Source organism: Natator depressus, chromosome 1, assembly GCF_965152275.1.
Source record: "Natator depressus isolate rNatDep1 chromosome 1, rNatDep2.hap1, whole genome shotgun sequence".
NCBI classification, from domain to species: Eukaryota; Metazoa; Chordata; order Testudines; family Cheloniidae; genus Natator; species Natator depressus.
Genome location: NC_134234.1, coordinates 258280997 through 258565539, shown reverse-complemented (window position 1 = coordinate 258565539; position 284543 = coordinate 258280997). Strand labels below are relative to the sequence as shown.

General features: G+C 47.2%; 10 protein-coding genes and 1 pseudogene across 19 annotated transcripts; 4 read left to right on the top strand and 7 right to left on the bottom strand.

The window, feature by feature from the left end:
* Window positions 1-14868: 14868 nt before the first annotated feature.
* On the bottom strand, window positions 14869-49996 carry LOC141980473 (cytochrome P450 2D15-like). Its single transcript, XM_074941724.1, has 9 exons — window positions 49659-49996; window positions 48164-48335; window positions 47331-47483; window positions 46870-47030; window positions 45131-45304; window positions 25802-25943; window positions 22204-22391; window positions 21320-21461; window positions 14869-16824 (listed from the first exon to the last, which is right to left on the bottom strand). The coding sequence occupies exons 1-9, from the start codon at window positions 49869-49871 to the stop codon at window positions 16646-16648; spliced, it is 1524 nt and encodes a 507-aa protein (XP_074797825.1). The 5' UTR covers window positions 49872-49996; the 3' UTR covers window positions 14869-16645.
* A 16908-nt stretch (window positions 49997-66904) lies between these two features.
* On the top strand, window positions 66905-73905 carry NDUFA6 (NADH:ubiquinone oxidoreductase subunit A6). Its single transcript, XM_074941723.1, has 3 exons — window positions 66905-67096; window positions 69906-70021; window positions 73321-73905. Exons 1-3 carry the CDS (start codon window positions 66958-66960, stop codon window positions 73450-73452), a joined length of 387 nt encoding a protein of 128 aa, XP_074797824.1. The 5' UTR covers window positions 66905-66957; the 3' UTR covers window positions 73453-73905.
* A 2882-nt stretch (window positions 73906-76787) lies between these two features.
* Window positions 76788-80698, bottom strand: SMDT1 (single-pass membrane protein with aspartate rich tail 1). The gene is made up of 3 exons (XM_074950348.1): window positions 80507-80698; window positions 78404-78543; window positions 76788-77089 (listed from the first exon to the last, which is right to left on the bottom strand). The coding sequence occupies exons 1-2, from the start codon at window positions 80660-80662 to the stop codon at window positions 78406-78408; spliced, it is 294 nt and encodes a 97-aa protein (XP_074806449.1). The 5' UTR covers window positions 80663-80698; the 3' UTR covers window positions 76788-77089; window positions 78404-78405.
* A 1838-nt stretch (window positions 80699-82536) lies between these two features.
* On the bottom strand, window positions 82537-84409 carry LOC141980470 (uncharacterized; annotated as a pseudogene).
* A 2612-nt stretch (window positions 84410-87021) lies between these two features.
* On the bottom strand, window positions 87022-111237 carry PHETA2 (PH domain containing endocytic trafficking adaptor 2). 4 transcript variants are annotated; one of them, XM_074941722.1, is made up of 4 exons: window positions 110682-111237; window positions 100818-100962; window positions 98756-98886; window positions 87022-92250 (listed from the first exon to the last, which is right to left on the bottom strand). In XM_074941722.1, exon 4 carries the CDS (start codon window positions 92244-92246, stop codon window positions 91461-91463), a length of 786 nt encoding a protein of 261 aa, XP_074797823.1. In that variant the 5' UTR covers window positions 92247-92250; window positions 98756-98886; window positions 100818-100962; window positions 110682-111237; the 3' UTR covers window positions 87022-91460. The 4 variants fall into 4 exon arrangements, with proteins under 4 accessions (XP_074797823.1, XP_074797819.1, XP_074797822.1 ...); XM_074941718.1 differs by lacking the exon at window positions 98756-98886; XM_074941721.1 differs by lacking the exon at window positions 98756-98886 and having other exon boundaries at window positions 100818-100933.
* Window positions 111238-116978: 5741 nt separating this feature from the next.
* NAGA (alpha-N-acetylgalactosaminidase) lies at window positions 116979-138263 on the top strand. Its single transcript, XM_074941717.1, has 9 exons — window positions 116979-117098; window positions 126916-127093; window positions 132351-132525; window positions 132785-132962; window positions 133919-134013; window positions 134972-135133; window positions 135565-135762; window positions 136373-136516; window positions 137359-138263. Exons 2-9 carry the CDS (start codon window positions 126939-126941, stop codon window positions 137539-137541), a joined length of 1290 nt encoding a protein of 429 aa, XP_074797818.1. The 5' UTR covers window positions 116979-117098; window positions 126916-126938; the 3' UTR covers window positions 137542-138263.
* A 2485-nt stretch (window positions 138264-140748) lies between these two features.
* Window positions 140749-158287, bottom strand: WBP2NL (WBP2 N-terminal like). The gene is made up of 8 exons (XM_074941716.1): window positions 158207-158287; window positions 153534-153642; window positions 151691-151826; window positions 149589-149681; window positions 148493-148684; window positions 147776-147913; window positions 146866-146942; window positions 140749-145792 (listed from the first exon to the last, which is right to left on the bottom strand). Exons 1-8 carry the CDS (start codon window positions 158263-158265, stop codon window positions 145745-145747), a joined length of 852 nt encoding a protein of 283 aa, XP_074797817.1. The 5' UTR covers window positions 158266-158287; the 3' UTR covers window positions 140749-145744.
* Window positions 158288-162057: 3770 nt separating this feature from the next.
* Window positions 162058-195157, bottom strand: SEPTIN3 (septin 3). 2 transcript variants are annotated; one of them, XM_074941715.1, is made up of 10 exons: window positions 194867-195157; window positions 180837-181028; window positions 180381-180509; window positions 179883-179964; window positions 178336-178473; window positions 177692-177809; window positions 175487-175582; window positions 172246-172342; window positions 171754-171805; window positions 162058-170303 (listed from the first exon to the last, which is right to left on the bottom strand). In XM_074941715.1, exons 1-10 carry the CDS (start codon window positions 194874-194876, stop codon window positions 170168-170170), a joined length of 1050 nt encoding a protein of 349 aa, XP_074797816.1. In that variant the 5' UTR covers window positions 194877-195157; the 3' UTR covers window positions 162058-170167. The 2 variants fall into 2 exon arrangements, with proteins under 2 accessions (XP_074797816.1, XP_074797815.1); XM_074941714.1 differs by having other exon boundaries at window positions 172246-172345; window positions 194867-195155.
* A 10190-nt stretch (window positions 195158-205347) lies between these two features.
* SMIM45 (small integral membrane protein 45) lies at window positions 205348-216696 on the bottom strand. 3 transcript variants are annotated; one of them, XM_074950330.1, is made up of 4 exons: window positions 216410-216696; window positions 210411-210486; window positions 208430-209883; window positions 205348-206509 (listed from the first exon to the last, which is right to left on the bottom strand). In XM_074950330.1, the coding sequence occupies exon 3, from the start codon at window positions 209879-209881 to the stop codon at window positions 209675-209677; it is 207 nt and encodes a 68-aa protein (XP_074806431.1). In that variant the 5' UTR covers window positions 209882-209883; window positions 210411-210486; window positions 216410-216696; the 3' UTR covers window positions 205348-206509; window positions 208430-209674. The 3 variants fall into 3 exon arrangements, 2 of the variants coding, with proteins under 2 accessions (XP_074806431.1, XP_074806420.1); XM_074950319.1 differs by having other exon boundaries at window positions 205349-206509; window positions 208430-209886; XR_012639213.1 differs by lacking the exon at window positions 208430-209883 and having other exon boundaries at window positions 205359-206509.
* A 9185-nt stretch (window positions 216697-225881) lies between these two features.
* CENPM (centromere protein M) lies at window positions 225882-237184 on the top strand. 4 transcript variants are annotated; one of them, XM_074950272.1, is made up of 6 exons: window positions 225882-226303; window positions 227072-227154; window positions 230682-230780; window positions 231930-232009; window positions 232505-232596; window positions 236698-237184. In XM_074950272.1, exons 1-6 carry the CDS (start codon window positions 226247-226249, stop codon window positions 236905-236907), a joined length of 621 nt encoding a protein of 206 aa, XP_074806373.1. In that variant the 5' UTR covers window positions 225882-226246; the 3' UTR covers window positions 236908-237184. The 4 variants fall into 4 exon arrangements, with proteins under 4 accessions (XP_074806373.1, XP_074806384.1, XP_074806406.1 ...); XM_074950283.1 differs by having other exon boundaries at window positions 227075-227154; window positions 236698-237080; XM_074950305.1 differs by lacking the exon at window positions 236698-237184 and adding an exon at window positions 233937-235318 and having other exon boundaries at window positions 227075-227154.
* Window positions 237185-245093: 7909 nt separating this feature from the next.
* TNFRSF13C (TNF receptor superfamily member 13C) lies at window positions 245094-266031 on the top strand. The gene is made up of 6 exons (XM_074950263.1): window positions 245094-245220; window positions 248111-248192; window positions 250628-250813; window positions 252354-252642; window positions 253232-253414; window positions 264751-266031. Exons 4-6 carry the CDS (start codon window positions 252519-252521, stop codon window positions 265074-265076), a joined length of 633 nt encoding a protein of 210 aa, XP_074806364.1. The 5' UTR covers window positions 245094-245220; window positions 248111-248192; window positions 250628-250813; window positions 252354-252518; the 3' UTR covers window positions 265077-266031.
* The last annotated feature ends 18512 nt before the right edge of the window (window positions 266032-284543 follow it).

Genomic DNA, 284543 nt, shown 5'->3' with positions numbered 1-284543 from the left:
CTCAGGTCATTCTCTTCTTTAAGTTTTGTCTAATGGAGATTCAGTCCTGCCTGGAATATTGGCAGAGGGATAGCTCAGTAGTTTGAGCATTGGCTTGCTTAAACCCAGGGTTGTGAGTTTAATCCTTGAGGGGGCCATTCTGCCTCAGGCTGCTCTCCCAGCCAGCAGCACTGTCTGCTGCCAGCCTACCCCTTGCTCCTCCCTCCATGAAAGCAACGATCGTTTCGTGCCTTTTTCCGTTCGGGCGCCATATTGCTGTCAGCATCGTCATCCACCCGTCGCTTCCACTGCCACTCTGCTCTCCTGCTCACACCATACAATGGCAAACATGGAGCCCACTCAGATCACCGTGGCAGTTGTGACCGCTTTAAACACCACGCGCATTATCCAGCAGTATATGTAGAACCAGAACCAGAACCAGAACCTGCAAAAGCAGGCAAGTAGGCGATGGCAGCGCGGTGATGAGAGTGATGAGGACATGGACACAGACTTCTCTCGAAGTATGGGCCCCGGCAATTTGGCCATCCTGGTGGCAATGAGGCAGGCTCATGCCTTGGAACGCTGATTCTGGGCCCGGGAAACAGGCAGACTGGTGGGACTGCATAGTGTTGCAGGTCTGGGACAATTCCCAATGGCTGCGAAACTTTCGTATGCATAGGGCCACTTTCATGGAACTTTATGACTTGCTTTTCCCAGCCCTGAAGCACCAGAATACCAATATGAGAGCAGCCCTCACAGTTCACAAGTGAGTGGCAATAGCCCTGTGGAAGCTTGCAATGCCAGACAAATTGATTCCGGTCAGTTGGGAATCAATTTGGAGTGGGCAAATCTACTGTGGGGGCTGCTGTGATGCAAGTAGCCCACGCAATCAAAGATCTGCTGATATCAAGGGTAGTGACCCTGTGAAATATGCAGGTCATAGTGAATGGCTTTGCTGCAATGGGATTCCCTAACTGTGGTGGGGCAATAGACAGAAAGCATATCCCTATCTTGGGACCGGACCACCAAGGCAGCCAGTACATAAACTGAAAGGGGTACTTTTCAATGGTGCTGCAAGCACTCGTGGATCACAAGGGACGTTTCACCAACGTCAACATGGGATGGCCGGGAAAGGTACATGAGGCTCGTATCTTTAGGAACTCTGGTCTGTGGGAACGGCTGCAGCAAGGGACTTACTTTCCAGACCAGAAAATAACTGTTGGGGATGTTGAAATGCCTATAGTTATCCTTGGGGACCCAGCCTACCCCTTAATGCCACGGCTCATGAAGCCGTACACAGGCAGCCTGGACAGTAGTCAGGAGCTGTTCAACTACAGGCTGAGCAAGTGCAGTATGGTGGTAGAATGTGCATTTGGACGTTTAAAAGCGCGCTGGCGCAGTTTACTGACTCGATTAGACCTCAGCGAAACCAATATTCCCATCATTATTACTGCTTGCTGTGCGCTTCACAATATCTGTGAGAGTAGGGGGAGATGTTTATGGCGGGGTGGGAGGTTGAGGCAAATTGCCTGGCTGCTGATTACACACAGCCAGACACCAGGGCGGTTAGAAGAGCACAGGAGGGTGTGGTGCGCATCAGAGAAGCTTTGAAAACCAGTTTCATGACTGGCCAGGCTACTGTGTGAAGTTCTGTTTGTTTCTTAATGAAAACCCGCCCCCCTTGGTTCACTCTGCTTCCCTGTAAGCCACCCGCCCTCCCCTCCCCACTTTGATCACCACTTGCAGAGGCAATAAAGTCACTGTTGTTTCAAATTCATGCATTCTTTATTAATTCTTCACACAAATGGGGGGAGAACTGCCAAGATAGCCCGTGAGGGGTGGGGGAGGAGGGAAGCACCAGGTGGTGGGGTGGAGGGGGGGGAGGAGGGAAGGACAAGGCCACACTGCATTCTAAAACTTATTGAATGCCAGCCTTCTGTTGCTTGGGTAGTCTTCTGGGTTGGAGTGGCTGGGTGGCCGGAGGCCCCCACACCGCATTCTTGGGCGTCTGGGTGAGGAGGCTATGGAACTTGGGGAGGAGGGCAGTTGGTTACACAGGGTCTGCAGCAGTGGTCTGTGCTCCTGCTGCCTTTCCTGCAGCTCCACCATACGCAGGAGCATATCACTTCGATCCTCTAGTAGCCTCAGCATTGCATCCTGCCTCCTCTCATCACGCTGACGCCACCTCTCCTCTCGCTTGTCCCTCCTGTCCTTGCGTTCATTTTGTGCTTTCCTGGACTCTGACATTGTCTCCCTCCACGCATTGTGCTGGGGTCTTTCAGCGTATGAGGACTGCATGAGTTTAGAGAACATTTCATCCTGAGTGCGGTTTTTTCGGCTTCTAATCTTTGATAGCCTCTGGGATGGAGATGATACGTGGAGCGATGAAACATTTGCAGCTGCAGAAGGGAAAAGAGGGAGATTAGTCTTTAAAAAGAGACATTTTAGAGAACAATGGGTAGACTCTTTCACAGTGAACCAAGCTGTTAACATTACATAGCACGTGTGCTTTCTTTACAATCTCGCATTTTGCCTCTTATGTCAAGGGCCTGCCAGTAGGGTGTGAGAGATCACACACGCAGGGCCGGCGGGCAACAGAATTTGGCTTGCAGGCAGCCATGGTAAGCCACAGTCTTTTGGCTTCTTTAACCTTCCTAACATGGGGGAATTGTTTCAAACAGCAGCGCCGTCATTTCACATACCAAGCACCCGTTGGGTTGGCCCTTTAAAACGGGTTGGCCATTTAAAAGGAGGGGCTGTGGTTTTCGGGTTAACATGCAGCACAAATCCAACTAACCACCCACCCCTCCCCCACACACACCCAATTCTCTGGGATGATGACTTCACCCTCCCCCCACCGCGTGGCTAACAGCGGAGATGATTTCTGTTCCGCCACAGGCAAACAGCCCAGCAGGAATGGCCACCTCTGAATGTCCCCTTAATAAAACTCCCCTATTTCAACCAGGTGACCATGAATGATATCACTCTCCTGAGGGTAACACAGAGAGATAAAGAATGGATGTTGCTTGAACGCCAGCAAACACCGGGACCATGCGCTGCCATGCTTTGTTATGCAATGATTCCAGACTACGTGCTGCTGGCCTGCCGTAGTAAAGTGCCTACCATGGAGGACGGAATAAGGCTGCCCTCCCCAGAAACCTTTTGCAAAGGCTTTGGGAGTACATCCAGGAGAGCTTCATTGAGATGTCCCTGGAGGATTTCCGCTCCATCCCCATATAAGTTAACAGACTTTTCCAGTAGCTGTACTGGCTGCGGATGCATCCCAAGTCTTCAGGGCAAATTAATCATTAAACATGCTTGCTTTTAAACCATGTATTAAATTTACAAAGGTACATTCACCAGAGGTCCCTTCTCCGCCTTCTAGGTCTGGGAGCCCGCCTTCAGTGGGTTGGGAGGGTACTATATCCAGGGTGAAAAACAGTTCCTGGCTGTCAGGGAAAACGGTTTCTCCACTTGCTTGCTGTGCATCAACCTCCTCCTCATCTTAATCTTCCTCTTCCCCAAAATCTGCATCCCTGTTGCATGAGACTCCCTTGCAGGAGTCCATGTACAGGTGTGGGGTAGTTGTAAGGGCACCCCCTAGAATGGCATGCAGGTCATCATAGAAGTGGCATGTCTAGGGCTCTGACCCGGAGAGGCCGTTTGCCTCTCTGGTTTTTTGGTAAGCTTGCCTGAGCTCCTTAAGTTTCACGTGGCACTGCTGCGGGTCTCTGTTATAGAATCATAGAATATCAGGATTGGAAGGGACCTCAGGATGTCATCTAGTCCAACCCCCTGCTCAAAGCAGGACCAATCCCCAATTTTTGCCCCAAATCCCTAAATGGCCCCCTCAAGGATTGAACTCACAACCCTGGGTTTAGCAGGCCAATGCTCAAAGCACTGAGCTATCCCTGCCCCCATAGAACATCAGGGTTGGAAGGGTCCTCAGGAGGTTATCTGCAACATATCAGCAACTAGGGTTTTTGATTTCAAAAGGGCTGACTTTCAAAAATAAAGGAAATTAGTTAGGGAATTGGATTGGACTGAAGAATTTATGGATCTAAAGGTAGAGGAGGCCTGGGATTATTTTAAATCAAAGCTGCAGAAGCTATCAGAAGCCTGCATCCCAAGAAAGGGGAAAAAATTCATAGGCAGGAGTTGTAGACCAAGGTGGATGAGCAAGCATCTCAGAGAGGTGATTAAGAAAAAGCAGAAAGCATACAGAGAGTGGAAGAAGGGAGGGATCAGCAAGGAAAGCTATCTTATTGAGGTCAGAACATGTAGGGATAAAGTGAGACAGGCTAAAAGTCAAGTAGAGTTGGACCTTGCAAAGGGAATTAAAACCAATAGTAAAAGGTTCTATAGCCATATAAATAAGAAGAAAACAAAGAAAGAAGAAGTGGGACCGCTAAACACTGAGGATGGAGTGGAGGTCAAGAATAATCTAGGCATGGCCCAGTATCTAAACAAATACTTTGCCTCAGTCTTTAATAAGACTAAAGAGGATCTTAGGGATAATGGTAGCATGACAAATAGGAATGAGGATATGGAGGTAGACATTACCATATTTGAGGTAGAAGCGAAACTCAACCAGCTTAATGGGACTAAATCGGGGAGCCCAGATAATCTTAATCCAAGAATATTAAAGGAATTGGCACATGAAATTGCAAGCCCATTAGCAAGAATTTTTAATGAATCTGTAAACTCAGGGGTTGTACCGTATGATTGGAGAATTGCTAACATAGTTCCTATTTTTAAGAAAGGGGAAAAAAGTGATCCGGGTAACTACAGGCCTGTTAGTTTGACATCTGTAGTATGCAAGGTCTTGGAAAAAATTTTGAAGGAGAAGGTAGTTAAGGACATTGAAGTCAATGGTAAATGGGACAAAATACATCATGGTTTTACAAAAGGTAGATCGTGCCAAACCAACCTGATCTCCTTCTTTGAGAAAGTAACAGATTTTTTAGACAAAGGAAACGCAGTGGATCTAGAGTAACAGCCGTGTTAGTCTGTATTCGTAAAAAGAAAAAAGAAAAGGAGTACTTGTGGCACCTTAGAGACTAACCAGTTTATTTGAGCATGAGCTTTCGTGAGCTACAGCTCACTTCATCGGATGCATATGCTATGCATCCGATGAAGTGAGCTGTAGCTCACGAAAGCTCATGCTCAAATAAACTGGTTAGTCTCTAAGGTGCCACAAGTACTCCTTTTCTTTTTTCTTTTTGCAGTGGATCTAATTTACCTAGATTTCAGTAAGGCATTTGATACCGTGCCACATGGGGAATTATTAGTTAAATTGGATAAGATGGGGATCAATAGGAAAATTGAAAGGTGGATAACGAATTGGTTAAAGGGGAGACTACAACGGGTCCTACTGAAAGGTGAACTGTCAGGCTGGAGGGAGGTTACCAGTGGAGTTCCTCAAGGATTGGTTTGGGGACCAATCTTATTTAATCTTTTTATTACTGACCTTGGCACAAAAAGTGGGAGTGCGCTAATAAAGTTTGCGGATGATACAAAGCTGGGAGATATTGCCAATTTAGAGAAGGACAGGGATATCCTACAGGAGGATCTGGATGACCTTGTAAACTGTAGTAATAGTAATAGGATGAAATTTAATCATGAGAAGTGTAAGGTCATGCATTTAGGGATTAATAACAAAAATTTTAGTTATAAGCTAGGGACGCATCAATTAGAAGTAACGGAGGAGGAAAAGGACCTTGGAGTATTGGTTGATCATAGGATGACTATGAGCCGCCAATGTGATATGGCCGTGAAAAAAGCTAATGCGGTCTTGTGATGCATCAGGAGAGGTATTTCCAGTAGGGATAAGGAGGTGTTAGTACCATTATACAAGGCACTGGTGAGACCTCACCTGGAATACTGTGTGCAGTTCTGGTCTCCCATGTTTAAGAAGGATGAATTCAAACTGGAACAGGTACAGAGAAGGGCTACTAGGATGATCCGAGGAATGCAAAACTTGTCTTATGAAAGGAGACTCAAGGAGCTTGGCTTGTTTAGCCTAACTAAAAGAAGGTTGAGGGGAGATATGATTGCTCTCTATAAATATATCAGAGGGACAAATACCGGAGAGGGAGAGGAATTATTTAAGCTCAGTACCAATGTGGACACAAGAACAAATGGATATAAACTGGCCACCAGGAAATTTAGACTAGAAATTAGACGGGTTCAATATATATTGAACTTAACTTTCCCAACTCTGGACAAACTATCCATGTGCTGTGTCAGGCAGTCTTCTGGTCCACGTCCTGTTCCAGATCCACTTTCCCAATGGCTAATGGGGGAAACTGGGCCCACCTTCTACTCCAGGTTCCAGCCCAGGGACCCTGTCTTCAGCAGCCAAGGTTTACACAGTCTCAGCCCTTGCTGCTCTTTCCCTGGGCTTCTTCCTGCTCTGCCTTCCACAGGCTTTCTTCCCCACAACTCTTCTGGGTAAACCCTTTCTGTTAGGGACAGGATCCCAGGGCTTTTAGTTCCCCCTGGGTTTCCTCCTACCTGCCTCTCTGTGCCCAGAGAGCAACTGCAAACTCTTTCTCTCTGAAACCCCCTTTCTTTCTTTTCCTTCTTCTTCTCTTTTTTATGGTGAAGCAGACTTGACTGAATAGTTTATAGCAGCCACCAACTATAATCCTTCATTTCTTAGAGGTTTCTAACCTCCCACTCTGCCCTGTATCTTTTAGTTAATGTAACAGCCCCTTTTTAATAATACTCCACTTTCCCAATGTTTTTACTAAATCAAATAATGTATTTTTTTACCGTAAAATGTTTGAATTGCTCAAAAATCTTTTCCCTTTCTTTACTAAAGCCCTTACATACCCATAAACTGTGATCAATTGTTTCTTCTACCTTAGAGAGTATGCATAGGCCATCTTTGTGTCTATTTATTTGGAAAAGATTTTTGTTTAAGCCACTATGGCCGGTTAATACTCTAAACAAAAGCACTTCATTAGTCCTATCCAGGCCCTGAAGTATGTCGTAGTCCTCAATTCTAGGGCACAATTCCAAAATTCTTCTTCCTCTCTTTTCATTCATCCACATTTTTGCCATTCATCTTTTATTTTTTTCTGTGCTGGGCTTTTGAATTTCTGCTACTCAAGGGAATTTCTATGTCAAGCCTTCCATTTCTTACAGCAGTTTTAGCTGCTTTGTCCGCCATGTCATTCCCTGTCATCCTGATATGCTCGGGGATCCAAGCTAATGCTACATGTATGCCCATCCACACTAGCTCTGTTATTAGAAAAATCATTTCATTGATTAAATCACTTCTGCGTACCAAGACACTCCTTTTTATTGCCAGAAGGCCTGAGATTGAATCTGAAAAAATTACCGCAGCTGCTGGGAGTACATCCCAGATCCAATTCCATGCTCGCATTATTGCTACTAGTTTGGCTGTCATGACATCTACATAGTCAGATATTCTTTTAGATGTAACTAATTCCCAATTGTGATATACAATATGCTGTTCCTACTTTTCCTATTTTTTCTTTTTTGGACCCATCTGTATATATTTGACAAAACTGACCACTTTTCTTCTATATATTGGTACCCTTCATTTTTAATGCCTATTGTCTTTTTTACCCTTAAGTCTTTAAAATAAATCTAAATCCACACTGGACATGCAACTTTCCATCCCTAACTAATTTTCCCACGACTACAAGTTTTGACTTCGTTCAGCTTTTCCTTGTCCCTCAACTCCTGCATCCACACTTTAACTTGAATGGCATGTGGAGTTCTAACATCATGTGCTATAGTTTGCTTATCAATTTGGCAACAATCCTCATACATTTATTTGGTACTTTCATCATTGCAGTTTCCATTAACGTTGTCCCAGAAAGTTAGGTCCAGTAGTTTCATTCATAGTGTAACTGGCATTTCACTAGAAGCAATCTGTAGAATGCATATAGATGTTGTAATAAATGCACCACACTCAATTTGTAGTAATTTTAACTTAAGTTCTGATTCTGACGCTGACCCAAAAGCTTGGCAGCATAGTCAATAACTGGTCTGATTAAGGCTCTGTTTACCATCAGCAGTGTTTTCTAATCCACCACCCAATTAGTCCCAGCAAGACTTTTAAGCAGTTTAATCCTTCCTGCACATGTATTGTTACCATAATGTATATGATCTTTCCAAAGTAATTTACTATCTAATATTACCCCTAAGAATTTGAACCTTTTAACTGTCTCTTTGTTCTCCATAACGATACAGTTATCATTCCTTTGTAACTTTCCTTTTTGTAAAGATCAGTCCTTTGGTTTTAGCAATGGAAAACTTGAAACCCCAGGCATTTCCCCAGTCAGATATCACATATAAGGCTTTGTTGATTCTCTTTTCTGCCATCTCAATATTCCTGCTCCTTACCCACAAAGCACAATCACCTACAAGTAGAGTGACACCAACCCCAGAACTTATTTCTTTTGGGAGACCATTTATCATACTGTTAAGCAAGGTTGGGCTGATAACACTTCCCTATGATGTACCATTTTTTATATAATATATATTGAACTTAACTTTCCCAACTCTGACCTGAATGTCCTTTTAATCAAAAATTTTCTATTCCACCCATATATTTCCCCCTTATCCGCAGTGCACCTGCTTTGTACAATAACCCTTCCCTCTACAGCATGTCTTATGCCTTTGCAATATCTAGAAAGACAGAGCTAATAAAATCATTGTGCCTCATACTTTTTGGTATTTCAGTTTCTGAGGCTATGTCTATACTACGCACCTTTCTGTGACACAGCCGTGCTGCTACAGCCGTGCCGCTAAAAGGCACGCAGTGTAGTCGCTCTTTGTCGGCAGGAGAGAGGCCTCCCCCTGAAAAAAAAACTTCCACCCCCAGGGAGTGGCACTAGCTTTGTCAGTAGGCAAACTCTCCCACCAACAAAGTGCTGTTCACACTGGCGCCTTTCATCTGTAAAACTTTTGTCGATCGGGGTGTGTGTATTTTTTCACAACCCTGAATGACAAAAGTTTTACGGAGGAAAGTCCAGTGTAAACAAAGCATCTTCCTCTCCTAAAACCACTCTGCACCTATAATGCCATTGTTTTCCAAATAGACAACCAGTCTTTAATTCACCTTCTCTCCATAATTTTACCCAGAGAGGATGTAAGGGTAATTGGTCTAAATGCATCCACTTTTGTGGCATAGTTTGCCTGGTTTCCATATTGGAATTACTACTGCATGTTTCCACCCTACTGGTCATGGGGGACACACAATCAAAAGTGGAAGACACGTGACTGCCCCACATGTCGCCTCCCCTACCCTGCTCCCAGCCCAGGGCCACCGCGCTCTCCCCACCCCATGTTACCTATGGGATGGGGGGCTCTCTGTCCTTCTCCTGCTGCGCCTTCCCCCTTGGGCACACGCACTCATCCTGCCCCCATCGTTCATGTAAACATGCCTTTCCTCACAGCCATTGTGTTCCTGATCAGATCTTTCCCTGCTGTATAACTATAAATGAAACAACGGCAGGAGGGGTTTTTCAAAACCAAAACACTACTATTAGTTCATCTGTTTGTGCTCTTGCCAGCATCCTAGCCACTGCCGCAAGCAATTCAGTGTTCTGGGCGGCTGCCTAGGAATGGGTGCCAGAGAAAACAGGGAGGAGGCATGTTGCAACCCACACTGGAAAAGTCATTGTTTGTTCTCTCAAATATTGATTAACTCTAGCTCTCATCTTTGCCAGATGTGGTGAGATGGGTTATGGAGCAATTCGTCTAAGTGGCACGGCAGTCGAGGGCATGAACTGGGACAGACATACATCCCCTGCCTTCAGCTAGAACTTGCTGTGGCATCACAGAGAGGGTGTGGGAGCCATTCTGCTGGGAAAGTGCCAGAGCACCTTCTCAGATGACTCCTCGCATACGGAGTGCAGGCATTGCGGTGTGACATTCAGAAGAACTGGGTTACAATATGCCTTAGGGAGGCAGCCCGTGGGGATGTGTAAGGAGCTTGCCGGAGCTCTGCTTTATTCCGTGTTCAGTTCCAACCAGCTGTGCATAACAATAAGACCTTCTCAGCGCCCTGCCCAGACTCTCCAGAGCCCTCAGGCTTTGTGCATTTCTCAGACTAGAGTCCCCTTCATAAGCTCTTAAATAGGTGAGAGTCAGTTTTTGCCAGGAGCACCCACACTGAGTAGCCCAGGACTCAGCCAGCAGTACCATTAATTGCAATGAGAATATGCACAGAGTAAAGTGTTACTCAGTGAGAATCATGGTGGAAAACTCTGTCCCCAAACGAACATTACTTCCTGTATGCGGCATCAGTGCTGTTCCTGGCACACCACAGAGCAGTCCCTTGGATGTGCAAATAGCAAAGCATGATTGTGATAGGCACTAGGGATTTTTGCTGGAAATGTATCTTTTTTGGGACCATCATGGACAAATTATTTCATAGAATCATAGAAGATTAGGGTTCGAAGGGGCCTCAGCAGGTCATCTAGTCCAACCCCCTGCTCAAAGCAGGACCAACCCTAACTAAATCATCCCAGCCAGGGCCTTGTCAAGCTGGGCCTTAAAAACCTCTAAGATGGAGATTCCACCACCTCCCTAGGTAACCCATTCCAGTGTTTCACCACCCTCCTGGTGAAACAGTTTTTCCTAATACCCAACCTAGACCTCCCCCACTGCAACTTGAAACCATTGCTCCTTGTTCTGTCATCTGCCACCCCTCAGAACAGCCAAGCATTTTGGGAACCCTCCCTCCAGGTATCAAATCCCCCCTCGCTCTTCTCTTCTGCAGACTAAATAAGCCCAGTTCCCTCAGCCTCTCCCCGTATGTCATGTGCCCTAGCCCCCTAATCATTTTCTTTGCCTTCCGCTGGACTCTCTCCAATTTGTCCACAACCTTTCTGTAGCGGGGGCCCCAAAACTGGACGCAGTACTCCAGATGTGGCCTCACCAGTGCCAAAAAGAGGGAAATAATCACTTCCCCCGATCTGCTGGCAATGCTCCTACTAATGCAGCCCAATATACTGCTAGCCTTCTTGGCAACAAGGGCACACTGTTGGCTCATATCCAGCTTCTCGTTCACTATAAACCCCAGGTCCTTTCCTGCAGAACTGCTGCTTAGCCAGTTGGTCCCCAGCCTGTAGCAGTGTCTGGGATTCTTCCGTCCTAAAGGCAGGACTCTGCACTTGTCCTTGTCGAACCTCATCAGATTTCTTTTAGCCCAATCCTCAAATTTGTCTAGGTCACACTGGATGCTCTCCCTACCCTCCAGCGTATCTACCTCTCCCCCCAGCTTAGTGTCATCCACAAACTTGCTGATGGTGCAATCCATCCCATCATCCAGATCATTAATGAAGATGTAGAAAAAAGCAGCCCCAGGACCAACCCCTGGGGCACTCCACTTGATACCGGCTGCCAACTAGACATCACGCCATTGATCACTACCTATTGAGCCCGACAATCTAGCTAGCTTTCTATCCACATATAGTCCATTCATCCAATCCATACTTTTTAAAATTTTCTGGCAAGAACTTGCCCTTGGTGAATCCATGTTGACTGTTCCTGATCATCTTCATATCCGCCATGTGCTTCAAAATGGATTCCTTGAGGACCTATTCTATGATTTTTCCAGGGACTGAGGTGAGGCTGACCAGTCTGTAGCTCCCTGGATTCTCCTTCTTCCCTTTTTTAAAGACGGGCACTATATTTGCCTTTTTCCAATCATCCAGGACCTCCCCCGATCGCCATGAGTTTTCAAAGATAATGGCCAATGGCTCTGCAATCACATCAGCCAACTCCCTCAGCACCCTCAGATGCATTAGATCCAGATCCACGGATTTGTGCATGTCCAGCTTTTCTAAATAGTCCTTAACCTGTTCTTTCACCAATGAGGGCTGCTCACCTCCCCCGCATAGTGTACTGCCCAGTGCAGCAGTCTGGGAGCTGACCTTCTCTGCGAAGACTGATGCAAAAAAAAAAAAAAAAGCATTGAGTACTTCAGCTTTTTCCACAACATCTGTCACTACGTTGCCTCCCCCATTCAGTAAGGGTCCCACACTTCCCCTGACTTTTTCTTGTTGCTAACATACCTGTAGAAGCTCTTCTTGTTACAGTTCACATCTCTCGCTAGCTGCAACTCCAACTGTGCTTTGGCCTTCCTGAATACACCCCTGGATGCTCGAGCAATATTTTTTTACTCTTCCCTAGTCATCTGTCCAAGTTTCCACTTCTTGTAAGCTTCCTTTTTATGTTTAAGCTCACCGAAGATTTCTCTGTTAAGCCAAGCTGGTCCTCTGACATATTTGTTATTCTTTCTGCACATCGGGAAGGTTTGTTCCTGCGCCCTCAATAAGGCTTCTTTAAAATACAGCCAGCTCTCCTGGACTCCTTTCCCCCTCATATTAGCCTCCCAGGGGATCCTGCCCAGCAGTTCCCTGAGGGAGTCAAAGTCTGCTTTTCTGAAGTCCAGGGTCCATATTCTGCTTCTCTCCTTTCTTCCTTTTGTCAGGATCCTGAACTCAACCATCTCATGGTCACTGCTGCCCAGGTTGCCACCCACTTCTACTTCCCCTACCAATTCTTCCCTGTTTGTGAGCAGCAGGTCAAGAGGAGCACGGCCCCTAGTTGGTTCCTCCAGCACTTACACCAGGAAGTTGGCCCCAACACTCTCCAAAAACTTCGTGGATTGTCTGTGCACTGCTGTATTGCTCTCCCAGCAGATGTCAGGGTGATTGAAGTCCCCCATGAGAACCAGGGCCTGTGATCTGGAAACTTCTGTTAGTTGTTCAAAGAAAGCCTCGGCTACCTCCTCCTCCTGGTCTGGTGGTCTATAGCAGATGCCCACCACGACATCACCCTTGTTCTCTCGCCTCTAAACTTAACCCAAAGACTCTCAACAGGCTTTTCTCCAGTTGCATACTGGAGCTCTGAGCAATCATACTGCTCTCTTACATACAGTGCAACTCCTCCACGTTTTCTCCCCGACACGTCCTTCCTGAACAGTTTATACCTATCCATGACAGTGCTCCAGACATGTGAGTTACCCCACCAAGTCTCTGTTATTCCAATCACATCATAGTTCCTTGACTGTGCCAGGACTTCCTATTCTTCCTGGCTTGTTTCCCAGGCTTCTTGTGTTGGTGTACAGGCACCTAAGGTAACTAGCCGATTGCCCTTTCTCAGTATGAATTAGGAGGCCTCCCCGTTGCACCCTCCTCCTTGTGTTTCCTCCTGGTATCCCACTTCCCCACTTACCTCTAGGCTTAGGTCACTGTATCACAGTGGTTCTAAAAGGCGGTCCGCCGCTTGTTCAGGGAAAGCCCCTGGCGGACCGGACTGGTTTGTTTACCTGCCACGTCTGCAGGTTCGGCCGATCGTGGCTCCCACTGGCCGTGGTTCGCCTCTCCAGGCCAATGGGGGCTGCGGGAAGGGCGGCCAGCACATCCTTTGGCCCGCGCTGCTTCCCGCAGCCCCCATTGGCCTGAAGCAGCGAACTGCGGCCAGTGGGAGCCGCAATTGGCCTAACCTGTGGACGCAGCAGGTAAACAAACCAGTCCGACCCGCCAGGGACTATCCCTGAACAAGCGGCGGACCAGCTTTGAGAACCACTGCTGTAGCAGATCGACACTCACCAGTGTGGCACCTCCTACTGGCTGTCTGGGAATTAGCTCAACTCCAGCTCCGGAGTGCCCTCTGCTGGCCAGTGTCTCCCCTGCCTCAGGCCTTGTGTTCCTCCCAGACCCCGGTACCCTCTTATGTTGGGGTGCTGCCCCACAGCAGTACCCCCACACTATGGATCTCCCCTCCCAGGGGAACCCCCAATACTCTAAGCCCACCTTGCCTCAGTGGCTACTGCCAGTCATCATCTAGTCCCCTTTCACTCGGGCAAAGGGCAGTCTGTAATGGCTGCTCATCATTGGCAAGGGGATAGGACCTGCTGCCTCTGCCTATCTCCGGGCTGCCCCTCGGCAGCCCCAGTACCTCTGTAGGCCTTCACCAAGGCACGCAGCCTGGAGGTTTACCAGGCTGGAGCTCCCCAGCTCCTCTTGCCCTTCCCTAGCATTGCTCTACTTCAGGTACCTTGCTCCCAGGCAGCTAGCCCTTCCTACTCCAGGGCTAGAGTGAGACTCCTCTCAGCTCCTGGCTCACACCAGCTGTGGCCTGATGGGGCTGGCCACACCTGCGGTCAGCTACTCCCTCAGATGCTTTCACTCCTTTTCCCAGCCACAGCCCTCTCCAGGGCTGCTTTTAAGCCCTGTTCTGTGGGAGTGGGGCAGCCACACCACTACAGTCACCCATCCCCTGGCGAACCTAGTTTAAAGCCTGCCTCACTAGGTTACCAAGCAGGGAAGTTCCATGGCCCATGTTATACAGGAGATCAGATTAGATGATCACAATAGTCCCATCTAGCTTTGGAATCGATGAACCTCTGAAAAACTGCTCTTACCTGACAGATATTCCATATTTGCACCATTACAGCAGATGCTGTCAAAACCAGCTCCAACATCACTGTTAAACAGTAGCCACATGGAGATTTTTACCAGTATAACTATACTGGTTTCACTATAGCAGTAGAGATGCGTTAAATTTTTTGGATGAAGTTTTTTTTTGACAAAAAAATCAATAACTGGGTCAATCGCAACACCTTGAAAATTTGTGTTAAATGTGTCAAATTGTTTCAGCTGAAAAAGAATAAGAAAAATTCAGAAAAAGTCAAAATATTTTTATTTTTTTAATTCAAAATGACATTTCGATTAGAATTTTACTTCCATTTTATTAATTAAAAAAAGTAAAAACAAAAACCACACAAATGAAACAAAACGTATTGTTTCAGGTCAAATAAAGCATTCTGTTTGACCAGAAATGATTTTTTTTCTGTTTCCGCTTAGGTCAACCTGAAGCAAATATTTTATTTTAGTTTTTGTTAGTTTTTGGTTTGGCCACAGAACTGAAAAAATCAGTTATTTGCACAACTCCACATACCAGTATCATTATACCAGTGTATATGTAGACAACGCCGTAGGCTGCTATTAATGTATCCAATGTTAGCTACTCTTCCTGAGGGGACAGAAGAGCCCCCCTCAAGACTACAGTGAAGAATTTAGAAGGAGGAAGGGGGATATTGGTTCCAGTTTCTCTGTGTTTCATGAATGATGCAGATCCAACAGGGAGTGCTGTCTAGTTTTTTAATATATAGTTTATATTTTTGAGTCACAGAAAAAAAGAAAGAGTGCAAGGGAAGTGTTGGCTTTAAGCAAACTACAATAAAACCATCACACAAGTAGAAAGAATAATACAATAAACAGGGATTAAATGACTAAGATTTACACAGGAGATACATATGGTACAAAGGATAATAAGTTAGATGATTCACCTGTCTGCATATCAGATTCAGCAATCCAAATAGCAAAGTATTGGCCACGGTTTCTATGTTTCATATTAGTAAGTTTATGTGGGGTCAGGCTACCACACCTTTTATTCAACAATATGTGGGATTAGTGGTGTTTTGTTCCTGGGCTGCAATAGTGAACGTCGCATTGATGGTTTTTGTTGCTGGATGTTCATTGTTTAATACAAGTAAAGGAACAGACACAGAGAACCAAACTCAGGCACGGCATATGCAGGTGTAATGCCATTTAAACCAGTGGCGTTGTACCTGCTTACCTCAAGGCTGAATTTGACCCACTGATTTCTTCAGGACAGCCTAAAACCAAATTGTTTTATTCTTGCTAAAGGTTCCTAAAAAATCAAGGTCCAAATTCAACTGTGGTTTAACTTCTGAGAAGTCAGTAACCTTACAAACCGGGATTACATTTGCCCCTGGACTCTACAGCAATCCCAGCAGGTATGTTATAAATAACAGCTGTTGAGTTACATTGGCAGCATGGCTCTGTTTAGCGTTTCCCATTTTATAGACTTTGGGATTTTAACTGGGAGTGCTGTAAGATTTGCTGTTGCATCTTAAAATGATCAGCGCATAGTGACACGATAGAGGTTTATCTCCACACCTTGCCCTGGAATATGATTTGATTATTAGCATCAGTTCTAAAACTATTATAATTTGCTCTTATTTATGTGCCACCAATGTGGGCTAGGAGCTTTGCAAACATGTGAGAAGAGAGCTCTCTGCCCTGGAGCATTCATAACCTAAGTAGACACAAAAAGGGATGAGAAAAGGGGGGGAAGCTATACAGCATAAAAGCAAAGGGGCGGAACTGAGGCTTCCAACATATTGTTGGTTCCATGATTTTTCCAATATGTTTTCCAGTGTGTTCCATTTTCCCAGTTATCACTATATCTTTGGCTGTGCTGGGCTTGTTTCTTAAGTAATATAGCAAATATTTTAATAATCGATTGTTCTGGTTGGCATCTTGAATCCAAAGTTCACGTCATTGAGTCTCTGCCATAATTTCTTTACAAACTTCAAAACACTTAGATAAAGTTATTAGAGCATAAGCTTTCGTGAGCTACAGCTCACTTCATCGGATGCAAAGCTTATACTCAAATAAATTGGTTAGTCTCTAAGGTGCCACAAGTCCTCCTGTTCTTTTTGCGGATACAGACTAACACGGCTGCTACTCTGAAACCTTAGATAAAGTTATTTCAATCTAAAAAAAAGTGCTTCCTAAATTGCTCTTCTGGGGAAGCTTTAGCTCAGCTCAATGCAGATCTGGCAGCTCATGCCTGGGACACTTTATCTGGGGATGGCACACAGCTCGTAGGAATTGGGGGAATGTATGAGGATGTAGCACCCGTCTTCCTGTGGCCTGGGCTGATCCTCAGGGATATGGAAAGTGAAATGCTGCAGGAGGGTTGTGAAGAAGAGAAAGAGCTCCTTCCTGGCCAGCTGCTCCCCCAGACACATGCGGCGACCTGTAAAAGAGAGAGTGAGGCAGGAGGAAGAGGGAGACCCCCAAAACAAAATGATACCAGGAAAGATCCTAGCGCAAATAATTAAACAATAAATTTGTAAGCACCTGGAGGATAACAGTGTTATAAGGAATAGTCAGCATGGATTTGTCAAGAATAAATCATGGCAAACCAACCTAATTTCCTTCTTTGATAGGATTACTGGCCTTGTGGATAGGGAGGAAGCAGTAGATGTGATATATCTTGATTTTAGTAAGGCTTTTGACACAGTTCCATGTGACATTCTTATAAGTAAACTAGAGAAATGTGGTTTAGATGAATTTACTAAAAAGTGGGTGCACAACTGGTTGAAAGGCCGAACTCAAACAGTAGTTCGCAAACCATATGACTACTACTGTCATACTGGGAGGGCATCTCGAGGGGGTCCTGCAGGGGTCAGTCCTGGGTCCGGTCTATTTAATATTTTCCCTAATGACTTGGATAATGCAGTAGAGAGTATGCTTGTAAAATCTGCAGATGACACTGACGTTCGGTACCTCATGGGAACACCCTACATGTTCATCCTCATAAAATGATTGTGTGGTATCCAATGCAACGTTTGTCATGTCGGGTGTCTTCAGAAGGCTCATGATGCACTGAGCATTGTTGTTCTAGTAATTTTTGTTGCAGTAATGTTATAGTGATGTTACAGGTTATCATTCTGTATATAGTTATGAGGCTGAAAATGTATCCTCATGGCTTAAAATAAGCCCAGGCAAAAACGCTCTAAGAGCAGAGGGGCAGTTCACGCCTCATCAGGGCATGCATGGGACAAACCCAGCCCAGCCTCACAGGAACAAAGGACACTGGCCTAGGCAGCAACAAAAGGATCTGTTGGACTCTCGAGTGAGTCACCCCCCTTCCTTTGGTCAGTTTGGGACTGTGATGAGGTAATGCTCACCTGACTCTGAAGGGGGGAGGGGGGGCAAAGCCAAGGAAGAAAGAACATGATAAAAGGGAGAGACGTTTGCCATGCTCTTCCTCTCTCTTCCACCTACACCTACAGACCAGTGGCAGATTTAGAGTTAGTGGGGCCCTGTGTGCAGCTTCATTTTGGCCCCCCCCACATGGTGGGAGCATTCTCTCTTATCTTCCTCCAGCCCTGTTTTTCATTTTTTTCCCCCTGCATTCTCCTCCTGGGGCTCAGGGCTGGAGGTCCAGGCTCTGGGAGGGAGTTAGGGTGTGGGAGTAGGCTGAGGGTGGAGGGTCTGGGTGGGGGTTATGGTGATGGAGGGGCTCAAGGTTGGGGTGCAAGGGAGGGAGTTAGGGTGTGGGAGCAGGCTGGGGCTGGGGGTGCAAGGTCTGGGTGGGAGTTAGGGTGCAGGAACAGGCTAGGGATGGGGGGGTCTGGCCAGAAATTAGGATGTGGGACGGGGCTCAGGACTGGGCAGGGGGTTGGGGTGCGGAGAACTTACCTGGGACAGCTCCCATTTGGTGAGGGGGGTGCAGGTGCGGGGAGTCCAGGTGGCTCCGTGTGGCCCTGTGCTTGCCCACAGGCACCACCCCCTGCAGCTCCCACTGGCTGTGATTCTTGGAGCCACCTCCCCCCCCACCAGGGAGAGCCAGAACACAAGGGCTTTAGGGGCTGCAGCCCAGGCTAAGTGGGCACCGGAGCCCTGGGCTGCAGCCCCTACAGACCCGCCCTGTTTCTGAATCTGGTCATGTGAGCACGGGCTGGAGGACTCAGGAGAAGCAGGGGCAGCCACACAGCCAGAGAGAAGCGGTGGTTTCCCCTTCAAAGTGCCGCTTCTCTCCGGCCGGCTGCGCAGCTGCCCTGTGCTCCTCCTGAGTCCTCAGGCCCACATTCGCAGGGCTCCCGCCACCTGCACCTCCTGCCTGCTCCCCTGCGGCTGCAGGTGAGCCTCCCTCCCTGTTCTCCTTCTGCCTACAGCTTCTACCCTTGCAGCCCCCATCCTGTGGAGCATCCCCACTGCGGGGGGTGCGCTGCCTGAGTGCCCGACCCTGGGGCCCCCTGTTGTTGGGGGGCCCCGTTCCAGGGCACTGTGTGTTTCATGGTAAATCCGCCCCGCTACAGACATTGCCATCAAGCGACTGAAGCACTGATCAAAGGGGAGAGCCTGGCTGAAGAGCAACCAACCAGCCTGAGGTGAGAAGCATCTAAGTTTGTAAGGGCACTGAAAGTGTTAAGATCAGCTTAGAATGCTTTTTGCTTTTATTTCATTTGACCAAATCTGACTTATGTTTTGACTTATAATCACTTAAAATCTATCTTTATAGTTAATAAATCTGTCTGTTTATTCTACCTGAAGCAATGCATTTGGTTTGAAGCATGTCAGAGACTCCCCTTGGATTAACAAGCCTGGTACATATCAATTTCTTTGTTAAATTGACAAACTCATACAAGCTTACAGCGTCCAGTGGGCATAACTGGACACTGCAAGATGGAGGTTCCAAGGGTTGTGTCTGGGACTGGATATATTGGCTAGTGTCATTCGGTTGCACAATCCAAGGAGCAGCTTACATGCCAGAGGCTGTGCGTGAACATCCCGGGAGTGGGGGTTCTCACAGCAGAGCAGGGTAAGGCTGGCTCCCAGAGACAAGGATTGGAGTGACCTAGCAGATCACCGGTCCGGATAACACCAGAGGGGAACGTCACAGACACCAAGCTGGGAGGGGTTGCAAGCACTTTGAAGGGCAAGTTTAAAATTCAAAATGATCTTGACAATTTGGAGAATTGATCTGAATTCAGCAAGATGAAATTCAATAAAGACAAGTGCAAAGTACTTCACTAAGGAAGGAAAAGTCAAATGCAAAACTACAAAATGGGGAATAACTATCTAGGTGGTAGTACTGCTGAAATGGATCTATGGCTAAGGTGGCCATACTGTGGCTCCTGAGACACATGTGGCTCTTCTAGTGTTAAAGTGCAGCTTGCAGAGCCTCCCACACCTCCCTCCCCATTATCCACCTACCAGGCTGCAGTGGGGAGCTCGGGACCTCTTCCTTGCAGTGGGGTGCTGAGATAGGGGCTTATGCCCAGTGAGGAGGGGGGTCTTGGTGCTTCTCACCAAAGGGTGTGTCTGCTGGGGCTTGGGACTTCAGCAGGAGTAGGACTGAAACTTCTGAAGATTGTTGTATGTGGCTCGGAGGGTCAGTAAGTTTGGACACCCCTGGTCTATGGGTTACAGTGGATCACAAATTGAGTAAGAGTTGTAAATATGATGTAGCTGTAAAAAAGGCTATTATGATTCTGGGGTGTATTAACAGGCATGTTGTATGTAAGACACAGGAGGTAATTGTCCCGCTCTACTTGACACTGGTGAGGCCTCAGCTGAAGAACTGTGTCCAGTTCTGGGCACCACAATTTAGAAGAGATGTGGACAAATTGGAAAGAGTCCAAGGAGAGCAACAAAAATTATCAAAGGTTTAGAAAACCTGACCTATGACGAAAAGTTGAAAAATCTGGGCTTGTATAGTCTTGAGAAAAGAAGACCGAGTGCCAACTTGATAACAGTCTTCAAATCTGTTAAGGGCTGTTATAAAAAGGATGGTGATCAAGTGTTCTCCAAGTCCACAGAAGGTAGGACAAGAAGTAATGAGCTTAATGTGCAGTAAGGGAGATTTAGGTTAGATATTAGGAAAACCTTTCTAGCTCTAGGGTATTTAAGCTCTGCAATAGGATTCCAAGGGAGGTCAAGGACTCCCTATCAGGAGCGGCAAAAGCGCCTTAAAAGTGTGGGGGCCACCAGCACCCGAACTGTGGCCCTGCCCCTGCACAGTCCCTTTCTCCTGAGACCCCAGCCCCCCACACTGCCCCTTCCCCATGGAGCCCCACCCTTGCGCTGCCCCTTCTCCCCAAGCTCCTGCCCTCGCACCACCCATTCCTCCGAGGCCCAGCTCCACTCTCGCTCCTCTCCGCCTTCTCCCCCGTTGCTTGCCCTTACGTCTGGTAAAAAGTGGGAGGGCAACAGGGCCATTGCCCCCACCCCCACCCCCGCACCCCAGGTCTCCATCACTGGAAGCGTTTAAAAACAGGAAAAACATGTGTCAGGGTACTTGGTCCTGCCTCAGCGCAGGGGGCTGGACTTGAGGGTTTCTCGAGGTCCATTCCAGCCCTGCATTTTTTATGATTCTAAGTCACTGGGAGCAGCACTCCCACCCCATGAACAATGAACTGAATCAAAGGATCTGACCCACTTTGCCACTCTGCCATATATCACTAACGACTGCGAACACCTAATTCCAGAAAGACAGGAATGCACGTACTGCCTCACTGGAACACACCATTTCTCCATCTAGTCCAGCATCCTCTCCCTGACCGTGACCAGTACCAGAGAATTCTGAGGAAGGTTCAAGAAGCCCCGTAAGGAGCAGTTAATATTTGGCTTCTGCCCTGCAGCATGAGAACTGATGCCCTTTATTCATTTTAAAGATAAAGACATCTGTGACTCCTTTCCACAGTGATGGCCTCACCCAACTGCTCTGCCCTTGGATTTACCTGCAGAGAAAGGCAGGAAGGCCTCTTGCTTCACAAACTGCCCATCTGCATCCAGGAAGTGCTCCGGGTAGAACTGGTGGGGCTTCTCCCAAATCATTTCATCCTTCAGCACTGAGGACAAAACCGCGATGATGGTGGTGCCCTAAACATTCCCATTAACGTCCCCAAAACAAAAACAAACAGGTTATTTCAGGAGAATATAAACCATTGTCAGCTTTACCTTATGCTTCCTTTTACTACCACCTACAGTGAAAGAAAAGCCAGGCAGTTCTCTGTTGCCCTATTAATCAGATAATGGCACCACTTTCCATTGGAAAAGGCCTATCAATATAACATTTGTGTATGTAAATGAGATTTCCACTTCCTTCAATGATATTAGCAGGACAAAATTTCCTCCCGCTCCAGACCTCCCTAAATTTTAAAGCAAATGAATTCTGTATAATGAGATTCAGTTGAATCTATACAGTTGGATCTACTGGTAGAAATACAAAAACAACAAAGAGTCCGGTGGCACCTTAAAGACTAACAGATTTATTTGGGCATAAGTTAACTCTCTTCTCTTCATGTGTCATTGTCACACTTCCTGCATCTGTAATCTTTACTCCATGAATTTGAAGAAGTGTTTTTTTACCCACAAAAGCTTTTGCCCAAATAAATGTGTTAGTCTTTAAGGTGCCACTGGACTCCTCGTTGTTTCTGTGGATACAGACTTACACGGCTACCCCTGATACTTGCTAGAAATACAGTTCTCTGTGAGGTTCAAGTCCTTTAGAATAGCATGCTACATAACCAGCCTGTGACTTAGTAACTAAGTATCCTAGCAATATCCCTTAACAATCTGCACCTGGGCTGCATTAATTTTCCAGGGGTCACAATTGCTGTACCTTAGGGATGAAAAAGCCTTGAACTTCAGTGTCCCGGTACGTCATGCGAGGCACTCCAGCGAAAACAACATCACAATAACGCTGAGTTTCATAGATCACAGCATTGGTGTAAGGCAAGTTCACTTGGTCCTCTATCTCGGGTGACCTGTCCCTGCCAATCACCTTATCAATTTCCTCATGGACTCTTCCTGGAAATATAGGAACACTTTATATAGCAGGGAGTATAACAGAGTAGATGTAATAGACTATTAAGGGTCTAATCCAGTTACCACTGAAAACAGTTGAAACATTCCCATTAACTTCTCTTCTAAAGAGACCCTCTATCAACCCTTTATATTTGGCACGAATAGGTATTCCCTTCCAAGAAACAGGTAACGTGTATTCAGTGTAAATGAGTTTCCGTGCGTTATGTCTACGCTTAGACGCTTACACTGGCTACTACTTTGTTGACACGTGAAGAATTCTAGCAGACTGCAGAGGCACAATTTCCATAACAGACACAGGGACAACCACTGTGGGGAGTGCGGGGGGATACCCTCCCTCCAGGATGTTGTCCTCCCCACCACTCTGGTCATGGAGTTAAAAATGCAAACGCTTTTCATCTTTCCCTTAAGATGTGCCCTCCTGCTGCTGCCCACCTCCTCTTAACGCCCCCCTGCACATCACCATTTTCACCTCTCCCCCAGCTCTGCACTGTGCTCGGGGCTGTACCAGTGTAAATATGACAAACTGCTGTGCTGCAGCCAGCCAAGCCTACAGGGGAAGGCAGAAGTGCAGAGGCTGCAGCACCACTTAGGCCTGTACACTGGGAAATCAAGTCGGCCTAACTACGTCGCTCACAGGTGTGAAAAATCCGCACTGGGAAACCTCGGAATTTCAGAAGCCCCAGGAGGAGGTGGGGGGTGGGGCGGGGAGGCGAGGGGGGGCGTGATTGGGGAAGGAAGCAGGGGAAAGAGCCAGGGTGGCGGGGGTCGGGGGAAGGAGACGCACACGAGCAGAGAGTAGGGAATGGGAGGGTGTGAGTTAGCTTGCGGAGGGAGGCTGACCTTTCTGTGGGGGGCAGTGAAGCAGGGAGAGGAACATGAGAGGAGAGCGGAGGCTGCACAAAGGGGGTCAGAAAGAGCTCTCCCCAGCAGAGGGGTGGCTGAGGACTGTGTGTGGAGGGATGGCGTCTTGTTTTGGCAGAAGGCTCTGGAACACCAAGGCCAGGTTTAGACTACAGACCTATATCCATATAACAACATCGCTGAGCAACTAGTTACACCGACCTCACCCGCCATGCAGACAGGACTCCCTGGGTCGCAGGCAGGTGTCTGCGGAGTGAGGTAGGGCAGCCTGCATGGAGGTATGTGTGTGAATGGAGTCGTTAGGGCAAGGGCCTGCCTGCGTGAGTGGGCTCTGAGGACGTGTGTGGGGTTCGGTTTGGTCTGATTGACTGGGGGTGCGGGGGGGTTGGAGGAGGACGGCAGCTGAGCCAGAGAGTGATTTTTGTGTGGGAGGCCAGAGGGTGCGTGTGAGAGAGGTCTGGGGGACCGGAGGGAGCGTAAAGTGTCTGTGGGTGAGGAAGGACGAGGTGAAGGGTTTGGTCGGGGCTGCAGGAGAACGTGAGACTGACAACCTCTCACGGGAAGGGGGGGAAAGAGGGGGGAAGGAGGGAGGGAGCACAATGTAGGAAAGAAGAGGAAGGTAGATGGGATGGAGAAGAGAAGGAAAGAGAGTGAACAATTAGGACATAATGTCGAAAAATACTACTAAGGAGATAATAGACCGAAAATACAGAGCAAAACGTCTGCAGTGAGGAGATGACGGTGTGAAGGAAATGGAAAAGGGGAAAGAACAAATGCGAAGGAGACCAAGGATACTGTGTAAAGGTTTTGTTGTTAAGAAATGTGATAAAATGTGCTGTGCAGGAGGGGACAAAAAATTTGTCTTGGGCCAGCCCTAGCTCCCAACTAGCCCGTCTCCCATCATTGTGACTTCTTTATGTTCGACAAAATTCTCCCACCTGGTCCCCATCCATTTTGTTTTCCTGTTGTTGCACCTACGAGAAGTTGTACAGATGTGTCAGTTAATCGAGGCTTTTCGTGAGTCCCTCTATTTATTGTTTCAACCAATTTGTCTGTACTGAAGGAAGGTTCACTGGTCTGCATTTCCCCAGCCCAGTCCGAGAGGCTTTTTAAACCTTCGTGACAATATTTGCTCCTCCAGTATGGTATTTGATCATTTCAGAGACAGCATGATTTTGTTAGCAGCTCAGCCACTTCATTCTTAAAGTCCTTGGAATCTCTTGGAGATAAGCCAGCTGGTCTTGGTGGCACTTAAATGTATCCATTTATTCCAGAACCTTTTCTTTTGTTAATTCTATCTCTGACTATGCCTTGTGATCACTACCTGAAAATATATAGCAGAGGTAGATATCTCCCCAAAGGTTCGCTGTTGTAGTGAGGACTGATACAAAGAAACCATTTAGCTTCTTGTTAATGTCCTTATCCTCCTTGATCATTCCCTTTCTTCCCTGGTAGTTCTGGGGACCAACCAATTCTCCCAGACATCCTGCTTCTGATATACTGAAATAATGTGTTTGTTTTCATGTCTTTGGATATAAGTTCTTTACATTTCCTTTCGCCTCTCCTAATTTCCATGTTATAGTTTACCTCTTTACCGTCCTTTCTACTGACATCGCTTGGGCTGGATTCCATTGTATTTTTTACAGATACCTCTTTGGCCTGGACAACCAGGATGCTACTTAAGCAACCCTACCCTATCCTCACTTCTGACTCTAGCGCCTCTTTGACTGCCTTGTTCATTTTTAAAATCCCCCTTGGAAAGTGCAAGTTTTTGGTTTGATTCTTTCCCTTCAGCAGTTGAACTTATTTATATCGTGGTGACACTTAGTGTCTGAACTTCTTGAATTAAGTCCTATGTGATATTAGGACTAAGCTGAGTGCAGACTCTCTTTTTATGTGTTGGAGAAATAATTGTTTCAAGAAGAAATTGTGTAAAAGAGTTGAGAAAAGGCTTCTTCTTATATATCCCTGAAGTTGATCGGGGGTGGAAGTGAAAGGGGCCAAGATTTTCCAAAGCGACTAGTGCTTGTGGGCGACACAATGTGTAGGTGTCTGTTTTGACAAGAGGCCTGATTTTCAGAAAGTGCTGAGTAGCCACCCTCTGAAAATCACGATCTTTTAAGGTATCTCAAGTTGAACACCCAAAAGCTGAGCTGCCCAAAATTGCTAGTCATTTACCGAAATCTTGGCTTGAGCATTTGTGGCTAGAGAGAGAAAACTTAGCAAGGAGACACAAGGTGCACTTAACAGTAGCAGTGGGTTTTTATGCACATACTGAGATCTTTAACAAGGGCTTTCCCTCTCCTCATGAGTTTTGCTTTCCCCCTCAGCACATAATGCTCCATGATGATTGTGTGGAATTATCCCTCCTCATTACTGTAGTTCTGTCCAATAGTAAATGCTACTGACTGTACTCCAGGAGGTCACATCCGAAAGACAAAAGCATCTATAAGTAGAAAAATACTGGAAACTTGTCAATGGGAGGTACAGGGTGTGAGGAAGCTCTGGCCCTCCCAAACTGCATCACTTACTTTGGACATCCGGATAGCGAAGCATGAACAGCAGTGCCCAGCACAGGGTTACAGTGGTTGTTTCAGTGGCAGCACCAAACAGGTCAAAAACGGTAAAGATCAGGTTGTCCTCACTGAAAGTGCTCTCTGGGTCCATTTTAACCTGAAGGAAATAACAACAGGCTTGTCATACAACTTGGGTTTGTTGTTTTTTATTTAATTCACCCTACTAGCTAGGAGCACACATTTGGGTGTATAACGCATTTTCCAGACGTAGGAGTCTGAGGCCCTGTTGCCCCACACCTGGTGTGATCATTGACACCCGTGCAGAGTGGAGGAGGATGCCTGATCAGAGTGACAGCATTTTACACTCCCTTTGAACTGGTGCACATGTTTATACAAGGTATAGTGCAATCAGGAGACAGGCCCACAATCCTGAAAATCTTCTTAGTAGGGATTAGAATTCAAAATATGAATGAGTTTCAAGATTCTTCCTTGACTGAGAAGAGCTAAATAAACCAGCAATTCATGCATTGATCAAAGGTAGAGTCATTAAGGTTTCATGAAGTATGGGAATGAAATTTGAAATATTTTTGCATTACTTTCAAGGCTCATAATACTAGATTTCATAGACGCACCAAAAAGCAATGGGAAGTCCAAAGGCAAATATAATAAGGATATTTTAATAGCTTAAAATCATTGACTTACTTCTTGTGGGCAAGAAGAAAATAGTGGATCTTTAGAAGGGATTTGGATGAAGAGAAGGCAATGGCTTAGTAGACCAGAATTTGGAGGGTGTTTCAGTGGTATGAAGTAGCATGAAAGAAGACACAGAGAAAACTGTGGGAGAATTAAATGAGTAAGGCATTGAAAGACCACAGGTTATGGGGGTGATGCATTAAGAGACTATGTCCAAGATATAATGTGGGTTGTGTAAGACTTTCAAGACAAGGACAAGAGATTTAAATCAGATGTGATAAACAAGAAGGAACCAGTGGAGCAGAGAAAGAAGCAGCAAGATTTGAAATTGGATGTGTGCAGGGGAGGAGAGGAAGGATTCATAGAGAAACCTAATTTTATGATCCTGGATGAGCAGGAAGATGGGAGAGGGGTTTTGGAAAAAAGTAAGAATCTCATTTTTAGCTATGTTAAACTTACACTGTGGACAAATCACCTCGGAAGAAATGTCAGAGGGACTGAAGTACAGGACTCCTTAGCGAGAGATGGGTCAGGAGAGCTGAGCTTGGTTTGCTAGTTATGAGCCTCGAGATGAAAGTTGCAACTTTGTAAGCAGATACGGTTCCTCAGAGTTACAGTGTAGAGGGAGCGGGCAAGGGCAGAGGCTTTAGGACTTCCACAGACAGTGGACGAGCAGAGGAGGATCCACCACAGAGAATGCTGAAGGAACAGTTGGGGAGAAACTATTGGGGAGACGGTTCGCCAGATACAACAAGAAACTGCCAGGCATAAGCTCCAAATCAAAAAAGCAATGGAAGAACAGCAGAAACTGTATCATCCTGAAAAGCCAGCTCCTCTCAACAGCAAAGATGGGGATAGAATCTATCCAGTTTGTAAAAATGTTGGTATGTTGTTTGACTCTAAGCAGTTGTCTGCGTGAAACCAAATATACCCCAGCACTGACACCTTTTATGTAAATGCTTTTACTGTGAGCTCAGGTGAAGGTAACCCCATAACTTGTGCAGAGAATGTAAAAAATCAATGGTAAAAGCTGTTTAGGGCAAATTACAACTTTTAACATCACTCTAGTTAAAGGTTTCAGAGTAGCAGCCGTGTTAGTCTGTATTTGCAAACAAAAAAGGAGGACTTGTGGCACCTTAGAGACTAACAAATTTATTTGAGCATAAGCTTTCGTCTTTGTCAAAGAGGAAGATTATTTACCAGATAAATGTGTGAATATTGTAATCCTCTATGAGTTTACTGTAAGTTTGCCTTTAGCCAGAATCCACTGTGAATAGAATGGTAATAAACATGAAGTTATAGCTGGTGTAAGGAAGTTATTGCCTAAGGATCTTTTGATTGGGGTTTATATTAAAGCTTTGTTCAGTCAAGTTAACCAGTCACAGGAAAGAAATAATCCTGACTTTGTGTCTATTAGAGACAATGATTTGCCTATGGAGGGTTTCTCCAAATGTTTGTCTGGGGAAGATAGCTGTTTGTCTGTGCAGAAAAGCAGGGTATATGTGGAAGAAATTTTTGAGTATTTGTCTAGTATCTCAGAAGTGAATCTAAAATTAGCTAAAGCACAGAGAGAACTCATTGGTCAGGAAAAAGTTTCTCTGGAGCAGATTAAACTTGGTGGTCAGGTTAAAGTCCTAATTGAGGAAGAAAAAGGTAGATTTTTTAGGGGTGATGGATTGTTGGCAAGTAAAGCTTGTGAAAGTAAGCCTGAAAAAGGGAGAAGTGATTTGCTTAAAGTATCTCAGTATAATGTGGAGAACAGCAGTTTATCTGTTGGGAGTGGCAACCTGCCTGTTAAGGAAGGTGTCCCACTTTCCAGGTGTGTATCTGAAATCAGCCATGGGTGCTGGGACAAAGGAAAGGGTATTTCCAATGGTTTGTCAGTTTTAAATAGCAGCAGCATGCCTGCTGAGGGAAAGTTTCTTTCCCGTTCTTTGTCTGTGGAGCAGACAGAAAATGCTTCTCAGTTTATGCTACTTGAGAATTTGTCAGTTGTCCCAGACTTGGTTCTGGATACAACTAAAGCCCAGGACGGAAATGTTGCTAAGTTTGTGTCTGCTGGGGAGAATGGCATTGTAAGTAGTTTGCATCAGGTGATTCTGGTGCTTCTATTTTGCCTGTTGCTAGTGTGTTCCTGGGTAAAGGTGTGACAACTCGGTTTAACCAGGTTGATATCATAGCCAGGGCACAAGGAAAGCATGAAGGTGATTTGATTGTGTTACCCACTAGCAGTGTGGAAACTTGTAACAAGAAGGAAATGATTCCTAAGCTTGTGTGTGGCAAAAGGAAGGGGAATGCCTCTAACCTTTTATCTAGTAAGTCTATCAAATTGCCTAAAAGGGGGTTATGTGAAAATCCTCCTAATGTGCCAGAGATGATTCTGGGTGTAAGTGAAACTCGGAAGGAGTTTGTTGTGGCTCCACAGAGCAATGCTTTTGTAGAGCAAGAAAAAAATGGATTGTTGCTTAGAAAGATTCCTGAAGAGAAAAATCTTCCTGGTAGTCTTTGCAAGCGGTTTGCTGCAAATGAGGGGTGTGGTGAAAGTGATTGGGCAACAAAATCGCAAATGACATTTAATGTGGATAAATGTAAAGTAATGCACGTTGGAAAAAATAACCCCAACTATATATACAATATGATGGGGGCTAATTTAGCTACAACTAATCAGGAGAAAGATCTTAGAGTCATCATGGATAGTTCTCTGAAGACGTCCAGGCAGTGTGCAGCGGCAGTCAAAAAAGCAAACGGGATGTTAGGAATCATTAAAAAAGGGATAGAGACTAAGACGTAGAATATCTTATTGCCTTGTATAAATCCATGGTACTCCCACATCTTGAATACTGCGTACAGATGTGGTCCCCTCATCTCAAAAAAGATATACTGGCATTAGAAAAAGTTCAGAAAAGGGCAACTAAAATGATTAGGGGTTTGGAACGGGTCCCATATGAGGAGAGATTAAAGAGGCTAGGGCTTTTTAGCCTGGAAAAGAGAAGACTAAGGGGGGATATGACAGAGGGATATAAAATCATGAGTGGTGTGGAGAAAGTGAATAAGGAAAAGTTATTTACTTGTTCCCATAATATAAGAACTAGGGGCCACCAAATGAAATTAATGGGTAGCAGGTTTAAAACAAATAAAAGGAAGTTCTTCTTCACTCAGCACACAGTCAACCTGTGGAACTCCTTGCCTGAGGAGGTTGTGAAGGCTAGGACTATAACAGGGTTTAAAAGAGAACTGGATAAATTCATGGAGGTTAAGTCCATTAATGGCTATTAGCCAGGATGGGCAAGGAATGGTGTCCCTAGCCTCTGTTTGTCAGAGAGTGGAGATGGATGGCACTTGATCATTACCTATTAGGTTCACTCTCTCTGAGGCACCTGGCACTGGCCACTGTCGGTAGACAGGATACTGGGCTGGATGGACCTTTGGTCTGACCCAGTATGGCCTTTCTTATGTTCTTATTTAATTGAGGTAGTTTCAGTTCCTAACTGCCAGAGTCTTTCAGATGTGTATGGATCCACTGCCCCAGCTTCAGAAAGACCCAGTGTGGATAGCTTTGAGAAGGTTTTAGATAAAATAAAAATTGTTTGGAAGTTTGAACAGCCCTATAAGCTTAACCAGCTTGTTGGGGAGCCAATGTTGGGACAGGGAGGGCTCCATGTTGATTCTTTAAGTAAGTATTTCAGGTTCAGAGAAAAAACTGGGTAGCTGATTCTGTAGAGCAGGACAGCTGTGCAGCTGATCTCTCAAGAATACAGGGGATGGCAGGCAAACTTTGATCTCTAGACACTTTGAATATGTCTTGTTGTCTGTTAGTGGATTTGACCTCTGATTCCATGTTGAAGCAGAGGTTGGTAATGAAAAGACAAAAGGACCTTGAGTCTAACATGCTAGTGAAAATGGATGGTATTTCTTTAAGACAGAGTCCAGCCTTGGAATTGGTAATGGTTAGTCATAAATATAAAGGGAAGGGTAACCACCTTTCTGTATACAGTGCTATAAAATCCCTCTTGGCCAGAGGCAACATCCTGTTACCTGTAAAGGGTTAAGAAGCTCAGCTAACCTGGCTGGCACCTGACCCAAAGGACCAATAAGGGAACAAGATACTTTCAAATCTTGCGGGGGACGGCTTTTGTTTGTGCTCTTTATTTACGTGTTTGTTCTCTCTTGGGACTGAGAGAGGCCAGACAGAAATCCATCTTCTCCAACCCATCCTAATCCAAGTCTCCAATATTGCAACCAGTATAGGTAAGCCAGGCAAGGCGGATTAGTTTATCTTTTGTTTTATGTGAATTTTCCCTGTGTTAAGAGGGAGGTTTATTCCTGTTTTCTGTAACTTTAAGGTTTTGCCCAGAGGGGGATCCTCTGTGTTTTGAATCTGAATACCCTGTAAAGTATTTTCCATCCTGATGTTACAGAGGTGATTCTTTTACCTTTTCTTTAATTAAAATTCTTCTTTTAAGAACCTGATTGATTTTTCATTGTTCTTAAGATCCAAGGGTTTGGGTCTGTGTTCACCTGTACAAATTGGTGAGGATTATTATCAAGCCTTTCCCAGGAAACGGGGTGTAGGGCTTGGGGAGATATTTTGAGGGAAGACGTCTCCAAGTGGTCTCTTTCCTTGTTCTTTGTTTAAAACGCTTGGTGGTGGCAGCATACTGTTCAAGGACAAGGCAAAGTTTGTACCTTGGGGAAGTTTTTAACCTAAGCTGGTAAGAATAAGCTTAGGGGGTCTTTCCATGCGGGTCCCCACATCTGTACCCTAGAGTTCAGAGTGGGGAAGGAACCCTGACAGTTTAAGAATCTAAAAACTAGTAAACAAGCTAGTGTCTGTGTTGATGCAAATTACTTAACTGAATGGAGGGAGAAAGACTTGCCCATAGCTGTCAGCAGGGAAGACACACCTAGCCAGCCAATGAATTCTGTTAAGCAAGAGAGCTCAGGATTTAACCCTACCGGAGAGGGATGAAGGGGAAAAGTTTGTCATGCTAATGGAAGCCACAGGTTAACCCTAAAATGCCACAACCCCAATGATATTGAGCCAAGGTCGTGGCATAACAAAAATGATTGTAAATGTACACTTGTAATGAATTTAATGTTAATATTAATGCTAATGTTAACTGTTGTGACTAATGTGTTGCCAATACCAACAACTGTAAAAATGTACAATGTGCCTAATCTTTTGGAAAAACCCTTGAACATGTTAAGAGAGAGACATAAGAACACACTTTATGTGAAAAGGCCTTGTGATACTGATATTTCAAAGCTAGTGCCTGTAACCAGTCTTGGAACTTTTCTCAGGAGAAAAGACATTACAGATCTAATGTGCTGTATAAAAAGAGAAACTGCGGGACACTACCATATTGCTTTCGTGGCTAAATGCCAAGATTCCTACACTTTGGAGAACATTAATATCTACATTGACTTGATGTTATTTGGATTCCAAACATTTTCCAGAGCTTGTATGAATAAATTAGCTATTTTCTTTAGCTTATGGCAAAATCACATGAAACATACAAAAATTATGGTGCAAAAGCAGATCCAATCCACTATTGGTCTAACCAAGTTTTACCTTGATTGGGTTTGTAAAGGGATTCAACAATATTGTGAAACATGATTTTGATAAACCATTTCTGTTATACACTGATACTTCTAATATTGGGTTAGAAGCTGTAGTAATACAGAACCAAAAATGGGAAATCCCTGTGATACATCCAGTAATGTCTGGGACATCACTTCCTGCATCAGTTTTGCATTGGGATTGTGACATTATCTGATTAAAATATGACCATATAGAACAACCACTGTTATATATTTGCAACAAATCTTATACAAAGGTTGTCAAGTGAGGTGTCTATGAAAAGGTTATGATTTGCTGGTTATGATTATGCTATCTGTATGCATATATCATTTTTGTATTTGAAGTTATAAGTGTTGGCTCTATACCTGGATTTGAAATATTTGCTCTTGGGGTATCCCCCACAAGTTAGCTAGCCAGCACATCTTGGAGGGACTATTCAAATGGAGTGGCCCATCGAAAGAACATTTAACTGACAATGGACCATGAGAGACGTCCATCTACACTTAATGGAATTTCCTGCTGTGACTAGACGAAATGCATGGACATGTGTCTTGCCCACGTGACTCCAAACGCCATCTTGCTGCTGTAATTCTCCACAGTAAGAACTATGGAATTCCCTCCACATGGCAGAAGAGATAAAAGGGCTTGGAAACTTCTCCATTTTGCCTCTATCCTGCTCCAGCCTCTTTCCTAGCCAAACCTCTGGAATATGGACTATACTAATGGGAGAATTCTAACCAATGAACTGAGGACCTTCCAATAATTTGGAAGCAGCCAAAGACTTGACTTAAGACAGCAGTTTATTCCATCACTGCTACAAGCCCGAAGAAGAACTTTGCAATTATTGTATGTATTTGATTCCTTTAACCAATTTTAACTCTCACCTTTCTTTCTTTCTTTTTATAAATAAACCTTTAGATTTTACATACTAAAGGATTTGCATCAGCATGATTTCTGGGTGAAATCTGAGATATATATTAACCTGGGTGTGTGACTGGTCATTTGGGCTCAGAAGAAACTTTTATTTAATAAGACTGGTTGTAAAGAACCACTCACCTTTAAATCCAGTGGGTTTTGTGGTGACATAAGGACTGGAATGCCCAAGGAAACTGCTTTTATGACTTCTTGTTAGCTAGGGTGGTGAAACAGGAGTTTACTTTTGTTGCTGGTTTCGTATATCTCATGGAAGAACAACCACCAGTTTTGGGTTGTGTTTGCCCTATTTCTCAGCAGTTTGTCCTGAGTTTGGCATTCTCAATTGTGGCCCACTGAGGCACAGTTACAGACAGAAATGTGCATTCAGTGGTACTGAAAGCAGCGGAGAAGTCAAAGAAAATAAGAATTAGTTTATAAGCCATGAGACCTGGCCAAGAGAAGGCTACTGGCAACTCTTCTATATCAGTACATGTCCTATAATTAGTGATGTGGGATTTTTGTCTCTTTCCATAGTGTCATTGATGTTTACTTGGCAACAGAGCCACCTTTGGACTTGGTCATATCACTGGGCATCACAACTTCACTCTCACCTTCCCGCCACATCTCTCTCTGCAGTTGGGTAAGGAATGCATGCTGACAGGAAAAACCCCCAAGGATGGATGAGATTTTAAAATTTCACTAGTATTGGTAGGGTTGCTTTGCCACACCTGTGTAAGTGGGGGAATAGTACATTGGCTGACTGAAGTCCATTAGGTAGGTTTACCCCAGATGTAGGCTCTACAAGAGCTCGATATCTATTGGTATTTTCTGATACACAGCAGTGTTCGTCAAGGATCTTCCTTCTCTGAGAAGGAATAACAATCTTCTGTTTTCTGCCCACTTTAACATTTCCAATCTGCCCCGCAGGGCCCAATGTATGATTTTGTTTCTGTGCTCGAGCCAGTACTCTACTCAACACAGCATTCTTCTTAGAGTGTCCATGATGGTTCATCCTCCTAGTTCCTTCTACTGGCAATGGTAGCTCCTTCAGCTCACTAATGATGTTCATCCCTAGAATCCCTGGGACTCCTTCTCCCACATGGCTCCCTTCAGAGTCTTTGTCTTTCAGGATGAAGATGCATTTCCCTGGCAGTGTCTGGCCCATGTAGTCTATGTCTGCTTCCAGGCATCCCACCACTGGGATTTCCAGTCCATTAACTGCTGTTAGACATACAAACTGTGTGATGTGCATGGTCAGCTCCTTGTCTTTCAAATATTTTTGAAAATGCGACTCAGTAATGGTGGTGACTTCTGAGCCAGTATCTAACAAACATCTGGTCTTCACCCCTGCTATACATACTTCAGCAGCTAGACAGTCTCCAAATGCTCACTTACAGAAGTCACTAGATATGCTGGCATTGCCCACATTCCTTTCAACACTGTATGCAGAGTGATTTTCCACCAAGGAGAGGCCTAGGAATCCTTCTGCCACTGCTTGGCCTTCTACTGTAGATGGACCACTCGCTCCTGGTGCCCCATTGGTTTTCAGTGCCTGGGACTCTGTTCTCTTTCTTAGTGGACATTCCCAGCTAGTATGCCCTGGCCTTTCACTAGTGTAACAGATGTACCTTCCCAGCTCATCCTTTAGTGGGGCTCTTCAGGATCCCGGTGCCCTTGGATACTTTGACATACTAATGGGATTTTTTTCTTTCATTAACTCAGTCATCACTTTTATCATCTCCTCCTGTTGGACCGACAGTTTTTGGACAGCCTCACTTAAACTTTCCAGTGTTAACTGTGTTTGGGGCAGGGCCTTTTCCCCAGCAGCTGCATTCACTAGGCCCCCACTTTGTGTACGGGGATTAGGCTTGGCTGTCTCTGTCACAGGAACTTCCTCTTCTTCTGACTACATAATGGCAGCCTGCATGAGTTCATGGAACTTCTCACTGGGCTCTTCCTTAAACCTCCTTTTCATTTTGCAGCAGAGGGAATCATCCTGGAGCCCCAGCACTAACTGCTCTTTCAGAACCATATCTGGGTCTGGAACAGACATGATAGGGTTCTTGACCAGGCCTGGACAGTGCTACCAGAACTCAATCAGTAAACCAGTGGGGTGGACCCTGTGGATAGAATCCTGTTCATGACGCCAATTTTGTAAGTGGGGGAATAGTCCCGCTATTGTGGGGAACTTTCCTGGCTTCTGCACTACCCCGGTGAAGTGGGCTCGCGAAAGGATCTGAGTCCTCACTCCCACTTCCTTTACCCAGTGGCCTCCCTGCCCTTGAGGACCCACCTTCCACTCTCCTGTCTGGCAGAGTCCTCATAACCCCAGCAAGGCTTGGCCCAGGATTCCCAGGGGGCTCAACCCCCATCGCTGCTGTGGTCACCTAGGACAGGAGCTAGGGTGTCCCCACTCCGGGGTACTCTCTCTGCACTGGCCACTTCTCTGACCCACTGACCATTACATACAATTGGAAGCAAATGCAAGTTATTTAATCAACAATTAATTTTAAAAAGAATAAGGGAAAATGGGAAAGGTTAAAGGAAACACATCACCCCGCTCTGTGGCAGGGAACATCACAAACAGTGTCTCTGGAATATCCGGGCAGTTCACAGTCTGTCCTTGTAAGTCCCAGGCCTCCTTCTCAGGCCCTGGCTGTGCTGCAGGGATGCTGTGGGTTGGACACTCGCTCTGGTGGTGGCCACATGCTCTCAGGCTCTAGGTGGCAAGGCCCTTCTTCCCAGCGTTGCCCCCGCCCTGTCAGGGTTACCAATCCCCGTCCAAGTCTGGCCTGCAGAGCCTCCTGGCTGAGGCGTCTCCCTGTGCTGGGCCCACTGCCCAGGGTCCCCCCTCGCTCTCCCTAGCTGCTCATGACACCCGGTTCCGGACTGCTCCAGCCCCAGCTCCAGCTCCAGCTCCACTCTGTCTTAGCTCCAGCTCCACTCTTCCTCCAGCTCCCTGGGCTTCTTCTCTGGCCCCTCTGGCTCTGGTTACTACAGCTCTCCTCCCAGGACAGGTCTGCTCTTCAGGCTGCTTCTGTGACTGGGCTCCCAGCACTGACCTGCTTCGTGGGCTGCTTTTCTGGCCCCCCTGGCTCTGGTTGCTGCAGCTCTCCTCCCAGGGCAAGTCTGCTCTCTCTGGGCTGTGCCTCGGGCTTTGGGGCTGCAGCTCTGCTCCCAGGACAGGGTCTGCTCTCTCTGGATCTGGCCCAGCTCCGCTCCACAGCTCAGCTTGGGCCCCTGCTTTCTCCTTAGCTCGGCCCCACTCTGTCTGACCAAGGCAATTCCAGTCACACGGAGGACAGGGCCCCTGATTAGCCTGCCCGCCCTGTCATTCAGGCTGACCTGGAGCATTGGCCTCTCCCCATTGCTCCTAGGGACTGGCAGTCTCAGGGTCCTGATTCCTCATCAACCCTTCCCCCTTTTAGTACTGGGAGCTAGCAACTAAAACGCCCCCACTGAATGTTAGTAAGGGGGCAACAGTCCCCTTACACATGGGCCAGTAAATAATGTGAAAGGGATCGCACAGAATAGAGCAAATTATACTCTTAACGTCTGAGGGGCCAGGACTGTGTCTATTAGTGTATCCGTACAGCACTCAGCACAGTGGGGCCTTGATCCTGCCTTGGAGCTTAGGGGGCTACCTCACTGTGAATAATGACCTCGAACTGCATTTTGATTGGCATTTTCTCACACATGCCATATACCACTCCACTGGGAGTGAAGTGCTATTGGAACCGAGATAAATCAGAGGCAGGGAAGATAAGGTGAATTGTTAAATAACTAAGCACCGCATTTGTGAGCTGAGGTTACACTTAAACCAAGGCCTCCTTAGACATCCTGAACTTTTCTTTTCCATGTGCCCTTGAGTGTGAGGGGGTAGGTGTACGAGGATCTCGAGATCTAATTCCACTCACCTAGTGCTTTTGCATGTGTGTGCCTACATGTTGCCTCTACTTGCACTAGAGAGCAACAGCTTTGTGCTCTTTGCTGCATGCACTCGTGTTGGGGACACTGGGGCATGGCCACTAGGTAACTCGAGGGAATGGAAGACCACGAGTGTTGAGGAAGCCCTCTCGCACTAGGCCCAAGTGTCGTTGGCCCCCCCCGCCTGGAGGCACTCGCAGCAGTTATGCGTACTAGGCCCAAGTGTCCTTGGCCCCCCAGCCTGAAGGCACTCGCAGCAGTTATGCTAAAAATCTGCAACAATATGTTGCAAAGTCAAACTGCCTGAAACTAAACAAGGCCAAACAAAGCAAATATAAAGAAACAAAGCTGAATAAAGCAGCTTTATATATGGTTTAACAAATGGTACAAAAAACAAAAAAACTAGCTGGTAACTGAATTGGCTGGCTATATAAATACTTAGGGCAGCTTGCTATTAAATAAATATGCTAAAAAAAAAATGTATAAAAGCCTGCGTAACTTCCTGCTCTGGGTGCAGGATTTGAGATTCTATTCTCCCTGTACCTTCTTTGCAGCTGCAAATAAACTTTTCTGCTTCTCCACCCCGTTGTGATTATTGGGTGACGCACACCGGGCAACGAACCTTGCTGTTGTTCGCCTCTGGCACTGGGTGCCGGCAACAGCTTTTGGCGTCCCTGGGTGGGCGACGAGGCTGCTATTTAGCCTTGCCTGGACCCCTCCTGGAGGTCAAGGATTGCGGAAAGAACCAACGCCCAGCGCACACCGGTGAGTTCATCGGGGGCCTCAGAGGAGATGTGATTTGATCGACCCCGGAGGGCACAAAGGTGCAACGCACTCATATAGTGGAGAAGCAGCTGCAGGTGACGGTGAGGAACCAGTCCCTTGGATAAGGTAGGAACCTTTTGAAATCCAGATTGTATGCTCTGTTGGAACCTGGGGATGCCCAGAGTTACCCTGTAGGTATGGGACAGGGACAGAGCTCGGGGGTTAGGGCATGGTGTATGCCCCTAGAATGCATTCTAGCAAACTGGAAGGTATTTGGTGCGGATCCGATGACTAAGAGTCAATTAAAACAATTCTGTACAGTTAACTGCCTCAATATCAACTAGAGGACCAGGAGTGGTGGCCACCAGGTGGGTCAATTAATTACAACACGATCCTCCAGTTACTCCTGTTCTGTCAAAAAACAAGGAAATAAAATGAACATATGTATGCACATTTGTTTTTGGCTTTATGTACTCAACCAGATATCTTACAGCACTGTAATCTGACTCCGACAGGTTCAGTAACAGCTAATGTTAGTCCCCAGACCCCCACCCCCACTGTAATGGCAGAGCCGGTGTTCCCTTCGGCCCCTACACTCACACCTTGTAAGTCCCCAATGGTTGGCTTATACCCCTTAATCACCGAAACTAAAGTCGCCCGGTCTGGATCGGACAGGCATCCGGCCACGACTATGCAAGTTTATGCTCACGTGCCCTTTAATGGATTTGGCTGCTTTCAAAGCACAGGAAGGAGAGTTTTCCACCAACCCAAGCAGGTTTATTTCAGTTTTTGAGGGATGTCTTAGCAGCCACAAGCCGGACTGGGATGATTGTAACATCCTCCTGCGACCCCTATTGTCTGAGATTGAAAGACAACAGGTTGTGCCCAAGGCAAGGGAGGAGGCGCAGAAACGGTATGACCGGGATCTTATTAATGTCCCTGACCCGGATGCACAAGTCCCCTGAGCAGACCCCAGGTAGGATCCAAATAATCCTGGAGATATGACCCGCCTTACCTCCTATAAGAAATTGCTTTTGCATGGACTCCGTCACTCGGCTGTCCGACTTAATAATTGGGCAAAGCCATATAAAGTAATGCAGGATTTAAAAGAAAGCCCAGGGGCCTTTCTACAGCGTATTCGGGACACAATTCAACAGAACACTAATGCAGACCCTGATGATCAGGTAACTGAATCAATTATTAAGGGAATTTTTACAAGCAAAGCAGCCCCTAATATTAAAAAAAAGTTACAAAAGAAAAAAAGAATTTAATGGGCATGACCATGGCACAAATCTTAGAAACTGCAAACCGAGCTTATAGTCTGAGAGAGACAGAGAAGGAGAGAAAGCAAGTGAGACTGATGGTAACAGTGGTACAGGCCAGCACTCAGGGAAGTGGCCGGGGAGGAAGGGGCCGTGGACGCGAACGTCCGGGCTCGCAGGAGAGACAACTGGGTTGCAACCAGTGTGCCTTGTGTCGACAAGAGGGACACTGGAAAAATGAGTGCCCAAAGAGGAAAGAAAAGGGGGGTGCCTCTATGATGGCAATGGCGGAGCAGGAATAGGGGTGTCAGGGGAGACGGACCACCCTACCCCCGGAACCCCGAGAAAAGATGAGGATGGGAAGCTCAGAAATAGATTTTTTAGTGGACTCTAGAGCGGCACGAACTGCCGTAAATCGACCCCTTCAGTTGCCAGTAGCAGATTCCCTTACCGTGGTGGGAGCCACAGGCAGAGACACCAAGTGCCCAGTGTATGCCCCAGTGGAATGCGCTTTGGGAAACAGGACTATATCCCACAAGTTGGTATACCTCCCTAAGTGACCAACACCTCTGCTGGGACAGGATCTGCTTTGTTGCCTCAGTGCCACCCTGCATTTTACTGAGAATAAAATAACCCTTACCTTACCCCCTGATAATGCATGGATCATGACCCTTGCAGTTGAGCCCTCAGCTATGCAAGCCCCAGAATAGAGCCCGTGGGAAGACCAGGTGTACCCCCTCGTGTGGGCATCAGGGATCCCAGAAAAGGCCACCCACATGACCCCCATTACTATTCAGCTCATACCAGGGAAAGGCCAAAAAACTATAAATCAGTTCCTAATGTATGGTATTCTCCGGGAATGTCAGTCAGCCTGGAACACTCCCATTCTACCCGTACGGAAGCCTGATGGCACGTATCGGCTGGTACAGGACCTAAGCACAGTCAATGAACGGGTTAAGACTCTGCACCCTCTTGTCCCTAACCCGTATACCTTATTGGCTTCTATAGGGGGACAGTATACCCATTTTTCAGTCCTCGATCTGAAAGATGCTTTCTTTACCATCCCAGTTGCCACCCCGTCACAGGAGATCTTCTCCTTCGAGTGGGAGGACCAAAATAGGGTTAAAAAGCAACTTTGCTGGACAGCGTTAGTGCAGGAATTTAAAAACTCCCCCACCCTCTTTGGTCATGCTCTGGCCAGGGACCTAGAGGAGTGGGATAATGAGGAGGCCCTCCTTCTGCAGTATGTAAATGATTTGTTAAAGCCAATGTGGGCCAAACCCCCTGCCTTAAAGCCACCGTGAGCCTCCTGAATTTTATTGGACTCCGGGGATATCGGGTAGCACGAAGTAAGGCTCAAATCGCCCTCCCAGAGGTACGGTACCTCGGGTTCCACATACGGCAAGGGGAGCGTCAGCTTTCAAACGAAAGGAAGGAAGCTATCTGTCAAGTTCCTACCCCAAGTAATCGTAAGCGGCTCAGGGCTTTTCTGGGTATGGCAGCCTTTTGCAGAATATGGATCCCAGAGTTTGGACTATGGGCTAAACCCCTGTACGACTGTGTAAAAGGAGCAGATCATGACCCCTTCTATTGGACCCCAGAGGCTGACAGGGCATTTAAAATCTTAAAAAAAAAGTTAATGGAAGCCCCGGCTCTGGGCCTGCCGGATCTCTCTAAGCCGTTTCAGTTGTATGTACATAAACAAAAGGGGGTGGCCCTAGAAGTGCTCACACAGCTGTTAGGAGCATGGAGACGTCCTGTGGCTTATTTTTCTAAGCAACTGGATCAGGTTGCAAAGGGTTGGCCGGCATGTTTACGGGCGGTCGCAGCTACTGCCCTAGTGCTTGAGGAAGCCGAAAAGCTAACATTGGGAGGGGTTATGCAAATCTATACTCCCCATATGGTCCGAGCCTTATTGAATGCAAAGGGTGGGCTCTGGCTCACCCAGGCTCGGATTGCTCGGTATCAGGCTAAGCTGTTAGAGAACTCTGAAGTCACCTTACAGCCTTGCCCCTCCCTTAACCCAGCCACCCTCTTGCCAGAAACAGAGGAACAAAAACATGACTGTTTAGAGATCATAGATGTCCACTACTCCAGCCGTCTGGATTTAAAGGATGTACGCCTCCCAAATGCAGATTATGAGTGGTACACTGATAGTAGCAGTACTGTAATAGATGGGCAAAGGAGGGCGGGTTATGCTGTTGTGACCCTCCATGACACTGTGGAAGCTGAAGGTTTGCCTGATGGGACCTCTGCCCAGCTGGCCGAACTCATAGCCCTGACCCGTGCACTTAAACTGTCAAAAAGAAAGCGGGTCAACATTTTTACTAATTCAAAGTATGCTTTTGGGGTGCTACATGCTCATGCTGGCCTATGGAAGCAAAGGGGAATGCTGACAGCCCAAGGCTCCCCAGTCAAGTACGGGCCCCAAATCCTCCGGCTCCTAGAAGCCATACAACTTCCCTCGGAAGTGGCGGTGATACACTGTAAAGCCCATCAAAGGGAAGATCAAGATGTGGCCAGAGGTAACGCGCGGGCAGATAGAGAGGCTAAGCACGCTGCAACCCTGCCATCCCCTCAGACTGAGAATGCCCATATGCATGCCCTTATCCCATCAGTAGGGGAGCTTCCAACCCCTCAGTACTCTGGGGAGGAGAGACAGCTAACTGACAAACTCAGTCTCAGGGAAAAGGAGGAATGGCTCCATTCCCCGGAAGGGAAGGTCCTCCTACCAAAGGGCCTGATTCGGCCGGTGCTGCAAAAACTACATCAAACCACTCATGCTGGCAGGAAAGCACTTATCCAACTAACGGGAAAATACTTTATCACTTCCGGACTCCGACCCCTGGCTGCCCAGGTACAAGCAGACTGCTTAGTCTGCCAAAAGAATAGCCCCCAACCAGGACATCCTGTGCCACCAGCTGCCCTGGAACCCACTCTGGGCCCCCGACAAATGTGGCAAATAGACTTTACTGAGTTTCCCCGGACCCAAGGGTTCAAATATCTCCTTGTCATAGTGGATCGGTTCAGCGGATGGCCAGAAGCCTTCCCATGCCGTAACTGCACTGCCAGAACAGTGGCCCTCAAGTTTGTTAAGGAAATCATTCCTCGCTTTGGACTCCCCTGGTGGACGGAATCTGACAACGGGACACACTTCACATCAAAAATCATCCAAAGCATCTCAAATGCCTTACAGATCCCCTGGAAACTCCGTACGCCCTGGAGACTGCAAGCCAGTGGTGTAATGGAGCGTACCAATCAGACCCTTAAACGACATCTCTCAAAAGTGTGCCAAAAAGCCTCACTGTGATGGCCTGATGCTTTGCCCCTCGTCCTACTCCATATCCGCGTTCTCCCAAAGGGTAGATTAGGGCTTAGTCCCTTTGAAATTATGTTTGGAAGGGCATGGCCTATAAATGGCACCCCGGTTCTGTCAGGGGAATGGGAGTTGGGTGATGGTTTTTTGTCTCAGTATATGTGTTCCCTGTCTGCTGTTCTCTTGTCTCTTCACAGGTATACCAAAAATTCCCAGCCTCTCCCCTTGGACTCTCCCGTCCACTCCTTACAGCCCGGTGACTCCGTGCTTGTTCGTACCTGGAAAGACGAGCCTCTCCAGAAAAAGTGGAAAGGACCCTATACCGTCCTGCTGATCTCCCATACAGCGGCAAAGGTCGAGGGACACAAGAACTGGATCCATCACTCTCGTCTAAAGGCAGTACCCGCCCTCTCGTCAGCAGAACAGTGGACCGTCCAACCTGCTGACTCCTCATCTAGTGACGATCTCGGGCTAAAGCTACTGTTTAAAAGACACAAATAGCGGGCACCTTAACGCTAAAATGGGCCCACCCAGGTACTGAAGACCCTGGGTTAAAAAAACTCTGGTAATAATTAATTGGGTAATATTGTTATTCTTTGTATTGTTATTTCCAAACTGTGCATATTGGGAGCATAACTCCATTGTTTCGCTTGCGCACCATGTTGCTACTTTAACAAATCAGACTGATTGCTGGGTATGTGCTCCAACTCCACTGTCCCCCAAAACGGGAATGCCCCTTGACATGCTGCCCTTGACCCTAGCAGAATTAGCCGCCACCAAAGAGCAGGAAAGAACGGACTCGCCGTTCTGAAACAAGACCTCTTTACAGCAAGCCACCTATCAGGACCAGGAGTATTCAGTTGCAGTACTCACTGAGGACGTATTATGTTTTACCCGAAACCAATTTAATCACTATGGGCGTCCTGTGGGAAAGAGCTCCTGTGTTATTACACAATGGGCTAATAAGTATTAAATAAAGACCAAAAAAAAAAGGTCAGCAGTGTGGGTGTAATGGTTCCTCCCCTTTTAAAAAAAACTCTTACAAATAATCTTACCACAAAAAAGGGGTTTAGAAATATAACTTGCCGTCCAGTTAATATCTCCAATGTAGCAAGCCAATGGTGGGTTTGTAGTAGTCCCTATGGCAAGTGTAATTTAAACGGCACAATTAGAAACACCCCCACTTGTACCCAATCAAAAAAATGGGATGCCCTCTTAAGGGCATATAAACTGTTTAAAAAAGCAGCCAAAGCAGCCTTAAATATCCCAGGAATCCCCTTAAAAACAGTCCTTACTGGGCCCTATAGGGTCACTGTTTTGTATGTGGCCAAAAGGCTTACAAGGTGCTGCCAGCCAACGGAACAGATAGCAGTTATATAGCTCATGAAGTTCCTCATCTGTCAATAACTGCCACACTGCCCAAAGGCAAGATTAGAAATGCCCAAAATACCTCTGTTAAGTCACAAAAAAAGACCCTGCGGCGACTGACTACAGCATTAAAGGGCAATATAAAAAATCCCCTCACAACCCAGAAGCTTGTAGGGTGCTCTGTACTGGGAATAGCGCCACTGTTTACCGGGCCAGCCATGGCATGCATAGGCCGCTATACTGTAAGGCTGCAAATGGTACTTAAAAAAATTGCCTTAAAGTTAAAAAACTTGGTTAGTAATTTAGAGTCAGCAATAAAAACATTAAATAAAAAGGTACAGCAGCTCAGGACCTTTTCCCTCCAAAACAGGCTGGCTTTGGACTATCTCTTGGCATCTCAGGAAGGGGTTTGTGCCCTCGTCAGGCCCCAGTGTTATGTATATATAAATAATAGCAATTATAAAATCTATAAAAAGGTGGTACAGCCTAAGGCCCATGCCCGAGCCAGAGCTCAGGTTGCCTATACTGCCCCGAGAGCAATTGGTTGCAAACCTTGTTTTCAGGCTGGGGTTTGTCGTCTTGGCTTGGTGGTTTATTTAGCCTGTTATTAAAATTTCTTTTTCCTGTATTGCTTGTATGAGTGGTATTATGCTGTTCAGCCTCATGTGTCAGGGCCCTTTTGCAAAAGTTAATAAGTCATTCTCTTCAGGGCTATCACAAAGTGCTTATGCAAAATCCTATTGTAAAAAAATAAGTAGCCCAAGTGAAAAAACTCAGAGCCAAGGCTGTTGAGTGTTCTCAAAGGAGGGAGCTGTTGGGGATACTGGGGCATGGCCACTAGGTAACTCGAGGGAATGGAAGACCACGAGTGTCGATGAAGCCGCCTCGCACTAGGCCCAAGTGTCCTTTCCCCCCCCCACCCCCCGGAGGCACTCGCAGCAGTTATGTGTACTAGGCCCAAGTGTCCTTGGCCCCCCCCGCCTGAAGGCACTCGCAGCAGTTATGCTAAAAATTTGCAACAATATGTTGCAAAGTCAAACTGCCTGAAACTAAACAAGGCCAAACAAAGCAAATATAAAAAAAACAATGCTGAATAAAGCAGCTTTATATATGGTTTAACAAATAATACAAAAAACAAAAAAACTAGCTGGTAACTAAATTGGCTGGCTCTATAAATACTTAGGGCAGCTTGCTATTAAATAAATATGCTAAAAATATATATATATATAAAAGCTTGTGTAACTTCCTGCTCTGGGTGCAGGATTTGAGATTCTATTCTCCCGGTACCTTCTTTGCAGCTGCAAATAAACTTTTCTGCTTCTCCACCCCGTTATGATTATTGGGTGACGCACACCGGGCAATGAACCTTGCTATTGTTCGCCTCTGGCACTGGGTGCCGGCAACACTCGGGTGAAAGGACCTGCAGGGTCCAGGTCTCAGCATAACTGACGGGTTGTTCCATCACAACCACACATATCCAAACAGCAAAATATGGATCCATGTCTGTCTCCTCCTACCTTTTCTATCTCCTCCAGAAAAGCATCAATGAAGTCTCTGGTAAAGCCTGGATCCCGGGTCTCCTTGTGCTTCTTCACAATCTCTCTTAGGATGTCAAAGCTATCAGCATAGGGTTGGAAGATTTTATGATGAGGCCCAGGAATATACAACAACCAAGGCATCATGTTCAGAATCTAGGACGGAAGAGACAGGAGAGGAAAAGCATTAGATAAGAAAGGCAGTTCTCAGATACTCGGTGGGGGAAGAGATGGAACTGGGATGGAATGTTCCCAACAGGCCAGCTCCCCGACTTCACACTGGGTAAATGTTTTTGAGTTCCCTACCTTGCTCCCTCCACCATGCAATACAATGTGTTGTGACCAACATTGTCTGCATGTAAGCTAACCATCTGACTAACTGCCCCTGGGACTAAACACCCTCCTCAGTTCAGACTCATTCTGTTACGGGCTATTCCTAGCCTCCCATCCACATGACAGTGGCAACAGGAGAACAGTGAAAGAATGGAGGGGCAGGGGAAAGATTACTGTTGAGACTTTTCTTATTGTTTCAAGGCTCTAGGGAGATTTTAAATGTTACAAATACTGGCCCTGATGCTGCAGTCCTCACTCAGGATAAATGTCACTGACCCTTATGGGCTGGGCTCATATACCCTTTTTTTCCCCTGATCTATCTATTGAGTGTGATGGCCAAGGGCCTGTAAGGTGGAGTTCCCTTGAAGGGCTGGTTTTCTGGAGGAGAGGAAAGTCTCTCACTTGCCATTCCCTGATCTTGGTTGTACTAATGGGATAGTTAATTCTTTTGTAAGAATGTGTGTGTGATATAGAAGATAGTAGTAAGATCCAGTCTGAAAGTCAGCTTCTTGCAAAAATCACATAGAGCAAAGTCACTTGTGTTCCCAGTTGGGAGAAGGTGGGAGGTTCTGGATGCCTTCCTTCCCTAAAGATATTCACAGAGTTCTCTTACTGTATTGAAAAGCATTGAAGTCGGGGGTTGGTTTTGTTGTTGTTGTTTTAAGTTTTAGATGTTCTGTTCAGAAAAACCCTTACAAATTAGGAAACTTCTCTAAACTATCCCAGGCCATCAGTTCATCCAAACTGGGCTGGAAATCTCCCGATAACAAGCCCTCCTTAGAATTTCCTGTACACGTTTCTTGTTGACCAAGACATACTAAGGCTATGTCTACACTACGCAGCTTTGAGCGTCGCGCTAGAGGCGTGCAGTGTAGCTGCTGTTTGTCAGCGGGAGAGAGCTCTCCTGCCGACAGAAAACTTCCACCCCCAAAGAGCGGCAGTAGTGTTGTTGGCAGGAGAGCACTCCTGCTGACAAAGCGCTGTTCACACCAGCGCTTGTCGTCGACAAAACTTTTGTCTTTTGGGGGATGTTTTGTTAACACCTCTGAATGACAAAAGTTTTGTCTTTCCCGTGCCACTGTAGACAAAGCCGAAGAGACCAACCTATCTCCAGGCATTTCAGCAGTCCCACTTCCTGCCCCGGCTGCCTCTAGAAAATGCAGAGGAACACAAGGGAAATAGCCATGTGCAAACCCTAGCCAGAAAGCATTTGACGGGTTTCAGGAGATTTCTGTTTTATCCAAACTCGTTCATAATCCCTGAATCAAAAGCACCACGGCACCTTTGTCTAAAACACCGTATGGAGTGTGAGCTCTTCATCCCCCTCGGACCCACCCAGGCAACCAAGAGGTTTCATCTTTACTGACAATCAGATTTTTGTGGGCTACCTGGGACATGATTCCAGCTCCTATATTGAAAGCCTCCTCTATCAGATGTAGCATCCTCAGGAATTTCTCGTTGTTGTACTCAAAGCGGTTGCCAAAAGTGAGGGAGCACATCACGTTGCCGACGGCACTGTTTATGAGGAAGCGTGGATTGAAAGAATGGCCTGAAAAAGATACAGGAACCAACCCAGGAGATTAGGAGGCACACCAGGATCGCAGCCTGCTGCTACATGGGGATGTTCTCAATGAGACCCTCCAACACCACAGGAAGTGGGAAATGCACTGCACCTTGCTATTTAGCTGAATCCCCTCCACAGTGGCTGGATCATCTCCACATGGAAACCTCTCCTCCTCCTCCTCTAGAATTGCTCTTACCTCCAGCTCCATGTACCCTACTCTTGAGAGCACCCCCCTTCCCTGCTTTATGCCTAGAGATATGAGAGTTTCCACTCTCCCAAACATACCATCTTTAGAACTGAACGCAGAGCATAGATATCCAGCTTCCTCAGTCACGCGCTGATCCAGGGATTTCTTCCCCAGCCCAAAATTCCTCAAGGTGGAGAGTGTGAATCTCCTCAGCTCCTTCCAGCCACGGCCATACCTTGCCATCATTATCCCTGCAGGGTTTCAAAGAAATACTAGTCACATAGCCACCTGTTCCCCCCGCCCCTCCCCACTGCTTTAATAAATGGAAAAGGGTTGGTTTTGTTGTATTGATTTACTCTTTTTAGTTAATTTATTTCCCCCTGTTAACTGTGCCACTGTACACATGGCTCACGAAGGTGATACTTGTGGGGAGAAATGGGCTTGGGTCCCTTGGGAAGCTGTGTGAGCTAGAGCAATAGTTCCCAACACCGCTCCATGGGCCAGACCTCCTGGTACTTCCGGTTTTTGTGACTCTAGGGGCTGTCTGTGAAACAGGTTTTCAAATAAAGTTTATAATGCCAGATGGCTTTTGCGGCTCTTGCTGGTGGCATCCATTTTGCTGAAAAGCAATGTTGTGACACCAGCAGCCTGGGGCAACTGGAGAGAAGCGTCAGGCTGTAAACCAGTTTCTACTCACCTGTTACAACCAGATTAGCAATCAGCCCATCCTGCAGAGGGCAGTGGTGTCTGTGTGTGCACACTGTGTGTGCGTATGCATATACACCCACAGTCCATCAAAATGTACAGGACCCATAATGTACCCTGAAGGCAGAGCCATGTTGTTTGTGCTCCCCAAGAACTGATGTGCATGGAGGAGATGGGAAATTTGCCCTGGACTATGAGAAGCTTTAACTGCTCGAGGGACACTTACCTTCACAGTTTTTTCTATAGCCCAAATGGTCAAATAAAGAAAAGGGTGGTCGATCAGCAAAGTCCTCTGATCTCTGGACTAATGCTTCCTTTACAGCTTCTAACCCATTCAGCACGACCACATTTTTCCATCCAACCTGAAGAGAGAAGATCTTTCCAAACTTCTCACTGGGCTGTCAAGTAAGAGGGAAAAGAGAAAAAAAGAAAAACAGGATTAAAAATTAAAAACAGCTACAAAGGCTGTAGCTTAAAATGAGAGACACTGTAGCATAGTCTGTGGCAGGCAGAGGGCACAGGGGCTTTGACTGCAGAGTGCTTAATCCCTGCAAGGCTGCAGACCCAAGAGGGAATATGCCCAATTCTGGTAGGAGGAATCTAGCTCAGCACCACGTTCTCATACCATGCCGTGCGGATTTGGGTGGAAAGGCAAACAGTGTCCCTCTCCCCGGCCACCTTAATTTCCCAGCTGCTATTTGTCCATAAAGAACATTGTTGGGTTTCAAACTACTGTCTCACTGCACCAACACTCAGCTTTCCATTAGCCTGGTCAAAACTCAATTTCCAGATAGCCGGAAATTTTGACATTTTGAAATTTGTTTCCAGTTAGAATCAGAATGAAAACAAATTTCCCAGACATTGAAATTTCCAAAAAAGTTCTGTTTTGGAATGTTTTTGTTTCAAAATGTCATTTTGAAATCTGGAAGTTTAGATTCTAATGCTGTTTTGTTACATGGGGCTTTTTTATTTGTATAGGATTACATTTTATCCATAACATGTCAGTGGTAATAGCGCTCTGAATAGTACTGCTACTGATGTGTTATGAAATAATATAAAAATAATTAGAAATGAAGAACTCCAAAACAAACACTTTCCAAAGTGAACACATTTTCCCTTCAAAAGGCCACCCCCGGGGAATAGTCATCAAAACCAGCATTTCTGGTCTAAAAACCGGTTCAATTAAGACATTCCCACCAGCTCTACTATACAGCTGTGTATGGGACCCATTGCTAAAGTGATGTAATTCTCCAATTTACACACACCCCTTTGGAGGGTGCGTCCAAGTCCTAGTTTAAGGGCCCAAATGATGAATAAGGCACTTACATTGCTGCTTTCTCAACCATTAGAGTAGCGTGAACTAGTGTCAATGCTTTCTTTATGTTAACATTTACTTTAACAAGTATAGTGAACGATGCAAACTGGTTTACAGTTTTGATGTATATATGGTTCCATAATGTATTACTGATCAACAATTAACCAACCACCTACAGTGAGAGGGGGATGTCACAAGTTCACATGATGAAAATTAGTGATTTTTTTTGCCTTGCTTTTATTCTGTTTAGCTTTTCTCCTTTTATAGATTGAAATCTTCCTGCAATGCAGTAAATAATAAGTGCAGTTCAGCTGCCACACAAGAACCAGAAACTGATCTGGCATGGCTGCTATTCACCAACCCTCTCTGCCAGTCAGTGAAAGGCATCTGTCCCTCTGGCACTTACCTCTGTTAAGGCAAGGCGAGGACATTGGAAATTGATCTGCAGCAAGTTCCCAATGAAAGGGAAGGAGACAGGACCTGGGGGGTAGTTGTTCCATCTCTTTCTGCGCTTCATGTGATCGAAAAGCAGGATAAAGACAGCACAAGAGAGGCCAAGTGTTGTGAAGCTGTTCCAGAGGGATGGGAGCTGGGACCCGAGCCAGGAGAGCAGTTCCATTGTGTCTCTCCTACCTCACTCTGTCCCCCAATACGCTTTTCCCTTTCCCCTCCAACACTTTCCCTATTCCTGTTTCACCTTCTCCCAGTCTGTCTTTCTGTTTCTTTCTCCTACTTTCCCTCTCTCACTCTCCCCATCCCTCTCTTCCTTTCCCTCCGTTTTTATCTATTTCGCTAGCTATTCTATTCTAATCACGCCCTCTCTTCTAAGAATGAAGTGCCATAAGCCCACACAGGACTTTACAAATAGCAAAGTGCTGGGCTGTGTAGTTATTGTTTCTCTTCAGCTCCTCCCCAGACCTCGTAGGAGTGGTGATGAAGGTGTGCCTGTCCCCACTTTATGCAAGCCATAATTTTACACAAAATCTGTAGGAGGAGTCACAGCTGGAGGCCGATCTTATGATAGTTGGAGTCAAAAAATGTACTGGTGAGGACTCTTGATTCCCTCCCACTCTCTCCACTTCAGCAGTAGAATTATAGCAGGCAAATTAGCTAAAAAGGAAGAGGTTTGACTGGCTTTGTTACCTCTGACATCAATATCTAGGATTTTTTTAAACAATATATATATCTGCTCATGCCTGTGGTATCTAACCATCACAGTAGCACTACTTAAGAAGGATCTGAGTTTTCCATGACTGGAATTATAACAATTAGACATCAATCATTAAGAATTTAATTACAACCCAATTTCTTCAAAATCATAAGAATATAAGAACGGCCATATTGGGTCAGACCAAAGGTCCATCAAGCCCAGTATCCTGCCCTCTGACAGTGCCCAATGGCAGGTGCCCCAAAGGCAAGTGATCCATGCCCTGTCACCCAATCCCAGCTTCTGGCAAACAGAGGCTAGGGACACCATTCCTGCCCATCCTAGCTAATAGCCATTGATGGACCTATCTTCCATGAATCTATCTAGCTCCCTTTTGAACCCCATTATAGTATTGGCCTTCACAACACTCTCTGGTCAGGAGTTCCAGAGGTTGACAGTGCACTGTGTGAAAAAATACTTTCTTATGTTTGTTTTAAACCTGCTACCTATTAGTTTCATTTGGTGACCCCTGTTCTTGTGTTATGAGAAGAAGTTAACAACACTTCCTTATTTACTTTCTCCACACCAGTCATGATTTTATAGACCTCAAACATATCACCCCTTAGTCGCCTCTTTTCCAAGCTGAAAAGTCCCAGTCTTATTAATCTCTCCTCAGATGGAAGCCGTTCCATAACCCTAATAATTTTTGTTGCCCTTTTCTGAACCTTCTCCAATTCCAATATATCTTTTTTGAGATGGGGTGACCACATCTGCACGCAGTATTCAAGGTGTGGCCATACCATGGATTTATATAGAGGTAATATGATATTTTCTGCCTTATTATTTATCCCTTTCTTGATGATTCCCAATATTCTGTTCACTTTTTTGACTGTCACTGCACATTGAGTGGATGATTTCAGAGAACTATCCACAATGGCTCCAAGAACCCCTTCTTGAGCGGTAACAGCTAATTTAGACCCCATCACTGTATATGTATAGTTAGGATTATGTTTTCCAATGTGCATTACTTTGCATTTATCAACATTAAATTTCATCTGCCATTTTGTTGCCCAGTCACCCAGTTGTGTGAGATCCTTTTGTAGCTCTTCGCAGTCTGCCTGAGACTTAACTATCTTGAGTAGTTTTGTATCATCTGCTAATTTTGCCACCTCACTGTTTACCCCTTTTTCCAAATCGTTTATGAATATGTTAAATAGGACCAGTCCCAGAACAGACCCCTTGGGGACACCATTATTTACCTCTCTCCATTCTGAAAACTTACCATTTGTACCTACCCATTGTTTCCTATCTTTTAACCAGTTACCAATCCATGAGAGAACCTTCCCTCTTATCCCATGACTGCTTATTCTGCTTAAGAGCCTTTGGTGAGGGACCTTGTCAAAGGCTTTCTGAAAATCTAAGTACACTATATCCACTGGACCCCCTTGGTCCACATGCTTGTTGACCCCCTCAAAGAATTCTCGTAGATTGGTGAGGCATGATTTCCCTTTAGAAAAACCATGTTGACTTTTCCCAACAAATTATGTTAATCTATGTGTCTGACAATTTTGTTCTTTACAATAGTTTCAACCAATTTGCCTGGTACTGAAGTGAGGCTTACTGGCCTGTAGTTGCCAGGGTCACCTCTGGAGCCCTTTTTAAAAATTGCTGTCACATTAGCTATCCTCCAGTCATTTGGTACCGAAGCTGATTTAAATGATAGGTTACAGATGACAGTTAGTAGTCCTGCAATTTCACACTTGAGTTTCTTCAGAACTCTTGGGTGAATACCATCAGGTCCTGGAGACTTATTATGTTTAGTTTATCAATTTGTTCCAAAACCTCCTCTAATGACACCTCACTTTGGACAGTTTCTTAGATCTGTCACCCAAAAAGAATGTCTCTAGTTTGGGAATCTCCCTCACATCCTCAACAGTGAAGACTGATGTAAAGAATTCATTTAGCTTCTCCGCAATGGCCTTATTGTCTTTGAGTGCTCCTTTAGCATCTTAATCGTCCAGTGGCCCCACTGGTTGTTTAGCAGGCTTTCTGCTTCTGATGTATTTAAAAAAAGTTTTGCTATTACTTTTGGAGTCTTTGGCTAGCTGTTCTTCACATTCTTTTTTGGTCTTTCTAATTATATTTTTACACTTCATTTGCCAGAGTTTATGCTCTTCTCTATTTTCCTCATTAGAATTTATCTTCCACTTTTTAAAGGATGCCTTTTTGCCTCTCACTGCTTCGTTTTATTTGTTGTTTAACCACGTGGTTCTTTTTTGGTTCTCTTACTATGTTTTTTAAATTTGGGTATACATTTAAGTTGAGCCTCTAATATGGTGTCTTTAAAAAGTTTCCACGCAGCTTGCAGGGATATTACTTTTGGTACTGTACCTTTTAATTTAAAATCATTTTTGCATGTGTTTTCTAGGAGGTTTAACTACATAGAAATGTCTGTCTTACTCTATTATCAGGATCGTTCCATCAAAGAAAAGGTGAGCCAAGTGCTGCATTTCTTAAAAGCTCACTTGTAATTGATTGCAATGCTAACTAATTTTTTTGGTTCTCTTACTATGTTTTTTAAATTTGGGTATACATTTAAGTTGAGCCTCTAATATGGTGTCTTTAAAAAGTTTCCACGCAGCTTGCAGGGATATTACTTTTGGTACTGTACCTTTTAATTTAAAATCATTTTTGCATGTGTTTTCTAGGAGGTTTAACTACATAGAAATGTCTGTCTTACTCTATTATCAGGATCGTTCCATCAAAGAAAAGGTGAGCCAAGTGCTGCATTTCTTAAAAGCTCACTTGTAATTGATTGCAATGCTAACTAATTAACAATTTGACTTGTAAATCCTCAGAGAAGTCAGTCAGTACGGTCAACCCTGTGGCCTGAAGCCTAGGAAAGAAGGAAGGAAACAGAGTCAGCGCTCTGCTGTTATCTGCTGGAGAGCAAGAGGCATGGACTGAGTAAGGCAGCACCACATTTACATATTAACTTTAGATATTTTGGGGACATAGGGGTATAATTTGGCTGAGTTTTGAACTTGCAGCCCATATTACCCTGGTGGGAACCATCTGGGCAAAGCCTGAACAATGACTGAGTACAGGGTTGCCCTGAAGAAGACTGATGTTTGCCAAGGTCGGGTAACAGTCCTTGGACAGAAGGAGCCCAAGTTCCAGAAAAAAGAGAGATTGTCCATTCTTGGTTAATTGCTGGGACTGCTTTCGCAGTGGTTAAGAACTCTTCTGGGGCTGTCAGATCACTTATTCCCCTGGTACCGTAACAACACCTGAGCTGAAAGCTACAGTTGCCTGATATGGGCAGAGCTGAGCAGTGGTTCTTGGAATGCTAATGGGGCCTTTAAACAACAAAAAATAAAATAAACAAACAAACCTTTCCACCTTGAAGTGCCTTGTGTACCTAAAGTCTGACTGCAATGCTTTTGCTGTGTGTCCAGCTCATTACATTCTCTTCAGCCTCTATTCAGTGATATTCCAAGAGAATTCGAGCAAGCAAAGTCCCAAAAGGCAAACTCTTCTCCATAACCTTGAGTAGTTTTGGCTTCTGTGCTAGTTTGGTTATGTTGTCATGCTTCCCGCAGCCTCCATTGGCCCGGAACGGCAAACTGGAGCCACTGAGAGCTGCAGGGGGCCGTGCCTGCAGATGGTCAATGTCAGCAAAATATCTCACAGCCTGCAATCAGCTTACCCTCATGGACCACATGCAGCCCACGGGCCGCAGGTTGCCCACCACTGCTTTAGAGCCTACAAGTCAAAGCATGAAGGGACATATGAATGTTTAGCATATCTGCCATTTTTGCCAGAAGCTGGGAATGGGCAACAGGGGATGGATCACTTGATGAATACCTGTTCTGTTCATTCCCTCTGGGGCACTTGGCATTGGCCACTGTCGGATGGCTGGATACTGGGCTAGATGGACCTTTGGTCTGAGCCAGTATGGTTATTCTTAGGTTCTTATGTAAATACCTTGCAACACCTGCTAAAACAGTGCTATGCAAATACCTGTTCCCACTTTCAGGTGACATTGTAAATAAGAAGCGGGCAGCATTATCTCCCATAAATGTAAATAAACTTGATTGTCTGAGCGATTGGCTGAACAAGAAGTAGGATTGAGTGGACTTGTATGAGGTGAATTGAAAAATACTACTTCTTTTGTTTATCTTTTTTACAGTGCAAATATTTGTAATAAAAATAAAGTGAGCACTGTACACTTTGTATTCTGTGTTGTAATTGAAATCAATATATTTGAAAATGTAGAAAAGCATCCAAAATATCTATAATAAATTTAAATTGGTGTTCTATTGCTATTTAACAGTCAATTAAAACAGAGATTAATTGCAACTATTTTTTTTAATCTAGTCAATTTGTTTTGCGATAAACTCATGCATTAACTGTGATTAATTGACAGCCCTAGAGTGGCAGGGTGGACTAGGTCTGGAGGTCCCCTGCTGGAGGCCTTGCAGCCTGCATCACCCTGCCCCAGAATACAGCAGTGAGAAGTCCTCCAGGCAGCCTAGAGTGGCTGCAGAGGAACAACTAATCAGAGGGATGATGAAGCAGCTAATCTGGGGCCAGAACGGCCCTATATAAGACAAGCACTAGAGCAGAGAAGTCAGTTGCTGGCTGGAGCTTGAGGAGTGAAGCCTGGGTGACTGGCTGGCTGGAAGAGCAGCAGTACCGCGGACAGCTTACTGTGGAGAGCTCACTGCAGACAGGACTGAAGCCCAGGGAAGGCTGCTGATGACCAGGTGCCTGGCTGGTGGGAAGAGCAGCAGGACCAGCGGAAGGTTAGTTTGGGCAGCCTGAAGCCCAGGGGGACTGAGCACAGAACCTGGCCAGGCCAGCAAGGGTACCAAGATGGGCCCCGCTTGTCTGGTTGAAGACTGAGCCCCTGGGCTGCTGAAACACCAGCAGCTGCGGGTACTGAGATGGGCCCTGGCTGGGTGGCTGAAGAAGGCAGTGCCTCTGGGAGAAACCTTAGAGCTACGGCCCCATACCAGGGCTGAGCTAAGAACTTGGACTTTAAACCCCAGAAGGGGAGACAGTGTATGTAGCTCGGCCGGAGGGCTGAGTCGCTGAAGACCCACTTAGAGAACCATCGGCTGGGGACAGGGGGCGCTCACGAGAGGCAGGTGCCACCCCGAAAAAAACCTGGGATTGCAGGCATATCAGCCAGAGAAAAGGGGACACTCATGAGAGGTGGGTGCTGACCCTGTTACACCTAGTTAGGAATGTGACTGTATGCTGGTAAACGTTACTGCATTGGAGGCAATGTGTTCCATTCGTTGGGCAGGAAGTCCTCCGCATTAGTCAGTAGCACCCTAATGAAGGACTAGTCCTAACGGAGTTCAAAGGGAATCCTGTCTCATCCATGACAGGCAAATGTCAGCTGCAACGGGGGAATACCCAAAAGAGTAGGGATGGACAGAGGGATCCTTAAGACTCCCAGATGGAAACACACAATTTAAAGGGGTGAGGGAAACCACTCCTCCTGCCCAAAGAAGTTGGGGGTTTTTACATTGTCTTTATTTTTTTTGCAGGGTAAAACCTAAATTCTCTTTCCAGCTGAAAGCACCAACCATCCTTGGTAAGTTTTTGTGCAGCCACAAAAAACAATCGTTTTCTTTGCGTCTAAGTTTTACTTTAAATGTGGTAATTATTCCTGTGATTTAGTGTTTGTATTAGGTTAGTACCTGGAGGTCTCTTTGTGCTAGGCATTGTACAGATACACAGTAAGAGACAGTTCCGGCCCTGACTGCCCCCCGGGACCCTCTACCCAACCCCACCATCACCACGCGTGCCGCCGCCCCCTTTACATGCCGCTCAGAGCAGCAGGAGCTCGCAGCCCCACTGCCCACATGGCAGCGTCAATGCGTGGCTGGGGGAGTAGTGGGGGAGAGGCCGGGGGCGAGCCTCCTGGGCCAGGAGCTCAGGGGCCAGGCAGGACAGTCCTGCGGGCCAGATGTAGCCTGTGGGCCGTAGTTTGCCCACCTCTGGTTTAGATATCTATTGTTAGAGGTTGACAATGTAACTGAAGGGCTCCTGTCTATCGCTGTCAGAGATCAAAAGGAGATGTTAACATTTAGATGAACTGTCAGTGTAGTAAAAGCACTGTCTTCATTTCTCTTGGAAGTATGCAGTAAACTTCCTGTAAATGGCAGGCAATGGGCAGTTGCCTCACATTAATCCATGCAACTAATTAGCAATGGTGCTTAGGAAATAGGAGGTTACTTCAAGACCACTACTGGTCACCCAAGGACTGCACGCTGTCAAGAGGCTGCTGGACAACTATAAAAAGAACTCTAGGGCCCTGAGCCTCTTATCTCAGAGCTGCTTAAGCTTCATCAGGGGAAGTTTGAGTCACAAGACTGAGGTCTCCAGCTCCATTCTGGATCACCCTGATCTTGGATATTGGACTTTGGACTATAAACTGATGAACTGACTCTGGAAAGGACTCCGCAATTCTAGAGCTCACCCACTCTACTATGAAACTGACCTAAGAACTTTGTTCATATCTGTACGTATAATGATCTTTTAACCAATACTCTCTCTCTTTTTTCTTTTTTAATAAATCTTAGTTTTGTTAATAAGAATGGGCTGTAAGTGTGTATTTGGGTAAGATCTGAGATATTCATTAACCTGATGGGCAATGTGTCCGATCCTTTGGGATTGGTAAACTTTTTATATGATGAACAAGATATTACTGAATATCTTGTTCATCATATAAAAAGTAATCCTCATCATATCTGACTTGGGTGTCTGGGTGGGAGCTCAAGGATGGGTTGCTTTCAGGGAACTGTATTTTGGCTTCTGAGTAACCAGTAAGGTATTGTATTGTAGAAGCTGTTTTGTTGCTGGCTTGGTGAATCTAAGTATTACAATAACCACTACTTTTGGGGATTGTCTGCCCCATTCTTTGCAGTTTGCCCTAACTGAGCAATGTCAGCATGCCCCCCCCCCGGTACCCCGGTCACACCTTGTTATGGGCTGACTCAAAACCTGATTCAAACTGATGTGTGAACATGCCTGTCACTTAAGATAGTTGTAAGAAATACTTAAGGGGCCATACCTAATACAAGGCCGAATAGAATCCACCCAGAAACTAGCATCAGGTGGGTATGGAGTTCCACTTGGTATTATAACCAGGTTGTCGCGGGGGCGGGGGGAATGGAAGGGAGTTGTGAGTCTGTGAGAGAACATACAGAAACTGAGAACAGAAAAAAACAGAGAGAGGCAGTGACAAAAGCAAGAAGGACAAGTAGTAGTAGCCTGTGAGCACAGTGAGACCCTAGAAAAAAGCTTTTGGGTCTGTTGGCAAAAGAGGCTTTGGGCCATAAGCTAAGAAACTGCTCCTTTTGTTACTGGTTCCGCCTGAGTTCAGAGGAGCAGGACTTTGTATGTTCCTTATAAATAAAGAAGACTGCATCAAAGAAAGTACCGGACTCCATCAGTTTCTACTTCCAACTGGAATGTCCCCAGAGCCCTGAAATTTGACGAACATAAGAACGGCCATAGTGGATGAGACCAAAGGTTCACCTAGCCCAGTATCCTGTCTTCCAACAGTGGCCAATGCCAGGTGCCCCAGAGGGAATGAACAGAACAGGTAATCATCAAGTGATCCATTCCCTGGCACCCATCCCCAGCTTCTGGCAAACAGAGGCTAGGGATACCATCCCTGCCCATCCTGGCTAATAGCCATTGATAGACCTATTCTCCATGAATTTATCTGGTTCTTTTTTGAATCCTGTTATGGTCTTGGACATCACAACATCCTCTGCCTATTAATTTCATTTGGTGACCCCTGTTCTTGTGTTATGAGAAGTAGTTAACAACACTTCCTTATTTACTTTCTCCACACCAGTCATGATTTTATAGACCTCAAACATATCACCCCTTAGTCGCCTCTTTTCCAAGCTGAAAAGTCCTAGTCTTATTAATCTCTCCTCAGTTGGAAGCCGTTCCATAACCCTAATAATTTTTGTAGCCCTTTTCTGAACCTTCTCCAATTCCAATATATCTTTTTTGAGATGGGGCGACCATATCTGCACCCAGTACTCAAGATGGGGCATTCTGTCGACTTATATAGAGGCAATATGATATTTTCTGTCTTTTTATCTATCCCTTTCTTAATGATTCCCAACATTCCGTTCACCTTTTTGACTACCGCTGCACATTGAGTGGATGTTTTCAGAGAACTATCCACAATGGCTCCAAGATCTTTCCTGAGTAGTAACAGCTAATTCAGACACCATCATTTTATATGTATAGTTGGGATCATGTTTTCCAATGTGCATTAGTTTGCATTTATCAACATTGAATTTCATCTGCCATTTTGTTGCCCAGTCACCCAGTTCTGAGAGATCCTTTTGTGGATCTTCGCAGTCTGCCTGGGACTTAACTATCTTGAGTAGTTTTGTATCATCTGTAAATTTTGCCACAGCACTGTTTACCCCTTTTTCCAGATAATTTTGAATATGTTGAATAGGATTGATCCCAGAACAGACCTCTGGGGGACACCACTATTTACCTCTCTCCATTCTGAAAACTGACCATTTATTCCTACCCTTTGTTTCCTATCTTTTAACCAGTTACTAATCCATGAGAGAACCTTCCCTCTTATTCCATGACAGCCTTTGGTGAGGGACCTTGTCCACGTGCTTGTTGACCCCCTCAAAGACTTCTAGTAGCTTGGTGAGGCATGACTTCCCTTTACAAAAACCATGTTGACTCTTCCCCAACAAATTATGTCCATTTATGTGTCTGACAATTTTATTCTTTATTGTAGTTTCAACTAGCCATTCAGGTTGGAAAGGGGCAACACTATTATCTAGTGTGGCTGTTGAGCAACTAGGAAAGATAGAGGTGTTGTGCTTTGTGCTGCTAAGGTACAAATACTGAGCTAGCTAACAAAAGTCCATTCTTGAATTATGTGAGGCTTTAGACCAGCAGGTCCCAATTTTTTTGCTGGCATGTCCCCATTTTAATGAAATATTTCCTGCCGGAACCCCAGACTACATGGAGGAGCCAAATGGTGTCCTCTGCACAGCACGATCTCAGACACACCGTAAGTGTGAGCTCACCCCTTGTGGAGAATGCCATTTTGCTCTACAAAATGGTGTCCTCCACCCAGTGTGACCTCCTACATATGGTGCATGCGAGGTCATGCTGTACAGAGCAAAATGGCATCCTCTGCACACAAAGGATTGCCACGATCCCATGTGCTGATGGCGTGGCCCCATTTGGGGTTGTGAGCTATGCTTTGGGAACTGCTCTCCGGAGAGAGTGAAAGGCAGGCACTGACAAAGGGTGCAGGGGAGACGCTGATTGCACTGCAGTTTGGCACAAATGGAAGGTGGCTGCTCAATTACCTGTTTACAGACTAAAATAAAATCATAAAATGAAAAACAAAAGTGGCTTTTAACCAAGGATACGTCCACACTTTGGAAGGTGTAATCTCCAGCTCGAGGAGACGTGCCTCCATTAACTCTGAGCTAGCTAGTGTGCTAAAAAGAGAAGTGTAGCCATGGGGGTGCAAGCAGTGGGAGGGGCTAGCCACCTGAGTAGGTACCTACCATCTTGGACGGGATCATCCTCATGGCGGCCAGCCCCTCCCATTGCTCACGCTGCAGTGGCTATACTCCTACATGCTATCACCGAGTTAGCGTAGGTATGTGTCCCCAACCTGGAACATACACCCCCAGTCTGAAGTGTAGATGTACCAGCTGAGCCAATACCTAGCTCAGCTTAGTACCCAGACACACAGAGAACCCCCCCAGTACTGCAGAGTATCCTGGAAATGCATTAGAAGCTGCCTAAGTTTGTGATACTTTTTTTTCTTTGATGGGACCTCAACCCCTCTCTGCCACTGAAACAGTTGGCTGCATTGAAACAAACCTAGAAAGCACCAACCACCCTGCCAAATGTTCATGGATTTTTGGAGGTGATCTGCTCACTGGGAAAGGTTCTGTGGAAAAGCTATAATACTGCTCATTGCATAGACCCTCCTGTCGAAGCCCTCATGGGTCACACTGCTGGAACTCCTAAGCTGCACTTGTACAAGCCTGGCAGAGGCAGTGCCCCACCAGTTCAGGCTTCCCACTGCTGTTGATGTGGTGACCAGAGTGGTTAGGACAAACCCTACAGCCCCTCCACCAGCCACAGCTGGCCTCCTTTGGTGTGTATCAGAGAATCAGTATTTCCTTCTTCCCATCTCTCTGGTGAGTTGGGAAGCATATGGGAGACTGGGAACATCCCTCTCTCCTTTATCCCCTACTAATCCATGTACCCCATTGCAGTGGTCCCAGAGCCTCCAGTAACAAACGCCTTCCTTTGATCAGGGTGCCTTGCAACAGATAAAGAAGCATGTGGCACACAGCAATTTTGATCATGGTTTAACAGAAAGCCTTAACTCTGACCTCATCCTTTTCCCAATAACACACACCTCACCTGCGTGCATATTGTTTCTGAACAGATTCCTGGGCTTGTAGTTAAGGTTGTCCATCATAGTGCAGAAGATTAATGTATTGCATTCAGTATGTCCCTGTGTCTATTGGAGTATGAAGTAATTTCTCTGGGGAGATGCAGCATGCTCATGAAGAACAGAGCCTAATGTGACGAATCGGTGTATAGGGATAAGGGAGGGAGGTCCTCCTTAACCTGGCAGTTCTGTGTTCCTCAGGGATTAGGTAGGTGGGTTTGTTACATAAGCAACCGGAATTGATTTGTAACAAGTTTATTTTCTATTTAAATAATGACAATGGTAGAAGATAAGCAATGCATTATTTAAGGTGAGGGTTTACTCCTGGAGGAATTCTGCACCAAAAAATTAAATTCTGCACACAGTATTTTCTGCAAAATTCTACATATTTTATTTGTCAAAATAACAGAATATAATCATGCAAGTTTCACTTATTTTGGTAATTTATTTCAAAATATCTGTCAGCGAGTATGTCTGTAACAATACAGACAAAAAAAGATTCTGGTAATTTTTTTTGACAGATTCCTTTCTAGGCATATTAATGCAGAACTTTGAGTACTTCATTTAAATTACAATACAGAACTATTTTTCCTGCACCTGTCAGAAGTAGTGCAAAGGCTTGGGGGAGTCAGGGGTAATGGAGGCGCTGAAAGAGAGGGAAGGAGCCTAGGGAGTGAACCTGGAGGGTGTTGAGTGTGGGTGGGAGAAGGGTTTCTTTCGGGGGGGGGGGGGGAGGATTGTTAGGGAGTTGGGAAGCCTTCCACATGCAGACCCTGGCTGACCCCAAGCCTCTCCCATTCAGTCAGGAACATCTGCCCCTGTCCCCACACTCCCCATCCCCATGGGTCTCTGCAGCACTCCTCCCCCACCCCCAGGCTCAATGTTGTCACCCCACTAGCTCCTGAGCCCATGTCCCAGTCTGTACCCCCACTATCCATGCTGAACCCCAGTCTGTGGCCCGCCCAGCAGCCCTGTGTGCCCCACTCTGTCCAAACCTGGCTCCACAGGCAGGGTGCTGTGATGAACTTCTACTCCTGGGGGAATGCTGCAGCTGACTGTTCTTGTGCCACAGCGGCCTCCGGTGGGCAAACTGTGGAACTGCAGCACTTCTTGGGCAAAATGTATTTTATGCAGGAAAATACCAAATTATGCAGGAGAGAAGAATTCTGCACAACCACAGATGTTCAGAATTCCCCAGGAGTAAGGGTTGCCCAGTTTACTGCAGAATATGGAGTACAGGACTGCTTCCCATTGGGCTGAGTAGTTTACATAGGCCCCTAGTGCAAGCAGCTCAGGCTCTCAAGCCCTAAGTAAAGCATTACAAGGCCAGAATTTCTTCACTGGAGAAATAGAGAGAGGGAGTTATTTTGCAGAGACTGCATATAGTGGTACCATGAGGACACTGTAGAACAGACCCAGCTCAGCACAGACTGCACTGATCTTCCCCTTGAAGCTGCTCGCATGATGGGAGGGACACCTTCCTTTAGAGGAGACTCACCTTCCCATAACAGTAGTGGGTCATTTCTCATGCACTGTGCCTCATTTCTACAGGGATGGCCCCTCCCAACTGCTCCTCCCCTTGGATTTACCTGCAGAGAAAGGCAGGAAGGCCTCTCGCTTTACAAACTGCCCATCTGCATCCTGTAGTTGAACGCTGGTTCCGAACAAGACCAGCAAATGCTCACTATCTTTCTGCAGGAAACTCAACTGACTGGCTAGAAGCATATGGTGCAACACTGAAAGACTCAACAGTTGAAAAAGTGAAGAACTCTCTCACCACATTCAAAAAATTGCATACATGGCTGATGAATGCACCGATGCAAATGGACATCAAGTTATTGTGTACGTTATCTTGATGTCAGGGGTAGGCCAGTAGATGCATTTCATAGAATCATAGAATATCAGGGTTGGAAGGGACCCCAGAAGGTCATCTAGTCCAACCCCCTGCTCGAAGCAGGACCAATTCCCAGTTAAATCATCCCAGCCAGGGCTTTGTCAAGCCTGACCTTAAAAACCTCTAAGGAAGGAGATTCTACCACCTCCCTAGGTAACGCATTCCAGTGTTTCACCACCCTCTTAGTGAAAAAGTTTTTCCTAATATCCAATCTAAACCTCCCCCATTGCAACTTGAGACCATTACTCCTCGTTCTGTCATCTGCTACCATTGAGAACAGTCTAGAGCCATCCTCTTTGGAACCCCCTTTCAGGTAGTTGAAAGCAGCTATCAAATCCCCCCTCATTCTTCTCTTCTGCAGACTAAACAATCCCAGCTCCCTCAGCCTCTCCTCATAAGTCATGTGCTCTAGACCCCTAATCATTTTTGTTGCCCTTCGCTGGACTCTCTCCAATTTATCCACATCCTTCTTGTAGTGTGGGGCCCAAAACTGGACACAGTACTCCAGATGAGGCCTCACCAGTGTCGAATAGAGGGGAACGATCACATCCCTCGATCTGCTGGCTATGCCCCTACTTATACATCCCAAAATGCCATTGGCCTTCTTGGCAACAAGGGCACACTGTTGACTCATATCCAGCTTCTCGTCCACTGTCACCCCTTGGTCCTTTTCCGCAGAACTGCTGCCTAGCCATTCGGTCCCTAGTCTGTAGCGGTGCATTGGATTCTTCCATCCTAAGTGCAGGACCCTGCACTTATCCTTATTGAACCTCATCAGATTTCTTTTGGCCCAATCCTCCAATTTGTCTAGGTCCTTCTGTATCCTATCCCTCCCCTCCAGCGTATCTACCACTCCTCCCAGTTTAGTATCATCTGCAAATTTGCTGAGAGTGCAATCCACACCATCCTCCAGATCATTTATGAAGATATTGAACAAAACCGGCCCCAGGACCGACCCCTGGGGCACTCCACTTGACACCGGCTGCCAACTAGACATGGAGCCATTTATCACTACCCGTTGAGCCCGACAATCTAGCCAGCTTTCTACCCACCTTATAGTGCATTCATCCAGCCCATACTTCTTTAACTTGCTGACAAGAATACTGTGGGAGACCGTGTCAAAAGCTTTGCTAAAGTCAAGAAACAATACATCCACTGCTTTCCCTTCATCCACAGAACCAGTAATCTCATCATAAAAGGCGATTAGATTAGTCAGGCATGACCTTCCCTTGGTGAATCCATGCTGACTGTTCCTGATCACTTTCCTCTCATGTAAGTGCTTCAGGATTGATTCTTTGAGGACCTGCTCCATGATTTTTCCAGGGACTGAGGTGAGGCTGACTGGCCTGTAGTTCCCAGGATCCTCCTTCTTCCCTTTTTTAAAGATTGGCACTACATTAGCCTTTTTCCAGTCATCCGGGACTTCCCCGGTTCGCCACGAGTTTTCAAAGATAATGGCCAAGGGCTCTGCAATCACAGCCGCCAATTCCTTCAGCACTCTCGGATGTAACTCGTCCGGCCCCATGGACTTGTGCACGTCCAGCTTTTCTAAATAGTCCCTAACCACCTCTATCTCCACAGAGGGCTGGCCATCTCTTCCCCATTCTGTGATGCCCAGCGCAGCAGTCTGGGAGCTGACCTTGTTAGTGAAAACAGAGGCAAAAAAAGCATTGAGTACATTAGCTTTTTCCACATCCTCTGTCACTAGGTTGCCTCCCTCATTCAGTAAGGGGCCCACACTTTCCTTGGCTTTCTTCTTGTTGCCAACATACCTGAAGAAACCCTTCTTGTTACTCTTGACATCTCTTGCTAGCTGCAGCTCCAGGTGCGATTTGGCCCTCCTTATATCTTTCCTACATGCCCGAGCAATATTTTTATACTCTTCCCTGGTCATATGTCCAACCTTCCACTTCTTGTAAGCTTCTTTTTTATGTTTAAGATCCGCTAGGATTTCACCATTAAGCCAAGCTGGTCGCTTGCCATGTTTACTATTCTTTCGACTCATCGGGATGGTTTGTCCCTGTAACCTCAACAGGGATTCCTTGAAATACAGCCAGCTCTCCTGGACTCCCTTCCCCTTCATGATAGTCCCCCAGGGGATCCTACCCATCCGTTCCCTGAGGGAGTCGAAGTCTGCTTTCCTGAAGTCCAGGGTCCGTATCCTGCTGCTTACCTTTCTTCCCTGCGTCAGGATCCTGAACTCAACCAACTCATGGTCACTGCCTCCCAGATTCCCATCCACTTTCTAGATGTTCAAGTTATAGAAGACACATCGGCTGCATCTGTGACAACCCACATCTTAGAAGAGTTAAATGCTTGTCAGTTGGACCCCAAACAGATGGCTGCTTGTGCATTTGATGGAGCTGCAAACTTCTCTGGAAGACATGGTGGAGTACAAGCTTTGCTCAGAGAAAAGTGTAACCCTAATCTCTCCTATACACACTGCAGAGGCCATCTACTCCAACTAGCACTAGTATGAGCAGCAGAATCTTCAAAAGACATTTAAAAAGCTATAAATTTAATGTCTTCATTATATTCTTTTTTTCAGCAAGAATCCAAAAAGACTGAATATCTTGGAAAATATAGAATACACACTGGGACTGAAGTTCAAATTTGTCCAACCTGGGAAAACCCTCTGGCTTTCTCATGAGCGATCCTTGGCTGTTGTCTTAAAACTACTCCAGCCATTATTACTGGCTTTAGAATGCATCTACCAAGATGGGATGGATCTAAGTAGTGAGGCTGGTGGATTACTTTTGCTACTATGTTCAGAGAAGACTATTGCCCTTCTCTCTCTTGTAAGTCTACTGTTGAAACCACTTAGGTCATTAAACAATGCCATCCAGGCATCTCCTACAACAGTAGTAGATCTTTGTCTAGCAATAGAAGCTACATTTGGATCAATCAGAGAGCCATCCATTGAAAAAGTACTGGAAGAAGCAAAGACTTCAGTCCAGAAGTTGACTAATGAAGGCATTTATATTGAATCCTTAAGTGAAGAGGACAAGAAGTGTTTGTTAAGACAACTGAAAAAGTACACAGACTTGATTCTTAAAAATCTACAACAGCGACTTCTAGATTCTACTCAACCTCTACGTAGCTTTTACAGATGCCTGTCCTATATAACACCGACAATTGAGTGGAGTGAAGCACTACCAACAATGGGGCTGCCATGGGATCAGGACAGAATAGAGAATTTGAACACAGAGTGGCATATCATACGACGAATGAATGAAGATTTGACTTCAACTTCTTTTTTTATCATTCTTTGTGTTCTGTTTCCTGGGATGAAAGAAGTAGGAATTCATCTCTTGCTATTCCCAGTCACAACAGCTACAGTTGAGCATTGTTTTTCCATCATTGAACAGAATTTTGTGTTTTGAAAGAAGTCGCCTTCTGCCTGATCATGCGAATGAACTAATGAGCATATCAATTGAAGGAATGGAAGTACCGGACCCATGAGAAACCACCAAAGATGAACGCATTGCATTCAAGAAGTTCATTAACAGAGTCGTGCAAAGTTATAACAAGAAACCAAGAAGGATGTAGACGTAGTGCTTCGTAGAAGGCTTGAGTAGCCAACTTTAATTTGTGTGATGATTTTAAAACATGAGTTAAATCTAATAAAATGGTCATGAAGCATTTTTCAGTTTTTACTATGGTGCCATACAGCCCACCTTCACCCTCACGGTATCACCCCTCAACGGCCCTGACATACACCTCTGTAAAGTTGAACACCCCCCTAATTTCAATTCCTTGGGAAACCACAGCCCAGAGCCCACATCCAGCTGGAGCCGGGGCACCTCCCCTAGGGCCTGCTGCTAGGGCCGGCGGCATGGTCAGGCCTGGCGGGGGCGGGCAGAGCAGGAGGCCTGGCCGGCTCCTCGGGACCCCACAGCCCTTCACCCCCGGCCCCGGCCACGGAAGCGGGAAACAAACCTGCTCTAGCCCCTCTTCAGGGCCTGCCGGCAGCCCGAGGACGATTATCAGCCACTTACGCCCAATCAGGGATCAGGACCTCGGCCTTCACCCAATGGTTTGCCGGCGTGGGTGGGCGCTGCCGGGGGGCGCAGAACTATAGCTTTACAAACCAATCAGATGCCAGAGTCGATAAGACCCCGCCCCGTGCCCGGAGCAAGGGGCGTGGTCGCCGCTCCGACGGCAAGATGGCGGCGGCCGGGGCGGGGAAGGTGGCGAAGGCGGCGGGCGCGGCGGTGAAGCCGATCTTCAGCCGGGACCTGGGCGAGGCGAAGCGGCGGGTGCGGGAGCTGTACCGCGCCTGGTACCGGGAGGTGCCCAATGCCGGTGAGGGTGGCGCCCTGCGCAAGGTCGGACCGGCGGCGGCTTCGTTGCGGGACCGTGCGGGCTCCTGGGCTTGCGGCGGGGCGCTGCGGGGGAGGCCCCGGCCTCCTTCCCGGTGACAGCGCCTCGGGGGCGCTGCGGGCTTCTCCGCTCTCCTGCCAGGCGGTGGGCGGGGCTGACCTTGGGGCTCCAGTGCGGGGAGGGGGACTCTGCCCATCTCTCCCCTCCCGCTCTTGGAGACCCCGCGCTGGGCAGGACTCCCCGCGGCTCTGCCCTGGTATCTGCTTGCCACTGAGCCTTGCAGTGTCTTGGGTGCTGGGCTGGGGCTCACTCAGGCCACCTGGGCTCTGTTGCTAGCGCTGCCAGTGGCCTGCTGTGTGACCTTGGCCATGTCACTCTGCCTCCGTTTCCCCATTTGTAAAACTGGGACAGCGATAATCCCTTTTCTTTATGAAGCACTTCAACATTCAAATGGGGATGGGGGTAGGGGTGGCTCTAAAGAGATTATTTATTCTTCAGGCTTTCTCTTCCACTGAATCCTGATGGCTGTCAACACTAAATACTTTAGTTGTGTGGGCTGCCCTCCCGGTTCAGCAGCAGGGAGAGTATCCAATAAGGTGCATGTACCATTGGCAAAGGTTACAAAGTATACTGTTTTTTTTAAATCAGGTACTTCTGTCCAATCATGCATCAGGACCCTGGATGACTTTGACTTAATGTGAATGGCTCGTAGACTTTAAAGTCAGAGGGACCATCATGATCAGACTCTAATCTGATCTCCAGCATGTTGCAGGCCACAGAACCTCACCCATCCACTCCTGTAACAGACTGATCCTTAATCTCTGGCTGAGTCACTGAAGTCCTCAAATCATGATTTAAAGACTTCAAGTTACAGAGAATCCACCATTTCCACTGGTTTAAACACGCAAGTGATATGTGTCCCAGGCTGCAGAGAGAGGCAGAAAACTCCAGGGTCTCTGACATCTGACCTGAGGGAGAATTCCTTCCCAAACTCAAATATGACAATCTGGTAGACCCAGACCATGTGGGCAAGACCCACCAGCTAGACAGCTGGGAAAGAATTTTCTGTACTAATTCTGAAACCTCCCCATCTAGTGTCCCATCACTGGCTGTTGGAGATATTTGCTGCTAGCTGTCACAGATAAACTACATGCTATTGTAGGCAGTCTCATCATACCACCCCCTCCATAAACTTATTGAGCTCTGTCTTGAAACTAGTTAGGTTTTTTTGCCCCCACTTCTCCACTTGGAAGCCTGTTACAAAACTTCACTGCTCTGATGGCTAAAAACCTTTGCCTAATTTCAAGCCTAAATTTGTTGATGGCCAGTATATATCAATTTGTTCTTGTGTCCACTTTGGCACTTAACTTCAATACCAAAGAGGGAGAAGAGTTATTTATCCCTCTGATCTATTGATAGAGAGCAGTCATATCTCCCCTCAGCTTTCTTTTAGTTCAGCTAAACAAGCCAAGCTCTTTGAGTCTCCTCTCATAAGGTAGGTTTTCCATTCCTCTGATCATCCTAGTAGCCCTTCTCTGTACCTGTTCCGGTTTGAATTAATCTTTCTTAAACATGGGAGATTAGAACTGCACACAGTATTCCAGATGAGGTTTCACCCCGTGCTTTGTATAATGGTACTAACACTTCCCTGTCTCTACTGGAAATACTCTGCCTGATGCATCCTAGGACTGCATGGACTCTTTTCATGATGGCATTACGTTGGTGGCTCATAGTCACCTTGTGAGCGAACAGTACACCCAGGTCGTTCTCCTCCTCTGTCATTTCCAGCTGTTAAATCCCCAGTTTATAGCAAAACTTGTTGTTAGTACCTAAATACATGACTTTGCACTATTAAATTTCATCCCATTTCTATATTACTCTAATTTTAAAGGTCATCCAGATCTTCTATGGTCCTCCTCCATATTGGCTGTACCTCACAACTTTGTATCATCTGCAAACTTTATTAGCATACTCCCCCTTTTTGTGACAAGGTCATTAATAAAAATGTTAAATGAGATTGGTCCCAAGACCAGTCCCTGAGGAACTCCACTAGTAGCCTCCCTCTAGCCTGACAGGTCACCTTTCAGTATGACCTGTTATAGTCTTCCCCTTTTCAGTTCTCATATTAATCCCCATCTTCTCCAATTTAATAATTTCTCTACTGTATAAATCGGTAGGGACATCTTGTCTGGTATCCTGTCTCCTTCAGTGAACAATACTGGATATTCATTAGAAAATCATAAGCCTTACTGTCTGTACCCCTACCATCTCTGGTATGATATGATGTATCCCATCAGCTGGGAACAAGAATTATTGAGACGATATGTAACTGGATCTTCTGCCACTTATTTTGTGATGCTGCAAGTCATCTTGATATATATATATGTGTGTGTGTGTATGTATTTTTTTAGTACTTTTTAGCACAGTTTTCAAGGTGCATCCTGTCCCAATGGCTGGAAGGGGCCTAGAGAGGAGGAAAAAAAGACTGCATCAAGACTCATATGTCTTCTCTTCTAACTTTGATCTCTTAGCCAAGTAGTGGGTGAAGCTCATTCAATAAATTCTGCAAAGTAAGGATGTGTATTATAACTGCCTAAGTCTGCAAAACTGGGCTGATCAATTTCTGATTACAATTTTTAATAACTTCTAGCTGAAGAATAATTTCTAGTTGAGAAATAAAAACAAATTTTTGTTTGCAGTGTTCCATACATACACAATTGAGACACTCTATGGTGGAAAACTTTAGCACATTGGTGGTGATTTCTGTGAATATTCTCTGCTCTTTGTCTAGTACAACTATACCAGTTGGACATCTCGGTGAAACAGGGGCGTGATAAGGTGCGGGAGATGTTCGTGAGGAATGCCCATGTCACAGACCCCAGAGTGATTGACATACTGGTTATAAAGGTAAAACAAACAACAAACGTACTTACTTTCTCAAATCCACAAAGTGGTGTGATTAGCATGTATAAATAGTAGTGGGAGAGGGTGGCTCTTTGCTTGTCAAAGTTCTGTAGAACAAGCTGAGATATTGGAGCCCATTAAGATCAGAGTAATATAGTTAGGATATGTATTTCAGTCACAGATCCTAGAGAAGAAGAGACCTCCTTGTCCTTATAAAGCAGGTTGGTCTTTATAATAGACTCATAACTAGGGCTGTCAATTAATCGCAGTTAACTCACGCGATTAACTCAAAAAAATTAATCTCGGTTAAAAAAATTAATTGGAATTAATCATACTGTTAAACAATAGAATACCAATTGGTGGTATTAGATATTTGTGGATGGTTTTTCTTCATTTTCAAATATATCTATTTCAATTACAACACAGAATACAAAGTGTACAGTGCTCACTTTATATTACAAATATTTGCACTGTAAAAATGATAAAATAGTATTTTTCAATTCACCTCATACAAGTACTGTAGTGTAATTGCTTTATCGTGAAAGTGCAACTTACAAACGAAGGGTTTTTTGTTACATAACTGCACTCAAACAAAACAATGTAAACCTTTAGAGTCTACAAGTCCTCAGTCCTACTTCTTGTTCAGCCAATCGCCAAGAGAAACAAGGTTGGTTTGTTTTTACAATCACAGGAGATAATGTTGCCCACTTCTTAATTACAATGTCACCTGAAAGAGAACAGGTGGTCACATGGTACTGTTGTAGCTGGCATCACAAGATATTTACGTGCCAGATGTGCTAAAGATTCATATGCCTCTTCATGCTTTGGCCATTGTTCCAGAGGACATGCTTCCATGCTGATGATGCTTTTTTTTTTTTTTTTTTTTTTTAAAAAACAAGAAGTGTTAATTAAATTAGTGTCTGAACTCCCTGGGGGAGAATTGTATGTCTCCTGCTCTGTTTTACCCGCTTTCTGCCATATATTTCATGTTATAGCAGTCTCAAATGATGACCCAGCACATATTGTTCATTTTAAGAACACTTTCACTACAAATTTGACAAAATACAAAGAGGATACCAATGTGAAATTTCTAAAGATAGCTACAGCACTCGACCCAAAATTTAAGAATCTGAAGTCCCTTCCAGAATCTGAGAGGGATGAGGCGTGGAGCATGCTTTCAGAAGTCTTACAAGAGTAACACTCTGATGCTGAAACTACAGAACCCATACTACCAAAAAAGAAAATCAACCTTCTGCTGGTGGCTTCTGATTCAGATGATGAAAATGAACATGCGTCGGTCCGCACGGCTTTGGATTGTTATTGAGCAGAACCTGTCATCAGCATGGACGCATGTCCTCTGGAATAGTGGTTGAAGCATGAAGGGACATATGAATCTTTAGTGCATCTGGCATGTAAATACTTGCAGCGCTGGCTACAACAGTGCCATGCAAATGCCTGTTTTCGCTTTCAGGTGACATTGTAAACAAGAAGCAGGCAGCATTATCTTCTGCAAATGTAAACAAACTTGTTTGTCTGAGCGATTGGCAGAACAAGGACTTGCAGGCTCTAAAGTTTTACATTGTTTTATTTTTCAATGCAGGTTTTTATTGTACATAATTCTACATTTGTAAGTTGCAGTTTCATGATAAAGAGATTGCAGTACAGTACTTGTAGTAGGTGAATTGAAAAATACTATTTCTTTTGTTTTTTATAGTGCAAATATTTGTAATAAAAATAAAGTGAGCACTGTACACTTTGTATTCTGTGTTGTAATTGAAATCAATATATTTAAAAATGTAGAAAACATCCAAAAATATTTAAATGGTATTCTAGTATTGTTTAACAGTGCGATTAATTTTTTTTGACGCCCCCCTACTCATAACACCAGAGAGGAGGAGTTTAGTTAATAAAACTTCTCTTGTTCTGCATTTGTAAACAGGAATTGTCCAGCAGATGAAACAGTTGTGTTTAAGGATTCCTGTGTCTGTGCTTATAAAAGGTGATGGAAAGATTACTGTTGATGGAGAATTTGTGACCCCATTTCCCAGACTTTCATCTTACTGTGTTTTTTTCAGTCACAGTTGGAGGCAGTAGACATTACAGCAGAAGTATTTCTGTAAACGATGGCTTTGGATTTTTAAGTGGGTGGCATAGCTGCATCAAGATTTTCTAGATAAACTTACCAGATATGTAATTTGGGCTCCAGACCTGTCTGTCAAAGGGGGAATAAAATTACCAAAACACACAAACACCCCCCTTAGCATTTCAGAACAAGTGGCCAAAGCAAGACTAACTGAACTCTGCAGTAGCATTGCTTTACCAAGAGATTCCTTCAAACTGTGAACTGCATGCTCACCTCTAGTGCTATGTAAGTACCAAGAGAGACAGACAGTGTTTGTCAAGAGTGTGTATCAGTAACTTTAAGGGCAAAAAAATTATCCCCAAACCAACCATGATAAACCCAGAAATCCAGAATTAAAGTTGCACTTAAGAGCACCAATCATGTTAAGGTAGGGAAATGCACAGTTTGGACACCCAAACAACCTTACCTCTGCCCTGTAGCAACACCATGTAATAACACATTTAAAGGAGGTCAGATGAATGATCATAACAGTCCTTCTGGCTTTGGAATTCATGATTGACATTTTAGACCCAGATTTGTTTCATACATTTATACAAATGTTTTATTTTCATGGTGTCAACAGAGAATTTTCACCCAAAGCTAAGTAATCTCACTGGTGAATCTGGGTATTGAACAGGGATTCTAAAATAAAGGTGCCTGCAGCCTTGTTACATGTCTGGAAGGGGGTGCTAGGCCAGGGATGGGTTTCTGGCAGAGGAAATGGGGCAAGTCATGATACCTCTATGGAGAAGAGTGTTGGCTTTTCTCTCCTGTGCAGCTTGACACCTGCTGCCAGGCTGTAGAGGCATGGATGTTTGAAAAGCAGGTGGGTAGCTAGGAATGCAGGTCATGAAAGGAGAGAACCAGTGATCTGGGTCACTTGCTCTGTGTGTTTGGGGGTGGGGCAGAGGAAATTAGTGATGTGAAGCTGGGGAGGTAATGTTGAGTATACTTGTTAGGGGGACAGATTTAAAACACTGTAAGGGTGAGGTTAGTAGACTTTTTAAAAGGACTGAATAATTGAACTAACCAGTGGAGTTTTGTTAAAAAAACCAAACTTCTGAATGCAGAGGTAGAAATAAACCATCTATGCATTCTGTTCTCATCTGCTTAAGCTACTTAAGATCTCCTAACTGGGAATTGATCTATGAACCCTGGCTTGCTTTTTGTATAAATGCAGGGGAAAATGGAACTACAGGAAACTGCTCGTGTATGGAAGCAGCGGACACACATCATGCGGTTTTTCCATGAGACAGAAACCCCGCGACCCAAGGACTTTCTGTCCAAGTTCTATGTGGGCCATGACCCTTGAGACAAACTGACTGAAAAACTAATTCTGTGTTTCGCTGTCTTACTGCAAATAAAGCTCTGTATATTGGAGAGCAGTTCTTGAAATTCTTCATAAGGAAAGTATCCATCGCAACACTCTGTATGCTATTTTATTGATACAATGGGTTGTATGCAGCAAGGATCCTATCCTCTGTTCCTGTCCCCTTCTTAAAGTATTGTGCTTGCTCTGGAATATCTTGTAGCATGAGAAAGCAACCAAGTATACAATGAACTAAAGTAGGTTGGGGAACTTCAATTAGATTCAGCCTTTAGTGAAGTAAGCCTGTCCTTGATGGTGGGCATAGGATATTAAGTACAAACCACCTCAGAAGGAGTTGAAAAACTTTATGGAATTGGCCAGTACTGAAATTCTATAGTGGGGCTGAGGGTTACTGTATTGGAGGCAGCTGTTGACCAGTTGGTATGTTCAAGCATAACTAAAAATGTGCTAACTTTACCTAGCTGGTAATTCTGGATAAACTTAAAAAAACAAACCCAAACTCTCAGCCTTGGTCTGCTTGCTTTTTTCCCCAGCAACAGTTACTGTACACTTGCCTATGCAATTGACTACAACCTATTAAAGCTGGTGTATCAAACTCTTTGAGAGCTCTGTCAGTAGCTACCATAACTATCTATTACTCTTGAGGGAGTTTCTCAAACGCATTCTTTGGTGCCTGAGCTAGTCCACTTGCAGCCATGAGTGAATGTTGTGGTGGCATAGAATTAATATTTATTCAGCACTCTGAAGCCAAATCTAATGGTAGCAAAACAGCTCCTTTTCTAAGATCTTCATTTATGAATATTCTCCCAAGCATTGATTATGTAGGCTAACCCTTCTCACATGCTTTGTCTGTAGTCCTGTCTACATTCCAACTAAGATCAGGGCAAGAGGAACCCTTTTTGAATACTGGTCTGAGACTTCAAAGACCATTGAAGATTCTAGCATGGTACAGATACTTTGCCACAGACAGCGCTCAGTCATGAGGTAACTAGCTCTATGGTACAGCCAGTCTGTTTTGTTGTGGGAAAAGTGAAATAAAGCCCCATTGTTGGCTGTGCATCGAGGAAAGATTTTTCAGTAGCATGTAAATTGTTTAAAAAACACCCCAAACAAACTTACCTTCAGCTAAAATTTGAAATTGGCCCTTTCAGTGCTCTTTGTAATACTAGAATTAAAATAGCTTCACAATTACTGTTTTCAGCATGTTCTTGATATTAAAGATAGTGGCACCTTCTTATGGGATAGAAGAGGTCTTCTGCCACTAGTAATTCCTTTTCCCCTGCCCTTGCAGAGTTGTGGCTGCCCATTTCATGCAGAAGTCTGTCTGCTTGGGGTGGAGGTTGTCTGTCATTGGTCCTATAAGGCTGGCAGAACACAGTGGGAGGGTGCAGACACACTTGGGTGTGCAAGCTTCTGCATAGCTTACAGCCCTAGATATGTGAATTGGGGTCACTACACAAAAGCTGGATAACCATCAGGAAAGCACCCACACCTTACCTGGTCACACAAGCACTCTTGCACTGGGGAGCAGCAGAATCTGGGTTATGCAACTTTCTCTACCCTCATTTTCCTCATATCACTTATCCCTTCTCTGAATTAATAGCTGCCTTCTCCCTTTGACATTCTCTGCTCAGCCTCACAGGCAGAGGGACAGGTGCTGCTGGGGAAATTAAATATTAAAAATTATAAACATTTAACATACATATCTGCCCTCCTTTAAAAAGAGAATCTTAAAAATAGCCAATGCTGCTGCTACTTTCCCACCACAATAGGCAAGTGCCTGAAGAGAGATGGGTGGTCAGCACTGTTACTAAAAGGTCAAACTCAAGCTGTGGTGGAGCACCTAGGGAAGTGCCTGGCAGAGGCCAAGTCTCTCCCTGTAAACAATCTACTACCAGCAACTTTCTGTTTAAATCAGGAATTACTAGCTGAACTGTCTTAGCTAACTTTGGTAGATCAAAGGAAGAGAAAGTGGTCTCTTGAGTAGTAAAAACCCTTTATAGGTCATATTGCAAAGGCATTGGTTCCACCAAGTAGAAAATAGTAATCCACTGTAGCTGTTGGAGTGGTATGTTTGTATCTGCTAGGACCTAAGTAGCTGCACTTTGAATCACCTGTAGACTTCCAGGAGTCTTTTGAGTACAGCACAAAATCAAGCATGCTGAAATACTCTGATCTAGAAGTTAGAAAGCAACAGATGATTAGCTCCAGCTCTGTAAACAAGGTAACAAACAAGTAACATGATGGGGCCTGCAGGCTTATTAAAATGTTACTGTTCAGGGTATCACACTGTTGACAGACCTGAGAGAATGAATATGGGTACTTGTCCACTGCCAGAAGGCAAGTGAAATTAATGTTGTCTTTGTGCCTATTTCAGGATTAAAAGGGAGCAAGGAAATTTAAGATTTCCAGATAAGTGAGGTCTTAGCAGAAGCTTTTCAGGAATTAAGAAAAACAGAGGATGTGATACAAGGGGAGATTTCTAGCATCCAGGGATGGCTTCTTGAGAAAGAGAATAAAACTCATTAAACAGAAGAGATGCTTTCCTGCACCCACATAAACTGTGACAGCCAACACATTCTGGGATATTTGAAATATAAATAAGCTATTGTCTTGTTAGCCCAACCTGGCAGAAAATACTCCAACCACACACAAGCAGCAAAGGTAAAACCTTCAGTCTCTACATGAGCCAATTTAACTGAAACAGTAAGTACCTTTAAAAAACAAAGTCCAGGAAACTAAATTTATAGCATTACGGTTTGCACATAGAACATGAAACACATTAGGTTTCTGATAGGACTGTTCAGTGCAGATATGGAGTAATTTCTGGTAAAGTGTCTAGCTGACTATTTCATTGTTTATGAAATGCCACAAAATATACATGGTATAGTTGACATTTGGTATTTCAGAGTTTTATTCTCTGCATTAGCTGACTTATTAATTTTAACTCTGCAATCTTAAAGTTGCATTTTAAGGTGAGGTGAAGTTAATAGTACTTAATGCTAGAGCAGGTTGCATGGGAGCATTATAGTAACCCTAGGTCCAGTGATTTGCGGTGACTGCCTTTCAAAGCAGGTGAGTCCACCTGCAGTGGCCTTGCATATTCCAACATGAATTATTTTTCTATAGTCAACTGACAGGTTTTAAAGCAATGCAATAGATTTCAGCCTAGTGGGGTCCTTTTATATACTTTCAATAGAGCAAAAGAAGTGACAGAACCTTAGCCAAAAAGAAATAAGAACATAAAGTCTGAAGCATTGATGCTAACTAACAGGAACTTAGCTGACAAGCATGAAAAAAAAAACAACAAACCCTTATATGGTTCAGTCTGCCATTCTTTATTCATAATCTAATAATTTATACTGCCCATGCTCATTATTACAGAAACCCAAATGTTCTCAGGAGGTGAAAGGTACAGCAGGCAAGGGTTGCTGGACCTACTGTATATACATCCCTTCCCAACTGCCACACAGACATGAAGAAAACATTCATTGGTACAGAGGGAGGTCCAACTGCGCCTCCTTTCCTCTTTAAAATGAGGGAGGGGCATGAGGAGACAGTGATGTCAGAAGCAGTTCTTTGTTTATGGCTTTCTCCTTTCTGTTCTTCCATTACAACGCTGCAAAGAGGTTAAAAAAAAAAAAAAAAAAAGTTAGCCAGCACTATAGAACAGCCCCATGCTATTCTTCAGCTAGACAATACTGGTTCCACTCCATAATTAACAAGAGCAAAGCCCAAAAGCAGAGTCATGTGAAACAAGCTTCCTGTGCTGATAACTACACACAATTTAAGTTGATTGTGTGGCTGAAAACGGAATGCACCAATTTGACAGTAACTGTGAACTTTTCAGAGGAAAACATGGCCAGGGGACCATGGAAAAGAGGGTTAACAAAGGATATGTATTAACTAAACTGATATGGAAAAATTATAGAATGTTTGTGCTGCTGAACCTCTAAAGGAAACACATGCACTCCACATAAAATATATTACCCCATTTCATCTTATGCCACTTGCCTTGTCCTCATTAAGCAATATTCGATGTAGAGTAGATAGAGAGTTGAAATAATACAAGACTGGGAGCAACCAAAGTTTAATTTTCATTATTATAAACCATCATCATTTAAATAAATCTTCAGCCTGCAAGATCTGAGTACTCTTAAGACTGCATACAAAGGACCAATCACAACGTGAGAATGCAAGCTTTAGTATAGAATACAAGTCATCCTATGAATTAACAGGGGATATTTTAAGTAGGCAGAATGTAATAAAATTGGAATTAGCTTAGGACATCTAAGCTACCCCTACTATACTTCCAATGTGCTATGGCAATGGTCCCCAAACTGTGGGGCATGCCCCCCAGGGGGGCATGGAGGAACATGGGGGGGGAGTGCAGCAGGACCTGGGCCAGCCCCCATGGGGATGGGGAGGGAACACTACTACCCAGCTGCAGCTCTGGCCCTGCTCCCAACCAGAGGAGCGCGGACACATTCCATTACAGGTAAGGGGGGGCATGAGAGGAAAAGTCTGGGCACCACTGTGCTATGGTAATACAAATAATAATATGAACAATCAAATTCTGTAGTCCCTACACATAGCCAGTTTGTTTTATATCTGACCCAAATGACAAGACTTTGGGCACATTATCAGTTTAGTACTAGCTCAAAAGCAAGCGTCACCTATAGCATTTATGTATTCTTTAGACTAGGTCTCATTCAAATACTGATAAGGTCTGATCCGGAGCCAGTATATATATAAGATCACAGACAGAGGTAGTACAGCTGCAGGTTTTTATGGGATCAAGCACCCGTACTGAATGTGCAGCAGTTTTCCAAAGCATTAGCAGTCTACATCACCCAGTTACATAATCCCCTCCCTCTCCCATGCCAAACAGGTAATACAAGTAATTGAACTGTTAGTGGCACTGATGTCATACCTTTAATCATCATCATCATCATCCTCTGGGACAAAGATATCATGTTCCTCGAGCAAGGCTGCAAAATTCTTACTGATCTGAGTCCCAACGTAGAGGAAAGGGATCACAACGGTAAATACTCGTAGGAGGCCAAAGGGCATCTATACATGTTCAGTCAAAACAAATTAATCTCTATCAGCAAGTTCCATTTTGGATCAACTGATGTGCATTAATCTAATAGACAGAGCAAGGAGGGAACTTTAAACTTCTGAGACCACATCTAGAATATTGTGTTCTGTTTTGAGCATTCAGAAAGATATTAATTACCTAGAGGGAATTCAGAGAAAAGAAACAAAAGTGATTAAAGATTAGAATGAAAAAAAAAATTAAGCGTGTAAGGAACCAGAAGAATTCTTCTGGGTGATAAGGAGTAACAGGACTAAAACATCTACATTTCCTCTACAATGTAAATATCTTCTATATTAAGATACCCAGCTAGAGCAATTCTGTTCCCAAACACTGACAGCACAGTCTTGTAGCATACGTGACATCATTCTGTATTTTACCCATATTCCCAAATTGTGCTATTGGACTTTGCAAAGTTGTAGTACCCTTTGGAAACATGTATATAACATGCCTCCAAACCCATTTCCACTGGAAGACTAAACCATATTGTAACAAGGTCCTCCAACAAGACATATTTTATTGAACAGAAGGGACTTTACTAGGCAGAACAGTCTCCCTAAGGAAATGGTGGTATAAACCCAATCAATAGTCATTTAAAAGTTAGGCAGAACATTGAATACTATTAAACAGAATGGTGAAATCCTCTATGTTCATCAACTGAGCTCTTTGTTACAAAGCAATTTTATTAATTATTCTATAGCACCATTCATCCTGCAGCATCCTAAAGTGTTTTATGGATTAAATACACAGGGAACACTCGGCCACCACCGTAATACACCTGGAAAAAGGCAGTTCTGTTTGTATCAAGGAAGGAAAGTGAAGAAGAACTTCTGCACTATAAACTCTAAGGGAAGTTTTAGGAAGGCTGATTAACTACTTGACCCAGAATTTGACTAGTGGGTTTAAGAATCTTACTCTTGCAAAAAGTGTCATGGGATTTCTTAATAACCAGGAGTTACCAGGGTTTTTATTTTCTGGCGTACCTGAAAAACTGCACCTCAGGTAATACCATGTCCCCAATACCATGCTGGACAGCTGGTTCTGTAATAACTCAGAGGAAAGATGGCCACCTCAGTGATCACCAATACCATTTCCAGCATTACCACAGTATGACTTGTCCCAGGCAAGTACTGATCCCAGGCCCCACCCATCCTGTTCAGCTTATGAGACCTGACAAGACCACAGCCTGAGCCCACAGGACTTAACTCGAATCTGTTATAACGGGATTGTCACGGGGCAGTCGGACACTCTGGTTTCCCCCGTCCCACGCAGCCCTCTTGAAAAGGTCGCTGTGCCTAACACACTGGATTTAACAACCCAGCCTGTTCACTAACCCTCAGCCCCGCCCCACACCCGGCTGCCGCAGAGCTTCCATCGTGCCGCATCTTCCAGGCCCGTCTGTGCCTCAGCAAAGTCTTCCGCCCAGGAGGCCTGAAGCCCAGAGCACTGTGACCCCAACACGGGGCACCGGTCGCCGGCAGGGACTTCGACCCCCAGCGTCCTGCTGCCGAACCAGCGCCCTCGCTTGCGGGCCGGGTGCCGTGGCGGTTCCCTTCCCTCCTCCCCGTCCCACCACAGCGGCAGCTGCCTGGGGAGCCGGCGGCGGCGGGGGGGGGTGTCCGGCTGCCCTGCGGCCGAGCCCTCACCCGGGACACCCCCAGGCGTGGGGGGGGGGGAATTCCCATCCTGCCAGCGGGCAGCGCCGGGCCTGTGGTGCCCCCTGCAGCGGTGCCGCCACCTGGGGGCGCTTCCGCATTCCAAGAGCCCCCGCAGAGCCATTCCCACTGGGCCGGACCCTCACTTTTAATCCCGCCCCTCAAGGAAATGGTTTGTACTCTGATTGGCCAACGCTCCTGTCACTAACCCCAGCCGGCGGCTGACCGCGATCTGCGATTGGTTGCTCCCCCAGCCAGACTGCGCCCCTCGCCCCTCACTCACTTTGGCCGGCTTGGGTAAAATGGCTCCGCTGCGAGTGACGGTCTCGCTCCGCGCAGGCACGACGGTCACCGCGGAGCCGTTCCGCGGCCCGCCGGGCCCCGCCCGCCCCCGGGAACCGGCCGCTGCCGCCAACAAGCGTCCCGCCAGAGCCGCCATCTTCCTGCCGTCGGCCGCCCTGCCCCGGCCCGCGCTGCTATAGCGACGCGCCCGAGCTGTCCCCGGGGCGCCGCCGCCTCCTCAAATCTCGCGATGACCGGGGAGAGGTGGGAGCTTTGGGGTAAAGCGGCTGGCTCCAGTGGGCATGCGGAGGAGAGCGAGGGCAAAGCAGAGGCTGCCGGTTTGTGCTACGTTAGTCCGGCTCTGGGCGTGGCTGGGCTCAGGCCTGTGAGTCACCTTCTCCCCCCGCCCTCCGCCAGTGTCCGCTCCCTGCCCTCCTCAGCCCGTTAGTCACTCACGCGCTGTGCCCGGACTATGCCAGGCGTGACTGCGCCCTGCCGCGTGACAGGGGGTGCACCCCTCCCCAGTCCCTTTCGCACAGCCCTGCAGGGTCCTGCTGAGGGCGGCCAGATGTCCCGTTTTTGTAGGGACAGTACCCTGTGTTGGGACTTTTGCTTATCTAGGTGCCTGTTCCCCCCCAACCCCTGTCCCCTTTTTTCACAGTTGCTATCTGGTCACCGTACCTGCTCCTTGACCACTGAACACGCTCAGAAATACCAACTCTGCTGTGCCCAGGGGAACCGTGGACACGTCAGCCTGTGTGATTTAACTCCAGGGCAGCACTTTGCTGAATATCACATTACTCAGATGTAAGGAGAGTAAAAACAGGAATAAGATTATCAAACATTCAAAAGTCAAGTGATAGTTACATATAAACTATATAGCAGAACAGATGTAACATGCTTTCTAGAGACTAAACTTAACTGACAGGTTACTTAAGGGTATGTCTACGCTACGAAATTAGGTCAAATTTATAGAAGTCGGTTATGTAGAAAGCGTTTTTATACAGATGATTGTGTGTATCCCCACACAAATGCTCTAAGTGCATGTAGTTGGCAGAGTGTGTCCACAGTACCGAGGCAACCGACTTCCGGAGCGTTGCACTGTGGGTGGCTATCCCACAGTTCCCGCAGTCTCCGCCGCCCATTTGAATTCTGGGTAGAAATCCCAGCACCTGATGGGGCTAAAACATTGTCGCGGGTGGTTCTGGGTACATATCGTCAGGCCACATCCCATATCTTGGAACCCATATCCCTGTCTTGGCACCGGAGCACCAAGCCGGCGAGTACATAAACCGTAAGGGGTACTTTTCAATAGTGCCGCAAGCACTGGTGGATCACAAGGGACGTTTCACCAACATCAACGTGGGATGGCCGGGAAAGGTACATAATGCTCGCATCTTCAGAAACTCTGGTCTGTTTCAAAAGCTGCAAGAAGGGACTTTATTCCCAGACCAGAAAATAACCGTTGGGGATGTTGAAATGCCTATAGTTATCCTTGGGGACCCAGCCTACCCCTTAATGCCATGGCTCATGAAGCCGTACACAGGCAGCCTGGACAGTAGTCAGGAGCTGTTCAACTACAGGCTGAGCAAGTGCAGAATGGTGGTAGAATGTGCATTTGGACATTTAAAAGCGCGCTGGCGCAGTTTACTGACTCGGTTAGACCTCAGCGAAACCAATATTCCCACTGTTATTACTGCTTGCTGTGCGCTCCACAATATCTGTGAGAGTAATGGGGAGATGTTTATGGCAGGGTGGGAGGTTGAGGCAAATCGCCTGGCTGCTGGTTTCGCACAGCCAGACACCAGGGCGGTGAGAAGAGCACAGGAGGGCGCGGTGCACATCAGAGAAGCTTTGAAAACCAGTTTCATGACTGGCCAGGCTACGGTGTGAAAGTTCTGTTTGTTTCTCTTTGATTAAACCCCCTGCCCCTTGGTTCACTCTACTTCCCTGTAGCTAACCACCCTCCCCTCCTCCCTTCGATCACCGCTTGCAGAGGCAATAAAGTCATTGTTGCTTCACATTCATGCATTCTTTATTCATTCATCACACAAATAGGGGGATGACTACCAAGGTAGCCCAGGAGGGGTGGTGGAGGAGGGAAGGATAAGGCCACACAGCACTTTAAAAGTTTACAACTTTAAAACTTATTGAATGCCAACCTTCTGTTGCTTGGGCAATCCTCTGGGGTGGAGTAGCCGGGTGGCCGGAGGTCCCCCCACCGCGTTCTTGGGCGTCTGGGTGAGGAGGCTATGGAACTTGGGGAGGAGGGCGCTTGGTTACACAGGGGCTGCACTGGCGGTCTGTGCTCCTGCTGCCTTTCCTGCAGCTCAACCATATGCTGGAGCATATTGGTTTGATCCTCCAGCAGCCTCAGCATTGAATCCTGCCTCCTCTCATCACGCTGCCGCCACCTTTCAGCTTCAGCCCTCTCTTCAGCCCGCCACCTCTCCTCCCGGTCATTTTGTGCTTTCCTGCATTCTGACATTGTCTGCCTCCACGCATTCGTCTGTGCTCTGTCAGTGTGGGAGGACAGCATGAGCTCAGAGAACATTTCATCACGAGTGCGTTTTTTTCGCCTTCTAATCTTCTCTAGCCTCTGGGAAAGAAAAGATCCTGTGATCCTTGAAACACATGCAGCTGGTGGAGAAAAAAAAAAGAGACAGTGGTATTTAAAAAGACACATTTTCTAGAACACTGGCTACACTCTTTCACGGTAAACCTTGCTGTTAACATTACATACACAGCACATGTGCTTTCGTTCCAAGGTCGCATTTTGCCTCCCCCCACCACGTGGCTAGCCCCTCACCCCTCCCCGTGGCTAACAGCGGGGAACATTTCTGTTCAGCCGTAGGCAAACAGCCCAGCAGGAATGGGCACCTCTGAATGTCCCCTTAAGAAAAGCACCCTATTTCAACCAGGTGACCATGAATGATATCACTCTCCTGAGGATAACACAGAGAGATGAAGAACGGATGTTGTTTGAATGCCAGCAAACATACACTGCAATGCTTTGTTCTACAATGATTCCCGAGTACGTGCTACTGGCCTGGTGTGGTAAAGTGTCCTACCATGGTGGACGGAATAAGGCTGCCCTCCCCAGAAACCTTTTGCAAAGGCTTTGGGAGTACATCCAGGAGAGCCGCAAATGCCAGGGCAAATTAATCATTAACCATGCTTGTTTTTAAACTATGTATAGTATTTTAAAAGGTACACTCACCAGAGGTCCCTTCTCCGCCTGGCGGGTCTGGGAGGCAGCCTTGGGTGGTTCGGGGGGTACTGGCTCCAGTTGCAGGGTGAGAAACAGTTCCTGGCTGTCGGGAAAACCGGTTTCTCCGCTTGCTTGCTGTGAGCTATCTACAACTTCTTCATCATCATCTTCCTCGTCCCCAAAACCTGCTTCTGTGTTGCCTCCATCTCCATTGAAGGAGTCAAACAACACGGCTGGGGTAGTGGTGGCTGAACCCCCTAAAATGGCATGCAGCTCATCATAGAAGCGGCATGTTTGGGGCTCTGACCCGGAGCGGCCGTTTGCCTCTCTGGTTTTCTGGTAGGCTTGCCTCAGCTCCTTAAGTTTCACGCGGCATTGCTTCGAGTCCCTGTTATGGCCTCTGTCCTTCCTGCCCTGGGAGATTTTGACAAATGTTTTGGCATTTCAAAAACTGGAACGGAGTTCTGATAGCACAGATTCCTCTCCCCATACAGCAATCAGATCCCGTACCTCCTGTTCGGTCCATGCTGGAGCTCTTTTGTGATTCTGGGACTTCATCATGGTCACCTCTGCTGATGAGCTCTGACCAGCGTGGCAAGCTGCAGGTGACCATGCAAACCAGAAATTGAAATTCAAAAGTTTGCAGGCCTTTTCCTGTCTACCTGGCCAGGGCATCTGAGTTGAGAGTGCTGTCCAGAGCGGTCACAACAGAGCACTCTGGGATAGCTCCCGGAGGCCAATATCATCTAATTGCGTCCATAGTACCCCAAATTCGACCCGGCAAGGCCAATTTAAACGCTAATCCACTTGTCAGGGGTGGAGTAAGGAAATCGATTTTAAGAGCCCTTTAAGTCGAAAAAAAGGGCTTCATCATGTGGACGGGTGCAGGTTTACATTGATTTAACGCTACTAAATTCGATCTAAACTCCTAGTGTAGACCAGGGCTCAAGAAGTTTCTCTCACCCCTCAAAGTCCTCTGCAGCATTTGAGCCAAGGTTGGCTGAGGTCCCATTTTCATGAATGTTAAATGCACTGTCTATTTATCTCCTAAGTGCAGGATAAAGGGTGTGTCGTCTTTGCCTTCTACTTATATCCCCAAAGTGCACACTCTACTCAGATGGGATAACCACTCATGGCTTAATTTTCCTGGGTACTGCTGCTGACTTCACATTTATCTGTTGATTTCATATGTAAATGGAAGAGCAGTACTTGTGGCACCTTAGAGACTAACAAATTTTTGCGGATACAGACTAACACGGCTGCTATTCTGAAATATATGTAAATGGGCATCCATTGTGTTTGCTTACAATGCTTAACTAACATCCAGACTGAGAGACAGGTGAATAATCATCTCTCGTCTGACAGAAAGCCTGTTTCTCCACCTCTGCTGTGATATAGAATCTACAAACATATTTTGAATACCTAAACATATATTTGCAATGCTAGTAATGACCAGTGTGACCCCAGCTTTAATTTAAAACTTCACACAACATTCTTTGGTGAACCAGAATGCACATACCAGTGTCTGGATATTCCTGTAACCCAGTTGGCATTAAGGGGTTCTTGAGTCACAGCGGGCTCTGCAAGTACCCCACCCTCCCAGTGGAATCACTGTCACATCCCCTTAGCCACACTCCTGAAGAGGCAGCCTCTGATACAGTAGAATAGACTTTCAGTGTTTCTCAAATGTGGACACCAGGGGCTTTTCTTGCGGCTACAGCCTCTTGGGTGGCTTGGGGTGGGGGGAAGCAGTGGCCCCTCTCTAGGGACACACAAGCTGGTGAGTTTCCCACCTTCCCAGGGTTGCGGTGGGGTTGCGCTTCAGCCCTGGGGTTGCAGATAGCAGGCTCCAGCCAGAGGGCTTTGGGCTTCATTCCTTGAGCTCACCACCCCTCCCATCACCTCTGGCCCCTGCTGCCTCCCCTAGTGCCCCATTGCCCCTGGCTCCCACTGCCTCCTTACCCACCTCCCCATCCAGGGCTCAATTTGTCCCCGGGACTGCCAGGGCTGAGTAAATCTGCTGTGAAAAGTGATATTTGTGTGTTTGCTAATATCACCTTTTCACAGCAGACTTAGTAGCTAGCAAGTCTAAAAAAAAAAAAGGAACCAAAAAAACAAAAGAAACAATAAGAAAAAAGACAAGAACACGCAAAGCACCTTATTTGTATTTCTATTCCGTTTAGGTCCAATAAAGAATAAAGACAACTGTATATTATATTTATTATTGAGTCTACAAAAAAAAAATCCTACATAAATAAATTACAATGATTTGGACATGTATATGTGCATATTCATTTGTGTTTCCTAAAGTATTTTAGGAAACACTGTCAGGGCGGCCACCAGCAAGAGTTAGTGGCCGCACTCTGAGGCCATCAAAAATTTTGTTGTGAGAACCCTTTAATGAACAGAAAAAGTCTAACCAGACAGACTGTTCCTCATTGGCTGTGGCACTCTCGTCAGATTACATAGGCTAAACGGGGTCAGAGTTTGGATGGAAGAACTTTAAATGAAAACCTGTGTACAGCAGGAAGAGCTGAAGCACCACAGGGCACACTTTTCCGAGTCAGTATTGTGTTAGTGCTCCAATACCGTGCTGCCGTCTGAGATAAAACCAAGGCCCTTATTGCTTGGCTGTTATATCGAGAAAGCATTTTTGTTAGAGTAGAGAGTATTGAGGATCTGTCTAGGACATTAGGGCTAACAAGAATAATTGGTTTCAGAGTAGCTGCCATGTTAGTCTGTATCCGCAAAAAGAAAAAGGAGTACTTATAACACCTTAAAGACTAACAAATTTATTTGAGGATAAGCTTTCGTGAGCTACAGCTCACTTCATCGGATGCAATTCTAATAATTGCATTCTTTTGACCTAAAATTCCCATGTAGTTTCTTTTATGTCAGATTTTTTATTGATGTCTTGATCTGTTTGGATCTGTACACTGCAGTGTAGTGTTAAATAGCTGCTACATTCCACATCAGTGGCAGATAAAGTAATGCTGGCATATAGTATAAGGAGCCCACGCTTCCAAGACACTGAGTGTCCTCAGTAGGGCTCTGTAATTCCATCCCTCAGCTCATTTAAGTTATTTCCCCCCACAGCCTGGTTACTATACAAAGCAAAACACAGCTTTACACAACTCCAGTCAAAAGGTGCACCAATGTTTGGAATGGAGCATGTAATTAAGAAAAGGAAAACGGAAGCTGAATATCTGCAAAAAAGTTATGAGTGGCTAGAGCTGTTAGGCTGTGGTAGCCCTGATGTTGGGGGTCATTTAAAACTGTCTCTCTGATTCAATCGATCTCAATACACAGTCCGAATTCAAAACCTGTTTATTTAGCATTACTAGCTTAAAATACAACTGTTAACAATTAAATGCACAATAATATACTGTTTTTATATAAAATAAAGGCCATGCAAAACTGCCTTCTTTAAAAAAATACAATATCTACTTAAAGTACTTAAACACTTCACGGTAACTAGGGAGAAACATACTGCAAGTTGTTTTTAGTGTTCTTTGTTAAATTGTACAGACTTTACCAGTGAATTTGGTGCTGGCGAAAGATGCTAGATTAGCAGAACTGGAGACTCATCTCCACTTAATCCACAGACCAAATACACCATAGGTGCAAGCTTCCGACCATCACCTCCTGTTACTTGTCTGGAGATGCCACCTGTATGGGTGAGCAGGCAGGTCAATCTCCATGGCTATTTGAACCTTTGGCCTCTCTACTAAAACATCACAAAAAACACTTCAATTGGCTGGGAACAAGTATGCCACTGGGAAATAGTCTGCAACCCTAAATTCACATGGGTCCACCAGATGACGTATTTTGGTTACTATCAGCCCTGTCTCAATTTGAACCAAGTGGTAAACATCATAGTGGTTGGATTTTTTTAACAACAAAGTGTAGGTAAATAAAGCTATAAAGCAAACGGGTCTGGAGATGAAAACCCTTCCTCAGAAGAGTACAATGACTTCAATTATTACTTTGGCAGGATCAGACCCAATCTTTGGCAGAGCTCGTGAAAAACAAACCAGAACCAGCAGCCTCCCTCTATTACTGAAATTTTATCAAGCATTTTCCTCCCATATATGACAGAAAGAGCTTTTCATATTGTACCAAAGATTTATTTGAAAAGACAGCATCTTGAATAACTTCAGAGGGACAGCTATCAAACTTTAAAATATTCAGTCCTCTTTTGCTAGAAATTCTGTTCTGTTCAGAGATTTTCACTGTTTAAGAATAATGAAAGGGGCGGGGGGTGGGGGGGGGTAAAAGAGTAAGCAGCCCCAACCTAAATGATTGGGAGAAAAAAGTTTGGCTAAAAGCTATGTCTCAAATTTTTGCAGGGGAGACTGTGCTGGCAGGCAATGACGTGTCTCCCTTGCCCTGTAATGATCTGTGCCTGAAGATGCAAAGGCAGAATGGTCCATTAACCAACTCAACTGCAATATCAGGGAACAGAAGTCCTCACCTTCTGCCTAGGGAGCAGTTCAAGGGCACAGCCAGCAGGACTGATAAGCAGGTTTGATATTCTATCCAATAGAAGGCAGTGGTGCACACACACACTAGCTAACTGATCCCCCGCCTAAAGGAGCACTTGCCTTTGCTCAGCCAGCAAAGAAAACTAACTACACATGAGCAGATCTTTGCACAGACCCAAATATGATTTTTTTTTAAAGACACCAGGTGCCAATACCTAATATGAAACTGAGGTGGGAAAGGGATGAGGAAAACCCTAAATCAGTGCATCTAAAGTCATGCTGCACCCCATAACCAAATGAAGTCTCAAAAACATTTGTAGGGGAAGCACAAATATCACTCAATGTTTTAGTTTCTGATCATTAATAAACAAAATTATCCCAAACACAGACACTGGTATCCTGCCCCTGGTTCACAGGACTTAGGGATATAAAGACCAAAAAAATCATTAGAAAAACAGTGGATGCTTGAAGAGAACACTGTGGGTCACACTCCAAAAATAACTATTTAGCACACACACTAGCTATGAAGCCAGATAGCGTGAAAACTATGTAATGGGATAGGCAAAATAAAAATATTAAAATAAAGCTTTTAGGAGTATTAGTAACACTACTTAGTCTTATTAAAATGAGAAGAATCTTAAAAATAAAACTGACTTAAATCAATTATACTATTCCAATTTCAGCTCCAACAGCAAAACAGGCTGGATTACTTATTTTCTCTTTCAGTCATTTTCACTTCATGGTTCTCAGGCACCAGCAAAGTGCTGGTGTCTTTGGGTTTCCAACAGTGACAGGGAAGGCTTAACCTTCCAAATACAGCTGGTTTTTATAGACTTTAAAAAGTCTCAAAAATATTTCTCTCCACATTAACTTTTATAAACACTTTCTGCATCCCCAACCAAAAAACCCCAGGACAAAACAGAACTTGGAGCCTGCACTAGTTGGCAGTGTCCCCTTTAACTCATGAATGTAGTAGATATGATACAGGTAAAGGGGTGGGGATTTCAGCCAAAGAACACTATAAAGAAACCGAAATGCAGCAGTGAATAAGAGATACACAGATTATGTTGTTCACAGATCAAAGTCACGCCATTTGAGATTTACAACAGGGCGCTAGGCACCCAAAGCATTGGAAGTTGGAAGCGTGACTCCCTTTGTGCTTTTGGAAGCTTCTCCTGCACATTGTGAAGAACAAGGCTGAATGCTTCAACCAGCCAAGAAGTGCCCCAGTAGCCTATTAGTGCACAAGCCAGAGACGCTCATTGCTCTCACGGTATGGTTCATTAATGGTACATGTAATTAAAAACATTGTTAAAAACATTCTTTGGCTGGTAGCAGGGGTCTGCACAACATGTTCTGCTCTAAAACAAAGTTCTTATTAAGAGGATAAAAGGAAAGAGTAGGAAAATTATAAATACTCTCTCTACATAATATTTTCCACCAGCTTTTTACACAGTCCCTGGACTATTTGTCCATGTATCTTTATCCCCGCCGAAGCCCAACTACCTTTTTAACAACAATTTGTGGCCTAGCAGCCTCTCTCTCTCAACTCATTTTCATTCATAGACGCTATGGACTTGATTCACAACAGCGTCAGTGACACACTGGTGAGTCTCTCTTAACCCCAAATGCCTCTCTTCATGCCCTTCCCCCTCTGCCCCCTCCCTACAGAGTGCACGATTATCTTTGTCCCTCCTCCCCTGATTTTCTCCTCCCCTTCTGCGTTGTATGTGTGTGTTCCAGTGATGAGGCCCCACTTTTGGGAGTAGGGGCTCAGCTACAGTATCATCAGAAAGACCCAGCCAAAATTTGGGAAGAAGAAGTATTATTATCCCCATTTTACAGAAGGAGAGTCTGAGGTTAATTGACTTGGCCAGGGCGCCACAGCACATCAGTGCTAGAGCAAGATTAGAATTTGGGAGTTCTGTTCTCCTGACCTTTGGTTCAGTCCAGAATTTGCTGCCTCTCTGGGAGTCTTGCTTCCAAGCTCACATTCAGAGAGGGGAAAATAGGAGTTTGTGGGGGTCTCTGCAAGTCTGTCTGATGGGTTTAGCAGGGTTTGGTTTGGGTTGGGTTTTTTTGTGAAAGGTGGTGCGCAACCAAGTATCACCATGCCCCTACCTCACACTGGATCCTCTTACCTACCATAAATACTACAGCACCTAAAATACACTTGTAGATATGCTAAGTCTATAATATGCAACGAGATGGGCAGTGACAGATCCCTGCACTCCTCACCTCTGTCAAGAATTTACTGGGGGAGGAACGGTTGGTACCACAGACTTGTGTAAATAATTATTGGTTATTGAGTCACACCTGCCCTCATGCTTGATACAACCATATGATCCAGAATCCTTTGGTGGCCTTTTATGTTTCTTCTCTTTAGCCAACCCATACTATAATTCATTACTGGATATATTGTATAAGAATCTGATCCTAGTTTTGAAGGCTGGGAGTCCTATATCCGTAAATCTGAGCCCATTCAAATCAGATAGACTGAGACTAGGGTAAAGCACCATCAGGGATTGATTAAGGTGAAATATGGCCCATGGACCAGCCAAAACAATGCAGCCCCAAATCTGCTTGAGTCCAGGCCAGTGAGAGGTGTGAGAGCTACTCACCTTCAGGTGCTCTTCAGAGCAAAGGGCCCAGTTCAGCCACTCTGTTCAATCCAGTCTTAATTCACCATTGATTACTCTGGGGCTCAGAAGGAATGTGAGTGTGACATAAGAAGCCATTTTCTAAAAGTTAACAGGCAATAGATGCTCCTTACCTCTAACCTAAGCAAACATGCAGTGGCTGACGATAAATCAGAACAGATTACTCGAAGAAGGCGTAACAATAAAACACATCACTTCATCCAGGCCAGATTGGTAGGGAATAAAAACAGCCACCTGAACGGAAGCAGAGTGATGCCCATTTTGTGTATGCAAGTCTGGTCACACACACCCCACTCCACAATCTCCATCCCAGATTCAAAATCTACAGTTCCTGACACTTTACAGCCCTGCTGCAATATTCCACAGGGGAACATACACTGTCTGAGGGCTCAAAGGTGAAAACGAGGTCTTGGGAAGATTGGTGTCTCTCCTAGATCCCAACCTCACTCACCCACCCAACATGCAATGATTCCAGAAAGGAAGGAGAGAAAATATTGTCACTTATTTGGCTATTCTCCTGGATGGGAGAGAGGTCACCAAGTACAGCAACTATAATGTCGAAATGGGCTTGGTGTCACTCCATGCCTTGCCTTCCCCAGTTCACAGTTCCCCACTCCTCTGGCTCTCCAGCCACTCCCTCCTTATCTCCGCAATCTCCTGACCGTACCAGTTGTGTAGCTTGGAGAAACAGGCTGTCTCCGGAGACGTGGGGCTTTCCTGCCCCGTGACGAGTGCTCCGCATCCACTGCCAGCCGCCAAGCGCCGGCGAGGAGGCAGAGGCGGGGGTTTGGAACACCCCCCGTCGTGGTGAGCACAGGAGGCCCCTGCAGGGATGTAGCCACTGCCCCATGTGGAGTAACCGTTCTCCAAGATGGGAGGCTGCTCCTGGACGAGCGCCATAGCAGGATTGGACAAATGCCTTTTTCTGCCAGATGATGACTTTCTTGGAGATTTGTGGCAGGCAGCCAAGCTCTTACGGGCATCCTCCAGTTGCTTTTCCAGCTCTCTCACCACCAAACGCATGTAATCAAAGCTGGCTCGCGAAAGCGCCTTCACCCATCCCTCCATGGCGGCCTGGCAGTCAGCCACCAGCACGTAGGCCTTGGCACCAGCGTCATCGAAGCGGATGGCAAAGGCAAACTCCTCGGCAGCCTCGCACAGTTCCACGGTGCAGCCCTCCAGCACAACAAGCCCCAGGGGGTCCCGGCTCTCACGATCTTCAAAATAGAACAGCAGGTTGCCCTTGAGGATGAACCAGCGACGGTGGTAGGAAGTGGCGTGGTGGTGGTGGTGGTGCCGCTCGACACGCTTGTGGAGGAAGCCAGCATGATCTGCCGGAGAGTCACATGTGGCATAATGCGCCACGCTTCGCTCGTTCAGCTTCATTGTCCTGGCAGGACAAAGACAGAGGAAGGGAGTCAGTTCAGTGCAAGGAACAACTGTTTCGAATTATACCCGATAGGTCACATGCACTTCGAGTCTAGGCTGAGGCACACAAACAAAGTCCACAACTGCAGAGTTCCCAAAGATATTAAGTTTATTACACTTGAGCGTGGTGCCCCCCTGCTAGTCAGAAGGGGACCCCGAATGCAGGTTATACAAAGATTATATACCTTTTAGCAAAGCATGTTGCCCTTGTGCATCGGTAACCTTAGTCAATAGACAAACCCTTTCCTTATCTACCACCTATCCCTGCTAGGTACATTCCCCGTGCTAAACTATTACTGCCCTAAAGCAATGCATCATTAACTTTTCTTATCAGGATGGGAGGCCCACATCAAAAGGCCAGGGGGCAGGGAGTTAGGAACAGACAAAGAACAGAAACTGGGAGTCGAGACAGGCTGGAGACAAGGGGTGGGGTTTTCACAGGAATGCAGTATCTAAGGAACACTCCTCCTGGTGCATGATGTGCTTGCTTTTAGACAATGGTGGCCCCCAGACCAAAATGGAGTCACATATGCTAACTTTTCCTTAACAGTCCCCCCTTTTCTTTTGCACGTCAGTAAGCTATATCGGGGCTGAGTAACCGCGATGCAGGGTTAGCAGTTGCCGACAGCACATACTACAACACTGTAGGCATACAAAAAATAACACAAAAGCAATAACAGCCAAAAGGATTAAAAACAAAATATGCCATCCCCAAGCCCCCACATCCGGTAGCCATGAGGTGAGCCAGTTCCAGACCTCCTGGAATCCAGCGCTGGCATTGTCGAGGCTGACATGGTGGAATAGGACTGCCTGCTGCATGAGGATGTGGATGTCAGTTTCCACCCTGTGCTGCTGATTTACATATACACAACAGCGTGAGTTAACCAGAGCACAAACCCCGCCCTGGTTTGCAAGGAGATAGTCCAGGGGCAGGTGGTTTTGCAATGTAGCTTGGGATAGCTGAGTTACTTCAATTTGAAGGGCAGATAAGGTGTCTGCAGTACCATTTGCCATGAATTCCAAAGCAGCTGAAATGTTAACTATAGCTTTTTCTAGCTCGCTTACTCCTAACCATGGCAGAAACCAATGCACAAAAGAGTGAAAGCCTGTGGGTCGTTGTGAAAGAGGGTTTAAAGGAATACTTCGTCGGTTTCTTTATACTAGATTGCAGATCTCTCCCTGGGTCAGGGTCTGGTGTACTGTCACGGCGGGTACTATAGCCCCTAAGGTACATGTACCACACCATCCTGCCAGGAGAACCTTATAGGCTGTGTGATTGCATAACCAATACCAGCCAGACCCCTCAGGGACTGACCACGGGGCACCAGAGTAGGTGGAGGGGCCTGCCGCACCAGAGCTGATCTAGGTGGTGTCCTTGCACCCCACAAAAACTGTATTTTCTATGCCCTTACGTCGTGACACACATAAAGCATAATTACCCTGGGCCACCATATCTGGATCGTAACATTCCAGTTAAATGTAGAGTTTGCCCATAGCTTAGCTTGGAGTGTTCGATTAAGAGGGATAGGTACCCCTACCAACGGGACCCCCTGACCCAAATATGTGGGGGTATGAATACAAATCCAACACTGCGTTCGATTCACACCCTGTTTTATAGTGCGGGTTAAATTCAAGAAGCTATTGTCCTCCCATCCTTGTACTGGACTTGGGAATAGGGAGAGGACTGGGGGTGGTAAGGGGTGTGGAGTTGTCGCGCAATCCCCAGGCACCGGTACAGCTCCTCTAAAATCTTTGCAGTGAAGTGTGATCCTCGGTCTGAGTCGATGACTTCAGGGACTCCAAATCTGGGCACAATGTCTTTCAATAGAAATTTTACCACAGATCTGGCATCTGCTTTTCTGGTTGGTCCTGCTTCTGCCATCCGGAAAGTTGATCCACTATTACAAGGAGGTTGCGAAACCCCGAGCTTTTAGGCATTTCTGCATAGTCCATCTGTAATCGCTGAAACGGAAAGTTAGCCCAAGATCTCCCCCCCACCCCCCCAGTGTTGGCATCAAGCCGAGACAGAGCAGAGAAGGCCAGGCAAGTAGAGCAGGAGCCAAGAGCTCGCTTCACCGTTGGATAAATATGAGGCGCTGCCCAACATTTGAGAATAGCAGCTGCAGTGGCCTGAATGCCGCCATGACCCAAAGAATGAAAATAGTGGGCGGCTGAGAGCAGATAGCGACGGGGGAGAATAGGTTTGTTCCCGATTCGCCAAACCTTATCGACACCTTCAGAGCCTTCCCAACGTTTCCAGTCCTGGAGCTCGTCAGGTGGCACATCAGCATACAAGTGCGTCCAGTCCGTCGGCGGGAAGGACGTATCCAGAAGAAGAGTTGCTGACACCGGGAGGGACTGAAGGGCAGCAGTCTTTGCGGCCGCATCAGCCAAGACATTACCTTCAGAGACAGGATTCTCAGACGGCTGGTGAGCATAACAGTGGACAACAGCCAGTTCAAGAGGACCTTGAATGGTGTCCAAAAGTGCAGAGATTAAAGGGCCGTTTGCAATCTTAGTGCCTGAGGAGGTTAGAAACCCTCGCTGTTTCCAGAGCTGGCCCGCAGCATGGCAAACCCCAAAGGCATATCTAGAATCTGTATAAATGGTAACAGATTTCCCAACAGACAGCAAGCAAGCCCTAGTAAGAGCGTGCAATTCCGCGCCCTGAGCACTAAAGGAAGGTGGAAGGGGGGCTGCTTCTACAATGGTTGTCTGAGTAGTGACGGAATAGCCGGATACCCGCTGGCCCTCCAAATAGAAGGAGGAGCCATCGGTAAAAAGGGACAGGTCCGGGTTTTTCAGAGGGACGTCACGTAAATCCGGGCGAGGCTTACCGCTCGCAGCGACGACGTCCATACATACATGGTGAGGTGTGCCACCCTCCGGAAGGGTGTCAGTGTAGCGGGGTTGAGGACGTTGCAGCGGCGAAGGGTGATGTTGTCAGCGGCCAGCAGAATCAGCTCGTATTTGTGTGCCTGCTGCAGAGACGGCGCTTGCGTTGTATGCTGTTTTAAAAGAACCTCAACCTCGTGGGGGACCCAGACAGTCAAAGGGTGCCCCAGAACAATAGGGCGTGACCGTTCCACCATAAGGGCTGCAGTGGCAATGGACCGCACACAGGAGACCGATCCCCGAATGACAGGGTCTAATTGTACAGAATAGTAAGCTATGGGGCGTGGGTGATCCCCTAGGTATTGCAATAGGACACCACTGGCCACTCCCCGCTGCTCGTGGCTGAAGAGGAAAAATGGTTTACCGTAATCCGGGAGTCCCAAGGCGGGCACAGAGATCAGAGCCTTCTTGGTGGATTCAAAAGCGGCTTCCATTTCCGGGGTCCAGGAGACAGGATCGGGGGTCGATGTTGTGGTGGCCTGGACTAACGGTTTCACCAGTTCCCCAAAGGCCACTATCCAGGGTCGGCAGAACCCCGCAGCCCCCAGCAAAGCCCGCAACTGCTTTTTCGTAGTCGGGCACAGGCAATCCTGGATTGCCTGCACCCTATCAGGGGAGAGTAAACGCTCTCCAGGCCGAATCACAAAACCTAAATAAATTACCTGATCTTTGCACAGCTGCAATTTGGATGGAGATGCACGATGACCCTTACTGGCTAGGGCAGTAAGCAAAACAACAGAGTCAATTAAACATGCATTATAATCAGAGGCAGCAACTAACAAATCATCCACATTGAACTAGGACAGACGAACTAGGCAAGACAAAAATCTTTTAAATCCTCGGTGAGAACCCGGGAAAAAATAGTGGGGGAGCCCGAGAACCCTTGGGGAAGACGTGTCCACGTTAGCTGCTGGCCCTTCCAGGTGAACGCGAACAAATATTGAAAATCGGGGTGCAAAGGGATACTGAAAAATGCCGCACACAAATCTACGACAGTAAAACAAGTGGCCGACTGAGGAATCAGTGTTAGAATGGTGCTCGGATCAGGGACAACTGGATGGGGGGCTATAACATAACCATTTATAGCCCGTAGATCCTGAACAAACCGATAGACTGGACGCCTGTCCGAGCCCGGTTTAGGCTTCCTTACAGGAAGAATGGGAGTATTACAGGGCGAACTGCAGGGAACTAGAACCCCCTGAGTCAAATAGCTGTCAATAAGAAGCGAAATGCCCTCTTCCGCCTCCCTTGTAAACAATACAAGGGGTATTGTTTTACGGAGGGAGGCGGTCTGTCCCTTGTTTCCAGACTAACTGGAACGGCTGATTTAAGAAGGCCTACATCGGTAGAATTTGTGCTCCACAAACTGTGTGGAACACTGGACAATTCAGAGGGGACGTCAGGAACAGGGGTAGCCGATGCCATAAGAGAAGCAACAGCGAGTCCGGGACGGACGTGCGGAGCCCCTCGGGGGCCCAATATATGTGTGCCCCCAGTTTGCTCAGCACATCCCGCCCGAGAAGGTTCGCGGGGCCCTCTGGCATTACAACAAATCTATGTGACAACTTTAAAGAACCAAGCTCAACAGGGACAGGGTAGGATAGGGGAGCCGGGCACGGATTGCCCTCTATACCCTGCATCCAAACTTTGGTATCGGAAAGAGAGCCAGGAACAAAAGTTAAAGTGGAGAGGGTGGCACCGGTATCTACTAAAAAAGGCACAAGCTGTTCCCCAAATTTTAGATAAATTTGCGACTGTAACCCCAAATCCCATTCCAACTCTCCCAAGGTTCCCAAAATCTCCGCCTCTAGTCACTGGGGATTAGCGAAGTCCTGGGGAGCGTTAGGGGGAAAGGAAGAACAGGTCTCCGGCTGATCCTGCCAAGGAGCCCCTCGTGGAAGCAGGGGGCATTCCCTCTTCCAGGGCCCCGGTTGCTTACAATAATTACAGTTCCCGTTCCTTGTCCCGCCCTAGCCTCCTCCTCGTCCTGTCCCGCGTCCCCTTCCCCTTGTATTCCCATGTCCCTGCCAGTGCTGATTCCCCAAGGGAACCTGCAATGCAGCTGCCAACATACTTACTTCCTCCTTCTTTTGCTTACGTTTTTCCTTAGCTTTTTCCTCGTCCCTACCATTAAACAGAAAAGTGGCCAGGCGAACTACTTCGCTTAGGGGTTTCCCTGGCCAGTCGGGAACATGTTTAGTGAAATACTTCGTTATGTCCAGCACCGCTTGATCGACAAAGTAAGAGACCATCATCGTGCGGCTAACCTCGGCTTCTGGCTCCACCCCTCCCCCGTACATCCTAACTTGCTTAAACAAGCGGGCCAAAAAGGCAGATGGATGCTCGTTTAAGTCTTGCTGGCACTCTCTAATTTTGGACCAATTCGCAGTCTTACTACCTGCCCTGCGGATGCTTTCCAGAAGCCCCTCCTGAGCTGCTGAGAGGGTGGCCTTACCCCCCTCCATGTTGACATCCCACTCAGGATCTGTGTCTGGCCAGCCAGGCCCTCCCTCGTGCCCCCCGGCCCAACGGCGGTTGGCGTCTAAGATGGACTATCTTTCGTCCGGGGTAAATAGAGTCTGCAAAATAGCCTCAACGTCCGCCCAGTTAGTGTTAAAGGCCGTAAAGACGGATCGGATAGTCTGCAGAACCCGTTCCAGATCTCAGAGTAGCAGCCGTGTTAGTCTGTATTCGCAAAAAGAAAAGGAGTACTTGTGGCACCTTAGAGACTAACCAATTTATTTGAGCATGAGCTTTCGTGAGCTACAGCTCACTTCATCGGATAAAGTGAGCTGTAGCTGACGAAAGCTCATGCTCAAATAAATTGGTTAGTCTCTAAGGTGCCACAAGTACTCCTTTTCTTTTTGCGTTCCAGATCGTCGCACAACCTCAACATCTGCGACTGCCAGGTGATTAGATCCCTAGGGCCGAAAGGGCGATGAACCATGACCATAGCCACTTACTCCCCACCGTCCGGCCCGTGTGTTATAATGGGCGGCTGTATCAGGGGCGCCTGAAGTGCCACAGAAGGCAGGGTTAAAGAGGGATACAGAGGGGCAGCGGGGAGAGGAGCGGGGCCAGGGTGAGGAATAGAAGGGAGAGACGGAAGCAGGAAGGCAGCATAGGGTGGAGCGGAACCCGCAAGCGGCATACAAACCTTAGATCTGGTACCAGAGCCCAAAGTCGAGGGGCACCCCTTACCTCGGGCATATGCCCAATTATCCCATACATACCAATAATCCATTTGAGCTGGATATTTGTCCTCCAGCTGTTGTCTAAGGCAGGTTAATTCATCCTGTCCAAAAGTTCTGTCGGGTGGCCATCCAAAGGGCGTCTGAATAGTCAGCGCTGGCCACTGGACTTTACACAAAATTACAGCTCTCCTTTTACCTAACCCATGTGTGCCAGATATATTTTTCCAATTCTCGAGAATCTCAGCCAAAGGGGTTCCCCTGCTCACACTCTGCCCAGAGCCCATCCTAGGGCTACCAAAAGAACGCCTAATGTGCCACCTTATCGCCTAAGCGACGGCCCTCATTCTCACTCCTCGGAGTTCTCAAAGGTGAACTCACCCTGTGCCGGCTGGAGCTGACCGAGAGGAGGAGTGCAGTCTCGCTCGTTGGGGCGAGCCTAGAGTCCCTTCGTGGTCGTCAAGAACTGTTGCAAATTATACTTGATAGGTCACGTGCAGTTCGAGTCTAGGCTGAGGCACACGAACAAAGTCCACAACTGTAGAGTTCCCAAAGATATTAAGTTTATTACGCCGGTGCTGCTAGTCAGAAGGGGACCCCGAATGCACATTATACAAAGATTATATACCTTTTAGCAAAGCACGTTGCCCTCGTGCATCGGAAACCTTAGCCAATAGACAAACCCTTTCCTTATTTACCACCTATCCCTGCTAGGTATATTCCCCGTGCTAAACTATTACTTCAACTACACAACATGGTCCTAAAGCAATGCATCAGTAACCTTTCTTATCAGGATGGGAGGCCCACATTACAAGGCCAGGAGGCAGGGAGTTAGGAACAGACAAAGAACAGAAACCGGGAGTCGAGACAGGCTGGAAACAAGGGGGAGGGTTTTCACAGGAATGCAGTATCTAAGGAACACTCCTCCTGGTGCATGATGTGCTTGCTTTTAGACAATGGTGGGCCCCAGACCAAAATGGAGTCTGTGACAAAGCTCTGTCCTTGCCTCCGTGGGTCCAGCATTTCCTGGCGGATTTCGCTAGCCTCAGAGGCTCACTGTGACCCTCCACATAACCCTTCTTTCTCTAGAGACAAGAGTCACAGTCTACTGAGCCATTTTCATCATAAGCCAGCGAGGGAGGTGAGGAGAAGTTATCCTTCCTTGCACAGTCTCTGTTGTCTCCCAGTCTCAGTGATTAATCAGGGGGTAAAGGCGGGGGGTGGGGAGCCCGGACCCACCCTCTACTCCGGGCTCCAGCCCAGGGACCCTAATAGTATCAGCTATGGTAGCTGACCTTTTAGAAACATGACATGTACAATTCCCTGGGCTACTTCCCCCACAGCAGCCCTCACTTCCTCAAACTCCACTTCACCCTTACCTCAGGGCCTCCTTCCTTGTGCCTGATATGGTGTGTACTACTCAGCCTCTCCAACAGCGCAACTTCCTCCCACAGCTCCTGACATGCACCCCCACCTGACTAACTGGGAGGTTTTTAACTAGTTTCAGCCAGTCCCTGATTGGCTTCAGGTGTCCCAATCAACCTAGCGTTCTCCCTGCCTTCTGGAAAGTTCTTAATTGGCCCCAGGTGACTTAATTAACCTGGAGCAGCTTCCATTTCACTTAGCCTGGTACCAGGGATTTGTTTAGCCTGGAGCTAATATATCTATCTCCCACTACTTTTCTATAGCCATCTGGCCTTGCCCGTCACAAGTCACATATGCTAACCTTACCTTAACACAACTCCTGCTTTGGAACAGACTATTAAGCCAGTTAGTGCAGTGTCCAATCTTCTCAGGTAGCAGCCACTAATTAATATTGAAGAGGAAGGTGTAAACCCCCAACACTGCACCTTACAAAGCAGTACTAGACCATGGGGAGAAACTTCATCCTGATTCCAGCAAATGATCATCTTGAGGTCTATTGTACAATGTTTAATCTAAGTGTCATTGCAGATGTTGGGCCAGATCATCAACTAACATAAAAAAAGCACAACTCCTCTGAAGTCAGTGGAGCTATGCCAATTTACACCAGCTGAAGATTTGTGGCCTCTTATTCTGTTTTATTCAAATAAATTATTACTTCTTTAAATTTTTGTGAATTTCACTATTTACTTCAATATCCTGCAGCAGTGAATTCCACAGATTAATTGTGTGTCACTTAAGAGGTGTTTTCCCTTTATTCCTTTTACATCGGTTGTCTCTTAATGCCGCCAAGTGCTCTCTTACTCTAGTATTATGGGACAGGATAAACAGAAGGCATCTTTCAAACTGAGCAATGTCTGTTACCTCCCCTCTGCAGCAAATGCTTCCCCTGCCCTCCCACTTGTCACCTACAAGACCAGCAGCAGCCCTCAGTCCAGTCCCCTTCCTTCTATGCAGAAGCCTAGCTTGCCCAGAATGTGGACAGGATCGGGGATGGGGGCAAGGAGATACCATACTTTACCAGCTATGATGGTCAGACTGCAGTTCACTGGCCCCTTCCCTGAACAGGCTGCTTCTTTGACAAGGGTCCACAATGCTCCATCCTTCTGTTCCCCACGTCCAGTCAGAGGGAAGGTACTGAAGACAGAGACAAGGGCATCTTGGAACTGAAACACAAGGTCACATCACTCAAATATATATTCCCCATCATAAAGTCAACAGAATGAACCTGAGCAGAGTTCACACTAATGACAGGGCTGAGTACACTTCAACAAGATTACCTGCACCACACTGTCAGCGCCTGCCGAGCTCAGACATTCAGCCATTGGGTGGAAAGGGCGTTCCAGTCTAGATAGAAACACTGAACTGGAGCCCAATCCAGCCTTTTGTGGCCCAATACTGCCAGTAGCTGACAGAAGAATGGATTTTGAACTGTTTTCCTTTGAAATATACACATGCAACTCAATTCTCGAGGCTGGAAATAGATTCTGGATCCTGAACAGCTTTTTTTGTTTACAGAAGCATTTCCGTTTACCATCCGCACCCTGTACTGTGCAATCCAACACACAGTATACAGTGGATCATACATAACAATGTTATGAGAGCGGTCCTTTTACTTTTCCAGCCTGCTGGCATGTGTTCTACAGCTAAAATTTAGGACAAAGAAAGGCACAAAACAAGAGGGATGAACTGGATTATAAACCATGATCTTCACCTCCACCCAATCAGCATTCAGGATTCCCCTCCTCCTACATTCCTGCCCTGTCAATTAGACTATAAAAGCCCCCTCCCCCGCCCCCCAATATTCCAAAGTGGTCCTCCCTAGGCTGTGCTCTTCCAGCAGGGACACAGGGCCCATTTCTCCTCTCACTTCAGTTGGAAGTGATTCTATTGACCAGTGTAAGTGAGCTGGGAATCAGGCCCTGGTTTAGGGTGTTCGGAGAGCACATAAATCGTGGGTGCCACTGGAATACATTAATACACAAAAAGTCTCCACTACCTTCCCACAATGTCCTGAATGTTAGGATATAGATATTCAGGCCTGTCTGTAAAGGCCTGTACTCTAAGAATTTAGGTGTATTCTTATCACTTGGCTAGTTCTAGAAGTATAAAAGAAAGAATCAAAATCACTGTCTGCTGGTGTAAGGGCCTTCTCTTACTGTGACAGTCTGAGGCCCTGTGCTTAGGCTAAGGCCTTTGGCTAAGCAGCAGAGGCAGCCATAAGCTAGGAAGCGACAGGTCACATCCTCACATTCCAAACTAGTCACATTGAAAGAAGGTGCTATTGGGCTGTTAGGAATACAATCCTGTCCTGATAATGCCTATCACCTCCAGAGAAAGGGAAGTGCCTAGAAAATGTAAAAAGGAAACAGCATCCTGTCTGGCAAGAACTCACTTATCAATACTGGGATGTGAAATCCTCACTTCTGTATTGTTTTGTCATTATAATTCCTACTTTGCTATTGTTTGTCTGTATAATCTCTGTCTGGTTCTGTGATTGTTCCTGTCTGCTGTATAATTAATTTTGCTGGGTGTAAACTAATTAAGGTGGTGGGATATAATTGGTTACATAATCATGTTACAATATGTTAGGATTGGTTAGTTAAATTTCAGGAAAATGATTGGTTAAGGTATAGCTAAGCAGAACTGAAGTTTTACTATATAATCTGTAGTCAATGAGGAAGTGAGGGGGCCTTGGTGGGAGGGGGTGGGTGTGTGTAAAGGGGGAAATGGGAACAGGGAATGAGGGTAAGGAAATTGGAACCATGTTTTGCTAAAGGGGGAAATGGGAACAGGGAATGGGAGTAAGGAAACTGGAATCCTGTTTGGTTAAAGGGAGAAATGGGAACAGGGACACAGGTGTAAGGCTCTGTGGTGTCAGAGCTGGGAAGGAGGATACTAAGGAAGGAAACTGGAATCATGCTTGCTGGAAGTTCACCCCAATAAACATCGAATTGTTTGCACCTTTGGACTTCGGGTATTGTTGCTCTCTGTTCATGCGAGAAGAACCAGGGAAGTAAGTGGGTGAAGGAATAAGCCCCCTAACACTGAAGCCCTCCATGTCACCTACTGTATACCTGAGAACACTGGAAATAAACGCTGGTGATACCCCTTCACCGAATTCAGCATTTACTCCTGCTCTTGGATTTTGTACAAGGGACCTCCTTAGAGTATATCCCCACTCTTGCTCATAATACAGGCACTAGAATCTCTCTGCATTTTCTTCAACCCCTGACCATTCACAAATCAACACCCTTAACTCTTCAAGGGTCCCCATTCCCAACAGCAGAGAGGCATTTATACAGGAGGCTGAGCCATAGAAAAATCCCATATTGTGCAGGGACTTTGTTTTTATTTGTCTGCAAATGGCCTGGCACCTTTTTGCTGTTACAGACACAAAAAGAACAATCATCTTGTTTGCATAAAGGATGTGGTTACCTCTAGGTGGCTGGCAGGATCAGCCAGTTTTCTAAGCCCATGATTCCAAATGCAACTGTGAAGACACCCAGAAAGGGAAGTTTTGTGGTTTCAATACTCTCTTCCCAGAGAAGTGAAAATCTAAAAGGAAGGGGGGAGAGGGAGAATTTCCATGCACAAAAGGGAAGATAAATGTACAATAAATGAACAGCAAAGTAAATACATTAGGCCAGATTCTCAGGTGGTATAAACGATCATAACTCCATTAAAGTCAATGGAGCTGTGCCAGTTTATACCAGCTGAGGATCTGGCCTATTAGTTTTGTACCTGTCTATTAATGTTAGTTGAGGTACACTGGTTTGATGCCAGTAAACAACAAAGAATCAGGTCCTCTGCTCTTAAAACAAGATTAACGATGAAAATAATCAACGATGGTGCACATCACGTTGACTTCAAGGGCCTCAGAACTAGGCTCTCTGGCTACAGGCTGGCGACCACCCACACAAAGCCCACAACTTTTAAAGATTCTATAAAGAAAAATCAGAGCTTTGTTTGAAGGAGGCTGCAGACACATGTGCTCAGAGCTCCAACGTAGAGCAAAGATACTGACAAGCTTTAAAAGGGACAATGTTTCAGAGGATACTAAAGATGTCATGACTGGACTGCGATCTCTAAAAATTGGTCCAAATTCATCCACCATATAGCAAAAGAATTCATGCATCAAACCTAATGTCTAAAAACCACACATTAAAAGATTGCGAAGTGCTCCCATACTACAGTAATGGGGGCCACATAAGTACCCAAGATAGAAATACAGAGCCTACAGCCTTAATGACAACCAATCAGCACATGCAATCCAGCTACCAGCTCTTGCAGCACAGCCCACAAAATGACCCAACAGCAAACTAGTGCTCACTTCTGAGGACTCTACTATAACCGGGCTAGCACACGCAGCCCCGCTGCTCATAAACAGCCCCACGAACGAGTGCCTTCAACCTATTAAAGAGACAAGGTGGGTGAGGTAATGTCTTTTATTGGACACCCTTCTGTTGGTGAGAGACACAAGCTTTTGAGCTTGCACAGAGAAGCTTGTCTCTCTCACTAACAGAAGTTGGTCCAATAAATGACATTACCTCACCCACCTTGTCTCTCTAACACCCTGGACCGACACAACTACACCTACACAGCCTTCAGCCTAGTTGTTCCAAATGATCCTACAGTAACAAATTGTGACGCTGGCAGGCTAGGTGCCAGCTCTTGCCAAGGCTGCAGCCATTAGCTAAGAACTGACAAACTCATGGCTGGAGACCAGACCAGTTCATTTCGGTCTATTAGTTCTGGTCTACACTACAAACTTCGGTCTGTATAACTATGTTGCTCAGGAGTGTGGAAAATTCACACCCCTGAGTGACATAGTTATACCGACCTAATCCCCAGTGTCGACAGCACTGTGTTGATGGGAGGGCTTCTTCCATTGCCATAGCTACCACCTCTCCGAGTACCTACGCCAACAGGAGAAGCCGTCAGCATAGATAGTGTCTTCACCAAGTGTTACAGTGGCACAGCTGCACCAGTGCAGCGCTGTAACTGTAGACAAGTCCTTAGTGTTGCTCAAATTAGGTATCAGTCCACGAAGAATGTATTTAGTGTTTAGACGGTATAGAATGTATGTAAATTGCTGCACGCATTAATCTTATCTGTAATGTCTCTATTCCAGGCTGTAAGGAAATGTGTACGTTTTGCTCTGTAACTTTGAAAATGTTTGCTCTAAACTTGTGAACTGAGATGGGAAGAGTGTTTCCCCCCACCCGTCCAGAAGAACCATCAACATCAGGTGGGCCATCAAGGAACATTGCAATAGAAAGGACTGGTGAATGGCCCTATTGCGCCTTGGAAATGCTTCGAGCAAGAAAGCTTGTCTTTTACGGTCTTGGAGGCTGAATGAAGGAAATAAAATAAAGTCACGGGAAAATGTTCCATCTCTTTTCTTTTTGAACTCTCACAAGGCCAGAGACACTAAACTGAAGCCAGAGATCCCAGGGTCTACCCCTGGGTGGATCTGCCCTGAAAGACATTTTGAATTGACTGATCTCTACAACTCTGTCACTCCTAGGATTTAGATTGCAACCAATTCATGTGCACATTTGCTTGCTTTAACCTATAAATAACTCTCTCATTTCTTTTTCCTAGTTTATAAACCTTTAGATAGACAATGCCTGTAGCCAATCCTGTACTAAACTTTGTCTAGGGTACCAGGTGATCTGGGGTAGGTGACTCGTCTCTTGGGAAGGGGAGCAACCTGAACATTTTGTGATTTTTGGTGTAACTCAGCAGTTCTCAACCAGGGGTCCGAGGCCCCCTGGAAGGCCCCAAGCATGTTTCTGGGGGTCTGCCAAGCAGGGCCGGCATTAGACTCTCTGGGGTCCAGGAAGAAAGCCAAAGCTACGCTGCCCCGAGCCCCGCCACCCAGGCCAAAGGCGAAGCCTGGACGGCTTCGGTGTGGGGCTATGGGCAATTTCCCTGCTTGCTACGCCCTAATGTAGGCCCTCACTTTTATATGCAGAAAAACAGTTTTTGTGGCACAGGTGGGCAGTGTTGGGGGGGAGGAGGGGAGGGTTCAGAAAGAAAAGGGTTGAGAACCCCTGGTGTAAGTGACCATTTATCACTAAGTCCAGCTTCCCTGGATGGCAAGATAAACCGGAGAATCTAAGGGAACTGTCATCTGTGACTCCATGGTCAGACTGTTACAGTGATCCAGGGGTTCACATTTGTCACTGGCTTGGTGAAAGCTAATTATAGAACCTACCCCCAGTTTGGGCTATCTATCCTGTTTCTGATAGTCTGCCCTGCCACTCCAGACGGCGTGACACAAACCACCGCCTACTACCCAAGCCCTCATGCCGCTGAAACAACAGATCATGGCATGCAGCTGCCATGCTCGCAAACATTGCTACAATAACCACAAGGAATTCCTATACTCACTCAGAGCCCTCGGTGTGCAAAGCCCCAGCACTCATGAGCATTCGTTCACTAACAAACCTGCATAGAGTGTCCAACGCCCCATAGCCACCCTACAACAAACCAGTGTGTTCGGCCCCGCACTTCCAAACACACAAACCATCGCATGCACTGCCTGTGCCCCGAATGCCCACTTCCCTCAAGCACCCACACTGCACTCGGAGGTCACTGTGCATTCCTCTCTGATGTATACATTTCCCACTTTTCCTGCCTCTTTTCTAGGAGCCTTTCAAGGAGAGATTTTCACAAACTAACTTGAGGCCAGAGACCATCCTTTCTCCTAAAAGCAGTTCATTTCTAAATTTCCCCTGCTGCTGTTGAAGATTTAGAGCCAGAATGAGACCTTTTCCTGCTACCACTCTGCATCACAGCATAGATCCAGAGTTTGTGCCACTATGCAATCTGTAGCTATGACGACAACTGTAATGTCACAAATCTGTTATTCAGACACCACTGTGGGGTTAGGCACCTTAACAAGGAGAAAACCGTCAGGTGTAAACACAGTTCTAGCTAATTAGAATTTTTAAGTTAATTTAGTGCTGGCGAAAAGCACTAGATTTCCAGTGCAGGGGTTCATAGATTCTAAGGCCACAAGTGACAATTGTGATCTGACTCCTGTATAACACAGGCCAAAGAACTTCCCAAAATAATTCCTAGAGCAGATCTTTTAGAAAAAAACATCCAACTGTGACTTTAAAATGGTCACCGATGGAGATTCCACCTTGGTAAATTATTCCAATGATTAATTACTCTCACTATTAAAAATTTACACCTTATTTCCAGTCTGAATGTGTCTATCTTCAACTTCCAGCCATGGCATCATGTTATACTTTTTTCTGCTAGATTGAAGAGCTCCTTATTAATTATTTGTTCCCCATGTAGATACTTTTACACTGTAATCAAGTCCGTGATTCAAAAAGAATATGAAGAGCAACTAGCAAAAGACACGAAAACTAACACCAATTTTTTGTTAAGTACATCAGAATCAGGAAGCCTGCCAAACAATCAGTGGGGTCACTGGACAATCACCGTGCTAAAGGAGAAGCTAAATGAATTCTTTGCATCAGTCTTCACTATAGAAAATGAGAGAGAGATTCCCACACCTGAGCCATTCTTTTTATGTGACAAATCTGAGGAACTGTCCCAGATTGAGGTGTCAGTAGAAGAGGTTTTGGAACAAACTGATTAACTGTAATAAGTCACCAGGACCAGATGGTATTCACCCAAGAGTTCTGAAGGAACTCAAATAGGAAATTGCAGAACTACTAACTGTGGTATGTAACCTATCACTTAAATCAGCTTCTGTACCAGATAGCTCATGTAACAATGAATTTTTTAAAAGGTTCCAGTGGCAATCCTGGCAATTACAGGCTGGTAAGACTAACTTCAGTACCAGGCAAATCAGTTGAAACTCTAGTAAAGAACAGAATTATCAGACATATAGAAGAACATGATATGTTGGGGAAGAGTCAACACGGCTTTTGAAAAGGGAAATCATGCATGTTACAATTCTTTGGGGGGGAGGGGGTCAACAAACATGTGGAAAAGGTGATCTAGTCGAGACAGTGTACTTGGACTTTCAGAAAGCCTGTGACAAGGTCTACACCAAAGGCTCTTGAGCAAAATAAGCAGTCATGGAATAAGAGGGAAGGTCCTCTCATAGATCAGTAACTGGTTAAAATACAGGAAACAAAGGGTAGGAAAAATGGTCAATTTTCACAATGGAGAGAGGTAAATAGCAGAATCCCTCAAGGATCAGCAGTGGGACCAGTACTATTCAACTTATTCACAAATAAATTGGAAAATGGTGGGCTGGCCAAGTTTTCAGATGATACAAAATTACTGAAGATGGTTAAGTCCAAAGCAGACCACAAAAAGTTACACAGGGATCTCACAAAACTGGGTGACCAAGCAACAAAATGGCCGATAAAATTAAATGTTGATAAATGCAAAGAAATGCACATCGGAAAACATAATTCCAGCTATACACGCAAAATGATGGGATCTAAATTAGCTGTTACCACTCAAGAAAGAGAGCTTGGGAGTCATCATGGACAGTTCTCTGACAACATCCACTCAGTGTGCAGTGGGAGTCAAAAAAGCAAACAGAATGTTGGGAACCATTAGGAAAGGGTTGGATAATAAGACAGAATATATCATAATGCCACTATAGAAATCCATGGTACTCCCACATCCTAAATAATTCAGGAAGTTCTGGTTACCTTATCTCAAAAAAGATATATTAGAATTGGAAAAAGTACAGAGAAAGGCAACAAGAATGATTAGGGATATGGAACAGCTTCCCATATGAGGAAAGATTTAAAAGATTGGGACTGTTCATCTTAGAAAAGAGGGGCAATATGATTGAGGTCTATAAAATCATGCATAGTGTGGAGAAAAGCTATAAGGGAATGTTATTTACCCCTTCACGTAACACAAGAACCAGGGATCACCTGATGAAATTAATAGGCAGCAGATTTAAAAGAAACAAAAGGCAGTACTTCTTCACATAATGCACAGTCAACCTATGGAACTCATTGCCAGAGGATGTTGTGAAGGCCAAAAGTATAACTGGGTTCAAAAAAGAATTAGATAAGTTCATGGAGGATAGGTCTATCAATCGCTATTAGTTAAAATGGTTAGGGTCAAAACCTCATGCTCTGGGTGTCCCTAACTTGATAATTACTTCTGTTCTGTTCATTCTCTCTGACGCATCTGGCGCCAGTCGCTGTCGGATGCAGGGCTAGACGGACTATTGATCTTACCCAGCATGGCCATTCTTTTGTTCTTAAGTCTCCCCTTAATCTTCTCCTTTTTAAACTAAATAGATTGAGCTCTTTGAATCTGTCACTATAAGGCCTGTTTTCTAATCCTTTGCTCATTCTTGTGGTTCTTCTCTGACCCCTCTCCAATTTACCAATACCCTTCTTGAATTGTGGACACCAGAACTGAGCACAGTATTCCAGCAGAATACGAAGGCAAATACAAAGGCAAAATAACCTCTCTGCTCCTCCTCGAGATTTGCTTCTCTATGTATCCCAGGCTCACGTTAACTCTTTTGGCCACAGTGTCACACTGGGAACTCATGTTCAGCTGATTATCCATCGCCACCCTCAAATCTTTTTCAGAGTCACTGTTTCCTCTAAGTACGGTCTATACTCTTTGTTCTTACTTGTATATGTACATTTAGCTGTAATCAAATTCATATTGTTTGCTTGCATCCAGTTTACCAAGCGATCTAGTTCTCTTCATTATTTGCTTCTACCCTGTCCTCTTTGTTATTTGCTACTTCCCCAATTTTTGTGTCATCTGCAAACTTTATCAGTGATGAGTTTATGTTTTCTTCCAGGTTATTGATAAAGATGTTAAATAGCATACGGCAGCAGTTCTCAACCAAGGGCCCAGTGTACCCCAGAGGGCCACAAGCAGGTTTCAGGGGGTCAGCCAAGAAGGGCTGGCATTAGACTCTGTGGGGCCCAGGGCAGAAAGCCCAACCCTGAGCCCGAGTCCCACCATCCAGGGCTGAAGCCCAAGCAACTTAGCGTAGGGCCCCAAGAATTGCCCTACTGGCTACCCCCTAATGCTGTCCTGGGCTTTTATATGCAGAAAAGCAGTTGTGGTGGCACAGGTGAGCCGTGGAGTTTTTATAGTTTGTTTGGGGGGGGGGGGGGGGGGCTCAGAAAGAAAAAGGTTGAGAACTCCTGGTGTAGAGCCCAGAACTGATCCCTGGGGGACCCCACTAGAAACACACCCACTTGATGACGATTTCCCATCTACACTTGCATTTGGAGACCTATCAGTGAGCCACTTAGCGTGGGCCACCTTAAATCCCATCACTCGTTTTTTAATCAAAATGTCAGGCAGCAACAGGTCCGATGCCGTCCAGCAGAGGAAGTAGATTCTGAAACCCTCCTGGCACCACTGCAGTCAACAGGAGTTTTGTCACCGACTTCAGTGGATTTCATCCTGGGAGCCTCCTGTACTAGGGCCTCCTGTTTGGGAGATTCCAGGACACCCAGACCTCGAGCTCTTTGCCAGCATTGGGGGTGGGGGGTATACGCCCCCCAACTAGGGCCAATTGTGACGCCAATCCCCCCAGCCAGTGGCTACGCCTGATCGAAGCAGGAGGGGCTGTAATAGCCCAAGCTGTTGGGGGGAGGGGAGGTTTCCCTCTGCTCCTAACGGGGGGGGGGGGGCTGTGCTCCTCCCCACCGGCCTTTCCTGGAACCCCTGCCCTTTGGGGACTGAACGGAGGCATTTCACACAGGCCACTAGCCCCAGGCTGGCGCGCTCCCGCCCCGGGGTGGCTGGTTGCTGGAGCGCCCCTGCGCTCGCCCAGCTGGCTTGGGAGGAGGAATCGCAGCAGCACGGCCGGTCTGGCCGGCTCGCTGTCCCTCTCCCCTCACGCCAGTGGCCCCGGGCCTGCGGGCCGCCCCGGTGCGTTACTCACCGCCGCCGGCAAAGCCCGTCCCCCGCCCACTCGGCTCGGCTCGGCTCGCTCCAAGTTACAAGTTGGGGCAGCCGCTCGGTGCTGCCACGGTACAAAACCCGGCGGGCCGCGCAGCCGGTGGAAGAGCTGGGGCTCGGCGGGATCTCACAGTCCCGAGCGCAGCCGGGCGCCAGGATTCCGAGCGGATCCGGGTTTTCCACTAGGCTTGAGTTTACACAGCGGGGCGGTTGGTCTCAGTCCCCCCGGTCCTGGGAGCCACGTAAGGGCTGAACCCAAGCGCTGCACCGCTTCTGGTCTGACGGTCCTTCAAGCCTCCCCGTCCCCTCTAACTCCAGAGTCGGCTGCGGTTTTACACCGGGCTCCTGCTGTGCGTGATGTTTGGTCCTGCAGCCATGAGCCAAACTTGCACCCAGTTCAGCTGGAGAGAGGGAAAAAGTGACTAGCCAGGACTCCACAGGCACTTGCATGTGTCCCTAGGTCGGTGGGACAGTCCCTAGAGTGGATCCACCCAGTGGGGTGGTGTCACAAAGCAACTGTCCTTTCCCCACCTTCCACTCCCGTGTATTTCAATGGCGTTAAAAAGGCATTTTCTCGCCTTACTTTCGAATGCGCACAGCTATGCCCCGGCTGCATAAAACCACACCCCCTGCTGGTTAACTGCGGAGCTGCCTGATCCTGCTGTCTGAGAATACTAGACAAGGCCAATTCTCCACTGCATGGTGGCTCTTTTATGATGCTCCATTGCCATAAAGGGGCCACGTAGAGGGTGGAGCCGGCTCTGAAGGATACCCCTGGCATAAGGGGGTCCCCACTTGGCACAGAGCTATATGAAGGGCCAGCGTAGTGGGTGTGCCAAGGAGGGAAAGTTAGAAAGAGGATGGTTCTACACCAGGAGTTCCCAAGGAGGCAAAGCCCAGCACTCCCAACTATGTTTGGCTGCTAGAGAAGTGCCAGAAATCTCCAGAGGGGGTCTGAGCTTGTGAGAGTTCCAGTCTAATTAAGCATCTGAACTTTTAGAAACTTATTCATAGATTCCAAGGCTAGAAGGGACCATTGTGATCATCTACTAGTCTGATGATTATATATAACACAGGCCATACATCTTCCCTAAAATAATTCCTAAAGCATATTTTTTAGAAAAACATCCAAACTTGATTTTAAAATTGCTAGTAATGGAGAATCCACCACAACCCTTGGTTAATTGTTCCACTGGTCAATTACCCTCATTGTTAAAAAAACTTATACCTCATTTCCAGTTTGAATGTGTCTAGCTTCAACTTCCAGACATTGGATCATGTTATACCTGTCTCTGCTAGACTGAGCCCATTAGCAAATATTTGTTCCCAATGTAGGTACTTTTAGACTGTAATCACGTCACTCCTTAACCATCTTCTCTGGACAATTTGTGGTTCACGCTTGTTAATAGTTGTGAGGCCACAGAGAGAGAAAGTTCCCTAACCATGTTTAATTGTTAGAAGATGGAGACTCACAGGATGTGAGACAGACCCCTGATAATCAGACCCTGTGAATTTCAAGACAGGCGGTCTCCCCAGTTACCACACTGTTCATGTAGCTGGTCTCTGTCATGTAACCCAAGAACCCTAACTATACAAGTCTAGAGACTGGGGTTCTCGGTTCCCTGCAGGGGACTTGAGTCCCCTCTCCCCCGTCAACAAAACAATCAGAATCCAGTCACAGCAGATATACCACAAGCACAGCACAGTGTTATGTGAGACTCAGTGTCTGTTTCTGCCCTTTCTGAATTCATGTATGCATCCGATGAAGTGAGCTGTAGCTCACGAAAGCTTATGCTCAAATAAATTGGTTAGTCTCTAAGGTGCCACAAGTCCTCCTTTTCTTTTTGCGAATACAGACTAACACGGCTGCTACTCTGAAACCTGTATGTAATGTGTACATCATATTATTGTCTCAGGTACTGCTGTGGCTTCCATCATCTCTGCAGTATCCGGATAATTTATTAATAAATAATAAGACTTTGCACATCTCTAGAGCCTTCCATATTAGGATCTCAAAGGTGTTTACAAACATCAGGGAATTAATCCTCACACCCCTCTTGTGAGTTGGGAAAGTAAGTATGGTTGTTTCCATTTTACAGGGGGAAACTGAGGCACAGAGCGAAAACTATTTTTTTTAAACTGCACAGGGGCACAGGGACATTAATTAAAAATATCTAGGGAGGGTCTGAGGTTTTTTTTTCAAAATAATTCTAGAGCTGATTAAATGTGCTTGCCTGACAGAGCTGGAGACTGCAGTCCTCTGTTTATCTGCAGAACAGGGATGATAAAGACACTGGCTGTGCATGCATCTCACAGACATCCCCTGCCAGTCTGTCCATTTGTCATAAGAAGGAGGCGACAGCTTTAGGTGGGGGTTAAGTCTTTATAGCTCTTGAACCTTAGCTTCTCTGCTGAGACTGCCACCAAACAAACTTTGCCTGGGTAGCCAATCATCCCATTTATCTACCCTGGGAGGCGCCACATCATTGTATTTCTTCTGTGGAACACCATAATTACATGGAAGCATTTGTTTCTTCACCTTGCTAACTTTTTTACATGCAAATTTTAATTGTTGTTTGGCTCTTCGATATGGTTGTGATAAGTGCCATAAAATATCACAGACTGACATCATTGTATTGTGCCAGTGGATGATGAGGCAAAGCCTGAAATAAATGTGGATTTCTTTAATATTCGTTGGAACACAGGACAGAGCTGTGAAATGGGGATTGTACAACATATTTCATATCCCTGCACTTAGCAGCACACATCCCCTAACAAGCACCTGTAACAATAGGTAGACAGCTGGCTCCTGTGACCACTGTCTTTCATGAGGACCAATGTAGTCCCATCATTTCCTTCTGCTCCCCTTTGTTTTATCCACTTATTGATCTTATACACTTTGATTGTAAGATCTTTGGAGCTGGCTGTCACTATTATATCTATTCATTTATTAGGCTGCCATTATTGTGATATCTGAGCATCTCACAGTCTTTAACGTATCTGTGCTGCTGGCAGACCAGGTGCCAGCTCTTGCCAAGGCTTTAGGCCTCAGCCAAGTGTTAGGATATAGATATTCAGGCCTGTCTGTAAAGGCCTGTACTTTAAGAATTTAGGGGTATTCTTATCACTTGGCTAGTTCTAGAAGTATAAAAGAAAGAATCAAAATCACTGTCTGCTGGTGTAAGGGCCTTCTCTTACTGTGACAGTCTGAGGCCCTGTGCTTAGGCTAAGGCCTTTGGCTAAGCAGCAGAGGCAGCCATAAGCTAGGAAGCGACAGGTCACATCCTCACATTCCAAACTAGTCACATTGAAAGAAGGTGCTATTGGGCTGTAAGGAATACAATCCTGTCCTGAATACAATCCTGTCCTGATAATGCCTATCACCTCCAGAGAAAGGGAAGTGCCTAGAAAATGTAAAAAGGAAACAGCATCCTATCTGGCAAGAACTCACTTATCAATACTGGGATGTGAAATCCTCACTTCTGTATTGTTTTGTCATTATAGTTCCTACTTTGCTATTGTTTGTCTGTATAATCTCTGTCTGGTTCTGTGATTGTTCCTGTCTGCTGTATAATTAATTTTGCTGGGTGTAAACTAATTAAGGTGGTGGCATATAATTGGTTACATAATCATGTTACAATATGTTAGGATTGGTTAGTTAAATTTCAGGAAAATGATTGGTTAAGGTATAGCTAAGCAGAACTGAAGTTTTACTATATAATCTGTAGTCAATGAGGAAGTGAGGGGGCCTTGGTGGGAGGGGGTGGGTGTGTGTAAAGGGGGAAATGGGAACAGGGAATGAGGGTAAGGAAATTGGAACCATGTTTTGCTAAAGGGGGAAATGGGAACAGGGAATGGGAGTAAGGAAACTGGAATCCTGTTTGGTTAAAGGGAGAAATGGGAACAGGGACACAGGTGTAAGGCTCTGTGGTGTCAGAGCTGGGAAGGAGGATACTAAGGAAGGAAACTGGAATCATGCTTGCTGGAAGTTCACCCCAATAAACATCGAATTGTTTGCACCTTTGGACTTCGGGTATTGTTGCTCTCTGTTCATGCGAGAAGAACCAGGGAAGTAAGTGGGTGAAGGAATAAGCCCCCTAACACCAAGTTCTGACAAATTCATTGGTGGAAACCAGTCTTGTTCACCTGTGTGTTAGTATGCTTAAAATGGATATTGGACCTATAACAATGTGTTTGGTGTTTAGACTTTATGAAATGCTTGTAAGTTGCTGCATGCATTCATCTCACCTATAATATCTTTACCACATACTATAAGGTAATATATAAGTTTTTGCTTTGTAACTGTAAAAAAAATGTTTGCTTTGAAACTATGAATCCAGTCAGGAGGGATCATCTCCTGCCCATCAAGAAGGCCTATCAAAACTAAATGGGCCATCGTGTGACATCACAATACAAAGACTTTGTTAATTGCCCCCTTGCAGCTATGAAGAGGCTAGATGCAAAAGGACTTGTCCCATCAGGTTGAAACTTGGAAGAAGGAAGTAAAACTAGCTGACAAGAAAACGTCTCCTCTCTTATGCTGTTTGGACTCTCACAGGGCCAAAGTTACGAAACAGAAGCAGAGATCCCCAGGGTCAACCTGGCTTAGCCCTAAAAGACATTCAAAGCTGACGGACTACAACAACTCTCACCTTTGGAACCATAGACTATAACTTATTTGTGTATATATGTCTGCCTGCTTTAAACTTGTAATAACTCTCATCTATTTTCTTCGTTAATAAATCCTTAGTTTATTATAGGATTGGCTGTAAGCATCTTTGGTGTGAGATCTAAGGTACAAATTGAGCCAGGGTTAAGTGACTGGTCTCTTGGGACTGGGAAAAACCTGAATATTTTGTGATCTTTGGTGGATAGCAACCAACTATCACTAAGTCCAAATTGCCTGATTGGCAAGATAGTCCTCTTGGGCATATACCACCAGTTTGGGGTCTCTGCCCTGCTTCTTTGCAGTCTGCTCTGAGGTTGGCACATGTGGTCACAAGCCACTCCAGACAATGGGACAGTATCTATCGTCACAACATTCCCGGGAGGTAGGGAAGAGCCATTTTACAGGTGGCGAACAGAGGCACACATAGGTGCTAGAACTAGGGGTGCTGCCGCACCCCCTGGCTTGAAGTGGTTTCCATTATATACAGGTTTACACTTTGGTTCAATGGCTTTGCACCCCCATTATAAAAATTGTTCCAGCACCCCTGGAAGCACAGAGAGACTTAGGGCATGTCTATACAGCCGCAACAATGCTTTAATGTGGCTGTGTAGTTGCAGCTCCAGTGCTGGGAGAGAGCTCTCCCGGCGCTGTAAAAAAAAACCCGCCACGAGGGGAGTAGCTCCCAGGGCTGTAGCGCTATCTACACTGCCACTTTACAGCGCTAAAACTTGTATTTTCACACCCCTGAGCGAAGAAAGTTTCAGTGCTGTAAGTGGCAGTGTAGACAAGGCCTAAGGCCCAGATCTTCAAAGGTATTTAGGTACCTATCTGCCATTGTTTTTACCAAAATATCTTTGAGGATCTGGGCCTTGTCCAAGAGCATACAGAAAGTCTAGCAGAGGAGAGAATTGAACCTGGGGTCTCCCAGGTCCTAAGCTGGTACTGTAACCACTGGAGGATCGTGTGTGTAGACACAGGGTGAGTACAGGGTCTAATGCAGTGGAACCCTGGTCTCTAAGTTCTACCATATTACAACTATAATAATAGCGCCTTTAGGAACCACAATAATCGCTAAAGAGCTAAATACTGTCTCTATGGCAGCTCAGTCCTGGGTCTTTCTGCTGAGACTTTTAACAAGACACTAATCTATTTCAGTTGTGGGGTTTTTTGTCAGTTCTATTGGGAACTGAACCAAGCCTATTAAAATGTTTCCACATTAAAACAGAGCAGAGAAATGCACCTAACTGAATCCAAAATCTAAGGGAAGATGTAGGCTGAATCCCTTTTATATCGTCATCTTTAGGGGTGACAAAACACCTTTCTTCCCTGGCACTGATCACAGGCTCAGCAACCCCGCCCGCCAGGCTGCTCTCTCAAGGTTATGACGATCGTGCAGCCTGAGGCCCCACAATGCAGAATCGGGAAGGGGAGGGTTATGGGGAGGGCGTTGTTCTTCAGTCCTCGTACTCGGTTCCGGGAAGCGGGCGTCTTTGCCCCCCACCCACACCGGGAGCGGCCGCGGCGGGAGCCCAGAGCGCGGGAGCCCAGCAGGACTCCGGCCCGCTGGCGATCTGAACACCCAACCTCCCTAAGTCACCGCACTGGCTGGTCAGGTGATCAGCGGCGGGTGGTCACGTGATTGCCCGCCCTCCCCTGGCTAGGCTGGAAAGATCAGTTGAGTTGCAGCAGCCGCAGCGGCTCCCCGCGCCCGGACCACCCGCCTTCGCCCAGGTAAGTGAGCCGGCGGGCGGGGAGGGCCCGGGCAGGCTCCGCGCTGGGGCTCATGGCTGGCGCTCTGCAGGCGACAGGTGCCTCCAAGGAGCGGAGGAGGCTAAAGAACCGGACAGGTCCTGCCAGCCGGGGGGGAAGGGCTGATCGTTGCTGCTTGTTCCTTCGCTCCTAAGGCGGCTGCTTGGGGCTCTAGCCCTACCGTCTTAAAAGTAGGGTGCCCAGGCAGCAAATGTGCAAAATCGGGACGGGGTGGGGGGTAATAGGAGCCTACATAAGAAAAAGACCCAAAAATCGGGACTGTCCCTATAAAATCGGGACATCTGGTCACCCTACTTAAAAGTGCCTTGGGATCCTGAAGGATGAGGCGCTGCAGACTTCGGGTTGCTAGTTCTGCAGCTAGTCTTCCCATCTCCGTGAACCCAGAGCTCAGCCATGTGCATGTGCTTCTTTCCAGGCGCTTAGTTTCCCGTGGTTGATGGGTTTGAACTGGGTTCCTAGGTGCAGACTACTCCATTAGCATGCACCGTGCAGTGTTCCACCCCGTCTGAGACTGGAGTTGTTTTATGATCAATTCCTATCCAGCGACTGCTCTTTTTCAGTTGATAAGGTGCAATAATACTATCCTGCCATTCAGATTTTCTTTTATTTCCCTGGCAAAGAGTGCCAGTTGACTAGCACAGGAGACCAGAGTGCTCTGCTTAGCTGCAGAGTAGGTACAGTGCAGCAGTAGTGTGGAGGCTCCACATATGCACTTGAACCAGCTTCCTGCATTAATGTACTTCAAGGCAGGGCCAGCCCTAAAGATGAAAAAATAACCTAGTTTCTGTGATCTAGCACTGAGTGATTGGAGGGAAAATGATTCACAAACAGCCCTGAATTGCTTTTTCCTCTCAGCCTGTCCCCTGCCTGGCTCTTTGTTTGTTAACATTTTTGGAATGGGTTTTTGTTTGCACAAAGTTGAGGAACAGCTGCTCCTAATGTGAACCCCCGAATTCAGATGTAGACAAGGGGGATCATAGCTGGTGTCAGGAGTGTTCACCCTCTTTATATGGCCCCTGTCATCGAAGTGTCTGAGTCTCTCACCATCTTTAATGTTCGTGAGGTAGGGAAGTGCTAGCATCCCCATTGTATGGATAGGGAATGGATGCACAGAGACCAAGTGACTTGCCCAAGGTCACACAGGAAGTCTGTGGTGGAGCAGGAATTTTGTTATTAAAGTTTTGGTCTTTGAGTTGGGGAGCATAAACAGTCCTGTGCGACTTGGGGAACCAGTAACACACCCTGAATTATGAATAACTGAAATGAATAATTCACAATCACCCTATAGGCTAGCATATGTTCATTGGACAATTATGAATAACAAAGATGAGTCAAAATTGTGGATAATTTCTGAAACCAGGATCAAATTCATTAGCTATATTGTTCATAATGAATAGTTCACTCGACTCTAGACCTGGTTAATTCTTGACCTCTGTGGAGACTGCAAGTTGTGTAGGTGATTATTTGCAATGTGAGCAATCTGTCCTGGTAGGAACTAGACTTAGACCCTCCAACGCTCCACGCAAAGCCATCAGATGGTAACAGTTTTCAGTCGCTACTGACCTGGGGGTGGTTTCGGACAAATAAACTGAAAGTTAAAGACTCCATGTCCCCATTCCCCAGGTCTCTGAGCTGCTTATTCCTTCATTGTAAGTATGTTTAGATTATTACTGTTTCCCCAAGGTGGGGGCCTCAACCTTCTCTGATCTCCGAGGATCTTTTCCAATTTTATCTTAGGGGAAAGTGCAAAATCCAGTGCCCACTAAAGTCAAGGGAAAGGCTCCTGTTGATTTCCCTGGTGTTGGACTGGGGCCCCTAGGAAGGAGCAGTGTGTTATGAACTTTCAGCTGCATTAAAGAATTTAGGGGGCACATTCAGCATCTCCATGATCATATTGTGATATCCTTTGGAGTTCTGTGCACAGATCAAAGCTAGAAGATGATCCTGAGCATTTAGAACAGGCCACGTTCCAGTGCTTTCTTTAACTTGTCCCCTTTATCGATTAAAAAATAACACTTGGCACTTCTGTAGTGCCTTTCCTTTGAAGGTCTCAAAGCACTAGAGAAACGTTAATGCAGTAAGCATCACAACCCCCTGTAAGAGGTTATTGTCCCAGTTTAGAGATGGGGAAAGTGATGCCAGAGGAGCTGGGCCAGACAGACTTGCCCAAGATCACACAGCATGTCAGTGGCAGAAGTTAGAGACATGTTTCCAGCCGGTCCTGTGCTCCAGCCACAGACCGCAGAAGAGTTCTGCTTCTCTTCTTTTTATTGTCTGGACAAATGCAGCTGCCTACACGCCACTTTTCTTTAGCATTCAGCGTAAGCCCAGCATCTCGGTATGGTATAAATCATTTTCTCCTTCACGTTTTGGGAGGAGTTTGTGACCTTGAGAGCCTGAACGTACTTGCCCAGTGGTGGGTAAGCTGCGGGTGGGTGCTCTGATTGTGGCAGGTCAAAAGGTAGGTATTTCTCTGCTGGGACCAGCCCAGTCAGTTTGGTGAAGTGGTTACAATCTGGCCCCGTATAAAAGGGCCCAATTTTTTTGCAAAGGAAACACATTGCTTTATATGCACTGGATTCAGATGAGCTACCGTTCACCTTTCATTAATGCCAATTTACTCCGCACAGATTGCAGCTGCACCTGACTCCTGCCCTGTGTTGCACTGCCACTGCTTGTTGTTTTTGTCCTAGATTTCTCGACACAACTCTGGCAGTACAACTTGGTCCTGTCAAGGAGCATCCCTTCCCCTGCTATTTTAGTCCATGTGGGCCCTCCTGTGCAGAAACAGTAATGGAATCCTAGAAATGTAGGGCTGGAGAGGTCATCTAGTCCAGCCCCCTGCACTGAGACAGGACCAAGTACACCTAGATCAGGGGTTCTCAAACTGGGGGTTGGGACCCCTCAAGGGGTCGTGAGGGTATTACACTGGGGGGGTCGTGAGCTGTCAGGCTCCACCCCAAACCCTGCTTTGCATACCAAAAGAAACTACACCATTTGCTCAAGAAACTCCCTGAAAAAGCACAAGAACAAATCCACAGACACACCCCTGCAACCCCGACCAGGGGTATTCTATCAGCTAACCAAGACCCATAAACCTGGAAATCCTGGGTGCCCCATCATCTCAGGCATTGGCACCCTGACAGCAGGATTGTCAGTCTATGTGGACTCCCTCCTCAGGCCCTATGCTACCAGCACTCCCAGCTATCTTCGAGACACCACTGACTTCCTGAGGAAACTACAATCCATCGGTGATCTTCCTGAGAACACCATCCTGGCCACTATGGATGTAGAAGCCCTCTACACCAACATTCCACACAAAGATGGACTACAAGCCGTCAGGAACAGTATCCCCGATAATGTCACGGCAAACCTGGTGGCTGAACTTTGTGACTTTGTCCTCACCCATAACTATTTCACATTTGGGGACAATGTATACCTTCAAATCAGCGGCACTGCTGTAGGTACCCGCATGGCCCCACAGTTAGCCAACATTTTTATGGCTGACTTAGAACAACGCTTCCTCAGCTCTCGTCTCCTAATGCCCCTTCTCTACTTGCGCTGCATTGATGACATCTTCATCATCTGGACCCATGGAAAAGAAGCCCTTGAGGAATTCCACCATGATTTCAACAATTTCCATCCCACCATCAACCTCAGCCTGGACCAGTCCACACAAGAGATCCACTTCCTGGACACTACGGTGCTAATAAGTGATGGTCACATAAACACCACCCTGTACCGGAAACCTACTGACCGCTATGCCTACCTACATGCCTCCAGTTTTCATCCAGACCACACCACACGATCCATTGTCGACAGCCAAGCTCTATGATACAACCGCATTTGCTCCAACCCCTCAGACAGAGACAAACACTTACAAGATCTCTATCAAGCATTTTTACAACTACAATACCCACCTGCTGAAGTGAAGAAACAGATTGATAGAGCCAGAAGAGTTCCCAGAAGTCACCTACTACAGGACAGGCCTAACAAAGAAAATAACAGAATGCCACTAGCCGTCACCTTCAGCCCCCAACTAAAACCTCTCCAATGCATCATCAAGGATCTACAACCTATCCTGAAGGATGACCCATCACTCTCACAGATCTTGGGAGACAGGCCAGTCCTTGCTTACAAACAGCCCCTCAACCTGAAACAAATACTCACCAACAACCACACAACAGAACCACTAACCCAGGAACCTATCCTTGCAACAAAGCCCGTTGCCAACTGTGTCCACATATCTATTCAGGGGACACCATCATAGGGCCTAATCACATCAGCCACACTATCAGAGAGTTGTTCACCTGCACATCTACCAATGTGATATATGCCATCATGTGCCAGCAATGCCCCTCTGCCACGTACATTGGGCAAACTGGACAGTCTCTACGTAAAAGAATAAATGGACACAAATCAAACGTCAAGAATTATAACATTCATAAACTAGTCGGAGAACACTTCAATCTCTCCAGTCACTCGATTACAGACCTAAAAGTGGCAATTCTTCGACAAAAAAACTTCAAAAACCAGACTCCAATGAGAGACTGCTGAATTGGAATTAATTTGCAAACTGGATACAATTAACTTAGGCTTGAGTAGAGACTGGGAGTGGATGGGTCATTACACAAAGTAAAACTATTTCCCCATGTTTATCCCCCTCCCACCCCCCACTGTTCCTCAGACGTTCTTGTCAACTGCTGGAAATGGCCCACTTTAATTATCACTACAAAAGGTTTTTTCTCCCCCACTCTCCTACTGGCAATAGCTCACCTTACTTGATCACTCATGTTACAGTGTGTATGGTAACACCCATTGTTTCATGTTCTCTGTGTATATAAAATCTCCCCACTGTATTTTCCACTGAATGCATCCGATGAAGTGAGCTGTAGCTCACGAAAGCTTATGCTCAAATAAATTGGTTAGTCTCTAAGGTGCCACAAATACTCCTTTTCTTTTAGTGTTTATAATGGTGTTAAATATATAAAAAAGTGTTTTTAATTTATAAGGGTGGGCGTCGCACTCGGAGGCTTGCTGTGTGAAAGGGGTCACCAGAAAAAAGTTCGAGAACCACTGACCTAGACCATCCCTGATGACTGGTATCTGTCCAACCTGTTCTTAAACACCTCCAATGATGGGGATTCCACAACCTCCCTGGGAAGCTTATTGCAGAGTTTAACTGTCCTTTCAGTTAAAAAGTTTTTCCTAATCTAAATCTCTCTTGCTGCAGATTAATCCTGTTACTTCTTGTCCTCCCTTCAGTGAATGGGGAGAACATTTGATCACCGTCCTCTTTCTAACAGCCCTTAATATTTGAAGACTGTTATCAGGTGCCTACTCAGTCGTCTTTTCTCAAGATTAAACGTGCCCAGTTTTTGTAACTTTCCCTCATAGGTCAGGTTTTCTAAACCCTTTATCATTTTTGTTGCTCTCCTCTGGATGCTCTTCTGTTTGTTCACAGCTTTCCTAAAGTGTGGCACCCAGAGATGGACACGGTACTCCAGCTGAGGCCTCCCCAGTGATGACTAGAGCTGAAGTGAATGAGGTTTTCATAATATGGACCCATCTCCTCAGGGAGTAATGAGACCTGCCATGCTTGATTCTGTCTTATTTATCGAGATCTCTATAATGTGTCTGTTGCCCTGGTGTCTGCAGCTAAAGTTACAAGAAAGCAAACAGACAGTCTGTATAGCTAAATTCAGTACAGCTGTAATCTCCCTGCTGTCTGTGTGTGTCTGTGAATTTGTGACCACTTCAAGATTTGATTCCTAATCTCCAGACTAATTTTACATCTTGTTAAACAGAAAGGGGAAGCCTAGAGGCAGCTGTCCAGACCTCGGCCACAGCGTCTCCTTTCTGTACTATTTAGACTAAATTTGTTAGTCTCTAAGGTGCCACAAGTACTCCTTTTCTTTTGTTTAGACCTAGTTCCTCTTTCTAGTTGGGCAAGCAAAGCAAGACACTACACTACACTCGACAGCATTTCTCTGTCACTTTTGAGAACTGCACCAGACCAATTCCAAAATTTCGGGGAATATTCTAGGTATCGATGGGTAGAACCCTAGTGAGCTGGGTGAAAACCAGGAAAGCCTCATTTCTACTGAAATCAGGCCCACAGAACTCCCATTTAGTACTGCAGGCAGAGGAAGCTCTGGTGCCCTCTGGTAAGCTGCTGCCTTCATGTAGAACAGACCAGGTCAGTCACACACCTCGTTCCTTATGTAGGCTGAGTTGTACACTCAGCCGGGCCCCTTCATCACTCCAGCCCTTCCCTCCCCTAGTGAGGCCGCTCAGTCCCCCACTCCAGCTGGGCCCCTTGCCCTCCACTTCACTTCAGTCAGCCCCTCCCCAGCTGGGCCTTCGTTAGCACTTGGATTACACACACAGCTTGGCTACATGAGCAGGGAAGTGTGCGACCCTCTAGTATGACTGCCTGGCCATTCTGTTTTTCCAGCACCTTTACCGAGCTGCCCCTGATGGGATGGATGTTCCCCTAGTTGTACTCATGGCAGTGCTCCTGAATTGCAAACACAGGCCCTGAGTCATTCCTGGAGAATCCAGTGCAAGGGGGGGCAGCTGGACCCTGTCCTATTCTGGAGCTGCTGGGGGCTGGTTCAGCCCCTCATGTAGGTTAAGCAGCCCTTGGGACTGTCTTACCTTGTGCCCTGGATCTCACGGTGCTTGTGGTAACTGGTGAATATCTGGGGTGTAGGAAAGCCGCTGCAGAGGTGCAGAGCCAGCTCTGGGTTGGCCAGAGAGGCCCTCTAGGCTAGAGGTATTCCCCAGCAGTGCCAGGCTGCTGCTTTGCTTTACATTGTATCCCCACTTCTGACTCCTGGCAAATAGCACCTGAAATTTGTCTTTGTCACTAACTTAAATGGACGGGTAGAAGATCCACAGGGAGCAGATGATGAAGACCATACCATTTTTACACAATCGTGTATGTTCACAATCAATCCCAAGTATTCAAAATCATGAGGTAGGCCCCCAAAATCATGTGATTGGCTTAAATCAGGAAAATTTTTAAAAAGTAATACCTTTGGGGTTCTTTCTGTCTTTGGGGGATATAGCATTTAGGGGTCACACTCTCAAGCTTTTCTCCACAACCATGAAGGTTAGAAACAGTAGGGGTTGTTTGTTTTGTTTTTAAATAAAAGCTGAGCATCTCACATCATCACATGACTCCAGGAGCTGGGGTTTTAAGGAAAGCACCAGATATTCCAAGAGTCACAGTAAAATTGCGCAAGCTGACAACATTGCACTTTTTCTAACCATAACCACATTTATACGCCTGACGCAAGCCCTTTAGAACTTCTTTCCATGAGTGAAGCACTGTGTTGTGTAGATGTGCTCAGAACGGGGTTAGAAGGCTGGCAGCCTGTCTGTACTAGTGTTCCCATCAGCACTACTGCCATTGTAGCTCCACCAGTGAGAGCAGCCCTGGAAATATTTAGGAAAAGGCCTAGTTTTGACAGGGCCACCCAGAGAGGAGCAGTTTGCCCCAAGAGCCTGTTTGAGAGGGCCCCCCAAACTGAGTGGCATTGAGACCTGACCAGGGAGCTGCAGTGCCACTCATGGAATTTGGCCTGGTGGTCCCTCCAACATGAGGCCCAAACCTGAGTGGTGCGGTGATCCCATGTGCCAGGTCACAATGCCCAGAGCGGGGAGCTGGGCCTAACCCCATGGGACAGGAGCTGAACCACTGCTGTGGGGTGAGTGCGGGGTGGGCTCCCCTCCAACCCGCCCCGACCCCCTGCACTGCCCTTCAGTGGTCATTTTTTTTTTTCCAAAGGGAAGGCCTCAGTTTCAGATTTTACCCCAGGCCTCCCAAAACCCTCTGTTCAGCCCTGAGTGCCAGCGCCCCCAAAGGGAACAGTCAGGAGGGAAGAATGGCTGGAGTGTAGCGTGCAGGGCAGGTTGCGTAGGAACAAGAAATGAGCAAAAGTGGAGTCAGAGGCTCTGGAGAGATTGGGGAGCAAGGAGACATTTGAGCTGTAAGTGGAAAGTGAGGGGAAATCAGTGCAGATTCAAGAAGAGGGGAGGGACTTGGGGCCAGCAGAAGGAAAGGAAGACTATCCTGGCAGCGAAGTGTTAAATGGACCGGAGGGAGGAAGCAGGGGATGGCTAAAGAGGAGGAAGGTGCTGTGGCCAAGGCAGGGATTACTAGAGCAGGAGTAAAAGAAAAGGAGTACTTGTGGCACCTTGGAGACTCACAAATTTATTTGAGCATAAGCTTTCGTGAGCTACAGCTCACTTCATCGGACTAATACCTTGGCAGTGGGAATGGAGAGGGAAGGATACAGTTGGGAGATACTGTGTAAATAAGCAGCAGGATCTGACTATAAACACAGTGCAAGCCAAAGCAAATACATTTCTTCCATTCAACCTATTATAGAAGGTCTCCTAAGGCAGAAGTGAGGAACAAAGACTAGAAAAATCAAGCCAAACCAGGAAGAACTGGGGCTGCCAAGTAAATGGATGTAGTTAAAGGCACTTCACCCATCCAGATTCCCAGTGTGATCTATTGGGAAGCATTTCCCCTCTCTGCTCCTGTCTGGAGTATCTCCCAGGACAGAGCTCATCGGAATGAGCACAAAGTGGGCTTCTTTACTGGGGCTGCTGGACACAGACTGGCTCTCTAGTTGTCTCTGGTTCTGTAACAACCTGAGTAGCCAACCACAGCGTGTGCTGCCTGAAATCCCCACATAGGCCCCCCCCAACCCCCAGTTACATGGGCACTGCATTGTAAACCCGGGTCTGTGGGACCTGGGCGTGTGGACTCTGTTTTGAATGCTGTGCTTGAGAGCCCATGCCCATGGTCCAGCTCAGACAGCATATTGGGAGGGTGTGTCGCTGAACTACAGGGCTGGCGGCGAGTGTACGTTCGGGACTTCGGAGTGCTCTGGGCCATTGCTAGTGGATGATGGCACTGGAGTATACTGGGTAGGATTCAGTGGTGCTTTGGGGTGCAGCTGTCACCATGGAGATGCTTGGGGGGACAGGCAGGGTGTTGGACTGAGCCATTTTGCTATGGCAGACTGGAATGTGTGGGGCGTAATGGAGTGAATGCAGGAGGATTTCTGTGCAAACCGGAATGAGTCACTGAGAGGAGGACCTGACACCGTGGTGCTTTGAAGGATGTGTGGGGCAGGATGCAAGTATCTTACTCTGGTTCTTTGGGGGTGCAGGGCCCTGCACAGTATGTGGTGGCGTAGTGGGGTACACGTAGAATATTATGAGGCCATAGAGGTGGGATGCTGGGGTGCAGGTGGTGTAGTAACATGCAGAATTACAGTCAGCGCTCTGGGTTACTCACAGATTGCTGTACGGGAGATGGGGTTTGTGGAGGAATGCAGTGAAAACACTGTCAGGCAGCTGGACTGGAGGGAAGAGGAAGTGGGGCTAGGGAAGGAACCCTAACACCATAATGAGTGGATGATACAACCTCCCCTCTGAGGTAAACAAAGGCAGAGAGGGATGACTAACAACTAGAGCCACGATAGAACCCTACACAGATAGGTCAGCTGGGGTGGCCTGAAGTTGATAACAAAGGGCCATGATTTGCATAGAGCTGGGTTGGGGGAGTGGGCTGGACATGCCATATCACATCATATTCCTCCCCACTGTCAGTCTGTGTGTGGTGGATGGGTGGGCGGAGCCCTGTGACCCTCTGGATGACCCACTGCAGTGGGCGAATCCCCCGAGTGGACCCCATTGATTTCTGAGGCAGGAGAGGGCTCTTTCCACTGAAGGGTTTTTGTCTCTCTCTTATCAGCATTTATCCCTCGCTCCAGAGCAATGAAGTTGGCAGCCTTTGTCTCTGGCCTAGCCCTAGTGGCCTGTGCCCTGGCTCTGGAGAATGGGCTCATGCGGGTGCCCCCGATGGGCTGGCTGGCGTGGGAGAGGTTTCGCTGCAACACTGACTGCAAGACGGACCCTGACAACTGCATCAGGTGAGTGAGGCAACGCCAGGGGCTGCGTCCGGAAGTGCTGTGTGCAGATGACGAGGGGTGAGGAGAGAAAGGAAGGTGAAAGGGCAAACTACCCCCACTTTTGGCTCGCCCTGCAGCTGAGGGCACCATGAGGAGTTCCCACGCTTCCCCTCTGTGAGTCAAGGGCTAAAGCATCACCTTTTTGTAGTACTCTGTTTGAATAGTGTTTGGTTTCAGTGCTTTGGAGAGCAAAGGCAGAGGGGAAACTCTGAACCTTGGGCTGAGTCAGTGTCCCTTCTCACCTCACTCAGGGACACCCCAAGCAGCGCCAACATCCCCCTCCACTTCATCTCCTCCCCCCCATTCAGAGACACCTCGGTCAGTGTCCATCCCTTCCATGCCCTATCTCCTCCTCACCCCTCACTCACCAGTCATGAGTCCCCCACCCTTGCCCCCACCAGCTCTTTGCCAGCTGGGGGAAATAAAAGGCGTGGGTGGTAGGTACGGGGTTGGAGCAGAGACATTTGGGGGAGTGGCGGAGGAGGCTGCAGAGAAGCAGGAGCTAGGTTGTGCCATTGCATCCTGCTCAGGAGGATCTGAGGTGAGAGAACCAGGCTCATTTCACTCGTGACTCAAGTCAGAAGTGAGGCAAAGATCACTAACCCCTGCACCATCACATCTCCGTGCCAGGAAGAGTAATTTTAAAACATTGTGAAAGCCATTGAAATTGCCGCACTTGGTCGGTACACTGGTCCATCTCATCTGTCTCCCACTGTTAGCAGCACCAACATCTCCTGCTTCAGAGGAAGACTTAAATTGTCATCACAGGCTTAATTGTGCAATATGGCATCCTGGAGGGACATTTCTTCCTGGCCCCAGCTGGGGGGAGTGTTACCTGCACACATTAGGGTACCTCACCTTTTCCCAGTCCATAGGGCTCCAGGCGAAAAGCACCTATCCTTACCCAATTTGTAGGGCTCAAAGCCACCCATACCCACTTTGTAGGGCTCAGGGTGTAACTAACCTGGTCAATTTAAGTACCCACACCCTTTCCCAATACGTAGGGCTCCGGGTGTATACTACTTCTTCTGCAGGACCTTTTACCAGTGAAAGAGCCTTACACAGTAATATACTACATAACTTCTGTTTATTAACAGTCACCAAAAACAGAATGCACATGTTACACATACAGTGCCCACCACTCTCAATAAGACTGATGAACTTTTCTTGATGGCCAGTCAGGATCAGGTCCATCTGGGGGACTCCAGTTTCTGCACAGTGTCATCGGCAGAGTGTTGAGGTCTGGCAGCTCTGATCTTTGGGGCTGTGTCCTGGAGTAGTTCCCAAAGAACTTCCTTTTGGACCCCAGGTTATATAGTGAAATTTGAGTTCTTTTTAGCTATACCTTAACCAATCATTATACTAAACTTTTACTAACCAATCCTAACATAGTTTAACAAAATTCTTTGACCAATTCTACGCCACCACCTTAATGTACAACTAGCAAAATTAATTATGTAACAGACAGAAACAATTAAAGAACCACATAGAGACCATACAGATAAACAATAGGAAGTGGGGACCATAATGACAAAACCATTAAAAAAAAAAAAGTTAAAAAAATGAGGATTTCACAACCATTGATAAGTGATTTCTTGACAGATAGGATGCTATCAAACTAAGTTTGTTTTTTTTTAACCATCTTAAGATCTGTTTCTTTATCTGGTGATAGTGGGTGCCATTAGGACAGGATCGCCTTCTTAACAGCCCGATATTACATTGTTTTAATGTAATTTAGATGGAATGTGAGGATGTGACTTCCTGCTTTTCAGCTAATTGCTCCTGCTTGGCTGCTCTTTTAATCTGGCTGCAGACGAAGGCCTTCGGCTTTAGGCCTTACAATATGGCTGCAGACATAGGCCTTATACTTACAGGAGGGATGGGGTGCTCCACGTGTGACCTGAAGCCACAGGGTTGACATACCTCTTAATTGTACTCCAGCTGGTGTCTCTGCATTTGCTGTTCTTATTCATGGAAATGTCAGATCTAATTTGGGAATCTCCTGTCCGGTGTATGGAATCCCAGCAGATCTTTCAACACCTCCCATAGAAACAAGACACTTTTTTTGAAGGGGAGGGACAATGTTTCCTCTCTCTCCCGGAGCAGAAACACCCTGGGGCCCCCACGCTGTGGGGAATCAGGATGCTGCTCGTTTCTGTGATGAGGCCACCAAGAAGTACTGTGCTTAAAGCAGAATGCCCTTTGGTCTTTGTAGCACCAGCCTGAGGTCTGAAAAATTGTCAGCCCATCCCTTGTCTTGACCCTGTACAATGATCAAGCAGCCATTTCCCTGGCTCCCCTCCTCGCTCTTTGATCCTGCTGACAGTCGGGAAAGGTGGAGGAGGAGGATCTTGCGGTGTGGCCTGGTTGCAAAAGGACTCAGGCTCTGGAGCAGAGTATGCAGAGACCTCACAGCACGGGTGCCAAGCAGGGATTGCTGATTTACACAGAATATGAATGAGCCCGCTCTATGTATTTTTTTTTCCACTTAGCTAGTCTATATAATCATATGTTCCTGTCACTGTGACTCTTGCACAACCTCCCTCCCGCCCTGTGGTCGTTCTGTGACACCCCTTACAGCAGCTCATCTCAGATGCCAAGCTCTTCTGCATGGTCACCACCTCCCAGCACTCTGCGGTGCTGGTCCTGCTTGGGGTCTCTGGATGCTACTGTAATACATATCATAACTGTAGCCACTCCCCCTGAGGGGTGGACAAAGCCTCCCCCGCCCTTTCTTCTCCCACCAATATTTGGAGCTTGTCCATTCTCTTTGTGTCGCCTGGCTTTTTACTTCCTGATGTCTCCACTCGAGTGACTCCTCGCTGTGCCAGGTACACGGGGGGGCCAGCCCCTGAGAAATCAGTGACCATACTACTAGCTGGCAAGGGGTGGAAAGCCCAGTACACAGGGGACAATAGAGTAAATAAAACAAATCCCAGCAAAGGAATAGCACACCAAAAATAACTGCATAACAAAGGTTTCAGAGTAGCAGCCGTGTTAGTCTGTATCCGTAAAAAGAAAAGGAGTACTTGTGGCACCTTAGAGACTAACAAATTTATCTGAGCATAAGAGTGACCAGGAAAGGTGAGCTATTACCAGCAGGAGAGCGGGGGGGGGGATCTTTTGTAGTGATGATCAAGGTGGGCCATTTCCAGCACTTTTCAAGAACAGTAGGAGGGGAAATACACAAGGGGAAATAGTTTTACTTTGTGTAATGACCCATCCACTCCCAGTCTTTATTCAAGCCTAAATTAATTGTATCCAGTTTACAAATTAATTCCAATTCAGCAGTCTATCCTTGGAGTCTGTTTTTGAAGTTTTTTTTGTTGAAGAATTGCCACTTTTAGTGCTGGAAATGGCCCACCTTGATTATCACTACAAAAGATTCCACCCCCCCCCACACACACACACCCCCTCCCCCCCCCACACTCTCCTGCTGGTAATAGCTCACCTTTCCTGGTCACTCTTGTTACAGTCTGTATGGTAACACCCGTTGTTTCATGTTCTCTGTGTATATAAAATCTCCCTACAATATTTTCCACTGTATGCATCCGATGAAGTGAGCTGTAGCTCACGAAAGCTTATGCTCTAATAAATTTGTTAGTCTCTAAGGTGCCACAAGTACTCTTCTTTTTGCATAATAAAGGGGGGATTTATTAGGAACAGGAAGCTAGGATTTGGAGAAGGAAAGGGTTAAAGTTAACTAATTGATAAACATGGGTAAATAAGCCACGTCCCCACCTCCAAACACTCTCAAACTCCTCCAACCCTGTCTTCCCAAGGAAGATACTAGGCTGAGGTTGTGTGTACTGAGATGGAGTGTTGCAGTGCTGTGGCATTGGCTGACTTCAATAAAAGTCACCTTCATGTTTTTTTTTTTTTCTTCACCCCTGGGCGGGACAGGGTGCTCTCCAGACTCTGTCCAGGCCTGCTCTTCCCTGGCCTGGAATCCTCCTGGTCTCGACTGCCTCTTGGCAGCATGTGCAGGGTTGGATTGATCTCTCCCTGGACGCCGGTCCCTGCAGTGCTGGAGCTGCCCAATCCATGTAACTAGAGTTTCAGAGAAGTGGGAGTTCAATGACGACTCCCTGATCCGCACTCGCTGTCTCTCTCCTGTCTGTCCAGGCCCAGATCACCTCATGCAGAAGCCTCCCAAGTCCCTGTTGTCCCTGGTAGGGGTTTCTAACTCCTTCTGCCCCCCTCTCCTAGCTCCAAGCGGGCCGGGAATGGGGTGAGGGGACTTTGGCAGCAATACGAGTCGTAGCCGTTTTGGTAGGGCCCCCCGAGGCTCAGTCTGGAGCCCAGGAGCTGACAAACTCCAGGTGGGGGTCACATGGCCAACGAGGGAGGGGGCTAGACCATCTCCGTACAGGTCTCGTGAGGTCCCCACCAACAATTCCATGTTCTGTTCTGGGACCTCGGTAATGGAGCGAGATTGAGAAACTGGAGAGAATTTAAAGAACAAAACTGCTGCTGGGGTTGGAGGGGGTGACTTGAAAGGAGAGAGCGAATGGACAAAATGCATTGGTTTGCACAGGCCACATGGAGACTGAGGGGCGGGATCTAGCTACTGTTGACAAATGCCTGGAGGGTGTAAACAGCAAGGCGAGGAAAGAGGGAGGATGGTTCAGTGGTTACAGCACTAGCCTGGGACCTGCGAGCCCCAGGTTCATTTCGCTGCTCCCCATAGACTCCATTGCCCCATCTTCAAAAGGGGGATAACAGCACTTTCCTATCTCACAGGGGTGTGGTGAGGATAAATGCATTCCACGTGGTGAGGGGCTCAGATACTACAGTCACGGGGGGCAGATAAATGCCTTACAATTGTTCAGACTCCGAGTGCTACAAGGAGGAATAACGGGAAACATTTCCTATTGATGAGATCTGGTAGAGAAGGGAATAGACTCCCAGGGGAAGTGGACATTGCTGGAGTCCTTTAAAACGGGGCTGGACAAAGACTTTGAGACTCTGCTGTGGAGACCAGACCCCTGCACTGGCAGTGACAGGGGAAGATGGAACCTAAAAGGTCTTTTCCGTCTTGGTTAAAGGTTCAATGACTCAATGGTTTTTGTAGGATAAAAACTTTGTTTTTTATCTTTGGGGATAAAGAGGAGCAGGTGCTAAGTGTTGTTGTTAATAATGGGTTTATTTGTTTTGTTACCTCTGCCTGCTCTGAGCCTGTTCTCTCTCTCTCTCTCTCCCCCCATCCACGAGGCAGCGAGAAGCTTTTTGTTGACATGATAGATTGTCTAGCGGATGATGGCTGGAAGGAGCTGGGCTATGTGTATGTGAACATAGATGATTGCTGGATGGCGAAGAAGCGGGACGCAAAGGGGCAACTGATCCCGGATCCCGAGCGGTTTCCCAGTGGGATCAAAGCCTTGGCGGATTACGTGAGCTGATTCTTTTCGTGTAAAGACAGGGAAGGGGACGGGGAGCAGGGTGGTATTTCTTGGTATTTCAGTCACATCACATCTCGTGGCCTTGAGGCATGAGGTCTGTGACCTGAGAGATGAGAGGTGGCATTGTAGAGCAGTGAGAGATGCTAAAGCACTGTCCACTCTGACACGTTCCCCCCCACAAACACACACCTGCCCCGAGTGGCAGCCAGGGATTTTCAGGCTCTCTCTCACAGCCCTGTCCTTTGCACAGGCGCACTCCCGGGGGCTGAAGTTGGGCATCTATGGAGACATGGGCACTTACACATGCGGTGGCTACCCAGGCACCACGCTGGACCGGGTCGAACAGGATGCCCTGACCTTCGCGGAGTGGGGCGTGGACATGCTGAAACTGGATGGCTGCTACTCATCAGAAGAAGAGCAGGCCCAGGGTAAAGACTGTCTCCTGGGCTGTGTGAACTTGGAGCCACGCCACTGTTACTGTCCTTGGTGTCAGAGAAACTGAGAAGATATTTTTTCTTTATGCAAATGCAGAGGCTCTCGCAGCCTGTGGGCCACCCCAGATGGGGGCTCCTGCACATATCCGGGGAATGGGGCTGCCATCTCGATTCTTATTCACCTTCTCCATAACTCATTGCATTGATGCTCACGGTGCTTCCCATGAAGCGCCAGGGGAACTGGGGCAGTCTCTGAGGACACTGGTGGCGTGTTTCAAGAGGGGTGTGCAGAAGTGGCTGAACGTGGGACTGTGGCTTGGGAAAAGGCTGAGAATCCCTCTGCTAATGGGCAGAAACCCACATCGTGTTAGGTTCATTTCCTTGTGCCTCCCATTCTAGATCTTCACCTCCGAGCTTGGTCCCTAGCTGGGATTTTAGAAGGTAGCCAAGATACCTGCTTTACAGTGGGGCTACAGAACCTTCAGAGATGAGCTTACATGTGCATAGGATGTTGTGGTTGGGGGGGGGGGGCGCAGGGGATTGTCCTTACTGGCCATAAGGCAGAGCTTTTTTTCGGCAGAAATCCCATTGGTGGCCAGAGAGTGGCTTGTCTGATGGGTCTGTGTTTTGGTGCGGGACCTGGTGGTTTGGCAGTGCTGATAGTGTGTGGGGGGATAGGTTTCAGCCTCAGGATTTGAGTATGGGTGAAGAAGCCCTCAAATATTTGATTCCTTAAGGAAGGCAGCTTCTGTTATTGGCCTCTCCCCTCCGCCCCCGCCCCCCCCCAATCCCTGAGCCCCTTTCTTTCCACTTGTGTGTCTCTTAAAATAGCCCATTCAAAATCCATGTAACTAGGTTCATCTGAGTGATCGTTCCAGAAAGGGCTGCTGTTTTCCCCCTGGTCAATGCCAGCCATTTCCTTGACCAATTGGATTTCTTGTCTTTCACAGGCTACCCTAAAATGGCAATGGCCTTGAATGCAACAGGCCGCCCCATTGCCTATTCCTGCAGTTGGCCAGCCTATCGGGGAGGGCTTCCACCCAAGGTAAGGTTCACCCTGGCAGATCCTGGGGTTCCTTTGATTCTCCTCAAAACATCCTGCACTGACTGTCCTGGGGGGAGCGTTGTATGAATTCCTGATGCCTTCCCTTCCTACCCCTCCTCCACCCCAGTTGCTATGATTGGCTTGTGGGCACTGATCTCCCAAAGGGACCGTGAGCCGTCAGACAGGCTGTGGAAGGATGCCAGGTCGGGGTGCAGGAGGAAGGGCAGTGGTACCAATCTTTGGGCCGTGTTGTTAATGTAAAAGGACACTCCTGAAAAGTGGTGATGTCTACAGGAGAATCACTGAAGTTAAATGTGGAAAAGAGGCCTGTAGGACACCTCTTGTCCATCCCTATCCCAGCCAACCCAGGATCATTCCCTACCCATCTATTCTTCAGAGTGTTGTCCAGTTTTGAATGTCTCCAGTGATTGGCCTTCCACCATCTCCCCTGGGAGACTCCTCCATAGTGGAGCATGAGTTTTCCCTTGGCGCACTCTCATTCCACCCTCGCCAGCACTCTAGGCCTTTGGATCACCCTGATCAATTCCTCTCTGCCCCCTCCTTATTGCTTACACCCTTCAAGTGTACTCGTGGATGGTCATTGTGTCTTCCCCCACCCCCAGTTACCTCTAGCTGGTTAGCCAGGCTGTACGACTTTTCCCACAAATGAGGCACCTTGCCCCTTAGTTGCTTGGTGTTGCACTTCTCTGAATTCCCTCACATCTATCAACACCTTTTGGGCCCTGAGGCTCTCAGAACTGAGCCCAGCGTTCCTAGTGAGTCTCACCGGTGGCTTCTGAACTAGCAATGATACGTACAGTGGGGCTGGGGGGAGGGGTGGTATTTTTCCCCCCTCCCCATAACAAGGGTGCATCCCATAGTGCTGTGGGCACATCCCCCCTCTCCCATTCATCTGAGCTCCTCTCCCTCCCCCGCCGTACACCTTGTTCTCTTCTAGGTGAACTACACCCTCCTGGCGAACATCTGTAACCTCTGGCGTAACTATGGTGACATTCAGGACTCCTGGAACAGCATCCTCTCCATCGTGGACTGGTTTTCAGCAAATCAGGATGTGCTGCAGCCGGTGGCCGGCCCTGGCCACTGGAATGACCCAGACATGGTAACTTTGTGCTGTGGAGGGGAGGGTCTCCAGGGATTTCCTGTCTAGAAGCAGGGTGGAGAATTGGCAGGAATTCGTTAGCCCGTGGCACACCATACAGGTCTGTAGGCTGCCAGAGCTACCTAACCCGTACGCCACATCCCTCATCCACCCTGAAAGGCCCTGTCTAGATTAGGGGCAAAGTGGGGGTTTAAAAGTGTTAGTATTTTAATTAATGCATATTTAACATCACTGAGCACAGATGGGGATGGGCACCTTTATGACTGTGTTAGCTGGGCATGCTCCACCCGCGGGGGAGGGAAAGGGCTTGCCAGGATGCCAGTGGGCTGGGTCCTGCCACTGAGAGCAGCAGTTGTCTTACTAATGTGTACCCCACCCTCCCTTCTGCTCTTCCACTCTCTCCCTCTCCGCCCTCCCTGTCTGTGCCACAGCTGATCATTGGAAACTTTGGCCTCAGCTATGAACAGTCCCGATCCCAGATGGCCTTATGGACGGTGCTGGCTGCCCCTCTCTTCATGTCCACGGACCTCCGCACCCTCTCCCGCAGCTCCAGGGAGATCCTGCAGAACCGACTGATGATCAAAATCAACCAGGACCCCTTGGGAATCCAGGGACGCAGAGTCCTTAGGGTACAGAAAGGAGCATGTGGGAATCTGACAGCATGAGGGCCCAGGAGAGGGGAGTAGATGGGGGAATAGCTGTTGAGAGGGCCTAGCTGGGCGTCAGGGGAGAAGGTGACCCGAGCCTGGGAATGGCTGTGGTTAGCTGGGGATTTACAGGGTTAGTATAATATTGGGGAGGCCCTCCACAGGCGGCGGGGAGGTGCCCCCGGGAACACTTGAAATAAGACGCGCTTGTTAAACAGCTCTAGTATTACTTTCCTCCATTTGCACCCCACTGGACTCGGCTGCTTGGTTTGTTCTCCAATGCCCGCCCTTGTCTGTTGGTTTGGAAAGTTAATCTTGGTGTTCTGGGCCCACCGGTGGGTAGGGCGGCCACTAAACTACCCAGTTCACTCCCTCCTGCTGATGCCTGGTGTATCAGTGTCTGGCTGGTCCCCTCGAGCTCAACAGAGAAACTTGATCTGTGCTGCTTCTAGGCCCCTGCCAGGGCAGGTTCATGAGCCATCCCAAGAGCCGATGAGCGTTTGGGGGAGCGGGTGGCAGCTGCAGAGAGAGGTGCAGAGAAGCTGGAGATGCACCTAGACTCCCTCTTTCTGCTCCCCCTGTGCTTCCCTAGGAGAAGTCTCAGATCGAGGTGTTCCTGCGCCCGCTTTCCCACTCAGCCAGTGCCCTGGTCTTCCTCAGCCGGCGGACAGACATGCCATACCGCTACACCACCTCCCTCAGCAAGCTCAACTTCTCCACCAGTGCCGTGTACGAGGTGAGCAGGGAAAACACAGCAGGTCCCATGCCAATGCCCCTGCCGTGCAGGCCGCTTATCTCCGCAGAGCGGGGAGCCCAGCCCCCACGTTCACACACGATGCTTTGGGGTTCAGAGTCCCCCTCCTACTCTCTGCCCCTGAATGTAGTGTTTGTCCTGTCTCCCCACCCTCAGCCTCACACAACATGTAGTACTGTTGGAGACCACAAGCCAAGTCCACACACCCAGTTACCTACACGCGCTGGTGCTGGGATTTATCCCTTCCCTGGCATAGTCACGCCAGGGATTAGGCTGCACTCTGAATGCTGCAGTCCTGAATGCGGGCAACTGGGCCCTACACATTGTGGGGGTGGGGAAACACCTACAAAGCTCCTGCCCCTATTCTTACTCCAAGATGGGGAAGGCGGGGATGGGGTGGCGAGTGACTGTACCAAAATATTGACTAGCCTGGCTCTGGGACTTCGATGATGTGCTTGCAGTTAGGCTGTGGTCCTCGTGGCTCTCACGGACTAAAGTGGGTTAGATGAGAGTGTGGATGAGAGATTTCTAGGAGGTGATGGGGGAGGGTTATCCTGTGCCTTTGGTTTCTTAGGCACATTCTGACGCTGGGTATTTTCAATGGAGCCGTTCCCACTCCTGCAGCCTCTGATCAAAATCCCCTGGGGTTGGATCCAGTAGTTTGCCCTTGTTGTGTAGCCTTACTGTGCCCTGCTTATTTGGCCTGCCAGAGCGGGCTACACTTACTGGGATCTCTCATCTGCCTTGGAAGTAAATGGGGTTTTTACATACTTTTGGGATGAGAGGCATCATGGAAATGCTGATAACAACCATGTCTCTTCCAGGCACAGGATGTGTACAGTGGCGGGATCATCAGCGGCCTGAAGGCTGGAGAGAACTTCACTGTCATCGTCAACCCCTCGGGAGTAGTCATGTGGTACCTCTATCCCACAATGTACGTGGATCAACCCTTGGACTTTGTTAGACAGCACCCGCAGGGGAAGGGCTTCCACCCATTTGCACTGTGAAGCCAATCGGAGGAAGAGGATGGGGGGCCAGCTGTGGGTACATGTTGCTCTCTGGCCAGGAGCGACTCCTAATGATCTACATTTACCCGCTTTGTGCCTTAGTTTTCCTCTCTGTCAACCAGGGAGAACTGTTAACTCTCACCTCACGCCTGGGAGGTAGGTAATTCATTACTGATTGTAAAGTGCTTTGAGACCCTTCCCTTGATGGTGCCAGACCAGTGCAGAACGCAGTCACTGTGAGCATTGGCTAACTCTCGCTACCGGAACACTTGCTAGAGGAGTCAGGGAAGAGGTCATTTCCCCTAGATTTGCAGTAAGGCCTTTGATCTGCCCCCTGCTGTACCTGTCATGAGGAGTGAGTCTCCCTGGAGGTGCTATACTGGCAATCACATGTTCCATGTGGGGGAACTTTTCTACCCAAGATCGTCCCTAGGCATATGCAGAATACGCAGCTGCATAGGGCACCATGAAGTGTGGGGCACCAAATTGCTCCAAATTTTATGGTGCCCTAGGCAGCTGCGTGCATACGCGGCAGCACCAGCTCCGGCAGCCAGCCCTATTCCCCAGCCGGCCCACTCATGGGCTGCGCCCACTGCAAGGGGCAGGGCCATCCCTGGGGGGTGTGGAGCCTGGGACAACTCCCTCCACCCCATCTCTTTCCCCCTGCTCCACCCTTGGGCCACCCCCATTCCACCCCTTCCCCCCCGCGCTGGAAGCAGGGGTCGGGCCTGACCCCGGACTCTCCGGCAACGGCAGGAAGCGGACCAACCCGGCCCCGGCCCCAGCCCGCTCCACTCCACCAGCTCCCAGCTGTGTCACTCCGCTTCCCACTGCCAGTGAGTGTGGGGGGCGGTCCTTTCCCCTCCCACAAGCGACATGGCTGGGAGCCGGGGCGGGGAGAGCGGAACGGGTTGGGGCTGGGTCGCTCCACTTCCCACTACTGGTGAGTGCAGCCGGGGGGCAGTCTTTTCTCCAACCCCCCCCCCCCCCCCCAAGCGACACGACTGAGGCTGGGTCGTCCTGCTTCCTGCTGTGGGTGCCAGGCCCCCCACTAATCCCCTGGGCTCCATGTGGGGCCCCCCACAGCTCCTGCCTCTGTCATTCTGCAGCCCTTGAGTGTGGGCGTCCCCCTCCCTCTGGAGGGCCGGACCCCCCGGGGGAGCAGGTGCTCTGGCTGCATAGGGCACCATAATTTATAGGGACGGAGCTGTTTCTACCATTTCCTTCGCTTAGAATGACAACTTCAGTCAGTTGAACTCACCCCCTGCCAGTTGTGAAAGCATTAGCCGCCTGCAGGAGGCAGCATTGTCCGGTAGCCAGAGCAGGGCCCTGGGAGTTAGAAACTCCTGAATTTCAATGCTGCCTCTGCACGTACCCCAGCAGTTGCTAAAGGTGATGTCTGCACTACCCCTGCTACAGTGGCACACTTATGGGGCTGCAGCACCCTTGTGTAGACACTTCCTGCACTGATGGGTGGGGCTTTTCCATTAGTGTTGTTAATCCCACCTCTCCAAGAAGCAGGTGGCTAGGTCAATGTCAACAGCAGGGGCTAGACCAACCTAACTGCTGTGCTCAGGGTGTATAATTTGTCACAGCCCTGACCCATGGAGCTAGGTTGATCTAATTTTTTAAGTGTAGACCAGTGGTTCTCAACCCAAGACCCAATTAACACACAGCTGCGGCCTATGTGACATCCTCACAGCCACACAGGTAGTATATATGTTGTATGGATGTGGCCATTGTAACACACAGAGAGCTGCATATGTGGCCCACAATGGTAGATCAGTTGGGGACCACGGGTGTAGACCAAGCTTTAGTTTTCCCATCTGTAAATTGGGGACAGTACCACTCAGTACCACATGAAGATTATTAGTCATTTTTAGCACTTAACATCTTCCAAGTGCCCTACAAATAGGAGCGGGGTCATCCCAGAATCTGAGCTTGGGTGAGCCTCAGTATTGCCCAATACTGAGGCACAGGGAGGCTATACAATAAATCAGTGGCAGAGCAGAAATTAAACAGGACTGCCTGGCTCCTGCTCACCCAGCCTGCCTCTTCAGTTAATTCACAGGGTGGAGATTTACAGTGTTCTCCATTGATTTATGCCTTATCACCCTTAGACAAACACTACTGCTCAATGTACACAGCAGAGAAAGCAGCAGTGTAGTGTCTGGGTCACTGCCTGACTGGGGCTCAGAACCACTTGTGCACCCACCATCTTGTCCAGGGGAGAATTGCCTCATGTTAGCACTAGCCTGTCCAGCAGCTGAGCTAGTTGTTCCTGCTGGATGAGGACAGGCTCCCTTCCTTCTCGAGCTGTCCAACATTCCAGGATTTCTCAGGGAAAGGCAGCTGTGCACATATTTATAAGTTTCCATGACCAATAGCCTTTTAGCCATTAATACACTGCCAGGGGACTGCATTAGGTGCCTGTCACTTGCATTATGGGCCTCAGACCACAGCTGGTTGCACTCCATTGTCTGAAAGGGAACCCTGTTGCTATGTGTTACGCTACGTTGTGCTAGAGAATTAATGTTTGAATAACACGTGTGTATGGGCAGAAGAGGAACGTTGATAGGCTATTTTCCTTCCAGTTACAACATTCCACTATCTTCTTCATCCCTGCTGGGCCCAAACTGACAGGTCAAGGGCTGGGGGAAGGGCTAGTCTGGGAGAATTCTGCACCAAACAATTAATTCTGTGCCCAATATTAAAATTTTTCAAAATTCAGCATATTTTATTTGTCAAAATAATGTAATCATGCTGGCTTCAATTATTTAGGTCACTTATTTAAACTACACTACAATGGCTGGAGAAGGGGAGTAAGTAGCATTGGAGGAAATCCCCAAACCCCCTTGCCTTATAGTAATGTCGCTAGGTTTGACCCTTTATTTCCAGTTATTAGTCAACCAATATATGCAGCCATGTGCTCAGTGTTACATCATAGGCACCTGATGAGCAAGTGAGGGCTGGGGATATGGGCTACTGACCACCCCAGGAAGGTCTGTAGCAAACAGTTCATGGAGCACATTTTTTCAGTCCAAAAATTTAGACCAGTTCTAATCACTGAAGCACATGAGCATTTATAAGGCCATACTGTCCTTTACAGCACTCTGGCAATGTAAAGGAGCCTTAAAACTTTTAGACCTGTTTTATACTCCAGGGGGAATTCACTAAGTAGGCAGGCTGCTATGTTCTGTTCCTCAGGAACACCCTGAAGACCCACCCCTCCATGCCCAGTGTACTGCAATAGCAAGCAAGAGGGACAGAGTGTGTGTGTCTCTCTCTCTCACTCACACACACCAGCCCAGCTCCCCTCCCCTCCCGGCAGTAATTTATGTCTCTACCAGCTGCTCTAGGTGCCTGAACCAACCTGCCTGTGTTGCCAGAGAGGGGTGTGACCACTCTTGCGGTTTCCCTTTACTTCCCCATCAGAAGTCATTTTTCTACAGAGAAGCAAATCTGAAGGGGAGATGAATTCTGCACATGTGCAGTGATGCAGAATTCCCCCAGGAGTAGTAGGGGCTTAGCTCCTCACTCAGCAAGAAGAATGTTTCAGAACACTAGGCGCCCTCTAGGCTGGATAAATGGGACAGACTGCAGCATAAGGTTTGGAGGAATGTGTGGCATAGCAGATGTTAACTGGTGGATGAGGGGACTTTGCAACAGGGCTCTAAGCCAGGCTTTTGCATGCACCAAGTGACACCAGCAAATGGCTGCCCACTGCTCTCCCCCTCTCCCATATAGCAACCTACGTAGGACTCTGATAAGTCACACTGCAGTAGGCTGTACTGTTGATACAATAGGAGATACCCATGCTTAAAAAAAGGCTGGATACTGACTGACTGCTAGCAGAGCTGGCTCTGGCCATTTTGGACAGAACCACAAGAGTCTTTATTAGTGCACTACAAGCTGCAGGACTGGCCTGAGCAGCTCAGGAGAATCTCTACGAGGGCAGAAGTAGAAGCCAGCTGCTTGTTCCTTTCCACTTCAGCAAGCTGATAATCTTGTTTATGTTTTCAAGGCTTCCTCTGCAAGGAAAAGGGCTAGACACCTGCTGTAGGACAGACATTCTACAGTCCCTGCACAGTTCTCCCCCCAGCACTGACAGTAGGGAGTGGTACAGGCTTTGCAGAATCAGCCAGGTGCTGGTGAAGAGAACTCTAAACATTGCTTTCCAGTGAAAATAAATGAAGGACTGATTGCACTTGAGCACTGTAGGCAGGGTAGTAGGTTCTAGCTCTGTTTTATTTTAGCTAGAGATGTGTCACAGATCTGTGTTTTACTGGAACTCCTGGCTGACTAAGCAGCATAAAATATGTTACCAGCTAGCAAGGGGGTTGTCACCTATGCTAGGAACTGGAGCTGTATACATTACAGAGGGTGAGCTGATGCAGAGCAGGGCCTCATTTGAAAGTGATTATGGGGCCAGGTTAATTCTTAATGAGGACTCAGGCTTCACTGCTGCAATCAATCAGTGTTTTGTAATGAAAAGTCCTCTCTCAAACCTGTAACTTTGTCTACAATAAAAACAAACTTAAGATTTTCTCTTCCTGTGTAAGAGTTACTGTTCAATCTTCCTTTTATCCTTGCCCCACAAAGAAAATCTAGCAAGTCAAGTTATGATGTATGGACTTACTTTCTGTCCTCACTCAGTCTGTGTAGGGCCTATATAAACAGTGCAATTCTTTTGTTGACTGTTACTGGCCAGAAAACATTCCCAGAGCAATAGTTGTCTCTCTTCACCCCCACACACAGATGTCACTCACCAGAGTTTTAAGGAGGCGGGTGCCAACTTTGGACTCCTTTCACTCTTCACTAGATGTATACTGGGAGTTGGAGCAGCCCACCAGAGGACAGCAGAGAGAGTGGCCCTGTCCATCCTAACAGCTCCTGCTGCAAGCTCAAAGAAAGGCTTAAAATTTTCTCCTTCCCATTAGGCAGAGGACTCAGTATATGCTGCTGAGCCAACCAACCTGGATGTAGGCAACAGCTGGCTGCTGTCACACTTTTGCCAAGAGCCTCTTACTTTTCCTCCTCTCCTCACACGGCATTGCAAACCAAGGTAATAGGGTCAAGCCCACCACTGAAAACATGTCACAGGGCCTTGGTAAGACACTGTGCTAGTCTGATGGCAGGTAGGACCTGAGGCACATTTAGTACCTGAACTAAAGCCTCAATCCAGCCAAAGCTTTCAATCGAGTTACAGAAGACAGATGTGGGTTCTACATGTCCTACAACTTCGAGTGTTGTAACAGGGCTCCCTGATAGCCGTAGCATAGAGGTAGCAATTCTCAGCCTTGAGTTTGTGATTGTCCCAAGCCTGCCTTCACTCCTATCTTCAGCAGAAGCAGCCATAAGCAGCTTTGTCTGACTGCTTTTTCTCCAACTACCTACCCCACTTGAAGCTATCCCACATTTGGTGCTGCTTTTTCAGCAAAGCAAGTCTGGGATGCACAAGACCAGCTGTACGGGTGGAGGTGAATGTGGAAGAAAGGTATTTTGTCCCCAGGGATTTAACCTACACCCAGAAGATGGAATAGCTGATCACCATCACAACTGGGCAGCAGGGAGAGAACTGGGGACCTTCCACTTTTGCTCCTTAACTAATAGAGAATCAGTGCTGGCTGTGGGACTAGGGCAAACAAGCCCTTGGAAACAGCTGCTTACAGAAGAGTCACAGGAATACTGCATTAGTAGAGAGCTCCCACGGCCCCTGTTAGTGATGCTTGACATGCCCCAAGAAAGGGGTAGTGTGCCAGTTTGAGTTAACTAGGACATTAGTTACAGCAGTAAAGGCAGTGATGGTAAAAGGCAGCCTCCCTCCCCTCACGACCTAAGGGATAGGCTATAACCACAGCCTGAGGTGCAAGTGGAGCGGGATTTTTAACTAAAGGCCATTTTCCCACTCTAGTTCTACAGGACAGCTAAGCAGTGCTCAGTGGGGAAGAGGGAGGGAGGGACCATGCATTGGTCACAAAGCCACAAAAACAATCCCACAACCAATTATGGGGTTTTTGCAATTCTTATCGTATCCGTTCCATTTTTCTTGCCCATCGCACAGCAAGCTGTTGGTTACTACATCAGAACACGCACACCACTGAACTGACGCACAGGCCTGAAGATTCCCATGCTTCTGTATTAAAGTGCAATGCAAAAGATATTACAAACATTGATAGTGGAACATTTTTAATTCCAGAAAGTTAGAGAATCTTTGACTCAGATTAAAAAGGCTTCTTAGAAAAGGAAGTTCCTCCCTTGCAGATGGCTGCTATGCGGAGGAAGGTCAGGCAGCTACAGGAATACACACAGGTTGTGTGAGCCTTGCTTGTACAATAGCCTAGCACGTAGGGAGCAAAGGGGGAAAAACAGTCCCTACCCCTGAGTGAGAACCGGGTGGGGAGGGGCTGAGCAGGCCCTACACTGGGAGTCAGAGGTTCTCCACTAGACAAGTGTGATTCTCTTTGGAGAGCAAGTTTGCAGGGCATCAGTTCCTAAGGGAGAATAGAAGGTCCCAGCTGAGTTGCTCTATTCTCAGTAACAGCTGAGGGTTAGCAGTAACATCTACATTACAAAAAATACTGGTTATTGATGAACAGGCACCGCCTCACCACAAGGGGATGCCACGCAAGCAGTAAAGAGCCATCCAGTTACCCCACCTCCATTGAAGAAAAACCCACCCCACCCACCGAGATTCTCTTCCTCACCCCCACTACTGTTCAGATGCCAGCACATTCACACCAGCATGGCTTTAGTTGCATGTGGAGGGAAGACAGACTGCTCTCCCATCTCCACTCACCCCCCAGTGCTTTCTAGGAAAGCTAGCCCGGGGTCTGAGGCTCCTCAGCAGGCAGAGCAATAGTTTCTGATCCCATCCCTATGGTGAGGCTGTTGCCAAGGGTTATGCTCTCCTTGGTGAAACGTGCTGTCAGAGTAGAATACCCTAATACTTCTCACTCACCCACACCTGCAGCGTGGCTGCTGCTGCACAGAGGGGCCAGTTTCTAGGAGAATGAAAGGAAGACTTGGATTAATTCCCACTCCCATTTGCTCAGAGCTCTGTAGCCAAGATTCCACTCCCCTCCACCCGGTCCCAATTTGCTTTTCTACTGTCCATCTACACGGAGATGCTGCTTTTAGAAAGCCACTGCCTATTTCCAGGTTAGACGCACGAGTTCCTCCCAAGTCGGCCGCCTGCATCAGGTGGCCACAAAGTCTGGCTTTCACTGCACTGAAGAGACCTGCTAACACATCCCCCTCTCCTCAAAAGTACACTTACAATACAGAAGAGAAGCTTCTCGCAATAGAGTGGAGGAGGAAGAACCAGGCATCCTTGGATGTCTGCACACCCCAGCAAGTGGGGCATCTCGCCTCTTCCAGCCATCACCCGTTTTGAGAGAGGCAGGTTTCCTGGGAAAGGAGACAGGTGCATACGGGGGGCTTTGCTGTGTCCAAGGCAGGTGTAAAACTGCAGCTGTGTTAGCTCTTCTTGCCTGCAGGGCCAGTGATTTAGCCAAAGCCAGTTCATACTTCCCTTGCTGCTGCTGCTGAGTTAGGATTGTACTTGGCCTCTCCATACTGAAGCCCACACTGCAAAATGCTTAACTAGGCTGAGTGTGTCTCAGGAGTCTTTTCCCAGGTTACAGTGTGGCCCAGTACAATGAAGCTTACGTGACACAAGCCTCCAGCACTTCACTCGATTCCTTAAAAAGGGAACAGCACCAATGAAAAATGTAACGTGCTCCTCCTTTATACCAACATGGGGAAACCCAGCAGCCCATTGCCTCTTTCCTTCTCACTTACTGTTGCCTCAGAGGAAGTTTAAAACCACTCTCTCAAACCATTTTACTTCATTCAAAAAATCAAGAAGCTGCAATGTTGTATTCCTACATTACTGATGTGCTTTCTCTGCTGGCCTAAGACTTCAGCCCCCACCCCCAAACTCATGGCAAAAGCCTCAGAGGGACAGCGCTCTGGCCCTGGGATGTAAAGCAATCAGGCAGGAAAACACGGCTGCTTCTGCTGTTCTACTTGTATGGTCGTGCTCAATGTTTAAAGAGGGCGGGTGTTACGTCGCCCAATGCTATGTCTATTGTATACACGCATGGAAGCCTAGAGATACACTGAATGAGGGGCGGGTGGTGAGGACAGAAGTGTCTTTGGGGAGAAGGAACGTGAGCAGCTGGTGAGTGGGTTCCTTCCGTTAGTTGTTCTTTTTCTCAGCAGGAGGTGCATAAGGAGGCGGCTGGTCCTGCAAAGTGAGAAAGGATCAGTCACCATGTCTGTTTTATCTATAATCAGCAGTGTTGTGTGTAGCCGTTCAGCTTTCCGAGCATTCCCAGGCTTAGCTTAATGCACCCAACCTTTGCCTTCAGCTACAGCTTGAGAAATACTGAGCGGACAGTGATAGGTGTGAGGCCTGTATGTTAGGCTACAGCTACCCATAGCCATGTCTTCCCAGTTTCAGTTACATCCCAGAACCTCTGCCACTTCCCATAATGCTTCAAATGAGGCACCACACACAAAAAAAGATGAACACAAAAAGAGTCCCTTTAAAAGCCCATCAGAACATGTGTATTTCAGAAACAGCAGCACTGTGACTGGACGTTGTTTTAATCCTTATCTTCCTCTCACCCTCCCCAGTGACTCTGTGATTCCTGTAGCAGTTTGTTAGGACAGATCTTGTCTGTCTCCCCCAGCCTAGAACAGTCTAAACCTGCATTACCCCTTCCCTTTAAGTTCCTAAATCTGGCTACCCCCATTCTTGCAGAAGCTGAGAACTATATATTGTTTCTGTACAGGAACAACTTTCATGAAGGTCTTAGAGTTCCCTCCCTTCTGGATCAGAAAAATACTAAGACTGATTCCAGGAACAGTGATTGAGTATTTTGAGGAGCCTTCTTTGTAGGAAAGAGTGGACAGACCATTTCTAAATAGCATGGTAAAACAAAGTGATTGTAAACCTCCTGCTTTGGGGAGCCAATTGCCTGGGGGGGGGGGGAGGGGTCAGGAAGAAAAGAGACCTAGACCCATCTTAGTTCAACTGATCTGGTGCATATGGGTGGGTCCACTCTCCTCTTGAGGATCAAGCACTGCCCGCAGCTAGACTAGATGGGCAAACAGCCTGCTTGGATACACCCAGAAGCAGGATACTAGACTTGGTGTGATGTGGCACGGCATGGGCTATGCCCTGTGACTTCAGCATCTGCTGCAGTAAGATGACAAGCTGCCCAGGATTCAGCTGTAGCAGCTGAACAGCAAGTGCGTTAGCTCCTCTTACCCCTTTGCCCTCCAGCCCAACAGACAACTCAACCAGTTGCTTACCATAGGCATATAGACATTGTGGGGATTGGCTGGGTTGTAATAGGCACTTGAAGCTGCTTCTGCTGCTTTACTGCCACCTACAGGGTAAGGCCAAAAAACAAAAAAAGTCTTCCTAAGTGCTTTACAAATAGCAAATTCAGCTTCCCAGCCCCGCACCTAACAGAGAGAGCATACCTATTTTTCAGATGGGGAAAACAGAGTCCTAGACAAGTTAACTGGCTTTTCTAAGGTCACAAAATAAGTCTGTAGCAGAGCAGAAAATGGAACCCACATCTCCCAGCTGTGCTTAAACCACCAGACAATGCTTCCCTGTTAACAGATATCCTGGGCTTTACAGCTCTCTGGGAGTAAGACAAGTCTCCCCTCACATCAGCTAGGTCACACTTGATTTTAGCCTTAAGATAACCCTGGCATAGTTGTGGAACAACTATGTGGAACTGTGGCTATTAGCCAGGCATAATGCTACACTATAAAATGAACTGATAGTATCTGGCAGCAGTTTGACCTATACCTGTGGTCATCAATGCAGACCACCTGTTCCAAAAGGATCCCCAGGTAACACTTTCAGTAGAGTCTCCTTCCTGCTCTAGCAGGTGGCTTCTGTGCCATACCTTTTAACACAGCTTTCTTAAGCAGACTCTAGAGACAAGAGGTGCCAAGAGGACCAGCTTGCAACATCAGAGCCAGCTTAGTTTTACTTTGGGCCTGCTCATGAGAACAAGGGACTTGCTCATGCTGGACAGAACCAGTACAGTGCTGGGAACTGCCATGCCATCTTCCCCCACCCACCACAAACTGCCTAGAAATGGGCGACTCAAAGAGCCTGTAACGAGAGAAATTCCATCATTCACATGTGCACCAGGAACAATCCCTTTTGGAACTGCAGCGAGAGTCCCTCCCACTCCCTTACCTGGCATTCCGGGCTCCACCCAGGCTGTAGGGGCTGTCGGAGCTGTGGGGGCTGAAGGTCCTGCGGTAGGAGGGCCAGGGTAGGGGGGAGGAGGAGCCATATACAGGGGGTTCATGTCAGGAGGAGGTGGGTACATGCCTGTGGAAAGGAGAGATATTCAAACGGTACTTTAAGTAATTCCTGTGGGACATAGCGCAGGCCTAGTTTACAGGCCTGTTGCTTCTGTCCAGAGCGGATACACACAGGTCAAGGCAAGCCATCCAAGCTTAAACAGCAGCAGCTCCACAGCAGGATTTTATATGGCTGTAGCACCTTTGATCCCAGAGGGCTTTGCAGGCAACAATCACTCCCCGAATTTGCCAGCCATTCTCTGCCAGAAGGTGTTACCCAGCTTAGGATGTTGTATCCTTTATTTCCTGTCCCACTGGATCTCTAGGGAGACGCAACAATACTCAAGCTGGATTTTACCAGGACACCCCAGCCCTTGCAAGGAAGTGCTTCGGTGACCTGGAGGAGTCAGGGCCCTTATAAGACTAACAATGCTGCTCAGAGAGAATGGACTGCTGCAATACAAGTCATCCCCCAGCTATGTTGGAGTCTTGTGTTCTTTACTCTGACACGGTCCTTTACAGGTCCCAGTACAGACAGCACGCGCACTCTCCCTCTCACACAATACTGGTATGTTACAAGTTGTTGAAGCCTGTCGGAAGGCTTTACCTGGAGGTGGTGCGTAAGGGTATCCCATGGGTTGCGGAGCTGGCCCATATCCATTCATTGGTGGGGGCACATAAGCGTATGGTCCATTAGCTGGCTGGGGGGCAGGTGAATAACCTCCTGGAGCAGGGGTGTACCCCGCAAAGGCAGGCATATAGCCATAGCCAGTATTCTGGGCAGGAGCCCCTCTAGAAGCTAAAAAAAAATTAAGTTTAGCAAGTTTGACTCAGCACACTGCCATGCAATTAAAATGGAGCAGCAAAGAAAAGGAAGGAACGGTCATATGAATTTAGTTTGATCTGTCACTGCAACAGAGCTATGAGCCACTGAGACCTGGAGTGGCTGCTTTGCCTGAAACCCATCTAGCAATAATCTCTTCTTCTCCCACTTTCACACACTGCTGTGGTAATTAGCTTTGCTAGTTTGGACGCTGGGGAGCAGGGTTGGACCCTGAGCTTGGAAGAGTTTATGGAGAGGACTCTGATTAACCCTGTTCTGCAAAAATCTATACAGATACTAGCCACTAAAGCTCCCCAAAACATCTCCACTGAAGAATGTGGTTTCATTAAAAAAAAAGGTGGAATAACCCCACACATTTAAGAAGTTTTTCTGATCAGGAAAAATCTCTACAAAAAAGTTTTTCCAATTAAAATTAATTTTTTTGTTTAGATTTATCATCAGTTTTTGGAAGCCAAAAATAGAAAGTTTTTCTCCCTCCACTCTATTTTTAATACTCTCTCCCCATTGGAGAGGGTTGGGTAAACAGTGTGAGAATATAGTTCCCCCATATACCACTGCAGTCTCATTTTTTCCTACTTTTTCCAGTTGGAAGACAGAGGGGAAAAGATTTAAAAAAAAAGGAATAGGGGGATCATTCCAAGAATTGGGAATATTAAGTTTTTCAGTTTCCAAAAACCAAAGCATTAAGACCAACAATAGGGTGTAGAATGAAGACAAAAGTTCTCATGGAAAAGTCAATCTTTTTTGATTGAGAAGTTTAGAAGGGTTATTCGCTCTGCTCACCCCAAGAAGTTTATTGCAGCAAAAGTTAGCCAACTCTTCTAGCTAAAGAATAGTCAAGCCTCTGAAGGTTACTTACCATTAGTGGCAACTCTGAACATCAACTGTCCAAACTCAATGGCTCCTCCACTGTTGAAGGTCATTTTAAAGGAAGCCTGCCCTTCCCAACCCCCTAAAAGAGAAAGTGGGAATTACAAATGAAACCATTAAAATACTCTAAAAGATTAACACCAAGAAACTAGTTTGAATTTGAATACAGATTATTAGTTGATGTGTTTCCTAGAAGCTCTCAACTTAAACAAGAGACCAAACAGGGTTTGGACAACTACTGCAGACCTGCCAGCAGGAAGGCACCACCAGCTTTCTTCGCACTGGTTACTCAGCCCACTTGTATACAAGATAAATCTCAGGGAAACGAGGAGAAGGTTTGTCCGGGAATTTCCTTATTTTTTAAAAGGAGAGTCTAAAACATGGACATGTAAAGGTTGCTGTAGATCTAGATTTTCTGCTAATAGGCTAAGAGAGAATCCAATTACAAATACGACATAGAAAGGACACATACTATTCAGCGGGAGCCTGCCCACTGAATGGGAGTCCTTCCACCAAACTAAATGGACTTTGAATCAGGGCCTGAAACTCAAGCCAGGATTGGAATCAAATATTCCATCAGCAGACTCTTTACCCTCTTTGAAGCAGAGGAGCTTAGATAAAGATTACAAAGTTTTAGGCCTAACAGGAGTTTCTAGAAATTCATTAGCAAATGCTAAGACTCCAAGATAAATCACCCAAACTGTACAAGAAGGCAGGTTTCCTTATTGGTGGACAAGTGGATAAACAAAATTGGGAGTTTTTAAAGCAAGTTGTCAGATGGGAGATCAAAGTTTGAGTTTTAAAATGAAAAGCCCAGGTTCCAAAATCCCTTGTCTGATTAACTTCTTCCAAGAAAAGTTGTCAGGAGAGACTATGAGAAGTTTGGGGGTTTTCTGCACATTGTTAGAGGAGGAAAAAAAAACCCATCAGGCATATAAATTGAAAGGAAGTGGCTGGTTCCACAACACACTTAGAAACACCGCATTGCTCAAATTTTATTCTTTCCTGTTGTCTTATCAGTAATAGTTTGGTAGTTAAGCTTGGGCAAGTTACCCAACGAATCAGCAACCCACCTCTATTCTTCCCATCATGAAGCAACACCCCTAGCCAATAAGAAAGGCTGGGGTAGAGAGAAAGGATTTAAAGAAGTGACACAAACGAACTGGCATAGTAAAAAAGGCATCCAAGATCACTACAGTGTACATGCAGAATAGATTATGCAGAAAGCTCTAGCTATTCAAGAGCCAGAGTGACCCAGATATGGGTCACCACTACTATAGCAGAATCTCCACAAAGTGATTTTATTGCCAGGGAAAGGTGCTGGATTCACAGCTTTGGAGACCTAATCCTCACTAGAGCAAATACATCTCTGCTGGCTGCTTCTGTAAGATTTCCCGACACACCGCCCTCTCCTACTCAGGTGCCTTGACCCAGAAGGAACTAGTACTATGACTCAGGGAAGTTGTCTCAATGGCCCTTTTTTGTCCCGATTTTTTGTTCTGGAACCACCAACAATTAGTGCCAATTATGACTGTTGTTTCTGAGATGGACATCTGACTACTAGGAACAGGGCATCACAAGTGTCAGATATAACAATTTTCAGTCACTAAAAGCTTGGGGTCAAGTCTGAACCAGCGATATACAGATGCACATGCATGCATTTCAGTGAAGAAAGGTCTGCTTATCTCCAGAGACACGTGCTCACTTTGTACAGCCATGAATAGCAGCCAAGAAGACCAGCATCTGAAGTTGGTGAACCCATCACCCGCCTACCCTCTCCACCTCCCTTTCAAGCTGAGCCTACGAAGCAACTAACACACGCAGAAATTTAAAGATCAAGAAATTTTCTTATAACATTTGGATCATAGTTACAAGTTTATACTGGACAAAAATATCCACTATGAGGCTTTTTTTTGGCTTTCCACTAAACTTAGGACATGCCTATGTGAGGAAACTGACTGGCATATTTCACTTACTATGCCGGTCAATTTCTCATGTGGACAAGCCCCGGGTTACAAATTCAGCAGAAGGGAAAAAGTACTTGGGAAACTCAGTTAAGCCTGCTTGGAGCTGCAACACATTAACACATACCTCCTGCCTCAGCCTGGATCACGCCTTTGATGTAATTGGCAGAGAAGACAGGCTGCTCGATGGAGCACCCTTTCACCAAGTAGAATGGCATCATGAAGGACATCAGGGGGTCCTTGCCTTTAGACACAAAGATCATCTGCAAGATAGAGGGACATTTTAAAGCTGTTAATTTACAGTCAGTCTTTATACCTAGAGTGAAAGAGGCTGTTTCAGAAGTGTTCAAACCAGAGACTGCTTTAACAAGCTGGTAAAGAGAAATTAAAGCTCTGGAACAATTATACATGCAAGTTCCTATTCTACAGCTACATAGCAGTTTTCATCCTGAGAAATCCAAAATAACGTTATCATATATGTATGGCTCACACACCTGAAACGTGTGCAACTTCCATGGTAGTGTTCAGTTGACACCATGTAAATTAAGAAATATTTTCTCCCTTTAAAACCTCAAATTACTGCACTATTTTTGTGACACAGTATGCAGCACTGTGGCTTGAAGCTCCATTGCACTGAAGTGGACCAGAAGTTCTGGACTGCTTAGACGTGTGGTCTTTCCGCCCAAATCTAACAGCCTATTTGAATAGTAACTTAGCAGTTACTATGATCATTCTTAAATAAGGAAAACCAGAAGCAGGGGATAGAAGAGCAGTGCCCTGGCCTAACATTCCCCCTCATTAAAAAGGTCTAATGTCACAAGCTACGTATAACTCACTGCTGCGTACAGAAAAGCTACTACATTGAATCTTACACAGCTATTACACCCTTCCAGGATCTAACACATTTGTGCGTCCAGGGCTTTGGCAGATTCAGTGCAGCATCTCTCGTTAAAGCTAAAGTCAAAACAGGACACTCAAACCAGGTGAGCAGTGGCCATCTACAGACGTACAAACCAAAAGCTGCGAACTCAGACCAGCTTAGTTCGTTTGGTGACTGTCTCTAGAGCAGCACCGGCTAAGTGAAGAATTCTAGAGTGCTGCTGGCACCTGAAGACTGGATACAGTCCAAAGGGATGAGGAATACTTGTGGGCATGCAAAATTTTGCATGGGCCACCTCATAAGCCACAGGACTGAACACAGGAAAGATTTAAGGTCCGTCCTTCAAGCCAGTACAGAACTGACCCTTCTAGGAGGTTCTCCGGGGCTTTCCTAGTCCAGGTTTTTGGACTTCATTGAACAGTTTCCCCTAGTCCTTTGTACGTTCACTCATCAAAACACTTGCAGAAGCATCACAGCCCCCCTTCAGTAATCCCTGGAACAGCAGGAGAGGGTTTTTTGCCCCCAGGTTTTAGCTTTCAAACGTTTACTAAGAAGAGGTTTGTTTCAATCAGGTTGGCCACTGTGCCTGTATGATAAGCCTTAACAGGGCAAAGCCTATGCCCATACAATGTACTCTAGGTCCACGTAAAAATCAACTCCTGTTCCAGTTTAAAAGGCTACATACAGTAGCAGCAGCAGCGAGAATTGAGAAGCCAAGTTAAACAGGGGTTGGTGTTCAGGACAGACAGAGGCTTTGGATGTGCATATAGGGGTTTTCCTTCAGAATCCTTGCTGGGGGGCAGGGAGGAGAGTGAGTGAGACTTTCAAAGGAAATAGTGGAAACCCCAGTGACTGACACTGAAAACAGGACAATGTAAAAGACACATGAAAACATGCTGTGTAGAGAACAATCTGGAACAGGCCCTAGCTGGGAAAGGGGACTGTGGAGAAAAGGACAAGCATGACCTGTTTCCACCACTCTCTCCCATCTTGAATTTGTAGCCTCCTCATAAGTAGGAGATTTATCCAGTCATTTACAAGACTCTGGGACTAGAAGCCTGTGGGAAAACGCTGTTGGCTCAAGACTTACCCTGTAGGGGGTGAGGTATACCATTCCCTTCTTGGTGCCTTTGAAGATTTCAGCCTTGTCAGACACATCACTGAAGGAAAGCTCCACATCTTTACAATGCTTAAGAATACTGAGGAGGAGGAAGAGACAGAGACATCAGGGATGCATAGTATCAAACACAGTCCTAAAGCACATGCAATCAACATACGTTAGTTGGCATGCCAAGGAACAGGTCACTTCCCCGAAGGCTCTGTTCAGATATGGATCCCACCTTCTCTCTCTGCGTATGCACGCACTGTTTATGCTACTCTCTCAATAAGTACAACACCAAACCCCACTCTGCCAAGGGAAGCCTCTAGCCTCAGGACAGTTTGCTTCTCCTTTCATTTCCAAAGCCACTTGAGACAGTTGTTGGGGAAACCATTCATTTCTCATTGAAAGAGACCGAGTACAAAAGGTCACAGCACAGAATAAGCACAACGGACCTCAATATTTCTTTCTGGAATAAGCGTGTTGCCTCAGAGCAAGTCCCTGTCTGACTAGTCCAGTATCCATATGTTGATGCTACACAGGAAAGCATAACCTCAATAATGCAACCCCAGTTGTGTCAACTGTACTAAAGAAGATGCTTCTTCATAGCTAAGCTAACTACAGATGCTGTCACTATTTCCTGTAAGTGACCGAGGACTATCAGCAAAGATTAGCGATAAAGAACAATGCATCCAGGGATAGGAGAATTGGGGAAACACTGTTCCTGGTGGTGGGGTTTAAACTTATTCAATGATCTAGAACAGGGAGCCAACATGATAGTCAAGTTTGCTACAAACACTACCCTGTGAACACTAGCAATGACAGGAAATAATATAGAGGGATTTAGGGATAACAAATGTGAGTAGAAGATAAAGTCAGTTTGGGAAAATGTGGGGAAGTGATCCAAAACAGACAGACAATCAAAGAGAAGCAGAAATACCGACAGACTTAGGGAGTGACAAGTTTACAATGTATTATGCCAAAAAAAAAAAGTGCACTGCAATTCTGAGCAGCATACAGAGGCATCATAGATGAGGTGGTTACATATGTATGGCCTCGATGAGATCATATTTCAAATGCTCCATTCAGTTTTAGGGACCCTGTTACAGAAATATGGGTGAATTAGAAAACAGCAAAATTATTGAAAGGGAAAAATTAAAGGGACATGCTTCTGAAGAAAACTACTGAAAGCTAGATAACATTTAGTGGAACTATTTAAGGGAGACACAGGATAACAATCCACAAGTACCTGAAAGGCGGAGTTGTCAAGGACGGAGGGAAATTTAGGGTATTACTGAAAATGTAATACTCTAGTCACAGTCCTGCAAGGCTGGGAGGGACAGACTGAATGACCTAATAGGTTCTCTCCAATTCTCAGATGCTATGGGGAGACAGTTCTTCGTAACTAGGGCAATTGCTCATGTCTAATCCAGTTCTGAATCCCACCAAACTCTTTGCCTCAGCAATATTCTATGGCAGCAAATTTTATAGGTCACTTTTACATCGTGTAAGAATAACTGTCATGTATCCAATTAAAAATGTGTCTTTATTAAAGAGCTTGTTTTAATCATACTTTATACATATGTAGGTAAACCCAGCACTTAATACTTTTAGTATACCAGTGCAGTGGTAATTACATTAAACCTACTAAACAATTTTACCTGAAGTATAGCACTGTCACAGGAAGGGCTGGCCCTGTAGGGCAAATTGGCTTCACCCCACCTCTGACTAAGCTTTATCCCAGGTAATGGGTTTGAGGTCAGAGATCAAGTGATATCTGGCAGGTCACCTGGCTCTTAGTTAAGAAGCCAACAAGTAGCAGGTACAGGGAGAGATCTGGAAAGGGGCCAGGGCCTGGTTTATTTAATTTATGTTGGAGTTGTTTTGTTTTGAGACATAACCCCAACCCTGAAGAAGAGAAACCCCAACCCTGAAGAAGAGAACTGAAATTCTGCTGCTGTTAGGAATTTATATACTGTTCAACAAGATCGCCCAACAGCTAACAAGGAAAACTACAGCTGGTCATATAACATTTGCCAAATATTACTTGTCAAGTTTTACAGTTTTGAGCTTAATAATATTACTTATTAATTTATTTTTCTGTTATTCACCCATCCTAAGGATAATTTAGTAATCTAGAAGGCAGTTCTCTTTCCCACACTTCTCCATTCAATGTCTTGTGTGTGTCCAGGATCTCAGAGCTACCTTCACACAATTTAGGCAGATTGCTTCCTGACTTGCAGATCAGGTCCAGCACTAGTGGCAGTACCATCGCGAGACACCTGGTTTGGATTTCACAAGTAAAGTTTCTTCCTGCTACAAGGAGGTGAGGAGTTTGCTCTGCTCAGACCCAGCCGCTCCCCCGCCCCATCTTCAGAGATAGCATTTTGCTAGTTCCACCCCCTGCACTAATTAGTTACTGTTTTGTCACCTACATTGCAAGGGACTGAACTTGTACCCTAATCAGTACCGCCACCAAAGTCAATTACATCTCCCCAACAGGGACAGGCCAACATACAATTATATTTGAAAGCAGACTGCTCACATACCACAATTTTGCACAGAGGCTGGTGACTTTTCACCAGTGATACTGTTTGAAATACTAGAAGTAAACACCAAGCTTGAATAGTGAAACTAGACTAACCAGTTTCATGATTTTTAACCATGTTTGCTTCCTTTTTCATGCACTAACCCAGTGCAGTTGTTTCAGGTCAGCCAGGGAACCAAACAAACCCCATGAGTCCATTGTTTTTAAATGGCACAAAATCATTGTATTTGTTTCAAGTTTGGGAAAACTCTCTCTTTAAAAAAAAAAGGGGGGGGGGCTGAATTAGAATGACTATGTGCCTTTAGATTATACCAGAAGACCAGACATTGACCATCAGTCAGGGCGCTCTTAGTGCCAAGCCACAGCTTCAAGCTCCAAGAACATTTCAGATAGCACAGGAAGTACCACCATGGCCACTCTGGCCTACTGGCTCATTCCCAAACTCTGAAACCCTTGAAGGGTTTCAGATTATCCCGGAGGGAAATGGGTTGTAATGGTTGTTCTAGGTCTGAAAGGACCTACTGCCAATGACATCTCTACGAGATAAACAGAAAGAGAGAGAAAAAATATTCTGTAGCTTGGGAAAGCCCAAGCACAATCAACAGGTGGAATAAACAATCTAATAAAAGGACCATGGGTGCAGCTTAATGTAAAAGATCAGTGTCTGTAAAGGTGCTGCTTTATTTTCATGGTTCACCAATTGCAAATAATTGTGCCAAACCTTAATACAGAATCAGACCAGGAAAACACAGGGCTTGTCCAAATCATTCCTCTCCAGCTCCCTATATATGAGAAGCAGTCTAGATGTATCTTTCGGGCTACCAGAAGAGCAGTATTTCTGTATTCTGCTTATGAGGCACCCTAATGAAGCGAGGAGGCCTAGAGTTTGATCTGATTTTGGTGGTGGGTTGTTTTGGGCACAGTCCCATAAGAATACTATGGAATCTTTAATGGATATGAGCAGTCAGAGACTCAGAATTACATCTCATTTGGAAAAAGCAAAATAGGAGCTAGGAAGTCAGTACCTTCTCTACATAACTCAGTTTTTTAAAGCCAGTGCAGATTTGTGGACAGAGAATTAGTCAGGTCGCAAACTAGAAGTACATTTAATATTTAAAAGTATGTTTATCAGAATAATTTACTGCAGTCTATTCAGAAAGTGACTACTTCCCTATCTGCAACCTGAGCATATTTAATTCAGACCTCAGCACACACCAAAACCCATGCAGATGCTGCTAATGACCTAGTATTGCACAGTGTTAATGAAAGTGCATGTAAGGCCTTGTGATGTAGCTCAGTCACTAATCTGCTGACAAGCTGCAGCTCATGTGACTTCGGATTCACTCGTATGCATTTCCTCTGGGGTTGTCACGCCCATTACTAGCGAGCAACAGCTTTCAGAACAAACAAACAAACGCTCCTGCTGCCAGCTTGGGAGCACAGGGAAAGACGGACGCAGAAGTCAAGGAAACACTATGGAGAGAAGAAAAGCCCCTTAAAGAGAGTGGGCTAAAGGAAGCTGGGTTGATCTGGGCAATGATCTAATCAGGGCTCATCTCCCAGGGGCCTCGGGGCAGTTCCCCCAAAGAGCCGGACAGCGCCATAGACCCACACACACCCCCGCCCCAGCCTCCTCTCCCCTCACTGCCGGACACACCTACTTTCCCCACCAACACATTAGTTACTCTGAAGCCGGTGACCTCGGGCAGCTGGTTTTAAGAAATGAAATTAAACGCGGATTAACCCGCGACAGCCAGTGTCGCGGGCCGGGCTGCCTCAGCCGGCCCAAAGCGGGAGACCCGGGGCCGCAGGGGGAAGCCCGGGGCCGGAGCCGCCGCAGCGCCGGCAACGTAAACAAACGAAGGGCCTCAAGGCCTGCGCCGGGAGCGGGCCGGGACAAGGCCCGGCCCGGGACATCGGATCCTCCCGCCACGGGCCGGGGCCGGGGCCCGGGGCCGGGGCCCGTGACCGGACCGTGCGGGCCGCGGCTCGGGGCCGGGCGAAGCGCTCTGCGGGCAGGGCAGGGGCTCGGAGGGGGCGGGCCAGGCCGGGGATGTGGCTCGGCTCGGGCCGGGCCCGCCTCAGCGGGGTTTCCCGCCCCCTCGCGCCCCGGTACCTCTCCCCAGGGGGGGCGATGACCCCACCGCCCTGCGAGTGGTTCCTGTTCAGCGCCATCTTCCCGGCCAATGGCAGCGAGCGCCCCCCACCCCCCCGCCTTATTCCGCGGCCCCGCCCCGTGACCTCATCGCGCACGGCCCCGCCCCGTGACCTCATCGCGCACGGCCCCGGCCGCGGGGACTCGGGGTAGGGGCGGGGCCGGAGGTAGTCGCAAGCCCGGGCAGCAAGAGCGACCGACAGAAGGGTGGATGGACAGATGGGGCGGATGATGGACGGGCAGAGGGGGGTTGACAGACAGAAGGACGGAGAGATCAATGGGTGGATGGGCAGACAGAAGGACACAGGGATGGGTGGATGGACAGACAGGTAGGAGCAGAGGGGCGGGTGGGTGGACAGAGAGGAGCAGAGAGAGGGGCGGAGGGATGGATGGACAGACAGAAGGATGAGAGGGATGGGCGATGGACAGACAGGGGGACGGAAGGATGGGTCTTTTCCAGTTTTATAGCGCTGTGACAAAGCGGTATCTGAATGGCTCATTTATGCATCTGTATTCTGTAAGCTAAAATGGTTTTGAAATATGCCTTCTGTCTCTTACTTGTAAGCTTTTTAATCAAAGAGCTGTCTGCTCTTGAGGTTGGTGAAATCCACATTTTTGTTTGCTTGTTTTTCATTGGTCTAGAAGGGCCGGTTTGATAACCTGTTAATAAAAGGTCAACTCAAAGAGGTAGGAGAATATTAACCTGATGGGAAAGGACAAATGAGAAGAAAAATAGCGTAATGCAGGTTGAGAGTAAGCAGAAGGACGAGGCCACTGAACCAGATTCCAAATGGTTTCACCTTGCTAATATGGTTTTTTAAGGCAATGTAATGTGCAGACCACCAGCTTAATTCAGAATCGCAGGAGGTGCCCTTTGGGAGAACCAAAGTGAGGTATTCCTTACAAAGGGGTAGAGGAGCTCTAGTTCCCCATAGACCTTCCTTGGGACATTTGGCAGACTGAAAAACAGAGGCAACTTTGCTGTTGCTTACACCAAAAGCTCTTCTACCGTGTACAGTTTTTCATGTATCTAACCCAATATTCTGTAACCTAAGGTTTGGGCCAGCTTTCTCATAGTAGCTGTGCAGGTGAGTGCAGATTTTACTTATCCTTTGATGATTTCTTATCTTGGGTTCAATAATTTGCCAATAAAATCTATTTTTAGTTGTAAGTAGCGTAAGTGGGTCTTGAATACTATTCCGCAGGGATAATCACCTCCGAGAGACTCTGACTTCTGACTAACAGGGAGGTAGGGACACAAACCCTAAAAGCCGGAGTTCAAGGTCTCAGGCACAGTGGCTATTGGGTTCCCCAACTGCCTGAGCAGCTGGCATGGTCCCACATGGTACAGGGAGAACCAAATCAGCCAAAGGATGGTAAATCTAGTTATAATAGCAAGTTAGATGTAGTCCCCACACTCTAGCAAGATATTACTGTGACCCTTGACGTTGAAAGCTTGGATGCCCTGACCAATCTGTAAGGTGTCTGAAGTGACTCTACTTCTGAATGACAGCAGCCACCCGAAGGCTTAGTGCGCATTAACGAACACACTTTCACTTCACACCTTTAGTTAATTTATAGACTTATGGATTTTAAAGCCAGAAGGGATCATTGTGATTATCTAGGCTGACCTCCTGTACATCGCAGGCCACAGAACCTCACCCACCCACTCCTGTGATACACCCCTAACCTCTGGCTGAGTTACTGAAGTCCTCAAATCATGATTTAAAGATTTCAAGTTATATAGAGACTCCACCATTTACTCCAGTTTAAACCTGCAAGTGACCATGCCCCATGCTGCAGAGGAAGGCAGAAAAAACCCAGGGTCCATAGGCATCAACTCCGTGGGTGCTCCGGAGTTTGAGCAAGCATGGGGGGAAAATGGTGGGTGCTGAGCACCCACCAGCAGCCCCCCATCAGCTCCTGCCCAGCGCCTCCCGCCCACTGGCAGCCCCGTGGATCAGCGCCTCCCGCTCCCTCCCCACGCCTCCCGCCCATCACGAACAGCTGTTTTGCCGCGTGCAGGGAGGCTGGGAGGGAGGGGGAAGGACCAGGGATGCGGTGCGCTCTGGGGAGGGAGTGGAACTGGGCAGGAACTTAAGAGGTGGGGGCGGGAAGAGGCAAGGCAGGGGTGGGGTGGGGGCAGGCAGGGGTGGGGCCTTAGGGGAAGGGGTGGATTGGGCGCAGAGCCAGGGGTTGAGCACCCCCAGGCAGTTTGAAAAGTCGGTGCCTGTGCCAGGGTCTCTGCCAATCTGACCCGGGGGGAAATTCCTTCCTGACTCCAAATATCGTGATCAGACACTGAGAACGTGGGTGAGACCAGCCAGCCAGACATATGGAAAAGAATTCTCTGTAGTAACCCAGAGGCCTCCCCGTCTAGTGGCCCATCTCTGGCTGTAGAGGACATTTGCCATTGTAGACCATCACATCATACCATCCCCTCCATAAAAAGCTGTTCCATACAGCCCTCCTGCTAGTTAGGGGCTCTGCAGAGACCTCAGGTCACTCCTTCCAGGCCAATGACACAAGAACTGCTTATAATGGCGTGGGAAAAGGATTCTCCGACTGTCCTAAAATTCAGAAGGCAGTCCTCAATCTACTGGCTCAGCCCCACGTCCTGTGCGCCTAGCTTTCATGACAGTTCCAGATTTCTAATTGTATGTAGGCAGAGGTTAAATTCAATCCCCCTCTGTCACCCAGAATTCCAGTTCTGTGAGCAGAGCCAATTCATCTCCACCAGTTCCCTGCCTGGGAGGACCCTGGCTTGTGCAGGTTTAGGCCAGACCTTGAATTGAGAAGAAGCTTGGAGGGGATCTTCTAGAAGGGCTGATTCCGTCTAGCCTTCCTATGTCAAGCTCTGGTCTTCATGACATCACCAGATTTCAGAAAAGCGTCCAAACACTGATGGGAGTTGAGAGAAGAGCAACCCCAATCATTAAAGAGGCTGGCATGTTGACTTGTGAAGAAAGAGAAAGAGAAATATTTAGTGTTGCTAAATGACAACTGAGAGACTGTTTGAAGCATGTAAACACCAAGCAGTGAGAAGAATAGTTCAGGATGTTTTAGGGGAGTATACGTAGGAATAATAGGGGTTACCACTTTAATATATGACACAGCCTCTAGTTGGAAACTCTCCTGCATGAGCAGATTATCTAATAGGTCTTCTCTGTCTCTGAGTACTGTAATTTAAAGGAAGCAAAGGAATATCCCAACCAAATATCAAGGAACTTTGCCTGGTCTATTAGGCAGTGAAATGTTCTCCCAAGAGAAGTGGGGGAAGTCTCATCACTGGAGTGATTAAAATCAGATTGGGCAAAGTCCAGGATAATATACAAAATATAGGGAATCAGTCAGCACTGGAGGGGGGACTGGGAGGCAGCAAGCAAGATGTGACCTAACCGCTCTTTTCCAGATCTTATTTTTTATTATTCCGGTTACCTGGACAGGCCCCTGCCTGTAGGTGCAGGATTGGGCTACACAAAGATAGTGCCAGATGGATATTGCATGGGATTGGGGCAACTCTAACTGTAGAGGAGAGGGCAAGTAAAAAAACGAAGTGTAAAAAACAAAAACAAATAAGAAACAAGACAGGCACTTGTTCAAATGGCGACATTTTGTTTAATCATACAACACAGATAGAAAGTTAAGTCTAGCGACATTTACACCACAAGTTTGTGTGATTTCGTTCTTGCTCGATCAGCACTGGACTGATACAAGAAGACTCCATCATGATACTGTCAGGGGACGGGTGTGCCAGGAACCCGGTTTCATTTGCTTGTTCATGCTTCCATTTTTTGCTCTTCCATCTCTCAAGTAAAATTAACTTTCTTCCATTGCACTTGCTTCCAAAAGAAAGAAGTGCGGTCTAGATTTCTGAAAACCTGTGGGTACGTCTTGAATGGCTGATGGTGGCACAGTATTTCCAGAACCAAGGCAGGAGTCAGCATTTATTTCTTTTTGCTCTCTGCCCTGTAAGCCTTGGTGCCCTGGAGCTGCCATCCAGATTCATAAGTAACGTCAAAGGGGAGAAGGGGAGTAGATGTCCCCTGATTGCTAAGGGACTTTTTTCGTTCTTCTTTGTAGAGTTCTGTAATAAGGTACATCAGATTTTGGGATGCACCAAATGATTTTCAGGTTGGCAGTGGGGAGAAAGGAAAACTCGGGGTGCTTTGTCACCCACTATTAGTTGAAATACGTTGTGCGGGAACTTCCAGCTTTAATAGTGGAGTCACCTGTTTTGTTGCTGGGCATCACCAATCCATCCACTGCATTGCACTGGCATTTGCTCTGAAATCAGCAGCCCTATATCTTTCTTAAGCTCAGGGGTACTGCATGGGAAGGTGCTGCATAAAGGATATGGGGGCTGGAAAGGGGAGAGAGGGTGGGCAAGACAGCCAACATCAGAGGGGCATGCTCAGAGGTTGGCCCATGTTTTTGGGGAAGAAATAACCTGTTCAGAAGTCACCCTGGGTTCCTTATTGTTTGTTCAAACAACAAATGGTTCATTCAAGGTACAGGATGTTCCCCACCCTTGGTTTTTAAAAGCACATGGTGATGGGGGAGGCAGCATAGCTGTGATTCTCAGGATGCGTGAATTCTATTCACAGCTGTGCCCCTGATTTGCTGGGTGATTTTAGGCAAGTTGTGTAACCTCTTTGCCTCAGTTTACGTCTGTAAAATGGGAGTAATTGTTACCCACTTTTGTAAAGTGCTTTGAGATCTCTGGATAAAAAGCACTACAAACTTACAAAGTGTGGTTATTGTAATTAATTATTAGAAATAATTATTCATTAAATAATGTGTTTTCTCCGGGGAAGAACTTACTGCAACATCTGATCTGCATCAGCCTCTGATGTTTCCAGTGAGGTTCAAAATTTTCACAGTTGTATTTACTGATAGACAATGTTAAGTGTCGTTGGGGGGAAATTTTTACATTTTACAAAAAACCCCAACACACTGTCATTGACACTCTCTCTTACCAAGACATGGCCAGTTCAGTCCTTGAGCACTTCACTTATATGTTTACCTCTTTCCAGATGCCTTCTTAGGCCTTGTCTATGCTGGGAATGAAAACATCCTGTTAGAGAATGTGTTAACTAACACAGTGTTGCTGCTATTCATTATTATTATTATTATTATTTATTTATTATAGCATGTAGGTGCCATAGGCATGGAATAGGACCTCACTGTGTTACATACAGCTTTGTCCTTAGTGTGAACAAGGACAGGTATGTTTAAAAACATGAGCTGGTCAGGGTTAGTTCCCCATAGGATTAACCATGATGAATTAACACATTTTTTAATGCAACTGTCCTGGTCCACACCAAGGATAAAGCCATGTTTAACATCATGTTAGTTAAGACATGTTAGTTAACAATCTAACATGACACTTTTCCCTCAGTACAGTAATAATAAGAATACCTATATCTGATATAGCACTTTTCATCAGGAGATCTCAAAGTACTTCACAATCTGTAATGTATTTCTCCTCTTGTGAGGTAGGGATGCATTATTATGCCCATTATGCAGATGGAAAACTGAGGCACAGAGAGACTGAATGACTTGCCCAAGGTCACACAGCATGTCTGGGCAGAGCAGGGGATTGAAAGGAGATCTTCCACATCCTAAGCCAGTGCCCTAATCACTGGACCATTCTTTCCCATATGGGCTAGGTTGTGCAACCCATATTTATCTTGATGAACACCTGGTAATTGGAGGAGTCAGAGAGACTTTGAAGTCACTAGGGCTGCTTGCGTGAGCAAACGTTCACCTGCTTGAGAAAAGGTTGGACAATCGATCCCTATGTGTTAGGAAAATGCTCAGCACATTGTGTGGGTGCCAGTAAAATAATGTCTGCTAAGGAAGATCATCTTACACAGGGGGTCCTTGAGTGGCACAAGAGAACTGGAATCCCTGCTTGGACGATCAGGCCCAAGTTCCTCCACAGAAGACCATATCTACTACCCTCCTTCTACATACTCAAGCCCCATTGACACAGATCACAGAGCATGGCCCTAGTACTTATAATCCAAGTGACAGACAAAGGAAAAGCGGTCACCTTTGTGCATGTGGCCTGGAGCTGGCCATCCCTCAATTAGCCAGGGAGGTATCCGCACTCTGCAATGACCATTCTTCAGGCCCCAAAGACGCAGAAATGGCCTTACCACTGCACAAAGAAACTCCGATGTCACTGGAGTTGATAATACCCCGGTATGTTCATCATGAACGGGTGCGGTTAGTGGGGAAGCCAGATTGAGTGTCTTAGGGTACATCTACACTGTGATAAAAAACCTGTGACAGCAAGTGTCAGAGCCCTGGGCAGCAAACTCAGGCTCACAGGACTTGGGCTACAGGGCTGTTTAATTGCATTGTAGACATTTGGGCTCAGGCTGGAGCTTGGCCTCTGAGACCCTCCCCCTCGTGAGGTTTCAGAGCTCGGGCTCCAGCCAAGCACCTACACTGCAATTTTATAGCCCTGCAGCCTGAGCCCAAGTCAGCTGACCCAGACCAGCCACAGCGGTACGGCAGATATTTTATCTCAGTGTAGACATAGCCTTAGTTTCTCCAGCATGGCAGGGCTTAGGCTCCATCCTTCAGCCTAATGGCTAGGAGAAGCACTGATGGAATCTTTGCCCTGCTGGATGGGTGGGGGCAGCTTTCCCCCAGCAGCTGGCTGAGAACAGCTGAGATGAAGCCTTATGGGCAGCTGCAACACTGAAGAGACCTTCACTCCACAGCAAGGCTGGGGACAGCTGATATGTTTGGCTGCTCAGGAGCAGAGGCCCCGGGTGGGTTGAGGACAGCTGAGACGCATTGATGGACAGAAGCAGCACTGAAGATGCTTTTGCCCTTCAGTGGGGTTTAAAACAGCTGAGCTCGATGGACAGACAGGAGTAGTTCTGCGGTGGTTTTCGCCCTGGATTAGTCTGTGAATGGCTAGTTAAAGAGAAGCACTACAGAAGATGTTTTCACCTTCCATTAGGGCTGGGAACAGCTGATATGGATGGAGGCAGCACTGAAGAGGCTTTTGCCCTACACTAGATCTGAGAATGCCTGGCCCAAATGGAAGGACAGGAGTAGCAATGAAGGCCCTCTCTGTGCAATGGAGCTGGGAGGAGTTGATACGGATGGATGGACAGAGCAGGGCTGATGGGGCCTTTACACTTAGTAACGTTGAGAATGGCCGATCTGTATGGACAGACGAGAGATGCTGAAGAGCCCTTTGGCCTGCAGTGATAGCACTAGTTAACACCACAGACCCAGCGCAGGCTTCTCTGACGCAACTGTGCGAATGCATGTCACTTCTAGGGCGCTCCCTGCTCTTCCAGTCCTGGGCTTCATGCAGTTCTGCCAGCAAACCTCAACCTCAACTGCAACGCTCCCTGCTGCTACAGCTCTTCCAGAACACCTCAGTCCTGACCTGCAGCCCTTTCTGCTGGTTGCCGTGCTGGATGACTCAGCTCTGCAAACCCATCTCAGATGTGACCTACTGCTCTTCTACTACTAAGGGATGACCACTAATCACGGGACGTGCATCCTCTTGGAATCAAAGATCACCAAACTCATTGCAATTGTCGTCAGGCTGGACTGATTCCAGCAGCTGTCTGCCATCTTTGTCAGTCTCGCTGCATTCTAAACGGCTGAGCTAGATAGAGGAATGCTTGGGCTTCAGTGTTAGAGACTCCGCTCCAAGGCAGGAAGAGTTAGCCAAAGACTCAAAAAGTAATAGCAAATATTTTTTTAAGTACATCTGAAGCAGGAAGCCTGCTAAACAACCAGTGGGGCTACTGGACGATTGAGGTGCTAAAGGAGCACTCAAGGACGATAAGGCCATTGCGGAGAAACTAAATGAATTCTTTGCATCGGTCTTCACAGCTGAGGATGTGAGGGAGATTCCCAAACCTGAGCCATTCTTTTTAGGTGACAGATCTGAGGAACTGTCCCAGATTGAGGTGTCATTAGAGGAGGTTTTGGAACAAACTGATAAATTAAACAGCAATAAGTCACCAGGACCAGATGGTATTCACCCAAGAGTTCTGAAGGAACTCAAATAGGAAATTGCGGAACTACTAACTGTGGTATGTAACCTATCATTTAAATCAGCCTCTGTACCAGATGACTGGAGGATAGCTAATGTGATGCCAATTTTTTAAAAGGGCTCCAGAGGTGAGCCCAGCAATTACAGGCCTGTAAGCCTGACTTCAGTACCGGGCAAACTGGTTGAAACTATAATAAAGAACAATATTGTCAGACATGTAGAAGAACATAATTTGTTGAGGAAGAGCCAACGTGGTTTTAGTAAAGGGAAATCATGCCTCACCAATCTACTAGAATTCTTTGAGGGGGTCAACAAGCGTGTGGACCAAGGGGATCCAGTGGATATAGTGTACTTAGATTTTCGGAAAGCCTTTGACAAGGTCCTTTATGCAAAGTAAGTTGCCATGGGATAAGAGGGAAGGTCCTCTCATGGATTGGTAACTGGTTAAAAGATAGGAAATAATGGGTAGGTATAAATGGTCAATTTTCAGAATGGAGAGAGGTAAATAATGGTGTCCCCCAGGGGTCTGTTCTGGGACCAGTCCTATTCAACATATTCATAAATGATCTGGAAAAAGGGGTGAACAGTGAGGTGGCAAAATTTGCAGATGATACAAAATTACTCAAGACAGTTAAGACCCAGGCAGACCGCAAAGAGCTACAAAAGGATCTCTCAAAACTGGGTGACTGGGCAACAAAATGGCAGATGAAATTTAATGTTGATAAATGCAATGTAATGCACATTGGAAAGCATAATCCCAACTATACATGTAAAATGATGGGGTCTAAATTAGCTGTTACCACTCAAGAAAGAGATCTTGGAGTCATTGTGGATAGTTCTCTGAAAACATCCATTCAATGTGCAGTGACAGTCCAAAAAGCAAACAGAATGTTGGGAATAATTAAGAAAGGGATAGATAATAGGACAGAAAATATCATGTTGCCGCTATATAAATCCATAGTATGCCCACATCTTGAATACTGCGTGCAGATGTGGTTGCCCCGTTTCAAAAAAGCTATACTAGAATTGGAAAAGGTTCAGAAAAGGGCAACAAAAATTATTAGGGGTATGGAACGGCTTCCATCTGAGGAGAGATTAATAAGTCTGGGACTTTTCAGCTTGGAAAACAGACGACTAAGGGGTGATATGATTGAGGTCTATAAAATCATGACTGGTGTAGAGAAAGTAGATAAGGAAGCGTTGTTTACTACTTCTCATAACACAAGAACTAGGGGTCACCAAATGAAATTAATAGGCAGCAGGTTTAAAACAAATAAAATAAAGTATTTCTTCACACAATGCATAGTCAACCTGTGGAACTCCTTACCAGAGGATGTTGTGATGTCCAAGACCATAACAGGGTTCAAAAAAGAACTAGATAAATTCATGGAGGATAGGTCCATCAATGGCTATTAGCCAGGATGGGCAGGAATGGTATCCCTAACCTCTCTTTGCCAGAAGCTGGGAATGAGCAACAGGGGATGGATCACTTGATAATTACCTGTTCTGTTCATTCCCTCTGGGGCACCTGGCAGTGGCCACTGTCGGAAGACAGGATATTGAGCTAGATGGACCTTTGGTCTGACCCTGTAGGGCGATTCTTATGTTCTTATGTAATGCTGTTTCTCCACAGGTAAAATACAAAGTAGAGGCCTTAGTGTTAAGAAAACTGATATAACCATTCAGTGACTACATCTACCCCTAATCTAGGGCTCAGTGCTGAGAGAGAGACAAGTCCCTTAATCAAATACCAGGCTGTCTCTTGGAAGATCAGAGAGGGAAACTGATAAAGCAGTCGCTATTCACATGTGGAAGCTGTGCAGAGACTGACCACGTTTGTTTGAGAGCTGGAGAATGATATAGCTGTTACTGGGGAGGGGAAAGGGATCCCTAGAGCAAGAAATCCAGGGGATTAAAAAGCATTTCTTCATAAAGCAATTGAATAAGATATTAACTTTACATCTCTATAATGCCCACATTTCATCCCAATGAATCCAAAAGTACAGTAGAGGCTCTGGGCCCGGGGGTAAGCCTGTGGAAAGGTTCCCAGTGTGGACAATCTGCAAAGAACCTCACAAGGTATCCATAGTTCTCACTTGCTCAAGGACTGGTATCCAGCACTACGTCAAAAGTGGGTGGTCCTGGCTGGGGGGGGCGGGGGCGGGCAGAGGGCAAGGGTCATGTATATTTTTCTCTCCTCCTTCCCTAAAAGCAGAATCCTACAGAGCAGATAAAGGGACCCCATGATGTTTCCCAACAGAATTAGGAGCTGTTCTTGTGTGGAAGCTCACTCCAGTCCTGGAAATGATGATTTCCTCTGCTGCTAATGTCCCTTTTCCCTTCTCATTCACCCTCCCTTAGTGCATATTTCTCCCCCTCTATACATCCTCTGATGTCCTCAATAACTAACTAGTGAGAGTGTACCGAGGACTGGTGGGTGTAGAGGGGATCACTTGACCCAAGACCAGCAGGCCAGCCAAAATTCTGCCCAGTTTGTCCACGAGCTAGTTCCAGTGAAGCCAGCTCTTTGTGCTAAGGAAAGAAGGGATGGCCTCATGTTCACACTAGTACGTGTAATTCACACTTACTGGTGTTGGCATAGTTTCAAGCATTTAACTCTAGGACACGTTCCAAGGCCCTCATTCATTTTTTTACTTAGGCACATCTCCCATGGCTTCAGGGACAATTTTGTCCAAGTAAATACTGGGTAAAAACCGTGTGAGGACTCGGCTTGGCCCATTTGCTTCGTTGGGAGTTCTGTCTGAGTAAACTCCTGGGGGCCAGGTTTTGGGTGGCCCTTGCATGGGTGACTACGCAGGCAGCCTACCCTGTGTGTCATGTGCAAGGGGCATTCGCAATTGCAGGGGAGTGCAGGGCCTGCCCCTCTGCTGTGTCCCAGCAGGTGTATGTTGCCCCACAGGAAGGGAAGCAATAGAGCTATGCCCAGGCCTGTTCTCCTCACCCTTTGCATTGGCTTGCAAAGTGGGCCGAGCACATTGGGGGCAGCAAGCTGAAGTATCCTAAAAGATGGGGCAGCCTACCCGGACCCCCTGCCTGCTGGGGCAGGGAGACACCCTACCAATTCCAGGGCAGTGGCTAAATGCCACTATTTGGCCCTGAGTGAAGACCTCAGGATTTGTCCCTCAATTAGTGTTCCTGGTTTTTCGTAGTCTCTCTCCTCCCAGACACCTGTGATAGGAAGGTAAAACAACAGCTGCTATCTTACAATGAAACCCTAAGGTCCAAGATCTAATTTGTGCTCACTTCCCACCACCACGCATCTCCCAGTAAGAACATGGACTGGAAAATATGATAATATGCTCTCCTCCCAGCCACAAATTACCACCAACTCCCCCCCTCTCTTTCCCTTTTTTAACAGGCCTCAGTGAGAAAAGAGATATGTCATAGCCACCTATCACTCCCCCTAATCAACCGCCTACCTTCCCCACCCACACCAGGGAACTCCACTCACATGCAGGAAGAGGTTCTCCAATGCCTCCACCATTCGGAAGGCACTGTGCTCATTGATCAATCTGTCTGTCCTTGGAGTCTTTCTATGCTTTTCAAATGTGCAAACACAGAACCAAGTCATCCTCCCCAAACACCCCAAACCCCAGAAATCAAATCTCCCAGCATTCCCTCCACTACTTCCCACAACCAAGACATGCAACTGAACCACAGAACACGAGAGAGGGGGAAGACAACAAACAGCCTGTGCAAAAAACCGAGAATGACGACATTCTAGGAAGGAGAAAGGAAAGCCCCTGCTCCTTCTCCCATACACGCACACACAGAGGATGTGCCACATGCTTTGAAGACAGGCCTACAGTAAACTCAAAGGTAGCTGGGACGGGTTGTAATATCCAGACAGTGGGAGGAGTGATTCACAGATTACTTTCGTGGTTATCCTCTGTCTCGGCGGTCACTGGGGGAAGCCCCCCATTGTCATTCAGCCGCTTGGCCCTGTAGGTCTCATAGTGGATGTTGTGCGTCACTTCTTTTAGGTCTTGCAGGTGGGTCCTGCAGGAGGCAGAGGGAGACAGAAGGAGGGTAAGAAAAAAAAATCGGCTGGGTCAATGTTATTCTTTCTGTGTCTATTTTATTTCCAAGATAAATGGGACAGTTTCTCCAGTCTGGCTTGCCAATGAATAGGACATTCATTTTCTATGGAGGCCATAATACATTAGCCAACTGAAACTGCATCAGTCAGCATCCTGCTATATCAGTTAAGACTTCTGGTTCATCAATCTTCCAGCAGCAGCCAATACATGAGGCTTCAAGGAAGGTAAAACTTCCCCATGATGCATCTGTTCAGTTGTGCAGTGGAGTCCACAGTAGCTGTGCTGTTGGCACCATCCCCACTGGAAGAGTCCCCACAGCCACAGCTCCTTCCAACCAGTCACTAACTGCCAGAAAACTCCTGGGCTTTGACCACCGTTGTTTAATGACCACCTTTTATTGAAAGATTTGGGGAAAGCCCAACAGTGACAGCTAGGTGGTACCAGCATTAGGAATTTGTTGTGAGGGACAAACAATGCAATATTGTGATGTCACCATGACATCACTGTGTCACAATCTGAGGTTTCATCTCTCCCAGATGCCAAAACTCCATGACATCAGAAAGCATACAGGGGAATGGTTTTTAACTTTGACGTATATTTACATTTGGGCTTCTGAAAAAAACCTACCTTATTAGTTTATAGGGCATAAAAATTACCTTCAAACAGGGGTGCTGGAACAATTTTTATAGTGGGGGTGCTGAGAACTATTGAACCAAACTGTAAACCCTGGATATGATGGAAACTTCTTCAAGCCAGAGGGTGCGGCAGCACTCCCCGGCACCCGTAGTTCTAGCACCTATGCCTTCAAACTATGGGACTTCCCACAGAATTTCAGACAGATGTCAGTTCTCCTGAAAGGGCTTCAATCCATACATGAACTTGAGAGGAGGGGGACTGGAGATTGGGGATATGGAGCTTTTTATCTCTTGGTCAATTCTAGTTCATCCCCAGATCAGGAGGACTATATGGTCTGGGGATTGGGAATGGACTGAAGAGTCTTTCCTTCTTTGTCATTGATTCCAACCCAGCCCTAAGTCAGGAGCAACTAAAAAGTGTTCCCATCTATTGTGTGTTTGTATAATGGGGCATGGGGGAGGGTGTCACTCCCGTTCGTTGTCACACAGGCCATCTACATCACCCGAGCACCATCACAACTAGCCCCCTTGTTGGCATAGCAATCATAGACATTAAAGATCAGCTAGGTTGCCCTGTCCATTAGTTAATTTAAGATTGTTCCCTCTAGTAGTCAGCCCAGCTTGAATTGTCTGAAGAAATATGACTTTCATCCGGTTGGAGACTGTTCCATTATCATGGCTTTCGTCACTAGGAAATTCTATCTGAAAGTCAGTTAAGTAAGTACTGTAGCCCTTCTCATCAGGAATAAACAGGTGCATAACCGCTGGCCTCACCTGATGACAAAGTCTCGAAGTAGGGCAAATTCACAGTGATTGAGGTTTTCCACTGTAAACAGAGAAAATTGGGGAGTGGGGTGTTAAAAAAACCCTTCATTAGTACAGCGCAGGGGATGGTTGTCAAGGCAGTGGGCAGACGGGCACAAATCTTATATTTCAAACAGGGCATATAGTGCTATTTGTGCATCACATGCAGTCTATTGGGCTTGTCAGTTCTTAAAACCATGAGGGAGGGGTCACTTGAAAAGTGAAGTGACCTCATGGGCCCCAACGTGGCACCTTTTCTACTCTAGAGTGGCCGCAATACCCTGCCAGTTGGTGATACCACAGTGGTAGCTCCAATTCCCCTCAGCAGCGGTGTTTGAAAATATCTTTTTTTAATTTTGATTAAAAAATATGTTTAACTATAGGTGCAAGGGGTAGTACCTGGAGCTTTGCGTGCCTGAGCCTACGGAGATACATCCATCTCAAAAGGATGGACCTGTTTACCTTCAATGACGCCCCAGGGAGTTTTCCTGCCCAGGATTCTTTTGCCATTTACTTGGTATTCCTTGTCGCTGCCCACCACTGCAAACGGCATGCTTTCCTGCTGGAGATAGACAGGTAGACAGGCCTAGTCAAGCTGTTCCTCTGCGCACTAGACAACAATGAGATATACTAATCTCTCTCCACCCTTCCCCCTGTTACCCTCCTCCCTCCAGCATGCAGTCTTCTGCAGGGCAACAGGCACTCACTGTCGATGACCGGCCACTGCTGAATACGATAATAGCCCTAGCATTTCAACAGTTGTTTACAGCTGTTGCCATAGCTGAGCCTGCAGAGTTTCCCAGTGATTCCATGGGTTCTGCAGATGGGTGCAGTATTGTTCTAGGTGAGTCTGCAGATGTGACCAGCATTTTTGAATCAAAGAAGTGATGAATATGGAGCTCCCTGAAATCATTTATTAATACTGTATGCTGGCCTGACTTTGGCCTGGTGTTTGCTGCACTCATATTTTGGTGTAACTATTTCTCCCGAGGGGTCTCTCTGGGGTGGTTCCCAGAAGGAAAGAGGAGATGGCTCAAGATGGTCACCTATGAGTCCTAAAGGGACAATGCCAGAACTATTCACTCTGACAACTCTAGCTCACTCTCCTGCCAGGGTATGAAACTTTCTGACCCAGAGGGCAAAAGCCACCAACACTTGACTAAGTCTCCTGCAAGACAAAGAGTGTGTGCATGTGTGCGTATAGGCCTACCTAGGTATTGGGCCTACCAGTATGGGACGGTAGGATCCTAGGTAGGAGAGACATACTGTTCCTTGTTCTAAAATCCTATTTTTTCTCTAGTGCTCCATTCAATGAAGAGGGGAGGGATAGCTCAGTGGTTTGAGCATTGGCCTGCTAAATCCAGGGTTGTGAGCTCAATCCTTGAGGGGGCCATTTAGGGATCTGGGGCAAAAATTGGGGATTGGTCCTGCTTTGAGCTGGGGGTTGGATTAGATGACCTCCTGAGGTCCCTTCCAACCCGGTATTCTATGATTCTATGTTGTTTTAAGGAGGTTGCAGGTTACTGTATCACTTAGTGATAAGAGGTTGCTATACATGGAGTATTTTACCCAGGTCCCTGGCTCAGAGTGGAAGAATCACATGATTCCAACCCCGAGATAGGCCTTTTGCCTGTACCTATCACCTGAGGAGATGCACTCAGGGAGTATGTCTTCACTGCAGAGTTAACTTGGCCTTTTACTCAGGTGTTGCCCCTAACTCTCCTCCCTTCCACACATAAAAATCTGTCACCCAAGTTTAGTGGTGCTTTCAACCCCAGCTAGCTGTCCTGTCCTGGGGTATAGGCTAACGGCTGAGTGAGGCTGGTAACCCGCTCATTTTGCAGTGAGGACACAGACTAAATCATTCCAATACTGAGAGTCCTCCAACACCTTCCCACAATTCCTCCCATCTGGCCAAAAGGAGAGACAACTTCTCCCACAATTCATTGGGAAAGAATCATAGAGTGGCTCATCTCACTTTAGCACAAAGAACCATGGGAGATGCCTCCGCCCACCCCCACTCCCATAAGTCCTAGCAACACACATGCACAGGGGACTGCAGCCTCAATGAGGACACAATAACTTTGGAGTGACCACTCACACCTATGGTAGGCTAACCCAGGTGCCAATCCTCCGAGTTTACTCTGCCGTGAAGAAATACCAAGAGGGGGGAGAGGTGCAGCTAGTTCTATAAATGTGACAGTCCCCAGAGGTACCCGACACTTCCATATGTTGTGTAGAAATCCCTTGCTTTCATAGGTCAGTCTGCAGATCCCCCAATATTTCCATAGGTTTTCGCAGGTCTCCACAATGTTCCATAAGTTTATGGCTTCTGATTTTCAGTATTAACTGATAAACACCAGTAAAACACCCCAATAAAAAAATGAAATCAGTGTTCATCCAATAAACATGGGAAAAACATTGGAAATGGCTACTTGTATCTAAGGGTTTGTCTACACGGGGTATGATTTCTAAAGCACGCAAATGTGTTGCACATTAATTGGTCTGTGTAGACCCTTCTGGTGCACACTAAAGGTTCCCTAGTGCACTTTAAAGTAATGCTGTTTGAAACAGTGCTACATTAAAGTGCACTAGGGAACATTACAAAGAGATTGCTTATTATAGTATATACGACTGTAATGAGTAATGCGTATAATATATACAGTATATATAGGCTTGGAAGAATTAGATTTTTATTGGTAAAAAAAAGTAGGTAAACATCAATTTAAGGGACCCCCAAACTGATGAAAAATATTTCCACAGATAATAACTGAAATTTACAGATAGACAAAGTAAGAAAAATGCTGTTTGAGAACTTATTAGGGTTTGATTTTAAGGATATTTACTTTTTATATTTTGACATGATATTGACAATTTGTGTTTGAATGGTTATAAAGCTTTAACTTTTTGAATCTCAACATCCACGGTCATTAAATAATTATTGTCCTATCTTCCCTATCATCTGACCAGCACCCCAATTTTACCCACTGTGAAAATTTTAATTGAAAAAACTGCTTAAAAATAAACTTTGATATTATCCATCAAAATTATGAAAAAAATAAAAATTGAATTCTGCAAAGCCTAGTGTATACATAGAGAAACCCCCAAACTCACCAATTTTGGATATCTACACAAAACTCAAAAATTGCTAAAAATACCCCCCCAAAATGAAATTCATAAACACCCAAAAGGAAAAGCCCTACATGTCTTCTACAGATGTCCCCAGATTCCTAGAGGTTGGTCTGCAGATATCCCCAGCATTTCTACAGGAGAATACTGCAATGATGGTTGATGTGAAGGGAAATACGATCAAATTTTTACTTGGGAGACCCCCAAAAATAAGAGTTTGAGGGGTCAAGCTGAGAAGAAGTTGGGGCTTAAATAGCAACAGCTCACATGGGAAGCTAAACCCAGCCCAAACCCAGTGTCCAGCAAGATGAAGTGAAACAAATAGTCCTCTTAAATTCAGCAGTCACTGCACTCTATGGTGATAATGAACGGAGACAATGCAAATTAAATTAGAAAGGATAAAAGAACCCATCCTCCCTACTGGATATAAACAATAATAATAATACTTTGCATTATAGCATCTTTCATCCAAGGATCTCAAAGCACTTTGAAAACTAGAGTGATTTGTCTCCATTCTGCACTCAGTGAAATCTAACCACTCCTCAATACTCTCTCGTTATATGGTGTGTCCTACCCTGATTTTGTCATTCTCTGTTTTATCCTCCAGGTCCTCATCAAACTCTTTCTGGGGGTAAAACTCGATGCCATTCACCTCCAGTTCTTTGCGCACCTGGGCAGGGAAACATTGGAAAGTAAAAAGCAGTGCAAGCATTGAATTATGGCAGACAGCAGGGTGCAGTGGTATTACATTCCTGCTGCAACATTCTCAAGGGGAAGGCACCTGCAGGGAATACTCCTGAAGGAGTGTGTGATACAGTTGTGACACACAGCAGTGCTGGCAAGAGATTGGACTTTATTCGCTGGCCCCATGGGTCAGGGTTATGAAGGATTAATAACCCAGTCACAGAACAGGGATCAGCAGAAAGACATCTTGGCAGGTCACAACACAGGTGTGAAACCCTTGCCATCACTGTGACAGATGCCCTTTGAGAGACTTCAGCATAGAAACAGCTGCTCTTCCACGATAGATGCAGCCCACCAGGTAGTTTTTGCCCCAAATGATCTCTAGTAGATTTCAGTTCACCAGAAGATCCACTCTTTTTAAATTCTCCATTGTGGTGCCCCTAGCAGACCATTCATCATTATTCTTTGTGGTCTTAGTTGATCATTTCCTTAGGATCATTTGGGCGAGCTGTAGCTCACGAAAGCTTATGCTCAAATAAATTTGTTAGTCTCTAAGGTGCCACAAGTCCTCCTTTTCTTTTTGCGGATACAGACTAACACGGCTGCTACTCTGAAACCATTCTCCTGTTGATTAGTCTGAGCTCAGAGATGGGGTTCACTAGCACAGATACATGTTAATGTCAGCTAGGGTGACCAGACAGCAAGTGTGAAAAATCAGGACAGGGGGTGGGAGGTAATAGGAGCCAAGACCCAAAAATTGGGACTGTCCCTATAAAATCGGAAGATCTGGTCACCCTAATGTCAGCTCTGACCCACTGTGGGCACATGTTTTTCAAAGGTTCATTTAAAGGGCAAGCATATTCTTGGGTAAGGTACCCCCCCACTCTGAACTCTGGGGTACAGATGTGGGGACCCCATGAAAGACCCCCTAAGCTTGTATTCTATCAGCTTAGGTTAAAAACTCTCCAAGGCACAAATTCCTTTCCTTGTCCTTGGGCAGTATATTGCTGCCACCACCAAGTGATTTACACAAAAATTCAGGGAAGGGTCACTTGGAATCATCCCCCCCACCAATATATCCCCCCAAGGCCCTTCACCCCCTTTCCTAGGAAGGCTTGAGACTAAAATACCAACCAGTTGCCTTAGCAACATGAGCTCAACCAGACCCCTTTTCTTTAGGACACTGAAATCAATCAGGTTCTTAAAAGAAGAATTTTTATTATAAAGAAAAAAGTAAAAGAATCACACCTGCAAAATCAGGATGGAAGGTAACTTTACAGGGTAATAAAAAGATTTTAAACACAGAGGATTCCCTTCTGTGCTCAGCTTCACAGTTACAAAAACAGGAATGAAACTACCTCTGTAACGTAGGGAAATTCACAAGCCAAAACAAGAGATAACCTAATGCATTTCCTTGCCCTACTCACAGTTTCTGTGGTTTTAGATGGATTATTCCAGGTATATGTTTCAGGAGCTATTGTACCTGCTTGGCTTCTCGGTCCGAAGAGGGAACACAGAGAACAACAAACAAATCCTTCCCCCCCAGATTTGAAAGTATCTTCGTTCCTCATTGGTCCTTCTAGTCAGGTGCCAACTAGGTTATTTGAACTGCTTAACCCTTTACAGGTAAGGCAATCCAGTCCAGCTGCCAAGGAGGGATTTTATGCTACCCGTCCCCCTATATTCATGACAAGGCCATATTGTCAGGAATGTACAGCGACTTGGGAAAGAGCTGAATTGCTGTGATATCCTAACAGCTGGAAAAGTGGCCTTCCCCATATTAATCTGAATGGTTTAGGCAATCTTCTGCCATATGAGCACACCCAGATCATCGCACACACCCCACATTGACACAGAACCAGGTCCTGTTTTAAGGTTACACGATAGCTGGACTCTGTCAGTGGAGAAGAGTCCAATATTGTATCCCATGGCAGCAGCTGAATGCTGTTCCGAACCATGGAGGGAAACACCAGGATGTCTGAGTGGTCAAGACAATATAATCCCAGTCTGAAGGATACAACCACCTTTCCCACCTTCCTGCCAGGACAGATGAGGCTGGGAAAGACTCACTCCACACAGGCATGGTGGTACTCACCCTTTGTTTGAACTCAGTCTTCTCTTCCAGAGTCATGGTGTCTGCCTTGGCGATAACAGGGATGATGTTTACTACTTTGCTGAGGTGTTTCATGAACTCTAGGTCCAGGGGTCGCAAGCTGCAGCCCAGGAAAAAGGAATAAGTGAGAGTCATTTTACCACATCACCCTTAACGCTGACTCCGCTCTTCCCCCTCCCAGAGTCCAGACGAGAGGGAGAAGGGAGAGCTCTCCTGCATATCCCCCAAGAGATGCTCCCATTAGATCGCTTCTCCTTCCTCCTCACTCAATGCCTAGAAGAAGAAAAAACTATGGGGAGAGCTGGCCTGGCTATCCCAGTCTAATGCTTTTCTGTACAGCCCTCCCAGTGTTCACCCCAGTAGGGAAAAGTTAAACAACAGTGGGATTCCTACGCATGACCCATGGGGGAGATGAAAGACGCAGAGTGGGATGTATATAGGAGTGATGCATGGGATAGGATGCCGAGAGAGACTCGTGGAGGACATCACATAGAGAGGGAGTGGTGAGATACATGTGACTGGTCCATAGGGGGAGCTAAAGTAGAGACACAGTAAGATACGGATGAGACAAGAGACATAAAAGTGAGAAGTGGGAGAGAGGAAGCCGTCAGCAGCAGGATACCTACGAGTGACCCGTGGGGGAGATGAAGTAGAGACAGCAGTGGACTCGTGTGTCTGGGATTCGTTTCTTCCTTGCAATATTCACTTCCTCTTTCAGGAATTTTTCATATTGCTCACTGATGTATTTCTCGATGGGCTCCCAGCTGTGAAGGTCAGAGAGAGGGGCGGGGGGCACATTCCTTCCTCATCCCTCATACATACAGTGCTGCTGGCACTTACAGGAACTAAGAGGGTTTCCAGGGTGGGAGGGTATCATCTGTTGGCCTGATCAGATCCTGCCAGGGTTCTTGATCAGCAGAGGTGCTCAAGCTGAAGCCCCAGTGGCATACGTGGAAAGGGGCTGCTGGCAGGGCGTTCGCTGTGCGGGCCCCCCGTGACTTTGGCATTTGCCTTACTCTGATCCAAAATAGGCAGAATCTGCTGAATTTTGGGGGGGTGGGGGAGCGGAGCAGGGGATTGCAAGCGGGGTGGGGGGAACTGTTGGACTGGGAGGGGGACTTGAGAAGGATGCGCTGCCTGGTTGGCTGGTAGTGGGCTATACTGACTGCATTGCCTCACCAAACGTACACTTGGGGGGTGAATTTTGTTGAGTTTTAAGTTAGCCAAGGGTCCTAGAGCACAGCAATAGTCACTCTTTTATAGCATGTGTACGCCTAAGTAAAATAAATGAAATGATCATTATAAGGATTTTACATTTCCTGAGCCTCTGTCATCTAACCTCAGAGTAGCAGCCGTGTTAGTCTGTATTCGCAAAAAGAACAGGAGGACTTGTGGCACCTTAGAGACTAACCAATTTATTTGAGCATAAGCTTTCGTGAGCTACAGCTACATGCATCCGATGAAGTGAGCTGTAGCTCACGAAAGCTTATGCTCAAATAAATTGGTTAGTCTCTAAGGTGCCCCAAGTCCTCCTGTTCTTTTTGTCATCTAGTAGGCTCCCAAACACTTTATAAGCTGTGCTCATTTCCCCGGCCGCTGAAGCACAGCCACCTCTGGAGCGGAACGTGCTGGCAGTTTAACAGTTCACAGCAGTACATGGGCCTGATCCAAAGCCCACCGAAGGCAACAGGACTATTTCCATTGAGGTCAATGGGCTTTGGCTCAGGCCTTAAGCGAGGAAGAGAAGAACAATATCCCATCCATCTGGAACCCCCGGGTGACGTTTGGGGAGGCAGAATACCATTATCCAGATTGGACTTTGGCAGGATGCTGCTACTGACACCTTTATTCTTCTCAGATGTACTACGGGATCTGTAATGAACACATCTTGTATGAAAGACAACAACCGGCGCCACAGAGTCCCCCCGCTCCCATGCTGGGGACTGGTTCAGAACCGAATCGGAAGGAACACCAACATCCCACCCTGCAGCGCTGACTCCGCCTGGGGCTGAGCTCAGGCTGACCTCTTCGCTGTGTTCCAGGGGCGGGGTCCATCTTACAGCATGGACCACGCTGGGTGCTGACTCTTCTGTATGCCCAGCCCTGTGGGGAAGTCAGCCACCCAAGAGGCACACGGAGAGGGGGAGGATAGATGGGTCGGTCAGACGCTCACCAATTCTCATTGTTGATCTGGTCACCAAATCCCGGGGTGTCAATTACCGTCAGTTTCATCTTGACACCACCTTCTTCAATGACTGGGGAAGAAAGCAGAAAAGACCTCATGATCCCCCTCCCTCAAGATCGGCTTCTCTGTGTAGGTGTCTATGACACATGTTGTGGGAATGATGATGGTCTGCCCTTTCCACGACCACAGAAGCAAGGGAGAGACTGTTTGTGCCTCTTTCAAAGCAGGGACTTTGAACCTGGGTCTCCTACTTCCCAGATGAGTGCCCTAACCACCAGGCTGCTGGCTAGTCTAATGGGTCAGGGTCTCTCTCTCCCTCTCTCAAAAATTTGGAAAGGTCTGTTTCATCTCAATGTGGAACTAAATCTTGAATTCTGGTTTTCCAGTCAGCCCTCGTAAAAGGTCCTTGACAGGACTGTTCTAAGACACCAGCACCCTGTACACTCTTTCAGACAGTACTGCTGGTCCTCAGGATACTTTTCTTACCATGCCCAATGGCCTTGATCTCCACTGTCTTAGGGATCTTCTCCTCACGGTTCCAGCCTGAAGACTTGCGGCTAACTTGGGATTTGAAGAGGGTGTTCACCAGTGTTGATTTCCCCAGCCCACTTTGACCTGATAAATGTAAAGGGGAAGAATGTAGCATTTACCACAGCTGTGCTCTGACAATAGGCTGAAGAACTTAAACCCATGGAAGTTGCCAGGTTGGGTGTGAGGGATCTTCTTGCCCTTCATAAGTACCTTAACAGAAAATCACAAGGACAGGGACTAGGGATCTACTGGAACTAGGCTTGGACTGATCTGTCCTTCACCCATACTCCCAATGATCCCCTATACCCTTATAACCTCTTGTACCTGTGCCTATGAGAGTGAAGTCAAAGCTCGGCAAAGCTTCTCTCTATGCCCCCCAAAAGCTCCATAGGCCTTGATGACCCGTCCTACCTACAACCATGATGTTGAAGTCAAAGCCTGTCTTCATGGTCTTCTTGCGCATCTGCTCAATGATGGTGTCGATCCCAATGTAGCCCAGCAGGTTGGAGTTAATGCCAACAGGTTTCATTGGCACTGCTGGTTTTTGCCGGGGCTCCGGCACCAGCTCAGACATAGCTGTCTCAATCTTGTTGTCTGCTGACCCTGCCCGGGAGAAAGAGGGGAGAACTGTCATTCAGGTGGCACCACTAGTAATCTCCCTCTGCCCCTCTCTGCTGCTGGGGAGTGGGTCTCGGATGTGTGTTTCACTGGCTGCTTGCTGGGCATGAATTAGGTTACAGATTTGAGATTTACGGCCCCTACTGGGAAGTTAACTTTCTGAGGCTCTGGCTCCATGTTATGCATCATTGCATCCTGGGAGCTCCAAGGGACGGGGCCCCTAGAGCATGGCATGTGTAGGGGGGACAGGAAGGAAAACCTCTGTCTCGTTGCCTATGTGACCCCAGGGCTGTGGCATGCCCTCCCCTTTGATCTCGAAATGTCCCCAGAATCAGCCCCTTCAACAGCAGGTTGAAAACTGGCTCTGAGCAATGCACATTCACTCTGACTATGTTTCCTACTGCTAGATGGTCTTGTGGGTTTAACCGTATGGTTTTTAATATGTAGGTCTACATTTTCAAGTGTTCCCTAATTGTGGGTACTCAACAATGAAGGCACCGAAAATCCGGGAGCACTTTTGAAAAGGTGGTCCTACCTAAATATAGCACCCTATTTCTGCTATCATAGCCCTCCTTAACTGTCACTTAGCCAATGCAGTTCTCTTTCTTTTAAGGAGAGATTTGAGTGTGGGCTAATTATTAGAGCAGGAGCGTGGGAAGCCAGAGATGCAGCTTCTATTTCTTATTCATCCATAGACTCACCGCATGTCTCTGGGCAAGTCACTTAACCTCTCTGTGCCTGTTCTTCCATCTATATGGGGTTGCACACTTTGTAGCTAGTGTAGGCAGAGCTCATTGCACCCCAGTGGCTCCTTGTATCCATCCATTCCCCGCACAGACTCCCTGTGCCACTCTCCAATCCCCCTCTATTTCAGGGACTCTCCTTACCAGCCACGTTCAGTTTCTTTGAACGTGGCTGGTAGGGAGAGTCCCCACACTGCACGTGTACAAAGCAGTTGTTATCACCATCACAACATATAGCAGTGAGACATGGCAACTTACCAAGAAAGATATGCAAAAGCTGGATGCATTTCAACACTAATGTCTGAGAAGAATATTGGGAATAACATATAGCGATAGGAAGATGAATGAAGAAGTCAGAAAAATGACTGGACAAGGCACCCTCTCACAAATAATCTACAAAAGAAGATATCCGTGGCTGGGACATGTGCTGAGAATGGGAAAAGAACGCTGACCAAATGCCGCCCTTGAATGGACGCCAGAAAATGCGAGAAGAAAGAGAGGAAGACCGCAAATGACATGGAAACGAACAGTTCTGAATGACATTTAGCACCTCGACATGAAATGGGAAGATTTGGAGAGAAGGGCAGTTGACAGGCAAGGATAGCAAATGTGGGTAGCCTAATGTGCAGCAAAGTATGGGACGGACTAAGGTCTAAGGTCCCTACCAGCCATGTCTACACTAGAGATCATACAGTGGCGCAGCCGTACCAATGCAGCTGCGCCTCTGTAAGATCTCTCGAATAGCCGCTCTGTGCCGGTGGGCGAGAGCTCTCCCATTGACATAATGACTCCACCCACAGCAAGCGGCGGTAGCTATGTCAGTGGGAGAAGCTCTCCTGCCGACATAGCACTGTCCACACCTGGGCTTATGTCACTCAGGGGCATGTTTTTTCCACACCCCTAAACGGCATAAGTTATTCCAATATAAGTGGCAGTGTAGACATTATTCTCCTTCTTTCTTTCTTTTTCTTTCAGGGTGTCAGCATTTTTACACAGGATTGGGGTGATGGGCAGAGCTGAGAGGATTGGTATTGTTGTGCTGGAAGGGGTTAATGGCTGCCATCAGCTAACACAGAGGTTAGTCCCCTGCACTGAGGCAGGACCAAGTAAACTTAGACCATCCCATATCAGGTGTTTGTCTAACCTGTTCTTAACCTCCAGTGATGGGAATTCCACACCCTCCCATGGAAACTTATTCCAGAGTTTAACTACTCTTATAGTTAGAGTTTTTCCTAATATCTAACCTAAATCTCCCTTGCTCCAGGGATGCTAACCAGATGCCAGGGGCTCTGTGCCTCCTCCATTGCTTTTGGTAACGTGGGATGGATCATGGGGCAGAGAGGGGGAGTGCACAGGGCCTGGGCTGGGGGCGGGGCAGAGTCACGTGGGGAGGTCATGTGCCTCCCCCCATTAGCTGGTGCAGCGTACGGGTAAGAAATGAATTCTCCTTACACCACCACCTCAGCACCACCTCTTGGAACGTCTGCCCCCTCACATACATCTCTGTGCTTTCTTCCATGCCACCCTCTCCACAAGCAACGGACGCCCACTCTGAGCTGGTCCAGAAGGCCACTATCTTCTCATTGATAGTACTCTTGGAGACCTACTACTTCTGCAGTGCCTACAAAGAAAGAAGCTAGCTGGCTCAATCTCTCTCTCCCACATCTTCCATGTAAAAGAGATAGACAGTAGCGAAGTCCTTACTGGGTTTCATGGAGTCTCTGGCTCCTTTCCTTTATTGGGTTAGAGAAAGCTCTGCTTAGGATAGTAAATCATCTGCTTCTCTAAATCACTGATTTTATCTCATTAACGAACTGCTCACATACATGGAGGGAAGGGGGCTGAATGGCGGGAAGGATTGCTGGGAGGGAGGAGTGTACGCACACTGGAACTAGCACTGGGAATCAGAATGGGGGGAATGCATAAGGGTTGAATTTGGAAGGGAAGCTAAAGTGGGGGAATTTAGTTTGTTTATTTTAAAAAACAAAAACAGTCGTGATCCTTGTAAGCTGTTGTCCTATCACCACTCCGCTCACTTTGCTTGTATGTTTTTAGATTGCCAGCTTTCCAGGGCAGGGGTAGTGTCTTCTTTTGTCTGGACTTTGCAAAGGACCCAGCACATTGTGGGCACTACTCCAATCTAAATAATAAATAATAAATGATAGATTATCCCCTTAAATCAATCCCTCCGAGCTCTTGTTTCCTCTGCTCTCCCCTGCCCCAGCCACACCTCAGGAAGTTGGCAATCCAAAATGGCAGGTGAGCAGTTTTGTGGCATGGCTACCATTTGGCATGTTGCAGCCACTGCTTTGGAGGAAGAGACATCTGGGGCCCACACACCCTGTCATTGGGCCAGAGGCACCAATGACCAACATCATGGGCTGCAGCAAAAATAAGTGTACAGGGTAAGAAAGAGTCATGGATAGGAAGAATTTCAAGGAGTATTTCAAGACAGAGATGGTCTGGGAGAAAGAGCCGGTCTGGGTGACTGAGGAACTGCTTAACATTTCCTCGTTCAAAGCACTGTACAAACATTAAGGGCTTCTCCACACAGGGAAATTTACCTGCATAACTATACCAGTATACATTTATAACTAAGGCTAAGATTTTGTCATGGTTATTTTTAGTCAAAGGCATGAACAGGTCACAGGCAATAAACAAAAATTCACGGAAGCCGTGACCTATCTGTGACTTTTGCTGCTGCGACTCCGTGGTTTCCCCCACCACCGTGGTGGCTGGGAGCTGTGGGGTTCCCTTTTCACCTATGGCAGCTGGGAGCTGCAGGGTGACCATATTTCCCAAAGAGAAAATGGGACACCCCAGCTGCTTGCCTGAAGCATCCCCCTTCCCCCGCCACGCGAGGCTGTCACCCGTCACTGGAGCCCTGAGGAGGGCCCCTTCAGGAGTCTATCACCTGTTGCTGGAACTTTGCAGGGGGCCCCCGTCACTTGTCACTGCTGTCCCCGGTACCCTGCCAGGGCCCCACTAGCTGTCAGCTCCAGAGTCCTGCAGCCCCTGGGGCTGAAGCAGAGAATGTCACAGAGGTTTCTGGAAGTCACAGATTCCATGACTTCCACGACCTTCGTAACATAAACATAGCCTTAGTTATAACTATAGCCACATAATTATACCACCACAGCCACTCTGGTAAATTTCCCTGTGCAGACAAGTCCTAAGGCCAAAAGTGGCAGTGATTTAGGGGGTGTGTGTCAATGTTTGGGTGTCCTACCTGAGACTCTTTAAAGGAGCGTAGTTTCCAGAGGGTGAGCATGCACGGAAGACAATGCTCCCTCTAAGGATAGAAATCGTACCTATGCCATGCATATGCTTATAGCATCATAGAAATGTAGGGCTGGAAGGGACCTCAAGAAGCCATCAATTCCAGCCCCCTGCACTGTGGTAGGACTAACTAAACCTAGACTATCCCTGACAGGTCTTTATCCAGCCTGTTTTTAAAAACCTCCAGTGATGGTGCTATCACAATCTCCCTTGGAAGCCTGTTCCAGATCTTAACTACCTTTATAGTTAGAAAGATTTTCCTAATATCTAACCTAAATCTCCCTTGCTGCAGATGAAGCCCGTTACTTCTTGTCCTCCCTTCAGTGAACATGGGTCACTGTCCTCTTTATAACAGCCCATAACATATTTGAAGACTGTTAACCCGACCCCCCCATAGTCTTCTTTTCTCAAGACTAAACATGCCCAGTTTTTTTAAACTTTCATCATAGGTCAGGTTTTTTAAACCTTTTATCAGTTCTGTTGCTCTCCACTGGACTCTCTCCAATTTGTCCACATCTTTCCAAAAGTACAGTGCCCAGAACTGGACACAGTATTCCAGCTGAGGCCTCACCAGTGCCAAAAAGAGTGGGACAATTACCTCCCGGGTCTTACATATAACAGTCCTTTTAATAAACCCCATAATATTAGTCTTTTTCACAGCTGCATCACATTACTGACTCATATTCAATTTGTGATCCACTATAACTCTCAGATCCTTTTCAACAGTGCTACCACCTCGCCAGTTATTCCTCAGTTTGTAATTGTGCATTTGATTTTTCCTTCCTTAGTGATGTACTTTGCACTCGTCTTTATTGAATTTCATCCTGTTGAATTAAGATCAATTCTCCAATTGGTCAAATTCATTTTGAAATCTAATCCTGTCCTCCAAAGTGCTTGAAATCGCTCCTACCTTGAGGTCATCTGCAAATTTTTTAAGCATACTCTCCGTCCATGATCAAAATCTTTAATAAAAATATTGCCCCAAACCTAAGACTGACCCCCATGGGTCCCCACTACCTACGCCCTCCTAGTATGACAGAGAACCAATGATAACTACTCTTTGAATATGGTCTTTCAACCAGTTGTGCACCCACCTTATAATAATTTCATCTAGATCACATTTCCCCAGTTTGCTTATGAGAATGTCATGCAGGACTGTGTAAAAAGCCTTAATAAAATCAAGATATATCACATCTACTGCTTTCGCCCATCCTCTAAGCCAGTAACCCTGTCAAAGAAGGAAATTAGGTTGGTTTGCCATGATTTGTTCTTGACAAATCCATGCTGACTATTCCTTATAACCCTATCATCCTCTAGGTGCTTACAACTTATTGTTTAATAATTTGTTCCAGTATCTTGCCAGGTATCGAAGTTAGGATGACTGGTCTATAATTCCCTGGTACTCTTTGTTCCCCTTTTTAAAGATCAGTACTATGTTTGCCCTTCTCTAGTCTTTTGGGATCTCGCCTGTCCTCCAGGAGTTAAAAATAATTCCTACTGATACCAAGATTGCTTCAGTTAGCTCCTTAAGGACCCTAGGATGCATTTCATCAGGCTCTGCTGAGTTGAAAACGTCTAACTCATCTTTAACCCGTTCTTTCCCTAATTTGGCTTGGATTCCTTTCCCCTTGTTGTTTATATTAATTGTGTTGAGGATCTGGTCACCAATAACCTTTTTAAACAGCTCAGCTTTCTTGATGCCTTTAGTTATGAGCTCTCCTTCCTCACTAAGTAGAGGATCTACACTTTCCTTCGTCCGTCTCTTTATGTATTTGAAGAATCTCTTCTTATTGCTTTTTATGTCCTTTGCTAGGTGTAACTCATTTTGTGCCTTAGCCTTTCTGATTTTGTTCCTGCATGCTTATGCTATTATTCTGTACTCCTCCTTAGCAATTTGTCCATATTTCCACATTGTGTAGGATTTCTTTTTGATTTTCATGTCATGAAAGAGCTCCTGATGGAGCCATATTGGCTTCTTGCTGTTCTTCCTATCTTTCCTTTGCATCGGGATAGTTTGCAATTTTGCCTTTAATATTGTCTCCTTGAGAAATTGCCAATTCTCTTGAACTCCTTTTCCCCTTGGATTTTTTTTCCCATGGGACCTTACCTACCAATTCTCTGAGTTTGTTAAAGTCTTCTTTTTTAAAGTCCATTGTCTTTATTCTGCTGCTCTCACTCGTTCCTTTCCTTAGAATCATGAAATCTCTCATTTCATGATCACTGTCACCCAAATTGCCTTCCACGTTCAGATTCACTACCAATTCCTCCTTGTTGGTCAGAATCAAGTCTAACATGCTAGCCCTCTATTTTCTAGGACAAAAAGTTGTCCCTGGTACATTCCAAGAACTTACTAGAAATGTGTTTTGTCATATTACTTTTCCAGCAGATGTCTGGGTAGTTCAAGTCCCTCATTAAGACCAGGGCTTATGTTCTGGGTATTTCTGTTATTCATTCTAGAAATGCCTCATCCACCTCCTCTTCCTGATTTGGTGGTCTATAGTAGGTAGCTGTATGTGATGCAAAGAAGGCATTCATGGCCATAGTAGCTAGATACCCAGGACCCTGCCACAACCCATGTGTCCTGCCATTGTCCCCTACAGCACTTACCCCATTTATAGCCTGAGCCCACAGAGATGGGGAAAGGGGGTGGCAGAGAAGGCTCAGGGGCATTTTTGCCTACTTCCTCCTGCCCCCCTATGTCCCTTTCTCTCTGTCATTTCCCTGGTCACCTGCCGCAGATGCTGTGAGTTTTGTCTCTCCGCAACTGCATCTGAAAATAGCCTGCTTTTACACTGCTCACGTCTAGGTGCCTCAGCTTCACTAGAATATGTAAACTAGTGATTTCCACATGCCAATATAAATCTAGTGGGTATTTCTGAACTCCCAGGAAATTCACAGTCACCTTTGAAAATCCTGCCAGGCACTCTGTGCCCCAGGTCTTCAAAGGTATTTAGAAGCCCAACTTCCAATGGGAGTTAAGCTCCTAAATACCTTTCAAGGTCTGGTCCTGTATCCTTAGGCATCTTGGGGGCAACCAAACACCCCTCTGAAAGCCCCCTGAGCTCCCAATCAAAGCTAGTTGGAAAATTTCCATCAAAACCATTTTCTGACAGGAAAGGCCATTTGTGTCAAAAATCAAAACATATAAAAAAAAGTGTCGATTCCAATGAAAATTCTTGCAGAAAAAATATTTTGAAGTGAAAATATTTTCATTCTGGAAAAATTTTGTTTTGGAATTTGTAATTTTTGTTTCTGCATTTTGACATTTTGTTTCTTTTTTCCCCATTTGTATTTTATGTTTACATTATTTCATCACAAGCCGGTGGGAACAATGCATAATATAATAATTTGCACTACTGCGACAGAGTCAAACCTGGCAGCTGTAAGAGTGGTCCTATTGGGTTCCAGGAAGTGGTGGGTGCAAGCCCGCCCATTGCTAAGGGACCCTCCCCCAGATTTAGGGGAGGATCCACAGGGTCCAGGAACTCAAATAATTACAAGAGACAACCAAAAATGTAACAGGGACAGGTGTAAAGATCAAAGGGTCAAACAAAGGGAACCTGACGGGACACCAAGCAGAGAACCCTGGACAGCGCCCACTGCTCCTTGAAGATGTCAAGGGAGCCAGTGGATGCCGCCCAGAGGAACTCCGCCGGGATGCGTGAATGGAGGGAGGACTGGAAATAGGCCCCACAGTCACAAAGAACCTCCTCAGCCAACCTCCTCTCCCTGGTGTTGTAGATGATCACTTTGGCCATCGCCAGGAGGAAGTTGATGAGGACGTCCCGCGACTTTGTGGGGCCACAGATAGGGTGTGTGTATATGAAAAGGTGAGAGGAAAAGTGCTGCCAGAAACGTAAAAGGATGTTCAGGAGGAGCCAGAACAGGGGCTGCAACCCGGCACACTACAGATATACGTGCGCCAGGGATCCCTCACACCACAAAAGGGGCAGGCCTCAGGGACGGGGGTGAACCGCGCCCATGCTCACGGCTCCGTAGAGGAGCCGCCAACTAATATCCCTGGCGGGCCTTGGGACTCGGGTGGAATATAGGCTGGCCCACCGGGGTTCCTCACTCTCAACAAGTGGCAATAGGTCCTGCCACTTCGTATTCGGGCGGGACATGAGGGTGAGGAAATGAAGGATGTGAAGCATGAGCGTGTACAGATGTTTCCTTGGCACGGTCCGGAAGCGAACCGGCTGCAAATCGTGCAGCTGGCTCGTGGTGTATGGGTGGGATAGCCGGGGGGACTCACTGGGCAGGGTCCTGATGGAAAGGTCCAGAGGGCCCGGGATGCAGGGTGGGTGAGGAGTGCCCTCCTGCAGGACCTGCTCTACGTAAACCCGAACAGCGGGCAGTAAGGCTGCCCTCACCTCCTGAAGTACGTGCTGGGGACTACGAAGGGTGGAGAGCCCTGTGTGCTGAGCAAGTATCACGGGATCCAACCAGTCTCCCCGGTCATAGTCCAGGAGGTCTCCAACTCTGGTAACTTCTGCCAGGACCAACCTCTGGCGCACCTAGGGGGACTCCGCCACCTGCACTCGGAGCTGGGGGTTGTGTAGCAGGGGCTCCACGAGGAGATCTGCTCCCATGGTGGCCGCCATGGACCTGGTGGTTGAAAGCAGTTTCCAGGTCCGGAGGAGGTCCTGGTAGAAGACCTCTCGGATGGAGATAAAGGAGCTGCCGGTCGTATCGGAGCCCTCAGAAGCGGCGCAGGAAGGCGTGCACCAGTATGCTCCACGCCAGACTACCTGCACCATAAAGGAGCCTCTGCAGGGCCTGGAGGCGGAAGACATGGACCTGGGTGTGTAAACACTTCAGGCCCTGCCCTCCCTCCTCTAGGGGTAGGTGGAGAACCCCTGCAGAGACCCAGTGCAGTCCTGGCCAAAAGAACTCCAGAACGAGCTTCTGGTTTCAGCCAGGACACCCCGGGGCTGGGGTCAGGGTGTTGAGCCGGTGCCAGAGCATGGACAGGACTATCTGGTTGAGCACCAGTGCCCTCCCTCGCAGGCAGAGGCACCGGAGTAGCCCCATCCACCTCCACACCCACTCAGACACCCTGTCCTCCAGCCCCGCTGTAAGAGTGGTGGATGGCAGATATATCTGCCCTAGGGTGGTGAAGTTCTTAAGAACTGAAAAAAGGTTATCTCAGGTTAGTTAGAGACACCTGAGTCTAATTAGGAGCCACTGGTGACCTTTAAACATCCCCTTTCCAGTGAAATGGGGGAAGAGAGAGAGAGAAGAAACAAACAGCAGCAGGGAGAAAAGGCGGACAACTGTTCTCCTCCCTGTAGGGGAAACACTGAGTTTACTTTTGTTTTGGGAAGTGCTGGCCACCAGAAGCCAGCATAACAAAGCAGTGCTCAGGTGGAGGCAAGGAGATGTATTTCTTGTGTGTTGTGGGGTTTTTTGCTTAAGAGAACTACTCGGGCCAGCCCTCAGGCCACCTTGTAAATACTGTGAATAAACCAAAGTTAAGAATTAAAAACCTCCAGAGTAGGACTGATCTACTCCAGCTCCCCCCTCCCACCCCTCTGCCAGAGGGAGAAACACTGAGGCGGACATGGTGAAAGAGGTGTCTGGATACGTGTCATGGTATGACATCATAGAATAGTTGAAATATTCTATTTTTATTTTATTTTTAAACTCATTAAGGGCAGCTGCTACTTGGAACCTCTGCTCTTTGTGTTGCAATGAAACAGTGCGACACTTTGAAAGTTTCAGCTACGAGGTCATATTATAACATGCCCGTAGCACTGCATATTACTACCAATGTGGCATGACTGCATGGATAAATAATAAAGCTATAACAATGAAAAAAACCCTATAAATAAAATAAAAATAAAAATAAAAAGGAAATTTGGAAACAAAATTCAAATTTCCCAGAACTGACATTTTTCAGATTTTCTGACTGCTGGGAAATTTCAGAAATATTTGGTTTTGATTCCAGATCAGAATGAAAAGACATTTCAAAACGTCAACATTTCCTGCAAACAAAAATTCCAACTTTTGACCAGCTCTTTGCCTAGTCCCAAACTGGGAGCCTAGTGAGGGCCCTGATTGGCTAGGATTGCTGATGTCATTGTGCTGTCACAGCAGGCCATGGGCGCCTCATGAGAGAATTGCAGAAATGTCTTGAGCGAACCTTGGAGCTGGGGGTGTGGGGGGAAGGAGGCAAGGACATTCCAAGCTAGGGATAACAGCTGTTCCTGGAGACCCGAGCATCATATCACAGTGGAGGTTCGATAACCCCAGCGTGGCTGAGCACGAGGCTGAAACCTGAGCACCCAATGTAGTTTGGGCACCCAGTACCAAGAGCAGATTTTCAAGGAACTGGCACAGCCCACACTCTGCTTTGAAAACACCCCTTTTGTCTGGGGGCCCAAGTCTTCTCCAGGGCACGCATAGGAGCCCTTTGAAAAGGCCCTCACACATGACTTGCCAAGGCCACCCAGGGAGTCAGTGGCAAAGGCAGGATCAGGACTCATGGATTCCTGATGCTTAGTCCTGTGCTCCAGCCCACACAGCCTCCCACAGCTTTGGTGGGAGAGAGAAACCCAAACATATGGTGAATCCGAAATCCATTTAGCCTTCATCCAGTCCTTGCCTGCAAGGGAAAGAGCTGTCAGGAAGTAATCACCCTTCCCTGCTTTTCTAAACTGAGGAGGTGCATTAGAAGCTGTTTGTTCCTTCCTCTGGAGCCTGCAACAGTAGTGCGGGTGGACAAGAGACTGGATGGACCATTGGTCTGATGCAGCCTAGCAAGTCTCATCTCCTTAGACGAAAAGGAGGCTGCAGTAGCCCCCAAGTTGAGGCAATAGCCCCTGAGCTGAGCTGCTCTCAGCTGGAAGTCACTCCCATGCACATCACAACCAGTTTGTGATTTTTATGCTGACAAAGCCTCCCTCAAGGCTGCTGTTGTCTTTTTCCAGCTTTCTCAAAGCTGTTGCCAGCCAGGAAAGTCCAGGTATCAGATGAAACATGCAGAGCTCAACCGGCCCACTCCCCGGCCCCCTTTGCTTAACCTGGTACTCCTTCTCCTGGATATCCTGGTCATGGGCATCCCTGTAGCTCTGCCAATGCCCTTCAGTCCTGACCCAGACGCTCCCCAACATCATGTTGCTGTCTCCGAGCCCACAAAGCGCTGACATTCACCTCGTTCCTGAGCTGCAGCAGGGGACCAGACATCCCTGCTAACTGGGATGGTCCTAATTTGAGGAGGAAAGTGGTTTGAGTTCACTGTGGATTAAGCTACAGAGGACTAAGGCCACTTTCCTTCTGAATGAGAGAATCCCCACAGGAGCTAAATGCACTTGAACGAATATGCTTTAAACTTCACACCTTATGTTAGTTCACCTTAGCTTTCCTGACTGTCCCTGTGTAGACAAGCCCTGAGACACAAGCTGGGACCAGCCTGGCTTTCAAGAGTTCCTTGGCTTCCCAACAAAATGGAAGTTTCAGAGTAACAGCCGTGTTAGTCTGTATTCGCAAAAAGAAAAGGAGGACTTGTGGCACCTTAGAGACTAACCAATTTATTTGAGCATAAGCTTTTGTGAGCTACAGTGAGCTATAGCTCACGAACGCTTATGCTCAAATAAATTGGTTAGTCTCTAAGGTGCCACAAGTCCTCCTACTCAAGGATAGGTAAGGCACAAGGCTGAACACTGGGGGGTGCACTCAAAGAGACTGGAAAGGGGACTGAGGTGCAGCTAGCCCTGTGACCATGACACTTAAAGCTCATTGAGATCTATGAATGAAAAGCACTATGTAAGTGCTAATAATGAATAATAATAATAGTGACTGCTACTAATTCAGCATCATTAATATTCATTCATCTAGCATGTCCATCACTGTTCTATTTACAGCAGCCACTCAACGCTGGATGGAGCCCCACAAACTCATTACGCATAGGCTGCTGAACAGAGATCAGATGGTAAGGACTTTCAGTCATCACTGCCCCAGGGGAAGATTAGAACCAGTAACCTAGATATGAAAGGCTCCTTATCCCCTCCCCCGGCCTTCCTGTTCTTTGTCTGAATGGCATCAGGAGTGAGGGGTGGAAACATTCAAACCACAAAGAATCCAGCCTCTAGAAACAAACTGCTATTTACTACTCAGACAATACATCTATAGCCTTATTCTGTGTCTCCTTCTACTCAGGAAGGGCCTGATCCTGACACTGAAGCCAAGGGCAACGCTCCCAATAGTCCAGATTCCCATTTACACTACAGCACCCTTACACTGCCCTGGCAAGGTAATTACGCCTACACACACTTTAAGGCCCCTTTTACACTGCCAGGGTGGAATAAAGGGGTCTTAGTGTACAAGTCACAATCTGGCCCTCCACACATTAGTGTATGCCCCTGAGAAAGCAAGTGGCTATTGTTTAAGCCAAATCTCCATGAGGTTTGCAGACATTAACATTCGTTAATTCAGACCTAGAGAAATGTCACAGTTAACCATTTTTTCCTCGCTTGGCTAAGCTTTAGAAGGGATGCCTTTCATTTTTATCTAGGTCCCAGAGTTACCAAGGGGCCATTTATTCCAGCATGTACATCCGTACAATACAAACAATTTATAGTGCAGGACAATCCGATCTAAATCATTAGACTAGGAGGCCACAAAGTCAGTTCATCCCCCTCCCCGCCCCCCACTAAGGACAAGGGTATTTCAAGTGGGACAGAGAGACTTATTCCAGCTCTTTGGGGCTGCTACATCCTCCCCAAAGCCAGCCTTCCTTAATATGCCTTTAATAACCACGTGGTGTACCGGGGCTAGACAGTAGCCCATCTCTCTCCAATCTGCAGTGAAATCTAGCACACTGAAGCCTCACTGAAAAATACAGAAACTAGAAAGGAGGAAGAACTATTAGGCCATCTCCCCCTCTCCACCTCAGCTGCAGTAAGGGGGTTCTCGATTCTCTAGGTTGAAACAGCTCAGGCGACAGGGTTCCCTTGGAAAGCTGATCCAGGCTCTGATAAGTCTGACCTGAAGAAGAGCTCTGTGTAAGTGCCAACGTTTGTCTCTCTCGCCAACTGAAGTTGGTCCATTACCTCACCCACCTTGTGTCTCCAAGATCTTACCATTGGGGCATTCCTCCGGAGCATGTCCTACCCCTGAGCCAGTCCTCAGGAGGAAGCTATGCTCTCCCATGCTTGCCCCTCAGCCCCACATCAGCACACACCTCTCTTCCCTATGCTGCCAATCTCCCCGGAGCCCTCAAGCTCTTGGCTGCACTCTGTCTCCCACCCTCATGTCCCAAAGGGTTTGTTGCACAGCTGTGACACGAGGCAGCCTGGAAGAGTGCTCTGACCTGGGGCCCAGGAGTATGGGTTTCCAATCCCATATCAGCCTAAGGGCCCTCATCCGTGTCTGGGTTTCCTTGCCTGCCCACTGAGTCCCACTTGGATGCTTGGGGATTAGAACAGGACATTCCTATTGCCCAGAGCGCAACCATCTGCAATCGACAAGGGCCAAGCCAGCTACAAAGCAGCTTGTGGTTTCTCCCACCCCTGGACCAGCTGCTGGGGTTATTTCCCTCCTTCAGAGCAGCCTTGGTGACTGCTATTCACCGTCACCAGCACAACCGCCCCGCTCTCTCCTTGACACCAGAATTTTGCCATTGAGAGAAAAAGGCATGAAGAAAATGTTCTCTCTCATCTCTGTAGCACTGGCAAGTCACCATTCTGTGCGTGTGCATGTGTAGGGAGCAATATGCCGGCAACATCAGGGGATCCCTCCGACATCCCTGAGCCCTGACAAAACCACGCGAGTGTGCAAGCATCAGCATGGACCACCTACCTTTGAACATGAATCTTTCTTTGTCTCTGAATATGCTCCTGAGTGGTGGCTTCCCCTGCACACACGCTTTTCTCTCCTGACACCGGTGCAGTGTGGCTGCCTCAGAGGTTCTGCTTTTCTCTCTCTCTTTCTCCTGCTCTCCCTTTTTTTTCCTCTCCTCCACTAGATGTTTCAGATAAGCAGGGATGCTGCTGCTGCTGCTGCCATGGTCGTATCATGTGACCTGAATATTAAACATCCCTGCAAAATCTCCCCCACTCTCTCCCTCCCTCCCCTTCTAGGATCCAAAGCTTCATCCCAGCTGCTGCAAGACCCCGGCTGGATTGGTGGGCACGAGAGGGTGTGTTTGCTGCTGGGGATGGGAGGTGCTGTGATGAATGGATTAGCTGTGCCCTGAATATGTTCCCCCCGCCATACACAAACCCGTTCCTTCCCTCCTCTCCTTCCCTATTCCCAGGTGGTTTTCACATGCTTCTGTCTGTGGAGCATCTCTAGCCACAGCCACTTGTTTATGCAGAGAGATTTAACCCTGCGGCGGGCTGCTAAAGGGGTTTCACAAAGAGAGGACTGAGAACAGGTTGGGAGATTTTAAGCATTTGGGGAGCGTCAGTCCCAAGGCCTAACTCCCATCTCACCTACACCAGGGACGATCAGGAGTCACTCTGTTGAAGCCAATCAGGCCTCCAGCTGGGGGGCTTTCAAAGCCTTTTGCCTGGAAAGTGGATGTCTGGTTGTTGGCCAGAGGCAGAGAGTGGGCCACCCTCTGTGGGGCGGGAGGGGAGAGAGAAGCAGTATCTGTAGGCCAATGCCTGTGTGTCAGTGAGGGCAAGGAGATGCATGTCTTTGTGTCACTGTGCATATACTGTCTCTCTCCAGGTGCCTATAGGCATCTGTGTCTGTCTGGGTCTCTGTGCACATGTCACTGTGAATATATGCATGTGGTTGAAGATGGGTATTTGCATGGATGTGACTAGCGTGTATCTCTGTGAGGGATGCTGGGTCTGGCTCTCTGCTGTCTTCCTCCTGGTGTAATCCTGTGAAAAACTGGCCTGATTCTCTACTCTGCTGTGGTCTGTATGCTGCTCCAGTGATACACAAGGCCATACAGTGGCCAAAAACTGATACCCACTGCCCCCCGTTGGATTGGGTGTCAGCTCTTTGGCATACAGCTGGCAGAACAATTCTATGCCACCCTTTCTTGCAGCTTCTGATTCAAGGAAATGCCGGGGCAGAGATGAAGTGGGAGGGAGCCTGAGAATACTGCTTGCCACTTACTCACAGCTGCAGGGCCATTGGCAGTCCAAATATGAGTAAGAATAGCCCCAAGTCTGCTCTAGTTTACACCGGGGGCTACACAGGTGCTTGGACAGAGTCATAGGGTGTGCCTGCACACTAGCACCCCTCGTGGCCAAGCATAGTGCTTTAGGCACACCCATGCCTCAGTTTCCCCTCATCCAGTTTTTCTGTCTCTCCCTGGGATTCACATGGTTCTGCCCTTGGGCTGTGCCATTCTCAGAGTTCAGTCCCTTTCTGGGGAAACAAAAATCCAAACAAAAGTCCCAAACAAACAAAAGCGTCTTCAATCCTCTTGGGCTCCTCTTCACCCCACCGTCTGGCTCAGCTCCCCGTCCCTTCTGAGTTACCTTTAAGTCTTGCTGGCTCTGGGATACAGCCCTGACTCGCAGCCTCCTTCCCTAGAGTCTTCTTCTCAATCTCAGCCCCTTTGAGCAACTTTTCACTCTTCCCTGCTCTGTATCTGGGCACTGACTCCAAGGCCAGGCTACTACAGACCTTATAGACCCTGCCACAGGAGCCCAACTTACTCCCTATGGTTCCTCCAGAGGGAATTTTCTCTGCAATTTTTTTAAGCCTAGGTGTTTAAGGCAGTCACCCAACCCCAATTAGTCCAGCCCCCTTAGGCTGGTAGGCAGATAGTTAAGGCACAGGTGGGGCTCTTTGAACAGGCCTGGCTGGCCCAGGCTTCTTGTCCCTTAAAGGAGCAGCCCACCTGTCACAAAGAGTATCAGGAAATTCAAAGGTGGCTTTGCTCTGTACTGTGGCCCTGTGACCAGCACAGGGATGGAGGAGCATAGCCCCAGGCCAGGGAGTGCAAAGTGGATTTAAAACACTATCAGATCAGAAGGGCAGCACTGTACACTGACTGTGCCCAGCAGCAAACAGCTGCACAAGAATCAGGCCTCTAGTGTCTGCCAAATAGTGGCCCAAGAGAGGGAATTTAGAGGCCAACTGCAAATCCAATCTCTAAATTCCACTTTCGGGATATGATGCCTGTCTGTCTATTTTTGATGCATCTGGCAACACAGTATCTAGGCACCACAGACAAGATTAAGAAAACCAATGTCCATCTGGCAGGGCCGTACCCTCCGTCCCTCCCATGATCTGTGCCACTTTCTTATGTGGGATTATCCTGCTGTTTATCTGCCAGGGAAACACTGCCAAGCTGCTCTGCCATCACCATGCCTGGGGGGGATAGTCTGCTCAAAGAGAGGTGTTTGAAATCTGGCCATGAAGGCTCATCCTGATCTCTGGTGGCACAGAATTCCACAGCGGAGGGCGTTCCACTGAGAATGCCCCAGACCTCACCTGGGGCTCCATCAGGTACAATGTCTCCATCAGTCGCAGCTGTCTCGATGTGGTGAGACAGGAATCTGAGATAGTAAGGGCCTAAAACCCCATGAGGGCTACAGAGCATTCTCCTGTTTGGCTAAAGGGGGCATTCAGCACTTTGCCACCTAAAAAGAATCAACTGTATTTTCACTCCACGTCCCACCCCCCACACAGTCACAATGGCTGAGATCCTGTGCTGTTGCAACTTCCCAGTCTGTGCGATCTGGGGGGAGGGCAGGGCTGGCCCATGGGGATGCCAGTCAGGGCTGGCAGAGTTAGTCCTTTTGTGAGGTTTTTGAAAACCTCCTTTTTAAAAAATGTAAAAAGAAAAAAGAAAATTAGATGCCACTTTCTATTAAGGGAACATTCAGACGTTGCTTAAAAACAATTGCTTGCAAGATTGGATAACCATCTAGAATAACTTCTTCTGATGTGTTATTAACCATCTAGTACACACAGTACCGCTGTGTCTGCACCATGCTCACAACATCTATTAATCGTCTAGTAACCCTTTATATACTTTTATAAATGATGAACTCTTAAGATTATGAAGTGTGACTGAAAATGCGAAGGAGGAAAATTGCCACCCCCACCCCCGGTTGATGGAATGCTCCACCAGGACTATCTGGTAGCTGGGACTTCACCACATGAAACAGAATGATGGGAGAATGGGACCCCATGCAAGATGAAACCTCAGGGCTAAACCCTGATGCCTGTTTCTACCTCCATTCATCAGCGTGTTTCAGGACAAGACCCCAAACTCAACCCAGTCCAGCTGCCCTCTTTGGACTTACATGCTGGCCCAACTGTGTCCATCACAGGAGACATCATGGTATCTGCGGCAGAGAGTTGGCCCCCCAGAGCTAGCCCCTCAGCACACAGCTCAGGAATGGGACTTGACATATTCCCACACCCAAGTGGCCCTTGGAGAATTCCCATGCCAAGTGGGTCATTGTATCTCTTGGTAGCCACGTGGTCCTCTTGACCAGCTGCTGTCATGGATGAGTTCATGGGATGTTTCCCCTTGACTTGGGGATGTGGCAGAGGAGAAGCATGGGTAGCACGGGCCAAGCCTCTCTGGAAATCTGGACCTGAGGGAAGCAATGCGGTGGGCATCTCTGACCCTGGATATGCAGCACTGATTTGCTCATCATGCCAGGTATTTGTTTGCTCTTCCATGCAGCCAAGAGGCACTCTTGTGGGCAAGGCTTGTACTCCAGGTAACGGCTGCAGATTCGACAAGGGCAGTTCCCCTCCTGGTGCTTCCTTCCCCAGTGGACAGTGGAGCTCTCTCCTTGCAGAGGCTGGTGGGAGCAGTTGCCGATCAGGTGGAGGTACACAGCCGCTCCGGCGGAGGGTAAATGAGATGGAGCTCAGCTTCCGTGGTGCCAAACCATTGGCAGTAGTCCACGGAAGGGACCTGGATGAATGGGGAAGAGGGCACAGGATGGGCAGCCCGGGCCTACTCAGCTCCCTTGGGCCTGCAAGCTTAGAGTTAGGCCTGGCACTCACTCTCCCCTTTGCAAGTGGAATCTGCCTTGCGGAGTCCTGGCTGAAGGAGTCAGGGTGGGTTTCCTTTCTCAGCTTGGGGCTGAGAGGCGCCGGCCCCCCACCTCCCACCGGCCGGGCCGATAAACCTGGGATGCGACTGGGGCTGGAGCAGGCTCCCAGGGTTGGAATACATCTGCGGACCCTGTGAGGGGAAGGAGCGAAGTCCTTGTCCATCCTAAACTCTTGGCACCTTTATGCTTCCTAAAGAAACAAATTCAAAGGGAGCATCAGTCTTCACCTACAAGGCTTAATGCTGGCAGAAGGGCTTGGACTGGCTGGGAAGCGACATTACAGGTTTCCCCATGTGCTGTCCTCTGCCAGTGTTCCTCAGCCCTGGCAGATAGCAAATATAAGAGCTGTCAAGCAGCCTCAAGCCACATGTTTCTGGGCATACACTAATCCCCAGCTGGGACCAGGAAGAATTTCCCCCACACCCTCCATAACTGTACCATGGGGAGGAAGTGTTACCTTGCCTTTCTCTGCAGTGTCCTGCATCTTGATCAGGTGCAGCAGTTCTTAGGTCAAGTCAAAATCAGCTCAAGGAAGGCTCAGATTTACCCAGCCCTTTGTCCTCCTCATCTGATTCTCAGAGGAGAGTCAGATAATGAGAGGGAAATTTAAGAGCTTACCTGGCTCTTGGAGCGCAGCAACTGAGGGTAGACTGTCAGCTGGGACCAAGCAGCCGATGTCCCAGATCCCTCAGCTGGTGAAAGGAATATTCCACATTTCTGAGAGGGGGCAGCTGTGACCAAATCTCCCACAGACTGTGTTGGATCCGGCTGGGAAATTTTAACCACATCAGTGCTTAGCAGGAGCGTTGATCAAAAGATGTTCAGATCTCCTGGCTTCTGTCCTGGCTGACGAAGCCACAGAAAATGCATCAGAGCCCTTCCTCCTGACAACCATCCTTACTGATCTCTCTCTCCATTGTAGGAAGTTTTTCCCGGCTTTGTTAAAAGTAAGTGGGAGAGAAAGAGACTTGGAGAGCTCGGGGTGGAACACAGCTGGTCCCAACAGCAAGAGGGAGTGGGCAGAGAGTGAACGAGAGCACTCATAAAAAGCCATGCTAGAAACTGAAAAACAAGGACAAGGGAATCAAAAGAGCCTTGAGGCACATGGGAATATTCATGGCTGACATTTCGACATAGAATCTTTCATCTCTAGGATTGCAAAGCACTGTCCAGCCTAGATTCACAGGTTTTGTTCACCTACTCACTTCTGGGGAGCAGCAGTTAGAGTAGATTGAAACAGGAAGGGGAGCTCCAGTCAAGAAGGAGAGGGAGTAGTCAGGGGCTGCTGCTTCACCAAGACAAGGAGAGAAGGGGGAGCTGTGTTTTGCCCTATATCTCTCCCACCCAACATTCTCTCTTACCTTAACCTCTGCTGGGGAGGAATGTTGCAGACATTCTGAGCCAGCAACTCTGCATGACAATTTGAGGATAACCATGTTCACGTGACACCAAAGGAAGATTTTTAGACCAGCAGAATGCACTGATCAAAGTTAGAATATACCTGGGAGGTCAGGGTTAACACCTCAATCTTGCAAATTTTGCCATAAGATCTTTAAAGAGAATGAGTGCTTCAGTGCCTCGGTTTTATATCTCATCTGAAAAACAGCACCTCCTTCAGCACAGCATCCCCTAGCAACACACCGGGACATTGCAAATATACTACCTAAGATTGAACTATGTCACCTGCTGAGTTCCTGGCATTTCCTGCAGCCCCTGCGTTTTCCTTGGGGATTTTCTCACCAATTTAGCACTGCCCAGCCCCAGCCCTGCTTAATCTATGAACTATTACACAATCATAAGCCAAGGTGCCACGGTTCTCTTCCCTGATTCAAGCCAAGCTCTAGCAAGGACACTGAGACTCTTAATCTTGGTTCTGGATCTCCCAATGCCCTTTTTGGCTGTGGGTTTCTCAATCTTCACTCTGGTTGTGGAGATTAACATAATGGTGTGTGAATCTGAGAAAGATGTTTGGAAGGGAACATGCAAGTGTCTGGATTCCCCTCCATTCTCTACCATCCTGCTTTTGTACTGAATGGTGAGACCTTTGCTTCCATCTGGTTTGTCAGCATTCCTAAAAACTCCCACCAATTTCCTCCAAAGTCAGGAGCTGTGCAAGGGACTGGCAAAGCATGAGGTGGGGTAGGTCAGGATGGAGGTGCACTGGCAGAGCTGTGTGAACTGGGGGTCCCCAGGACTGGAGTAACATGAGATGAAGCAGGACCATGAGAAGGGCTAGAACTGGGTGTTTACAAAGAGATGCATCGCCAGGGCTGTGAGGGCTGGGCACTGGATTGATGAGAAGGGGAGCTGTCGGATTCGCGTGTATTGTTGGGGGATCCTGAGACTGGAATAGCAGTGAGTGCAGCTGGTTGGGTTACAAGCGCCCTAGCAGCCCTGTACAGAGGGTGCTTTTAAATATATTCCCTATCAATGTGTATAAGCCTCTTCCTGTTATGCTTTGCCCTTGTTTGGTTTTCTGGGTCCCTTTGGCTTGGCTTCTCTCTTCAAGCAGTGTGCCTTGCCTGAGTCTAGCTTCAAAGCCTCGGCTGAGCATCCTGGACCACCTCCAGCCTCTGACCTACTTACAGTAACTGGGAGTAACCCCCATCATCATCATCCCCTCCCCTACCCACATCCAGCATTGACAGGACACAAGAGCAGCAGGGGGTGGAACAATGAACTGTTTGTGGAGGGCCTGAAAGGCTTGAAATCTTAGCATTACAGCCATTCCTGCCCTGTGACCCTAGCACATTCTTGCATCCCTAACCCTGCATTTCTGGCCAAGGCTGAGTCCATCCACATGGCATAATCAGAGGTGTGGATTCCGCAGAGACAGGTGAAATTATCAAAACATGCTGCACTTCTATGTATTGATACAATAACCTCTATACTCCATGTATTACTGAGATGGCACACTATGATCATTTTTATTAAAGGAACAATTTTGTGAACATTTTCAGTTGTTTCTGTTGCACACAGGTCAAAACAGAACAAAATGTATTTTATGTATTTATTTAGTAAAAATATTTTTGAAAAGTTTTAAATGTTCAAGATTTTAAATTTTTGTTTTTTTCCTTTTCTGGGTTTTAAAAAGGGTATCTTTTCATGAATAAATAAAATTTTCAACCATATTTTATTAATTGTTATTATTGTGGCACCTCTAATCCAGAAGGGTCCCAAAGTGTTTTATCAATGATATATACAGAAATCATGCATTCCCCCTACCAGTGCAGCCATGGCTGGGGTGCAACCTAACAGCTATTTATCAACAACATAATAGGTATTTTAGAAGGGGATGTGAAGAATAACTTTTCTATCTGAAAAACAACAAGGAGTCTGGTGGCCCCTTAAAGACTAACAGATTTATTTGAGCATAAGCTTTCTGCCTGGGGGTTATTGTAGGTGAGCAGAATGTAATTACCCACATCGGAATTTGGCTAGAGTATCTGAGCTAGTAACACTTTCCTTATGAAAAGTGCCAAGTATTTTGGAGCTTGATTCAATGTCTCCATGGAAATACAGCACTTCCAGCAGCACAGCACCCCTGGGAGCCTGCTGCAGCATTGGTTCAGTGCTACCTGCTGAATCATCAGCACCTTTTTGTTTGTCTCATCCTAGTATTGGCCACTCCCAACCTTACTTCACTGGTGCAATTGCGGCTTGTTGCATTGGTACAACTGCAGGCCCTTTTTTAAATGCAGTCTTTTTATTTCATCTTTTGTGTTCCATAAAGTCAACCCAGAAGACAAAACAAAGCAAGATACATAGAAAAATAGAAACAAAAAGGAAAGAAAATAAGGAGGCAAAAGTATGCTATGGCAACCCAGTCGTATAGTCAGACTGACCCTTCTGAATAGATTGACCAACAATCTAAACCTATGGTGATTCGGAGTTCCTGCAGGCTGTTCTCATGACAAATACTCCAACACAAGAGAAGTTTTAGATCCCTGGACCAGGATTCAGCACATGGAAAATAAGGAGAGAAATGTACTCCTTGTAGTGTAACCAATTACCAACTGTAATGGTGATAACTGGATTGCTAGTTATTGAATGCCTGGATTTACATTAAACCAGCACCTGCAGAGGTAGGGGCAGAGAGAAAATATTAACAAGCACTGGTTTTCTAAGTGAATATTATGTTGATTAATTTCTATGGTCCTATGAGAAAAAATTTGAGATGCAAATAGAAATATTAGATAATCTAGTCCAGTGGTTTTCAAACCGTGGATCATGACCCAGTACTGGGTCCCAGCAGCTCTGGTCAGCACCGCCGACTAGGTGGTTAAAAGTCCCGTTTGCAGTGCTGCCTGGCTAAGGCAGGCTAGGTCCTACCTATTCTGACACTGCGCTGACCCCGGAAGTGGCAAGCAGCAGGTCTGGCTCCTAGGCTGCCCCGCCCCAAGCACTGGCTCCACACTCCCATTGGCCCGTTCCTGGCCAATGGGAGCTGGGGGGGGGGCAGTGTTTGCGGGTGAGAGCCGCACGGAGCTGCTTGCATGCCTCCGCCTAGGAGCCGGACCTGCTGCTGGCTGCTTCCAGGGTGCAGCACCGGTGCCAGGACAGGCAGGAAGGCTGCCTTAGCACCCACCCTGCGCCGCTGACCAGGAGCTAGTCAAGGTAAGGCCATGCCCCAACCCCGAGCCTCAATCCCCTGCCCCAGCCCTGAGCCCCCCCCCCCCAACCTGGAGCCCCTTCCTGCACCCCAAACCCCTCATCCCCGGCCCAACTCCATAGCCTGCACTCCCAGCCCAGAACCCTGCCCTCCTCCTGCACCCCAACCCCAGCCCTGAGCCCCCCCAAACCTGGAGCCCCCTCCTGCACCACAAACCCCTCATCCCCAACCCCACCCCAGAGCCTGAACCCCCAGCCCAGAGCCCTGACCCCCTCCTGCACCCCAACCTCCTGCCCCAGCCTAGAGGCCCCTCCCAAACCCTAAACTCCTCATTCCTGGCCCCATTCCACAGCCCTCACCCCCGCACCCCAATCCCGTGCCCCAGCCCTGAGCCCCTCCCACAACCCAAACCTCTCTGCCCCAGCTCCATTGGGTCACGGGTATCAACAATTTTATTCAACTAGATCACCAGAAAAAAAGTTTGAAAATCACTGATCTAGTCCACCCCTCTCTTGTGGCCAGTGCAGCATTATTTCCAGTGCTATCATTTCTTTCTCTAGTGCTTTTTCCAGTTTAGTTATAAGTGTTCCAAGCACTGAGGCTATCCCCCTTCCCTTGAGAGGATCATCCACAATTGGCTCTCTCTCACTGGGAGGAAATATTTCCTGACAGTCAGCAATTTTCCTTCTGCTTAATTACTCCAAGATATACTCAGACCATCCATTACTGAAACGATTGAGATAAAGAATTGGCCTGCATTAACTACAAACATCCTTACCTGATGTCTTGAGCAGGCTGTGACTGCCTGATGTTAGAGGAGAGATTACAGCTTCCTTTTCTTTCTCCCTCAGGAATATTGTTCAAATATTGTTGCCACCTGTCAATTACCACTGGAGACACCTGTTCTAGGAGCTAGTACATTAAGAATGGCCACAATATTGTGACATCAAGGCCACAGGTCAACTCTGAGATGCAATTGCACAGTCGAGAAAATTACCTTTCCAATGACATGGCACAGCCATCAACTAATCCTACCAGCCTAGAGGATGAAAATGAGATGTTAAGTGACTTGTCCAAGGCCACACAGGAAGTCAGAGGTAGGAATCTCCCAATTCCCTGTCCCATTCTTTAGCCTCTTATATCATCTATGCCTCTCATACCTGCTTAGTTAACTGGGATGCTCAGTTATATGGGTTCTCTACTCCTGCCTCAGGCACATATCTTCACCATTAGCATCATTGGGAGATGTGCAAATGGTGACAGCTGCAAAGATGAAGGACTGAATTCTACCAGTTCCCACATCTGAAGTCATGGGAGAATGATAATGAGGGATTCAAAACACCCACTCTGAGTGATCCCTGCTCCGAGCTCGATGGATGAAAGTCTCCCTTGTGCAAGGGGCCAGTACAAAGCCTATGCACCACTTAAGTCCCTCTTAAGGCCCATAGGGGCTTAAGTGGTGCATAGGCCTTGTACTGAAGGAAGGTCAAAAAATATCACGAAGATCCCTGCTAACAGACCTCTAAGGCAGAGGGTAGGGAAACATTCCCCCTGCACTCCAATTCCTTCATATTTGGTAACCTGTTTAATCCCAGAGAGAATAAAAAACACCCCAAAATATGATAATAAAAATAAACCTCAAGGACAATAAGCACCAGAAAACTCATGTCTCTATACATATTTTATTACATACACTTATTATATAGACTTTTGACTTGAATGAGAATAAAGTACAAAGTAACAGTGGAAAACACCTGACTGTTAATGCTAATTTCATCAGGACCAGACAGTGTAAAACACACGGTGCAAAAAAACATCAAACAGAGCTTTGGAGCTTGTGTTTATTTTAGCTCTTAGGCTAAAGGTGGGGTGTTCACAGTACTGGTGTATCAGACAGATGAACAGAGAGAGGTATCATACAAGTTAAAGATGCAGATACTTGCTAGATCACACGTAGGCCATCCCCCTGCCCATGAAGGATTGTTCCCTAGAGTCTCCAAGGCCTTGTCCAGTAGCTTTAACGAGTCCCAAGTGACAGGGCTTCTACCAATTCCCTTGGGAGACTATTCCAAGACCTAATGGATCCCACTGTTGGGAAATGTTTTCTCTTCAATTTCAGACAATTAATTTTCTTTCTGGTCAATTTCATCCAGTTAATCCAGGGTCTAGGAGAGGTGGGATTAAAACACTTGAGACTACACACAGAGAATGGCACAGAACAGGAAAGAGGCCCAGAGGATACAGAGAGAGAAATGACAGGCCAATTGGTCCAGCCCCTACTCCAGCAAGACTGTTTCCTAGAGAGTGGGGTCTACGGGGATTCCTTTGCGAGCCAGAATAGGCACACACAGATAGGGCTTCCCCCGCACACTGAAGGTGGGGGCTGTTCCAGACAGTCATTCTGCCTGCCACATCCCACGGAGCATTGGCACGAGACTCAATCACTCATTTCCTTTTTATTTTTTTTCTTTTGACTTAGTTTATGAAGGTGAGTGTTCTGCTGGTGAAATACAAGAGTGATTGTGGAGTTCATGCTGGTAACATTCCCGGAGACTGGAGTCCCTCCCACCCGCACACGCACACAGAGTTGGAGCACAGTACAAACTCCCCATCACTTCCTGACAACGTACATTCATCCAGGGCTGGAGGGATCGCCCATGGTGGAGAGGAGAGGTCAGTCTCTATGGTTCGGTCCTTCCTGACCCTTTCCGTAGGAACAGTTAGACCCATGACTGTAAGTGGGTGGTTGAACTGGCTCCCAGCCATCTCTGGAGGGCAGACTGCACCTGTGGGATGACTGCCATACACACAGTAATAGGGATTCTTTCATACAGAGAGAAACTGGGAACACCAGAGAGAGAGAGAGAGAGATTTCCTTATCTTGAGTCTTTTCAAAACATGGAACCTCGGTCTTACGGGGATATTTTAATCTGTCCCTGACATCTCTGAGCTCCTGACCTCTAGTACAAAGGTTTTTATTGCTACCCCATTGCTCAACCTGGGGTCCATTTGCATTGGTGGCCTAGCCACCATGTTACAACAGTCAAGGCCCAAGAAGCAGGTCTCTAAGTTGAACTCAGAGACTATGGCTTTATTATTTTGAGTGACCTTTGGGCAATAGATATTGTCAATGTAATTGAGGGCTGCCATTTATCTGAATTCATACTGAGGAACAAAATCATTACCGGATGATACGGTGATGCTGCACTGTGACATTTGCACCTTCACAGCCTTGATTCAGCAAGGTACTGAAGCATGTAGGACAGGGGTTCTCAATCTGGAGGTCGTGACCCCTCAGGGGGTGGTGAGGTTATTACATGGGGGGTCGCGAGCTGTCAGCCTCTACCCCAAATCCCGCTTTGCCTCCAACATTTATAATGGTGTTAAATATATTTAAAAAGTATTAATTTATTAGGGGGGGTCGCACTCAGAGGTTTGCTATGTGAAAGGGGTCACCAGGACAAAAGTTTGAGAACCACTGATGTAGGACAACTCGTGTGCGTACATTTAGGCACATGCTTCAGAACCTTGCTGAATCAGGGCCCATGTTATGATATCTGCATCAAGATCACCATGTTCCAGTCTGAATGTAGGGACTCAACTGTCTCACATTGACAGACCCAAGAAGGTCCCACCAGTTGGGACCTTGGTGTTGGTGATGATGCCTCATCTGACCAGGGCAGATGAAATGGCCAATAAAGGCCAACGACATTTGCCAGGTGCTGAGGACAGTTTCCATTTGTACCACAGCCATCACTGCTAACATAAACGTTATTCCCCAAGCAACCCCCAATGACAAGTCACCCGCTTAAATCGACATAATATGTTCTCCATCCTTCATTCGGTAATGGATGAAAAAGCTCTGTCAACAGTTTCCAGTGAAAATTATCACTGGCTTCACAACTCTCATCCTAGGGACTATATATGTTGTGAGCTGATCCAGGAACCATGATGGGGGAGGAGCCTGTCTGCACCCCTGCGTCTAATGGCTCTTGCTGCACACTGGAGCCATCACGGAGCGCGGCACTGAACCAGCACCAAGAGCAGTCTGATGGTATGGAATGTACTGAAGTATGTACAAAACAGCAGCACTTTGTGTATGGTATGGAATGTACAGACGTGCACAATAGGGCAGCAGGGACTGTGTTACAATGGTACAGAATGTACAGAAGGGTGGCCGATAGGGCAACAATGGCAAATATGCAGCAGGGTATATCAAAAGGTGGCCATGGCTGTGCTGCACTGGTATGGAATGCACTGACAGTGGTACTGTATGGAATGTAGATAACTGGGCATGATTGGTCAAGACTGGAGTTTTATAATATATTACGTATAGAAATGAGGACAATGGGGTATTAGGGACATGTTAGCATAGAAAGTGAGGAACAGCCAGGGTCACGATGGATCAGCAGAGATACAAAGCACCATGGAACAGGAGCCAGTGTCTTACTAGAGTTCTAAGCAGGTGTGGCACAGTAGTACCTGCTGGGGAATACCTCATGTCCTAGGCTCGGAGTTGGGCCAGTGTTATCAGCTACGATTTGCACACTATTCACAATGAAGAAAAAGGTGCTGGATTCCCACTCTCCCATGGAGTCACATTTTCTTACAGTACTTTGTTAGCAAATCAGCCCTAGGGAAGCATGGAGGAAAGTGCAAAAACAGTGTACATATACACATTATATGCTACACAGGTGGGATCTAGAAAGCACAGTCATTAGTAGTGCCCCATCTCCACCTGTCTGGCTCAGCATCCCTTACCGGAGATTCACAGTGAAGAGTTCTCCAAGGAGCATTTCACAGTTTTCAGTGTGGATGACAGTCAAGAGGGTGCAGCACCGGAACTGATGCACTAAGGGATCCATTTCAAAAAATGCTGTAGGACAGAGGACTGTACGAGTGCAAGTCTACTCATAATAAAGGACCCTCGATCCCTGGATCATGGACAGGTGAAGAAGATCCAACGTCTAGTAATGATAAATCCAGAGCCCTGGGTCAAGGAGAGGTGCAAGACATTTCCTGGCAGGATCCACACAGACCTCCTTAACTGAAAATTGCGTGCAAGAATTTAGTGCTCATGAAAGTTGGTCCTGCTTTGAGCAGGGGGTTGGACTAGATGACCTCCTGAGGTCTCTTCCAACCCTAATCTTCTATGATTCTATAAAAGTACCAGATTGACAGCCCTGGAGACTGAAGTCCTCTATCCCCCAAACAGGTACAACATGGGCACCAATAAAGCAATCTTTACTCCCTTTGCCCGTCCTGTGTGTCTCACTCCTGAGCTAGGAAAATCACCTCTAGGGGTGAGTAGGGAATTCACTCTCCATGGCTCATTCAATCCGTGGCATCTCTAATGAGACTCCCAGCACAGATGGCAATTCAGTGGCATTGGTGATTTCTGTGATGTGCACAGTTGTCCATGAAGAACTGGACTGAGAGCCACCAAATTCATTTTTGGTAAGTCACCAAAGAGGCATTTGATGATAACACCTTTCAGATCCTAGCAAACTGGGCTAGATTTAAACCAGTGACCTAGCACTAAAAGGATCTATGTCCCATATCAAGTCTATTTGTTATCATCTGGTGCCCATAAGAATTTTTTTTAAAAGATAATGTATAGGTGCAGGTATCCTCTAAGGGATAATGAATAACAGAGACCTTTACCTTTGGTGGATCTAAAAATCCAGGCCATGGAGTGGTGCAGGAGATCCTTTGTTGAGTAATGAGTATCTTGTCTAGGGTAGACCTGAAAGCCTTGAGTCAACAGAGGAGCACAAACCTTGCTTCAGAAATGGAGAAGAAGAAGGAAAAAAAGAGGTAACTCTGGTGATTAACAGAGACCTGTGTTAGCAAAGAGTGAAACTACCCTTCTTCAGTCACCAGACAGTAGAAGATTCTCTCCTGAGTGAGGAGAAACGTGCATCCAGACCAAACCTTGCTAGCTAGGGCCCACCCAGAAAAGGCTCTGTTTGGGTGTTTTTCTAGAAACACCCCACACGCAGAATACTAGACCTCAGGCACCCCAAAGGCAAGGTTATCCCGTATCATCAGTGTTTTCCGAAGATCTCGTTCCATGATCGGCCTTTGCGTCCGCCACTTGTGGGCCTCCTGTAGGCCCGGCTCAAAGTAGTATATGCAAGCTCCGAAGCCCACCAAGATGAGAATGGAGATCATCAGATACACTGGCACAAACCAATCCAAGAAGTGGGGCATGGCTGCTGGAGAAGGGGGAGGGAAACAGATGTAGATGGATTAAGGTGAGTGACAACATGAAACTGATCAGACATAAGGAGACGTGTAGAGATTACCTAACTAAAAGGACCCAGGCCACTCCATCCTCATTTACAGCCCTCCTGCATCCAGTTTAGAACATAGCTTTGCCCTATTTTAATGCCTAGTCCTGCCCTTTAGTACCCTGCTTTGCCCCAGTTTGGCACTCTACTTTGTAAGGTTCAGCACCAATTATGCCCCACTCTGCCCTGGTCAAGCACCATCTTTGCCCCCAGATTGCACTGGGATGTTCTCTAGTCTCCCAGTGTGTACAAACAAAGGCATTCAGACTGCACTGGTTGGGGGGATTGGATTTTTTTTTTAAATTCTCATTAACATATTCATGTTTTTAACTTCTGCTTTTCATTTGACTCGGTCTCTGACTTCAGATCATTTGCTGGCTGCAATGCATCTAAACTGATGTGAAATGTTCATAGAATGGGCCTAAAAAGTGGGCCTAAAAGTGACTTACCTTGAACAGCTGATTTTTCTTATCCGACTTCACTCTTGGGTTGCTTGTGATGTTCCCTTTTCAAACCAATATACCCCTAAGAAAGGCAAAAGAAGCACTCAACTTACCCAGACACAAAACCCATCACCACTGGCATTAACTATCTGCCTTGTTAGTCTCAACAGAGAGGTCAAGAGCTGAATGGGTTATAGAGACCAAAATCTCCCAGAGTTGCTACATTCACATCAGAGATGAGGCACTTGGCAAAAGAGGGTGGGGAAGTTTGCATGGCTGCTGCTTGTACTATGTCTGATCTGTAAGGCTATGATTTAGTCATGGAGTCCGTGACTTCCAAAGACCTCTGTGACTTCAGCCAGCACCGGCTGGGAACTGCAGGGTCCTCTGCCGCCTGTGGAGGCTGGGAATCGTGGGGTACCCCGGCTGCCCCAAGCCAGTTGGCACCGCACACCACTCCCAGCTGCCGTGGTAGCAGGGAGGACCCCCACCGCTCCTGGACACTGTTCCCGGCTGTGGGAGGCGGCAAGGGAGATCCCTGCCGCTCCCAGCTGCCGCGGGCAGCAGGAGACCATCACTGCTCCTGGCCACCGCTGGTGGCCAGAGGACTCCCGCTTCTCCCGGCTGCCACGTGTGGCAGGGGTACTCCTGGAACTCTCTGCCTCCGTGGGCAACAGGGGGGACACATGGAGCTCCCAGCCACCATAAGCAGCAGGGGGGAACCCCCAGAGCTCCCTGTGGCCACGGGAAGCCAGGTGGACCCCCACAGCTCCCAGCCGGAGTGGGAGGGAGGGAGGAGCCCCGCAGCTTGGAGCCGCAAGTGGAGGGGGACCCTGGAGCTCCAAGCCTCCTGGAGCTCCCAGCTTACTCCCCAGGGACAAGTCATGGGCTTCCTTTAATTTTGCATTATTGTCCGTGACTTTTACTAAAAATATCCAGGACAAAAATCTTAACTTTACTGACCCATTCTCCAGCACTATAATTCCTGCAACTGTCACCATTCATAGCACAAAGCATTTTACAAACGGTAACAAATCCATTCCCAGGGGCCCCCTGCAAGGCAAGAAAGTATTAGTCTCCCTATTTAAAGCAAATTTATAGAGAGGTGATTTGGTCAAGATCACACAGGACATGTGTCAGAGCCAGGGACAGAACCAGCTTTTTGGACTCCCAGTCCCCTCCTCTTACCAAAACACTCTCCTAAGTGTTTTGCAAGCAGGGGTAAAATAAGGAGATCAAATTCAGCCCTTTCCCAAGCAGGACCAACCCCCACCGAAGACAGCAGGGATTGTACCCGCACGTGCCACCTCTGCATTTTGTGCAGGGGATTTTTGGTTTAATTTTCATTTCTGATCACCATACATTTTGGTGACCAAAACAAAGATCCTCAAGCACAAGAGAAGAGGCTTGGAAAGCAAGACAAGCACAGAAAGCATCTGCAGTTAGGCAGAAGTCACAATGGAGACCTATTTAGGGTTGGATTTTCAAAAGCACTCAGCATTGCCCTAACTCTTCTCCCTCTAAAGTCAATGGTAAAATGACCATTGACTTCAACAGGAGTAGAATTAGGCCAATGTTGAGCACTTGAAAATGACACTGTGACAGATACTGCAGTATCTTTGGGGGCCACTGTATTACATTTATGAATGGTTTATGTAAGACTGTGTTCCACTCCATGGGGGAAGGTTACCACAGTTTCTCCTGAAGCTAAAAACAGTGGGAGTGATTAAGGCAAGTCATTGAGTCTAAACAGCTCTGCAGGGGTACCACTCCCTGGAATGGTTTGCATATACTCGTTCAAGCTGTGTTTTCTAGGGACTAGCAGACCAAGGGTTTTTGTTATAAGACGATGATCTTGAACTGACACAGGGCCTTCTTTCTGATCCAGCAAACAGACAGGACCTTTTGTCCAAGAGTTGGAAACACTTTGGCCAACTAGGGCCCCTTAAAACTGATGGGTGACTCTTGGTATGTTTAGTGTGTGTTTAAATCTGTTTATTATTTTCTTATGTTTCCTCTATACTGCTTTTATTTCAGGAATAATTGTGCTTGCTTAGAAATAACTGTGTGGTAACTTGCTACTGCTGGCTACACACTGGTAGTAATCCTCAGAGACTGCTCAGGTTCCAGCCGTCAGGCAGACTGGCTTGCTGGGGATATCACAGTGTAAAGCAGGAAGCTGTGCAGCCTTAAATCCCCCAATCAGATGGGAGTGGACAAGGATTCCTGCCAGAGACAGTTGATGGCTGAAGACCTGACTGGGCACTCCTGGAGTGGACCACACAGCAGAGAATACAGGTGCAGTCACCTTTAAACTGTGACAGTCACATTGAAGAGAGAGTCTGATTATTTTTTGGGGCTTACCACTACACTATTAGCTGCTTATCTCTGTCCCACTCCTTGGGCCTTTCCAGGGTTGGTCGGGGGGGGGGGGGGAGGGGGGAGATTTGCCACACTAACTTCTGCTGCTACTACTGCCCATCTATCTCTGTCCCACCCCTACCTCCAAACCAGGTGAGACACATTATCCTCTCTCCCCAGCCAATAATATTCTTATATCATATATCTGTCCTATGGGCAAAGCAGATGTATGTCATGCCCCTGTGATACTATGTTGCAGCATGATTGTATGGCAAAGGAACGTAATACTTGGAGACACCAAATGATACTCTTATCTTGTTCTGTGTACCAAATCCAGGAAGTTAGCAGTCAAACCTTCCCAACATCCACCCTAACTGATAAGTGGATGGGAATCACTCCTTCTCTTGTGCTGTTCCACAATTTCCCTTTAAATTTCTCTCTCTAGATGTATTAATACACGAAGGGCACTATATTTAACAGCAGATGGTGTGTCATTGCTACTGGGATCTCAAAGAGTTTCTGAAAATCCCTTAGGGATATCCCAAAATTGCTGGCTCAGCTGGATCTGACTGCCAGTCACCCAGGAATATACCTAATTAAAATATCATATAGCATAAAATTAACTAAGGCAAATGCCTTCTTAAGGATGAGGAGACTGTGAGAAAATGAAATGTGAAGGGTGTAAACAGTAAGCAGGGAGAGAAATTATTAAGGATGATCCAGGAATATGGCAAAGAGCAATAGGAAGTATCTCAGCAAAGGGGAAATTTAAGATGGAGATCAATACACCTTTTTGTAACAGGGATATCTGCAGTATTAGACTATAGCACCATTTCCCAAGCAAAATGATGAAAACCCCTCACTCAGTTATTATTCAAAACTGGACAATGCCCTGGAAAATGTGCTGTAGTGAACAATTCTGCATAAACCACAGTGGAGGAATGGACAGGATGTGACCTGACAGATGGCTTCCATCTCTGATTTCTATGACATGTTGAGGGTTTTAGCTAATATGGTACCATACTGACTGATTTCATACAGTTCTTGTTGATTTTTTATACTGGAGCAATCAATCAAATCAAATTTGCATAAAAGTGCATATGTGGGACTGCTTTTCCCCTACTTAACCTGTCAGCTCATTTCCCTCAGCTACCAAGATTCCCCCCACCCCGCTAGTGCAGAGCAAGTCAGCAGGAAGTATAAGAGTGAACATGATGTTCATTTCAACCCTATGAATCACATTTTTTATCACCTCAGATTCACAGGACTAGATATCAAACCACCAGTGATTCTCACTCACATGCACGGGGATAAACAACAAACTGTCAGATCTGAGACTGGGAAGGAATCTCCCTTCTCCAGTTTTATTCACATGGATCTTGGAAGGTTTCAGAGTAGCAGCCGTGTTAGTCTGTATCCGCAAAAAGAAAAGGAGGACTTGTGGCACCTTAGAGACTAACAAATTTATTTGAGCATAAGCTTTCGTGAGCTACAGCTCACTTCATCGGATGCATTTGATGAAGTGAGCTTTAGCTCACGAAAGCTTATGCTCAAATAAATTTGTTAGTCTCTAAGGTGCCACAAGTACTCCTTTTTTTAGGGATCTTGGAAGTTTATCCATCTTCTAAAGCCTTGAGGGGGAGGGATCAGGTAGGTTTATCCTACATGCTGAGGGATGCACTCATGGATTTCAGTTCTACCTGTCTTTTTTGGTCATGTTCCTACAACTCAACATTTCTGCAACCTCCCTGGCATCTCCATTTCCTTGTCAAGTCCTTGAGCATTTTTTCCCCTTTCTCTCACTTGATTGCCAGCTCCCATCTCGTCATGTCCACTATCCTCTTCACGGAGCCTCTCAACATCCCCCTTAATCATCTAGAGGGGGGGAACCTTTCAGTGACAGGAGGTATGACTTCCTCCTCATACCCTGGAATTAAACAGGTAGTCTCTACCTCAGCTTCATTTCTGGACATCTTTTATAAATAACTTTAACCACCACCACCCCCCCACACACACACATTGGGATAACAGTAGTTTTGTGTGGGAAGCGGGGAAATGTACATCTAAGAATGGGATGTCATTCATCCCAGTCTTGTAATGAAGAGTGGCAGAGAGAAAAGTGGTGGAAAAGGAACCAGTCCCCCATGTCAGGAAACACCGATCAGGTTGGGATTTGAAATATGGCAGAAGATCCTTCAATCTAGATGCCTGTTTATCCATTCTCTATCAGTAGCACCTACTTCTTCAAAGGCTGATTATGCCAGTGAAATTTCCATATTACCCATGCACAACAAATGACCCTACATTTTTCACCTTGGCACTTACTGAGCTATCTGAGTGGGGACCAAAGCTGCCAGGATCAACTTCCAAGGTGTCAGAGGAAATTACATAAAGCCCTGGCTAATGTAATGGATGCCTGAAGTGACACCAATGGGGAGAGGGAGGGAAAATGAACAGGTAACTAACTATTGCTAAGCTACCACAGGTGGTGGGGGAAAGGCTGATTTTATGAGTAATTTCCCTCCCACATTTCATCCACTTTCAAAATCTGAAAGTGAAGTTATAGTCCAAAAAGTGACAGTAAAAACTATACCGTGAGTTCTCTACTTATACTCCCACTGTGACCTGCAGATTCCCATCTATCCTCAGCTCACCAGCCAAAAGATGATTTTTCTATCTGCTTCCAACTGAAACTCCACCTTGGCTTTGCCAGTCCCTCTGCTCCCTCTGCCTTCAACATCCCAAATGAAGGAGTTTGCAATCAGATCTTGGCTGGACATACTGTGGCAGATACGTGAGGCATATTAGAACCCACCTCGCTCTCCGACAGTGATACACTAGCTCTGCAGTCAGCTCTTGTTTTGGCCAGTGAAATGAGCAGATTTGACTGGAAGACCCCGAGAGCAGATATTCGGACTAGAGAAGGTGTCGGTTTTACACAGTGGGTCTGCTGACCTTAAGCAGCCTTTAACCCCCACTGTGCTAGTATTTTCAGTGATTTTTTCCCACTGTTAGGTTCATGCCTTTCTAAAGGTGAAAAAAAGTCATCTACATTTGAGCTGAGGTTTCAGTTAACTAAGTTCAAGGGGACCCCTCTCCTCCTTTAAAAAACCTATGATGCACCCCACACTCAACACCCGCCTGCAGCAGCGACTCTTCAGATTGACCATTTGTGCTGGACACCAGGCTGGCTGGAGGTGTTGTGGAAATAGTTATGATGGCATATTGGGCCTTCCAGCAATTTGAGCACCAGTCCCAAGTGACTGAGCAAAAACCACTTGGGCAGGAGACGGGGAGCAGGGAACCGGAGAGAGCTTGCAAGGGCTGCCCGACACCTGCCAGTGAGTCTCCTTCCACTGGCCAAGTGAAGGAGGGCTACTGAGACACACAGAGGGCTGGATCACCAGGGGCCCTGGCCGGGGCACGGATGTTCAGCAGCGGGATTCTTCCCCAGCTAGGTCTGGGAGGGAAGATGTCGAGCTGTGGCTCCGAGACAGAAACCCGAGTCCATCCCGCCGCAGCGCGCCCGTCGGGTGCTGCTGGGGACGCCCGGACACAGAGGGGCTCCAGCCAAGCCTGGGACGGGGCTGGTCCGGGGGCGCAGCTCGCCCGCCCCGCCTGGGGGTCCGGCACGCGCCACCTACCGGGCTGCACGAGCTTGGGTCGCGCGGGGGCTTCGGGCAGCGCGCGGACGATCCTCCGGTCCTCGAGACTCCGGGGGCGCCCCTCGCGCGTGACAGGACCAAAGGGAGAGAGGGACGGGGGGGCAGGACAAGCGGAGCAGAGCGCGTGAGAGAGCCGCGCGCCGGCCCCCTGCGGCTACCCCTTGTCCCTCAACCTGCGAGGCGCCCCGCCGGCCCTGGCCCCGCGCACGGGCGGGGCGAAACCTTCCCCGACCAATGGAAGCGGCGGGGAGGCCTGGATGTGCTGTTGCCATAGCAACAAGGCGGGGAGCGCTTCAGCGCACGTGGTACAGGGCGAGCCGGGAGCCGCGCGGGGCCGGGGGCAGTCCCACGAGGACCCAGCAGGGAGGCTCTGTGCGGGCCGGCGGGCTGCGGCTGGGGCGATCGGCTTGTTTGTGACCTGCCCGACTGTGAGCCAGCGGCGAGCCAGGGGGAAGGGGCTGGGCTGGGCTGCACGGGAGGGCGGCAGCGCTTGGGGGAAGCTGGGCACAGGGGTGGTGGGAAGGACTGGCGGCTGGGATGCAAGGCCAGGACTCAGGAGCAATTTTTCCCGCCCCCCACGGTGGTCTGAGAATGGGGGGCGGGTGGAGCTCCCCCCTTAGTGCAGCTTAGCCCCGGGCTCTGCATCTTCTGCATGCCCCAACGGAGCCCTGAGATCCCCGTCCCTTCCCACGGCAGGGGCCAAGACTCGCCCCCATCCAAAGGAGTCCCGAACAATGCCCCATCGGCTGGAGAAGACCCGCACTGGCCGAATGCCCGCCCGCATCGATCCGGAGGAGTCCTGGGCCTCCTCAAGCCCCGAGCCTTCCCCTCCTACACACGAAGGTCCCCTGGCCAGCTGCAGCCAACCCCTGCATCACCTCCTCAGATACCAAGCTGATGCAGGGTAAAGCCTCTTAGCGCTGTGATGTTTCACTCAGTGATGGGCTGCTCAGCACCTTCTTTCTCTCACAACCTTTTCTTTCTACCCTCCCCTTCCACACTTCACACGCTCCTCAAAGTCACACTATCACAAACTCACCCAAGGCCCCTTTGGCTTTCAGAGCGCCTCTTGAGGGCCGCAGCTTCTCAGGCTCATAGAGCCTTCCTTTCAACACGCAGTGGCCACAGCTATTTCTCAAGTCCCGCCATTATTGTCACAGTTAAAATCATAACAAAAGGAAAAAAGACAGGAGCCCAGCCTCCTGCCTGTCTGTTTTTCTCTCTTCCTGGCCCCTTGACCAGCTGCCACCCTGTTTGGCTGGGCGATTGTCCTTATGCCTTTGGCCAGAGTATTTCCCTTTGCGGCTCCAAAACATCTCCCACGTGCAGGTCTTGAAGCTGGGCCCAGTGGCGGAAGGCGATGTAGAAGCAGGCGGTGTGGCCTTGCAGGCTAATTGTCTCTTTGGAGTTGAAAATCCACACTGCAGGGTGTGAACGGAAGTCGCCATAAAAGGAGGAAGCAAGGCATGTGCTCGCCAGGCCAGGCATTTCTTTCTCCCCATTCAAAAGGAATGGCCCTTCCTGTTCGGGAATCGAACCCCGGTCTCCCGCGTGACAGGCGGGGATACTCACTACTATACTAACGAGGAATGGGGCAGGGCTATGTGCTGTACAGACGTCCTACAGATCACCTATGTCCAGCTTACATCACACCGTGGCCTCCACCAGGCAACAACACCCCTTGCTCTCTTCTTCCTAAAGCCTTTGGCTGCAGGCAGCAACAGCCCTGGGAAAAGCCCTGTCTCTCCTCACATGCGCTTGCCCAGCAGGCCGCCTTTGGGGGGGCTACACAGATCTTCCCACAACACCTGACTGGGACCTTTTCCTCAATGAAGGGCTGCTCAGCACCTTCTTCCTCTCACAACCCTTTCTTTCTACCCTCCCCCTTCAACACTTCACATGCTCCTCAAAGTCACGCTATCACAAACTCACCCAAGGCCCCTTTGGCTTTCAGAGCGCCTCTTGAGGGCCGCAGCTTCTCAGGCCCGTAGAGCCTTCCTTTCAACACAGTGGCTGGACGTTCCAAACTCAGCCCTTTCCAGGATGGAATACGCCGCTTCCAGATGTTGGTGCCCAGGAAGAATTCCTCTTACTCTTCTCCTGATTCACTTTCCTTCTCCAAGCGGAAACTAGGGACCAGCTGCTGCCTCTCTTTGCAAATGGATGCAATCAGGCTGACCCACTAAGCTTGTGTCAGGAGATCTCCCACCCAAAAGCAATACCGTGACTTGGATTCGAGCCGAGGTTGCTGCGGCCACCGCACAGATTAGTAACCACTATACAATCAGGGCCAGCATTGGTGAGAGCTGCAGCTTGTTATGAGAACTACTATGGATAAGAAAGCACCAGGCACTGATGAACTGCATACTCTTCAACAGTATAGAAATGCTTTAACTCGTTATTCTGTGCTAAAGTAATGATAAATAACCATGAAACAAAAAAGGATACCAGGGCTGCAGTTTCTTTGATTTCCAGAAACACCGTGGGCCTGATTCACCACTGTGTTACTCCAATTTTACACTGATGTAAGTCCATTGATTTCTGTGCAAAACCAGAGTGAGGCAGTAGTGAATTAGGCCCTATATATTAATAAAGCATTCAGTATGGTGCCTTGGAACTCATACAGGATTATAATACCAATTTACAAAGGAGGTCAATATCCTTATCCCCATTTTATGATGGGGAACCCAAGGCACAGAGAGATGAAAGCCCAAGGTCAGATAGTAGGTCACAATGTGCATTTTAAACTTACATAAAAGAAAGATTGGAGGTTTGGGGTTGGTTACATCAAGGGAAAGGTAAGCTACTCATCAAGGTAAACAGTACATGTCAGATTCTCTGCTATGTCCAACCTCTGCTGGGCACAGCAGAAATAGGGCTATCAGGGAACTGGTTAAAGCTCCCTGCTTCTCTGCCAAGCCAGGCCTTGGACTGGGGGTTTCTCTAACCTGCACTAGCTGACTGTGGTCCCCAAGGGACCTTCAAGGGACAACTGAGGATTGCTGGAGTTCATCATGCTATGGGTTCTGGGGACTGAGGCATAGGAGCCACTTTTGGGGACTCACACCCAGTTTCCACTCCCTTTGTGCCACCAAGAATCTGGCCCTATTATTTTTACTTCTGGTTTTAACAGTGGAGTCCGTTCTGTCGTTACTGGAATGTAGCTGGATATGCCCTTTTGCCTCATTGGTCCAAGGTAAATAAAATACCCAGTGTCCTGAAAAGGGCTATGTGGAAAATATGCTGATGTGTTTGCCCATAGGCTGTGTTTGGTAAAAGTGAACTCATGCCATTCTAGAATGGTACCTCATTATGTTGAAAAACATGAAGAGAATGTGGTTAACCAAAGATGTCCTACAACCTGTTCAATTTTCAGAATGAGTAGCATCTATTGTGTGTCTTCAGAAACAGGCTGGCACTGTTGGCATTTGCAGAGCTTATAAGGTAACAAGCCATGTGAACTAATATCCAGTTGCCCAAGCCCAGGATCTGTTAGCACAGGTTTGCAAAACTAGATGTGCCTCAAGTTTACAAGCAGGTGGAGCTCCAGCAGGAGGCACAAAAATACTCGTGCTTAAATACCCAGTTTCAGCATAATTGATTTCCTCGTGGAGTGACTAGCCCTCTGGATGTATATCAGCATATCACAAATCAAATATTCCAGTGTTTAAGTGGAGTGATCTGCCTTCTAGATGCTCTTATAGTTTTAAACAAGGAAACTAATTAGAGAAATCTGGACTGTTATACACAAATCAATCCTTCTCCTTGACCAGCTTTCCTCTTCTTAGTGAGCCTGTATTCCTAGCAGAACTGATTCTCTTTTGCATTGCCTCTTGTGCCATCATTTACACCTTTGCAATGAATGTAAAATGCTACCATTCTGATTGGGGTGTGTTTAACATTTTCTTGGCCCCACTGTAAATGATTACACCAAGTGCAAACCAGTGGAGAATTAGTCCCAACATCTCCTCATACCTATGGAAATGGGCTCACTGTGAAGTGGTTTTTCTGGAGAACCGTCCCTGCCCCACTCAAAGTAAAATAAATTTGCTTTTGTCTAAATTCTTTGTGCCATTCATAACTGTTATTCAAGAAAGTTTAATTTACCTCTTCATCCAGTGCCCCAGATTTTGCATAGCACGTTTCAGTAAGAGGCTACAAAGCAGCAGCAGGGTTAAGGGAGAATGCCACTTCTGTGATCTATTTGGCAGTCATAGCAGATGATCATGGAGCACTTTCCGAAGTGCCCTAATTAATGAGTGCATGGGTAGCTAAGGAGGTTGAGCATCTTCACTTAAAACGTGGGGACAGGGCAGAAATGAGCAAACAAGAAGAAACCAACCTTGATTATACTTCAAAAGGTTTTCTCTCCCCCCACCCCACTCTCCTGCTGGTAATAGCTCATCTTAAGTGATCACTCTCCTTACAATGTGTATGATAAACACCCATTTTTTCATGGTCTGTGTGTATATAAATCTCACTGTATTTTCCACTTTATGCATCCGATGAAGTGAGCTGTAGCTCACGAAAGCTTATGCTCAAATAAATTGGTTAGTCTCTACGGTGCCACAAGTCCTCCTTTTTGCGAATACAGACTAACACGGCTGCTACTCTGAAACCAAACAAGAAGAATGGAGACTGAATTCCTCTTAACTCTGTCCTCTCATAGGATGAGATCCAAGTACAGTGGGAGTGTCTACAGGGACAGCCCAAAACTGAATAAAAATGGAGATTGGGTGGGGAGCCTAGCAGTTACCAGATCTCTCCTGCTCTCACATAAAGATAGGTGGGTCTCTCAGACCTAGAAGGTGGTGTGTTGAAGAAGTGCCCACCCAGATGGTGCCAAGGTACTCAGATACCATGGCAATGAGCAGAGTAAAAATGCCTAGTATGGACAGTTAGATAATTGTGGATTCAAGATAAACTGGCTAATCAGCACTGGAGCTCTCACATTGAAAACTGAAGTTTGAAATGCCTGCAGTGACAAGTGGATGAAGCCAGTAAGTGTGTCCCATACCATGCAATGAACTCATCCCTAGCTACAGCTCTCGCCTTCAATGTAGAGAGCAGGGGAGGAGAGGAGTGGGCTGGGGTGGGGAGAATAATTTCTCTTATTAACTTGGTGCTGCATCTTTTAGCACATTTTCATTTCTTCAGCAAATAAAAGAACCTTTGTTTTCTCACTCCAACCCAACTAGCAGCCTCTGGTTATTTAATGCTTCTGTCTGCCTCGAACCTTTGGAACATGCCTGTCTTGGATTCGCCCTCCCAACTGAATCTGACAGGAACCATAAATATTCTCTGATCTCTTCTGCTTCAGCTGTAATTCGCCAAGTGCTGGCAATGAGCTGAGCTGTCTGCCTTTGTCAGGATCAAAACAGGCATTCAAGCCATATGATGTCAGACTATATTACCCACCACAACCATCCTGCCTCTCCTATGAGCACTCAGCAGAGGAGAGGGAGAGGTATCACCTGCAAGTCTGTCCATGCTGTCTTCATTAGCCCATGACATCATCCTCGAGCCTTCTTAGCCTCTCCCTGCCCCCAAGCATACACACATACTCCGTACTATGAGGTGTTATAGTTAAAGCTCAAGCAGTGACCCAAGCCCAGCATGAAACAAAGCTGCTAACTATATACAAGATTCAGGCTACCTCTGCATAGACCTGCAGGCAGTGCAGTCAAGCAACAATCAGCTGCAGCAAGACAGACTGCAAGTTTTATACCTTGGGATCAAGGAGGGTGACTGACTGCCTCTCCAAGGGCATTACATTGTCGGGTGTCTCTTCAGATTATGATCTCAGTACAAATTCATTGTGATAACACAACATTTATATACTGCTTTACATCTTCAAATTGCTCTGTAAACTAACTGATTCATATCAGTGATACTATAAACAAAGGAGCAGGATGCCTGGGTGGTAAGTGAATGGGAGAGCTCCAGGGAAAATCCTGCAGGATGTGGAAGCAAGATTTAGTCCTTTTCTATCTTCTAAACTCTTCACAAACACAAATGAATGAATCCACTCATCAGTCTTGGGAGGCAGGAAGGGACCATTAAATCCATTTTACTGATGGAGAACTGAGGCACAGACAGGTTAAGTGACTTGCTGAAAGTCAGAGGGAATCCATGTGAGAGTGAAGATTACACCTAATGAGTTCCTGGCTCTCAATCCTCTCATCAGTCTATGCCTCTCTGCTGGTGCTGGCAAACAACTAGGATCACTTGTCTCTGGGTCAGTAGTCAGACAATGACTAAGCACTGTACTGAGGCTCTGTGCTGTAGGTAGTGAGGAAGGGGACTGGAAAACATTCACTTCCCATCTCAACTGTTGATTAGTGTTGCTGTGTGCCGTTAAATATCTTTTGTATTTCATCCCGAAGCAGGGATCTCAAACTCAAATCACCATGAGGGCCACATGAGGACTAGTACATTGGCCTGGGGGCTGCATCACTGACACCTTTGCATATAAAGAAACAAAAGCCTGCCCCGGCCCCGCCCCCACTCCATCCCTTTCATGAGGCCCCGCCCCTGCCCCACCTCTTCCCCAAAGTCCCCGCCCCAACTCTGCCCCTATTCCAACCCCTTCCCCAAATCCCTGCCCCTGCCCAACCTCTTCTCCTCCTCCTCCCCATAGTGCGCCACATCCCCGCTCCTCCCTCTTCCTCCTGAAAAGTGCTAAGCACCGCCAAACAGCTGTTTGGTGGTGGGAAGTGCCTGGAGGTAGGCAGAGGAGCGGGGACGCGGCACGCTGGGGGCAGGCGGGTGAGGGGAGCTTGGCGGCGGCAGGAAATAACTCCGGGGGAAGGGGGAGAAATTGGTGGGCCGCAGCAAATAATTCCGCGGGCTGCATGTTTGAGACCTCCATCCTAAAGGTAGCTGCATTTTAATAGTGAGAAAATGACATAGTTTGTACGTAGCAGTGGCGTGTTATGACAGTTTTAGTAAGGCATGCAACAACTCACATGTTTAGGCCGTCCAAAATGGCATCCTCCATGTGGTATGTGTGACGGGTTGGATCACAGAAACCCCCTGGGTTGCCAACTAATGTGCCAAGACTACTTCTGCTCCTGCTTTCCTGCCCTAGCAGCTTAGGTTTGAGCTAGACCTGCTGTCCTGCTGCAAACCCAGACCCAGGTCTGAACCACATCCCCTAACAGCTGTAGGCTTAACTGAAAGCAGCTTACAGAAGTGTTCCTGTCTTTAACACTCAGATGCCCAACTCCCAATGGGGTCCAAACCCTAAATAAATCCATTTTACCCTGCATATACAGGGTAAACTCATAAACTGTTCACCCTCTATAACACTGACAGAGAGATATGCACAGCTGTTTTCCCCCCCCCCCAAGTATTAATACATACTCTGGGTTAATTAATAAGTAAAAAGTGATTTTATTAAATACAGAAAGTAGGATTTAAGTAGTTCCAAGTAGTAACAGACAGAAGTGAATTACCAAGCAAAATAAAACACGCAAGTCTATGTCTAATCATACCAAATACAGATAAAAACCTCACCAATTCCAGTAAGCTTCCTTTTACAGACTAATCTCCTTCTAGTCTGGGTCCAGCAATCACTCACACCCCCTGTAGTTACTGTCCTTTCTTCCAGTTTCTTTCACGTATCTTTAGGGGTGGAGAAACTCTCTCTTTAGCCAGCTCAAGACCCAATGGAGGGGTCTCCCAGGGGTTTAAATAGACTCTCTCTTGTGGATAGAGACTCCCTCCTCTCTCCTATGCAAAGTCCAGCTATAAAATGGAGTTTTGGAGTCACCTGGGCAAGTCACGTGTCCATGCATGACTGAGTTCCTTACCAGCCAAGCCACATTCCTGGGAAAGCTCAGATGTGGACTGGCATCTCCAAGTTCATTGTTGGCTTAAGGGCTTCTTGATTGGGCACTTACTGAGAATAGTCTTTTCTCAGGAAACTGACCAACTGCTTCACTAAAACCTACTTACAATCAGACAAATATACAGCCAATATTCATAACTTCGAATACAAAAATGATACACGCATACAGATACGATTAATAGATTCAGTAGATCATAACCTCTACAGATTTCAGAGTAACAGCCGTGTTAGTCTGTATTCGCAAAAAGAAAAGGAGTACTTGTGGCAGCTTAGAGACTAACCAATTTATCTGAGCATGAGCTTTCGTGAGCTACAGCTCACTTCATCGGATGCATCCGATGAAGTGAGCTGTAGCTCACGAAAGCTCATGCTCAAATAAATTGGTTAACCTTTACAGAGATATGTTACACGGCATATGTAGCATAAAACATATTCCAGTTATGTCATATATATATATATATATATATATATATACACACACACACACACACACACACTCATAAGCATATTTCCATAAAGCCTTATGGGAGGGCACCGTCACAGACGTCACATATACTGTCACATCTGGGTCGACATACCGCTGTGCAGAGGATGCCATTCTGTTCTACAAATGCAGTGACATCACATCCTCACAAATGCCATCCTTCATGAGGACCGGACAGTCATCCTGAGTGCTGTCAGTTGGACAACATACAGCCGCTCAGGCATGCAGGCAAGGCAAGCCTTGTACACACAGACAGCACGCCACTGGTGTGTAACTCCTTCCCCTTCTTGCCTAAACCCCTAATCATTTTTTTAAATTCTTATTTCCCTCTAAGAGCATAAGTCTGTGTTTGTTTCCCCTTCTATAAAATAGAGCTAATACTCATCCTCCCACCCTACGTCATAAAGTTGTTGTGATTAGTTAATATCTGTATAAACACCAGACATCTCTATTAAAGTGCTTTGTAGCACGTGGCTAGAAAGCACCAATGGAACTGCCAAGTATTATTTATTATTATGAACATCCAAACTGAGTCACCATGATGTATGACAAATGCCAGTGGTGTCCCAATAGCACATTAATTCAGAGATGGCAACTGGTGGCCATGGGGGCTGCATCTGGCCGGCCAGATCATTTTATTTGGCCCATCACAGCCCCACTTGGGGCAGGTGACCCAGTGGCACCAGGAAAGGCGCAGGGCATTGTGGGGGAAAGCCTCACCTGCACACAGACGCACGCATCACCTGGTGCTGTGGCGAAAGCCAAGAGGCTGGAGTGGGGAGCTGGGCCCAGCCCCATGGCACAGGAGCCACTGCTGTGGGGTGAGAACCTGACCTCAGCCTGCCCCAGCTCACCCCGGGTTAACGAGCCAGGCTACTGGCATCAGGAGCGAGGAGAATCCTAGTGAGACGGGGCCAGCAGCTTTTATTGCCCCTCCCTGAAAACCCTGGGCCAGGGAACTGACAGGCGCGGCCCAGAAGAGCCCTGCAGGCCCCAAAGCGGGTCTGTTGGGCCAACCGCCCCCGCCCTTAACGCGCTGCTGGAACCCAGACACTTGCAGCCCGCCACAAGCCGCACGCGCAGTAACACGGTTCCGGCTCGCCCTCAGCGAGACTGCGCTGCGCACGCAGCAGCGGGGGGCGGGGGGGCGGAGGAGTGACGCGCGCACCAGACAGTCACGCGTCTGGAGACCGAAGTAGGGTAACGAAAGCGAACTGCGCACACACGCAGCGCGCGGGCCCTCACGCCGCACGCAGGAAGCGCGCGCGCACAGCATGCGGCGTGATTCTCGAGCGCACACACACACACACACGCCGCTCAACCTCACACTATTTTTCCCTCCCGCCCGTATAGGCGCACATGCGCAGTGATCTCGCTCCGCGTACGCTACGTGCGTTGGGCGGTCCGACGGGTGATGACGCAGAACGTGGCGGCGGTTTGAAATCCTGGCGCGGCAGAGCCCTCGCGGTACTCTGCGGTGATGTCGCTAGTGAGGCCCTTCGATAAACTCCCGACGCTCAACTCGGCCGCTATCTTGGTAGGTCCATGAGGAATCCGCGCCCTGTCCCCTTCCCGCGGCGCCCAAGACCAGCCGCCGCCGTTACCGCCGCATCCCTCCAGATAACCGCCTGTTTCGGCGGCTTTGGCCACGCCCTACGTCCTGATTGGTGCTCTGATTTTAATATGCAAATAAGTCGCCCTGCCTGCCCAGGGGCTGTGCTGATAGGCGGGGAGCCTTGTTTGTCCCGCCCCTCAGAGCGCCTGTGGGCAGGTCTCGTGCCCTCCCCTCTGGCTCAGCAGGATCGTGTCTGGTCAGTACCTGGACGGGGGGCAGGGGCTGCTGGGGAGGGTCACTGGATGACTGGGCCATGTGTGCCCTGTGGATGCTACCTGAGCCCCAGCCTGACCGTGGGGGATGCGGCACTACTGAGGATATCTCCTCTGCTGGGTTACAACACTGACCCCCTGGTCGCCTCTGTTCTCCTTAACCCATGCTAGGTGTTCCCCTAGTGCCAGGGGCCTGAGAGTCCTGCACAACTGGACACGCGTGCATGGGGTCTGCTGGGCACAGGCCCAAGGGGTAGGGCCAGGGCCAGGTGGCTGAAACCTCTCTCCCCAGATGTTCTGTGTGCTGTTAACCAGCTGCCTTATCCTGCCTCACAGGTGGCTGCCTGTGTGTGAACTGTCTTCTGCGAGCCTTGTAGTTCATAATGTGCCCTGGGACCTCTCAAGTTGAAGGGCATTAGCTAGTGACTTACCTCCATTTTCTGGTTGCATCTCTTACAAGTAATTTTCCCTTCCTGAGCAGTTGGTGGGCACGGATGAAAGGCGGCAGCAGCAGCTCGCAGAGGCAATTCTTAAGGAGAAAAAAAACTTCAAGATAAATATGTAAGTGACGGGAAAGGGTGGAACAAAAATCTTCCCAATTCAATTCTGAAATTATTCTTTGCCAAGCTTTATTTGTGTCTTTTTTTTTTTTTTTTTTCTCCTTGTAGACTCTGCCTCAAGTTCAGATCTGGTCAGATAGGCTTGTGGCAGTAGTATTGGGTATGGCAGATTAAGTTAAAACTGAGGTGCTGCAGGAAATGGATAGTGATTCGGTAGGGCTGCATCTACACTTATCAAATGGAGACCGGAAACTCACTCACAGGTGCAATCTCCATGGTGGTAGCAATGAATCAAGTGGACTCCAAGGGCATTCACTTCAAGGATAGAATTTGCTTTTCTGAACCCCCAGAGCACAATGTTGCATAGATGTAGTTGTGCAACTGCAAGTTACAATTTCTCAGTATGATTTAGGTGTATGTATAAGAGACAAGTTGCATTTTCTTCAGGAAATAGCAGTCCACACCTGATTAAAGGGGGAGAGTACTTGTTTTCATTTGTTTACTGTGCATTACTTAGCTCTCTGTGGAACTGTCTACCCTGCAGCTGGGAGAATGCCTCCTGGTGTGGGCAGACAGACTTGCACTATCTCTGCTCAAGCTAACACACTAAAAATAGCAGTGTGGCAACAGTCAGCTGGGTCTGAGCTTGGGTGCCTAGCCCGAGCCACAATCTGTGCCATGACAGCCATACTGCTGTTTTTAGTATGCTAGCACGAGTCTGTCTGCCCTCCCTGATAGCCCATATGTAGCCCAGGTGCTTGGAGATCAGTGCTGGGTGCAGTATAAGCATCTAAATATAATTTTTGTCTATGTATGGGTCTTCTGTCCAAAAATGGAAACTCTGAAATCAGTAGGGGGAATCAGGCAGGTGTAGTGTCTGACACTATTTTAAACTGATTAGATTTCAGGTTTCCTTGTAAAATGTCCACTAGCTGTGACTCTTGTCCTACACCCACCCTTTTATGCATATGTTATTCCTCATGTTATTGATTTGCATTTGAAATTTTAACTCCAGCTTATGTGATAACTTCTGTCTGGGAATTCTCTTCGTTGCTAATGTAATGACTTTGGCAATTATATCCACAAGAGGAAATGCATTAACTCGGATCTTTGGGAGGAGGGTATATTTCTCTCGCTGCTGCAGCACTAGTGATTCTAGAGCAGTATAATTGTCCACCAGAACTCCTGAGAAACTTCCAAAATCCATAACATTGTTTGGACCATTCAAATCCATTGGCAAGTGTGTTGCCTGATCTATTGATTGTAGGTGAATTACATTACTGATTTAGTTTCTGCAGTTAGCACTCTGGAATTTGGTAGGTTCTTGACCCAAGGTTAGGCCAAGTATTATCAGAATTACTGTTCAGCTGGGAGCTCCAATGTGCACAGCAATGACAGCGCTCACACTTAGGGAAAACGTGTATTTGTATAATTTTATTAACACAGTCCTCAAAATCACAAACACTCCAACCAAGCAAGGTAGGTAGATATAATACAGAATAAGTGGAGCATCCCTTGCAGACCAACCTGAAGTGTTTAGATATCATCTTTCCCCTCACTATTACCACCATTATCAATGGTCATCACCCTGGCATCTCCCCAAGCACGCAGGCCAGGATACAACCAGGTTACATGGCATTCTTCTGGTCAGACATCTGCTGATGTCTCTAGCTTAAAATATCTCAAGCTGACATAAACTAGTATCTTGTGGTTACCGGTCAGCTGTTTAGTCATTACCACATTCTGTCTTGTGATATCTTATGATCTAGGGTTGGTCTTTATTAGCTACTTAAGCTTAAAGTTTTTTGGGCCTTATGCCCTAAATAATTTAGCTAACTATTGGCCTACAAGCATCAAGACCTGTAAGACCACTGCATTACTGCCTTAACTTTATACCTATGCGTCACCTAGCAAATACCTGTAAGTGTTACAAAGATAAAAGATTTGCCAGATATTATCAACTGTTCTGGAGACCTCCAAACCTTTCTGATTGTAATTCAGCCATGGAGACCTTCCAAAATGTGCAGCTCCACGTCTTAAACATCATAAAAGGCACTATATCTGTTTCTGAACTTTTCCATAAATGTCACCTGAAGTTTATAGGCCAGATCATTTTTGTCAAAAATGGTGTTACAAACAAAAGTATTTTCCAGATATAGTTTTCACCCCTAATTTTTAAACTCTCATATCTCAGAAATGACTTACAATTTTTTTCAAAATCTGGCCAAAAAGATTCTCCCTTAGCAACACATAAAACGCACTCGGTTGGAAGCCAAAAAGATCACTTTTTTTTTTTTTTTTTTTTTTGAGCATTGCAGGGGTGGCTATCATTAGACATATCATAGAGAGCTGGTTAGACGTTTTAACTGGGAGGATGCTACCCTCTCTTCATGATACATAGATAAAAAAATACTGTATCTCCTAACTTACAGAACCTCAAGGTACTTTACAGCAGGGGTTCTCAAACTGGGGGTCGGGACCTCTCAGGGGGTCACAAGGTTTTTACATCGGGGGGTCGTGAGCTGTCAGCCTCCACCCCAAACCCTGCTTTGCCTCCAGCATTTATAATGGTGTTAAATATATAAAAAGTGCTTTTAATTTATAAGGAGGGGTCACACTCAGAGGCTTTCTATGTAAAAGGGGTCACCAGTACAAAAGTTTGAGAACAACTGCTTTACAAGATAGTCAAATGCTACTGAAGTAGACTCTGATGTAGAATGCAAAGCACTATTTACTGACATTATCCTACACACATTCAGTGTTGCGAAGGAAGTACAGTGCTGCATTCAGCTGTAGTTACATGAGAAATTTTAGGCCACTAAAATGTAATTATTGTAATGGAAAGACAAACTGTATTATACTGTTCAGCTACTAGGTGTGCTATGTGTAAAATATCTTATTAAACTAACCAAAGCCATAGCTGGCAGAGCATTAAAGGATCTTATGATGAACACTTCTGGTGTGTAGTTTGCTCAGAAGTAAACTCTGTAGCCAGTCCATATCTGGTACAAGACCATGACAGCTCCTAGATTTGAAGCTGATCAAGGAGACCAGGGCTAACACCCTTCTTCTGACAATTAAAAAAAGGAGAAACAAAGAACAACCCTGCTGTCACTAATGACTGCGAGGTGTTGGAACCTCTGTTCTACATCTCATCTGAAAGATGGACCTCTAACAGCACACACTCCTGATACCTTGCTAAGGCTTTTATAGGGAAGAGTGAAGTACAAATCCTTGGAGAAAACTATTGTCATACAAGAGGGCCTCATTAAGCAGCTTGAAGGGAACAAAGTTTATGCTACCAAATGTCAATTATGGCTGTTACTGACTGTGAATAGGCTTATGGGGGACACCAGAAGTGCCATTTAATCAAGCAATGAGTCTCATCAACTGCTTATAGCCATTGAAATGCATGGACTAAATCTGCTCCTGCTAACCATTCTAGCTAAGTAGGTGGCTGGTGAAATGGATTCTGTTTTGCCACTCCATTCAGTTTGGGTAAACCTGCAAACTTATTTTGTCTTTCAGCCACGTGGCAACCTCCCTCCCTTTACCTGCTGAGAGAGATCATGTCCGGCCCCGGATTAACCTGATTGCCTTTATGATTAACATGCAAAGCAAACACAGGTAAATGCAGAAGGGGCTGGAACAGCGGGGGGAGAACTTGAGGAAGGAGTTAGTTGTTAGTTTAACCTGGGGTAAACTGATTCAGCACCTGCAACATTGGCTTTCAAACACTGGACTTGCTGTAGTGGAACAGATCTATAATTCCTCCAGCAGTTATCCTGCCTATGGCAATGAATAAATTATGTGAAACCGGCTTTCCTATAACACAGCTAATTGTGCAGTGCTCTGCCATACCAAGAAGGGTGGAATTTCTTCCCGATCGAGCTAATAATCTTCTTATGCAGAGTCAGGTGCATGAAATCTGAAAATGTACTATCTGTAAAATGGAAACAACATACAAGTTGGTGGTGGGTGTTGCGGTGTTCTGATAGCTGGCCTACCCTAAACAATCTTAATTAACAGTCAGACCTGAGTCAATGGTGCGTGCAGGTACCCTTTATGATGGCATTGCTAAACGAGGTCCTTCTGTGGGATTGGAGCTCTGTCAGTCGGCAGCACTAACATGATCTTTGTCTCTTATCCCTTACACCACTCAGCTGTACCCACTGCACCTCAGTGTTGATACAAAGAGAAATCCAATCATGTTTGTATTTTTTATAATGAGGATAAAACCTCATTGGTTGGAAAGGTAAGAGGTTTTGCCAAAACCACTTCATTTGTGACATTTGATTCTGGACTCAAACAGATCTTCAAAAGTAACAGGTCACGCTGGACAGCCATCCAGATGAGTCACTATAAAATGCAAGGACTGGGATTTTCAGTGAAGACTAAAGGAATTAGACATCCAAATCCTACTGGGCACCTGACTTCCTTAGGTTCCTCTAAAGATCTCCACCAAGATATTCATTTGAACAGTATCGTCTTACTCTTGAGTTTTGTTCTCCTTTCTGTGTATCTCATGGCTTCTCTCGCACCTATCATTAGTATCTAAGCACAAAGGAGAGAGACTTTCAAAGACATAAAGGCAGCTACACCCAAGTTCTTTTGACTTTCAGTAGGAGGTGGATGTCCATCTGCCATTTGTGCCTTTGAAAGTCTTTCCTTTTGTGCTGCTCTGGCTTCCTGGTATGCTGCTGATGGTACTAGCACTAGCCTAACCTCTGGTTTAACTGGATTATATGATGTGCTTTTTCTTTCCCTTTCCATCAGTCTTAGGAATGTTGAAGCTTCACTATCACACATAGATGCCAACTTCTTCCTCGGGAAAGTGTGCTTCCTCATCACAGGAGGTATGTATGGCCAAGTACCCACCTTTTTCTTTCTCCTCCTCCTTCCAGTGTTTCATCACTTCTTATTCCACTCCTTAAAACCCCTGGAATGGCTTCACCTTAAACAAAACAAGCCAACAGCTTGTCACAGAAGCTTTTCTTTAAATGTTGGTGAATCTCATCTCTTTTCCCAGCTCAGAACATGTTTCTTTCCTCACTCGGTCCTTCCCTTCAGTTCCTCCAATCAGACATCTCTTTTCTGCCCTTGCCCCCATGGATATCAATTGCAAGATTGATTTGTATGGAACTGCAAAGTGTCTTCCCGTGGACTTTTCTTAATGGTAGTCTCCATGCCATTCTGTTTGACCTGCTCATTACTGCCTGAATGAGCCTTGCTATTATGAGGACTATGCTGTATGCTAGATTTGGATCATTTGTGGACATTCCTCAGTGCTCTTCTCCACTGGAATGTTGCAAAACTCTCCCTAATGCCTTCCTGTTTTCTCTCTGGTGAAGTTGGTAGGATGAATCACTGCAGCGTAGAAATGAATGCTGTCCGGAAACTGGGAAACCTCTACTGCAGCCCTGTCCTATTCTGTGAGCTGGATGTAAGGATGCTTAATTTTGTGACTGGGGGAGGAGGGGGGCGGGTGGTGTGGGGGTGGGGTGCAGGAGATGGGGGGTCAGCAAATCCTCCTACTCACTAACAATATCTGGTATGTCAGCAATAAATCATGATGAGGTGTGTGGTTAAATCTAAAAGCAGTGTAGACTGCTTGTATATTTTGATTGCAAAGACCAAATTCTCACAGCCACTCGAAATGTAGACAGTGGAGTCAATGCGCTTCTAGAAACTTATTCTTGCTTTTATTTAAATCTCTATTTATTTAGATTATAATAGCACAGGAAAACACAATCCCTGCCCTATAGAGTTGATCAGCTAAACCAACGAAGGATTGGAGGAAAGTGAATAGGGAAGTGGTGGTTACTCCTCCACATAACACAAGAACCAGTGGTCACCCAATGAAATTAATAGGCAGCAGGTTTAAAGCAAACAAAAGGAAGTACTTATTCACACACCACACAGTCAGCCTGTGGAAATCGTTGCCAGGGGATGATGTGCAGGGCCAAAATTTATAACGGGGCTCAAAAAAGAACTAAATAAGTTCATGGAGGATAGGTCCATCAATTGTTATTAGCCAAGATGGTCAGGGATGCAGCCCCATGGTCTGAGTTGTCTCTAGCCTTTTACTTACAGAAGCTGGGAGTGGACGATAGGGGATGGGTCACTGATAATTGCGCTGTTCTGTTCATTCCCTGTGAAGCACCTGGCATTGGCTGCTGTCAGAAGACAGGATACAGGGCTAGATGGACCATTGATCAGACCCAGTATGGCCATTCTTATGTAAAGGGATAAGCAAAGTGATCAGGGTGATCAGAAGCCCACATCTTGATAGCTACAAGGTTGATAGTAACTAACTGACTACTTTGCCACATGGACTTTCCCCTCTGAGACATGCAGCCCCAATACACCAGTTCCCTGAAACATTCTGTCCCCTTGCTGTGAAACATGAGCTACCATCCCCATCTGTTACACAATTGCCCTCCAGCCTGCATATCCAAAACACTTCCTGTTTCCCAAGCTCTACAGAGTAAGGCACAGCAACTCCTAGAGGGGCACATACTTCATCCCTGCAGTTTGACGTGTATTTTGGGGGGGTTTATTAGCTGTTGCTGTTTGAAGGACTGGGGGAAGACTACTTCTTCAAAGAGGCTTTCAACCTTTGTGACTGGCCCTAGACAAGTAGGTTTGGGAACCTCCATGTCTGGTTGCTCTGGGTCCCACTTAACTTTGGTTCGTGCCTGCGCATGAGCACCAGCTAGATTTTCTTTTCCGTCCCTTTCGTTTTAAATAACTTTTTGGGTTTTTCCCTCCGTCTGCTTCCAGTCTGAAGGAATCCGAGTTGCAACAGCTCAGCGGCTGCTCCGGATGTTGCAGATCTGCGCTGGTCACGTGCCAGGGGTTTCTGCTCTCTTCTTCAGTTCTTTGATGAAAAGCTCCATTGATGAGTAACCTTGATGTAAATCCATTGCCATTCTTCCTGTCCACACCCTTTGATGCTGTTTCAAGCTGCAGAAATAGACTGAAATGGGAATCTTGTTGGGACGCTTTTTCTGTTGATTTGTAATGAAGCCAGCTCATCTCATGCTGCTGCTTGCTTTTGTTACCTTTACAGGAAAGGCTTGGTTCCTTTTTTGGTGGGTGGTCGCTGGAGCCGTACTAGTGAATCTCCTTTCGCTCCTAGGTCCCAGTTTGAATGAGCCCAGTTTGTTAGTGACCAAGAGCTCTGTAGCCTTCTGAGAGCAGTATGGGAAGTGGGAGAATGCCACTGTCCTTAGGTCTATGTGTATCGTGGCACGTAGGTGTACTTCAGAGGCACAGCAGTCATGGAGAGCTGCTGCCTGCTCTCTACCTAGTACCAATGGACTATTTCACCAGGGAGAAAACAGGAAAGCATTAGGAAGAGTTTTGCAATATTCAGATTGAAATAGGACACTTACCCAAAAAGCCCCTTGAAGGAAGGAAGCCAGTTTAGCAGCCACCATACATACAGCAGTTGGGGGATATGCAAAGAAAGATTGGCCCAGCCTTTCTAATCCCCAAATATCTAAGCGGGGAGGGGGGGCTTAAAGAAGACGGCCCAGCAATTTGGCTTTTTTTTCTTTTTGAAAGAATGGTCATCTTTTGTTATACAGCCCCAGCAAACTGCCTGGCAGGTAAACTCCCCACCTGACTAACGTGTCTGACAGTCACATTCAATGGCATGCCACTGCAAGTCAAAAAGTTTCCGTAGGACAGAGAGAACACTAGAGCATCAGAGGAGGTGGGGGAGTGTTGATAGTCCAGGCGTGTGAATGGGGGCATGGATTTGCTCAGTGCAGTGGTGAACGTGTCTATTACACAGAAAAGTGCAGAAGTCACTTTTCAATGAGTTTTATTATTAGTTCTAAAAGTAAAGATCCATAATATGGTTCCTCTCTAACAGAGTTTGATTTCAAAGGGCCTAACTTTCAGAATTACTGAGTGCTGCTGAAAATCAGGCCCTTAATCTGCCTTCCTCCAGCTTCCTTGGCTCTTTGCTCTTTCTTCACAGGTGGAAAAGTTTAATGTGGCTAACCTGGCTATAAATATGCTGCATAACGTTTTTCTTACAGATTGGATATGCCTGTAAACTTGCACTGTGCATATAAACCCCAAAGTCAGACTCTTTGTCAAGACACAAATAGCAGTAATTATACTGGGAATACACCATGAATCTGATACGATGTGCTGGAATATTAAGTTAATAAAATGTGTAATATAAAAACTAGTCCAGACCTTCTCTATTCTATGGTAACATTCACTGATACATAGTGTGGGTGCGTTGGGAAAACAGTAGGTATTTTTCATCAGTGGTGTAGCTACACTGATGCTAGCAACAGTGTAAACTGGGTGCAGGAGTACTTACCAGCATGTTTAGCTTCTGTTGTATTAACTTGAGATGTGTTGCAATTTACCACTTCAATCCACAAGATGGTGCTAAGACCTCTTCACTGGAATAAACCCCCTAATAAACTGGGCCAAACAGCCTTCCTGAACACCTGGTTTAGACTCTTCCATACTGAATAGGAAATACATTATTTTTCTGTAATTAAAAAAAACCTCTTTAAAGAAGTCCCTTAAGTTAAACTGGGGTGGGGGGTGATCACTTACACTGAACTAATGACTTCAGAGTCCCAGCCCTAAGTGCTGTGCTCTCCCCTTAGCTTGCAGGAAAAAGTAACAGTGGCAATGCAGGATTAAGCGGTGCTGCGTGTTGGCAGTCATCACAGAAAGGATTTAGGGAAGTGCAGAGCCTGAGCAAACACCCAGAGGGTGCACAAATCCCATCTACATCCACCGTGACAGTGGGGAGGGAGATGGAGTTGTCTACAGCAGTCAGCTCGAACAAAAGAGCTAAAATGTTAAGCTGTGTTGCTATGTCCAAAAGCAATGGCTGCAACTCATAGGAGGAAAGCGTGGTGTGGATTTTCATGCCCATTCAGCAAGAATTCAAAGCCCACAACAGCTCAATCAATGTGAACTATTTTCAGCTAGCTTTGTGGATCATGATTGCAGTAGCCAAGGCCTTGTCCCTATTGGCATTATTGTGGTGCCAAAAAGGAAATGAGGTTATATTTCCTCCTGTATATTTTGAGTATGCTGTCTCAGCCCTGCTTTCCCTTTAGGTCTCGTGAAATAAACAAGCACACAGTTTGGAGGAGCCAGAAGTTTCAGTGTGATCTTGAAGCACAGGTGCAAACTCCTGTGGGTGGGTAGTTGAAATGGAAGAAGTCCAGTTAGGTTCTTTTGTTCCCTTGACTAGGCAATGCAGGGCGGTTCCTTATACTATATTCTCCTGACAGTTGTCCAGTCTACTTTTAAGTGACTCAGACAGTAGAAACCAGATGAGTCGTTTAAGAACATAAGACTGGCTGTACTGAGTCAGACCAGTGGTCAAGCTACCTCAGTATCCTGTCTCTGACAGCAGCCAGTGCCCAATGCTTCAGAAGGAATGAATAGAATAGGGCAATTTCAAGTGATTCAGCCCCTGTTGTCCAATCTCCACTTTTGGAAGTTGGACGCTTAGGGCAGTGGTCTCCAAACTGTTTGGCTTGTGCACCCCCAGGATGAAAAGCGGAAGACCTGCTGCAGGCGTGCAACCAACGGAACAGGACCAGAAGACCGGCCGCAGGCGGGCCACCGGAGGGGAACACCAGCTGTGGCGGCAGCTCTGCACGTCCAAAGAAAAAAACATGGCAGAGTGCTGTCCGCTGGTGCTCCTGCTGCCGCGCACCCTCTGGGATCATCTTGCGCACCCCAGTTTGGAGACCACTGACTTAGGGACACCTGAAGCACGAGGTTGTGTCCTGACCATCCTGGCTGAGAGCTATTGATGGACCTATCTTCCATGAACTTACCTAATTCTTTTCTGAACCCAGTTATACTTTTGGCCTTCATTACATCCCATGACAGCGAGTTCCACAGGTTGACTCTGCATTGTGTGAAGTACTTCCTTTTATTTGTTTTAAAGCTACTGCCTATTAATTTCATTGGGAGACCCCTGGTTCTTGTGTTATCTGAAGGGATAAATAACACTTTTTCCACACCAAACATGATTTTTTTAGATTTCTATCCTATTCCCCCTTAGTCATCTATTTTTTTAAAAAGATGAGCAGTCCCAGTCTTTAACCTGTTCCATACCCCTAATAGTTTTTTTGTTGCCCCTTTCTGTACCTTTTCCAATTCTAAAATACCCTGTTTTGTGATGAGGTGACCAGAACTGCTATTCAAAGTGTGGGTGTACCATGAATTTATATAGTGGCATTATGATATTTTCTGTCTTATCTATCCCTTTCCTAATGGTTCCTAACTTTTTAACTTTTTTGAGTGCTGCGCATTGAGTAAATGTTTTCAGAGAACTATCCATGATGACTACAAGATCTTCCTTGATTGCTGGCATCTTATTTAGATCCCATCATTTTGTATGTATAGTTGGGATTATTTTTCCCAACAAGCATGACTTTGCACTTATCACTTATGTAATATCCTTACTTTCCTGGGAATTCTCTTCCTCTCAGTGAGATCTTTTAAACTATGAAAGTGTTTTATGATAGTTAAGGTTAAGATTCTGTCACTGGTATTTTTAGTAAAAGTCAGGAACAGGTCATGGACTTCTATGAATTTTTGTTTATTCCCCAGGACCTGTTCCTGTCTTTTACTAAAAATACCCGGGGCGGGGACTAAGTGGGAGTGTTGCTGGGTGGGGCCGTTGGGGCCACTTCTCTGGCCCCTAGGGGGCCCCTGCTGTGGCTGCTGCGGAAGTCATGGAGGTCCCAGAAAGTCACGGAATCCGTGACCTCTGTGAGAGAATCGTACCCTTAATAATAGTCTAAAATTTTTCTCTGGGATGAAAGTCCTCACTATGCTATTCGCTATCACCCGCTTGTACGACTGTTACCAATTCTTGCCTTTTTACCCTCAGACTCAAATCTGTGTACCCCAATGTGTTTTTAGTACAGTATGCCCTCCCTCACCACAGCCCTTGGAGAGAGAAAATGTTGAAACCCATTTGTCCTCCTCTCCTCTGAGACTTTTTACAGGTTGTTGAATCTCTACTCCTTCAAGAGCAACTGTTCTTTCCCCCCTTCCTGTGGCAAATATTTCTCTGAGGGTTAGAAAGAATGTTCTCCTTTTACCTATGGCCCTGATCAACTGATCTTTCTGTAAGATAACTGGAGCATGCCTGAGAGTGTGACACTGTCTCTCAGGTCCATTACATTTTACAAATAGAAGTTCTTGGGACTCATCTAAAGCGACAACCACAACTATGTAAAGACCTCTGGGAACGGCTGGCTGTTGATTTAGATGGGAGACAGCAAGGCCTGTCATGGAGCAGGGCCAGACAGCCAAAAATATCTTGATCCAGACTCAAAGCACAGGTTTAATGCTTACTAGAGGTGGGTTATGGAGGTGGCATTCACATCTGGATGAGGCTTATGGAAGGGTTGGAGGCTGAACTAGGACTACATTTAGGCTCCACCATGTTGAACTCTCATGAGAGATTTGGCCAAAATTGTAGAAATCTAGTGAAAATCAATTGTTTGTGCAATGTTCCACCATCTTGCCCTTCACTTCTCTGTGCCTCCGTTCCCTACCTCCCTCAGATGCTGTGAGGATGAATCTACTAACATCTAAGGCTTGATCTACACTCAAAAGTTCTGCCAGTATAGCTTTGTTGGTTGGGGTGTGAGTTTTTTTTTTAAACCAACTTAGTTATGCCATCAAACCCCTCCTAGTGTAGACACAGTTATATCAATATACGAGTGCTTATATGGGTGGTTATGCCAGTCAAAACTGTATGAGCGCCACTGGTATAAGCCGTTCTAAACCAGACCCAGAAAATAGGCCCTTCCTGGGTTTCGAATTGACCTGGAACCAGAATCATAGAGATGGGTTCAGATGTGGGGAGTTAAATATGGACCCTTTGCAATTTGGTGTGGGGTTGGGGAACAGTGTGTGAGTTCAGATTCCTGTTAAAGAATATCGCCAATATTTATCTTTTTGAAGCCTACTAAGGGTAGTTACCAAATAATCTAACTCCCCAAGTAGTGTAGCGAGGGGGTGCTTGCTAGGTAAAATCAGTGCAGGGGCTACACGAGCTGAGGGATGTTGTTGTGACGTTTGTGAGTGAAGCTTTGGTCGCTGCTCTCCTGAGTGTTGCAATCAGTGGCGACGCTAGTGAGATGGTGGGCGGTGCACTTTCTGTTGAGTCGGTGCTGAACCGATGGTACTGTCTGGTGTTAGAGGGCACTGAATGGCTGCACGTCTCCACTGCCAGAAGACACACAAAACAAAGGTCCCAGTGCTGATTAGAGAAAAGAAAAATGCTTGTTTTCCTTTTGTCTGGTTTCTCTATTCAATTTTGATTTTGTACAAAAAGGGGGCTTAGTCCCAGCCAAATTCCAGCTGTGCTGTTTATGGTCTGTTGGCTAATTCCCCCTGCAGTTTCCACTGCGTGCACTATTCACTTCCTAGCCTAAGCTGTTGAACAGCTGCCACTTTACAGCCTGCACCTAGCTGTCCGTTGGTGGGAGGATGAGTCCTATGCAAGAAAAAGCAATGGCTAGTGTAGCACGGCTCTGGAAGTGGGAGGGCTGGGGTCTTTTTCTGACTTGGCTGTTGACTTCCTGCGTGGCCTAGGGCATGTCTCTTAAACTCTCCATGCCTCATTTTCCCCATCTGTAAAACAGGGGTCACGTGTCTGTGAATTACCAGAGTGTTAAGAGAATGAATGAACATCTGTAGAGGGCTTTGAGCCCCTCACATGAAGAGTGGGCTAGAAGTGCAAAGTAGAGTTGGCTGGAAAAATTTGGAGAAAACTCTTTTTGTCGGGATTTACTGATGCAATGAAATTGAAACCTCTTCCTGAGAGTACATCTATGCTTATGGCAGCATGTAGAGTACAGACATTGCAGGCCCAGCTAGTATGTGCATGCAGCAGATTTTGCTTACTAGCAACCCCTCAGTTACGAACCAATAGTTTCTATTATCCAGCAGTTGCTAGCAAGAAGGCAGGTTTGCAAGCAGCAGAGACTGCGCTGCACTGTGAAATATTACCAAAATGTATTTCTAAAAAATGTCACTGCACGTCTGCATTGAAACCTCTGGACCTCTCGGCCCCCAGGCAGACTCCGAGCCCTGGTAGCTGCCAGCGATGCCCCTGCCTGGGCCGTCAGCTTGGCGCTAGGTCCAGGCCACAGAGGCTTCAGGGAAGGGGAGAGTCGGTAAGTTCTTGGACCACATGTCACTGCCTCCTGGGGCACAGGCTCCTGAACCCTCCCCAGCCCCCAACTGGGGAGCTCCCAGCCCAGCGAGTCCCACAGCACTCACAGCTCTGGAAAGAAGCAGCCCCCAGCAGTAGAGGGAGCCCCATCATGGAGCCAGGCAGGCGCAGAAGGTCCCTCTGCTCCAAACTGGTCCCCATGTTCCTCCGGGTGCTCATATGTTCCTCTCGGGGTTCGGCTACCACAGCACCTCCCTGCCCTGCTGGGCAGCCATGTCCTGGCTCCGTGCTGTCGAGTGCTGAGTGGGGGCTGGGCAGCCTCCTGCGCTCTGCAGGCTCTGTGCATCCCGCTCCTCCCGGGCATATTTATATGACGTACACACATACTTTTGTTCATCCGTTTCTCCGGGGGGGTGTGGGGGGTTCTGTGATTAACATTGCATTTGAAAAGGGGTCTGTCAACAAAAAAAAGAGTTTATGTGAGGCTCCACTCCCAGCCCCACATGTGGGGTCAGGGGTAAGGGGGCTGGCTTTCAGCACCCCCACTATTAAAAGTGTTCCAGTGCCAGTGGGAATAGAACACAGACTTACTGACTCCTAGTGCAGTACCAGCTACTACGCCCTATTGCCTCCCCTATTAGAGTCCCTAAAATCCACTGGAGTCCTTCTGGAGGAAGGAGGAGCTGTAGGTACTATTCTGTTCTTCAGTTCTGTGTAACTGGAGGGCTTAAAGAAGGGGCTCCTTCCTGTACAGAACATCACTCATTGTAATGGTATGATAGTAATTGACAGCTGTGAAAGCCACTGCCCTCCCCTTGTGTCCTTCACACATCCTTTCACGGCTCAGCGAAGGCAGCAGTGTGTGAAAGAGAGAGAGACCTTATTTTACATACCCACAGGCTGCTGTTCCCCCTGAGCACAGGTGCAGCTGTGTTCCCCTGCTGAAAGAGCTCTCGGGGGCTCCCGACAGCACAGGAAGAGGAGCTGAAGGGAAGGTAGTGAGAGGACAAACACAGAGATGAAGACCAAAGCAAACTCTGCTATTAAAGTCCATCTCCTTTCCTAACACACCATGGCAGCAGGGCTGTCTGTGCTCTGCATATTTTTATCGCCGGGGCAGTTTTACATAGAGATGGGCATCACCCCCCAAACCTCTGAACCCAAACGTCCTGTCTTTGTAGTGAGTGGGCTGCAACAGGCAGGGCTGGAATCCAGTTCTAAAGCCAAACTTCCTTCACAGTTGGGCTGTTTGGGTTTGGTCCATTTATATAGAGAGAGGTGCAAGTGGGAAGTCGTAAACCTGGATCCAGGTACCTGGTGCTCACCCATCTTTGATCTCCTTGATCTATAAAGCACCAGTGTCTCTGCATGCACCTTTCCTGCAAAAACAGCAATGCAAATGGACAATCATGAACATTTAAAATACATAAACTGGAGGCACTGTCCCTATTTTTTTCTGTCAACATTGATCATTTCTCCACTCTGCCCCTCCCTAGAAGCTCCCCTGCTCCGGTGTGTTTCAAGTGAGTTAAAACGTCTGTATTTATTTTTCTCCTCCAATCTCCTTATTTATAGCTGTCAAAAGTTGGCAGGCAAAGCCCAAACCAGAACAGTGTTCAACTCAGCCCATAGCTCTTACAGCAGATAGCACTTCTCATCTTCAAAGCACTGTGCAGACAGCAACTAATTAATTTTCACAACACCCCTGGGAGAGAGGTGACTAATTATCATGCGTTGTTATGCAGCGTGGCATAGAATCAAAAGAATGAGAGAGATAAAAGACTGGTACAGTGCAGTGTGTCCCATCTTGTTCACCGTGCAGGCATACCTCGGGCTGATGCAGTTGTTCTCTATACTCTGCTCTCCAGGGCTTTGTCCAATCTAGTTTTAAACCATTCTAGCAGTTGGCAGAAGCCGGGTTACCTTAGGAGACGATTCCACGGCCCATTCTTTCTCATCATGCAGGGTATTTTTATGCCATATTTACCCTTTGCTCATTTTCATCCAGTTGTTCCCTAGTTATACCTGGTGCAGCCACCTTAAACAATTCTTCTCTCTATCCAGTCTCTCCACCCACCAGTTCTCAGCAGTACCAGGGCCCCTTTCTCAGCAGTGCCCCTTCATCAACTTGTTGCTGTGCTGAGAGCAAACAAGACTGCGGTGTATGTGTGGGGCTGGGGGAGGGGAGTAGGATGGGGCAGAGCAGTGACGGGGCACAAAGGGAATACTTACATATCCAATAGTTTCTGGAATGTGCTGGTTTTTGCCCTTCCCTGCCCTTTTTAGGCTCCACAAGGCAAATTCATCCTCCCACCCATTTTCCTCCCCACAGGCCCACTCTTTGCTCCAGGGAGACTTCAGTGTGGCTGTGCAGTCACCGCAAGCTACATGGGGTGGACGTTCCAGTGGAGTGGCATGACTTTGAGGGACCTGAAACAAACACTCTGAACTGTTCTGGGTCTGATCACAAAGCCACTTCACATGAGCTGCTCCGAGGAGAGTTAACAGGAGTTGTTTGTGTGCAGCTGCTGCATAATGATCTGGTTCAGCCACAAGTTACAGGGCTTGATAATATTCACCTACATAGCCGGGAAGAATAATTCCCTCCACTGCAGGAATCTCAGGGTGAAATCCTCTCGCCTGTGTTATGCAGGAGGTCAGACTCCATCAGGGGTTCTCAAACTTCATTGCATCACAACCCCCTTCTAACAACAACAATTACTACCTGCCCCCAGGAGGGGAGACTGAAGCCTGAGCCCGCCTAAGCCCTGCCAAAGCCCAAGCCCCACCACCTGGGCAGGGGGGCCAAAGTTGAAGCCCAAGGGCTTCAGTCCCAGGTAGAGGGCATGTAACCTGAGCCCTGCCGCCCAGGGCTGAAGCTCTCAGGCTTCAGCTTCGGGTGATGGGGCTTGGGCTTTGGCTTCAGCTCCGGGCCCCAGCAAATCTAAGCCAGCCCTGGCAACCCCATTAAAATGGGATTGAGACCTACAGTTTGGGGTCCTGACCTACAGTTTAAGAACGGCCGGACTAGATGAAGATCATGGTCCCTCCTGGCCTTGAAATCCTTGAATCTGTAATTGGGCCTCCTGTCTGTGTTTTGTATTGAATTGTACTGTACTCAACCTGCGCGTGCTTTCATGCTGTACATGCATTGGGGCAGGGACCTGGTATTTGCCAGGCTTTATCCATCCACTATGCGGGGCTGATACACACTGATGGTGCTATGATACAACTGGTACATTTACCATCTGTTCTGTGCTGAGTCCCCCTTGCTCGTTAGGACATTCAGTGCATAACTGTTGTTCCCTCATCTGAAATCTGTATGGATTTCTTTTGAGTGGCTGCTGATTCAATCAGGTAAGGAGGAAGTCATTTAAGCCAGCTGTAGTGTTCATTGCACCAAATGAGAGAGTTGAAATGTGGCCAGTGTTACATTACCATGAGGATGTGAGTAACAATTAAGGCTGATTTTAATACTAATTAGTCTTAAATTGAGCGAATATTGATTGAAGTGGAATTGCCAAATAATCAAAATAGGAGAAATGCAAAAAAGTGGAGGAAACCCCAGCCTGATTCACAAAGGAAATGATGCAGAGAGAGCAAGGGGGAGGGGCGCTGAATTGCCCTGCTACGAGAGAGCAAGGGGTTAAAACCATCCTAATTAGATGGTGCCGTAAAGCAGTGTTTTCCCAAAAATTGACATTTGTTCGTATTTACAGGGGGGGTAAAGGCTGAGGGGTGAGACCATGAGGGCAAAGATGGGCTGTATGTTTTCATTGGCAAGGCGATTCGGCGCTAACTCTCTGCTCCACATTTCAAACATCATAAAACACCAATAAACATCAAGCATTTCAATTTCTATGATTTATTGGTGTTTATAAATCATTTGAAATTATTAGGTCAGCCAACATGGCCGAAACGAATGTGTCGACATTGTCATAACAAGCACAGCTGTGTGAGGAAGTTAGTCTTTGTTCACACTTTTCAAACCTATTTTGCTTTTTTAGGTACAAGTATTTTATCATATATATGCTTTTAAAGTGTGTATTAATGTTTCAATTTCAATTCAGATTTCCAACTGACAACTAAATGACAGTTTTCTCCAACTAGAACATTTTCCAGACAACTAGATCTAGTTGGAAAATGACTAAATTAGCAACACTGCAACTAGCTGGCCACTGGGGAGGGGCGGGAGGGAGGATGGGAGAGCTTCGGGGGGAGGGGGAGGAGTAGGGAAATTTCTGTTTTAAAGTATTATCAGACTAAATGAGCAATTAATCAGTCACCCTCAGAAAGGTGCCTCAAATTCTTTCCAGAGGCCTGAGAATCATGGTTATCTGGTCCTGTCTGTGTCCTTGTGACTGTCTGTCCCAAACCAGGGTAGAGGGAGGTGCCCCTTACAGGACCCCTGAGAGGAGGTAAGAAGGTGTTAGACAACCATGCAAACCAGCACAGAGTATATGCAGTGGGGAACAATCCCCATCCAAACCATCGGGGAATGAGAGGAGTGGGGAAGGGGCCAAACCGAAAGATGTGCTGGAAAGTGGCCAGATGTTTGCACCCTCCTCACAGCATCTCTGACCTACCCCACCACTCCTGCAGCTAGGCAATGCATTGGGCTAAATGATGACAACCACATATTGCTGTATGTTAAAAATTTCAGGCTAAATTCTACTCTCACACCTGTCAACCTCCTTGACTTTATCTGAAAGCAGAATTTGGGCTTTTGTTTTAATAGCCAACATTCCATATGAAAACTGATATTCTCTTGAGCTGCTGGAAAGAACCAAGGACTTCCTCAGTTCTAGACTTCAAAGAGGGACTGGTCTCCCTGCTCTGTATGGAAAGGAAGGTGGGATTCGGGAGGTAAGACCTTCTTGCCCCTACCTTCCTGCCAGAGAGGCACACCCAGGTACAGCATCAAAAGAGTGTACTTTCACTTGGCATCCCTTCTTTTTCCTTGCTTAGTCCTTGTTCTGCCTTGAGCCATTACAATCCCTAAGGCTCAGAAATCGAAGGAGCGATGCTGATTGACGCCTGCTGAGGATCTGGCCCTTGTGTGCTGTAGGAAGGGGGTATCTTTTTGAAAGCATCTTTGGGTAATTGAATGGAGTTCACCCAGTAGGGCAGAAAATTCCTTGTGGGAAGGAGGAATTTGTATGGTTCATGGCCACCTGCAGGACCTCACGCACATCATCCCCTTTCCATCTCCCTAACTCTCTTCTCTTTCTCCTCATTGTCGCACACTCCTCCATCTCTCTTTTCCCCACCTAATTTCTCTACCTTATTGCTTTCCTGACAACTGAATAAGCTCTCCATGTTAACCACTAAGGCCATGTACCATGATGCTGGACAAAAGAGAACAGACAGACATTTGAAATCATGGCCAAACATAGGGCTAGCTTCAGATCTCAGTTATACCCAGTGTAAATCCTAAGTGACTCTAGTGAAGCCAATGTAATTATTCCAGATTCACACCAGTGTGATTGTAATCAGAATCTGGCCCCCAAATGTTTCAGATAATTCATTTTAATGGAATGTTACAAAGTCTGCTCCTACCGTGTAACCCCACCAAAGTTCATAACAGTTGAGAGTGCTTAGCACTTTACAAGGGCAGACCCTAGCTAAGCTTGGCCTAAGTCTAAGCTTGACTTGGCCTCAGGGGCCAAGATGAGACCATGTGTACACCCAAGAGTTTGCTGGATTTCTGTCTATTCATGATCCAGGGCATCCTATGCCACTAGGAGCCAAAGAAGCCTTCGTCTGTATCATTAAGCAGAGAGATGATACAAACAACTAAATCAAATTGAACCCAGTGTTCCCGGTCTCACTGTACCCCATCAAAAGAAGAGGGAAAGGTTAAACTTTCAGCTGAAGTCTTCCAAAATGCAGCGACTAGTTCCTTGCCCACAGAGAGACAACTGTAGTGCCAATTTCAGCCAATACTAGAGGTGATCACTCAGATTTGAGGATGTTCATTTATTTACTTATCAATCAACAAAAACAGGTGTGTAAGTGAGCTGATACACAAACAAGCACATATGTCCCCTTTGAAATATGACAGTCCCTGCTGAAGCTCCTGGGGCTGACTTGGGCTGTAATCTGATCCCTGGCAGCCTGTAGTCAAATTCAAATTCAAAATATTTTATTGGCATAACAAGCTCGATGGGTGTTGCCAAATGGTAGGAAATAAAAAGGTCAGACCCCTCCGGATCTGTGTCGGTGGGAGATAAAATACTATGAGCATTTGCCCAGCTAGGTCTTCCCAGTGTATAGGGTGGGGGATGTCCTTGTGTGTTTGTCATAACTGTCCATTCCTGATTTGCTGTCAGATTGCAGCATACCATGATGTGCCACGCTAACTAAGAGAGTGAATCAGTTAACATAACAACCGCAGCGACGCGTTGCCAGCTGATTTTGGAAGACATTTAGTATGCCAGCATTCACAGGTTCATCTTACCGTTATTCCTATTTAGTTGCCACTCTAACTTTACAGCTGTCATGGAAGCACTGATTTGTCATTCTGTCACCGACGCAGGCCCCAGGTCAGCAGGGTGGCTAACTTTAAGCCTGTGAGTAGTCCCCAAGACTCCGATGGGACTGAGAAGCGTGTGCTGAATGGTGGCCAGACTGCTGGTGCTGCAGATATGCTAATGGAGGGGGATGGGGGGGAGATGGACTGCACAGAGCTGAGTGAATAGCTGCAGCCAATAATTTATTTGGCCAATGTAGCCTCTTCTTCTGTTTGGAAATTGTCCGCAAGCACCTTACTGTTCTCTCTGATATACTCATTATTCAACAATATTCACCAAAGCATTCCTGTGAATAATCTTTGGTCTGCAGCTCTTCCGGGAACAGTTTGTTACAAGTGATTAATATGCAAAATTCAAACGGGGTTGGTTAGTTTTGATTTGACTCCTACGTGACGTAGAATTGTTTCTGTTCCCTGATTTGGGGCCTTCTCCAAAGCCCATTGAGTCAATGGAAAGACTCCTATTGATTACCACAGCCTTTGAGTCAGACTATTGATGAGCGTAACTCTAAGGCCTGGTGCTCATTACAAAAGTTGCATAGATGTAACTAAATTGTTTTAAAAGTGATCTCATTCCAATGCACCCAAATGGATTTAAGCCTCACTTAAATCTATGCTTTAAGCGGGGGTTTGAACCCTACTATCAGTGCACTTAAGTGAGGGATAAAGTGGTGAAATAATAGTTTTAAGTAAAGTTTAATCCAGTTTAAGTGCATCTACATTAGGAACTTGCCCCACTTGACCTCAGTCACTTTTAAATCAATTTAGTTACACCAGTGCAACTTTTCTAATCTAGACAAGCCCATAGAATCAGGTTTCCTGTGCAAATAGTCATGTAGATAAGCTCAGCATTAACTTTTAATGGATATTCTCTGACATATAGAGGCCCAATCCTGTAAACGTGCAGATGAGTCACTTTACCCACCTGTTGGTATAACTGGAACTACTTGTGTGAGTCAAATTATTTGTATGTGTAAGTGTTTGCAGGAGCAGGTCCTTAATTCCCTCTTTCCGTGATTATTTCCACCGGTAGAGTCCTTTGCTAAGATATTTGTGGGGACCAGACACAATGGGGTGCAAACTCAGCTGATGCAGATTCAATTTTTGATGCATTCAAGTGAATGTTAGTGGAAGTTATTTTGAGGGATTTTCCCAGCTCCAGAACTAAGCCGTACTTTTAATTGCTGTTTTTATACTTTTCCTTTTTTATTTCTTTAATAAAAGCTACTGGGTTAACTAGATTCCTAAGCTCCTGGGGCTTCCATCTCTTCACAAACAAGATGAGAAATGCGAATTTTCTTAGCCAGTGAGTCAACTTTCTGCTATTTAATTATTCATGTGAGTTATTATCGATATTTGCCTGTCATGTAGCACTTTTAGTTGCAAACCTTTCACAGCCATTAACCACTTGCTGAGCCGGGTTTAACTCATGCTGATCCAAATGGATTAGTTGTTCGTCGAGAGTAAAGAGACAGAGAAAGATGCATGAGACAAAGGGGAAAGGGCCTGACATACAGGTCTGTACTATGGACCCCTGGTTCACCTGGGTAAGTCGTTAGTCATATGAGTAAAGTTCCGTGGAAGACAATGGGGCTTTTCGATGAGTGAGTGAACTTCAGTGGGAACCCAGAGCTCACTATCTGCCCCACAGAAGAGATGCAGACAATAGGGCTTAAGGCAGGGTGGCAAGAGAAAATCAGATAGAGACTGAAAGTGACAGAACAGGACTTCAAAAGATGAGCGAGAGAGAGAAATTGGGTAGAGTGACAGAAAAGGGTAGAATTATTGATCATTAACAATGTGCATTCAGGCAGCGGCAGCTTTCAACACAGTGTGTGGACAGCACACTTTACAAACACGAATGCATCGAGCTTCACATCCTGTGCTGTTGGCTAAGGATTAGCGTCTCCATTTTTTGTTTGTTTGGTTTTTGTTAAGGTGCCCAAATGGGAGCTGTTGGGTGCTGAGCTGTATTGAAAATCCAGCCCTAGCTGTTAAAATATGGACTTAACTGGCTTTATTTAGACCCCCCCATTTGAAAATTTGGCCATGAGTGAGGCCATGAGCCCAAGGTCACGTACTTAGTTCATGGGAGAAATAAGAATAGGACCTAAGAATCCTGCCTCCTACCCTAAGTAAAGGGGCAACAAGACAGAAGAGAGAAGAAAGAGCGAGATGTGGAAAGAAGAAGGAAAAGAGGGAGGGGTAAGATGGCCAGAGGGAGATGGTGTGTGGCGGGTTGTGGCGGGGGGGGAGGAGAGATGGAAACCGGAGACTAGGGTCATTGAGATGACTGGAGTAGAGAGAACACAAAAGAACTGGGTCGGGGAAAGTAAAGAAGGCCAATGGGAAATAGAGTGATTGTCCCTCTTGGAAAAAGACAATAGCAGGTGAAATTAATGCGAGCAAAGAAGCCATTTGCCTGGTGACACATATTTCCAGAGAAAGATTTTCTGAAGAGCATGGTAGCTGATCATTATATGGGTGTAAGCAGCCTACTGCTCTGACTCATCACACCACCCCAAACCAGTGGGTGCCACAGGAGCCCGATGACGAAGGATGTCTGCAGAGGTGGAATCGCACTGGGCATGAGCATTGTCATGATTCCTGCATCCAACACACTCAGCAGAGAGCTGGAAACAGGACTGGAATGAGTGTATGTGTCTATATAGCAACACTGAGACTGTACCAGAGAGAACTCCTATTTAGTGAAAGCTTTTCAGACTCAATGTTTTGCAAACAGCATCTTACAGGGGCTGAATTACTGCTGTTGGCTACAGAGATGTTTATTAAAGAGGCCTTGCAGAGGTTAATCACCTGTCAGTTGAAGCCATCATATCAATGGGATATGTGCCCTGGCTCTTTGAAATGCCGTGCCATACTCTCAGTTGAAGTTTCAGGCCTGAACATCTTGTCTCTATGTGTAATGAGGGCATGACACACAGAGTGCCACATGGTCTTTATTTCCTAGACCCAGTCACCTGCCCTGGGTCAATTACAAAAAAAAAAAAAAAAAATGGAATACCCTATTCACACACAGGAGAAGTGCATCTCACTCTTGGGGCTGCTAACATACATTAATGAAGCAGAGAGCATTCGGGGGTCGGGAGGGCAGGGAGAGTCTTTTTCACTCAGGTCTCGGCAGCAGTGCTAAATCACGTTCCATAGGAGCTGGACTTGACAGGGGCTTTGGGCTTTGGAAAGGATTTTTACCAACCTAATAGGATCAACTCCTGCAACTTTGTTGTGAGTCACAGGATGTTTGGTGTTTTTGCTAAAGCTGCAGTTCCTGAAGTTAAGTGAGTACAAGATAATCCCAGTTTTCCCTGAAAGGCAAAAGTACATTTCTAGCCCTCATGATTGTGGCTAAAAGCTTGAAAACATGATCCAAGTGAACCTGGAAGACTCAAAAGCCAGAAGGCAAAGAAAAAGAACCCTATATATATTATTTTTGAGACGATTTCACAATTTTGGGGAGTGCCACTCATGATTTTTGAATGCTGAAGCCTGACAATACTTGGGGATGGGTTGAAAAATGCCTGTTGTAGTTTTTTTAACATCTCAACACTGTAAAAATGTGTACAGCATGATTTATTTTCAAACCACCCGTATGGATTTTGTAAGAGTCCTCTTTCCATTCGTCCACCCTGTTCCTTCATGAGTGCTGCCTCATGGCGAGAGCATTCCCACAATGCTTTCTCCTGTTTGAAAGGTACTTGAACTCAGCTTTCTTGTTTGCAGGATGGTCCTGCAGTCCAGCAGGAATACATGTGAAGTGGTGAGAAGTGACAGGAGGGGAAAGATAAGAAGATTCTCACACCCAAGCAATCTGCTGTAGGACAGGAGGAATCAGGCAAGAATCGCTGACAGATATCCTGGGTCCCTGCAGAGGAGTCTCATCTGCAGAGGAGTCTCAACCTACCCCAAGTGTGTATTTGGAGAAGAAATGTTCTCTTTCCTATTAATTATGGAGCTTTATGTAGAGTGGTGTGAGGGGTAAGGCTGGGAATAAGTGGATGAAACTGATCAAAGGGAAATCTAGAGTAGATGTCATGAAATATTTAAGATCTATTCAACTACAAGAGCCCCCCAAAGAAAGTGGTGAAATCCCATCCTTGGGGTAATTTAAAACAGGACTGGACAAAACAATGAAGAATATGCTGCAGGGAAGAAGCAAGGGAGGGTTGCGGGTAGTAGACAAGCTGGGACATCACTGGTTTCTTTCATCTCCAGGGTCTAGGATTCTCCGAATAACAACTGGAATAACAGCTCTTGCTGTGAAACAACCATCCATCCTGCAGTTGCTTTGGTTGCGGAAAAAGGGAAGAGCTGTTGACGACACAAAAGAGTTAATGTGTTAAGTGCATGAACCAAAGCACACTTAAGTCAGTAGGAGTCTTTTCATTAATTTCACTGGGCTTTGGACCAGACATGGGTTCCTCTATGACATAGGTCACAAGTGTCATGAGTTTTGAGGGTTTCAGTCTCATTCTAGCCAGGAATTGTTTACATCACAAATCCAGTTTGGCATGATTGGATATTGCTGCTCAAGAGAAGTCAGGAACTGGAAGAGCAGAGGGCGCTGCAGGTTAGGATTCAGGTGCATTGGCAGAGCTGTGGAGAGAAGACCAAGATAGGAATAGTAGGGGAAGCTGCAAGTTCAAAATAACAGACATGGAGGTGCTCTGATTCCATGGAGAAAAGGGCCATAGAAATGAATAGGCAGATTAGCTGCAAAAAGGAAGCAAAATAAATAATTTGTGTAACATGAACAAATACAACACATGTGATGCTGAGTAATATTCCACCATGTTCAGACATATCTGTAGCTCAGAACTACAGAGGCGGGGCGGGTGTTCGTTAAGTACGGGCCCATGTGGAGCGTTCTAGTTTTACTGATACTTGTGCTGAGAAGTGGAGTCATAAACCCAGAAACCACAGCTCCGATCCCCAAATGGGCTCTCTCACACCGTAATGAGGCAAAAACCAGCCCTGGGTTGGAATGGGAATCCCTTCAAAGTGAGATAAAGAAGGGTGAATGGCAGAAACTGAGAAGGCCGCAAAGCAGGGCGCAGCTGAGGCCTCCAAACCAAAACCAAAGTGGTGGTGAGAGAGATGAGATGTAGTGAGTGAAAAGGGAAGTGAAAAGACAAGAGGGATGGGACTAGTGGGCAGTGACTGAGAAAGAGTTTGAGTTGTGGCTTTCACTTGCTTGGATTCCTTCTACAAGCAATGCTTGTCCCTGGAGGAGAGACTGGAGTATCAACTAGTGGTTGGCTGTGGTGTGGCAGGAAGCAGGTTATTGGACTAGAAGGACAACTAGTCAGCGCTGGTGTGGTGGCTCCTATGGGCTATGGATCTGTTAGATGGGCAGGTTGGGGGAGGGAGATGGGCTGAGCGGGGGTGTTGCGTGGGCAGGCTTGGCTGACGCCTTCAGCACATTTCCTCTCCTCCTCCCCTGATAAAGGGCCGCCCTGGGGGAAGTGCAGAGAGCTGGAGCCCCCGAGGGACAGACACAGCTTGACAGACTGTATCTCCCTCTGACACAGCCCCCAGGGCTCTGTGAATTCACACTTGGGCGGCATTCGTCTAAATCTCTGGACAATAAAGGAATTTTGAATCTGACTCGGACATGATGCGAGGAAGCTCAGACAGACACCCAGACGCTGCCTGCTCCCCTCCCCAGTGCTTTGACCCCTTGACCAAGGGATGTGTGAGGTGCACAGAACTGCCTGGACACGCCGAGGAGGACACAAGTAAGAGGAGAGCGGCAGCCCCTGGGTTCCCTGGAGGGGGATCAGGCCCCCATTGGGGATCGGCCCCCTCTTGGAGGGAAAGATTCCAGGGACTGAAGGAATGAGAGAGAGAAGGTGGGGATGGGTTCAGGAAGGCAGGGGAGCTTCATCCGGAGCGGTGTGGGGAAAAGAAAAACAAAGGAATGGGACAGTCACCAGCAGCCAGGGAAGGGGAGGAGGGAGAGACAGAAAGGTGAATGAGACCCCAACAGCTAGGGAGAGAGAGAGATTTCAACTCACCCCAGCGATGGAAAAGACAGACAATATGAGAGGTGCCCCATCCGCACTCTGGGTGAAATAAGGATCGTTTAGAAGAGAGAAGGTGGGGGACTTGGACTATTACTTCCCTGTGTAAGGGGGTCAGAATGGGCAGATGTTGGGAATTACAATTGGTGAGGGAATTTGCCCCACATTTGATGAAAATTTTGGGATTATCCGCTGTGTTTTAACTCCCCAGCCCCTGAGACCACCCAGGCTTGCCGTCCTGAAGCCTGCACAGTAGCTCCCCTCGGGCTGACCACGGCCTATCTTGCTTTAATTCTCTCCACAGCATGCCACAACAGCGTAGCCCCCACTTCAACCCAAGCACCAGCACCTGGCCCAGGTTTGATCTTTGGGATCCCTGCTTTAGTGGGGCTAGTCCTGATTCTGGCTGCACTCTGTGGCTTGCTGACCTGTCAAGTGAGGAGGAGGCGGCAGAGGAAGAGGAGGAGCCCCAATGAAAAGCCCAAGGGTAGGTGTCTTTGTTTCATAGATCTGAAGGGCAGAAGGGATCATTGGATCATTTAGTCTGACCTCCAGTGTAACACAGGCCAGAGAATTTCACCCAGTGATTCCTTCATCAAGTCCCACCCCATGGGTCTGAACCTGACCACATCTTTTGGATAGACATTCAGACTAAGTGATGGAGAATCTACCACAGCCCTTGAGAATCTGTTCCAATTACCCATCACTTAAAGTGTTGTGCCTCATTTCCAGTTTGGACTCTGCTGACTTCAACTTCTAGCCGCTGGCTCTTGTGATGCTTTTGCCTGCTAGATTACTGAGCCCTCTAGCATCAGACCCCTTCTTCCTCTGTAGGCACTTTCGGCCGTGATTAAACCACCTCTTACTCTTCTCTTCCATAACTAAATAGATTGAGTTCCTTTAGTCTTTGTAAGGCAACGAGGCCTCCCAGGGCTCCGAGCGAGATGAGACAGGCCAAAATCCTTGTCCCAGCTCTTCTCCAGAAGCCCCACTAGCTTCTGCAGAAGCTCTCAAGAAAAAAAAAAAAAAAAAGTGAAATTTTCCAAGTGGCCCCATCTCAGCTCCATTTGTGCACTTGAAGCTTTATGGACACAAACACTTCCCCCCTTATTTTGAGCATATCCATCTGTATGCACAGGTGATAGATGCTCGCAGAGGTTGGTACAAATGAGTACAATGCCCAGAATGCATTTGCTTTCAGGCTAAAGAGCACAACCATTTGGGGAAAAGTTCTGCATTAATGCAGTAGGGCTCCACTGGAATTATTCTAAAATACTGCATCACTGAACAGAGAATGAGATCCTTTCTGTAGGCTTTTTCTACCTGCTTTATAGAATTTTGCTGCAGAGCTATAATGCTCCATTAGATTTTATAAGTTGATTCATAAAAACTATAGAGAAGTTACCATTTTGTATGCAATTCTGCAGATTTTTTCTCCAAGTTAGAAATACACACCCAGTTGTTCATGCTTGCAAAGTTGTGCTTTTAATCCTAAACTAATAATTAAATGGCAAAAAAGTTCATTAACACAGATGGTGGCCTGGCGATAGCTCATGCCATTCCAGAACATAGAGTTCAGCAAAACTCAACTTCTGGAAACCACAAAATATAGAGTTCAGGTAAATACGCACACCACTTTACTTCTGCCCCCTGGGAGCTGGCAATAGCCACTGGAAATTATCTGCGTGTAGAGGCGGATTTACAGTGAAAAACAGGCTGCCCCTGGCACGGGCCCCACAACGATGGGGGCCCCAGGGCTGGGCAGCAGCTTGGTCCTGCCGGCTCCTGGGGCTCCTGCTGCAGGCTCCGCACCCACCGGCAGCCAAGATCTCCCCTCCTCTACCTCCTCCCCTGAGTGTGCCACGTTCGCGCCCCTCCCTGCACTTCCCCCGCCGCCAAACAGCTGTTTGCTGGTGCTCAGGTCGCTCCAGGAGGGAGGGGGAGGAGCAGGGCCACAGTGCACTTGGGGAAGGAGGCGGAGAAGAGGCAGGGGCGGGGCCTTGGGGAAGGGGGTGGAATCGGGGCAGGGCGGAGCAAAGGCTCCTACACATACCCCCCACCGCCCAGCTCCCTGCTGTGAGCCACTCAGGGCAGGGGGCTGGGTGCACCCCCATGACCCCAGCCCACACCCCCAGCCTTGACTCCTGCACCCCCTCACACACCCCCAGCCCCCTGCCCTCCCTGACTCCTGCACCCCCCCCACATCTCCCCCCCACCCTGACCCCCAAACGGGCGCTTCTGCACCCCCCAACACACATTCCCACCTGTACCCCTCGCACTAAATGGGAGCTGCTCCAGGTAAGCGCTCCACACCCCAAGCCCCTGCCCCAGCCCTGAGCCCCCTCCTGCACCCTAACTCCTGGCCAGACCCTGCACCCCAACCCCCAGCCCACTCCTGCACCCTAACTCCCTTCCAGACCCTGCAACCCCAGCCCTGCGCCCCCTCCCGCACCATAAGTCCTGGCCAGACCCCGCACCCCAATGTTTTTTTACATTTTTTTAATAAAGAGCTCTTATCCAAAGCACTTTCCAATAGTTTCCAATAGGTCCAAAGAATATTTGGAAAGATCATTAAGTGGTCCGCTGAGACCCTCAGCGATTTTCAGGTGGTCTTTGTGGAAAAATAAGTTAGACTACCAAAACAATCAAGGTACCTCACTTTATTTTCATTTACCTCCTATTACTTATAGGAGGAGGATGAAGAAAAAAAGAACGAAAAATGGTTGGGGGGGGATAAGAGAGAATGTTCTTTTTCTTGGCTGGGTCCCAAGGAGGGGCCCCAAAAATGGAGCTGAGCACAGGGCTCCACTAATTCTAAATCTGCCACTGTCTGCATGCGCTCCAGCTGCATTCACTGTGCTAGTTGGAGCCATATTGAATGGTAGAGGAATATGTTGGAGCAGCTTGGAGGAGCTGTAATTGTGATATGAGGAGGTCTGGGTCTGAGTCCCCCAGGGTGTGATCAAAGGAAGAGGTGCACGCGTGTATTTTGAGGGTCCCGTCAGCATCATTTCAGCACAGAATTGCATCGGTCATATCAGTAGCAGGACACTGGGGTCTTCTTGCCATGGGTATCATCGGTAGTGAGGTGGGATGTGAGAGCTATTGGTGGATTTAATGATGGGTATGGGAAAGTACAGGTTTGGTGGTCTCCTGTGTGCAGGTGTGAAGGGGTTGTAGAAGGGTATGGAGTGGTTATTCAATTTTTCAAGTATCGTATTAGGTCAGGGGAGTAAGCTCCGTGTTGGAGCATAGGGCAGGGGCAGGTAGCCCCTGTCCAGTACAGTAAAAAGACAGCGCAAATGTGTGTGTTATGGTTGTATTGGGGCATCACTCAAAGAGCGTGAAGATACGGTTGTCTGGGTGTTTACCTGAACTCTAGTTCCTGGTTTTCTCAAGTCTGAGTTTTGCTGAACTCAACATGCTGGAAGGGCACAAGCTATCACTGGGCAACCTGCACTCTGGGGCAATGTTTTTTCCCCGTTTAATTTCCTAGATTTTTAAACAGAAAGAGAAATGTTTGTTAGTAGGAGTTAGTGGCCATTTAGACAGGTGTAGTTCTCACCTAGATTTGCAGTTGATATGCTACTGTGGCAAGGTAATAACTAAAAGACCTAGATTTTATATTGTGCAATTCATCAGTAGCTCTCAGACAACTTTACATCCTTATCCCCATTCTCCAGGTGGGAAACTGATTTGTCAGGGTTACCCAGCAGGCCAGTGGCAGAGCTAGGAACAGTCTAAATACAGTGGTGTTTCCACTAAGCCAGTGGTTCTCAACCTTTCTGGGCTCAGAACCCATTTGTAAATGTTTACGTCCTGCCACGTCCCAGTAAATAGTCTGGGGGTGGAAGCCTTGGGGTGGTCTTGGTTGGGTCCTGGCCCCCTAGTGGGTGGCAGCTCCTGTGCTGTTGGGCTGGCTGGGCTTGGCTCTCCACTCCCGGTATTGCAACCTCCGCGGTTGCAGCGCTGCTCAGGTTTGGCCCCGCCCCCTGACTGGACCAAATTTGTGAGTAGAGTTCTGACCTGGCTCATGGGGTTACAGTGCGACTCACTCAAATTTGGCCTATTGAGGCTCTCATCATCATGACAGCTGGACGAAACCTGAGTGGCATTGCGACCCCAGAGGTTGTAGTGCCTGGAGCAGGGAGGTGAGCCCAACCAGCCCTGTGGGACAAGAGCCGCAGGAGCTGCCATGCGACCAACCCTTTGAAACATTCCCAATTTTGGGAAACCCTGCACTAGGCCACCTGGTTGCTATGCAGTTCCTCAGTGATTCTTCCCCCTCGCACATTGTGTTCCAGTGGAATGGGGATAGCCTTTGCAATGTGTAGTTGCTAACAGGGCTGGTGAGAGAAATCTCATCCACAGTCTATGTCCCAAAACCTTGACAGTTTTACTGCATGTTTGTTACAGTAACTAAGTGTGGGAGAGAAGACTGGTGTGTGTCTCCTTCTCCACCCCCCAACCTAGGGTTGCCAGGCGTCCAGTTTTCGACCGGAACACCCAGTTGAAAAGGGACGTTGGCGGTTCCGATCAGCACCACTGACCGAGTCATTAAAAGTGCGGTTGGCAGCGCAGTGGGGTTAAGGCAGGCTCCCTGCCTGCCCTGGCTCCGCGCGGCTCCCGGAAGTGACCAGCATGCCCCTTGGCCCCTCAGCACAGGGGTGATCAGGGAAGCTCCACACACTGCCCCTGCCCCGAGCACCGGCTCCGCAGTTCTCATTGGCTGGGAACCACGACCAATGGGAGCTGCGGGGGTGGCGCCTGCGGGGGTGAGCAGTGCGCACCATGCAGAGCTGCTTGGCAGCGCCTCCGCCTAGGGGCTGAACATGATGGCCGCTTCGGGGAGCAGTGTGGAGCCATGGTGGGCAGGGAGCCTGCATTACCCACGCTGCACTGCTGACTGGGAGCCATCTGAGGTAAGCGCCGCCTGGACGGAGCCCACAGCCCGAACCTCCTGCCCCAGGTCAGAACCCCCTCCTGCACCCTAACTCCCTCTCAGACCCCGCACTCCACCCCATATAGGGGTGATGTATATCTTAGCTAATTGTGTTCTGGATTTCAGATGTTTAAATCTGTTACCCTTCCTCCCTCCCACCCCAGCTCATGTGGAGGGACAGGTAGAGGGGCCCAGACACCTCACCAGGATCAGGGTTCCCAGATCCTGGGACCCACAGCAGGCAGGGCGCAGAGCAGGGCTACCTCAGATCCCAGCACACATACAGAAGGGAAGCCCCCTCCCCCCAACTTCGTCCACTACTCCCTATTGCTCCTGTCTTTTCACCTCCCCCATCACACATTCCCATGTATCCCCCTCCTCTGCCACCTATCACCACCTACTCTTCCACCCCTCCCCTCCCAGGGAGTATTTGCATTTATAATTGATTTGCTTTTCAAATATAGCTTCATCCTCTCCTGAATATTCTGCTGTACTCAGATTACATTTCTCCAGAAACATCACAAAACTTGAGAGGCAGCTTTTCCCCAAATGTTTACAGTTCAGTCTCAGATTTCTGCCCAGGGTAGGTTTCAAACTTCAAAGTTGCAAGCGCAGAGCGTTGTCAAGTAGTCCATTCATCTTGCTGAGATGTTCTGGGATGAAAGAGAATACTCAGTGGGAATGAATACAGCCTGAAACAATAGCTTGGAGACACGTGAACTGCTCCATGGCAGGAGGTGTTCCCTTCCCCTCCACCAGGACTTTCTGATGTGTGTCAAGCACTGTGGGTTTGATACATCCTCTGAGTATGCCTGTTCTAAGCTACCCACATCCTGATTCACATGGGGGAGGGGGTAGGAAGAGGGGCTCAGACCCTCCAGCAGAGCCCCTCCCCACCCCGATCACCATAGATGGGCAGCCCCTCCCCCCCAATCCTGGCACACAGAGGCACAGGGCTCAGGTACCACGGCGGTGGGGGGGGACAGGGAGCACCAGATCCCAGCTTACATGGAGGAAGGGAGAGGGGCTGAAACTCCCTTCCCTCCCAGATCATGGCGCACACACAAAGTAAGGAAGAATGTAGGGCTGACAGGAGCCCCTGCCCCTATGCTCCCCAATCCCTATGCTGCTTACCCCCTTGTCCTCTTCCCAGTGTCCCTTCCCCAAGCCCTCTCTTCCCCTATCACTCATCCCCCATCCCTCAATGCAGCCCCGAAACCCTCTCACCCCATTCACCACGCTCCTCCACCCCCCTAACATGCTCCTCCCCTGCCAGCAAGCATTCACATTCCCCTGAAATAAAAGAAAATCTGGACAGATTTTAGCAATTTGCCTCCCAACCTTTCCCAGATTTCTGCCCAAAGTAAGACTAATCTGACACGAGCTGGGTGGAGGGTCTGAAGAGCTCTGTGTTAGCTCGAAAGCTCATCTCCCTCACCAACAGAAGTTGGTCCAGTCAAAGATATTACCTCACTCACCTTGTCTCTCTAATGGGCTGGGAGGGTTACCTTCAAAGGTTTACTGCTTATCCCTTTGACTATCTAGGGAAAGTTTGAAGGCTATCAAACCTGAGAACCCAACTCCTCTGTCTGCACAGGCTCAGTGTAATCTATTAGGCTCAAGAACAAACAAGGGAAGCTTGGGACAAGTCTCATGGGAAAAGCAAATCTTTTTCAAACAACATTTTAATTTGACTTCCCTCAAAGGGCTAACGGGTGCCACGCGTGCCATTGGGGTAACCCAAGCACAGGAGACCCTGGTGGGATGATAGAAGGACCCTGGTTGGAGCTCTAGCCAGGAGAAAAAAGTTGCCAGAATCTCTCAACTTTAAGAAAAGCTGGTTTTCTGAGGCTGCATCTTGGGAACCTCTTGCTCAAGTGGCTGTGAATTTGGATCACTAACAGAGCATTGTGCCCCCAGGAGGCACGCCAGCTTTCAAGGCAAGCTCATAACCATGTAGATTTTCGAGCACTTAGAAGAGTCGAGCTTTAAGTGGAAAGCTGGTCTTAACCTCAAGTATAGAAGAGCTGTGGGGCTTCCCTCCCTTCCCTCCCAGCCACAAAGGGGCCGTACTCCCTAATCAAAAGTCAGGCAAGGCCACTCTTGGGTTGGGTGGGGCCAGGTCTCTTTTCCCATGGGAGCTTGTGCCTCTGTGCTGACTCAACCCCACGCTCTCTTCTCAGAAGCTGTCATGCATAATTTCATGTCTCCCTGAGCACATCAGTGGCTTCTGGGGAGTGGGTAAGATGTGCTGTTTTCCTGTTCTCTTCCCCCTTCTGCTTCGAAGTTTCTGTGCAGCCGAGCTGGGGGGAAGGAGGGGAAAGTTCCCTGTGAATAAGCCGTCCCTGCATACTGATGCTGGCTCCATGACTGTGCTCCTCTCAGTATCAGCAGCAGCTAGGGTGAGAGATCATCCAGGGCCTTTCAGCTCCCAGGCAGAGCACTTGGTTAATGAATTAGAGTGAAGTTTGCTGCAATAAGTCACGAACATTAAAATACTAAGAATGCCACAGGTGAAAGAATCTATCCATGAAAGGGTGTGGAAGTGACAAGGTAAGGTAGCAAGCATGATGCATGGAGTAGTCTTATAGTTTAAACATTCTCAAATGAGACTCCGGACATCAGAAATTCCCTTAACCCTGATCCCAAGGCCTGACTGCCACAAACACAACGCTTCAGTATGCAATCTGGAAAGAAAGCTTCAAAAGACTTAAAATAGCAACATGGGCATATGTTTAAGTGTGTAAAAGAGGGGGCCAGAGACATGAGAGACTAAAAAGGGTCATTTTTAAATTAATTATAACTTCAGTATCATTTCATGAAATGACTTGAAATGTGAGGGGGTCGGGGGGACACCCCCACCATCCTAATAGCAATCAGAAAAAGTGCTGGTGAAAATCTTTTTATTTTCCTAAACTAACGTGGAGTGAAGATTGGGCTTGTAATGGAACTGAAGCAGTCACCATACCCAGGCTTTCTATGACTGTCGCTCAGCCTTGTGTCAGGATCTTCTTCCTGCCTTAGCAGGCTACTCCCAGCCCTCCTAGCTGGGCCAACTCCCGCAGGGTTCGGGTCTTCCCTACAGCAACCTTGCTTGAATTTCCTCAGTCTCTGCCATGGCTTACTTCCTGCTGCTTGTGGGTGGAATCATCTAATTCAACACAGTTGTGTCTCTTAAGAAATCAAGGTTGGCTAGCCTCAGGCTTCCCAGCCAAAGGGGCGAGCCACCCTGTTACAGGAACCCTGGCTGCAGCGGTGCAAGTAGAAATCATTTCTTACCAGTACTGCACTCATGGGAGGGACACAGGGGTGAAGAGCATGTGACCGCCCCATGTGATCCTCTATGTGACTCCTCTCTGTCCCGCCCCCAGCCCAGGGCCCCCATGCTCTCCCCATCCCCTCCGACACCCACCTTTGTATATACAAACATCAACATGCTTAACTACTCACTTTCCCCCACATATGTAGTATTCAGTCTCTTTATATGGAATATGGGAGTTGGGTGAGGAGCCATTTCAGCATATGTATGATTTATTAAAAGACAAATTTTAAGTAGAACTGTATCCTAAACTGCATTATGGTATTGTACCCAAACATTGCATTTCAATGAGAGATTCAACTTCCTTTATACGAACAGAACAGACTCCTGAAACGCTTACCACAAAAGTGATCCATACTCATGCAAATAGTCCCACTGTCTTCAGTGGGATTGATCAAATGATTAAGGGTTTACAGGATTAGGTTCCAAGTTTGTAAATCGTTCTGGATGAAATTGACAATGCCTGAGCTGTCAGTTCAGAAGGAGCTTCATTTGAAGAAAGGTGGATAGATGTGTGATAAGTCTTAGCTCCGTTGCTAAGATGAGGAACATATTTTCAGCAAAGTTCTTGGCAGATTCCTGAGGCAGCTGGTTGAAGGCCATCAGTGTCTGGCATTATAATCTTCATTTATAGTTCTCTCACCCACAAAGCTGGAAAATGAGGCATTTGTTTTCTTTGTTTTGCTGCTCCAGTTCCAGTTAACAAAATGTCTGTTAGACTAGTTTGGCTGCAAAGAAGAATTATATGTACACTGGGGACAACATCTGATTCCCATCAGGCTGCAGAACTGGGCTGACATCAGAATCCAAACATCCTCTGGTCAGTGCAAAAAGAGGCATTCCTCTAATGATTTGGACTTGATGTGATGCAGTATGAATGTCATGGATAATTCAGACCAAGGGGAGAAACAGAATCAAAGACTCTGTTTAAACACCTTCCATTCTCCCCCGCCACACACACACTCCTCCCCTCTTGAGGACTCCTGACCAATGTAACAGCACAATACATATGTATTGTATTACTTAAACAAACTTAAACAAAGCCTTTGTTTAAGTTTTTTAGCATATGTATTGTGCTGTTAAAGCCATATAAAGAATGAATGCCCTCCCTAGCTATGTTCTGCTCCTTTAAGGAGCAGACCGCAGCCCTACCCCCTCCGGAGGGGGAGGGGCTAGTGCCAAGTCTTTCCGGTACCCCGTACCTACTAAAAATTTCTTGCCGGTACTGCGTACTGGAGGGTACCACCCTACTTGCACTCCTGTGCTGAGACCTTAACTACAGAAGCAGCTGCCTCTCCATCACCTGTAGATGGGAGGGGATTGTGCATGAGAGGGGCTTGCCAGCTCGAGAAGTGGGCACTGAAGGGATGAGGCAGCTGCATGGGAGGCATTGGCAGCTCTCTTACGGTATGTCTACACTGCAATTAAAAACCCTTGGCTGGCCTGTGCCAGCTGACTCGGGCTCAGGCTAAGGGGCTGTTTAATTGTAGCTTAGCAGGAGCTCTGGGACTCTCCCACCTCACTGTGTCCTAGAGCCCAGGCAGCTGCCCAAGCCTGAAAGTCTAAACCACAATTGAATAGTCTCAGCCCAAGTCAGCTGGTGCAGGCCAACCATGAGTTTTTAATTACAGTGTAGACATACCCATGAGGGCTTGTCTGCACTGGAGAGATCAGTCAGTGGTAAAGAAATTGATTGTCCCACCACCATGTTAGTATAAATTGGTGGAAGGTTTGCCCTTGTGTCCACACTCAGGCTACCTTAAACTGGTCCAGGTGAGGCGGTTTGACAGATGACAGCTCCCTCAGTTGGGCAAGTTCCGTAGTGTGCTGGCTGATGGTCTCCTTTTACACACCCCCAGCCATGTCCCCGTCATCCAAAACCCCCATAGTAGGAGGGGGTCGCACATAGCTTGCATAGGCCAAGCTCATTTCACCCACCATCCCTCCATTCCCCCCACAAGCTCCCAGTGGGCCACCTTCGCATCCCCCTCTATTTCAGGAACTCCCTGCAACTCCCCTTAATCTCCCCCCTGCTAGGGGCTCTGGGTGCCCCCATGTTAGCATCCTCCAGTCTCTCCCCCATCCACCAGGGGTTCTGTGTGCCCCCATGACCCTTTTCCCTCCCCCTAAAGAGGGTCCCCCATTCTCTCTACCATGCCAGGGGTTCTGTTACCCCTACTTCCCCCTCCCCTCACACCAAGGTCCCATGCCAGGGACTCTGTGTATCTTCCCTCTCCTCTCCCTCCACAAAGCACCTGTCTTCCTTCCCCCACCCATCAGAAGGGAGGGTTGGACAGCCGGTGCCCTCTCTCCCTCAGCTGGAGCAGGCTTTGAGGAGGCAGGACTTTAGGAAGAAGGAAGGGATGAAGAAAGCCTCCTTCTCTCTCCTCTTCCCTCTAGCTGTCCCTGCTGGCTGCCTGTCCACCCCCCAGGGAGAGCAATTATTTCTCTTCTGTATTCAGGGTGTCAAGATGTTAAATGCTGATGGGAGGGTGAGCAGGGGTATTGTGATGCTGCAAGATGGTAGTGGGTGCTATCCACAGGTGGCAGACACTCCAAGTGTTCCCCATTGTCCCTCTATAGATGTTCTGATCGCCCCCAGAATCAACAGAGGTCTGGCATTGAGGCCCGGAACATTCCCTGAAATGCTGGCCTGGATCAGAGGTGGTGTTCAAAAGTTATCTTGTTACAGATAAACCAAGAAACGATGTTGAGTGTAAGGCCTTGCGCTCTCAGCCAACTACCCATCCCCAGAAATGTCCTCCATGCACTTTACCCCATTCTTCTCCCACCCCCAAAATGCACCCTCCCTGCTCTGCAGATCCTCAGCCAGCAACCCAGAGACTGCAATCTCCGTCCCAACATAGTGTCCCACGGTGTCCCCTCCCCTCCAACGCACTCCCCTCTCCCCGCAGTGATGTCCCAGAGGTTTGCAGCCAGCAGAAGGAGCAGAGCTAGTAGCTAGAGCCGGGGCTTTCTCTACACTAGAGAAGGCAGCATTGCAGTCTATTGTTCCACAGCTCACGGAGCTCCAGCTGTGCCAGGGTGATGCATGCGTCCAATTCAGGCTAGCTCAGGTCTTACCCCCACAACATCTGGGGGTAAGTTACCTCAAGTGCTGCCTCCTTAGCAATTGTCTGACTCTCTTTTGAGCATGGATGCCAGGTGTTCTTCCGCAGGTTGGGAGGGGAACTGTCAGTGTAACCTGGCTAATGCAGACATGGTCTCTGGGAGGCGGGATGGGGAGGAAAGGCAGAACTCCTCCTTGTCACACCTCTCCCACTTGTCACTGGGAGCACAAGAATAGTTTGGCAGCTGGGGTGAAGGTTGAGGGGCTTGTCCCAAGGGTGGGGAGGGAGGTCTGACAGCTGAACGGTTGTTGGAGCTGCCTGCTGACAACAGAGGGAATGCCCATGGCCCTTTAACCCCCTCCTTCACTGCAGCACCCCACCTCCATCTTGCATGTGCTCCTGCAGGAGGATGTCATGGAGGGTAGCTCAGCCCTGAGCTATACAGCCCACCCTGGCTTGTGCATTATTAATCAGGTTTTTTCCCCTTGTAGAAAACCTGGACTGTGTCATTTCCTGTGAAAGCCAGGCCTGTAAGGGACCGAAACTGCCAGAAGAAGATGATCTCGTACTGGCCACATGCCAACATGTGAATGGCACCCTGAAGCATGCTGGGCCAGCAGGAAGAGGAGATTTCTCAAAGAGGAAGCCAGTCTTCCAAGGTGGGGCAGGAAGTGATGTCATTCAGCTCTCTGTTCTCTCCGCCGGCAATGAAGAACGTGACCATGGCTTTCCACTTCCAGCAACAGAGCTGGGGGCCACTGTCCTGGTGACCACAAAGACCATTCAGAATAACTGCACCACTGAGGAGGGACCATGACAGCAGGCAAAATAGGGCTGGCGCTAGCTGGTTGCCCACTGAAGGTGACAAAATCGCTTCATTTGGGTGGATAAGCTGTTGCATGGAAATGACTTGAATCAGAACGAGACTTTTGCCTTACACGAGGTCAGCCTCCTATGCCTTTTGCCTTTTATATTTCCCCTTTCACATGGTGGTTGAAGCCAGGAAGTCCCAGTTACACCCCTAACCAATGGAGGATACCTGAGTCAATTGTATTGTCCCTGGTCCGTGAGCTCTGTAGCTGGAGAAGGTTGAAGAGAGATGGCACGTGAGAAAAAGTGATTGTTCAGAGCCAACATACCAACTGCATGATTGCTGCGCCTGCTAGCAACCATATTTTAAGGGGGTGGGGTGTGTTGTGTGGGTGTGAAGAGGGAGACCTAGGGAGAGTGGGAAGGGTAAAAAGGAAGAACAGAGTGAAAGTTTAAATGGAAGGTGGGTGTTTCTCTAGGCCCTGATCCTGCACAACTGAAATCAATGGGAGTTTTGCCATTGGCTTCAATGAGAGCGGGGTTGGGTCCTTAGTGCTGGTACAATGCTATGTTCTGTGGGGCCCTGAGCAAAGTAACATAGGCCGGGCCCCATCCAGCTTCCATTCAACTTACAGTCAAGTCCTCCAAGCGTCAGAGGGCCCATAACATACACACACAGACACCTCCTTCCTGTGACCCCTTCGCACTGTGGCAACCCCCCGCCAAGGCTCTGCGAATCCCCTTGCAGGGTCTGGTAAGCGAGGAGGTGGAGCTGAAATGCATCTTCCCAAGCAGAGAATGTGGGACGGAAATCTCTGCAGTGACCAACTGGCCCTGGAATCAGCCAGGACCATGGACAGAGAACTGGGGCTATCACTGTGGCAGGCACTTGGGATGTGTATGCGCGTCCCATTGGCCATCACTGCTTTAGTTCATGTTTCTTCAGGAAATACTACGTGTATCATGCCAACAGGAATTATAATAATAGATAATTGTAGCGTGATGGGAGGGTGAGAGGGAATATTTAGCTTATAACTGATGTTTCTGTAAGGATTTGTCTACATGGGGAAATTGACCAGCATAGCTATTCCGAATAACTCCTTATGTGGACACTCTGTTTTGAAATAAAAGTGACTTTAATCCAGAATAGTTGCTAGAGAGAATTGAAGAATCTGCTAGAGGGAACAAAAGCCTGAATTCCTTGCTGCAACTGGTGTCTCCGACTTTCTCACAGCAGTCCTGACAGGAAGAGAACAAAGCGCTTTAACTAAAATACATCTGGCTGGTGGTGTAAAGGTTAGTGCTTAACATGGCTATGCAGGTGGCCTGGATTCAAGTCCCAGTCTCCCATTCCCTCATGGCTGGGAGTGCTGCAGAAACAGGGCTAAGTGCTCAGCAGCTTCTTCATGGGAAGCCCACATTCGATTGCCTGTCTGTGGTGGTGCGTAGGGTAGGTGTAGCTACAGGCCGCAGTGCAAGGCAAGCTGCAGCCACAATTGTCACTGTGGTGTGTAGCTACAAACCACAGTGAAACTCTCTGGCAGTGGAGAGCTGCCGGAGCCTTTCCCCACGGCCAGAGCTTTTCACTATGGCAGTGGAAGCCTCTGGCAGTGGGGAGGCAACGGGACACTACACTGCTAAAAATAGCAGCACAGGCCCTGCTTGGGCGTGTGGGGAGCTGTGTAGGGTACATTCCCTAGTGTTCAGATGTGTGGGGCACTGCACTCTACTCACCTAAGCCATGCCTCACTGTCAACACCGCTGTTTAAACCCATACTAGCAGGGCATACAGTGTCTCTACATGCTGCCCTAAGCGTAGACGCACCTTCAGCATCTCATTGGCTCAGTCTGGAAAGGCTGTAGAAGCATGGGCACCCTGGCAATCACTGTGTCACTTAACCGTGGTTACTGTAGCCCATGCAGGGCCAGCAGTGACTGCCTCTGAAGGGAAGACCCCCTCATCATGAAACAAGGGTGCTTACTCTTTGTGTCCCAAGACCTCCAGTTGCCGCCATTCACAACAGTTCCTCCTCAGATGCTATCCCAAAATCCTTCGCACCACTTTCTATAGTGGTTTCAAGGGAAGCACTGTTGAAATTAACAAAATGGTTTATGGGGCATTCCTGGCATTTGGAGGAGAGCCTGGTCCTGAGTGACAGAGCAAATCTGCTTCACTGGAAACCTGGAGAGAGAAAGGAGGCAGGATTGCAAACATATCTTCTCCCTCCCATTTCCTCTCTGCCTGTGACTGCCTGAGACTTGCTACTGTAGACATGGGACCATTTCTAAAAGGAAAGACGTTTAAAAAAAAAATCCTAAGAGGTGGAGATGGAAAAGGCCTATTCATAGATTCCGAGAGCAGAAGGCATCTTTGTGATCATCTAGTCTGACCTCCTGCATAACGCAGGCCAGAGAACCTCCCCCAAATAATTCCCAGAGCAGACTTTTAGAAAAACAGCCACTCTTGATTCAAAACCTGTCAGTGATGGAGAATCCACCACAACCCTTGGTAAATTGTCCCAATGGTTAATTACTGTCACTGTTAAAAAAATATGTCTATTTCCAGCGTGAATTTGTCTAGCTTCAACGTCCAGCCATTGGATTGTGCTATACCTTTCTCTGCCAGATGGAAGAGCCCATTATTAAATATTTGTTCCTCATATGGGTAATTATAGACTGTAATTAAGTCATCCCTTAACCTTCTCTTTGGTAGGCTAAATAGATTGAGCTCCTTGAGTCTATCACTATATAAGGCATGTTTTCTAATCCTCTAATCATTCTCATGGCTCTTCTCTGAACCCTCTCCAATTTATCAACATCCTTCTTGACTTGTGGAAACCAGAACTGGACACAGTATTCCAGCAGCAGTCGCACCCAGTGCCAAATACAGAGGTAAAATAACCTCTCTACACCTACTTGAGATTCCCCTGTTTATGCATTCCAGGATCACATTAGCTCTTTTGGCCACAGCATCACACTGGGAGCTCATGTTCAGCTGTCATCCACTATGACCCCCAAATCTTTTTCAGAGTCATTGCTTCGCATAACAAAGTCCTCCATCATATAAGGATGGTCTACATTCTTTGATCCTACGTGTATACATTGACATTTCGCTGTATTAAAATGCGTATTGTTTGCTTGGACCCAGTTTGCCAGGTGATCCAGATCACCCTGAATCATTAACATGTCCTCTGTACAAGTGGATGAGCCCATCTTGCGCCAAAGCAAGATTGTTCCCCGCAGTACATTTCTCAGTGGCTTGTCCAGTCTAGCTTGAAAAGTCGCAAGTGATAGGGCATCCACCATCTTATCTAAAACCACAGTGAAACATCCCTCTTGTGAGATGCCACTAAGCTATGAATATCAGAGGTTCATGCGGGCACCATTTCAATCTATATTGGATTCTTCTGAGGCAAGTAGTAACCTACCTGTTTTGAATAGGTTCTCCCCCGCCTCCCCCCACCCCGCTACTCTGACCCAGTGATGGGTGAGAACACATCAGTATTAATTCCCCCCTCATGGCTGGGGTTAGGGGAATTTATCTCATTGCTGAAATACTCTTGTAGATGCTTCTTGTTCCTTATTTTCAGTGCATGGGACTGACTGGTTCTGCCCATTGCCCATGCATGGGGAGAACGGTGAGAGGGCACAAAGAAAATAAGTTGTAACGTTAACGAATAAAGTGAAATTGCTGTCAATTCAAGGGGCTGCTCTTCTGTCTTTCTGGGGTGTCCATGGGAAGGTTATTCAGTCCTCACACCCACATTTTTACTATAGTGCCCAGTTGACAGCCCTAGTGTGCAAGTTCTCTCGCCACAGAGCAGGTAGAGCCAGGCCAACAGCAGTGGAAGCTTCCACATTGTCCTCAGTAGAAGCTTTCTGCATATACTGCTCCCTCATGAGAAGACACCACCTCTAAGAGTGGGAGGAGTGCAGTCTCCCTGGCACATTTAGTCCTTGAGATCTCTGCTGAGGCTGCCACCATGTATAAGGCCAAATGCATGCCAGTTAGGATGTGGATACCTGCCTATAAGAAGCTAGACCAAGCCTACATAGTGTCAGGGCCCAGGGAGATGGGCGGTCTGACCTAGTCATTAGAGCCAGAGCTGGAGCCTAGCCTAGCGTCAGAGCTGGAAGCAGGAGTCAGAAGTCAGGCAAGGCAGCAGGGCTGGAGCAAATGAGTGGGACTGGAGCAAGGCTGGGAACAAGGTGGGTAGGCACAGGAGAGATCACAGCTGCAGGTGTAAGCATACAGCAGCCAGCAACCTGCCACTGCTGCGGAGCTTAAACACAGACCTGTTGGGGCCTTGCAGCCAATCGAGTGAGCCGGCCAATCAGGTGATTCTGCCACAGCCAGGCTTATTACCTGGCCTGAGGGCTGAGCCAGCTAGCCCCAGGCTCAGCTGAGGGAACTCAAGCCCTAGTTCCTGACCCACAGACTGTTGGATGGGGATGACTGTCAGCCACTAGCAGCCTCCTCTTTATTGCCTCCCAGGCTGCTTTTGGCTCCTACTGAAGTGTGAGAGGTTAAAGAGACTCCTCCGGAAACTGATCTTTTAGTCCCTCAACACCAAGACCTTCTGATTTCACCTCTTCATAGATGTATTTGTTCACCGGGGAAGACATGCAACTGTGTTGGACTGCAGGGGAGCCAAAGAGGAAAAGACTTTGAAAAGAACACAAGACACGCCCCTTCCCACTACCCAGTTCCAAGAGGTTCACATGAGCACGGTGTAACCTAGAACTCTGCATTGACCAGTGGCCAAAATCTGGTAGAGAACACAACTCAAACTGGTGCGGAGGCCAGAAATCTGGTGCTGTATCCAAGAAGCTAGTGAAATCTGTTTAGGACTTGGATAGGCAGCTGCTGGGTAAGTAGCACTCCAGCCGCCCATCTCTGGCAATCTCGGTTAGGTCACTAGAAAAGCGAGTCTGATGGATTTAGCATTGTCAAAGCTTCGTGAATGCTCATCACAAAACTACCAGCATGAGCAAGGCCCAGGACAAGAACCATAGGACATGCTTCAGGCCAGCACTCAGATGCACTGACTAGAGCTATTTGGGAGCACTGGACAACAATAGCAGGGGTGGGGCTGGGCAAGCGTGAGGGGCATTGGCAGAACTGAGTGGGGGGGTCCCAGGACAGGAGTATGGGGCGTGATTCAGGGAAGTGTACTGCTAGAGCCGTACTTGGGGGGAAGGGGAGGGAAAGCTTGCACGTGGCTTGTCTATACTCTGGCACATTATACGAGCTGGGTTATTATTTTCTGTGTCCTGGCTAAATTCCAGCTGGGGTAATTATATCTCACCTACTTAAAATTCCCCCAGCAGTTTCAATAGAATGTAGCATTCTTTGCTTCCTATCCTCAACTGCTGCATAGTGCTGCTAATGTGTTGTTAGACAAAAAGAAAAGGAGTACTTGTGGCACCTTAGAGACTAACCAATTTATTAGAGCATAAGCTTTCGTGAGCTACAGCTCACTTCATCGGATGCATATTGTGAAAAGTACAGGAGACGTTTTTATACACACAAACCATGAAAAAATGGGTGATTATCACTACAAAAGGTTATACACACAAACCATGAAAAAATGGGTGATTATCACTACAAAAGGTTTTCTCTCCCCCCACCCCACTCTCCTGCTGGTAATAGCTTATCTAAAGTGATCACTCTCCTTACAATGTGTATGATAATCAAGGTGGGCCATTTCCAGCACAAATCCAGGGTTTAACAAGAATAATAATGACTTAGTCTCCCAGTCTCTATTCAAGCCTAAGTTAATTGTATCCAATTTGCAAATGAATTCCAATTCAGCAGTCTCTCGCTGGAGTCTGGATTTGAAGTTTTTCTGTTGTAATATCGCAACTTTCATGTCTGTAATCGCGTGACCAGTGAGATTGAAGTGTTCTCCGACTGGTTTATGAATGTTATAATTCTTGACATCTGATTTGTGTCCATTTATTCTTTTACGTAGAGACTGTCCAGTTTGACCAATGTACATGGCAGAGGGGCATTGCTGGCACATGATGGCATATATCACATTGGTAGATGTGCAGGTGAATGAGCCTCTGATAGTGTGGTGATGTTATTAGGCCCTGTGATGGTGTCCCCTGAATAGATATGTGGGCACAGTTGGCAATGGGCTTTGTTGCAAGGATAGGTTCCTGGGTTAGTGGTTCTGTTGTGTGGTATGTGGTTGCTGGTGAGTATTCGCTTCAGGTTGGGGGGCTGTCTGTAGGCAAGGACTGGCCTGTCTCCCAAGATTTGTGAGAGTGTTGGGTCATCCTTCAGGATAGGTTGTAGATCCTTGATAATGCGTTGGAGGGGTTTTAGTTGGGGGCTGAAGGTGACGGCTAGTGGCGTTCTGTTATTTTCTTTGTTAGGCCTGTCCTGTAGTAGGTGACTTCTGGGAACTCTTCTGGCTCTATCAATCTGTTTCTTCACTTCCGCAGGTGGGTATTGTAGTTGTAAGAATGCTTGATAGAGATCTTGTAGGTGTTTGTCTCTGTCTGAGGGGTTGGAGCAAATGCGGTTGTATCGTAGAGCTTGGCTGTAGACAATGGATCGTGTGGTGTGGTCAGGGTGAAAGCTGGAGGCATGTAGGTAGGAATAGCGGTCAGTAGGTTTCCGGTATAGGGTGGTGTTTATGTGACCATCGTTTATTAGCACTGTAGTGTCCAGGAAGTGGATCTCTTGTGTGGACTGGACCAGGCTGAGGTTGATGGTGGGATGGAAATTGTTGAAATCATGGTGGAATTCCTCAAGGGCTTCTTTTCCATGGGTCCAGATGATGAAGATGTCATCAATATAGCGCAAGTAGAGTAGGGGCGTTAGGGGACGAGAGCTGAGGAAGCGTTGTTCTAAGTCAGCCATAAAAATGTTGGCATACTGTGTGGCCATGCAGGTACCTATAGCAGTGCTGCTGATTTGAAGGTATACATTGTCCCCAAATGTAAAATAGTTATGGGTAAGGACAAAGTCACAAAGTTCAGCCACCAGGTTAGCCGTGACATTATCGGGGATAGTGTTCTTGACAGCTTGTAGTCCATCTTTGTGTGGAATGTTGGTGTAGAGGGCTTCTACATCCATAGTGACCAGGATGGTGTTATCAGGAAGATCACCGATGGATTATAGTTTCCTCAGGAAGTCAGTGGTGTCTCGAAGGTAGCTGGGAGTGCTGGGAGCGTAGGGCCTGAAGAGGGAGTCTACATAGCCAGACAATCCTGCTGTCAGGGTGCCAATGCCCGAGATGATGGGGCGCCCAGGATTTCCAGGTTTATGGATCTTGGGTAGTAGATAGAATATCCCAGGTCAGGGTTCTAGGGGTGTGTCTGTGCGGCTTTGATCTTGTGCTTTTTCAGGGAGTTTCTTGAGCAAATGCTAGACAAATGTTAGACAGTTGCAGTGTTCCACCCCGAGGTGGCTGCATTTCATTGGTACCGTGGGTGAGTGATTTCTATACGTCCAGACTGCAAAGAGCTTTAAGTGCCTTCACTTAAATTAGCTATAGAAATTTAAGTTACAGGCATGAGGAAGGATGGCCTTGTGGCAAAGGCGCTGCACTAGGCCTCAGGACAGTGGGGTTCAGCTCTTGTCTCTGCTGCAGACCCCTTGGGTGAGTCACTTTCTCCCTTTGCTTCAGTTCCCCATCCTGCAATAGAGATGACAATACTCCCATTTGCCCACCCTATGTTTGTCATGTCTATTGCACGGTAAGCGCTCAGGGGCGGGGACTATCTCTTAGTATGGGTGTGTACAGTGCCGAGGGCGCTGGGGGTCCCAGTCTGTACTGTAATACTGTACCACTTCACCCAGTCCTGGACCCTCACTCTCTCAGGTGCTAAAAATTCACTCACAATCCTTAAAAATGTAGCATCGCTTCCACCTCCTGAACCAACGTCCCTTCCAGTCACCCGACGCTGCCTGTTCCTCACTCCCACAAGCCAGGCCATAATCATAATGCTGAGTTACAATCTCCCATGATGTGGATGGGGATGGGGTGCCATGGAAAGGAGCTGAGCCCCAGGGCACTCTCATTTCATCTGCAGCATTTGACTAGCAGTTCAGAAAGGTCACCACAGCCTCGTTCTCCTCTGTGAGGGAGCAGGGTGGAGCTGGGGGGTGTTGACAGTTGCTTCTTCTCACCACCCTCTCTTATTTTCCACAGCAGTTTTTCACTTCCCCATCTTGGGTAGGCTGTGTGCTTCCTCCCCCTGCCAAGAGGACATTCCCTGCTGGGTGTATAAGGGGGCTTCCCCTGTTTTGCATGGGAGGGTCTGTCAGAGCTGAGGGGGAAGACTCTGGAAACCCCAGCGGCAGATCCTAAGGAGCTGGGTCTCAAACAACCCTTCACTATTAAAGCATGTCAAGACTATTAATAGCACAGCTGAGAAATCACCTCCCTTTCCAAGGAAAGGAACGAAACAGGTTCCAGCGGGGTCATCTCACCGGGCACATGTGAGTGGGAAGAGCTCCAGGACGTCATGTTGCTGGGGATGCTCCAGGGTCTTTGCATTGGAATGGGGCAGAATGTGCAAGGGGGTGGTTCTGAGCACCAATTACTCCTGTTCCAGGATTATCCTATACCCTTTGGTCACAGAATTCGACTTGGCCTTCCCTTGTAGCAAGAATCAGCAAAGATACAGCATTTCTGAAAATGTTAATGAATGACACTGTATCTTAGGGACCCAACTCAGCGGCTCTCAACCTTTCCAGACTACTGTACCCCTTTCAGGAGTCTGATTTGTCTTGCATACCCACAAGTTTCACCTCACTGAAAAATGACTTGCTTGCAAAATCAGACATAAAAATACAAAAGTGTCACAGCCACACTATTACTGAAAAATTGCTGACTTTCTCATTTTTACCATGGAATTATAAAATAAATCCTTTGGAATATAAATCTTGTACTTATATTTCAGTGTATAGTATATAAGCAGTATAAACAAGTTCATTGTCTGTATGAAATTTTAGTTTGTACTGACTTCACTAATGCTTTTTCTGTAGCCTGTTGTAAAACTAGGCAAATATCTAGATGAGCTGATGTATCCCCGGGAGACCTCTGCGTACCCCCAGGGGTACACGTACCCCTGGTTGAGAACCACTGACTCAAGCAGTCAGTGGTGGATATTAACAGCCTCCTCACTCCTGCAAGGGGCACAGCTACAAAATACCTACCCACCACCTGGCCTTGCCTTCTCCATGTTCAGAGGAAGTTGAACCTTCAGTGGGGAAGCTTCATCAGCTCTGGTGTTACAATGAAACAAAAATCCTCACTCCATTTTCCATGCATTACATTCACCTCAGGGAGCCACCCGTTTGCATACCTTGTGTGAGATAAAACATGATGCTGTGGCAGCTGCATCCCCTCATATCACAACACTGTCAGTGTCACCCTGTAATTGTAGCGTGAGAGCTGTGGATCTTAGACTTCCCGGTGCAGTGAAGGAAAGAGAGGAGGGAAAAAACAGAAGTATGTCAAAAAACAGAGAAAATAAATTATTTAAATTTAAGATTGCATAGGAAGCATGTTAATATGAGTGACAACGTTCCAATAGCAGCTTCCCCTCGTTAAGGGTAGGAAAGCTTCTAACAGCAACCCTGAAGCAAAGGCTACTAGTTCTCCAGACTGGAGTCAGATCCTTAAAGTAGAGCAAGTTTCAGAGCCAAAGTGAACTCCCAAACTAGAGCAAACTTCTGAGATGAACCAAGCGTCTAAGGTGGAATGAGCTCCTGAACTAGACGGAGGAGCCAGTTTCACCTTGTAAAATCTGGAGCAGCTGTCATTTTCTAATTAAACTGAGCTCCCAAAAAGCAATCCACTCCACAGGGCTGGAGCAAGCACCTAAGTAAATTATGCCATTGCCCAGCAAGTAGAGTGAGGGCTAGAGCACCTACACTGATCTCCTAAAGTGGAATAAATATGGAGTAAACTTTATAGTCCCTCAGCCACACCCTTAAGACGTTCTGGCCAATCAGGCCCTTCTACCTCCCCCAAAATGGAATCTCATAGCTGCCAGCAAATATTGCAGCACCTCCCCCACTCCAAGAAATCTCCATCAACACAGCACCCTAAGGTAAAATATAACTCCAGCTCGATTCTTGTAGGGTAAAGGCAACCAGAGGAAGAAACCAACCATTCAGAGCACACCCCATAACTGCTTTTTAACTTCCTATCTGTCCTTGGAGTTGATTAAAGAATTTTAATACTTATCCGTGTAACTGTTTCACAAACAAGCCCCCTGGGTTCCCATGCTCTCCGTGGCAGACTGCTCCGGGGCAGTCAGTATGTGGCGACATTGTGATCCCACACTGGGATGTGTTATCTGTTGACGCAGATAACACATCCCAGTTTTGTTTTAACCAAAATTTTTTGGATCCTTTAATTCTCGGAATGCCAAAGATGAGTCTCCTCAATTGCTGCTACTGGTCCCTTTTGCTAAATTCTCAGACAACCCCCACGAGCTTCTGAACCCTCCTGCCACCCCTCACCTCCAACTGCCAAATTCACCCATGATCTCCTCCGTCAAACACCACAGCCCTCCCCCTACTGCTGATCCCCTCTTCTAATCCCCAATAGGTGAGACAGCCCCAGCCCAGCTACCTAAACCCTCTGGTATCTCAAACAAGAGCCCAGAGATCCTAATTCCTAAACCTGACCCAAAGTGTCCACAGCCATCGATACCTCCCACCCACTTCCAACAAGTGATGCACACCTAGCTGCATGGTTCTCTGGCAAACTGAGCTGCCCTGACTACCACATCACCATGTGGTCCCTACCAAAGGCATCTTGACCCAAGTTCTGCCCCATTGCCACTGCAGGCCAAACTAGATCTCAGACCAGGCCCACTTCCCACTCTCTGGTGCGCTGTGTGTTCCAGATGGTTGCTAGCCACCAACCCTGCTCCCAGTCCCAAGGACACTGTTTCCAGGTGTCATTTACTGGAAAATACTGTAGACAGCATTGTAAGGCTAATGCTCTCTCAAGCATTTGCTCATAGAGCACTACGAGTGGCCCATGAACACCCTTCTTCAGCATCCTCCAATCAGGAGTCTCCAAGGGGAGGTGGGTCCCTAACACCCACTTTCCCTAACCACCAGCTCCTCAGAACAACTAGAAGATAAATGTGGGAGGGAGTGCAGGGCATAGCTTGATGAAGCCATGCAGCTTCTGCTGACTAGCAAAGGGGAGCTAGAAGGGGTCTGGTTGACTATGAATGATGTTTATAACAGGCAGGAGGCATCCTGAGGCCACAAGGTGGCTCTGCTGTACTGCACGTGTGATTGTAACAGGGCTGCAGTAAAACCCATATGGCTCTGTACTGAGAAACAGCAAGGGGAGCTGCAGCCTGGGGTTGAGGAGGTGCATTGGCTGAGCAATGCGGGAGCCCAGATTGGGCATAGCAGGACAGCAGAGGCGTGTAACTTTTATGCCCTTCATTGTGCAAAATCGTTATTTTCTGCCCATCTAGGTCCTTATAAAGGTCCCACCATCACAGTGTCTGGGCACCTTCCATATTGTGTTCTTCCTTCCCAGACTCTGGGAGAAATAGCTTGATTAGTTGCTGGGCTGAGAGCATGGGGTATGCGTTGAGTGTGGGAGTATTGGTTGATCACAGGATGACTATGAGCCGCCAATGTGATATGGCCGTGAAAAAAGCTAATGCGGTCTTGTGATGCATCAGGAGAGGTATTTCCAGTAGGGATAAGGAGGTGTTAGTCCCGTTATACAAGGCACTGGTGAGACCTCACCTGGAATACTGTGTGCAGTTCTGGTCTCCCATGTTTAAGAAGGATGAATTCAAACTGGAACAGGTACAGAGAAGGGCTACTAGGATGATCGGAGGAATGGAAAACCTGTCTTATGAAAGGAGACTCAAGGAGCTTGGCTTGTTTAGCCTAACCAAAAGAAGGCTGAGGGGAGATATGATTGCTCTCTATAAATATATCAGAGGGATAAATACCGGAGAGGGAGAGGAATTATTTAAGCTCAGTACCAATGCGGACACAAGAACAAATGGATATAAATTGACCATCGGGAAGTTTAGACTTGAAATTAGACGAAGGTCTCTAACCATCAGAGGAGTGAAGTTCTGGAATAGCCTTCCAAGGGAAGCAGTGGGGCCAAAAGACCTATCTGGCTTCAAGATTAAACTTGATAAGTTTATGGAGGAGATGGTATGATGGGATAACATGATTTTGGCAATTAATTGATCTTTAAATATTCATGGTAAACAGACCCAATGGCCTGTGATGGGATGTTAGATGGGGTGGGATCTGAGTTACTACCGAGAATTCTTTCCTGGGTATCTGGCTGGTGAGTCTTGGCCATATGCTCAGGGTTCAGCTGATTGCCATATTTGAGGTCGGGAAGGAATTTTCCTCCAGGGCAGATTGGCAGAGGCCCTGGGGGTTTTTCGCCTTCCTCTGTAGCATGGGGCACAGGTCACTTGCTGGAGGATTCTCTGCACCTTGAAGTCTTTAAACCATGATTTGCGGACTTCAATAGCTCAGACAGAGGTGAGAGGTTTATCGCAGGAGTGGGTGGGTGAGATTCTCTGGCCTGCGTTGTGCGGGGGATTGGACTAAATGATCATGATGGTCCCTTCTGACCTTAATATCTATGAATCTATGAATAAATTATGGAGGGAAAATGCAGACAAAGGCAGGAGTGTTGCAGTTAGTTGGGAAGGTGATGAGCTCCAGTCTCCTTGCGGGGGGACATTTCAGAAAAATTTGGGGCTGGGTGTGGGGGGGGAAGTTGTGTCAGCATATAGAACATATGTGATTATATTGTATCCTGCAAAGTCTGGGTTGGGAGGCAAAAAGAGGAAGACATAGTGAGCATATAGAACTATGAAAAGTTGGGTGGTAACTGCCCCCTCTTCGCCTAGAAAGTGATGCCACTGGCTCTTTGCTGTCTCTTGCTGGAGGGAGTGTCCTGGTCAGAGTCCAGCTCCCAAGAAGGTTCTATCTGCTGTATGTACAAGGCATAGCTGTTGTGGTAGCACATGATCACGGAAGGGGAGATGATCTCTCAGGTCACCATCATGGCAAATCCTCAGTGGACATAGCCTCCTTGCAGATCGGGTGCCACCCGGATCGATATCTGCCTAGGTCCTTCAGACAGTCTGGCTGCCTGTTCAGTCGTCCATCCCTGGCAATCTTATCGCAACGCTGAAGCTTCTGGCGACCACATGACCGCCAGCCATGTAGCAGCATTCCTTGGTAAATGCACAGGTAGCTAGGACCAACCCCATGGAAGGCTTTGAATGTCGGGGCAGAGAGCTTGAACTGGACTCTGTGTTCAGTGGCCAGCCAGTGCAGCCGGCACTGAGCTTATGTGTTCATGGCATGTGTGGCTAGACAGAAGGGCTGCTGCATTTTATACCACTTGAAGCTTTTTCAGGGCATATGGCATAGCTCCTTGAGATAATTCTCTTGCTCCCTGCCTGCTTTTCTAAATTCTTTCTAAGGTGCCTATCACCAGGGCATCTAAGCACCGAACGTTGGGTGATTGCTCCTCTTTGATCCCTCCTGATCATCCCCTGATGTAACCATAATTGCAACGTTATTCACTACTACTGCATGCATCTTCCCTTGTGCTCCTGCTGTCCCTAACAGATTTCACTGTTAGACAGGCCAGCTTCCCCTGACCCCAGCTCCTAGTTTAAAGAATCAACCCCTGCCACCCCCCAAAACTTTATAACTTAAACTGCCCTGATTTACTTTTTTTCTCTTCCTTAAATGGCTGGGAGGAAGAAGCTGGCTGGTTCCACGTGCTGAGTCTGTAGGGGGAAAGGACCTTCCTGGTATCTCTCATCAGCATCCGTCCGTAATCACTACCCACTGTGTAATGACAGTAATTAGGAAAAGTGAAACTGCCTCAGGACTGGAAGAGCTGACAGAGTTGGGGAGCCAGATGGTGTTCGCACTTAAGGAAAGATTAAAAAAAAAAGCACTCCAGTTAAATCAGCTTTCATTTCCTTTATTTCGTGTCAGAATTGCTTTGGTCCTGCATAGCCTCCAAGAGGACTTGGCATGTTCTGCACGTCAATATACAGCATGCCTGGTGGGTGCAGAAGTGTGACATACACCATGTCAGCGCTGGGGGCGCCCAAGGATAGATGAGGACAACCGGAAGAGCAGGAGCCTTGAATCCAGGATCCCGGCCTGGTCCTTGGATTAAGTTGTCAGGGACCTCACGCCTGTCCTCCAAGCCCTATTGCCCCGATGAATCCATGTGGGCTGGGAATGCAGGGAAAGAGACCAGAAGCAGAGAAATGGAGGGAAACAGAATGGGCAGGATGTCAGGAAAGAGGTGGGAGGAAACTGGGTGTGGGAAAGTCAAAAGAGGAGGGGGTTGGAACGCAAGGAAATGAAGTGGGAGGGTGGTCGTGGATGAGGGGGAAGGAGCAACTTCTCCTCTGGGTGCAGCTGCTCTGTATCAGTGCAGCTCAGCACAGAGCGCTCTGTGGACCAGAAGGTCGTGGGCTCATAGTCAGTGTTGATGCCGCAGTCTGAAGGGAGGTGTAGGCCTCATCTTTCTGCAGAGGAGGCCTTGAATCAAGGTCCCTTCAGCCCCACTCTGAAGTGAGAGATCCCTCAGGACACTTCAACAAGGCGGGGATAACCGACTGTGCCAAAGTCCGCTGTCTTGGCTGAGCAAGTCCCAGGGCCTGGTGCTGCAGGTGGGCTTTCACTGAGGGCACGCTGGCCGTAGCTTGTATCCACAGAGCCCCTGCAGCACCAGGCCCTGGCTCCCCAGCTGACCGGGAAGCCGTTATCCATCTTTCTAAACCCTGGCAATATAAATATCCTTCCTTCTCCCCGCATCTTGCATTCATGAGATATGAACAGAGAGGCCTGGAGAATAGTCGCAGGGGTAGGGAAGGCACTGTCTGGCCCGCTGGTTGGTGTGGGAGGAGTCATGCTGTCACCCCACAGCCATAATTAACGGGCTCCAGTATTTGACTCTGCTGGAACAAAGGGCTGTCTCTTACCTAGTTATTACCCGGGAAGTGGCTGTTGGGAGCGACGGCATATCGTGTAACTGAACCTGCCACATTGCTGCTGCTCTACAGGGCCCGAGAGGACAATGCACTGGAGAGGTGGTCAGGAGCAGGGTAAGCTGCAGACTGTGTGTGGGAAGAGCAGATCATTCAATACTCTGGCCACTCAGCCTTATGGACTTTGATCTATATTATAAACCCTGTAACTTAGGACCTCTTGGTTACTCTTGGCCATTTGTTTCATGCTAGGAAGTGAGTTTGGGGAGTATCACTTTCTGGATCACACAAGAGCACCAGGGGTAGCGGGGAGGCCTCTGGGATGTGTCCAGGCCTCTATCACGGAAAGGAGACATCTCATGGTCACCTTTGTGCTCCCTGCCAGTGCCAACACAGCCCATCCTCTTGTGCCCAGTTTGCAGTTCATGGCATTGCAGCTAGGGCACCACAATAACTCTCTTCCTTTCACCCGCATCTGTTCTCCATGCCTGTCTGCTCATCTCTCCTAGAACTCCCTCCACCACAGAGCCCTCTCCCATTTTCCAAGACCATGCACCATCGTGGCACCCTCTCAGCCCCCTCCCACAAACCGAGGACCCCCTATCCTCAAGCTGCATCCTGCCCCATCCTGAGGAGGAACCAAACCACAACCAAGGACTGTGGTGAGCCCAGGTTGAGTTGAGTGGTTCTGCCTGGCCAGGGGGTTCCATGTTCCAGGAGGGAACGGGACAGCCCCATCACTTCCCCTGGCAGAGGTGGAAGTGTGTGTGGGGGCGGGGGGAGGGTGCCATTGTGAGTGAAAGCAGGAGTCCTAGCAGAACAGTCCTGGCTGCAGTTACTCCAGAACAAGAGAAATAATGAAACTATTTGCAAAGAAGCAGTAAGAGCTAGTTATTGGTCCTGGTGCGGTGGCTGGGGAGGAAACATGACAAGAACAGAGTGCTGGTGTGTGTGCAGCTGTGCCCAGGTGACATGATAACTAGGAGAGGCCACTGCCACTGCCTGTGAGTGTCTAACAGGGATGAACACTAAGGAGCGAGAGGAACTGTTCTGGGTGGCCCAAAGGGCTCTGGCTGGCAGTAACGGGCTGAAATTGAGCAAAGGGGAAACGGGATGTCAGGAAAGATTTGCTGAGCAAGAGGACTATTGGACACTGGAATAGTCTCCCAAGAGAAGTGGTGGAAGCCCCATCTGGCTTCTTGTTGAGACACAGGTGAAGGTATGAGGCTCTCTGGCTGCTGGGATGATGGGACTCTTCTGCTTCTCAGGGTATGAGGAGACTATATCCTAACTAGGCTAAATAAAGGTAAAAGGCTAGTCTGCTGTTCTTAGTCTAGACATACCCTCACCGAGTAGAGGAAGGATTAGGGAGATGGGTGGGTTGCTGAGTGGGAGAGACAGAAGAGGCCTGGCAGAGCTCCTCCCTCAACTCAGAACCACAGCAGAAAGGCTGGTTTGAAGGCTCTACGCTGGGACCTGGCAGATCTGCACTCCGTTCCCTATACAGCTGCACAACTCCAGTGTGATACTTCGCCTTCCTGTGCTCTGTCAGTGGGTATGATACTTCACTGGGGTGTTGTGAGAGTGACTTCAGTCATGTCTGTGAGGTGCTCCAACGCTATCATGGCAGGGGCCTCAGAAGTCAGATAAAAGGCCAACTCTACTTGTCCTTTGAGTTTGAAGGATTAATTTAAAAAAACCCAACGTGGGTCATTGTTTTCTGCTTGCTATGTCATCAGCCTACTTGGTGACTCTTCCTTTCCCCCCTCCACTCCCTGCGGAAGACCCATGGGCTGGTGTAGGAATGCAACAGGATGTGGGGTCCCTGTTGCAAGGGTTGGTGAGGGGAAGGCATCCTGGAGTGACACAAATCCTTCCTGACTCCTGAAGTGAGCGAAGGCGACAGGCAGATTGTAAAGGGAGTGTGCCTGGCCTGGTGTCAGTACGTTGTGTTGACAAGGGACTGACCCTTTCCCGCCTGGGGCATCTTGGATTGTCGCCCAGGAGCAATGCGCTCGGCTCCTGCTGTCCACTGTGGCTGGCAGTGAGCTAATTCTCCTTTCTCTTCTCATTAAGGGCAGAAGGGATTGATCTAGTTGTTGATGAATGACACATTCAGATTCAAATGGCTATGGGCATCTGGCATTGACCACTGCTGGAGACAGGATACTGGACTAGATGGACCAGAAGGCTTAATACTGGACTGTCCAGGCCATTGGTCTCTCACAGCATCGCAGTTTGTATGCTTATACAGCAAAGCAGAGTCTGGGGAGGTGGAAGAGGATATCAGGTATATTCGTGAGGTCACTGATAAACTCTCCTCTCTGTGCAGGCTGGGGCTGATCCTCAGAGAGGACCCAGGAATCCAGTTCAGGGTCCTCTCCTGCTAGGGGCTGACCCCAGGGCTTAGTCCATCTGGACCCAGGAATCCAGATGAGGTTCTCCTCTTCGCAAGTAATGCAACAGAGGCTTATTCTGAGGCAGCAGAGTTATGGGTCCAGTTCTCCTCAGCAGGGCTGCATGCAGAGTCCACTGCAGTTCAGTTAAAAAATACACTGCCGGGTCTTCTTTTTGGTCCAGGTTATGTACAGCCTGCTCTTCCCTCATGGCAAAATCCTATAGAGTTTAACTCTACCCTTTCTGGACCGCTTTGTGAAAACCATCCTGTAGAATTGAATTGAGAATCCTATCCTTCTTATAGGATGGCTGAGAAAAAACATAGAAAGGATAGAACTGCCTGTGAAATACTGCAGGCCAGATCCTCAGCTGGCATAAATCTGCAGAGCTCCAAGAACATCAGTGGAGCAATGCCAATGTACACTAGCTAGAAATCTGGCTGGGTATGTTTTCTACGGTATTTTCCATAGAACCCTATTGAATTCGGTAGTACTTTTCCATAAGGCTCAGTACTTTATCTCAGTCCCAACCTGCATCACCCCTTGCTGTTCAGTTCCTGGGACTCTTCACACAGCTCTGCCAAGGTACTTCACTCTCAACCTGCAGTACTCCCTGCTGAGCTACACAGAGAACTCCACGAATGCCCCTCATTTCTGACCTGCAGATGTGTCGTATAACACAGCAAGGGAGCCTGCTGTAAACTGCAGTCAGTCACAGCTTGTTTCCCCCGTTGCCATTCAGAATCCACCTCCTAAGACAGAGGACGAACTTTGGTCTCTACAGCCCCAGCCCAGATCTTCCCTCATGACAGCAGCTGCTTTACACACCCTCTTCCACTGCACTGCCAAGGTACATCAATTCTGACCTGCAAAGCCCCTGCAGGTCAAGCTGAGGCACAGGTCTGCCCATCCCCCAGATAAGTACACTCTTAAAGCTGGTGCAATTTTGCGTTTAAAACACGGGCACTGCTCCGTTTAAGAGTGGTACGCTGCCACCTCTCCTCATGCTTCTAGTTGAGTTTTGTTGCAGTCTTTTCTAGAAACTATATCAGTATACAGTACCTGCACAGGGGTTATCAAATTATACAGTGCTTAAATGTGTAGGGAACAGCATGCTGAGTCCCCAAGACTTGGCCTCTATTTGTATCCTGGGGTGTGAGGCAATGCAAGGGTGTGATGTGCCTGGGGGTTGACGGTAAAGGGAAGTGTGTGGGGGAGAAAGTGTGGCAAGGAATTGTGGGTCGACAGCAATAAGAGTTAGCTCTAAAGCTTTTGTTCCCAAAAGATGAGTGACCACAAGTCTTACAGTGGACTCCTGAGCAATGGCATTGAGCAAGAGATGGACATCCTTGGTGGTGCGGAAGGTAGAGGACAGCTGGCTAATGACAGGGGCCACACCCTTGCCAGCCACATGTGCCAGGAGTGGTGAAGGATGGTAGCGCACCGAAGTCCTGAAGTGGGGCTATGAAAAATAGCTGGCCAGGAGAGCACTGGAGAGGCCTTTGCCCTGGAGTGGGACTGAGAGCAAACAGTGAGGCATACATGCATACGCATGCTTGTAAAAAAAATAAAAAGTCCTTTCTGCCAAGTGCCCATGAAAGCAGTGCATCCTGGGAAGTGGCAGACTGTGCCCTTCATGCTGGCAGTAGGCATGTCTTGCTCCTGTCGGCTCCAGTGTCTGACTGCGGCAGCTTGCTAGATATTCTCAAATCCTGGAGGCTATTTTAAGCACAGATCAATGGCCTAGTGCAGGGCCCGTTTTTCAGTAACGGGGGGGTCGGGGGTGGGAATAGGAAGGAGCAGGGAGGCTCGGCTGTGTGAATTTGGAGAGAGGAATGAGAGCAGGAAGCTTGATCTGGTATTGGTCTTATAAAAACTACAACATGATCAAAGCAAGAGTGGAGCAAGGGAGAAGGAGATGAGGGCAGGGGAAGGCTAGGACAGCATTTTGATTCCATACTCCCTTGGGTTGTGATCTCATTAGATCCCCTGAGCCAAGCTGGGTCAGCCCTGGTCTGTACAGCGTTTGGATGGGAAACCCTAGGGAAAACCCAGAAGCCCCAGGAAGT

What these genes read in the sequence shown, in the direction of transcription:
- LOC141980473 (XM_074941724.1), bottom strand. Translation starts at nt 49,871, where the DNA reads ATGGAACTGCTCTCCTGGCTCGGGTCCCAGCTCCCATCCCTCTGGAAC. An exon ending in TGCGTTCAGTTCTAAAGATG is followed by an intron (nt 47,031 to 47,330) that starts GTATGTTTGGGA and finishes TATCTTTTTCAG; the next exon opens with GCCATTCTTTCAATCCACGC. An exon ending in CTTCCTGCCTTTCTCTGCAG is followed by an intron (nt 16,825 to 21,319) that starts GTAAATCCAAGG and finishes TCTCTTTTACAG; the next exon opens with GTCGCCGCATGTGTCTGGGG.
- NDUFA6 (XM_074941723.1), top strand. Translation starts at nt 66,958, where the DNA reads ATGGCGGCGGCCGGGGCGGGGAAGGTGGCGAAGGCGGCGGGCGCGGCG. An exon ending in CCGGGAGGTGCCCAATGCCG is followed by an intron (nt 67,097 to 69,905) that starts GTGAGGGTGGCG and finishes CTCTTTGTCTAG; the next exon opens with TACAACTATACCAGTTGGAC. An exon ending in TTGACATACTGGTTATAAAG is followed by an intron (nt 70,022 to 73,320) that starts GTAAAACAAACA and finishes GTATAAATGCAG; the next exon opens with GGGAAAATGGAACTACAGGA.
- SMDT1 (XM_074950348.1), bottom strand. Translation starts at nt 80,662, where the DNA reads ATGGCGGCTCTGGCGGGACGCTTGTTGGCGGCAGCGGCCGGTTCCCGG. An exon ending in TTTTACCCAAGCCGGCCAAA is followed by an intron (nt 78,544 to 80,506) that starts GTGAGTGAGGGG and finishes GAACATGTATAG; the next exon opens with ATGCCCTTTGGCCTCCTACG.
- PHETA2 (XM_074941722.1), bottom strand. Translation starts at nt 92,246, where the DNA reads ATGAAGCTGAACGAGCGAAGCGTGGCGCATTATGCCACATGTGACTCT.
- NAGA (XM_074941717.1), top strand. Translation starts at nt 126,939, where the DNA reads ATGAAGTTGGCAGCCTTTGTCTCTGGCCTAGCCCTAGTGGCCTGTGCC. An exon ending in TCAAAGCCTTGGCGGATTAC is followed by an intron (nt 132,526 to 132,784) that starts GTGAGCTGATTC and finishes TCCTTTGCACAG; the next exon opens with GCGCACTCCCGGGGGCTGAA. An exon ending in GGGGAGGGCTTCCACCCAAG is followed by an intron (nt 134,014 to 134,971) that starts GTAAGGTTCACC and finishes GTTCTCTTCTAG; the next exon opens with GTGAACTACACCCTCCTGGC.
- WBP2NL (XM_074941716.1), bottom strand. Translation starts at nt 158,265, where the DNA reads ATGGCGCTGAACAGGAACCACTCGCAGGGCGGTGGGGTCATCGCCCCC. An exon ending in GTTCAGAGTTGCCACTAATG is followed by an intron (nt 148,685 to 149,588) that starts GTAAGTAACCTT and finishes ATTTTTTTTTAG; the next exon opens with CTTCTAGAGGGGCTCCTGCC. An exon ending in GGTGGAGCCCGGAATGCCAG is followed by an intron (nt 146,943 to 147,775) that starts GTAAGGGAGTGG and finishes CTTACCCTGTAG; the next exon opens with GTGGCAGTAAAGCAGCAGAA.
- SEPTIN3 (XM_074941714.1), bottom strand. An exon ending in GATCAAGGCCATTGGGCATG is followed by an intron (nt 179,965 to 180,380) that starts GTAAGAAAAGTA and finishes TTTCTTCCCCAG; the next exon opens with TCATTGAAGAAGGTGGTGTC. An exon ending in ATCTCCCCCACGGGTCACTC is followed by an intron (nt 177,810 to 178,335) that starts GTAGGTATCCTG and finishes CCTGGGCTGCAG; the next exon opens with CTTGCGACCCCTGGACCTAG.
- SMIM45 (XM_074950330.1), bottom strand. Translation starts at nt 209,881, where the DNA reads ATGCCCCACTTCTTGGATTGGTTTGTGCCAGTGTATCTGATGATCTCC.
- CENPM (XM_074950272.1), top strand. Translation starts at nt 226,247, where the DNA reads ATGTCGCTAGTGAGGCCCTTCGATAAACTCCCGACGCTCAACTCGGCC. An exon ending in GTGCTTCCTCATCACAGGAG is followed by an intron (nt 232,010 to 232,504) that starts GTATGTATGGCC and finishes TCTCTGGTGAAG; the next exon opens with TTGGTAGGATGAATCACTGC. An exon ending in TCCTATTCTGTGAGCTGGAT is followed by an intron (nt 232,597 to 236,697) that starts GTAAGGATGCTT and finishes GTGCACCCCCAG; the next exon opens with GATGAAAAGCGGAAGACCTG.
- TNFRSF13C (XM_074950263.1), top strand. Translation starts at nt 252,519, where the DNA reads ATGATGCGAGGAAGCTCAGACAGACACCCAGACGCTGCCTGCTCCCCT. An exon ending in ACACGCCGAGGAGGACACAA is followed by an intron (nt 252,643 to 253,231) that starts GTAAGAGGAGAG and finishes TTCTCTCCACAG; the next exon opens with CATGCCACAACAGCGTAGCC. An exon ending in CCCCAATGAAAAGCCCAAGG is followed by an intron (nt 253,415 to 264,750) that starts GTAGGTGTCTTT and finishes TTCCCCTTGTAG; the next exon opens with AAAACCTGGACTGTGTCATT.